This window comes from Pseudophryne corroboree (assembly GCF_028390025.1).
Source record: "Pseudophryne corroboree isolate aPseCor3 chromosome 3 unlocalized genomic scaffold, aPseCor3.hap2 SUPER_3_unloc_1, whole genome shotgun sequence".
NCBI classification, from domain to species: domain Eukaryota; kingdom Metazoa; phylum Chordata; class Amphibia; order Anura; family Myobatrachidae; genus Pseudophryne; species Pseudophryne corroboree.
Genome location: NW_026967493.1, coordinates 6,601,921 through 6,879,071, shown reverse-complemented (window position 1 = coordinate 6,879,071; position 277,151 = coordinate 6,601,921). Strand labels below are relative to the sequence as shown.

Sequence of the window (277,151 nt, the reverse complement as noted above, 5' to 3'; positions counted from 1 at the left end):
CCAGGATAAGGCACCTAAGTCTGAAACCCATCTAGCAGAGGGGATAGCCAGCAAAAACAGGACCCTAATGGGCCCTACACACTGGCCGACGTGACTGCACGATATAAACGATCTCGCTCATTAATGAACGAGAACCATTCATATCGTGCAGTGTGGAGGCTCCAGCGATGAACGATGCGCGGCCCCGCGCTCATTCATAGCTGGTCCCCCGTCGGCTGTACATGCAGGCCAATATGGACGATCTCGTCCATATTTGCCTGCACTTCAATGCAGCCAGGTGACGGGGGGAGTGAAGAAACTTCACTCCCCCCGTCACTGCCCCTCCGCCGCTGGGTCGCCTGTCGGCCATATCCGCCGTCGGGCTGCTCGGTGGCGAATCGGCCAGTGTGTAGGGCCTATAAGAGTAAGCCATTTAAGGTCCACAGACTCAAGAGGTTGAAACGGAGACTCTTGTAAGGCGTCCAGAACAACCGACAAATCCCAAGGAGCCACAGATGGAACATAGGGAGGTTGGATCCGTAATACACCCTGAGCGAATGTATGAACATCAGGCAGGGTCGCAATTTTTCTCTGAAACCATATCGACAAGGCAGAAATATGAACCTTGAGGGAGGCCAGACGAAAGCCTAAGTCCAGGCTCTGTTGTAGGAAAGCCAAAAGATTGGCAGTACTGAACTTGAATGCATCAAAAGCAGCAGACCATGTGAAGTAAGAATTCCAGACCCTATAATAAATCCGAGCAGAAGCCAGTTTACGGGCCTTCAACATAGTTTGAATGACTGTCTCAGAAAACCCTTTGGCCCTCAGTACTGAACCTTCTAGAGCCACACCGTCAAAACCATCCGGGCCAAATCCTGGAAGAAACAAGGGCACTAAACGAGGATGTCTGGATGCTGCAGAAGTAGAAGAGGACGCTTTATCGAGAGACCCTGCAGGTCTGAGAACCAATGTCGTCTGGGCCACACCGGAGCGATTAGAAGTAGTATTCCTCCTTCTTGCTTGAACTTCCGTATTACCCTGGTCAGAAGTGACACTGGAGGGAACGTACGGCAGCCGAAAGTTCAATGGAATTGCCAGTGCATCCACGGATGCTGCTTGAGTATCCCTTGTCCTTGCTCTGAAGACCGGAACCTTGTGATTGTGTCGAGACGCCATCAGGTCTACGTCTGGTAGGCCCCACTTGTCCACTAGGAGTTGAAAGACTTCTGGATGAAGGCTCCACTCCCGGTGTGTACGTCCTGACGACTGAGGAAGTACGCTTCCCAGTTGAGCACTCCCGGAATGAACACTGCCGATATGGCTGGCAGATGGCGTTCCACCCATTGAAGTATCCTTGACACTTCCCTTATTGCCATGCAGCTTTGAGTGCCGCCTTGATGATTTATGTACGCCAGTGTGGTGGCGTTGTCTGACTGTACTTTGAACAGGCCTGTTCTGTACCAGAGGCAGGGCTAGTGTCAATGCATGGAACACTGACCGCAATTCCAGAATGTTTATCGGGAGGAGAGATAAACTCCCTGGTCCATCGACCCTGAAGAGAGTGTTGCTCCAACACTGGGCCCCAACCCTGCAGACTGGCATCCGTCGTCAGAAGGATCCAGTTGGAGATCCAGAAGGAACGACCCCTGCTCAATTGCTGTCATGTAGCTACCAGGTCAGTGACAGGCAAACCTCTGGAGTTAAGGAGATCATGCGAGTCCTGATCTAGTGAAGCAGGCCATCCCATTTGGAAAGAATCAACCTCTGGAGAGGGTGGGAGTGAAATTGAGCGTACTCTACCATGTCGAAAGCCGACACCATAAGGCCCAGTACTTGCATCGATGAGTGTATCGACACACTTGGGCAGGATAGGAAGTGTCTTATTTCTTTATCATCCACTAGGGGTCACTGGAGTATTCTTGGGATATAGACGGCTTCCGCAGGAACAAGGCACTGAATAATTAAATTTAGAACTCTCCTCCCCTCCATATCCCAGAGTACCTCAGTGTTTTTTACTGAGCCGAACAGGAGCTATAGAGAGGTTGACAACGGAGAAGTACATATAACATAACGGACAACAATAAAGTTGACACTATAATCGCTAGAACTTGAAACTTTGAACCAGTCGGTGAGAATGTGTTACCATAAGATCCCCTGAACTTACCACAAACCAGGTAAAACTGCTCTGGGTGGGCGTCCACAACTTTTATATTAATCAACTTTTATATTAATCACGGATTCACATAAAAATAAAAACTAGATATTAAAGATTATAATATTTAGCTTTTTATGTGTAATAAATTTTATACTATGCAAAAAATAATTTAAGCACTTTTCCTTTTTTGCACAATGAATTTATAGACACTGCAGGTGTTTAGCGCTCTCTTTATAATATATTTGGAACTACTATTGGTTGATTGATGTGAAAAGATGACCTACCTTTGGTAAGAAAGCGGGATTCGTCCGAAGTTCCGCTCTGTCATCATGAAACACCAAATACGGTGGCTTGCATGACAAGGCACCCATATCTGAAACACGCCTTGCCGAAGCTAAGGCTAGTAGAAAAATTGTTTTCCAAGTGAGAAACTTAATATCCACTTGTAAGGGTTCAAAATATGAAGACTAAGAAATCTAAAACCAGATTCAAGTCCCATGGCGCTGTAGGTGGAATGAATGGAGGCTGTACTCTGAGGACACCTTGCAGAAAAGTTTCAGGACCTTCTCAGAAGACAAAAACAACCGCTGGTTGTGGGTGTCCAACAATGCCCCCAGGTGCACCATGCTCTGAGCAGGAACCAGGGAAGATTTCTTCCAGTTGATGAGCCACCCATGGGCTTGTAGGAATTGGACCGTCCGTTCCAGATGACGAAGGAGAACCTCTGGTGAGTTTGCCAGGATCAACAAGTCATCCAGATACGGCAGGATCCTGATGCCCTGATGGCGGAGGAGAGCCGTCATGACCTCCATGACCTTGGTGAAAATTCGTGGAGCCGTGGTCAGACCAAAAGGTAAGGCCTGGAATTGAAAATCTAGGTTGCCAATAGCAAACCTCAGGTATTGTTGATGTGACACGGCAATAGGAATATGCAGGTAAGCATCCTGTATGTCCAGGGATACCGATACCATATAGTCCTTTGGCTCCAAAGCCAGAACCATAGAGCGAAGAGTTTCCTTACGGAATTTGGAAACCTTCACAGATCTGTTCAAAGACTTGAGGTTGAGAATGGGCCGGGAAGACCCATTCGGTTTCGCGACTAGGAACAGCGTTTAATAGTACCCCCTGCCTCGCTGAGCTAGAGGCACCGGCACTATCACTCCTGTATCCAGGAGAGATTGTACCACCAAATGGAGAGTTTTTGCTTTTACCTGATCCAAAGGGATGTTTGTTGAGCAAAACTGGCGAGGGGGACGTTTCTTGAAAGATATGGCGTATCTGTGAGTGAAGACTTCCCTTACCCAGGCGTCCAAAGTGGTATGTAAACCACACCTGGGCAAACCGTAGAAGTCGGTTTCCCACCCTGGGATCCCCCAGGGGGAGGCCCGCCCCATCATGCAGCAGGCTTGTCTATTTTGGAAGCAGGCTGACGGGCAACCCAGGCACGTTTAGGTTTGGGCTTAGTGGATTTGGAAGTGTGAGCCTGTTTCAGGTACGCCTGACCCTTTGCTTTACCTGGAGGTCAAAAGGAATGAAAGGAAGCACTCTTAGCCTTCGGAGCCGAAGGAGTAGTACTAGGCAGACATGCAGCCTTAGCTGATGCCAAGTCAGCAACAATCATGTTTAGATCTTCCCAGAAAAGTATGTTTCCCTTAGAAGGAATCACCTCCAAGGTCTTTTTAGAGTCCAGATCTACAGACCAGGACTGCAACCAGAATGGAATTAGTAGACGCTTTGGCCACCTGAATATAATGAGAGGCTGTAATAATATATGAAAGACACTGTCTAGCATTATTAGGAAAATCAGATGGTAGTTCCGCTTCAACTTCCTGAACCCAGGCTTCAATAGCTTTTGCAGCCCAAGAAGCTGCAATAGTGGGCCTATGTACAGCTCCTGCAAGAGTGTAAATGGACTTCAAGCAACCCTCCACACGCTTATTCGTCTGTTCCTTCAGCGAGGTGACGTTAGTGACAGGCAGAGCAGAGAACACCACCAGACGCGCGACTTGTGAGTCCATCGGCAGCGGTGTTTCCCAATTTTTACTTAACTCTGCAGCGAGGGGATAACGAACTAGTGTCTTTTTAGACAGGGAGAATTTCTTTCCTGGATATTCCCAGGATTCTTGACGTATGTCAGCCAAGTGGTGGGAATGGGGTAAAACTAATTTAGTAACCTTCTGACGTTTGAACTTACGTGGTTTTTTTAGAAGTAGCTGGAGGCTCCTTGTCATCATCCATTTGAAGAACATGCCTAATAGCCTCCAAGAGGTAAGGGACATCCACTTGTGTCAGAGATTCCCCATCAGAAGCATCTGCATCAGTGTCTGAAGGGTCAGTGTAAGCGCCATCTTCATCGGATGAAGTATCCTGAAACGTGTGGATTGTGAGGAGGTAAAGGCCCGTTTAGATGACCCCTTGGTCCTAGGCGGGCAAGGGTTAGGATTTTGCTTAGCCAGACACTGATTTAATTGCTGTAACTGAGAGGACAGAGTATCTGTCCATGGCGGATTAACTGCAGGGACAATATGTGTCTGTAATGGCACAGGAGGTCCCATAGGGGGCGCAAGTATAGTCACTAGCGTACTCGGTAAATGAGAGAAAGCAGCCCAGGGTGGGTCTTGATTTGCCCCCGTTGCTGCAGACTGACTGTGGGGTATAGAACCCCCAGTACCTGAACCCTCAGCTGCTATGTTTTCCTCTGGGTAATCCGTGGCGTCAGCACTGCATGGTGCAGGGTCAGCCATGGATCTACCACCCTGTTTAGCAGTCATCAGGGAACAGAATATAGGGATAGCGATATGTGTGAGATACACGGAATAGAGACCACACAGCAGCTATTGGCACACACAGTTACATTTACAATGCAGAAATTATTACAAACAGTAAAACTGCACTGGACTAGCAATACTAAGTAACTGTACTACTAAGTAAAGCTATGTATGTATATAGATAGATATAACAATGCACAGTAAAGACTGGATGTATATCACAGGGTACGTGTACTAAATACCCCTGTAGTAATGCACTTGTTCTTAACTAACACTGTCTAAACGACATGTAGAATACTTAAGTGTCCTGTAAATGCACAGCGCTGATGATGCAGGCGGCTTTACAGAGGAGACATTGCCCAGCAGTCCCAGAATCAGCTCAGCTTGTGTGTAATGGCGCCCAAACGCTGACGGGGAGTGAGGGAGACAGATAGAAGCAGCTCCAGGGCGGGAACATTAGCAGTAATGGCACCTGGGGCTGGGGGAGGGGCTACAGGTCAGAGCCTTATCCCCTCTGCTGGACTTCACCACCGGGTACTGCGGGGCCTATGAACAGATTTTTATGGAATCCGACCTGTGCCCCTTGCCCTGGTGGTCTAGTGGGGTCCCTGTACGGCCACAGTGTCCACGCCAGCGCTCGCGGCCCGTTTCTTAGAGACCGCACCGGGGGACCCTCTTACCTCTTCCCTATGATGCGACCACGCGATCCTGGAGAGCAGCAGCCAGTGTGTGTGCCCTGAAGAAAACCGGAGCCCTCCGCTGTAAGTACCTGGCAACCAGGGCGCGGGAGTATACAGCGCCGCTGGGGGAGGTGAGGGAGCCGCAGCATGATATGTCAGTATGATATATAGCACTTTTAAGTGCCTGTGCTGCGCCCCTGGAAGTCTTCTATCTTCTTAAAAGCTCTTTTCAGGGCGGGGATATAGAGGAGGCGGTGCTATGCATCCTGGGAACAGTCAAAGCTTTTAGCCTGTTGGTGCCTTGGATCAAGATCCAACTCTACACCCTAATGTTATTCCCTGTGGAATACCAGTGTACCCTGCTGCAGAAATACTAATATACAACAATTTACTTATAATCCACCTAGCTGGAATGAATGTCGCCAACCTAAGGTTGCAACACATTCCTCATGTAAATGGCCTTTAGATTCTTTATTCTATTATATTTTGGCCTTTTTGTCCAATAACAAGACCACATGCCAGCATGGTGCTAAGTAACTGAGGGTGTGAGATGCGTCAAATAATGACATCTTTAACATCTATAGCCATCTCCTTTGTATTCACTGGTTGAGGTTTCCTGGTAAACAAATGTCTAATCACCTTAGAGCCATGGTTCTCAAACGCGGTCCTCAGGACCCCACACAGTGCATGTTTTTCAGGTAACCCAGCAGGTGCACAGGTGTATTAATTACTCACTGACACATTTTAAAAGGTCCGCAGGTGGAGCTAATTATTTCACTTGTTATTCTGTGAGGAGACCTGGAAAACATGCACCGTGTGGGGTCCTGAGGACCGAGTTTGAGAACCTGTGCCTTAGAGCAATCGGATGGCAACAGAATACGGAGGAAAGATGTGATTGGGGTCTGCAGTTTTGGAGGAATACTACAAGGTCACTAGAGAATAAGTAGAATCAGTTAGGATAGTCTTCAGTATGGCCTGCACGGCCTCATTTTGTTCAACAGTAAAAGGCCCTACACACTGGGCGATTTCAGTTATTTTGAGGACCAACGATATTTTCACTGGCCGATTTTTGCATACACACTGGACGATATCTATGGCCGATTTGGACGACATGCCAGTACATTTCATCTACTGCATAGGTTCTCAAACTCGGTCCTCAGGACCCCACACGGTGCATGTTTTGCAGGTCTCCTCACAGAATCACAAGTAACATAATTAACTCCACCTGTGAACCTTTTAAAATGTGTCAGTGATTAATTAATACACCTGTGCACCTGCTGGGTTACCTGCAAAACATGCACTGTGTGGGGTCCTGAGGACCGAGTTTGAGAAACACTGATCTACTGTATATCGTCCAAATTGGCTTGCATGTATAAACGATGATCGACCAACGATGAACAACTTCGGGGACGCGCATCGTTCATTGCTGATGCGTACCCCCCCGAACAATATGAACGATTTATCGTTAATTTTTGAACGATATCGTTCATATTTATCATTGATGTTGCAAGTGTGTAGGGGCCCTTAAGGACAATTCAAGCTTTATTAACTTCAAAAAGTTTTTGTATTTATTGTATGTAAAAATGTTGCCATACCCTTCCTTTTTCTCACTTCCACCACTTATCTCGCCCTTTCTATTTTTCATTATTGTCTGGTGTATACGTTTTTTTTTTAACCTACTGGGAAACAGATATTGGACCATTAAATAATAAATATAATTAAACTGACATTGAAGAGTCTATTCAATACTGCCCTACTGTATATATGTTTTATGTATGCAGGCGCGCCAGAATGATTTCACGCTGGGGGGGCAAGTTAGAATTTCATTTTGCCGGCCTTCTCTTCTTTTACCCTCCCCTTCCCCCTATCAGTCTGTAACCCCGTGAGCAGCTTCTACTTCAAAAGTAGTGGGGCCACAGCCACGCCTCCTCCCAGTAATGCATCACCAGTAAAGAGACAGCCGGCTAGTACAGAAGGGACACCGCACCCTGCCTGCGACAGCACACTACTTTTGAAGTAGAAGCTGCTCACGGAGATACAGAAATAAGCGCACCCCCGTGTACAGAAGGGACACCGCACCCTGCCTGCGACATTAGACTACTTTCAAAGTAGAAGCCACTCACGGGGATGCAGAAGTAATCGCTCCTCTTCGCCTCCATCATGTTTGGGGGGAGGGTCAAGCGCCCCCCTTGCTCCTCCTGTTCCGACACCTATGTATGTATGTATGTAATGTTTAGGTGAGTCTTATCTAATAAAGCTCCTGAATTTTATTCTTTGATACAGTGGTGCCCCATAGAGAAGTACTTTTTTATTTTCTTCCTGTTTGTAAAATTCAAAGTTTGACGATTTTAGTGTGAAGGTAGAAAAAACTGCACTAAACTGTTTGGCATCCATATGGCATGATGCAACAGAGTGAGGCGGTGGTTATTTTGTGAACAGACTGTTAGGCGCCCAACCATTGCTGAGCAACGGTCACGGCCGCCGCGCCTCCCTGTTCCCCTGCACTGCGCCTAGCAACACCAGGATGCCGTGCGTGCTGATCCGCCAGGTCCCTGGCAACACCAGGATGCCGTGTGCGCCGAGCCGCCGGGTCCTTGGCAACGTCAGGACGCCGTGCGCACTGAGCCGCCGGGTCCATGGCAACAGGGACGCCACAGGCGGACCGCGTTCCCCGTTGCCATGTAAATCATAATTAACACCTGTCTAACTCTGAGTCATGCAGCAAGGCAGCTGCACGACATCACTAATTAGGTTCTCTGCAGCTATTGGAGGGCTCCCTGTTATATTCTGTCTCAGTGCATTACACAGACGCCTGTGATAGCTTCCTGTGAGCTGTTACTGCTCTGGAGAAAATTCCCTGTCCGGTGTTCTGTAGTCCAGTCATCTTGTTCCGGTGGTCCTGACTCCTGGTGTCGGAAGTCAATCCTTGTACTTCTCCCTGCCTTCCTGTCTGTTGTCACCTGTGTTAGAGATCCGAAGATTCCGGTTCACTTACGGTTGTTCTAGGTGTTGTGAGTAGCGGCCTTCAGCCGTACCTTGCGGCCTTGGCCGTGGAATTCTTTTTATTCTTAGTTTCTCTGACGTCCTAGTGGATGCTGGGAACTCCGTAAGGACCATGGGGAATAGCGGCTCCGCAGGAGACTGGGCACAAAAGAAAAGCTTTAGGACTACCTGGTGTGCACTGGCTCCTCCCCCTATGACCCTCCTCCAAGCCTCAGTTAGATTTTTGTGCCCGACCGAGCTGGGTGAAATCTAGGGGGCTCTCCTGAGCTTCTTAGAAAAAGTTAGTTTTAGGTTTTTTATTTTCAGTGAGACCTGCTGGCAACAGGCTCACTGCATCGAGGGACTAAGGGGAGAAGAAGCGAACCTGCCTGCTTGCAGCCAGCTTGGGCTTCTTAGGCTACTGGACACCATTAGCTCCAGAGGGACCAAACACAGGCCCAGCCTCGGAGTCCGGTCCCAGAGCCGCGCCGCCGGCCCCCTTACAGAGCCAGAAGCAAGAAGAGGTCCGGAAAATCGGCCGCAGAAGACATCAGTCTTCACCAAGGTAGCGCACAGCACTGCAGCTGTGCGCCATTGCTCCTCATGCACACCACACACTCCGGTCACTGATGGGTGCAGGGCGCTGGGGGGGGGGGCGCCCTGAGCAGCAATATAAACACCTTGGTTGGCAAAAATACATCACATATAACCCCCAGGGCTATATGGATGTATATTAACCCCTGCCAGATTCCAGAAAAAAGCGGGAGAAAAGTCCGCCGAGAAGGGGACGGAGCCTATCTCCTCAGCACACTGGCGCCATTTTCCCTCACAGCTCCGCTGGAAGGACGTCTCCCTGACTCTCCCCTGCACTACAGAAAAGGGTAAAACAAGAGAGGGGGGGGCACTAATTAGGCGCAGTATAATATAAACAGCAGCTATAAGGGGAAAAACACTCTGTATAGTGTTATCCCGGTATATATATAGCGCTCTGGTGTGTGCTGGCATACTCTCCCTCTGTCTCCCCAAAGGGCTAGTGGGGTCCTGTCCTCTATCAGAGCATTCCCTGTGTGTGTGCTGTGTGTCGGTATGGCTGTGTCGACATGTATGAGGAGGAAAATGATGTGGAGGCAGAGCAATTGCCTGTAGTGGAGATGTCACCCCCTAGGGGGTCGACACCTGAGTGGATGGGCTTATGGAAGGAATTACGTGAAAGTGTCAGCTCTTTACAAAAGAAGTTTGATGACATGGGACAGCCGGCTACTCAGCTTGTGCCTGTCCAGGCGTCTCAAAGACCATCAGGGGCTCTTAAACGCCCGCTATCACAGATGGCAGATACAGACGCCAACACGGATACTGACTCCAGTGTCGACGATGAAGAGACGAATGTGACTTCCAGTAGGGCCACACGTTACATGATTGAGGCAATGAAAAATGTTTTACACATTTCTGATAGTACAAGTACCGTTAAAAAGGGTATTATGTTTGGTGAGAAAAAACTACCTGTAGTTTTTCCTGCATCTGAGGAATTAAATGAAGTGTGTGATGAAGCGTGGGTTTCTCCCGATAAAAAACTGATAATTCCTAAAAGGTTATTGGCATCATACCCTTTCCCGCCAGAGGTTAGGGCACGTTGGGAAACACCCCCTAGGGTGGATAAAAGCGCTCACACGCTTGTCTAAACAGGTGGCACTACCGTCTCCTGATACGGCCGCCCTTAAGGAACCTGCTGACAGAAAGCAGGAGAATATCCTAAAATGTATATACACTCACACGGGTGTTATACTGCGACCAGCAATCGCCTCAGCCTGGATATGCAGTGCTGGGGTGGCTTGGTCGGATTCCCTGACTGAAAATATTGATACCCTGGATAGGGACAGTATATTACTGACTATAGAGCATTTAAAAGATGCATTTTTATATATGCGTGATGCACAGAGGGATATTTGCCGACTGGCATCAAGAGTAAGTGCGCTGTCCATATCCGCCAGAAGAGGGTTATGGACGCGGCAGTGGTCAGGTGATGCTGATTCCAAAAGGCATATGGAAGTATTGCCTTATAAAGGGGAGGAGTTATTTGGGGTAGGTCTATCAGACCTGGTGTCCACGGCAACTGCTGGGAAATCCACATTTTTACCCCAGGTAGCCTCTCAACATAAGAAGACGCCGTATTATCAGGCGCAGTCCTTTCGGCCCCATAAGGGCAAGCGGGCAAAAGGCTCCTCATTTCTGCCCCGTGGCAGAGGGAGAGGAAAAAGGCTGCAGCAAACAGCCAGTTCCCAGGAACAGAAGTCCTCTCCCGCTCCTGCCAAGTCCTCAGCATGACGCTGGGGCTCTACAGGCGGACTCAGGCACGGTGGGGGCCCGTTTCAAGAATTTCAGTGCACAGTGGGCTCACTCACAAGTGGACCCCTGGATCCTTCAGGTAGTATCTCAGGGGTACAAATTGGAATTCGAGACGTCTCCCCCTCGCCGTTTCCTAAAGTCTGCCTTACCGACGTCTCCCTCCGACAGGGAGGCGGTATTGGAAGCCATTCACAAGCTGTATTCCCAGCAGGTGATAATCAAGGTACCCCTCCTGCAACAGGGAAAGGGGTATTATTCCACGCTGTTTGTGGTACCGAAGCCGGACGGCTCGGTGAGACCTATTTTAAATCTAAAATCTTTGAACACTTACATACAGAGGTTCAAATTCAAGATGGAGTCACTCAGAGCGGTGATCGCGAACCTGGAAGAAGGGGATTATATGGTGTCTCTGGACATCAAGGATGCTTACCTCCATGTCCCAATTTACCCTTCTCACCAAGGGTACCTCAGGTTTGTGGTACAGAACTGCCACTATCAGTTTCAGACGCTGCCGTTTGGATTGTCCACGGCACCCCGGGTCTTTACCAAAGTAATGGCCGAAATGATGATACTCCTTCGAAGGAAAGGAGTTTTAATTATCCCTTACTTGGACGATCTCCTGATAAGGGCAAGATCCAGGGAACAGTTGGTAGTCGGAGTAGCACTATCTCAAGTAGTGCTGCGGCACTATCTCAAGTAGTGCTGCGGGATGATCCTGGACACAGTCCAGAAAAAGGTGTTTCTCCCGGAAGAGAAAGCCAGGGAGTTATCCGAGCTAGTCAGAAACCTCCTAAAACCAGGCCAAGTATCAGTGCATCAATGCACAAGGGTCCTGGGAAAAATGGTGGCTTCCTACGAAGCAATCCCATTCGGCAGATTCCACGCAAGAACATTCCAGTGGGACCTGCTGGACAAATGGTCCGGAACGCATCTTCAGATGCATCAGCGGATAACCCTGTCCCCAAGGACAAGGGTGTCTCTCCTGTGGTGGTTGCAGAGTGCTCATCTTCTAGAGGGCCGCAGATTCGGCATTCAGGACTGGGTCCTGGTGACCACAGATGCCAGCCTGCGAGGCTGGGGAGCAGTCACACAGGGAAGAGATTTCCAGGGCTTGTGGTCAAGCCTGGAGACATCACTTCACATAAATATCCTGGAGCTAAGGGCCATTTACAATGCTCTAAGCCACGCAAGGCCTCTGCTTCAAGGTCAGCCGGTGCTGATCCAGTCGGACAACATCACGGCGGTCGCCCACGTAAACAGACAGGGCGGCACAAGAAGCAGGAGGGCAATGGCAGAAGCTGCAGGGATTCTTCGCTGGGCGGAAAATCATGTGATAGCACTGTCAGCAGTGTTCATTCCGGGAGTGGACAACTGGGAAGCAGACTTCCTCAGCAGGCACGACCTCCACCCGGGAGAGTGGGGACTTTACCCAGAAGTCTTCCACATGATTGTAAACCGTTGGGAAAAACCAAAGGTGGACATGATGGCGTCCCGCCTCAACAAAAAACTGGACAGGTATTGCGCCAGGTCAAGGGACCCTCAAGCAATAGCTGTGGACGCTCTGGTAACACCGTGGGTGTACCAGTCAGTGTATGTGTTCCCTCCTCTGCCTCTCATACCCAAGGTGCTGAGAATTATACGGCGGGGCGGAGTAAGAACTATTCTCGTGGCTCCGGATTGGCCAAGAAGGACTTGGTACCCGGAACTTCAAGAAATGCTCACAGAGGACCCGTGGCCTCTACCTCTGAGAAGGGACCTGCTCCAGCAGGGACCCTGTCTGTTCCAAGACTTACCGCGGCTGCGTTTGAGGGCATGGCGGTTGAACGCCGGATCCTAAAGGAAAAAGGCATTCCAGACGAAGTCATCCCTACTTTGATAAAAGCCAGAAAGGATGTAACCGCAAAGCATTATCACCGCATCTGGCGGAAATATGTTGCGTGGTGCGAGGCCAAAAAGGCCCCGACGGAGGAATTTCAACTGGGTCGATTCCTGCATTTCCTGCAAGCAGGAGTGTCTATGGGCCTAAAATTAGGATCCATTAAGGTCCAGATTTCGGCCCTGTCGATTTTCTTTCAAAGAGAACTGGCTTCAGTGCCTGAAGTCCAGACGTTTGTTAAGGGAGTGCTACATATACAGCCTCCTTTTGTGCCTCCAGTGGCACCCTGGGATCTGAATGTTGTTTTGGGTTTCCTAAAATCACATTGGTTTGAACCACTCAACACTGTGGACTTAAAATATCTCACATGGAAAGTGGTCATGCTGTTGGCCCTGGCTTCGGCCAGGCGTGTGTCAGAATTGGCGGCTTTATCCTGTAAAAGCCCTTACCTGATTTTTCATACGGACAGGGCAGAATTGAGGACTCGTCCTCAATTTCTCCCTAAGGTGGTTTCAGCGTTTCACCTGAACTAGCCTATTGTGGTACCTGCGGCTACTAGGGACTTGGAGGACTCCAAGTTGCTGGACGTTGTCAGGGCCCTGAAAATATATGTTTCCAGGACGGCTGGAGTCAGAAAATCTGACTCGCTATTTATCCTGTATGCACCCAACAAGCTGGGTGCTCCTGCTTCTAAGCAGACTATTGCTCGCTGGATTTGTAGTACAATTCAGCTTGCACATTCTGTGGCAGGCCTGCCACAGCCAAAATCTGTAAAAGCCCACTCCACAAGGAAGGTGGGCTCATCTTGGGCGGCTGCCCGAGGGGTCTCGGCTTTACAACTTTGCCGAGCTGCTACTTGGTCAGGGTCAAATACTTTTGTGAAATTTTACAAATTTTACACTCTGGCTGAGGAGGACCTGGAGTTTTCTCACTCGGTGCTGCAGAGTCATCCGCACTCTCCCGCCCGTTTGGGAGCTTTGGTATAATCCCCATGGTCCTTACGGAGTTCCCAGCATCCACTAGGACGTCAGAGAAAATAAGAATTTACTTACCGATAATTCTATTTCTCGTAGTCCGTAGTGGATGCTGGGCGCCCATCCCAAGTGCGGATTATCTGCAATACTTGTACATAGTTATTGTTAACAAATCGGGTTATTGTTGTTGTGAGCCATCTATCCAGAGGCTCCTCTGTTATCATGCTGTTAACTGGGTTCAGATCACAAGTTGTACTGTGTGATTGGTGTGGCTGGTATGAGTCTTACCCGGGATTCATAAATCCTTCCTTATTGTGTACGCTCGTCCGGGCACAGTATCCTAACTGAGGCTTGGAGGAGGGTCATAGGGGGAGGAGCCAGTGCACACCAGGTAGTCCTAAAGCTTTTCTTTTGTGCCCAGTTTCCTGCGGAGCCGCTATTCCCCATGGTCCTTACGGAGTTCCCAGCATCCACTACGGACTACGAGAAATAGAATTATCGGTAAGTAAATTCTTATTTTTTGGTGTTTTTGCGGAGGTGTTCTGCCATAGCTGTCCTACCTGGTATACGGCAGTGCCGTGTAGGGTTTGGATAGTGTACCTTGGTTTCCTTTTCCTATGGCACATACGATTAGTTTGTAGTTCAGAAGTAGCCCCTACCTCAGTTTTGTGTTTAGTTAGAGGTCCCCTTGTTATCATCCCGTCTCCGTTTACGCCTTGTCTCATACTAAGACCGGGGGGGCATCAGAGTTGGGCAGACCTAATCCGCCCTTCAAACGCGGCTGCCGTGGGCCCAAGAACACATAGTCTCGCAGGCGTAGACTGACCACGCGGGTGAAACAACGGAGTTAGGTTGCTAGGGGTTATTATTATACCTTGTCATTATTTCAGCGTCACGTTCTTGTGCTCGGAACTTACCACTCTATATCTTTCGTTCGGAGCACAAAGAACGTAACATTATCACCGGCCATAAAAAACAAACAAAATTTAACATAAGCAAAAACTAATCCGATATTCTAACTAGGGAGGTGTTGGAATTCTGTCCTCATGAATTCCAACCAGCTTTTGGCCAGTCAGATTCAGGAACTCACTCAGATGGTGCAGGATCTTACCCTTCGGGTAAGGTCGCAGGAAGATCTCCTGCGGGCTTCCCCGGGTGTGACTCCTGAACCAAAAATGCACCTTCCTGATCGCTTTTCGGGTAACCGAAAATATTTCTTTAATTTTAAGGAAGCCTGCAAACTGTGTTTTCGGTTAACACCTCGGTCTTCAGGTACAGAGTCTCAGCGGGTGGGCATTGTGATGTCTTTGTTTCAAGGCGATCCCCAAACCTGGGCTTTTTGGTTAAAATCTGATGATGCAGCCTTACACCCAGTAGATGCCTTCTTTAAATCGTTAGGCTTGTTGTATGATGATCCAGATAGGGAAGCATTGGCCGAAAGCCACTTACATGCACTTAAAACAGGGTAAAAATCCTGCCGAGGCATATTGTACGGAATTTCGCCGCTGGTCGAACGACTGTGGCTGGAATGATCCAGCCCTGCGCAGTCAGTTTCGCCCTCGGTTTGTCTGAAGTAATTAAGGATAGTCTTCTTCAGTATCCAGCTCCGGAGACTTTAGATAAGCTCATGGAGCTTGCTATTAAGATTAACCGTCGTCTCCGGGAACGGAGGGCTGAAAGAGGGGCTAATTTCAGGTCTAGTCCATGTGTATATGCTCTCCCTGAGGACGTCAAGGAGCCTATGCAAGTGGGCCTCTCTCCCGGCTTTCTCCAGAAGAAAGAGCCAGAAGGCTAAAGTCGGGGCTCTGCTTGTATTGTGGTGGTAAGGGACACGTGGCGCGTAACTGCCCAAATAAGCAGGGAAACGCTCTGACCAAGTGAATTGTAAGGGGGTTCACTTGGGTCTGCAGTTAATCTCCTCAAATGATTCCTTGTTAATTCCTGTAAAAATTTCTTCTGGAAGTCTCAGTTCGTTTGTGTCAGCCTTCATTGACAGCGGAGCTGCTGGGAATTTTATGGATCTTGCCTGGGCTCAGGCTTTGGGAAATCCGCAGTTTCCTTTAGTTAGACCTATCACCATGTATGGGGTTAGATGGTGGTCCACTGTCTAATGGGGTAATTACTCATCGCACCCCTCCAGTACAACTGACAGTGGGGGCCTTTCATTCCGAGAAAATTGAGCTTTATCTTACCCATTGTCCGGCTGTGCCTGTTGTTTTAGGTCACCTCTGGCTTGCCTTTCATAATCCCACCATAGATGGGCGGTCTGGGGAAATTTCCCGGTGGGGTTCCTTTTGTGTTAAAGAATGTAATTCTCGTCCAGTCCGGGTCGCGGCTGTCACTCCGGAACTTATACCTTCGGAATATCAGGATTTTGCTGACGTTTTCTCTAAGGGTAATGCGGATATTCTGCCTCCTCATCGGTCATATGACTGCGCCATTGATTTAGTCCTTGGTGCCACTCTGCCAAAAGGGAGACTATATGCTTTATCTGGCCCCGAGACTAATGCTATGAATGATTATGTACAGGAGAGCCTGAAGATGGGGTTTATTAGGCCCTCGAAATCTCCGTTAAGTGCGGGGGGGGGGGGGGGGGGGTTTGTTGAGAAAAAAGACGGATCTCTTAGACCGTGTATTGATTATCAGGCCTTGAATAAAATCTCTACTAAAAACACCTACCCCTTGCCATTGATTTCGGGACTGTTTGATCAGCTCCGTACTGCGGCTATTTTCTCCAAAATCGATCTCAGAGGGGCCTACAACCTCATCCGAATAAGATCTGGGGATGAGTGGAAGACGGCTTTCAGTACACAGTCTAGACATTACGAATATCTTGTAATGCCATTCGGTCTGTCTAATGCTCCTGCGGTGTTTCAGGATCTTATTAGCGATGTCCTCCGCTACTTTCTAGGGAAGTTCGTGGTCGTTTAATAAGACGACATTTTGATTTATTCTGAATCTTCCGAACAGCATGTGGTCCATGTGCGACTAGTACTTCAGAGGTTACGGGAGAATCATTTGTACGCCAAATTGGAGAAATGTGATTTCCACATCACGGGGTGTCCTTTTTAGGATATATTATTTCTCCAAAGGGTTTTTACATGGAACCAAAGAAGCTCCAGACATTCTTAAGCTGGACGCAACCCACTAACTTAAAGGCTATCCAGCGATTCTTAGGTTTTGCGAATTATTATAGGCCTTTTATTCATACCTTTTCAGATTTGATTGCTCCTATTGTGGCGTTGACAAAGAAAGGAGCTGATCCTTCCAATTGGTCGCCTCAAGCCAAGTCTGCCTTCCTGGCCCTAAAACAGGCCTTTGTCTCAGCTCCAGTACTCAGACACCATAACCCAGATCTTCCCTTTATTGTCGAGGTGGACGCCTCAGAGGTTGGGGTGGGAGCCATCCTTTCTCAGGAAGACCCCGAGTCTCTGGAGTTACACCCGTGTGCCTTCATGTCCAGGAAATTCTCCTCCACAGAATCCAACTATGATGTTGGCAATCGAGAGTTGCTGGCAGTTAAATGGGCTTTTGAGGAATGGAGGCACTGGCTTGAAGGAGCGAAGCATACCATTACTGTGTTCACTGACCACAAGAATCTACAGTATATTGAATCAGCAAAGCGGCTAAATGCTCGGCAGGCATGTTGGGCGCTGTTTTTTACTCGATTCAAGTTCATCATCACCTTCAGGCCCAGTTCTAAGAATACCAAAGCCGATGCCCTGTCACGTTGTTTTCTTCCTGCTCACAATAACCACTCTTCCGCAACCCCCATTGTCTCATCGTCCGTCATCCGGGCCGGCCTCATTTATTCACACAGGATTTATTCACACAGCTAGTTCAGCTTCAGCAGCAGGCTCTCAGTGTTACTCCTGTTGATCGTCTCTTCATTCCTGAGTTCTTGAGAGGCACTGTCCTTGCTGAGTTTCATGATAGTAAGGTTTCTGGTCATCCAGGTATTGCTAAAACCTTGGAGTTAATCTCTCGCTCGGTGTGGTGGCCTAATCTTTCCAATGATATAAGGGAATTTGTCCTTTCCTGTCAGGTTTGTGCTCAGCGCAAGATATCCCGATCTCTGCCGGTCGGGCAACTTATGCCTCTTGCTATTCCTCTCAGGTCATGGTCACACATTTCCATGGATTTCGTGGTGGATCTTCCTCTTTCATCCGGATTCCGGGTAATTTGGGTAGTGGTGGACCGTTTTAGCAAAATGGCCCACTGCATTGCTCTTCCCCGATTACCCTCCGCTCAAGTTTTGGCAGTTCTGTTTCTCCGCCATGTCTTCAGGCTTCATGGTTTACCCGTGGATATAGTCTCAGACCGGGGACCACAATTCATTGCCCGTTTTTGGAAACGTTTTTGTGCCTCATTAAACATGAAACTCTCTTTAACATCTGGATACCATCCACAGTCTAACGGACAGACCGAACGTGTTAATCAGTCACTAAAACAATATTTACGTCTTTATTCTGCCAAACTTCAGAACGAATGGTCAGATTTTCTTCCTCTGGCCGAGTTTGCCTATAATAACTCTTGCCATTCTTCCACCAAGGAGTCTCCATTCTTTTCGGTCCTGGGCTTTCATCCTAGAGCCAATTCCTTTACTCCTCATTGTCCAGCTTCTTCGTTGACCTTAACTTCCCGTCTCAGAGTTATTTGGAGAAAGGTACACCTTGCCCTTAAGAAGGCTGCTTTCCGAGAGAGTTTTTTCTGATAGGTCCCGACGCCCGTGCACATTTAAGGTGGGGGATAAGGTGTGGTTGTCAACCCGCAACATCAAGCTCCGACAACCCTCAGCTAGATTGGGACCCAGATTTATTGGACCATTTCTTATTGTCAAGAAAGTCAGTCCAGTGGCGTTTCAACTACGGTTGCCTAAATCACTTAAAATCTGCAACACTTTCCACTGTTCTCTTTTGAAGCAATATATTTTTTCCAAGAGATTCCCTCGGAAGACTTTCCAGGGTAGACCTCTGGTGGATGTTCAGGGTCAACAAGAGTTCCTTGTGGAGAAAGTCTTAGATTCTAAGTTTTCTCGTGGTCGGCTCTATTTTTTGGTTCATTGGAAAGGGAGTGGCCCGGAGGAAGGGTCTTGGGTCCTGGACAAGGATTTACATGCCCCTAAACTTAAGAGGTTGTTCTTACAGGAATTTCCTCAGAAACCCGGATCTAGGGGTTCTTTAATCCCTCAAGGGGGGGGGTACTGTTAGGCGCTGAGCAATGGTCACGGCTGCCGCGCCTCCCTGTTCCCCCGCACGGCACCTAGCAACGCCAGGACGCCATGTGCGCTGAGCGGCCGGGTCCCTGGCAACGCCAGGACGCCGTATGCGCCGAATCGCCGGGTCCCTGGAAACCGCGTCCCCCGTTGCCATGTAAATCATAATTAACTCCTGTCTAACTCTGAGTCGTGCAGCAAGGCAGCTGCACGACATCACTAATTAGGTTCTCTGCAGCTATTGGAGAGCTTTCTGTTATATTCTGTCTCAGTGCATTACACAGACGCCGGTGATAGCTTCCTGTGAGCTGTTCCTGCTCTGGAGAAAATTCCCTGTCCGGTGTTCTCTAGTCCAGTCAACTTGTTCCGGTGGTCCTGACTCCTGGTGTCAGAAGTCAATCCTTGTACTTCTCCCTGCCTTCCTGTCGGTTGTCACCTGCGTTAGAGATCCAAAGATTCCGGTTCGCCTACGGTTATTCTTGGTGTTGTGAGTAGCGGCCTTCAGCCGCGGAATTCCTTTTATTCTTGTTTTGGTGTTTTTGCGGAGGTGTTCCGCCATAGCTGTCCTACCTGGTATACGGCTGTGCCGTGTAGGGTTTGGATAGCGTACCTTGGTTTCCTTTTCCTTTGGCGGCCGTGCCGCACATACGATTAGTTTGTAGTTCAGAAGTAGCCCCTAGCTCAGTTTTGTGTTTAGTTAGAGGTCCCCTTGTTATCATCCCGTCTACGTTTACACCTTGTCTCATACTAAGACCGGGGGAATCGGAGTTGGACAGACCTAATCCGCCCTTCAAACGCGGCTGCCGTGGGCCCAAGAACACATAGTCTCGCAGGCGTAGACTGACCACGCGGGTGAAACAACGGAGTTAGGTTGCTAGGGGTTATTATTATACCTTGTCATAATTTCAGCGTCACGTTCTTGTGCTCGGGACTTACCACTCTATATCTTTTGTTCGGAGCACAAAGAACGCAACATAGACCTTTTTATACATTCTTATTAATGCTGGAATGTAAAAAATGAACTTGTCCTCTCAGTGGTGCACATTTTCTTTGATGATTGACATTGACGTAGAATCTAGTGACTTAAGGGCTCTATACACTTGGCGACATCGATGATATATATGAACGATATCGTTATATTGTTCAGTGTGTATGCATCAACGATGAGCGCCCCAGCAGCCGTTCATCGTTGGTCGATCATTGTTTATGCATGCAAGCCAATTTGGACCATATAGATTGAATGTACTGTCATATCATCCATCAATATTTTCCAGTGTGTACGCAAGTATCGTTGATGAAAAATCAGCCAAATTGCGAAGCGTGTAGGGCCCTTAACTGTAAGATTTGATTTAATGGAAACACTGATTATACCAGAGATTTTTCAAGTATAGAACTTTCTGGGAGACAAATGTGGGAGCCCTCCTGCTCAACCATATAGGTTTGTCCCAAATGTAATGCAAATGTGACTACCTTTTGGTTGGGAAAACGCAAGCATGTCATAGCCCTTTTTGGGGAGTGTATCCGACGTCATCTGCGAATGCTGCATTCAAAAACATGGCGCCTGGGTTGACTGTATTCTCATTGACTTGAGTATGAATACATTTCTAGTGAGGTAATGATTAGCACTGGTGTCCCACAAGGTTGTGTGTTGAGTCCGTTACTCTATTCTCTGTTCACCTACGATTGCGTCTCAAAGTCAGATTCTGTGCATATAGTCAAATTTGCAGACGATATTGCCATCGTGGGTCTTATTAGTGGAAATGATGACTCACATTTTATATCTGAAGTAGGTAGGCTGAAGGAGTGGAGTCAAGAAAATCATTTGATACTTAATGTCAAAAAGACTAAAGAGATGGTTATAGATTTTAGAACTAAAAATAGGTATATTTATGGTCCCCTAGTTTTAGATAAGCAGGAGGTGGAGATTGTAACATCTTTTAGATTTTTAGGCTTGACTATGGGGGTAATTCCAAGTTGATCGCAGCAGGATTTTTGATAGCAACTGGGCAAAACCATGTGCACTGCAGGGGAGGCAGATATAACATGTGCAGAAAGAGTTAGATTTTGGTGGGTTATATTGTTTCTGTGCAGGGTAAATACTGGCTGCTTTATTTTTACACTGCAAATTAGATTGCAGATTGAACACATCCCACCCAAATCTAACTCTCTCTGCACATGTTATATCTGCCTCCCCTGCAGTGCACATGGTTTTGCCCAGTTGCTATCAAAAATCCTGCTGCGATCAACTTGGAATTACCCCCTATATCTAATGATCTGTCATGGAATTCTCATGTTAATTCTGCTACAAAGAAAGCTCAACAGCGTTTATACTCTCTTAGGAAGATGCGATCAGCGGGTATAACAGTGGAAATTTTAATTAATTTTTATTCTTGTATTATCGAGAGTGTTCTTACTTATGGTATTCTAGCGTGGTTCGGAAATTGTAGTATTATTGAGCGCAAGTCGTTGGAAAGAATTGTGAAAACTGCTGGCAAGATAATTGGGTCACAATTGCCTAGTATCCAGTCTGTTTACGAGAAGAGGCTCCTTGTGAAGGCTGGGAGTATATTGGGTGATGTGACCCATCCTAATTATGGGATGTTTACCTTACTCCCTTCTAATTCTCGTTGTAGATCGATAATGTGTAAGACCAGCCGGTTGAAATAAACGTTATGGTAAGAACTTACCGTTGATAACGTGATTTCTCTTATGTCCACAGGTATCCACAGGATAACATTGGGATATTGTCGAGCGACAGCGAAAATGGCACCAACACGGTCACGAGCTTTCTGGCCTCCCAGGATGCATTGGGGCCTCCACTATATAGTCCCGCCCACTGACTCAGTCAGATCAGTTCTTTCCACAGCGATTATAGGCAGGAACATTAGGTAGAGACCTGTACAGGCGATAAGAACACACATGCACACCCTTCCATACAAGAAGGAAGAGGTTTTTAGTGTTTGTCTAGATCCTCAAATCAGATGCGTCCGGGTGGGATCCCTGTGGATACCTGTGGACATAAGAGAAATCACGTTATCAACGGTAAGTTCTTACCATAACGTTTATTTCTCTGGCTGGGTCCACAGGATTATCCACAGGATAACATTGGGATTCCCAAAGCCATTTTAGTGGTGGGGACGCTCCTGATTGCATAGGAGGACCTTTCGCCCGAAGTCTGCGTCATGAGAGGCAAAAGTATCCAAGGCATAATGTCTGATGAATGTGTTTATGGAAGACCATGTGGCTGCCTTACATATCTGTTCTGCTGAAGCACCCTGTTGTGCTGCCCAAGAAGGACCTACCTTACGTGTAGAGTGTGCAGAGACATTAGCCGGAATAGGGAGATCTGCATGAGAATAAGCTTCAGATATTACCATTCGGAGCCATCTTGCCAGCGTCTGTTTACTAGCAGCCCATCCTCTTCTATGGAATCCGTAGAGGATGAAGAGGGAATCTGTTTTCCTGATGGCACTAGTACGATCTATATAGATTTTTAAAGACCGGACCACGTCCAGTGACGCTTCTCCCGCAGATAGTCCCGATACCTGAAAAGCTGGGACTACAATCTCTTCATTCAGGTGAAACTTTGACACCACCTTTGGAAGATAGCTAGATCTCGTTCTGAGAACTGCTCTGTCTGGAAAAAAACTTAGGAAAGGAGACTTACATGATAATGCTCCTAAATCTGACACTCTTCTGGCTGACGCCATTGCCAGTAAAAAAAGAACTTTAATCGTTAACCACTTAAGATCCGCTCTCTCAAGTGGTTCAAACAAAGGACCCTGGAGAAATTTAAGAACTAAATTCAAATCCCAGGGAGCTGCAGGAGGAACAAATGGAGGTTGAATATGTACTACTCCTTGGAAAAACGTACGTACATCCTGTAGGTCAGCAATCTTCTGCTGAAACCATACAGTCAACGCTGAGACTTGCACCCTCAAGGAAGCAACCTTCAACCCCTTATCCAATCCTGCCTGCAGAAAATCCAAAATCCTAGCTACTTTAAAGGCTCTTGGATTGTAATTTTTTCCAGAACACCAATGAATATAGGCTTGCCATATTCTATGATATACACGGGCCGAAGAAGGCTTTCTTGCTCTAAGCATGGTTTGGATTACTTGCTTTGAAAATCCTTTAGCCTCTAAGATAGAGGTTTCAACAGCCACGCCGTCAAAGACAGGCGATCCAGATGACTGTGACAACAAGGACCCTGCATTAACAGATCTGGACGTTGAGGGAGCAGTATCGGTGCTTCCACGGACATTCTCCACAGATCTGTGTACCAATGCCTTCTTGGCCAAGCTGGAGCTATTAGAATGATTGCTCCTTTTGCCTGTTTTATCTTTCTCACTACTCTGGGTAACAGAGATATTGGAGGGAACAGATATGCCAGCTGAAACCTCCATTCTACTGACAGTGCGTCTACCAGGACTGCTCCTGGGTCCCTTGTTCTTGATCCGTACCTCGGAACTTTGTTGTTTAGACGAGACGCCATAAGGTCTATCTCCGGTAGACCCCATCTGTTCACCAGTGTCTGAAACACTTCTGGGTGTAGTGCCCATTCGGTTTCCTGAATGGTGTGCCGACTGAGAAAATCCGCTTCCCAATTTAGTACACCCGGGACAAATACTGCTGACAATGCTGGGAGATGGAGTTCTGCCCACTTTAGAATGGGAGTTACTTCCTCCATCAGACTCTTGCTGTGAGTCCCTCCTTGATGATTTAGGTATGCTACTGCCGTCGCATTGTCTGAGCGGATCTGGACTGCCTTGTAGATTGTCCTTTGCCTGAACTAGGGCCAAGTAAATGGCTCTTATTTCTAACAGATTTATCGGCAGGCGACTTTCCCTTGCGGTCCATTTTCCCTGGAACCATAGGCTTCCGAGTACCGCCCCCCAACCTTGCAGGCTGGCATCTGTCGTCAGGACTTGCCACTCTTTTATCCAAAAGGGTCTCCCCTTGTTTAAATGGTCTGTCTGTAGCCACCATGCTAGAGACCTTTTTACATTTACTGGAATCTTTATCATCTGCTTCTTTATTGTTTGATGATTTCCGTTCCATTTTGTCAAAATGAGATGCTGCAATGGTCTGGAGTGGAATTGCGCATATTCCACCATGTCGAACGTTGATACCATCAGACCCAACAGTCGCATTGCTGCATGGACTGACATTGTCTGGGCTTGCAACGCTTCCTGAGCCATGACCTGTACCTTGACTATTTTCTTCTCTGGTAAGAGAACTCTCTGTAGGTCTGAATCCAATATGGCTCCCAAATGAACCATCCGCTGTGATGGATTCAGGGACGACTTCTCCCAATTTATGAGCCACCCGTGTCTCTGTAAACAAACTATCGTCTGTTGGAGATGGCTCAACAGTAAATCTTGCGACTGTGCTAAGATTAATAGGTCGTCTAGGTATGGGAATATCCTTATCCCTTGTTTGCGCAGACAAGCTGCCATAACCACCATGATCTTGGTAAACACCCTGGGTGCTGTAGCTAGCCCGAAGGGCAGAGCTTGGAACTGGAAGTGTTCCTTGAGGATGGCAAACCTGAGGTAACACTGATGTGATAGTGCTATAGGCACATGTAGGTAAGCATCCCGCACATCCAGAGATACCATATAGTCTCCCGGTTCCATAGCCAACATTATGGAGCGTAACGTCTCCATGTGGAACTTCGGGATCCATATGTAATTGTTCAACATCTTCAGATTTAGAATTGGTCGATATGACCCATTTGGTTTCTGGATTAGAAACAGATTGGAGTAATACCCCTGTCCCTTTTGTGATGGAGGTACTGGGACAATCACACCTGACTGCAGTAATTTTTGGACTGCTTCTTGCAGGGCATTGGCCTTCGACTCTATACGAGACGGGCTGGTGCAAAAAAATCTTTGAGGAGGCTGCCTCCTGAATGGGAACCCATACCCCTGAGATACTACCTTCTGCACCCAGGCATCTGTTGTTGACTGTTGCCATGTGTGTGCAAATTGCAGGAGTCGTCCCCCAACCCTGGAATCCTCCAGGCGGAGGCCCGTCTCTTCAGGCTGAGGGCTTTTGTTCAGGTTTGGAAGCTGGCTTTTTGCTAGCCCACTGCTTCCTACCCCTGGATTTAAACTGGGGTTGTTTAGGCTCCTCTTTACCTTTCGCTTTGCTTTGCCAGCGAAATTAGCGAAATTTTAAACCCTTGGACTTAGGGTTGTAGGTAGCCGGAAATCTGACCTTCTTCGATTCAGCCTCTGACTCTAGGATATCCGATAAAGGTTTTCCAAATAATATATTACCCACGAAAGGCAATGCTTCCAATTCCTTCTTGGACTCCGCATCTGCCTTCCAGGTCCGTAGCCAGACTGCTCTGCGAGCGACTACTGCCAGGGCTGAAGCTTTAGAAGCAACAGTGCCTACATCAATGGCTGCTTCTTCTAAATACTGGGCAGATTGTCTTAAACGGCAAAGACGATCCTCTTGCTCCCTAGTAGGAGAGGGGATGTCCTTCTCTAGTTCCTCTATCCATTCGCCCATTGCCTTTGCTACCCAGGCCGAAGCCATAGCAGGTCTTACCACTGCACCCACAAGAGAAAAAATATTTTTCAATAGGCTCTCTACCCTCCTGTCTGTGACATCATTCAAAGAGGTAGATGACAGTGGCAAAGCAGATTTGTGCACTAGTCGCAGAACATGTGCATCTACTTTTGGAGGAACTTCTCTCTTCGAACAATCTCCAGCAGGAAATGGATAATAAGAATCCCATCTCCTAGGAATCCTATACTTTTTACCGGGCGCTGCCCAAGACTCATCCATCATTTCCGTCAACTCCTCTGACGCTGGAAATTCAGCTTTCACTGACTTTGTTCGTTTGAATACAGGTGCTTTTGCTTTTAACGCTGTCTTGGCTGGTTCTTCCAGAGAAAGCACAGCCTTTACTGCATTAATGAGTTCAGCTACATCATCTGAACTAAAGCTCTGCGACTGATCATCGGCCCTCATTCCGAGTCGTTCGCTCGGTATTTTTCATCGCATCGCAGTGAAATTCCGCTTAGTGCGCATGCGCAATATTCGCACTGCGACTGCGCCAAGTATCTTTGCTATGAAGAAAGTATTTTTACTCACGGCTTTCTCATCGCTCCGGCGAACGTAATGTGATTGACAGGAAATGGGTGTTACTGGGCGGAAACACGGCGTTTTATGGGCGTGTGGCTGAAAATGCTACCGTTTCCGGAAAAAATGCAGGAGTGGCCGGAGAAATGGGGGAGTGGTTGGGCGAACGCTGGGTGTGTTTGTGACGTTAAACCAGGAACGACAAGCACTGAACTGATCGCACAGGCAGAGTAAGTCTGGAGCTACTCTAAAACTGCTAAGTAGTTTGTGCTCGCAATATTGCGAATACATCGGTCGCAATTTTAAGATGCTAATATACACTCCCAGTAGGCGGCGGCTTAGCGTGTGTAACTCTGCTAAAATCGCCTTGCGACCGATCAACTCGGAATGAGGGCCATCATACGGAGTTGAATCTATTGTTTCCGCATCATCATCCGATGTATCCTCTTGTGTAGTCTGCCATACAGACGTATCTGTCTTAGTCTTACCTACCCCTTGGTTGCTTGTAGAGGCTACTGGAACCAAACCATAGGAAGGGAGCTGCATGTATGGGTTCATAGTGTAACCTAACCCTTGAGGTGGTGCTACTGGAGCTAACCTGTCCGCTATTGAAGACAGAGTCTTTGCGAACATATTCCATGGTGGCTCTACTGGAGGTTGAACTAACTCCTGTTTTTTACTTCGCTGAAAAGCGAAACAGTTTGCACACAAACCCTCATAAGTGACCAATTGAATCATATCAATTACCCCTGACTTACAAGATAAGCATGTTAGGGCTGTAGGAGTGCTTGACAAATTCTCCTCATCACTTTTGCCGCTCACAGACATTTTTTCTGATATTGACTACACAATTTTGTGACTGAACCACACCCTATAATCAGTATATAGAGGTGAAATCAATCTGACCACAGTGCACCTGATTTGAGGGTCAGAACAGGACTGACATTACACAGAAAAGTCAGCACACATACTAGCAGTCAGTCAGTCAGTCACATGTTAAAGCATTAGACATTGTCATATGAGAATACAACCTCCATAATAACTTATACATAAGTAGGAAAATTGTACTTCTGTTTAACTGGTTCTTTTTCAACATAACATGCAGAAAACACAGTAATATACAGGTCTCATATGCAATAGGTACTAAAAATTAACAGAGCACACTAAGAAGTAGAAGGAATTTTTAGTACTGTATACTCTGCCTCCAGGGAGCGGGATACAGGGAGACTCACCACACTTCCATATCCAAGCAAAGACGCTCGAAAGACGCTGAGTGGATTCAGACGCTACTGGTGTACACTGCCGCTCTTGGTAACTGATAACGGACACGGACGCTCACCAACGGACACGGACGCTGAGCGACTCCACATGCATGCAGACACTAAAGGCCTGCGACTCCGTCTGGGCGGGTTTATATCCAGTGTACACAACCGCAGCGTCTAAGCTGCGACCGAGTACCCTCGTGGTAGCGTCTGAGCCGGAAGTGAGGTCATTCAGTTCATGAAACGAGAGACCCGCGGGAACTGGCCATGAACTCGGAGGAGGGACGGCCAGGAGAGCGTCTGAAACCCCCTGTTGACTTAAACTCCCAGGATCGCGGCCTCACCTAGTCCTGGCGCCTATGATCCCCGGAGCGTAGCGCTGTCACACTCGAGATGTTCGGCGCATCAACGCGCTGTTTGTAGTCTCCACCAAATCAGTGTAGCTGTGTCCTGACCCCTCTAGTAAGAGGAAGTCCATATACTCACTGTCTCCCCATTCTCCGGCCACAGCCTGGTAACGTCTGCTGGACCTGCTAGAACATCCGACACAGACGCCCGTCGAGACAGCACTGTACCGCGAAGGTAAGCGTTGTTGCGACCCGGTGGGGAGTTGTTGGAGCGACTCTTTCTAATACACGTTTAAGACGCTGTTAAGAGAAGTCGCTCAAACCAAAACAGTAAGTCTATAAAAATAAAGTAATGAAAACTTGAGGCTGCTTTCACAGCAGCCCTGTGACCATGCGGCTTCCTGCCGCACCAAGCAAAAAACTGATCTGACTGAGTCAGTGGGCGGGACTATATAGTGGAGGCCCCAATGCATCCTGGGAGGCCAGAAAGCTCGTGACCGTGTTGGTGCCATTTTCGCTGTCGCTCGACAATATCCCAATGTTATCCTGTGGATAATCCTGTGGACCCAGCCAGAGAAAGACAGCTTTTTTCCTAGGGCTATAACAATGCTTAATGGTTCTAAATGTAGATAGGATTGTTGGAGCTGCCTATGCTTTTGTGTTATCGTGTTCTTACGGCTTTTTTTTTAAAGTATCTTATGGTAATGTTCTTTGTGTTATACATATTCCGTGGTGTCTGTTCTTTTGCTTACATGAAAATTTAATTGATTGTTCATGCGTTGAATATTTAATGACAATAAAACCAAATTCCAATTCCAATTCCAATGCTGGGGTCAGCTGCAAATGTCGATAGTGTTTTTTTTTTTTTTTTGCGTATGCATTGCGAATCTGCTAATGCTTATGTAGATTTGCGAACGCATTGGTGGGTGTCTTTTATCCTTTCCGGGCGGCTCTTTACATGCAAATTTTAGCAAGAGCAGAGTTGTGAACATCGCTATCTCAGCCTCAGTAGCGATCCATAATGAATCAGGCTCATAGGGGTAGATGTATTAACCTGGTGAAGGCATAAGGAAGTAATAACCCAGCGATAAAGCAGTGTTAAGTGCAAGGTGATAATGCACCAGCCAATCAGCTCTTGTTAATTTACACATGGGAGCTGATTGGCTGGTGTGTTTATCACCTTCCATTTATCACTGGTTTATCACTTCCTTATGCCTTCTCCAGGTTAATACATCGGGATCCGGTCTGAAGATCGACAGTGTCTAGGTCGACAATGTTTAGGTCGACAGGTCAAAAGGTTGCCATGAGTTTTTCCTTTTTTTTTATTTTTTAGAACTTTTTCATAATTAACGATCCACGTGGACTATGATTGGAACGGTAACCTGTGCCGAGCGCAGCAGTAGCGGAGCGAGGCACCTTGCCCAAAGCTCGCTCGCCATGCGAGGGGACACGGTGCACTATTTGGGCTTCCCGGTCACTGTACGGAGAAAACGACACAAAAAACCCATGAAAAACTCATGTCGACCTTTTGACCTGTCGACCTAGTGACTGTCCACCTATAGTGGTTGACCTAAACATTGTCGACCTAGACACTGTCGATCTAATGATCCACACCCTAATACATCTGCCCGATGGTGTCCTAATGTGTACACTTCATTTCTGGGCGTCATCTTCTCTTGCTAACTTTAACAGTTCTGTAGACTAGGAAATCACACTTGCATTGCATTACTACAGTGGTTCTCATGACCCCAAAACAGTTCATGTGTTCCAGGTCACCTACCAGGAGCACATTCATTACTCACATTTTAAAAGAACCACAGGTGGAGCTAATTATTTAATTTGTATTCCATGAGGAGACCTGGAAAACATGAACTGTTTGGGGTCCTGAGGACAGAGTTCAAGAATCTATGCATTGGTGTACAAACATGAATTAGGCCCTTAGGGGGTCATTCCGAGTTGATCGCTCCCTATGGATTTTCGCAGCGCAGCACAGGTTCTAGTGACGATTCCATTCGCACTGACGAACGCAAGGAGATTGACAGGAAGTGGGAATTTCTGCGTTTCCTAGGAGTGTTTGGAAAAACGCAAGGTGTTTGCTGGGCGGGTATCTGACGTCAAATCCGGGACCTCCTTTGCAGCAATCATCGCACAGAATAAGTAACTACAGGGCTGGTCTTGTTCTGCACAAAATGTGTTTGTAGCCACTCGGCTGCACAGGCGTTCGCACTCCTGCAAAGCGAAAATACACTCCCCCGTGGGCAGCGACTATGCGTTTGCACGGCTGCTAAAAGTAGCTAGAGAGCGAACAACTCGGAATGAGGGCCTTGGTCTCCAAAACAATCTGTGCAAAAACAAAAGCAAGATCCTATTAAGCGTTTTCCACCAAAGAAAAACAACAACATTGTTTTGTATCCATGAGAAAATGCGGCCGACAAACTACTTACCGTACATATGAAGGAATCCTGCCTCCTTCCTCAGAAGTCTTCACTTGCAGAGGCCCAATAGAGAAAGTGAAAATGAATATATACAAAAGGGACCATGTATTGTGCGATTGTCCAACAAAAGCAGATCCAAATTTAGGTAATTAGTCATAACCACAGAAGTGGGGTTATAGCGTAACCCTTGAATTGCTTGCATATGAGAATTTGGTCTTAAGGGACATTGTAAAGTAGTGTACAAGGAAGACTAAAATCATCTAAATTTGTATAATCTATAAAGTACACCATGCCGAAATTGAGAGTGGAGTGATTCCTAATCATCCGTGGTTAAAGGCAGATGTTGAATGGTTTTGCCATCGATGGTAGAGAACCAGATGTATTCCCCCCATCGATGGCTTAGTATAAACAAATATATATATTTTCTCTAACGTCCTAGTGGATGCTGGGGACTCCGTCAGGACCATGGGAATAGCGGGCTCCGCAGGAGACAGGGCACATCTAAAAAGCTTTTTAGGTCACATGGTGTGTACTGGCTCCTCCCCCCATGACCCTCCTCCAAGCCCCAGTTAGGTTTTTGTGCCCGTCCGAGAAGGGTGCAAACTGGATGGCTCTCTTAAGGAGCTGTTTAGTAAAGTTTTTTTTTAGGTTTCTAATCAGTGATTCCTGCTGGCGACAGGATCACTGCAACGAGGGACTTAGGGGAGAGACTTGCAACTCACCTGCGTGCAGGAGGATTGAAGTTTTAGGCTACTGGACACTGAGCTCCAGAGGGAGTCGGAACACAGGTCAGCCTGGGGTTCGTCCCGGAGCCGCGCCGCCGATCCCCCTTACAGACGCTGAAGAAAGACGGCGGAACGGAGGTCCGGAAACAGGCGGCAGAAGACTTCACAGTCTTCAGAGAGGTAGCGCACAGCACTGCAGCTGTGCGCCATTGTTGCTACACGGCTCACTGACACGGTCACGGAGGGTGCAGGGCGCTGCTGGGGGCGCCCTGGGCAGCAATATAAATACCTATTTGGCAAATAAATACATCACATATAGCCATTAAGGCTATATGTATGTATTTAACCCAGGCCAGTTTTCCTAATAACCGGGAGAAAAGCCCGCCGTGAAAGGGGCGGAGCTTATTCTCCTCAGCACTCAGCGCCATTTTCCTGACCAGCTCCGCTGGTGAGGAAGGCTCCCACTCTCCCCTGCACTACAGAAACAGGGTTAAAGAGAAGGGGGGCATAAATTGGCGATATAATTATATATTAAGAGCCCATATATAGAAACAACACCTTCTAGGGTTGTTATATACATTATGGCGCTTTTGGTGTGTGCTGGCAAACTCTCCCTCTGTCTCCCCAAAGGGCTAGTGGGTCCTGTCCTCTATCAGAGCATTCCCTGTATGTGTGTGCTGTAGGTCGGTACGTGTGTGTCGACATGTATGAGGAAAATGTTGGTGAGGAGACGGAGAAAATTGCCTGTAATGGTGATGTCACTCTCTAGGGAGTCGACACCAGAATGGATGGCTTACTTATGGAATTACGTGATAATGTCAACACGCTGCAAGCCGGTTGACGACATGAGACAGCCGGCGGACAAATTAGTATCGGTCCAGGCGTCTCAGACACCGTCAGGGGCTTGTAAAAACGCCCATTTACCTCAGTCGGTCGACAGACACTGACACGGACACTGACCCCAGTGTCGACGGTGAAGAAACAAACGTATTTTTCCTTTAGGGCCACAAGTTACATGTTAAGGGCAATGAAGGAGGTGTTACGTATTTCTGATACCACAAGTACCACAAATAAGGGTATTTTGTAGGGTGGGAATAAACTACTTGTAGTTTTGCCTGAATCAGATAAATTAAATGAAGTGTGTGATGATACGTGGGGTTCCTCCGACAGAAAGTTATGGGCGGTATACCCTTTTTCCCGCCAGTAGTAAGGGCGAGTTGGAAAACACACCTTAGGGTGGACAAGGCGCTCACACGCTTATAAAAAACATGGCGTTACCGTTTCCAGATACGGCCGCCCTCAAGGAGCCAGCTGATAGGAAGCTGGAAAATATCATAACAGTATATACACACATACTGGTGTTATACTACGACCAGCAATCGCCTCAGCCTGGATGTGCAGCGCTGAGGGGGCTTGGTCGGATTTCCTGACTGAAAATTTTGATACCCTTGACAGGGACAGGATTTTATTGTCTATAGAGCATTTTAAGGATGCATTTCTATATATGTGTGATGCGCAGAGGCATATTTGCATTCTGGCATCAAGAGTAAATGTGATGTACATATCTGCCAGACGAAGACACGACAGTGGTCAGGTGAGGCAGATTCCAGACGGCATATGGAAGTATTGCCGTATAAAGGGGCGGTCCATTGGACCTGGTGGCCATGGCAACAGCTGAAAAATCCACCTTTTGTTACCCCGAGTCACATATTGGCAGAAAAGGACACAGTCTTTTCAGTCTCAGTCCTTTCGTCCCCATACGGGCAGGCGGGCGAAGGCCAGTCATATCTGCCCAGGGGGAGAGGAAAGGGAAGAAGACTGCAGCAAGCAGCTCATTCCCAGGAACAGAAGCTCCTCACGGCTTCTGCCAAGTCCGCAGCATAACGCTGGGGCCGTACAAGCGGACTCAGGTGCGGTAGGGGGTCATCTCAAGAGTTTCAGCACGCAAGGGAACTCCGGGATCCTACATGTAATATCCCAGGTGTACATTGGAAATTCGAGACGTCTCCCCCTCACACAATTCACAGGCTGTATTCCCAGCAGGTGATAATCAAAGTACCCTTCTTACAACAAGGAAGGGGGTAGTATTCCACACTATATTGTGGTACTGAAGCCAACCGGCTCGGTGAGATCTGAAATATTTGAACACTTACATACAAGCGTTCAAATCAAGATGGAGTCACTCGGAGCAGTGATAGCGAACCAGGAAGAAGGGGACGATATGATGTCACTGGATATCAGGGACGTTTACCTACAGGTCCAAATTTGCCCTTCTCACCAAGGGTACTTCAGGTTCCTGGTACAGAACTGTCACTATCAGTTCAGACGCTGCCGTTTGGATTGTCCACGGCGCCCCGGGTCTTTACCAAGGTAATGGCCGGAATGATGATTTTTCTTAAAAGAAACATGGACGCTTTCCTGATAAGGGCAAGGTCCAGAGAACAGTTGGAGGTCGGAGTAGCACTATCTTAAGTAGTTCTACGACAGCACGAGTGGATTCTAAATATTCCAAAATCGCAGCTTTTTCCGACGACACGTCTACTGTTCCTAGGGAAGATTCTGGACACAGTCCAGAAAAACGTGTTTCTCCCAGTGGAGAAAACCAGGGAGTTATCCGAGCTAATCGGGATCCTCCTAAAACCAGGAAAAGTGTCAGTGCATCATTGCACAAGAGTCCTGGTAAAAATGGTGGCTTATTACGAAGCAATTCCATTCGGCAGATTTCCCGCAAGAACTCTTCAGTGGGATCTGCTGGACAAATGGTCCGGATCGCATCCTCAGATGCATCAGCGGATAACCCTATATCCAAGGAAAAGGGTGTCTCTCCTGTGGTGATTACAGAGTGCTCATCTTCTAGAGGGCCGCAGATTCGGCATTCAGGATTGGATGCCGGTGACCACGGAGGCCAGCCTGAGAGGCTGGGGAACAGTCACACAGGGAAAAAATTTCCAGGGAAGTGTGATTAAGTCTGGAGAATTCTCTCCGCATAAATAAGCTTAGAGCAAATTTATAATGCTCTAAACTTAGCTAGACCTCTGCTTCAAGGTCAGCCGGTATTGATCCAGTGGGATAACATCACGGCAGTCGCCCACGTAAACAGAAGGGCGGCACAAGAAGCAGGAGGGCAGTGAAAACTGCAAGGATTTTTCGCTAGGCGGAAAATCATGTGATAGCACTGTCAGCAGTGTTCTTTCCGGGAGTGGACGACTGGGAAGCAGACTTCCTCAGCAGGCATGACCTCCACCCGGGAGAGTGGAAACTTCATAGGGAAGTTTTTCAACATGATTGTGGACCGTTGGCAAAGACCAAAGGTGGACATGATGGCGTCCCGCCCGAACAAAAAACGGGACAGGTATTCCGCCAGGTCATGAGACCTTCAGGCGATAGCTGTGGATGTTCTGGTAACACCGTGGGTGTACCAGTCTGTGTATGTGTTCCCTCCTCTGTTTCTCATAACCAGGGTATTGAGAATTATAAGACATAGAGGAGTATGAACTATACTAGTGGCTCCGGATTGGCCAAGAGGGACTTGGTACCCGGAACTTCAAGAAATGCTCACAGAGGACTAAGGGCCTGGGGAGCTGAGAGGGACTTGATTCAGCAAGTACCATGTCTATTCCAAGACTTACCGCGGCTGCGTTTGACGGCATGGCGGTTGAATGCCGGTTCCTGAAGGGAAAAGGCATTCCATAAGAGGTCATACCTACCCTGGTCAAAGCCAGGAAGGAGGTGACCGCACAACGTCATCACCACATGTGGTGAAAATATGTTGCGTGGGTGAGGCCAGGAAGGCTCCACGACGGAAATTCAACTAGGTCGATTTCTACACTTCCTGAAAACAGGAGTGTTTTGGACCTCAAACTGGGGTTCATTAACATTTAAATTTCGGCCCTGTAGATTTTCTTCCAGAAAGAATTGACTTCAGTTCCTGAAGTCCAGATTGTAAAGGATGTATTGCATATACAGCTTTTTTGTGCCCCTAGGGGCACCGTGAGATCTCAACATAGTGTTGGGATTTCTTAAAATCATATTGGTTTGAACCGCTCAAATCTGTGGATTTGAAATATCTCACATGGAAAGTGACCATGCTGTTGACAAATATCTCACATGGGAAGTGACCATGTTGTTAGCCCTGGCCTCGGCCAGGCGATTGTCAGAATGGGCGGCTTTGTCTTACAAAAGCCCATATTAAAATTTTCCATTTGAACAGGACAGAACTGGGACTCGTCTCCAGTTTCTTCATAAAGGGGTGTCAGCGTTTTCACCTGAAACAACCTCTTGTGGTGCCTGCGGCTACTAGGGACTTGGAGGACTCCAAGTTACTAGACGTGGTCAGGGCCCTAAAAATATATATATATATATATATATAGTTAGGACGGCTGGAGTCAGAAAGTCTGACTTGCTGTTTATACTGTATACACCCAACAAGCTGGGTGCTCATGCTTCTAAGCAGTCTATTGCACGCTGGATTTGTAGTACAATTCAGCTTGCACATTCTGTGGCAGGCCTGCCACAGACGAAATATGTAGATGCCCATTCCACAAGGAAGGTAGGCTCATCCTGGGCGGCTGCCCGAGGAGTCTCGGCATTACAACTTTGCCGAGCAGCTATGTGGTCAGGGGAGAACACGTTTGTAAAATTTTACAAATTTTGATACTCTGGCTAAGGAGGACCTGGAGTTCTCTCATTCGGTGCTGCAGAGTCATCCGCACTCTCCCGCCCGTTTGGGAGCTTTGGTATAATCCCCATGGTCCTGACGGAGTCCCCAGCATCCACTAGGACGTTAGAGAAAATAAGAATTTACTTACCGATAATTCTATTTCTCGTAGTCCGTAGTGGATGCTGGGCGCCCATCCCAAGTGCGGATTGTCTGCAATGCTTGTACATAGTTATTGTTACAAAAATCGGGTTATTACTATTGTTGTGAGCCATCTTTTCGGAGGCTACTTCGTTTTGTTATCATACTGTTAACTGGGTTCAGATCACAAGTTGTACGGTGTGATTGGTGTGGCTGGTATGAGTCTTACCCGGGATTCAAGATCCTTCCTTATTGTGTACGCTCGTCCGGGCACAGTACCTAACTGAGGCTTGGAGGAGGGTCATGGGGGGAGGAGCCAGTACACACCATGTGACCTAAAAAGCTTTTTAGATGTGCCCTGTCTCCTGCGGAGCCCGCTATTCCCATGGTCCTGACGGAGTCCCCAGCATCCACTACGGACTACGAGAAATAGAATTATCGGTAAGTAAATTCTTATTTTTTGGTGCAAGGTGCCGGTACACGGAGAATAGCTCCGCCCCGGGCTGATTGGCCAGCGGCGGGGGTCATTCCCTGTAATAACAGGGATGTCCATCGATGAGTGAAACCATCAATGGTCACCCATACCATAGTTGGTGACCGTGGATAGTCACTCACAGTTTCACCATCGATGGCAACCATCAATGGGGAATACACTAATGGCCTTCCCTATTAGGAACAAAATCTTGCAGAACTAGTTTACTTTCTCCAGTCTCCCTTTTGATAAAAAAACAAAAACTGCCTGGTCTAACAACATGCTCTTAAACTACATGGAATTCTTTCCAACATCATGTCCAACAGAGATGTAGGATGTCACCTAGTTTTGGAGGTCCTCCTCTACATTACTTGGTATTAACCAGCCTTTATTCACCATATCACCAGGCGAATTGACAAATGGAGAGGGCGAACTAGAATCTGGAGCAATATTTAACCACTTAACTGACGATTATCCCCTCCCCCCCCCCCCCCAACAATTAAAAAAAAAAAGCTCCGAAATTTTAATATTTTTTTCTATGAGTGAATTAGGTGAAGAACATGAATCTTATGAACCTTATACAAAATGATTTTAGTTAGAAAAAAAAAAAAAAGGGAGATTTATGGTAGACTTACCATGGTTAAATCTCTTTCTGCGAGGTACACTTGGTTCCACAGGGAATACATCGGGGGTGTAGAGATGGATCTTGATCCGAGGGACCAACAGGCTAAAGCTTTGACTGTTCCCGGGATGCATTGCATGGCCTCCTCTATAACCCCGCCTCCGTGCACAGGAGCTCAGTTTTGTTAACTAGTCCAATGCAGTAGCAGGTAAAAGAGAAGGCAGATGTTAGTCACATAGAACCACATTCTCACGACAGGAGAAGGGACCAGAGGCTAATGCCTTACAAACCCAAAGAAGCTAAGTGCGTCAGGGTGGGCGCCCTGTGGAACCCAGTATACCTTGCAGAAAGAGATTTAACCATGGTAAGTCTACCATAAATCTCCTTTTCTGCAGCAGGGTACACTGGGATTCCACAGGGAATACATCGGGGATGTCCTAAAGCAGTTCCTCAAGGAAGGGGACGCACCTTAGTGGGTATGAGAACCCGGCATCCAAAGGAAGCATCCTGGGAGGCGGAAGTATCAAAGGCATAAAACCTAATGAATTAGCCGCCCTGCACAATTGTTCTGCGGACGTGCCACGGCAGGCCATCCAAGAAGGTCCAACAGACCGAACAGAATGGGCCTTAATAGCAGCAGGAGTCGGGAGCCCGGCCTGTGCATAAGCTTGTGCAATCACCATTCTAATCCATCTGGCCAAGGTTTGCTTATTTGCAGGCCAGCCACGTTTGTGAAAACCAAAAAGTACAAAAAGGGAATCTGACCTCCTGATAGAGGCAATCCTTTCCACGTATATACGGAGAGCCCATACCACATACAAATACTGTTCTTTGGAGGGCAAGTCAGAAGAGATAAAGGCCAGAACCACAATCTCTTGGTTAAGGTGAAAAGATGACACCATCTTAGGCAAATAACCTGGGTGAGTCATGATGAAATATCAGAAAGGGTGGACGGCAGGACAATGCGCCTAAGTCCGAAACCCTCCTAGCAGAGGCAATAGCCAGCAAAAAGAGGACCAGTTAAGGTCCACTGTCTCAAGGGGTTCAAATGCATTCAGGACAAATCCCATGGAGCCACAGGAGGGACATAGGGAGGTTGAATTCGCAATATGCCCTGAGTGAATGTATGAACGTCAGGAGTAGATGCAATATTCCGCTGAAACCACACTGACAAGGGAGATATGTGAACCTTGAGGGAGGCCTAAGTCCATGCATTGTTGCAAAAAAAGCCAGAAGTCTGGAAGTACTAAACTTGTAAGCATCGTAATTCTTAGCAGCACACCAGATGAAGTAAGAATTGCAGACCCTATAATAAATCCGTGCAGAAGCCGGTTTGCGGGTCTTTAACATAGTTTGGATAACTGCCTTGGAAAATCCTTTGGATCTCAGGTGTGAAGCTTCAAGAGCCACGCCATCAAAGCCAGCCTGGCCAGGTCCAGGTAGACACAAGGGCCCTGAATGAGGAGGTCTGGGCATTGAGGAAGTAGAAAAGTACGCTCTATCGATAGACCCTGCAGGTCTAAGAACCAATGCCGTCTGGGCCACGCTGGAGTGACAAGAAGTAGTATTCCTCCTTCTTACTTGAACTTCCGCAGAACCCCGGGCAGGAGTGACACTGGAGGAAATGCGTAGAGCAGCCGAAAGTTCCATGGAATTGCCAGTGCGTCCACGAACGCTGCTTGAGGATCCCTTGTCCTTGATCCCAAGACCGGAACATTGTGACTGTGTCGAGACGCCATCAGGTCTACATCTGGTAGGCCCCACTTGTCCACTAGGTGTTGAAAGACTTCCTATTGAAGACTTCACTATCCGGCGTGCACGTCTTGATGACTGAGGAAATCCGCTTCCCAGCTGAGGACTCCCGGAATGAACACTGCCGATATTGATGGCAGATGGCGTTTCACCCAACAAAGGATTTTTGACACTTCCATCATTGCTATGCGGCTTCGAGTGCCGCCTTGATGGTTTATGTAAGCCCCCGTAGTGGCGTTTTCTGATCGTACTTGAACAGGCCTGTTCCGTAGCACAGAGGCAAGGCAAGAGTTAAACCATTGAACACTGCCTGCAATTCCAAAATGTTTATTGGGAGGAGAGATTCCTCCTTGGTCCACCGACCCTGGAGAGAGTGTTGCTCCAGCAATGCGCCCCAACCCCTTGGACTGGCGTCTATAGTCAGTGGGACTCAGTTGGGTATCCAGAAGGGATGGCCCCTGCTCATCTGTTAGTCCTGTAACCACCAGCTCAGTGACAGACGAACCTCCGGAGTCAAGGAGATCATTTGAGACCTGATCTGGTGAGGCAGGCCATCCCAATTGGAAAGGATTAACCTCTGCAAAGGATGGAAATTAAATTGAACGTACTCTACCATGTCGAAAGCCGACACCATGAGGCCTAGAACTTGCATCGCCGAGTGTATCAACACGCTTGAGCGAGAAAGAAAGTATCTGATCCTGTCCTGAAGTTTCAAGACCTTCTCCGGAGACCGAAACAGTCCTTGGCTGTGTGTGTCCAGCAGTGCCCCCAGGTGCACCATGCTCCGAGCAGGGATCAGCGAGGACTTTTTCCAGTTGATGAGCCACCTGTGGGCTTGTAGGAACTGGACCATCAGTTCCAGATGACTGAGGAGAACATCTTGGGAGTTCGCCAGAATCAGCAAGTCGTCCAGATACGGCAGGATCCTGATTCCCTGACGACGGATATGAGCCGTCATCACGGCCATTACGTTGGTGAAGATCCAAGGGGCCGTGGTCAATTCAAATGGCAGGGCCTGGAATTGATAATGTAGGTTGCCAATAGCAAACCACAGATACTGCTGATGTGACATGGCAATAGGAATATACAGGTAAGCATCCTGTATGTCCAGGGATACCATATAGTCTGCATGTTCCACGGCCAGTACAATAGAGCGCAGAGTTTCTATATGGAATTTGGACACTCACAAATTTGTTCAATGATTTCAGGTTGAGTATAGGCCGGAAAGACCCATTTGGTTTCGGTACTAGAAACAGGGTCTAATAGTATCCTCTGCCTCTCTGGGACAGAGGTACCGGCACTACCACTCCTGTATCCAGGAGAGAATGCACAACCAAGTGTAGAGCTTGCGCTTTTAATGGATCCGAAGGGATAACCGGCGAGCAGAACCGGCGAGGGAGACGTCTCTTGAAATAGGTTGTGTACCCTTGATAGACAACTTCCCGCACCCAGGCGTCTGAAGTGGTCTTTAACCTGGACTGGGTGAACTGCAGAAGTTGGCCTCCCACCCTGGGATCCCCCCAGTGGCAGGCTGATGAGCGGCCCATGACTGCTTTGTTTTGGGCTTAGTGGTTTTGGAAGTACGAGCCTGTACGCCTGACCCTTTGTTTTTCCTGGAGTTCGAAAGGAATGAAAAGTAGTACTCTGTGCCTTCGGTGCAGAAGGATTAGTACTTGGGAGGAACGTAGTCTTAGCAGACACCAAGTCAGTTACAATCTTATTACATCCAAAAGAGGATGTCTCCCTTAAAAAGGAGCACCTCCAAGGTCTTTTTGGAGTCTAGATCCACCTTCCAGGACCTTAACCACAGAATTCGGCGAGCCAGTATAGACGTAGTAGACGCCTTGGCCGCCATTACACCTGCCTCAGAGGACGCCTCCTGAAAATAGTGGGAGGCTGTAGTAATGTGAGACATTGTCTGGCAGTGTCAGAAATATCCTGAGGCAGCTAATCCTCCAATGCCTGAACCCATGCTTCAATTCCTTTGCGGCCCAGGAGACCGCCATAGTGGGTCTATGTACAGCACCGGTAAGGTAGTAAATAGACTTCAGGCGTCCCTCCGCACGCTTATCCGTCGGTTCCTTCAGTGAGGTGACAGTGGTGACTGGCAGAGTAGATGGCACCACAAGACGGACGTCATGGGAATTCACCGGTGGTGGAGTTTCCCACTTGTTACTCAACTCCGCAGGGATAGGATAATGAGCTAGCATCTTTTTAGACAGAGAATTTCTTTCCTGGAGACGACCAGGATTCCTGACGAATGTCAATTAAATGGTCAGAATGTGGTAAAACTACTTTAGTAACCTTCTGATGTTTGAATTTTTCAGGTTTCTTAGACGCAGTAGTGGGATTTATCTCATCATCTATTTGTAGAATCAGCTTATTAGCCTCCACTAGGTCAGGAACATCAACCTGAGTTGTAGTTTCCTCGTCAGAAGCTACTGTATCAGTGTCTGACGGATCAGTATATTCCCCATCCTCATCAGAAGAATTAACAGAAATATTAGTGGATTGTGAGTAGGGAGCAGCCCGCTTAGATGACCCCTTGACCCCAGCAGGGCGTGGGGTAGACTTTTGACTAACCAAGGATTGATTTCATTCTTGTATCTGGGTAGACAAAGTGTCTGCCCAGGGCGGATTAACTACAAGTCTGCAATGGCACGGGAGGTCCCACAGGGGGCGTAAGACGTGTCACAAGCGTATTCAGCATACTTGAACATGTTGCCCAAGGTGGTTCCTGATTGACCACAGGTGCTGTGGGCTGACTGGGAGATGTATGGCACCCAATACGTGAAACATCAGTTAAAACTTCCCCCTCAGGTAAATCCTTGGTGCAAGCACTGCATGATGCAGAAGTGTACGTGTGGCAGACATTATAGGGAATGTAGCCTTAGAGGTATATTCAATAAGAGTCTGGTCCATTCCGACCTGCAGTTGTCGGAAAATAAGAATTTACTTACCGATAATTCTATTTCTCGTAGTCCGTAGTGGATGCTGGGGACTCCGTAAGGACCATGGGGAATAGCGGCTCCGCAGGAGACTGGGCACAAAAGTAAAGCTTTAGGACTACCTGGTGTGCACTGGCTCCTCCCCCTATGACCCTCCTCCAAGCCTCAGGATACTGTGCCCGGACGAGCGTACACAATAAGGAAGGATTTTGAATCCCGGGTAAGACTCATACCAGCCACACCAATCACACCGTATAACTTGTGATCTAAACCCAGTTAACAGCATGATAACAGAGGAGCCTCTAGAAAAGATGGCTCACTACAGCAATAACCCGATTTTTGGTAACAATAACTATGTACCAGTATTGCAGACAATCCGCACTTGGGATGGGCGCCCAGCATCCACTACGGACTACGAGAAATAGAATTATCGGTAAGTAAATTCTTATTTTCTCTGACGTCCTAGTGGATGCTGGGGACTCCGTAAGGACCATGGGGATTATACCAAAGCTCCCAAACGGGCGGGAGAGTGCGGATGACTCTGCAGCACCAAATGAGAGAACTCCAGGTCCTCCTCAGCCAGGGTATCAAATTTGTAGAATTTTACAAACGTATTTGCTCCTGACCAAGTAGCTGCTCGGCAAAGTTGTAAAGCCGAGACCCCTCGGGCAGCCGCCCAAGATGAGCCCACCTTCCTTGTGGAGTGGGCATTTACAGATTTTTGGCTGTGGCAGGCCTGCCACAGAATGTGCAAGCTGAATTGTACTACAAATCCAACGAGCAATAGTCTGCTTAGAAGCAGGAGCACCCAGCTTGTTGGGTGCATACAGGATAAACAGCGAGTCGGATTTTCTGACTCCAGCCGTCCTGGAAACATATATTTTCAGGGCCCTGACAACGTCTAGCAACTTGGAGTCCTCCAAGTCCCTAGTAGCCGCAGGCACCACAATAGGTTGGTTCAGGTGAAACGCTGAAACCACCTTAGGGAGAAACTGAGGACGAGTCCTCAATTCCGCCCTGTCCGAATGGAAATTCAGATAAGGGCTTTTACAGGATAAAGCCGCCAATTCTGACACGCGCCTGGCCCAGGCCAGGGCCAACAGCATGACCACTTTCCATGTGAGATATTTTAACTCCACAGATTTAAGTGGTTCAAACCAATGTGACTTTTGGAACCCAAAAACTACATTGAGATCCCAAGGTGCCACTGGAGGCACAAAAGGAGGCTGTATATACAGTACCCCTTTTACAAACGTCTGAACTTCAGGGACTGAAGCTAGTTCTCTTTGGAAGAAAATTGACAGGGCCGAAATTTGAACCTTAATGGACCCCAATTTCAGGCCCATAGACACTCCTGTTTGCAGGAAATGTAGGAATCGACCCAGTTGAAATTCCTCCGTCGGGCCTTACTGGCCTCGCACCACGCAACATATTTTCGCCAAATGCGGTGATAATGTTTTGCGGTTACATCCCTCCTGGCTTTGATCAGGATAGGGATGACTTCATCCGGAATGCCTTTTTCCTTCAGGATCCGGCGTTCAACCGCCATGCCGTCAAACGCAGCCGCGGTAAGTCTTGGAACAGACAGGGTCCTTGCTGGAGCAGGTCCCTTCTTAGAGGTAGAGGCCACGGATCCTCCGTGAGCATCTCTTGAAGTTCGGGTTACCAAGTCCTTCTTGGCCAATCCGGAGCCACGAATATAGTGCTTACTCCTCTCCATCTTATAATTCTCAGTACCTTGGGTATGAGAGGCAGAGGATGAAACACATACACTGACCGGTACACCCACGGTGTTACCAGAGCGTCTACAGCTATTGCCTGAGGGTCCCTTGACCTGGCGCAATACCTGTCGAGTTTTTCCCAACGGTTTATACTCATGTGGAAGACTTCTGGGTGAAGTCCCCACTCTCCCGGGTGGAGGTCGTGTCTGCTGAGGAAGTCTGCTTCCCAGTTGTCCACTCCCGGAATGAATACTGCTGACAGTGCTATCACATGATTTTCCGCCCAGCGAAGAATCCTTGCAGCTTCTGCCATTGCCCTCCTGCTTCTTGTGCCACCCTGTCTGTTTACGTGGGTGACTGCCGTGATGTTGTCCGACTGGATCAACACCGGCTGACCTTGAAGCAGAGGTCTTGCTAAGCTTAGAGCATTGTAAATGGCCCTTAGCTTCAGGATATTTATGTGAAGTGATGTCTCCAGGCTTGACCATAAGCCCTGGAAATTTCTTCCCTGTGTGACTGCTCCCCAGCCTCGCAGGCTGGCATCCGTGGTCACCAGGACCCAGTCCTGAATGCCGAATCTGCGGCCCTCTAGAAGATGAGCACTCTGCAACCACCACAGGAGGGACACCCTTGTCCTTGGTGACAGGGTTATCCGCTGATGCATCTGAAGATGCGACCCGGACCATTTGTCCAGCAGGTCCCACTGGAAAGTTCTTGCGTGGAATCTGCCGAATGGGATTGCTTCGTAGGAAGCCACCATTTTTCCCATAGACTTGGCTCGGTTTTAGGAGGTTCCTGACTAGCTCGGATAACTCCCTGGCTTTCTCCTCCGGGAGAAACACCTTTTTCTGGACTGTGTCCAGGATCATCCCTAGGAACAGAAGACGAGTCGTCGGAACCAGCTGCGATTTTGGAATATTGAGAATCCAACCGTGCTGCCGCAACACTACCTGAGATAGTGCTACACCGACCTCCAACTGTTCTCTGGATCTTACCCTTATCAGGAGATCGTCCAAGTAAGGGATAACTAAAACTCCCTTCCTTCGAAGGAGTATCATCATTTCGGCCATTACCTTGGTAAAGACCCGGGGTGCCGTGGACCATCCAAACGGCAGCGTCTGAAACTGATAGTGACAGTTCTGTACCACAAACCTGAGGTACCCTTGGTGAGAAGGGTAAATTGGGACATGAAGGTAAGCATCCTTGATGTCCAGAGACACCATGTAGTCCCCTTCTTCCAGGTTCGCAATCACTGCTCTGAGTGACTCCATCTTGAATTTGAACTTCTGTATGTAAGTGTTCAAAGATTTTAGATTTAAAATCGGTCTCACCGAGCCGTCCGGCTTCGGTACCACAACAGTGTGGAATAATACCCCTTTCCCTGTTGCAGGAGGGGTACCTTGATTATCACCTGCTGGGAATACAGCTTGTGAATGGCTTCCAAAACTGCCTCCCTGTCGGAGGGAGACGTCGGTAAAGCCGACTTTAGGAAACGGCGAGGGGGAGACGTCTCGAATTCCAATTTGTACCCCTGAGATACCACCTGAAGGATCCAGGGGTCTACTTGCGAGTGAGCCCACTGCGCGCTGAAATTCTTGAGACGGGCCCCCACCGTGCCTGAGTCCGCTTGTAAAGCCCCAGCGTCATGCTGAGGGCTTGGCAGAGGCGGGAGAGGGCTTCTGTTCCTGGGAACTGGCTGATTTCTGCAGCCTTTTTCCTCTTCCTCTGTCACGGGGCAGAAATGAGGAACCTTTTGCCCGCTTGCCCTTATGGGAACGAAAGGACTGCGCCTGATAATACGGCGTCTTCTTATGTTGAGAGGCGACCTGGGGTAAAAACGTGGATTTCCCAGCTGTTGCCATGGCCACCAGGTCTGAAAGACCGACCCCAAATAACTCCTCCCCTTTATAAGGCAATACTTCCATATGCCGTTTGGAATCCGCATCACCTGACCACTGTCGTGTCCATAACCCTCTTCTGGCAGAAATGGACAACGCACTTACTCTTGATGCCAGTCGGCAAATATTCCGCTGTGCATCACGCATATATAGAAATGCATCTTTTAAATGCTCTATAGGCAATAATATACTGTCCCTATCTAGGGTATCAATATTCTCAGTCAGGGAATCCGACCACGCCAACCCAGCACTGCACATCCAGGCTGAGGCGATTGCTGGTCGCAGTATAACACCAGTATGTGTGTAAATACATTTTAGGATACCCTCCTGCTTTCTATCAGCAGGATCCTTAAGGGCGGCCATCTCAGGAGAGGGTAGAGCCCTTGTTTTTACAAGCGTGTGAGCGCTTTATCCACCCTAGGGGGTGTTTCCCAACGCACCCTAACCTCTGGCGGGAAAATAAGAATTTACTTACCGATAATTCTATTTCTCGGAGTCCGTAGTGGATGCTGGGGTTCCTGAAAGGACCATGGGGAATAGCGGCTCCGCAGGAGACAGGGCACAAAAAGTAAAGCTTTCCGATCAGGTGGTGTGCACTGGCTCCTCCCCCTATGACCCTCCTCCAAGCCTCAGTTAGGTACTGTGCCCGGACGAGCGTACACAATAAGGGAGGAATTTTGAATCCCGGGTAAGACTCATACCAGCCACACCAATCACACCGTACAACTTGTGATCTAAACCCAGTTAACAGTATGATAACAGAGGAGCCTCTGAAAGATGGCTCCCTACAACAATGACCCGAATTAGTTAACAATAACTATGTACAATTATTGCAGATAATCCGCACTTGGGATAGGCGCCCAGCATCCACTACGGACTCCGAGAAATAGAATTATCGGTAAGTAAATTCTTATTTTCTCTATCGTCCTAGTGGATGCTGGGGTTCCTGAAAGGACCATGGGGATTATACCAAAGCTCCCAAACGGGCGGGAGAGTGCGGATGACTCTGCAGCACCGAATGAGAGAACTCCAGGTCCTCCTTAGCCAGAGTATCAAATTTGTAAAATTTTACAAACGTGTTCTCCCCTGACCACGTAGCTGCTCGGCAAAGTTGTAATGCCGAGACCCCTCGGGCAGCCGCCCAAGATGAGCCCACCTTCCTTGTGGAGTGGGCCTTTACAGATTTAGGCTGTGGCAGGCCTGCCACAGAATGTGCAAGTTGGATTGTGCTACAGATCCAACGAGCAATCGTCTGCTTAGACGCAGGAGCACCCATCTTGTTGGGTGCATACAATATAAACAACGAGTCAGATTTTCTGACTCCAGCTGTCCTTGCAATATATATTTTCAATGCTCTGACAACGTCCAGTAACTTGGAGTCCTCCAAGTCACTTGTAGCCGCAGGCACTACAATAGGATGGTTCAGATGAAATGCTGACACCACCTTAGGGAGAAAATGCGGACGAGTCCGCAGTTCCGCCCTGTCCGAATGGAAAATCAGATATGGGCTTTTGTAAGATAAAGCTGCCAGTTCTGACACTCTCCTGGCCGAAGCCAGGGCTAGTAGCATGGTCACTTTCCATGTGAGATATTTCAAATCCACATTTTTTAGTGGTTCAAACCAATGAGATTTTAGAAAGTCCAAAACCACATTGAGATCCCACGGTGCCACTGGAGGCACCACAGGAGGCTGTATATGCAGCACTCCCTTAACAAAAGTCTGGACTTCAGGGACTGAAGCCAATTCTTTCTGGAAGAAAATCGACAGGGCCGAAATTTGAACCTTAATAGATCCCAATTTGAGACCCATAGACAATCCTGATTGCAGGAAATGTAGGAATCGACCCAGATGAAATTCCTCCGTCGGAGCACTCCGATCCTCGCACCACGCAACATATTTTCGCCAAATGCGGTGATAATGTTGCACGGTTACTTCCTTCCTTGCTTTAATCAAAGTAGGAATGACTTCTTCCGGCATGCCTTTTTCCTTTAGGATCCGGCGTTCAACCGCCATGCCGTCAAACGCAGCCGCGGTAAGTCTTGAAACAGACAGGGACCCTGCTGAAGCAAGTCCCTCCTTAGAGGTAGAGGCCACGGATCTTCCGTGATCATCTCTTGAAGTTCCGGGTACCAAGTCCTTCTTGGCCAATCCGGAACCACTAGTATCGTTCTTACACCTCTTTGCCGTATAATTCTCAATACTTTTGGTATGAGAGGCAGAGGAGGAAACACATACACCGACTGGTACACCCAAGGCGTTACCAGCGCGTCCACAGCTATTGCCTGCGGATCTCTTGACCTGGCGCAATACCTGTCCAGTTTTTTGTTGAGGCGAGACGCCATCATGTCCACCATTGGTCTTTCCCAACGGATTACCAGCATGTGGAAGACTTCTGGATGAAGTCCCCACTCTCCCGGGTGAAGGTCGTGTCTGCTGAGGAAGTCTGCTTCCCAGTTGTCCACTCCCGGGATGAACACTGCTGACAGTGCTATCACATGATTCTCTGCCCAGCGAAGAATCCTTGCAGCTTCTGCCATTGCACTCCTGCTTCTTGTGCCGCCCTGTCTGTTCACATGGGCGACTGCCGTGATGTTGTCCGACTGGATCAACACCGGTTTTCCCTGAAGCAGAGGTTCTGCCTGGCTTAGAGCATTGTAGATTGCTCTTAGTTCCAGAATGTTTATGTGAAGAGACGTTTCCAGGCTCGTCCACACTCCCTGGAAGTTTCTTCCTTGTGTGACTGCTCCCCAGCCTCTCAGGCTGGCGTCCGTGGTCACCAGGATCCAATCCTGTATGCCGAATCTGCGGCCCTCCAATAGATGAGCACTCTGCAACCACCACAGAAGAGATACCCTTGTCCTTGGAGACAGGGTTATCCGCTGGTGCATCTGAAGATGCGACCCTGACCATTTGTCCAACAGATCCCTCTGGAAAATTCTTGCGTGGAATCTGCCGAATGGAATTGCTTCGTAAGAAGCCACCATTTTTCCCAGGACTCTTGTGCATTGATGTACAGACACCTTTCCTGGTTTTAGGAGGTTCCTGACAAGCTCGGATAACTCCTTGGCTTTTTCCTCCGGGAGAAAAACCTTTTTCTGAACCGTGTCCAGAATCATCCCTAGGAACAGCAGACGAGTTGTTGGCATTAACTGGGATTTTGGAATATTCAGAATCCACCCGTGCTGTTTTAGCACTTCTTGAGACAGTGCTAATCCCATCTCTAGCTGTTCTCTGGACCTTGCCCTTATCAGGAGATCGTCCAAGTATGGGATAATTAATACGCCTTTTCTTCGAAGAAGAATCATCATCTCGGCCATTACCTTTGTAAAGACCCGAGGTGCCGTGGACAATCCGAACGGCAGCGTCTGAAACTGATAGTGACAGTTTTGTACGACGAACCTGAGGTACCCCTGGTGTGAGGGGTAAATTGGAACGTGGAGGTACGCATCCTTGATGTCCAAGGATACCATAAAGTCCCCTTCTTCCAGGTTCGCTATCACTGCTCTGAGTGACTCCATCTTGAACTTGAACTTCTTTATGTACAGGTTCAATGACTTCAGATTTAGAATAGGTCTTACCGAGCCATCCGGCTTCGGTACCACAAATAGAGTGGAATAATACCCCTTTCCTTGTTGTAGAAGAGGTACCTTGACTATCACCTGCTGAGAGTACAGCTTGTGAATGGCTTCCAAGACCGTCTCCCTTTCGGAGGGGGACGTTGGTAAAGCAGACTTCAGGAAACGGCGAGGTGGATCTGTCTCTAGTTCCAACCTGTATCCCTGAGATATTATCTGCAGGATCCAGGGATCTACCTGCGAGTGAGCCCACTGCGCGCTGAAATTCTTGAGACGACCGCCCACCGCCCCCGAGTCCGCTTGAGAAGCCCCAGCGTCATGCTGAGGCTTTTGTAGAAGCGGGGGAGGGCTTCTGTTCCTGGGAAGGAGCTGCCTGTTGCTGTCTCTTCCCCCTTCCTCTGCCTCGTGGCAGATATGAATATCCCTTTGCTCTCTTGTTTTTAAAGGAACGAAAGGGCTGCGGTTGAAAAGTCGGTGTCTTTTTCTGTTGGGGAGTAACTTGAGGTAAAAAGGTGGATTTCCCGGCTGTAGCCGTGGCCACCAAATCTGATAGACCGACTCCAAATAACTCCTCCCCTTTATACGGCAAAACTTCCATATGCCGTTTTGAGTCCGCATCGCCTGACCACTGTCGCGTCCATAAACTTCTTCTGGCCGAAATGGACATAGCACTTACCCGTGATGCCAGTGTGCAGATATCCCTCTGTGCATCACGCATATAAAGAAATGCATCCTTTATTTGCTCTAAAGACAGTAAAACATTGTCCCTATCCAGGGTATCAATATTTTCAATCAGGGACTCTGACCAAGCTACTCCAGCACTGCACATCCAGGCTGTCGCTATAGCTGGTCGTAGTATAACACCTGTATGTGTGTATATACTTTTTTGGATATTTTCCATCCTGGATCTTTAAGTGCGGCCGTCTCAGGAGAGGGTAACGCCACTTGTTTAGATAAGCGTGTGAGCGCCTTGTCCACCCTAGGAGGTGTTTCCCAGCGCGCCCTAACCTCTGGCGGGAAAGGGTATAAAGCCAATAACTTCTTTGAAATTAGCATCTTTTTATCGGGGCAACCCACGCTTCATCACACACCTCATTTAGTTCTTCTGATTCAGGAAAAACTATAGGTAGTTTTTTCACACCCCACATAATACCCTGTTTAGTGGTACCTGTAGTATCAGCTAAATGTAACGTCTCCTTCATTGCCAAAATCATATAACGTGTGGCCCTACTGGAAAATACGGTTGATTCGTCACCGTCGCCACTGGAATCAGTGCCTGTGTCTGGGTCTGTGTCGACCGACTGAGGCAAAGGGCGTTTTACAGCCCCTGACGGTGTTTGAGGCGCCTGGACAGGCACTAATTGATTGTCCCGCCGTCTCATGTCGTCAAACGACTGCTTTAGCGTGTTGACACTATCCCGTAATTCCATAAATAAAGGCATCCATTCTGGTGTCGACCCCCTAGGAGGTGACATCCCCATATTTGGTAATTGCTCCGCCTCCACACCAATATCGTCCTCATACATGTCGACACACACGTACCGACACACAGCAGACACACAGGGAATGCTCTTAACGAAGACAGGACCCGACTAGCCCTTTGGGGAGACAGATGGAGAGTCTGCCAGCACACACCAAAGCGCTATATATGACAGGGATAGCCTTATAATAAGTGCTCCCTGTATAGCTGCTTTTATAATATAATTTTTGCCACTATTTTGCCCCCCCTCTCCTGTTTTACCCTGTTTCTGTAGTGCAGTGCAGGGGAGAGACCTGGGAGCCGTCCTGACCAGCGGAGCTGTGTAAGGAAAATGGCGCTGTGTGCTGAGGAGATAGGCCCCGCCCCTTTTACGGCGGGCTCGTCTCCCGCTCTTTAATGGATTCTGGCAGGGGTTAAATATCTCCATATAGCCCCCGGAGGCTATATGTGAGGTATTTTTTAGCCAAATAGGTTTTCATTTGCCTCCCAGGGCGCTCCCCTCCCAGCGCCCTGCACCCTCAGTGACTGCCGTGTGAAGTGTGCTGAGAGGAAAATGGCGCACAGCTGCAGTGCTGTGCGCTACCTTTAGAAGACTGAGGAGTCTTCTGCCGCCGATTCTGGACCTCTTCTTGTTTCAGCATCTGCAAGGGGGCCGGCGGCGAGGCTCCGGTGACCATCCAGGCTGTACCTGTGATCGTCCCTCTGGAGCTGATGTCCAGTAGCCAAGAAGCCAATCCATCCTGCACGCAGGTGAGTTCACTTCTTCTCCCCTAAGTCCCTCGTTGCAGTGATCCTGTTGCCAGCAGGACTCACTGTAAAATAAAAAACCTAAGCTAAACTTTTCTAAGCAGCTCTTTAGGAGAGCCACCTAGATTGCACCCTTCTCGGCCGGGCACAAAAATCTAACTGAGGCTTGGAGGAGGGTCATAGGGGGAGGAGCCAGTGCACACCACCTGATCGGAAAGCTTTACTTTTTGTGCCCTGTCTCCTGCGGAGCCGCTATTCCCCATGGTCCTTTCAGGAACCCCAGCATCCACTAGGACGATAGAGAAAGGATATAATGCCAATAACTTTTTAGAAATTATCAGTTTTTATCGGGGGAAACCCACGCTTCATCACACACCTCATTTCATTTCTCAGATTCAGGAAAACTACAGGTAGTTTTTCCTCACCGAACATAATACCCCTTTTGGTGGTACTCGTATTATCAGAAATGTGTAAAACATTTTTCATTGCCTCAATCATGTAACGTGTGGCCCTACTGGAAGTCACATTTGTCTCTTCACCGTCGACACTGGAGTCAGTATCCGTGTCGGCGTCTGTATCTGCCATCTGAGGTAACGGGCGCTTTAGAGCCCCTGACGGCCTATGAGACGTCTGGACAGGCACAAGCTGAGTAGCCGGCTGTCTCATGTCAACCACTATCTTTTGTAAAGAGCTGACACTGTTAATTCCTTCCAACAGTTCACCCACTCAGGTGTCGACCCCCTAGGGGGTGACATCCCTATTACAGGCAATTTGCTCCGCCTCCACATCATTTTCCTCCTCATACATGTCGACACAAACGTACCGACACACAGCACACACACAGGGAATGCTCTGATAGAGGACAGGACCCCACTAGCCCTTTGGGGAGACAGAGGGAGAGTTTGCCAGCACACACCAGAGCGCTATATATATACAGGGATAACCTTATATAAGTGTTTTTCCCCTTATAGCTGCTGTATTGTTAATACTGCGCCTAATTAGTGCCCCCCCTCTCTTTTTTAACCCTTTCTGTAGTGTAGTGACTGCAGGGGAGAGCCAGGGAGCTTCCCTCCAACGGAGCTGTGAGGGAAAATGGCGCCAGTGTGCTGAGGAGATAGGCTCCGCCCCTTTTTCGCTGACTTTCTCCTGCTTTTTTATGGATTCTGGCAGGGGTTAAAATTCATCCATATAGCCCTGGGGGCTATATGTGATGTATTTTCGCCAGCCAAGGTGTTTTTATTGCTGCTCAGGGCGCCCCCCCCTAGCGCCCTGCACCCTCAGTGACCGAAGTGTGAAGTGTGCTGAGGAGCAATGGCGCACAGCTGCAGTGCTGTGCGCTACCTTGGTGAAGACAGGATGTCTTCTGCCGCCGATTTTCCGGACCTCTTCTTGCTCTGGCTCTGTAAGGGGGCCGGCGGCGCGGCTCTGGGACCGGACTCCATGGCTGGGCCTGTGTTCGATCCCTCTGGAGCTAATGGTGTCCAGTAGCCTAAGAAGCCCAATCCACTCTGCACGCAGGTGAGTTCGCTTCTTCTCCCCTTAGTCCCTCGATGCAGTGAGCCTGTTGCCAGCAGGTCTCACTGAAAATAAAAAACCTAAAACTAAACTTTTCACTAAGCAGCTCAGGAGAGCCACCTAGTGTGCACCCTTCTCGTTCGGGCACAAAAATCTAACTGAGGCTTGGAGGAGGGTCATAGGGGGAGGAGCCAGTGCACACCAGGTAGTCCTAAAGCTTTACTTTTGTGCCCAGTCTCCTGCGGAGCCGCTATTCTCCATGGTCCTTACGGAGTCCCCAGCATCCACTAGGACGTCAGAGAAATGGACACGACAACCCCTATTCAATGGACGGCCAAATACGACTGTCGGATTTGGCCGTACACAGGTCCTGTGCTGCTGCTGCTGTCAGTGGCTGCTGATGCGCTGACAGCAGCGGTGCAGATGGCGGCGGGCGTGAGCGGGACGGCGGCAAGGGGGACATGTCTGCGGAGGGGGGAGCAGAGGTCGACGGCCGGCGGCATTAGCTGTCTGCGGGGGGACATGTCTGTGGCGGTGGGGGGAGGCGCTGCAGGGATAGGTTTCCTGGCCGGGGGACGGCTAGGCACCTCTCTCCCTGCAGCACCACCCCCCACCGCCACAGACATGTCCCCCCGCAGCCTGCTCCTACCGCCGGCCGCAGCACCACTAGTCTCCTCATCTCAAGCCGATCAGCATGCATTCCGACAGCATTCCCACAAGACAGGTTTCCCGACTTGTCGGACTAAACGGGGCACTAATGAATAGGTCAGAACCCCTTCCGACCTAAAACTGTCAGAAGCTGCCGTCTTTCCGACAAGACGGCAGCTTCCAACAGTTATTGAATATACCCCTTAGAGCGTAACAGTACAATATAGCCAGACAAACACAATACCTGCAAATAACCCTGATTTATGTGACAGTAAATGCAGGACACAGAGAATTAAAGCAGTATAGGATGACTGAAATACACAGTAAGAAACACAAAACAGTATATACTGTGTAGATATCTATCTATCTATATATATATATATATATATAAAAATGTATATATATATGTGTATATATAATATATATATATATATATATATATATATATAAAAGACCCTGACGCACCTAGCCTCCCAGGGAACAGGACATAGTGATAGCAATAAGTGTGATACACGAGAAGGAAATCCACACAGCAGCTACAGGCACACTCAGTCACATGTACAATGCAGAAGTTAATTCAGATAAACTATGAAACTGCACTGGACTAGTAAAGTTACATACATACATATATATAGATATATATATCTATCTATCTATATAGATAGATAGAACAATGCATACTGGATGTATATCTCAGAATACTCATACTAAATATTCAGGTAGAAGTACACTTGTTCTTAACTAACACTGTCTAAAATGACATATAGAATACTTAAGTGACTGTAAATGCACAGCGCTGATGAGACAGGCGGCTTTACAGAGGAGACATTGCCCTGCAGTCCCGGAGATCAGCTCAGCTACTTGTGTAAAGATGGCCCCAAAATCTCTGTCAGGGAGTAAGGGAGAGAGAAATGCAGCTCCAGGGCAGGAACACCAGCAGTAGATGGCGCCCGGAGCTGGGGGAGGGGCTACAGGTCAGCGCCTTATCCCCTATGCTGGACTTCACCACCGGGTACTGTGGAGCCTATGTGAAACGGATTTATTAAAATCCGACCTGTGCTCACTGCCCTGGTAGATATAGTGGGGTTCCTGTGCAGTACAGTGTCCACGCCAGCAGCACGGTCGGTCTCCTTGGACTGTGATTTTACCGGTGGTTCCCACCTGGGGAACCCTCTTACCTCCTCCCTGATGTGCAGCCACACGATCCTGGAGAGCATCAGCGGTGGTATGCCTGTGGACCGAAGCGCCTCCACTGCAAGTACCCGGGAACCCGGCCGCAGGAGTATGCAGCGCTGCTAGGGAGGTGATGGAGCCACAGCACAGAATGTCATAATGACATAGAAAGTGCTGTGGCCCTTGAAGTCTTCTAAAAAAGCTCTTTTCAGGGCTGCCTAGTGCAGCCCCCCGGTTAAGTGACCTGTTATGCAGGCACCAACTTACAAACTGAGCTCCAGTGCACCAAGGTGGGGTTATAGAGGAGGCCATGCAATGCATCCTGGGAACAGACAAAGCTTTAACCGGTTGGTGTCTCGGATCAAGATCCAACTCTCCCCTCCCCCCCCCCCCCCCCGATGTATTTTTCTCAAACAAAAATAAATAAAATAATAAATAAATAACATCGGTCTGGAAGATCGGTAACATTGCAACGTTACTTTTTACCCCCAAGACAGCTGCCAGGTACACTCTGGTTTTACACTTTCCCAGCGGCTGCCATTGTCTGCAGCCGCTGGGTTGGGGGTCCTGCCGTGCTGACCGATCAACAATGATCAGCAGCGCAGCAATACTGGGGGATGGATGGTGCAGGGTCCGGTCTCTCTGAGTGCATCGTTAATCGTTGGTGCCTACAGCCCTACACACTGCACGATATGAATGAGTTCTCGTTCATTAATGAACGAGTACATATCGTGCAGTGAGATCTGCCAGTGTGTAGGGCCCTTTTCCCTTCCATTCCGCCGCTAACACTCTTTCTCTAACGTCCTAGTGGATGCTGGGGACTCCGTAAGGACCATGGGGAATAGACGGCTCCACAGGAGACTGGGCACATCTAAAGAAAGCTTTAGGACCACCTGGTGTGCACTGGCTCCTCCCCCTATGACCCTCCTCCAAGCCTCAGTTAGATTTCTGTGCCCAGCTGAGCTGGATGCACACTAGGGGCTCTCCTGAGCTCCTAGAAAGAAAGTATAATTTAGGTTTTTATTTTCAGTGAGTCCTGCTGGCAACAGGCTCACTGCATCGAGGGACTAAGGGGAGAAGAAGCGAACCTACCTAAGTGGTGGTAGCTTGGGCTTCTTAGGCTACTGGACACCATTAGCTCCAGAGGGATCGAACACAGGACCCGACCTCGTCGTCCGTTCCCGGAGCTGCGCCGCCGTCCCCCTTACAGAGCCAGAAGCAAGAAGGTCCGGAAAATCGGCGGCTGAAGACTTCTGTCTTCTCCAAGGTAGCGCACAGCACTGCAGCTGTGCGCCTTTGCTCCTCATGCACACCACATACTGCGGTCACTGATGGGTGCAGGGCGCTGGGGGGGGGGGGGCCCTGAGCAGCAATATTAACACCTTGGCTGGCGAACTGACACCATATATAGCCCCAGGGGCTATATAGGTGTTTATTAACCCCTGCCAGAATTTTTACAATAGCGGGAGAAAGCCCGCCGAAAAAGGGGCGGGGCCATCTCCCTCAGCACACTGGCGCCATTTTCCCTCACAGCTCCGCTGGAGGGATCGCTCCCTGGCTCTCCCCTGCAGTCCTGCACTACAGAAAAGGGTTAAAAAGAGAGGGGGGGCACAAATTAGGCGCAGTATAAATATATTATGCAGCTATAAGGGGAAAACACGTTTTATAGGTGATATCCCTGTGATATATAGCGCTCTGGTGTGTGCTGGCATACTCTCCCTCTGTCTCCCCAAAGGGCTTTGTGGGGTCCTGTCCTCTGTAAGAGCATTCCCTGTGTGTCTGCTGTGTGTCGGTACTGCTGTGTCGACATGTATGAGGAGGAAAATGATGTGGAGGCGGAGCAAATGCCTGTGAATGTGATGTCACCCCCTGCGGGGTCAACACCTGTGTGGTTGGACTTATGGAAGGAATTGCGTGAAAGTGTCAACTCCTTACACAAAAGGTTTGACGACATAGGACAGCCGGCTACACAGCTTGTGCCTGTTCCAGCGTCTTAAATGTCATCAGGGGCTTTAAAACGCCCGCTACCTCAGGTAACAGATACAGACGTCGACACGGATACCGACTCCAGTGTCGACGATGATGAGACTAGTGTACGCTCCAATAGGTCCACCCGTTACATGATTGAGGCAATTAAAAATGTTTTACACATTTCTGATAATACCCCAGGTACCACAAAAAAGGGTATTATGGCCCTCATTCCGAGTTGATCGCTCGCAAGGCGAATTTAGCAGAGTTGCTCAGGCTAAGCCTACGCCTACTGGGAGTGTATCTTAGCTTCTTAAAATTGCGACCGATGTATTCGCAATATTGCGATTACAAACTACTTAGCAGTTTCAGAGTAGCTTCAGACTTACTCGGCATCTGCGATCAGTTCAGTGCTTGTCGTTCCTGGTTTGACGTCATAAACACACCCAGCGTTCGCCCAGACACTCCCCCGTTTCTCCGGCCACTCCTGCGTTTTTTCCGGAAACGGTAGCGTTTTTATCCACACGCCCCGAAAACGCCGTGTTTCCGCCCAGTAACACCCATTTCCTGTCAATCACACTACGATCGCCGGAGCGAAGAAAAAGCCGTGAGTAAAAATACTATCTTCATTGTAAAATTACTTGGCTCAGTCGCAGTGCGATTATTGCGCATGCGTACTAAGCGGAATTTCACTGCGATGCGATGAAAATTACCGAGCGAACGACTCGGAATGAGGGCCTATGTTTGGTGAGAAAAAACTACCTGTAGTTTTTCCTGCATCTGAGGAATTGATATGAGGTGTGTGAGGAAGCGTGGACTTCTCCCGATAAGAAATTGATAATTTCTAAGCAGCGTACCCTTTTCCGCCAGAGGATAGGTCACGTTGGGAAATACCCCCTAGGGTAGATAAAGCGGTTACACGCTTATTAAAAAAGGTGGCACTACCGTCTCCGGATACGGCCGCCCTGAAGGACCTGCTGATAGAAAGCAGAAAACTACCCTTAAAGCTATATACACACACACGGGCATTATATTGAGACCTGCTATTGCCTCGGCATGGATGTGCAGTGCGGCAGCTGCGTGGTCAGATTCCCTGTTGGATAATATTTATACTATAGATAGGGACAATATTTTGCTGAAAATAGAGCATATAAAAGACGCTGTCTTATACATGCGTGATGCACAGAGGGATATTTGCCGACTGGCATCACAAATAAGCGCTATGTAAAACCATTGCCGCCAGGCGGGGGTTATGGACTCGGCAATGGTCGGGCGATGCCGATGCAAAACGGCACATGGAAGTTTGCCCTATAAGGGGGTGGAACTGTTTGGGGATGGTCTTTCAGACCTCGTTTCCACAGCTACGGCTGGGAAATCAAAACTTTTGCCACAAGCTACCCCACAGCAAAAGAAAGCACTGTATTATCAGGTACAGTCCCTTCGGCCCCAGAAAAGTAGAGGGCTAGAGGTTCATCTTTTCTGCCAAGAGGAAAAGGTAGAGGGAAAAAGCTGCAGCACACAGCTAGTTCCCAAGAGCAGAAGTCCTCCCCTGCGTCCGGTAAGTCCACAGCATGACGCTGGGGCTGCTCAGGCGGACCCGGGTACGGTGGGGGCCCATCTCAGAAATTTCAGCGCACAGTGGGCTCTCTCACAGGTGGATCCCTGGGTTCTTCAAACAGTATCTCAGGGGTACAGGCTGGAATTCGAGACGTCTCCCCCCCCGCCGTTTCCTAAAATCTGCCTTACCAGCAACTCCCTCTGCCAGGGAGGCAGTGTTGGTGGCTATCCAAAAACTGTATTCACAGCAAGTGATTATCAAGGTACCCCTACTTCAACAGGAAAAGGGTTACTATTCCACAATGTTTGTGGTACCGAAACCGGACGGTTCGGTGAGACCCATCTTAAATTTAAAATCCTTGAACACATATAACAAAAGATTCAAGTTAAAGATGGAATCGCTCAGGGCGATTATTGCGAACCTGGACGAGGGGGATTACAGGGTCTCTCTGGACATCAAGGATGCTTACCTGCATGTCCCCATTTACCCTCCTCACCAGGAGTACCTTAGGGTTGTGGTACAGGACTGTCACTATCAGTTCCAGACGCTGCCATTTGGATTATCCACGGCACCGAGGGTCTTTACCAGGGTAATGACCGAAATGATGATACTCCTTCGCAAGAAGGGAGTTTTAATTATCCCGTACTTGGACGATCTCCTGATACAGGCGAGGTCCAAGGAACAGTTGGTAGGGGGGTAGCACTTTCTCGGGAAGTGCTGCAACAGCACGGCTGGATTCTCAATATTCCAAAGTCACAGCTGGACCCGACGACACGTCTTCTGTTCCTGGGAATGATTCTGGAAACAGACCAGAAAAAAGGGTTTCTTCCAGTGGAAAAAGCCGAGGAGTTGTCATCTCTAGTCAGAAACCTTCTAAGACCGGGACAGGTGTCGGTACATCAATGCACACGAGTCCTGGGAAAAATGGTAGCTTCGTACGAAGCAATTCCAGTCGGAAAGTTCCACGCAAGGATTTTCCAGTGGGACCTGTTGGACAAATGGTCCGGGTCCCATCTCCAGATACAGCAGCGGATAACCCGGTCGGCAAGAACCAGGGTGTCGCTGCGGTGGTGGCTGCAGAGGGCTCATCTACTAGAGGGCCGCTGATTCGGAATACAGGACTGGGTCCTGGTGACCACGGATGCCAGCCTTCGGGGCTGGGGTGCAGTCACACAGGGAGTAAAATTCCAAGGACTGTGGTCCAAACAGGAGATTTCACTTCACATAAATTTTCTGGAGCTAAGAGCCATTTACAATGCCCTAAGCCACACAAAGCCCCAGCTTCAAAACCAGCCGTACTGATCCAATCAGACAACATCACGGCGCTCGCCCATGTAAACAGGCAGGGCGGCACAAGAAGCAGGAGGGCAATGGCAGAAGCCACAAGGATTCCCCGTTGGGCGGAAAATCACGTGGTAGCACTGGCAGCAGTGTTCATTCCGGGAGTGGACAACTGGGAAGCAGACTTCCGCAGCAGACTCCACCCGGGAGAATAGGGACTTCATCCAGAAGTCTTCCAAATGCTGGTAAACCGTTGGGAAAGACCACAGATGGACATGATGGCGTCCCGCCTCAATAAAAAAGATATTGCGCCAGGTCAAGGGAACCTCAGGCGATCGCTGTGGACGCTCTAGTGACACCGCGGGTGTACCAGTCGGTTTATGTGTTCCCTCTTCTCCCTCTCATACCCAAGGTACTGAGGATAATAAGAAAAAGAGGTGTAAGAACTATACTCATTGTTCCGGATTGGCCAAGAAGGGCTTGGTACCCGGAACTTCAAGAAATGATCTCAGAGGACCCATGGCCTCTGCCACTCAGACAGGATCTGCTGCAGCAGGGGCCCTGTCTGTTCCAAGACTTACCGCGGCTGCGTTGACGGCATGGCGGTTGAACACCGGATCCTGAGTGAAAAAGGCATTCCGGAGGAAGTCATTCCTACCCTGATCAAAGCCAGGAAGGATGTCAGCCTGAAGTTCAGACGTTGTAAGGGAGTGCTGCATATTCAGCCCCTTTTTTGTGCCCCAGTGGCACCTTGGGATCTCAATGTGGTTTTGGAGTTCCTGGAATCACATTGGTTTGAGCCACTTAAAACCGTGGATTTGAAATATCTCACATGGAAAGTGGTCATGTGTTGGCTCTGGCTTCGGCCAGGCATGTGTCAGAATTGGCGGCTTTGTCATGAAAAAGCCCTTACCTGACTTTCCATATGGATAGGGCAGAGTTGAGGACTCGTCCTCATTTTCTCCCGAAGGTGGTATCAGGTTTTCACTTGAACCAACCTATTGTGGTGCCTGCGGCTACTAGGGACTTGGAGGATTCCAAGTTACTGGACGTAGTCAGGGCCCTGAAAATGTATATTTCCAGGACGGCTGGAGTCAGGAAAACTGACTCGCTGTTTATCCTGGATGCACCCAACAAGCTGGGTGCTCCTGCTTCTAAGCAGACTATAGCGCGCTGGATTTGTAGCACTATTCAGCTTGCGCATTCTGCGTTGGGACTACCGCAGCCTAAATCACTAAAAGCCCATTCCACAAGGAAGGTGGGCTCATCTTGGGCGGCTGCCGGAGGGGTCTCGGCTTTACAACTTGGCCGAGCTGCTACTTGGTCAGGGGCAAACACGTTTGCAAAATTCTACAAATTTGATACCCTGGCTGAGGAGGACCTTGAGTTCTCTCATTCGGTGCTGCAGAGTCATCCGCACTCTCCCGCCCGTTTGGGAGCTTTGGTATAATCCCCATGGTCCTTACGGAGTCCCCAGCATCCACTAGAACGTTAGAGAAAATAAGAATTTACTCACCGGTAATTCTATTTCTCGTAGTCCGTAGTGGATGCTGGGCGCCCATCCCAAGTGCGGATTGTCTGCAATACTTGTACATAGTTATTGTTACAAAAATCGGGTTGTTATTGCGAACCATCTATTCAGAGGTTCCATTGTTATCATACTGTTAACCGGGGTTCCTATCACGAGTTATATGGTATGATTGGTGTGGCTGGTATGAGTCTTACCCGGGATTCAAAATCCTTCCTTATTGTGTCAGCTCTTCCGGGCACAGTGTCCTAACTGAGGCTTGGAGGAGGGTCATAGGGGGAGGAGCCAGTGCACACCAGATAGTCCTAAAGCTTTCTTTAGATGTGCCCAGTCTCCTGCGGAGCCGTCTATTCCCCATGGTCCTTACGGAGTCCCCAGCATCCACTACGGACTACGAGAAATAGAATTACCGGTGAGTAAATTCTTATTTTATCTGACTGGTCGCATCCTGTGCAACCAGGTCAGATAAAACACTTGCTGGTGTGGTTGCATCTGCTTCGACCATGCCAGGCAAGTGGTTAAAGCAGTGGATCCCAAACGTTTTTTTGACTCGCAGTGCCCTAGAGCACCAGAATTATTTTTGATGGCATCCTCTAGGCCAAAAGTTTGAGCAATTTTTAAATATTAAATTGTGTTTATATGTCATCCATAGGTTCAATTCTGTGGTGAGAGTCAACATTTGCTTTTGTTTGTCCACATATTTTATGACTGGAAGCCACCAGTGCTAGTTTTGCCTATTACATTGACAATAAATCTTTGAATTGGTCCTGGAACACCAATCCAAGGCACCCCTGCAAGAGCCCTGAGGCACCCCAGGGTGCCACGGCACACAGTTTGAGAACCACTTATTTCAGTTGTTACGGGTCACAATTGCATAGCAACTGGGTCGATTCTCTTTTTTCCCAGTCAGCGCCATTATATCTCCGGCTGCTCCGACTCTGTCCCCTCATCAGCTGCTGCTTCACTCCTTGTCTTCCCCTCCCCTCATGGAAGCAGGGCTGACAGAGACCTGTCCTCCCTCTCATAAATGGTCCCAGTAGGAATCCCCTCTCTAAACAAGCTCCCTCACTTCCATTTCCCTCCTCACAAGATGGCGGGGAGCGCTGCTGTGGGCAGGGCTAACGGCTCCTCCTGTTTTATACTGAAGAGACTCCTCGCGACCACTGGCTGTTTTCCCGCTCCCAGTGAGTGCTATGCAGGCCTTTATTTGTTCTGTTCCCGCCCCCCAGCCAGGCCCGCCATCAGGGGGGTTCTGCGGGCACAGCCATCCTGGGCCCGGCCTCTCTGACAGAGAGGGGAGGACCCGTGCCGCTCATGCTGCTACCCGCTTGCCGCCTTCTTCCTGCTACCACCGTCCGTCAGCCGCCACTGCCTCTGTGTATGTGCCCAGTGCCCACTACAAGCAGGCTGTTGAAAATGTCCCTCTTTAGATGGCCACTGCCTCAGAGGCTCTAGTATCTTTAATAACTGTCTCCTCTGAGGAGGCGGCCATTTTGGGAGGGACAGTTTCAATAGTTTTACAAGAAGCAGGATGCTTAACAGCAGGGAATGGAGAACAGAACCCCTGAAAATGATTAGAACCCCATTACAGGTACTGGGGCATTACTGTGTGGGGCACTGAATAATATGAAAATGGGGGGCATAGGAATTATTATTATTATTATTATTTTTAGTTAAGTATTTTTTTTTAATTTAATTTATGTATATATATTTTATTGTATTTTTATTTCATTTTATTTATTTATTTTTGGAGGCCCTGCCTATTTGGCCAGTCCCGGGCCCCATCATTTATGATAGCAGCCCTGCCCCCAGCCATCGCCCCACGCCAGCTCCTCCCACACATAAGCCTGTAGTGGTCCCTCCTGAGTTGCCATAGCACTCCCGCACTCTGCACAGCCGCTTCTCCTGCACCAATAACCCCATCACTACCGCACTCTCACCACCGGCGGTAGCAGCGGCTGTTACTCTGTGTCTCCGGGATAGAGGCCGCACTGTCTCCAGCGCCTCTAACTGCACTCGCAGGCGGCGGCCATTTTGTTGAAGCTTTCTTTCGCAAACTTTGTATCTGCAGCATCATGTGTCATGCCTAGGCGTTAGTAGACAAGAAAATAGAGAGACCAGGAGGCATCGAGGACGCGTTTTTTTTTTCTAGCAGGAACAGCAGGTAACAATGCAATATATTATTATAGTTATACAGCAGATAGAGCAGACTATACTGCATGATGTAGCATGTGGAACAGACTGTGGTGTAATGTTGGTTTAATAGAGGGGTAGTAGGCTGTGGTTTCATGTTAATATAATACAGTTGGAGCAGACTTCAGTGTCAGGTTAGTATAATTCAGGTGGAACAGGGTCTGGCGTCCGGTTACTGTAAAACAGGTGGAGCAGGCTCTGGTGACATGTACAGTTGGAGCACGCTCTGGTGTCATGTTAGTATAATACTGGAGGAGCAGGGTCTGGCGTCAGGTTAGTATAATGCAAGTGGAGCAGGGCCTGGTGTCAGTTTAGTATAATACAGAAAGAGCAGGCTCTGGTGTTATGTTACTATAGTACACGTGGAACATGCTCTGGTGTCAGCTTAATATAATACAGTTGGAGCAGGCTCTGGTGTCAGGTTAGTATAATACAAGTGGGGCAGGTTCTGGTGTCAGGTTAGTATAATACAGGTGGAGCAGGATCTGGTGTCATGTTAGTATAATCAGGTGGAGCAAACCACCTGAAAAATAAAGTCTGGAGAGAATACTATTTCTCTGACGTCCTAGAGGATGCTGGGTACTCCGTAAGGACCATGGGGTATAGACGGGCTCCGCAGGAGACTGGGCACTCTTAAAAGAAAGATTAGGTACTATATCTGGTGTGCACTGGCTCCTCCCTCTATGCCCCTCCTCCAGACCTCAGTTAATATCTGTGCCCGGCCAGAGCTGGATGCACTCTAGGGGCTCTCCTGAGCTTCCTAGAAAAGAAAGTATTTGTTAGTTTTTTTATTTTCAGTGAGATCTGCTGGCAACAGACTCACTGCTTCGTGGGACTGAGGGGAGAGAAGCGAACCTACCTGCTTGCAGCTAGCTTGGGCTTCTAAGGCTACTTGACACCATTAGCTCCTGAGGGATCGAACACAGGCCCAGCCTCGGTCGTCCGCTCCCGGAGCCGCGCCGCCGTCCCCCTTGCAAAGCCAGAAGACGGAAGAACCAGGGGAAAATCGGCGGCTGAAGACTCCGGTCTTCAATAAGGTAGCGCACAGCACTGCAGCTGTGCGCCATTGCTCCCACAGCACACCACACGCTCCGGTCACTGGTGGGTGCAGGGCGCTGGGGGGGGGGGGCGCCCTGGGCAGCAATTAGATTACCTTTTGGCAATAAAAACACACATAATACAGTCTAGCACTGTATATGTGTAAAAACCCCCGCCATTAAAGTACATAAAAGGACAGAAGCCCGCCGCTGTCCTCAGCACACCGGCGCCATTTTTTCTTCACAGCTCTGCTGGAAGGAAGCTCCCCAGGCTCTCCCCTGCAGTATCCTGGTACACAAAGGGTGGAAAGAGAGGGGGGGCACATAAATTTAGGCGCAAAAATTGTATATACAGCAGCTACTGGGTAAACACTGAGTTAGAGTGTAATCCCTGGGTTATATAGCGCTGGGGTGTGTGCTGGCATACTCTCTCTCTGTCTCTCCAAAGGGCCTTGTGGGGGAACTGTCTTCAAATAGAGAATCCCCTGTGTGTGTGGTGTGTCGGTACGCGTGTGTCGACATGTCTGAGGTAAAAGGCTCCTCTAAGGAGGTGATAGAGCGGATATGTGTGTGGGAGGGTGTCTCCGTCGACAACGCCGACACCTGTTTGGATATGTGTAAGTGCTGAGGTAAACTTATTGCACAAAAGGTTAGGGAACAGAAAGGAAATCTACCCTGGTCTGTCCCTATGTCACAGAGACCTTCAGAGTCTCTCTATGCTCACTATCCAAATTAACAAACACTGGTATCGACACGGAGTTTAACTCCACTGTCGACTACGATAATGCAAAGTTACAGCCAAGAGGGCTAAAAAATATTCAATATATGATTATTGGAATAAAAGATGATTTGCATATCACTGATGACTCATCTGTCCCTGACACGAGAGTACACATGTTAAGGGGAAGAATGCTGAGGTAATTTTCCCTCCTCTCATGAGGAAAAAGAGCGGGAATCTCCAGACAAGAGACGGCAGCTTCCCACAAGAGAATTCTCAGGCTGTATCCTTTTCCCACTAGGGCCAGGATGTGTTGAGAATCTTCCCCTTGGGTGTCCTGTTTGCACTAGCTATTCTCAGGGATCCTGCAGATAGTGTGCACATTCTATTATATTACCCAGACCGGCAATTGTGTCGGCATGGGTTTATAGCGCTGTGGCAGCGTGGACAGGTACCTTATCAGCAGAGATTGAGACCCTAGTATGCATATAAATATATTAAGCTGCTGTCTTAAGTAATATATATATAATTATAAACACAGGCGTGCGCAGAGACTGACTGGCGGGTGCCGCTCCGGACTTCCCCCCCCTCCACGGCATTATAGTGTTCTCTCACCTCCCCTGTCCTGGATATAAACTGCTCACCTGGGCGGCCCAGGTGAGCGGACCAGGTGAGCAGTCTATATCCAGGACAGGGGAGGCGAGAGATCACTATAATGCCGTGGAGGGGGGGGGAGTCCGGAGCGGCACCCTCCAGTCAGTCTCTGCGCACGCCTGTGATTATAAAGCATGCCCAAAGGGACATGAGTATACTGGGTCCTAGAGTCAAAGCTATGTCGATTTCTGCTTGACGTGTCCTGTAGAATATACATTGGACAGATGATGCCGACTTAAGAGGCATATGGAAGGCTGAGGATTGTGTGGAGAAAGGTTATCGGGCCTGGTCTCCACAGCTATAGTGGGTAATTCTGCTAGTCTGCCCTATATTCCTGCACAGCCTAGGAAAGCACGACATTATTAAATGCAGCTTTCGAATAAAAAAAAATAAAAAAACAAGAAAGTCTGAGATGCGTCCTTTCTTGTCAGAGTCGGGGGCAGAGGAAAAGAAGCTGTACAACACAGCTAGTCCTCAGGAACAGAAGTCCTCCCCGGCCTCTACAAAAATCCACTGCATGTCGCTGGGGCTCCACAGGCGGAGCTAGGCCCGGTGGGGACACGCCTTCGTAAGTTCAGCCACAAGTGGGTTCACTCCCTGTTAGATCCCTGGGCAATAGAAATTGTGTCGCAGGAATACAGGTTGGACTGTGAGAAGATGCCTCCTCACCGATGGCCCGGCGGGCTTCCCCCTAAGAGAGGGAGCCAGTGTTAACTGCAATTCACAAATTGTATCTTCAACAGGTGGTGGTCAAGGGTCCCCTCCTTAAACAAGAGGGTGTTATTATTCAACCATGTTGTAATCCCGAAACCAGACGGTTCGGTTAGACCCATATTGAATTAAAATCCCTGAACATATACCTGAAAAGGTTCAAGTTCAAGATGGAATCGCTAAGAGCGGTCATTGCAAGCCTGAAAAGAGGGAGACTTTTTGGTGAATCGGGACATAGGGGATGCATACCTTCAGGTCCCCATTTATCCACCTCATCAGGCGTACCTCAGAATTGCGGTACGGGATTGTCATTACCAATTTCACCAAGGTATTGGCGGATATGATGGTGCTCCTGGGGAAGCAAGGTGTCACTATTATCACATACTTAGATGATCTTCTCATAAAAGCGAGATCAAGAGAGCAGTTGCTGGTCAGCGTATCACTTTCTCTGGAAGTGAAACGGCAACACGACTGGATTCTATATATTCCGAAGTCGCAGTTGGTACCTACAGCTCATCTGCCTCGCCTAGGCATGATCCTAGACACGGACCAGAAAAGGGTTTATCTCCCGATAGAGAGAGCTCAGGAGCTCATGACACTGGTCAGGAATCTATTGAAAACAAGACAGGTGTCAGTGCATCACTGCACTCGAGTCCTGGGGAGGATGGTGGCATCATAAGAGGCCATCCCCTTCGGCAGGTTCCATGCGAGGACCTTCCAATGGGACTTACTAGACAAGTGGTCCGGATCACATCTTCAGATGCATCGGTTAATCACCCTATCCCCCAAGGCCAGGGTGTCTCTCCTGTGGTGGCTGCGGAGTGCTCACCTTCTCAAAGGCCGCAGATTCGGCATTCAGGACTGGGTCCTGTTGATCACGGACGCAAGCCTCAGAGGGTGGGGGGCAGTTACACAGGGAAGAAATTTCCAAGGTTTGTGATCAAGTCAACAGACTTGCCTTCACATCAATATCCTGGAACTAAGGGCAATATACAACGCCCTAAGTCAAGCGGAGATCCTGCTTCGCGACCAACCGGTTCTGATCCAGTCAGACCGGAGGGGCTCATGTAAACCGCCAAGGCGGCAGAAGGAGCGGGGTGGCGAGGGTAGAAGCCACCAGAATTCTTCGCTGGGCGGAGAATCAAGTAAGCGCACTGTCAGCAGTGTTCATTCCGGGAGCGACCTCCACCCGGGAGAGTGGGGACTTCATCAGGAAGTCTTCACGCAGTTTACAAATTGATGGGAACTGCCTCAGGTGGACTTGATGGCATGTCACCTCAATAAAAAGCTAAAAAAGGTTTTACGCCACGTCAAGGGACCCTCAGGCGATAGCTGTGGTTGCATAGTAACACCGTGGGTGTTCCAGTCGGCCTAGGTATTCCCTCCTCTTCCTCTCATACCCAAGGGCTGAGAATTGTAATAAAAGGAGGAGGGAGAACATTATTCTTTGCTCCGGATTAGCCAAGAAGAACTTGGTACCCAGAACTACAAGAAATGATCTCAGAGGACCCATGGCCTCTGCCGTTCAGACAGGACCTGCTGCAGCAAGGGCCCTCTCTGTTCCAAGACTTACCGCGGCTGCGTTTGACGGCATGGCGGTTGAACGGCGGATCCTAAAGGAAAAGGGCATTCCGGATGAAGTCATTCCTATGCTGATAAAAGCTAGGAAGGATGTGACAGCAAAACATGTTGCTTGGTGTGAGGCCAGGAAGACCCCAACAGAGGAATTCCAGCGGGGTCGATTCCTGCACTTCCTACAGGCAGGAGTGACTATGGGCCTAAAATTGGGATCTATAAAAGTCCAGATTTCGACCCTGTCTATTTTCTTTCAGAAAGAACTGGCTTCCCTGCTTGAAGTTCAGACGTTTATTAAGGGAGTGCTGTATATTCAGCCTCCTTTTGTGCCTCCAGTGGCACCTTGGGATCTCAACGTGGTGTTGGATTTCCTAAAATCACATTGGTTTGAGCCACTTAAGACCGTGGATTTAAAATATCTCACGTGGAAGGTGGTCATGCTATTGGCCTTGGCTTCGGCCAGGCGGGTGTCAGAGTTGGCGGCTTTGTCGTGTAAAAGCCCATATCTGATTTTCCATATGGACAGGGCGGAACTGAGGACTCGTCCCCAGTTTCTCCCTAAGGTGGTATCAGCGTTTCATTTGAACCAACCTATTGTGGTGCCTACGGCTACTCGGGACTTGGAGGATTCCAAGTCACTGGACGTAGTCAGGGCCCTGAAAATCTATGTTTCCAGGACGGCTAGAGTCAGAAAGACTGACTAGCTATTTATCCTGCATGCACCCAACAAGCTGGGTGCTCCTGCTTCGAAGCAGACAATTGCTCGCTGGATCTGTAGCACGATTCAACTTGCACATTCTGCGGCTGGACTGCCGCATCCTAAATCTGTAAAAGCCCATTCCACAAGGAAGGTGGGCTCTTCTTGGGCGGCTGCCCGAGGGGTCTCGGCTTTACAACTTTGCCGAGCTGTTACTTGGTCGGGTTCAAACACTTTTGCAAAATTCTACAAGTTTGATACCCTGGCTGAGGAGGACCTTGAGTTTGCTCATTCGGTGCTGCAGAGTCATCCGCACTCTCCCGCCCGTTTGGGAGCTTTGGTATAATCCCCATGGTCCTTACGGAGTACCCAGCATCTACTAGGACGTCAGAGAAAATAAGAATTTACTCACCGGTAATTCTATTTCTCGTAGTCCGTAGTGGATGCTGGGAGCCCGTCCCAAGTGCGGACTCTGCAATACATGTATATAGTTATTGCTTAACTAAAGGGTTATTGTTATGAGCCATCTGTTAATGGGGCTCAGTTGTTGTTCATACTGTTAACTGGGTATGGTTATCACAAGTTGTACGGTGTGATTGGTGTGGCTGGTATGAGTCTTACCCTGGATTCCAAATCCTTTCCTAGTCATGTCAGCTCTTCCGGGCACAGTTTCCCTAACTGAGGTCTGGAGGAGGGGCATAGAGGGAGGAGCCAGTGCACACCAGATATAGTACCTAATCTTTCTTTTAAGAGTGCCCAGTCTCCTGCGGAGCCCGTCTATACCCCATGGTCCTTACGGAGTACCCAGCATCCACTACGGACTACGAGAAATAGAATTACCGGTGAGTAAATTCTTATTTTTATAATACAGGAGGCGTTGACTCTAGTGTCCTATTATAATTCAGATGGAGTAAGCTTTGGTGGAAGATACACTGATATCCTGTTATAATAACAGCTGTACGGACACTATATTTTAAAAAAAATTATTTACATTGTCCAGCCCATACGTTTTTTACCTTGCAAAATCATATACCCACATAATGCCCCCGATATAGCTTTACAGAGCTGTGTACTGTGCTTCTGTTTCAGTATTTATGTCCTTATCTGATTTATTGTTTATTTATAATTAATCTACAGGAGAGAGAGACTTGTATATATTATCTGTTATCGTCTGAAGAAAATGAGTGAAAATATATTAAACATCACCCTGGAGATCATCTACCTGCTGACTGGTGAGGTGAGGGAGTCCTGGGGGCATCACAGTGACATCACTCTTATCTCTATTACTAACACAGGGACCTGACTGGAGAGGTGAGGGAGCCTGGGAGTGTCACAGTGATGTCACTCTTATCTCTATTACTAACACAGGGACCTGACTGGGGAGATGAGGAGTCCTGGGCGCATCACAGTGACATCACTCTTATCTTTATTACCAACACAAGGACCTGACTGGGGAGGTGAGGGAGTCTGGGAGTTTCACAGTGATATTACTCTTATCTCTATTACTAACACAGGGACCTGACGGGTGAGGTGAGGGAGTCTGGAGTGTCACACTGCCGCCAGTCTGAACAAGGTCTCAAGCGGGTTGCACCTGGGAAGGTCTCGTGCACGAGTCCCGGGTGCAACCCGCCAATTGTCAGTGTGAACACAGTATAAACAAGATTTAAAAATTGCCAAGGCACACAATCAGTTCTTTTAATCAAATATAATATATATATATAAAATATAATGAAAAATATCAACATATAATTATAGACACATGGCCCCAATTGTAATTCCACACACCTGCACTCCCCCCATAGTAATTATACATACATGGCCCCTGCAGAGTAATTCCTCACTTTTATATAACACCATACCTCCCAACATGACCCTTTCCATGAGGTACAGAGTGCTCTGCTCCTGAACTTCCCACTTAATTTATGATTGCCATCACCTGTGGTGAAACGCCTTTATTACCTAATAACTAGTTCAACACAGGTGATGGCAATTATATATTAAAGAGGGAAGTCCAAACCCCCCCTTCCCTCCCCCTCCCCCTCAGTAATTCCAGACATTAATAAACTACTTTTTTTTTATGTATACATATTTATAAATTTTAACCTGAAATATGTCCCTGTCACTGGGGAGTGAGGAGCGCTGGAACAAGCATGGAGCAGAGGGAAGGCGGGAATGAGATGCACGGCGCGTGACCTATGACTCACCATAGGTCACGCCCAGCACTCCCGGAAGTTACAGCACTACCCGAACTGTCAGCGCGGGGTCTTTGTGTATATGGCTGTGCCGTCGGGTCTCTGTGTGTGTGACTGCGCCGGCGGGACTCTCTCAGGCGGGCGGCGGTGGAGGCAGGTCTCTCAGAAGGGCGGCGGCAGTGGCGGGTCTCTCATGCGGGCGGCAGCCACGGCACACCTGGCAACAGCCTGCGGCACACAAGTGTGCCACGGAACGCCAGTTGAAAAACGCTGTCCTAGAGGATGCTGGGGTTTAATTTAGTACCATGGGGTATAGACAGGTCCCTTGGGAGCCATGGGCACTTGAAGAGTTTAATAGTGTGGGCTGGCTCCTCCCTTTATGCCCCTCCTACCAGACTCAGTTTAGAAAATGTGCGCGGTGGAGCCGGTCACAGCTAGGGGAGCTCCTAGGAGTTTTTCTAGTTTTATTGTTTTTTTTAAAGAGTTAGGTACAGGGAGGCTGCTGACAACAGCCTCCCTGCTTCGTGGGACTTAGGGGGGGGGAGTAGGATCCAACCAGAGAGGTTAATGGCTCCTATCTCCGCTGACAGGACACTGAGCTCCTGAGGGTGATGATCGCAAGCCCACGAGGCGACCGCTCACTCCCGCAGCACGGCCGCCACCCCCTAACAGAGCTAGAAGATGGAGTGGTGAGTATGATGCCAGTGCGCCGGTAAGCGGGTCACCAGCGAGAATGGCGGCATAAGTGTTGAAGTGCAGCCCTGTGAAGCTGCGCTCCGGAGCGCTCAGCGGTAATGTGCGGCACTGTGAGGGGCGCCCTGAGCCAGCACACAGACCCTACACTGGTATACAGAGGCTAACAGGGGCTAATCCCACTGTTAGCAACCACATTTACCTCGGGTCAGTATAATCTCTGCAGCGGGAAGACGCGCCATTACAGGGGCGGGCTTCTTCCTCAGAGCGGATCCAGCACGCACCAGCGCCATTTTCTCCTTGCAGATCACACTACAGAGACGCTGACAGGGAGCGCTGTCCTCCTCTTCACTCCAGATATCCTCTGCGGTACCAGGGTGTATTAGACAAAGGGGGGGAGAGTGTTATATTTCACTGTGTAATATATTGAAGTTATTCATGCAGAGCCAGGCATTTATCATGATAACTGCCTACTGGGGCGCGGTGTGGCTGGCTGCTTATACTCTGTGACTCTCTGAAGGTATTCTAGGGGCAATCTGCTGACATTTTCCTGTGTGTATGTGTAAACCAATTTACCATATTTAAGGGACTTTGTCCTGAACTGCAAATGTATATATTCTCCTGGGGAGTCTGTACCATGCTCAAAACTGTACAAATCTCAGGCTTCGGTGGCAGTTTCCCTGGGGTGACCCCCATAAGGTGTACTTTGATTTATAGTTCTTAAATATATCCCATACTGGGAAGAAGCTGCAGTTTTGGAGTAGTCTGGGGATTAAAATCCAATAGCTGTGCCTCTGTCCCCATTTAAGTACCCTAACAAGCGTACACTTGCCCATATAATGCATAACATATGAGGGGGGCAACATATGTTTGAGGCTATTAGGGATGAGGAATTTTATATATATATATATATATATATATATATATATATATATATATATATATAATTTCTCTGACGTCCTAGTGGATGCTGGGACTCCGTCAGGACCATGGGGATTAGCGGCTCCGCAGGAGACAGGGCACAAAAATAAAAGCTTTAGGACTAGGTGGTGTGCACTGGCTCCTCCCCCTATGACCCTCCTCCAAGCCTCAGTTAGGTTTTTGTGCCCGTCCGAGCAGGGTGCAATCTAGGTGGCTCTCCTAAAGAGCTGCTTAGAAAAAGTTATTAGGTTTTTTATTTTCAGTGAGTCCTGCTGGCAACAGGCTCACTGCAACGAGGGACTTAGGGGAGAAGAAGTGAACTCACCTGCGTGCAGGATGGATTGGCTTCTTAGGCTACTGGACACCATTAGCTCCAGAGGGATCGAACACAGGCCCAGCCATGGAGTCCGGTCCCGGAGCCGCGCCGCCGACCCCCTTGCAGATGCCGAAAAGTGAAATGAAGTGTGTGATGAAGCGTGGGTTAACCCCGATAGAAAACTGCTAATTTCAAAGAAGTTATTGGCATTATATCCTTTCCCGCCAGAGGTTAGGGCGCGCTGGGAAACACCCCCTAGGGTGGATAAGGCACTCACACGCTTATCAAAACAAGTGGCGTTACCGTCTCCTGAAACGGCCGCCCTCAAGGATCCAGCTGATAGGAGGCTGGAAACTACCCTGAAAAGTATATACACTCATACGGTTGTTATACTGCGACCAGCCATCGCCTCTGCATGGATGTGCAGTGCTGGGGTGGTTTGGTCGGATTCCCTGACTGAAAATATTGATACCCTGGATAGGGACAGTATTTTATTGACTATAGAGCAATTAAAGGATGCTTTTCTTTATATGCGAGATGCTCAGAGGGATATTTGCACTCTGGCATCGAGAGTAAGTGCGATGTCCATATCTGCCAGAAGAAGTTTATGGACGCGACAGTGGTCAGGTGATGCGGATTCCAAACGGCATATGGAAGTATTGCCGTATAAAGGGGAGGAATTATTTGGGGTCGGTCTATCGGATTTGGTGGCCACGGCAACAGCCGGGAAATCCACCTTTTTACCTCAGGTCCCCTCCCAACAGAAAAAGACACCGTCTTTTCAGCCGCAGTCCTTTCGTTCCTATAAGAACAAGCGGGCAAAAGGACAGTCATATCTGCCCCAAGGCAAAGGAAAGGGTAAGAGAGTGCACCAAGCAGCTCCCTCCCAGGAGCAGAAGCCCTCCCCGGCTTCTGCAAAGCCCTCAGCATGACGTTGGGGCTTTACAAGCGGACTCAGGGGCGGTGGGGGGTCGACTCAAGAATTTCAGCGCACAGTGGGCTCACTCACAGGTGGACCCCTGGATCCTGCAGGTAGTATCTCAGGGTTACAGGTTGGAATTCGAGAAGTCTCCCCCTCGCCGGTTCCTAAAGTCTGCTCTGCCAACGTCTCCCTCAGACAGGGCGACGGTATTGGAAGCCATTCACAAGCTGTATTCTCAGCAGGTGATAGTCAAGGTACCCCTCCTACAACAGGGAAAGGGGTATTATTCCACACTATTTGTGGTACCGAAGCCGGAGGCTCGGTAAGACCTATTCTAAATCTGAAATCTTTGAACCTGTACATACAAATATTCAAGTTCAAGATGGAGTCACTCAGAGCAGTGATAGCGAATCTGGAAGAAGGGGACTTTATGGTGTCCCTGGACATCAAGGATGCTTACCTGCATGTCCCAATTTGCCCTTCACATCAAGGGTACCTCAGGTTCGTGGTGCAAAACTGTCATTATCAGTTTCAGACGCTGCCGTTTGGATTGTCCACGGCACCTCGGGTCTTTACCAAGGTAATGGCCGAAATGATGTTTCTTCTGCGAAGAAAAGGCGTATTAATTATCCCTTACTTGGACGATCTCCTGATAAGGGCAAGGTCCAGAGAACAGCTGGGGGACGTAGTAGCACTAACCAAAGTAGTGCTGCAACAGCACGGGTGGATTCTGAATTTTCCAAAATCTCAATTGACCCCGACGACACGTCTGCTGTTCCTGGGAATGATTCTGGACACGGTTCAGAAAAAGGTGTTTCTTCCGGAGGAGAAAGCCAGGGAGTTATCCGAACTTGTCAGGAACCTCCTAAAACCAGGAAAAGTGTCTGTGCATCAATGCACAAGAGTCCTGGGAAAAATGGTGGCTTCTTACGAAGCGATTCCATTAGGCAGATTCCACGCACAAACTTTTCAGTGGGATCTGCTGGACAAATGGTCCGGATCGCATCTGCAGATGCATCAGCGGATAACTTTGTCTCCACGGACAAGGGTGTCTCTTCTGTGGTGGTTGCAGAGTGCTCATCTGTTAGAGGGCCGCAGATTCGGCATACAGGACTGGGTCCTGGTGACCACGGATGCCAGTCTGAGAGGCTGGGGAGCGGTCACACAGGGAAGAAACTTCCAGGGAGTGTGGTCAAGCCTGGAGATGTCTCTTCACATAAATATACTGGAGCTAAGAGCGATTTACAATGCTCTAAGCCTGGCAAAACCCCTGCTTCAGGGTCAGCCGGTGTTGATCCAGTCGGACAACATCACGGCAGTCGCCCACGTAAACAGACAGGGCGGCACAAGAAGCAGGAGGGCAATGGCAGAAGCTGCAAGGATTCTTCGCTGGGCGGAAGATCATGTGATAGCACTGTCAGCAGTGTTCATTCCGGGAGTGGACAACTGGGAAGCGGACTTCCTCAGCAGACACGATCTACACCCGGGAGAGTGGGGACTTCATCCAGAAGTCTTCCACATGATTGTGAACCGTTGGGAAAAACCAAAGGTGGATATGATGGCGTCCCGCCTCAACAAAAAACTGGACAGGTATTGCGCCAGGTCAAGAGACCCTCAGGCAATAGCTGTGGACGCTCTGGTAACACCGTGGGTGTTCCAGTCAGTGTATGTGTTTCCTCCTCTGCCTCTCATACCAAAAGTACTGAGAATTATACGGCAAAGGGGAGTAAGAACGATACTCGTGGCTCCGGATTGGCCAAGAAGAACTTGGTACCCGGAACTTCAGGAGATGCTCACGGAAGATCCGTGGCCTCTACCTCTAAGACGGGACCTGCTTCAGCAGGGACCGTGTCTATTCCAAGACTAACCGCGGCTGCGTTTGACGGCATGGCGGTTGAACGCCGAATTCTAAGGGAAAAAGGCATTCCGGAAGAGGTCATCCCTACCCTGGTAAAAGCCAGGAAGGAGGTGACTGCACAACATTATCACCGCATTTGGAGAAAATATGTTGTGTGGTGTGAGGCCAGGAAGGCCCCGACGGAGGAATTTCAACTGGGTCGATTCCTACGTTTCCTGCAAACAGGATTGTCTATGGGCCTCAAATTAGGGTCCATTAAGGTTCAAATTTCGGCCCTGTCGATTTTCTTCCAGAAAGAATTGGCTTCAGTTCCTGAAGTCCAGACTTTTGTAAAAGGAGTACTACATATACAGCCCCCGGTTGTGCCCCCAGTGGCTCCGTGGGATCTTAATGTAGTTTTGGATTTTTTCAAATCCCATTGGTTTGAGCCACTCAAATCGGTGGATTTGAAATATCTTACATGGAAAGTAACCATGCTACTGGCCCTGGCTTCAGCCAGGAGAGTGTCAGAATTGGCGGCTTTATCGTATAAAAGCCCATATCTGATTTTCCATTCGGACAGGGCAGAACTGCGGACGCGTCCTCAGTTTCTGCCTAAGGTGGTTTCAGCGTTTCACCTGAACCAGCCTATTGTGGTGCCTGCGGCTACTAGCGATTTGGAGGATTCCAAGTTGCTGGACGTTGTCAGGGCATTGAAAATATATATTTCAAGGACGGCTGGAGTCAGAAAATCTGACTCGCTGTTTATACTGTATGCACCCAACAAGCTGGGTGCTCCTGCTTCTAAGCAGACGATTGCTCGTTGGATTTGTAGCACAATTCAACTTGCACATTCTGTGGCAGGCCTGCCACAGCCTAAATCTATCAAGGCCCATTCCACAAGGAAGGTGGGCTCATCTTGGGCGGCTGCCCGAGGGGTCTCGGCATTACAACTCTGCCGAGCAGCTACGTGGTCGGGGGAGAACACGTTTGTAAAATTCTACAAATTTGATACCCTGGCTAAAGAGGACCTGGAGTTCTCTCATTCGGTGCTGCAGAGTCATCCGCACTCTCCCGCCCGTTTGGGAGCTTTGGTATAATCCCCATGGTCCTGACGAGGACGTCAGAGAAAATAAGATTTTACTTGCCGATAAATCTATTTCTCGTAGTCCGTAGTGGATGCTGGGCGCCCATCCCAAGTGCGGATTGTCTGCAATACTTGTACATAGATATTGTTACAAAAAAATCGGGTTGTTATTGTTGTGAGCCGTCTGTTCAGAGGCTCCTACGTTTGTCATACTGTTAACTGGGTTCAGATCACAAGTTGTACGGTGTGATTGGTGTGGCTGGTATGAGTCTTACTCGGGATTCAAAATCCTTCCTTATTGTGTACGCTCGTCCGGGCACAGTATCCTAACTGAGGCTTGGAGGAGGGTCATAGGGGGAGGAGCCAGTGCACACCACCTAGTCCTAAAGCTTTTATTTTTGTGCCCTGTCTCCTGCGGAGCCGCTAATCCCCATGGTCCTGACGGAGTCCCAGCATCCACTACGGACTACGAGAAATAGATTTATCGGTAAGTAAAATCTTATTATACTGGTGTATATATATAATAAATGTCTTCCCACTGTTTAGGGCATTAAACTCCTTATTTGGGAAAACCTGAGTACACCCTGAGTTATTATCCACATCCCTAAAGAGTGTCTAAATTGTCATAGGTTGCGTTACCTGGCCCTGGTACAACCTCCATAAAGACTGATAGCAGATTGAGACTAATCTCTAATACTATACACTGCTGCAGGTGTGACTCGGAGATCCACTATTGCGTAGATCTCTGGAGATATTGGGGGTCATTCCGAGTTGTTCGCTCGCTAGCTGCTTTTAGCAACATTGCACACGCTAGGCCGCCGCCCTCTGGGAGTGTATCTTAGCTTAGCAGAATAGCGAACGAAAGATTAGCAGGTTTGCTATTAAATATTTCCCTGCAGTTTCTGAGTAGCTCCAGACCTACTCCTAGATTGCGATCACCTCAGTCAGTTTAGTTCCTGGTTTGACGTCACAAACACGCCCTGCGTTCGGCCAGCCACTCCCCCGTTTCTCTAGCCACTCCTGCGTTTTTCCCTGGCACGCCTGCGTTTTTTAGCACATTCCCGGAAAACGCCCCTTTCCTGTCAATCACTCACCGATCAGCACAGCGACTGAAAAGCGCCGCTCGAGCAACAGCAACTACTAAGTTTTGTGTTAAATAATTAAGCGCATGCGCACTGCGTACCATGCGCATGCGCCTTTTCCACCTAATCGCTGCGTTGCAAAAACGGCAACGAGCAAACAACTCGGAATGACCCCCATTGTAACATGGTCAGGCTCTTTACTTGATGATTTAGATTCTATGGGTAGTATTCAGTTCTTTTCACCCAGCTTCTACACCCGTTCTGTTTCTGCTGACGGGCGTGGTATAATAATTTCCGCTCACTATCGCCTCGTTAGCGAGGGCTCCCGACCCGTTACGCAGCTAAACCAGATTACTATGGGCGCGATATGTGTAATAACGGGGTTCACTTTAGAAACTAGATTGGGCGTGTAGGAGTGACATGTACTTGTTTCTATGTCACATACAGGATTCTACAGGCTTCACGGTTGGACGCCATGAAGAAGATTGGCCTGCGTAACGCAGGGCCACTGCTCTGGCAATTTTGACACCAATGGACTGCAGATACAGAATCCAAGAGCGGTATGGTGAGTCAGCCCTTCACGGGTGAGGCCCTGTTGGGATGCTCGGGATACGTGAATATCCGAGCCAACTGCGGGTAAGTTGCCATATCTTCCTTCCGCAACTACACAGACTAGGATCCTACACCTATACTGCAATCCCTTCCAAGGGTTCCTCCACTTCCTTTTTAGGACCTTGGGGAAATTCCAGAAAACCTGCACCGCCAGGTTCCTAGGAAAGGATTTTGGGTTTGGCATTCTCATAATCTTCGTTTTGACGGTGGACCTCACTAGGGATCTGGCAGGTGGGATAGAGACTAAAAAGATTTCAGTAAAACATCTAGGCGATCTCCTCCCTAGTCCCCTGGGAAATGTCAGACCGCCCACGGGTACAGACTGGAGTTTCTAGTACTCCCGCCTCACAGATTCTTCACATCAGGCTTACTAGCATCTCAGGCTGGAAGTACGATACTCCTGGAAGCTATTCTAACATTTGTCAAACACATGTCATTATTCCGGTTCCACCTCATTTACGTAACAGGGGTTACTATTCAAACTTAAGGTCATTGGACCCCTACTGGTAGGTGTTCAGTTCAGGAGGGAGTCGGAGAGCGGTGATCTCTGGTTGAGATATAGGGGAATTCCTGGTATCCCGGGATATCAGGGGTGCGTACCTTCACATTCCAATCTGGCCGCCTCTCTAGACCTATCTAAGGTTGCACTACAACTATGTCACTTCCAGTTCCAAACACTGCACTTGGCGTCTACACGACACTGGGGGTGTTCATCAAGGTCATGTCGGCGATTGTGTTCCTATTCCACAGTCCAGGAGTGGACTTAATTCCATATCTGGATGACCTTAACTTTCTCCAGGAGGATGTTGTTACAGAGTGTTGCGCTCTCAGATCAACTGTCCCGGGATCTTGGGTGGATCCTGAAGCTTCCAATTTTCACATTTGGAACCGACAAGGAGGTGTTCCTTCCTGGAGATGTTTCTCGACATGGAAGTGCAGAGGGTGTTTTTACCGGTGGAGAAAGCGTTGGTGATCCAATCTATGGTCCGGGATGTCCTGAAACCAGCCTGGGTATTGGTTCATCAGTGCATTCCCATTATGGGGAAGATGGTTGCCTCTTACGAGGCTCGACAGTACGGAAGGTTCCTAGCAGGGTCTTTCCAACTAAATCTCCTGGTCAAATGGTAGGGATCTTATCTTTACTTGCACTAACAAATACGCCTGTTGCCGAAAGCCAGAATTTCATTCCTCTGGTGGCTGCAAACTTCTAACCTTCTCGGCAGAGGTTGGGGGAACTGTCACCCAAGGGGAAAACTTCTAAGGAAAGTGGTCAAGTCTGGAATCCATCCTTCCGATAAACATTCTGGAGCTAAGAGCCGGGTTCAGCGGCCTTCTACGTCGGCACATCTTCTTCAAGATTAGGCCATTCAGATTTTGTCGGACAAATACGGCGGTCTCCTACATAAACCGACAGGGTGGAACGAAGAGCAGAGCAGTAATGTCAGAGGTGATAAGAATCCTCATCTGGGCAGAAAATCATGCAGTGGCGCTGTCAGCAATCTTCATTCTGGGAGTGAACAACTGGGAAGCAGACTTCCTTAGCAGACACGTTCTCCTTCCAGGAGAATGGTGCCTCCATCCGGAGGTATTTGTAGAGGTCACAAGCCGATGGAGTGTGCCTCAGATAGACATGATGGCCTCTCACCTCAACAAGAAGCTTCGGAGGTACTGTTCCAGGTTGAGAGACCCACATGCAGGGGCGGTGGACGTCCTGGTAACTCCGTGGGTATTCCAGTCAGTGTATGTGTTCCCTCCACTTCCGCTCATCCCAAGGATTCTCAAACTAAAAAATAACAAGAGTTTAGGCGATCCTCATTGCTCCGGACTGGCCAAGAAGGGCTTGATACGTGGATCTTCTGGAATTACTGCTGGAGGATCCGAGGCTTCTTCCTCTTCGCGAGGACCTTCTGCAACAGGGGCCGTTCGCTTATCAAGACTTACAGCGGCTACGTTTGACGGCATGGAGGTGGAACGCCTGATTTTAACTCAGAAGGGCATTCCGAGAAAGGTCATTCCTACCCTGATACAGGCTAGGAAGGGAGTAACGTCCACACATTACCATCGGATTTGGAAAAATGTATGTTTCTTGGTGTGAATCCAAGAAGTTTCCTACGGTGGAGTTTCAACTGGGCCAGTTTCTCCTCTTTCTGCAAGCAGGTGTGGATGTGGGCTCCATAAAAATCCATATTTCGGCCCTGTCCATTTTCTTCCAGAAACAATTGGCTGCTCTCCCTGTGGTTCAGACTTTCTTGAAAGGGGTTCTGCACATCCAGCCACCTTTTGTGCCTCCTACAGCACCGTGGGGTCTTAATGTGGTGCTGCAGTTCCTGCAATCGGAATGGTTCGAACATCTACAGGAGGTTGAGGTCAAGTTTCTTACGAGGAAGGCTGTCACACTGTTGGCATTGGCATCTGCTAGGTGTGTGTCAGACTTGGGGGCATTGTCCTACAAGAGCCCCTACTTGATTTTTCATGAAGATAGGGCTGAGCTCAGAACGCGTCAGCAATTTGTCGGCTTTTTATATCAACCACCCTATTGTGGTGCCAGTGGCTACTGACTCCTCAATCACATCAAAGTCCTTGGATGTTGTGAGGGCTTTAAAGATTTATGTGAAGAGGACTTCTAGTCACAGGAAGTTGGACGCTCTGTTGTCCTTTATGCTCCCAATAAAGTTGGGTGTCCTGCTACTAAGCAGACGATTTCTTGCTGGATTAGGTTCACTATCCAGCATGCTTATTCTAAGGCAAGCTTGCCATGTCCAAATTCTGTTAAGGCCCATTCTACCCGTAAAGTGGGTTCTTCATAGGCGGCTGCCCGGGGTGTCTCGGCTTTGCAGCTTTGCCGGGCAGATACTTGGTCAGGGTAGAACATGTTTGCTAAGTTCTACCAGGTCGATACCTTGGCCTCTGAGGACCTTCAGTTTGGTCAATCTGTTCTGCAGGAGCCTCAGCGCTCTCCCTCTCATACTGGGAGCTTTGGTACATCCCCATGGTACTAAATGGAACCCCAACACCCTCTAGGACGTAAGAGAAAATAGGATTTTAATTACCTACCTTTTCTCGTAGTCCGTAGAGGATGCTGGGCGCCCGCCCAACTCTTCGATTCCTGCGTTGTTACTGGGTTAAGTATTGCTTCAGCTGTTGCTGTTCCTCTTTCCTGCTGATAAGCATGGTTTCTTCATGTTGCATTCTGTTTAACATGGTTTTTCCATGTTCCTGTTGGTTAGCGTGGTTTCTTTCATGTTGCAAGCCGGTTGGCATGGTTTCATGCTGGTTCACTTGATTTCTTCAAGTTGCATGCTGGGTTGCATGGTTTCTCCATGTTGCATGCTGGTCAGCATAGTTTTTCGTTTCGGTGTGAGCTGGTATGAATTTCACCACTATCTTTGTATTTCCTTCTCTCGAAGTATGTCTGTCTCCTCAGGCACAGTTTCTAGACTGAGTCTGATAAGAAGGGCATAGAGGGAGGAGCCAGCCCACACTATTAAACTCTTAAAGTGCCCATGGCTCCCAAGGGACCCGTCTATACCTCATGGTACTAAATGGAAGCCCAGCGTCCTCTACGGACTACAAGAAAAGGATTTACCGGTAGGTAATTAAAATCCTATTATTAGCCTTCAGTGATGGATCTGTGAACCAATGAAAGGCATATTTTCTTTGTGCTGATTTTCTTGTCCTTCAATACACAGGATTACATAGTAGTGAAGAAGACAACTGGTGAACGTGTGACACACAGCATCCGGCTCTGTGGGTCAGGAGGACTGAGAAGGACACAGAGTCCCATCCTGGTGCCTCCACCTCACTCACTGATACATGAGAGGCACAATGACCAGAAGATCCTGGAACTCACCAACAAGATCATTCAGCTGCTGACTGGAGAGGTGACTGCTGGGAATGGGGCATTAGACAGTAAAGGGGGGTATACTCTAGGCGAAGTGCTCGGTGAGCGACATCGCCTAGAGCAGAGGTTCCCAAACAGGTTCCTCAAGGCACCCTAACGGTCCCAGTTTTAAATGTATTCATGCTTGGCCACAGGTGACTTATTAGCACCTTAGTCAATTGGATTTAACCATCTGTGCTGAGCCATGGATATTCCTAAAACCTGGACTGTTGGGGTGCCTTGAGGACCGCGTTTGGGAACCTCTGGCCTAGTGTTTCCCCTCCCGGGCCGGGCCGCCCAACATGGAACGGGGAGCATACACACTGTGCAATATCACTAATGATATCACACAACGGCCGGCTGGAGAATGCAGCTTTGGACGATGAGTCCAAATTGAGCTACATGCACGGCTGAGACCAAGGGTCGTCAATGACCCGCATGGCTGCGCATTGCTCGGTACCGGTGGATACACACTGGGCGATATAGTGAAATCTATCGCTCATGAGGGGGAAAATGAGCGATGTAGTTCATGATATAGCTAAGTGTGTACCCACCTTAACACCAGGAGATGTGTCTGGGTGATGACTGTATCATTGTGTGTGTGTCAGGTTCCTGTAAGGTGTGAGGATATCTCTGTCTATGTCTCCATGGATGAGTGGGAGTATATAGAAGGATATAGAGGTCTGTACGAAGACGTGATGATGGAGAATCACCAGACACTGAAGAGGGATATGACAGAGAGGCTATTAAATCTCTACTTGGACATCGTCTGTCTACTGACTGGAAAGGTGAGAGCGTCTGGGAGTGTCCGTAACATCACTCATATTTCTATTACTAACACAGGGACCTGACTGGGGAGGTGAGGGAGTCTGGGAGTGTCACAGTGACGTAATTCTTATCTCTATTACTAACACAGGAAAAGAGAGATAGGTGAGTAGTGAAATATATATAAAAGGAGATTTATGGTAAGACTTACCATTGTTAAATCTATTTCTGCGACGTACACTGGATTCCACAGGGAATAACGTCGGGGTGTAGAGTTGGATCTTGATCCGAGGCACCAAGAGGCTAAAGCTTTGACTGTTCCCAGTATGCACTGCACCGCCTCCTCTATAGCCCCGCCTCCAGGCACTGGAGCTCAGTTTTGTTAACCAGTCCAATGCAGTAGCAGGTAAAAGAGATGGAAGATGTTAGCCACAGAGAACCACATTCTCACGATAGGAGAAGGTACCAGTGGCTAATGCCATACAAACCAAAATAAGCTAAGTACGTCAGGGTGGGCGCCCTGTGGAATCCAGTGTACCTCGCAGAAAGAGATCTAACAATGGTAAGTCTTACCATAAATCTCCTTTTCTGCAGCGGGTTACATTGGTATTCCACAGGGAATAACATCGGGGATGTCCTAAAGCAGTTCCTCATGGAAGGGGATGCACTGTAGCGGGCACAAGAACCTGGCGTCCAAAGGAGGCATCCTCTGAGGCGAAAGTATCTAAGGCAGAGGTTCCCAAACTGTGTGCCGTGGCTCCCTGGGGTGCCTCGGGACACTTGCAGGGGTGCCCTGGGTTGGTGGTCCAGGACCAATTCAAATTATTCATGGTCAATATAATAGGCAAAACCAGTGCTGGTGGCTGCCAGTCATAAAATATGTGACCAAACAGAAGCAAATCTTGTCCCTCACCACACATCTGACCCTAAGGATGACATATAAATGCGATCTACTTAATGTAATTTCTCATACGTCCTAGAGGATGCTGGGACGACATCAAGACCATGGGGTATAGACGGGATCCGCAGGAGACATGGGCACTCTAAAGACTTTTCATTGGGTGTGAACTGGCTCCTCCCTCTATGCCCCTCCTCCAGACCCCAGTTTTAGAAATGTACCCAGGTAGACTGGATGCACTCTGAGGAGCTCTACTGGGTTTCTCTGCTCTGAAAAGACATGTTAGTTTTTTTATTTTCAGGGAGATCTGCTGGCATCAGACTCCCTGCTACGTGGGACTTTGGGGGCAGAAGCAGAACCAACTTCCTCAGAGTTTCATGGCTCTGCTTCTGGCTGACAGGACACCATTAGCTCCTGAAGGGAACTGAACACTAGCCGTGTCTCGATGCTCACTACCACAGCACGCCATCACCCCCCTCACAGAGCCAGAAGTCAGAAGACAGGTGAGTATGAGAAGAATGATCTTCAATCAAGTAAGTGACGGCTGAAGTGCGGCGAGGCTGGCGGGAGCGCAGCACGCCATTGCTGCCCACACACACAGGCCTACAGGGTGCAGGGCGTGGTGGTGAGGGGCAACCTGGGCAGCAAGAAAAATACCTCAAACTGGCTAAAAGGGGGCATAACATGCCGCTGGCACAGCCCTACCCCCGCCAGTATAAATATTGTCATGGATACTGAGGGGCGGAGCTTCTTCCTCAGGCAGCCAGCACACTACTCAGCACCATTTTCTCTCTCTACTCAGGCTTCAGAGAACACGCTGGTCCTCTCCTCCACTTCTGATAAGTACAGGGTGCTATAAACGGGGGGCACAAAGCGATTGTGGTGCATTTGATAGTGTATATTACTATTTAAAAGCGCTTTTGGGCTGTGGACATACTGTGTTCACAGGCAATACTGGCGCTGGGTTTGTGAACTGTCTGCTCCTATCCTGTGTCCCTCTGACAGATTTTATTGTGGGTCTGTCCCCAAAATAAGTCCCAATGTGTCTGAGTGTGGTGTACACGTGTGAGGCATGTCTGAGGCAGGGAGTTCCTCCCCGGAGGAAGCCATTTTAGGGACACAGAGTTGTAATGTGGTGGTGCTACCGGCACACCAAGAGCTTGCTACGTGACAGTATGCATCTGATTAACCATAGATTAGATAAGTCTGAATCTAAGGCTGCATGCTGGAGAAAATCTGTGGAAGATGTGATTTTTCAGGATGCTGTTATTCCTTATGCGTGCGGCCCCTCTGCTTCACATAAGAGACCATTTGCAAATGTTGTAAACACTGATGCGACACGGACTCTGATTCTTGTGTCGACAATAGTGAATCCAGAGAGATAGATCATAAATTGGCAAAAAATATACAATATATGATTGTGGCTATAAGGGACGTGTTGGAGGTTACAGAAAGCACTCCTGTACCTCAGGAGAAAGCTTGTAAGGAAAAGAAATCCAAAGTCACGTTCCCTCCTTCACACGAACTAAATGCTCTGTTTAAAGAGATGTGGGTGAATCCTGATAAAAAAAATTGTATTCCCAAAAGGATTCACATAGCATATCCTTTCCCGGTTGAAGACAGGATGTTAGACATTGCACTTTCCAGGTTGACAAAGAAGGTAATTCTCTCTGCTCCTGGCACGGCTTCTCTTAAAGAGCAGACCGCAAAATGGAAACGACATTGAAATCCATTTAGGTTACCAATGGTACACTGCTCAGGCCCGCTATTGCCTGCGCATGGGTGAGTCGCGCTATTGAAAAATGGTCAGAAAGCATGTCATCAGAAATTGACATGATTGATAAAGATGAGATACTCCTTAAGTTAGGGAATATGAAGGATGCTGCCGCCTACATGCTGGAAGCAATGAAGGATATTGGACTCTTGAGTTCACAAGCCGCTACCATGGCAGTATCGGCTAGGCGGGCGTTATGGATTCGCCAGTGGAACGCGGATGCAGATTCCAAAAGAAACATGGAGGCTCTCCCATATAAAGGTGAAACCTTATTTGGCGATGGTCTGGATGCGTTAGTCTCGGCGGCTACCGCAGGTAAGTCAACATTTTTGCCCTCTGCGCCTGCACCTGCAAAAAAGACCTATCACCTGCAAATACAGTCCTTTCGGCCCAATAAATACAAAAAGGCGAGAGGTTCCCCATTCTTTGCAGGTAGGGGAAGGGGAAAGAAGCCCACACCGGCTCCAGGTTGCCAAGAGCAGAAGTCTACCCCTAATTCTGCCAAATCCCCAGCATGACGCTGGAACTCCCTTGTGGGGGCACGTTTCAAGCTCTTCAGCCAGGATTGGATTCTGTCTGGCCTTTATCCCTGGGTGTTGCAAATAGTATCCCAGGGATACAAACTAGAGTTTCAAGACGTTCCCCCATGCCGATTTTTCAAATCGACCTTGCCAGCTTCTCCGCAAGAGAGAGAAGCAGTAACGGCGGCAATCCAAAAATTATGTCAAGACCAGGTTATAGTCGTGGTACCGTTGTCACAACAAGGGCGGGGTTTTCATTCAAGCCTATTTGTTGTTCCAAAGCCGGACGGTTCGGTCAGACCGATCCTAAATCTAAAAGATCTGAATTTCTTCCTGAAAAGGTTCAAGTTCAAGATGGAATCACTTCGGGCGGTGATTGCCAGTCTGGAGGAGGGGGACTACTTAGTGTCGGTGGACATAAAGGATACTTACCTGCATGTTCCCATTTATCCTCCTCACTAGGCTTATCTGAGATTCGCGATTCAAGATTGCCATTACCAATTCCAGACGTTACCTTTCAGTCTCTCCACGGCGCCGAGGGTATTCACCAAGGTGATGGCGGTGATGATGGTCCTCCTTCATCAGAAAAGAGTCGGTATAATCCCTTATCTGGACGACCTCCTGATAAAGGCGAGATCCAGGGAGCAGTTATTACAAAACATATCCCTCTCCCTGTCAATACTCCAACAACACGGGTGGATCATAAATTACCCAAAGTCACAGTTGAAACTGACGACAAGGTTGTCTTTCCTCGGGATGATTCTGGACACAGAAGTTCAGAGAGTATTTCTTCCGCGCGAAAAGGCTTTGGAAATCCAAAAAATGGTAAAACAGATATTGAAACCATCAAGTGTGTCGATCCATCAGTGCATTCGGTTGTTGGGGAAGATGGTGGCGGCCTATGAGGCCATACAGTTTGGCAGGTTCCATGCCAGAGTATTCCAGTGGGACCTGTTGGACAAGTGGTCGGGGTCACACCTACACATGCACAGAAAGATAATCATGTCATCAAAAACCAGGATTTCTCTCCTGTGGTGGTTGCACAGCTCTCACCTGCTAGAGGGACGCAGGTTCGGGATTCAGGACTGGGTCCTAATAACCACGGATGCAAGTCTCCGAGGCTGGGGAGCAGTCTCTCAGGGAGAAAACTTCCAGGGAAGTTGGTCACAACAGAAAGCCTGCCTTCACATAAACGTTCTGGAGCTAAGAGCCATTTACAACGGCCTTCAACAAGCGGTACATCTTCTTCAAGACCGTCCCGTGCAGATCCAGGCAGACAATGTAACAGCAGTCGCATACATAAACAAGCAGGGCAGAACGAAAAGCAGAACGGCGATGGCAGAGGCGACAAAAATCCTCCGCTGGACAGAAAAGCATCTACAAGCTCTGTCGGCAATATTAATTCCGGGAGTAGACAACAGGGAAGCAGACTTCCTCAGCAGACACGATCTCCATCCAGGAGAGTGTCTTCGCAGAGGTGACAAGTCTTTGGGGAGTTCCTCAAATATACGTTATGGCTTCTCGTCTCAACAAGAAGCTTCAGAGTTACTGTTCCAGGTCGAGAGACCCTCAAGCAGAAGCAGTGGATGCACCCAGTGGGTGTTTCCGTCAGTGTATGTTTTCCCTCCACTTCCGCTGATCCCAAAAGTACTCATGATCATAAGAAAGACAAGGGTTCGAGCAATCTTCATTGCCCCAGACTGGCCAAGAAGGGCTTGGTACCCAGATCTTCAGCAGTTACTCATAGGAGATCCTCGGCCTCTTCCTTCTCGGGAGGACCTGCTGCAGCAGGGGCCCTGTGTGTACCAAGACTTACCGCGGCTACGTTTGACGGCATGGCTGTTGAGCGCCGTATCCTAGCCAGGAAGGGTATTCCTAAGGAGGTCATCCCCACCCTTATTCAGGCCAGAAAGGGAGTAACGTCAAAACATTACCACCTTATTTGGAGAAAATATGTGTCTTGGTGTGAATCCAAGAAAGCTCCTACGGAAGAGTTTCACTTGGGACGTTTTCTCCATTTTTTTGAAGGATGGTGTGGAGACGGTCCTACGATTGGGATCAATCAGGATCCAGATTTCGGCCTTGTCAGTGTTCTTCCAAAAACAATTGGCCTCTCTTCCAGAGGTTCAGACCTTCGTGAAAGGGGTTCTGCACATCCAGCCTCCATTCGTGCCGGTATCCGGACTCCAGGTCGACACATTTTAGGTCGACACACCTTAGGTCGACATGGTCAAAAGGTCGACAGGAACAAGGTCAACATGGAAAAAGGTCGACATGAGTTTTTCACGATTTTTTTCTTTTTTTGAACCTTTTCATACTTAACGATCCACGTGGACTACGATTGGAACGGTAAAGTGTGCCGAGCGAAGCGGTAGCGGAGCGGAGGCACCATGCCCGAAGCATGGCGAGCGAAGCGAGCCATGCGAGGGGACGCGGTGCACTAATTCGGGTTCCCGGTCACTCTACGAAGAAAACGACACCAAAAAAACATAAAAAACTCATGTCAACCTTTTTCCATGTCGACCTTGTTCCTGTCGACCTTTTGACCATGTCGACATTTTGTCCATGTCGACCTAAGGTGTGTCGACCAATTGGCGTCGACCTAAAGTGTGTCGACCTTTGTGCTGTCGACCCTGAGTCCCAGACCCTTCGTGCCTCCATTGGCACCATGGGACTTTAACGTGGTATTGTAGTTCCTTCAATCGGATTGGTTTGAGTCTCTGCAAAATATAGAGTTGAAGTTTCTCACTTGGAAAGTGGCAATGCTTTTGGCATTGGCATCCGCAAGGCGGGTGTCGGAATTGGGGGCCTTGTCTTACAAGAGCACCTTACCTGATTTTCCATGAAGATAGGACAGAGTTGCGAACTCGCCGACATTTTCTTCTAAAAGTAGTTTCTGCTTTTTCACATAAACCAACCTATTGTTGTGCCAGTAGTTACCGACACATTCACTGATTCAAAGTCTCTAGATGTGGTTAGAGCTTTGAAAATCTATGTTGCTTGAACAGCTCGCATACGGAAAACAGAGGCTCTATTTGTCCTGTATGATCACAACAAGATTGGCTGTCCTGCTTCCAAGCATACTACGGCTGGATTGCCGTTACTGACGTCAGTAAAGGCCCACTCCACTAGGAAGGTGGGCTCATCCTGGGCGGCTGCCCGGGGGGGGGTCTCGGCATTACAACTTTGTCGAGCAGCTACTTGGTCAGGGTCAAACACATTTGCTAAGTTCTACAAGTTTGACACCCTGGCCGATGAGGACCTAAAGTTTGGTCAATCGGTGCTGCAGGGTCATCCGCACTCTCCCGACCGTACTGGAGCTTTGGTATAGACCCCATGGTCTTGATGTCGTCCCCAGCATCCTCTAGGACGTATGAGAAAATAGGATTTTGATAACCTACCGGTAAATCCTTTTCTCCTAGTCCGTAGAGGATGCTGGGCGCCCGTCCCAGTGCGTACTTTACTTGCAGTTTAGTTATTACAGTTACACAATTTGTGTTATCTTGGTTTCAGCATGTTGCTGCAATTAGTTCATGCCTGTTGGCATGTGTTATGTTGAATGCCATGTGTGCGGCATGGTTGAGGGTGTGAGTTGGTAGATATCTCACCACTAGTTAAGTAATTCCTTTCCTCGGAATGTCAGTCTCCCTGGGCACAGTTCCTACAACTGGGGTCTGGAGGAGGGGCATAGAGGGAGGAGCCAGTTCACACCCAATGAAAAATCTTTAGAGTGCCCATGTCTCCTGCGGATCCCGTCTATACCCCATGGTCTTGAGGTCGTTCCCAGCATCCTCTACGGACTAGGAGAAAAGGATTTACCGGTAGGTTATCAAAATCCTATTATTTATTTCTAAATTTCTCAATAAGAAATTTTTGTCCTAGGGGTGCCGTGAAAAAAATTCTGATATTCTAAGGCGCCGTGATTCAAAAAAGTTTGGAAACCACTGATCTAAGGCATTGAACCTGATGAACATGTTCATCGAGGTCCACGTTTCCGCCTTGCACAGTTGTTCTGCGGACGCGCCACGGTGGACCACCCAAGAAGGTCCGACAGACCGAGTAGAATGGGCCTTAATAGCAGCAGTAGCTGGAAGACCAGCCTGCGCATAAGCTTCACCATTCTAATCCATCTGGCCAAAGTTTGCATATTCGCAGGCCAGCCACGTTTGTGAAAACCAAAAAGAGAATCTGACCTCCTAATGGAGGCAGTCCTCTCCACATATATACGGAGAGCCCGTACAACATCCAAAGACCACTCTTTGGAGGACGAACGAGGAGAGATAAAGGCTGGAACCACAATCTCTTTGTTAAAGTGGAACGAGGACACCACCTTAGGTAGATTACCAGGGCAAGTTCGAAGAACTGCACGGTCACGGTGAAAAATCAGAAAGGGTAAACGACAGGACAAAGCGCCTAGGTCTGACACCCTCTTAGTGGAGGCAATAGCCAGCAGAAACACAACCTTAAGGGTAAGACATTTAAGGTCCACCGTCTCAAGAGGTTCAAATGGAGACTCTTGTAGGGCATCGAGAACAACAGACAGATCCCATGGAGCAAGAAAAAAAAGTAATTTTGTTTCCCCCAGCACCCTGAATGATAACAGTAACCAGATTTAAATCCCACACAATATTAGAATTCAGAGATCTCGGTTACATATATTTGCGCAAATGTGTGAATAAGCCACAAAGCCTCATCAAGGCGTCTAGTGTATGTTTGGGGTCCCTAGCGCTATATCTAGGTGCAGGGTGTGGTACCCCAAAGCACCAGCATAAGCCAGAAAGCCCAGGGCAGCATACCAGTGAATAAACTATAGTGCTAATAAATTAGTGTTAGGAAGCCAAAGCTATAAAGGTGATACAAAAGTGAGATGTGATTAAAATGGAGAAAATAGGATTTTAAGACATACTGGTAAATCCTGTTCCCTTAGTCCGTAGAGGGTGCTGGAGACACCATTAGAACCGTGGGGTATAGACGGGATCCGCAGGAGACATGGACCCTATAAGACTTTGAAAGGGTGTGAACTGGCTCCTCCCTCTATGCCCCTCCTCCAGACTCCAGTTATAGGAACTGTGCCCAGGGAGACGGACATTTTGAGGAAAGGATTTATTGTTAAACTAAGGTGAGATTCATACCAGCTCACACCTCAACCATGCCGCAGAACATGGCATTCAACAGAACACAAGCCAACGGCATGAATAATAGCAGCAACAGGCTGACAATAAACATAACACAACATATGTGTAACCATAACTAATAACTGCAGATACAGTACGCATCGGGACGGGGGCCCAGCATCCTCTACGGACTAAGAGAAAAGGATTTACCTGTAGGTATTAAAATCCTATTTCTCTAACGTCCTAAGTGGATGCTGGGGACTCCGTAAGGACCATGGGGAATAGCGGCTCCGCAGGAGACTGGGCACATCTAAAGAAAGCTTTAGGACTAACTGGTGTGCACTGGCTCCTCCCCCTATGACCCTCCTCCAAGCCTCAGTTAGATTTCTGTGCCCGACGAGAAGGGTGCACACTAGGGGCTCTCCTGAGCTTCTTAGTGAAAGTTTTAGTTTAGGTTTGTTATTTTCAGTGAGACCTGCTGGCAACAGGCTCACTGCATCGAGGGACTAAGGGGAGAAGAAGCGAACTCACCTGCGTGCAGAGTGGATTGGGCTTCTTGGCTACTGGACATTAGCTCCAGAGGGACGATCACAGGTTCAGCCTGGATGGGTCCCGGAGCCGCGCCGCCGGCCCCCTTACAGAGCCAGAAGAGCGAAGAGGTCCGGAAAAATCGGCGGCAGAAGACGTTCCTGTCTTCAATAAGGTAGCGCACAGCACTGCAGCTGTGCGCCATTGCTCTCAGCACACTTCATACTCCGGTCACTGAGGGTGCAGGGCGCTGGGGGGGGCGCCCTGAGACGCAATAAAACACGATAAAAATACCTTACATGGCAAAAAATACATCACATATAGCTCCTGGGCTATATGGATGCATTTAACCCCTGCCAGAATATACAGAAAAACGGGTGATAAGGCCGCCGAAAAGGGGGCGGAGCCTATCTCCTCAGCACACTGGCGCCATTTTCCCTCACAGCTCAGTTGGAGGGAAGCTCCCTGGCTCTTCCCTGCAGTCACTACACTACAGAAAGGGTTAAAAAAGAGAGGGGGGCACTAATTAGGCGCAGTATTAAAACATACAGCAGCTATAAGGGGAAAAACACTTATATAAGGTTATCCCTGTATATATATATAGCGCTCTGGTGTGTGCTGGCATACTCTCCCTCTGTCTCCCCAAAGGGCTAGTGGGGTCCTGTCCTCTATCAGAGCATTCCCTGTGTGTGTGCTGTGTGTCGGTACGTTTGTGTCGACATGTATGAGGAGAAAAATGATGTGGAGACGGAGCAGAGTGTCTGTAACAGTGATGTCACCACCTAGGGGGTCGACACCTGAGTGGATGTACTGTTGAAAATTACGTGACAGTGTCAGCTCTGTATAAAAAAACAGTGGTTGACATGAGACAGCCGGCTACTCAGCTTGTGCCTGTCCAGACGTCTCATAGGCCGTCAGGGGCTCTAAAGCGCCCGTTACCTCAGATGGCAGATACAGACGCCGACACGGATACTGACTCCTGTGTCGACGGTGAAGAGACAACCGTGATTTCCAGTAGGGCCACACGTTACATGATTGAGACAATGGAAAATGTTTTATACATTTCTGATAATACGAGTACCACCAAAAAGGGGTATTATGTTCGGTGAGGGAAAAACTACCTGTAGTTTTCCTGAATCTGAGAAATAAAATGAGGTGTGTGATGATACGTGGGTTTCCCCCCCGATAACAATTGATAATTTCTTAAAAAGTATTGGCTGTATACCCTTTCCCGCCAGAGGTTAGGGTGCGTTGGGAAACACCCCCTAGGGGGGATAAGGCGCTCACACGCTTGTAAGAACAAGGGCTCTACCCTCTCATGAGATGGCCGCCCTTAAGGATCCTGCTGATAGAAAGCAGGAGGGTATCCACAAATGTATTCACACACATACTGGTGTTATACTGCGACCAGCAATCGCCTCAGCCTGGAGGTGCAGTGCTGGGTTGGCATGGTCGGATTCCCTGACTGGAAATATTGATATCCTAGATAAGGATAGTATATTATTGCCTATAGAGCATTTAAAAGATGCATTTCTATATATGCATGATGCACAGCGGAATATTTGCCGACTGGCATCAAGTATAAGTGCGTTGTCCAATTCTACCGGTAAAATGGTCAGGTGATGCAGATTCCAAACGGCATTTGGAAGTATTGCCTTTGAAAGGGGACATTTGGGGTCGGTCTTTTAGACCTGGTGGCCACGGCAACAACTGGGAAATCCACGTTTGTACCCCAGGTCGCCTCTCAAAATAAGACGCCGTATTATCAGGCGCAGTCCTTTGTTGGCAAGCGGACAAAAGGTTCCTCTTTTCTGCTCGTGACAGAGGGAGAGGAAAAAGGCTGAAGAGATTACCCAGTTCCCAGGAACAGAAATCCTTTCCCGCCTCTGCAAAAGCCCTCAGTATGACGCTAGGGCCTTACAAGCTCAGGCACGGCGGGGGCCCGTTCTCAATGAATTTCAGTGCGCAGTGGGCTCACTCGCAAGTAGACCCCTGGATCCTTCAGGTAATATCTCAAGGGTACATATTGAAATTCGAGACGTCTCCCCCTCGCCGTTTCCAAAAGTCGGCTTTATTGACGTCTCCCTCTGACAGGGAGGCAGTTTTGGAAGCCATTCATCCAGCAGGTGATAATCAAGGTACCCCTCCTGCAACAGGGAACGGGGTATTGTTCCACACTATTGTGGTACCGAAGCCAGACGGCCCGGTGAGACCGATTCTAAATCTAAAATCTTTGAACACTTACATACAGAGGTTCAAATTCAAGATTGAGTCACTCAGAGCAGTGATTGCGAACCTGGAAGAAGGGGACTACATGATGTCTTGGGACATCAAGGATGCTTACCTTCATGTCAAAGTTTACCCTTCTCACCAAGGATACCTCAGGTTATGGTACAGAACTGTCACTATCAGTTCAGACGCTGCCGTAGGGATGGTCCACGGCACCCCGGGTCTTTACCAAGGTAATGGCCGAAATGATATCCCTTCGAAGGAAGGGAATTTTAGTTATCCCTTACTTGGACGATTCCCTGATAAGGGTAAGATCCAGGGAACAGTTGGAAGTCGGTGTAGCACTATCTCAGGTAGTGTTGCGGCAGCACGATTGGATTCTCAATATTCCAAAATCGCAGCTGGTTCCGACGACTTGTCTTCTGTTTCCTAGGGATGTTCCTGGACACAGTCCAGAAAAAAAGGTGTTTCTCCCGGAAGAGAAAGCTAGGGAGTTATCCGAGCTAGTCAGGAACCTCCTAAAACCGAACCAAGTCTCAGTGCATCAATGCACAAGGGTTCTGGGTAAAAAATGGTGGCTTCCTACGAAGCAATCCCATTCGTTAGATTCCACGCAAGAACTTTCCAGTGGAACCTACTGGACAAATGGTCCGGGTCGCATTTTCAGATGCATCAGCGGATAACCCTGTCACCAAGGACAAGGGTATCCATCATGTGGTGGTTGCAGAGTGCTCATCTTCTTGAGGGCCGCAGATTCGGCATTCAGGACTGGGTCCTGGTGACCACGGATGCCAGCCTGCGAGGCTGGGGAGCAGTCACACAGGGAAGGAATATCCAGGGCTTAGGGTCAAGCCTGGATACATCACTTCACATAAATATCCTGAAGCTAAGGGCCATTTACAATGCTCTAAGCTTAGCAAGACCTCTGCTTCAAGGTCAGCCGGTGTTGATCCAGTCGGACAACATCATGGCAGTCACCCACGTAAACAGACAGGGTGGCACAAGAAGCAGGAGGGCAATGGCAGAAGCTGCAGGGATTCTTCGCTGGGCGGAAAATCATGTGATAGCACTGTCAACAGTATTCATTCCGGGAGTGGACAACTGGGAAGCAGACTTCCTCAGCACGACCTCCACCCGGGAGAGTGGGGACTTCACCCAGAAGTCGTCCACATGATTAAAAAACTCGACAGGTATTGCGCCAGGTCAAGAGACCCTCAGGCAATAGTTGTAGACGCTCTGTTAACACCGTGGGTGTACCAGTCAGTGTATGTGTTCCCTCCTCTGCCTCTCATACCCAAGGTACTGAGATTGATAAGATGGAGAGGAGAAAGCACTATATTCGTGGCTCCGGATTGGCCAAGAAGGACTTGGTAACCGGAACTTCAAGAGATGCTCACGGAGGATCCGTGGCCTCTACCTCTAAGAAGGGACCTGCTCCAGCAAGGACCCTGTCTGTTCCAAGACTTACCGCGGCTGCGTTTGACGGCATGGCGGTTGAACGCCGGATCCTGAAGGAAAAAAGGCTTTCCGGATGAAGTCATCCCTATCCTGATCAAAGCCAGGAAGGATGTAACCGCAAAAACATTATCACCGCAATTGGCGAAAATATGTTGCGTGGTGCGAGGCCAGTAAGGCCCGACGGAGGAAATGCAACTGGGTCGATTCCTACATTTCCTGCAAACAGGAGTGTCTATGGGCCTGAAATTGGGGTCCATAAAGGTTCAAATTTGCGGCCCTGTCAATTTTCTTCCAAAAAGAACTAGCTTCAGTCCCTGAAGTTCAGACGTTTGTAAAAGGGGTACTGCATATACAGCCTCCTTTTGTGCCTCCAGTGGCACTTTGGGATCTCAATGTAGTTTTGGGTTCCAAAAAGTCACATTGGTTTGAACCACTTAAATCTGTGGAGTTAAAATATCTCACATGGAAAGTGGTCATGCTGTTGGCCCTGGCCTGGGCCAGGCGCGTGTCAGAATTGGCGGCTTTATCCTGAAAAAGCCCTTATCTGATTTTCCATTCGGACAGGGCGGAATTGAGGACTCGTCCTCAGTTTCTCCCCAAGGTGGTTTCAGCGTCTCACCTGAACCAACCTATTGGTGGTGCCTGCGGCTACTAGGGACTTGGAGGCCTCCAAGTTGCTAGACGTTGTCAGTGCCCTGAAAATATATGTTTCCAGGACGGCTGGAGTCAGGAAATCTGACTCGCTGTTTATCCTGTGTGCACCCAACAAGCTGGGTGCTCCTGCTTCTAAGCAGACTATTGCTCGTTGGATTTGTAGTACAATTCAGCTTGCACATTCTGTGGCAGGCCTGCCACAGCCAAAAATCTGTAAATGCCCACTCCACAAGGAAGGTGGGCTCATCTTGGGCGGCTGCCCGAGGGGTCTCGGCTTTACAACTTTGCCGAGCAGCTACTTGGTCAGGAGCAAATACGTTTGTAAAATTCTACAAAATTAATATCCTGGCTGAGGAGGACCTGGAGTTCTCTCATTTGGTGCTGCAGAGTCATCCGCACTCTCCCGCCCGTTTGGGAGCTTTGGTATAATCCCCATGGTCCTTACGGAGTCCCCAGCATCCACTTAGGACGTTAGAGAAAATAAGAATTTACTTACCGATAATTCTATTTCTCATAGTCCGTAGTGGATGCTGGGCGCCCATCCCAAGTGCGGATTGTCTGCAATACTTGTACATAGTTATTGTTACAAAAATCGGGTTATTATTGTTGTGAGCCATCTTTCAGAGGCTCCTCTGTTATCATGCTGTTAACTGGGTTCAGATCACAGGTTATACGGTGTGATTGGTGTGGCTGGTATGAGTCTTACCCGGGATTCAAAATCCTTCCTTATTGTGTACGCTCGTCCGGGCAGAGTATCCTAACTGAGGCTTGGAGGAGGGTCATAGGGGGAGGAGCCAGTGCACACCAGTTAGTCCTAAAGCTTTCTTTAGATGTGCCCAGTCTCCTGCGGAGCCGCTATTCCCCATGGTCCTTACGGAGTCCCCAGCATCCACTACGGACTATGAGAAATAGAATTATCGGTAAGTAAATTCTTATTTTTCTCATACGTCCTAGAGGATGCTGGGGACACCATTAGAACCATGGGGTTATACCAAAGCTCTAGAACGGACGGGAGAGTGCGGACGACTCTGCAGCACCGATTGACCGAACTTAAGGTCTTCATCGGCCAAGGTGTCAAACTTATAGAACTTTGCAAAATTGTTTGACCCCGACCAAGTAGCTGCTCGGCCAAATTGCAATGCCGAGACCCCCCGGGCAGCCGCCCAGGACGAGCCCACCTTTCTAGTAGAATGGGCCATCACCGATTCCGGTAACGGCAATCCAGCCGTGGAATGAGCATGCTGAATCGTGTTACAGATCCAGCGTGCAATGGTCTGCTTGGAAGCAGGACACCCAACCTTGTTGGGAGCATACAGGACAAACAGAGCCTCAGTTTTCCTAATCTGAGCCGTTCTGGCGACATAAATCTTCAAAGCTCTGACCACATCCAGAGATTTCGACTCAGCGAAGGCGTCAGTAGCCACAGGTACCACAATAGGTTGGTTTATATGGAAAGAGGAAACCACCTTCGGTAAAAATTGCTGACGTGTCCTCAATTCAGCCCTATCTTCATGGAAGATCAAATAAGGGCTCATGTGAGACAAGGCCGCTAACTCAGACACCCGCCTTGCAGATGCCAAGGCCAACAGGATGACCACTTTCCAAGTGAGGAATTTCAACTCCAGCTTCGTAAAGGTTCAAACCAATGTGATTGATGGAACTGCAACACCACATTAAGATCCCATGGTGCCACTGGAGGCACAAACGGAGGTTGGATGTGCAACACACCTTTCACGAAAGTCTGAACTTCTGGAAGGGAGGCCAATTGTTTCTGAAAGAAAACCGATAAGGCTGAAATCTGTACCTTAATTGAGCCCAATTTTAGGCCCGCATCCACACCTGCTTGTAGAAAATGGAGAAAACGTCCTAAGCGAAACTCTTCTGTAGGAGCCCCCTTGGATTCACACCAAGAAACATATTTTCTCCAAACATGGTGGTAATGTTTAGACGTTACCCTTTTTCTGGCCTGAATAAGTGTGGGAATACCCTTACGGGCTAGGATTTTGCGCTCAACCGTCATGCCGTCAAATGCAGCCGCGGTAAATCCTGATACACGCACGGCCCCTGTTGTAACAGGTCCTCACGCAGAGGAAGAGGCAAGGGATCTCCTATGAGTAATTCCTGAAGATCTGGATACCAGGCCCTCCTTGGCCAGTCTGGGACAATGAGGATCGCCCGGATCTTTGTTCTTCTTATGATCTTTAGAACTTTTGGAATGAGAGGAAGTGGAGGGAATACATACACCGACTGAAACACCCACGGTGTCACCAGTGCATCCACTGCTATGGCTTGAGGGTCCCTTGACCTGGAAAAATATCTCTGAAGCTTCTTGTTGAGACGAGATGCCACCATGTCTATTTGAGGAACTCCCCAACGACTTGTCACCTCTGCGAAGATTTCTTGGTGGAGGCCCCACTCTCCTTGATGGAGATCGTGTCTGCTGAGGAAGTCTGCTTCCCAGTTGTCCACTCCTGTAATGAATACCGCTGACAGAGCGCTTGTATGTTTCTCTGACGTCCTAGTGGATGCTGGGGACTCCATAAGGTCCATGGGGAATAGACGGCTCCGCAGGAGACTGGGCACATCTAAGAAAGATTTAGGACTATCTGGTGTGCACTGGCTCCTCCCCCTATGACCCTCCTCCAAGCCTCAGTTAGATTTCTGTGCCCGGCTGAGCTGGATGCACACTAGGGGCTCTCCTGAGCTCCTAGAAGAAAGTATAGTTTAGGTTTTTTATTTTCAGTGAGACCTGCTGGCAACAGGCTCACTGCAACGAGGGACTAAGGGGAGAAGAAGCGAACCTACCTAAGTGGTGGTAGCTTGGGCTTCTTAGGCTACTGGACACCATTAGCTCCAGAGGGATCGAACACAGGACCCGACCTCGTCGTCCGTTCCCGGAGCCGCGCCGCCGTCCCCCTTACAGAGCCAGAAACAAGAAGGTGGTCCGTAAAATCGGCGGCTGAAGACTTCTGTCTTCTCCAAGGTAGCGCACAGCACTGCAGCTGTGCGCCATTGCTCCTCATGCACACCACACACTGCGGTCACTGATGGGTGCAGGGCGCTGGGGGGGGGGCGCCCTGAGCAGCAATAATAACACCTTGGCTGGCAAAACTAACACCATATATAGCCCCAGAGGCTATATAGGTGTATATTAACCCCTGCCAGAAACGATAAAATAGCGGGAGAAAGCCCGCCGAAAAAGGGGCGGAGCCAACTCCCTCAGCACACTGGCGCCATTATTCCCTCACAGCTTCGCTGGAAGGAAGCTCCCTGGCTCTCCCCTGCAGTCCTGCACTACAGAAAGGCTAAAAAAGAGAGGGGGGGGGCACAATTTAGGCGCAGTATATATATATTATAGGCAGCTATAGGGGAAAACACTCTGTATAGTGATATCCCTGTGTTATATAGCGCCCTGGTGTGTGCTGGCATACTCTGCCTCTGTCTCCCCAAAGGGCTTTGTGGGGTCCTGTCCTCTGTAAGAGCATTCCCTGTGTGTCTGCTGTGTGTCGGTACTGCTGTGTCGACATGTATGATGAGGATAATGATGTGGAGGCGGAGCAAATGCCTGTGAATGTGATGTCACCCCCTGCGGGGTCGACACCAGTGTGGATGGACTTATGGAAGGAATTACGTGACAGTGTCAGCTCCTTACATAAAAGGTTTGACGACATAGGACAGCCGGCTACTCAGCTTGTGCCTGTCCAAGCGTCTCAAATGTCATCAGGGGCTATAAAACGCCCGCTACCTCAGATGACAGATACAGATGTCGACACGGATACCGACTCCAGTGTCGACGATGATGAGACGAGTGTACCCTCCAATAGATCCACCCGTTATATGATTGAGGCTATGAAAAATGTTTTACACATTTCTGATGATACCCCAGGTACCACAAAAAAGGGTATTATGTTTGGTGAGAAAAAACTACCAGTAGTTTTTCCTGCATCTGACGAATTAAATGAGGTGTGTGAGGAAGCGTGGACTTCCCAGATAAGAAATTGATCATTTCTAAACGGTTAATGGCTGCGTACCCTTTCCCGCCAGAGGATAGGTCACGCTGGGAAACACCCCCTAGGGTAGATAAAGCATTGACACGCTTATCAAAGAAGGTGGCACTACCGTCTCCGGATACGGCCGCCCTAAAAGAACCTGCTGATAGAAAGCAGGAAAGTACCCTAAAAGCTATATACACACACACTGGCATTATATTGAGACCCGCTATTGCATCAGCTTGGATGTGCAGTGCTGCTGCTGCGTGGTCAGACTCCCTGTCGGAAAACATTGATACCATGGATAGGGACAATATTTTGCTTACGATTGACCATATAAAAGACGCGGTCTTATACATGCGTGATGCACAGAGGGATATTTGCCGGCTGGCATAAAAAATAAGCGCTATGTCCATTGCCGCCAGACTGGGGTTATGGACTAGGCAATGGTCAGGTGATGCCGACTCCAAGCGGCACATGGAAGTTTTACCCTATAAAGGGGTGGAACTTTTTGGGGAAGGTCTTTCAGACCTCGTTTCCACAGCTACTGCTGGGAAATCGACTTTTTTGCCACAGGCTACCCCACAGCAAAAGAAAGCACCGTATTATCAGGTACAGTCCTTTGGGCCCCAGAAAAATAAGCGGGTTAGAGGCTCATCCTTTCTGCCGAGGGGCAGAGGAAGGGGGAAAAAGCTGCAGCACATAGCTAGTTCCCAGTAGCAGAAGTCCTCCCCTGCGTCCGGTAAGTCCACAGCATGACGCTGGGGCTGCTCAGGCGGAATCGGGAACGGTGGGGGCACGTCTCAGGTTTTTCAGCGCACAGTGGGCTCTCTCACAAGTGGATCCCTGGGTCCTTCAAGTAGTATCTCAGGGGTACAGGCTGGAATTCGAGACGTCTCCCCCCCGCCGTTTCCTAAAATCTGCCTTGCCGGCAACTCCCTCTGCCAGGGAGGCAGTGTTGGTGGCTATTCAAAAACTGTATTCACAGAAAGTGATCGTCAAGGTACCCCTCCTTCAGCAAGGAAAGGGTTACTACTCCACAATGTTTGTGGTACCGAAACCGGACGGTTCGGTGAGACCCATCTTAAATTTAAAAACCTTGAACACTTATATCAAAAGGTTCAAGTTCAAGATGGAATCGCTCAGGGCGGTTATTGCGAGCCTGGAGGAGGGGGATTACATGGTATCCCTGGACATCAAGGATGCGTACCTGCATGTCCCCATTTACCCTCCGCACCAGGAGTACCTCAGATTTGTGGTACAGGACTGTCACTATCAGTTCCAGACGCTGCCGTTCGGGTTATCCACGGCACCGAGGGTCTTTACCAAGGTAATGGCCGAAATTATGATACTCCTTCGCAAGAAGGGAGTTTTGATTATCCCGTACTTGGACGATCTCCTGATAAAGGCGAGGTCCAAAGAACAGTTGATAGTGGGGGTGGCACTTTCTCAGGAAGTGCTACAACAGCACGGCTGGATTCTAAACATTCCAAAGTCACAGCTGGTCCCGACGACACGTCTTCTGTTCCTGGGAATGATTCTGGACACAGACCAGAAAAGAGTGTTTCTTCCACTGGAAAAAGCCGAGGAATTGTCATCTCTGGTCAGAGACATCCTAAAAACCAGGAAAAGTGTCGGTACATCAATGCACACGAGTCCTGGGAAAAATGGTAGCTTCGTACGAAGCAATTCCATTCGGAAGGTTCCACGCAAGGACGTTCCAGTGGGACCTGTTGGACAAATGGTCCGGGTCCCATCTCCAGATGCAACAGCGGATAACCCTATCGGCCAGAACCAGGGTGTCGCTGCTGTGGTGGCTGCAGAGGGCTCATCTACTAGAGGGCCGCAGATTCGGAATACAGGACTGGGTCCTGGTGACCACGGATGCCAGCCTTCGGGGCTGGGGGGGCAGTCACAAAGGGAAGAAATTTCCAAGGACTCTGGTCAAATCAGGAGATTTCTCTTCACATAAATATCCTGGAGCTAAGGGCCATTTACAATGCCCTAAGCTAGGCAAGACCCCTGCTTCAAAACCAGCCGGTACTGATCCAGTCAGACAACATCACGGCGGTCGCCCATGTAAACAGACAGGGCGGCACGAGAAGCAGGATGGCGATGGCAGAAGCCACAAGGATTCTCAGATGGGCAGAGAATCATATGTTAGCACTGACGGCAGTGTTCATTCCGGGAGTGGACAACTGGGAAGCAGACTTCCTCAGCAGGCACGACCTCCACCCGGGAGAATGGGGACTTCATCCAGAAGTCTTCCAAATGCTGGTCAACCGGTGGGAAAAACCACAGGTAGACATGATGGTGTCCCGCCTCAACAAGAAGTTGAAAAGATATTGCGCCCGGTCAAGAGACCCTCAGGCGATAGCGGTGGACGCTCTAGTGACACCATGGGTGTACCAGTCGGTTTATGTGTTTCCTCCTCTACCTCTCATACCCAAGGTACTGAGAATAATAAGAAGGCGAGGAGTGAAAACCATACTCGTGGTTCCGGATTGGCCAAGAAGAGCTTGGTACCCGGAACTTCAAGAGATGCTTACAGAGGACCCTTGGCCTCTGCCGCTCAGACAAGACCTGCTGCAGCAGGGACCCTGTCTGTTCCAAGACTTACCGCGGCTGCGTTTGACGGCATGGTGGTTGAACACCGGATCCTGAAGGAAAAGGGTATTCCGGAGGAAGTCATCCCTACCCTGATCAAAGCCAGGAAGGATGTCACCGCAAGACATTATCACCGCATTTGGCGAAAATATGTTGCTTGATGTGAGGCCATGAAGGCCCCGACGGAGGAATTTCAACTGGGTCGATTCCTGCATTTCCTGCAAGCAGGGGTGACGTTGGGCCTCAAATTGGGTTCCATAAAGGTCCAGATTTCGGCTCTGTCGATTTTCTTCCAAAAAGAACTGGCTTCACTACCCGAAGTTCAGACTTTTGTCAAAGGAGTACTGCATATTCAGCCTCCTTTTGTGCCCCCAGTGGCACCTTGGGATCTCAATGTGGTTTTGGCATTCCTGAAATCACATTGGTTCGAACCACTTAAGACTGTGGATTTAAAATATCTCACGTGGAAAGTGGTTATGCTGTTGGCCTTGGCGTCGGCCAGGCGGGTTTCAGAATTGGCGGCTTTGTCTTGTAAAAGCCCTTATCTGATTTTCCATATGGATAGGGCAGAATTGAGGACTCGTCCTCAGTTTCTCCCAAAGGTGGTCTCAGCTTTTCACTTGAACCAACCTATTGTGGTGCCTGCGGCTACTAGGGACTTGGAGGATTCCAAGTTGCTGGACGTAGTCAGGGCCCTAAAAATGTATATTTCCAGGACGGCTGGAGTCAGAAAGACTGACTCGCTGTTTATCCTGTATGCACCCGCTAAGCTGGGTGCTCCTGCTTCTAAGCAGTCTATTGCGCGCTGGATTTGTAGCACTATTCAGCTGGCGCATTCTGCGGTAGGCTTACCGCAGCCTAAATCTGTAAAAGCCTATTCCACACGGAAGGTGGGCTCATCTTGGGCGGCTGCCCGAGGGATCTCGGCTTTACAACTTTGCCGAGCAGCTACTTGGTCGGGGGCAAACACGTTTGCAAAATTCTACAAATTTGATACCCTGGCTGAGGAGGACCTGGAATTCTCTCATTCGGTGCTGCAGAGTCATCCGCACTCTCCCGCCCGTTTGGGAGCTTTGGTATAATCCCCATGGTCCTTACGGAGTCCCCAGCATCCACTAGGACGTCAGAGAAAATAAGAATTTACTCACCGGTAATTCTATTTCTCGTAGTCCGTAGTGGATGCTGGGCGCCCATCCCAAGTGCGGATTGTCTGCAATACCTGTACATAGTTATTGTTACAAAAATCGGGTTTTGTTGTGAGCCATCTCTTCAGAGGCTCCATTTGTTATCATACTGTTAACCGGGGTTCCTATCACGTGTTATATGGTGTGATTGGTGTGGCTGGTATGAGTCCTACCCGGGATTCAAAAATCCTTCCTTATTGTGTCAGCTCTTCCGGGCACAGTTCCTAACTGAGGCTTGGAGATGGGTCATAGGGGGAGGAGCCAGTGCACGCCAGATAGTCCTAAATCTTTCTTAGATGTGCCCAGTCTCCTGCGGAGCCGTCTATTCCCCATGGTCCTTACGGAGTCCCCAGCATCCACTACGGACTACGAGAAATAGAATTACCGGTGAGTAAATTCTTATTTTTTCCGCCCAGTGGAAAATCCTTGTGGCTTCTGCCGTCGCCGCTCTACTTTTCGTTCCGCCCTGCCTGTTTATGTACGATACTGCTGTTACATTGTCCGACTGGATCAGTACAGGCAGATCTCAAAGAAGATGTTTCGCATGCAGAAGGTCGTTGTAAATGGACCTTAACTCCAGAACATTTATGTGTAGACAAGTTTCCTGACTTGACCATCTTCCTTGGAAGTTTTCTCACATTGTGACTGCCCCCCAGCCTCAGAGGCTTGCATCCGTGGTCACTAGAATCCAGTCCTGTATCCTGAACCTGCACCCCTCTAGGAGCTGAGAGCTGTGCAGCCACCACAGGAGTGATACCCTGGTCTTGGAAGACAGGATTATCCTCTTGTGCATGTGTAGATGGGACCCGGACCACTTGTCCAACAGGTCCCACTGGAACACTCTGGCATGGAACTTGCCAAACTGAATGGCCTTGTAGGCCGCAACCATCTTCCCCAGCAACCAAATGCATTGATGGATTGACACTCTTGCTGGTTTCAGAATTTGTTTGACCAGACTCTAAAGTTCCAGAGCCTTTTCCACGGGAAGAAAGACTGTCTGTCTGTAGTTCTGTGTCCAATATAATTTCCAAAAATGACAACCGCGTCGTCGGAATCAACTGTGATTTTGGCAAGTTTGGGAGCCAACCATGTTGTTGAAGAACTGTCATGGAGAGTGCAACGTTTTGCACCAACTCGTCCCTGGATCTCGCCTTTATTAGGAGATCGTCCAAGTATGGGATAATTGTGACTCCTTGCTTGCGAAGGAGAACCATCATCTCCTCCATCACTTTGGTGAAAATCCTCGGAGCCGTGGATAGACCAAATGGCAACGTTTGAAATTGGTAATGACAATTCTGAATTGCAAATCTCAGGTAAGCCTGATGCGGAGGATAAATGGGAACATGCAAGTAGGCATCTTTTATGTCCACCGACACCATAAAATCCCCTTCCTCCAGACTGGAGACCACTGCTCGGAGAGACTCCATCTTGAATTTGAATCTCCTTAGGTAGAAATTCAGGGATTTCAGGTTTCGGATTGGTCTGACCGAGGCGTCAGGCTTCGGGCCCACAAACAGGCTTGAATAAAAACCTTTGCCCCGTTGTGACTGGGGAACCTTGACGATAACTTGATTTTGACACCTATTGTGTCGCAAACTACCTCCCTGTCGTGAAGAGAAGCTGGTAAGGCCGATTTGAAAAAACGGCGAGGGGGGACGTCTTGGAAGTCCAGCTTGTACCCTTGGGATACTATTTGTAAAATCCAAGGGTCTAGGTTCGAACGAACCCAAAACTGACTGAAGAGTTTTAGACGGGCCCCCACCGGTGCGGACTCCCACATAGGAGCCCCAATGGCATGCGGTGTAATTGGCAGAAGCCTGGGAGGACTTCTGCTCCTGGGAGCCTGACGAGGCTGGAGATCGTTTACCTCTTCCCCTTCCTCTAGTAGCAAGGAAGGAAGAATCTCGGCCCTTTCTGAATTTATTGGGCCGAAAGGACTGCATCTGATAATGGTGCGTTTTCTTTTGTTGTGGAGGAATATAAGGTAAAAAGGATGACTTACCCGCAGTAGCCGTAGACACCAAATCATCAAGGCCGTCTCCAAATAAGGCCTTAACTTTATATGGCAGAGATTCCATACTTTTCTTGGAGTCAGCATCAGCATTCCATTGGTGAATCCACAATGCACGCCTAGCTGAGACAGTCATGGCATTGGCCATTGATCCCAAAAGACCAATATCTCTCGCAGCTTCCTTAAGGTATGCTGTAGCGTCCTTGATATAACCCAGTGTCAAGAGGATGTTATCCCTGTCTAGGGTATCTATATCGCATGACAAGTTATCTGCCCACTTTTCGATAGCACTACTTACCCACGCAGATGCAATGACAGGTCGGAGTAGTGTACCCGTGGTCACATAAATGGACTTCAACGTAGTTTCTTGTTTACGATCCGCAGGATCCTTAAGGGCCGCCGTGTCAGGTGACGGGAGAGCCACCTTTTTAGACAAACGAGACAAGGCCTTGTCCACAGTGAGGGGTGACTCCCACTTTTCTCTATCCGTGGAGGGAAACGGTTAAGCTGCCATAATTCATTTGGGACTCTGAAACTTTATGTCAGGACCTTCCCAAACTTTATCAAATAGCGTGTTCAGTTCATGAGAGGGAGGAAACGTTATCTTAGGTTTCCTTTCTTTATACATATAGGCCTTTTTCCAGGGATAGCTGGGTCCTCAGTGATATGTAATACATCTTTAACCGCCACAATCATGTACTGAATGCTTTTTGCCAATTTTGGGTCTAACCTGGAATCGCTATAGTCGACACTAGAATCGGTGTCCGTGTCGGTATCCGTGTCAGCCAACTGGGCCAACGTACGTTTTTGTGACTCAGAGGGGACCTGACTTTGGAATAACATATCTTCCACAGATTTCTTCCATGCCTGTGTCTGCGACTCAGACTTATCTAGCCTCTTACTAATAAGAGCCACATTAGCATTCAAGGCGTTCAACACATTTACCCAATCAGGTGTCGACGGTGCCAACAGGGTCACCCCCGCAGCCGTCTGTGTCCCTAATACAGCCTCCTCTTGGAAAGAGCCTTCAGCCTCAGACATGTCAACACTCGTGCACCAAACACCCACAGACACACCAGGCTTATAGGGGACAGACCCACAGTAAAGTCTGTCAGATAGACACAGAGGGAGTTTGCCAGCTCACAACCCAGCGCCTAATCACCGGTTCTGAAACACTAAAGAATGCCCCAGACCTGTAGCGCTTTATATTAAATATATATTGCACCAATATTTATGTGCCCCCCTTCCGTTTTGCACCCTGATACTTATGCAGAAGTGTGAGGAAGGACCAGCGTCTCTGCAGCCTGTTTAGAGTAAAAAGGCGCTGAGCTGTGAGGAACGAAGCCCCTCCCCCTTAATGGCGTGCTTCAGTCCCGCTTTTTTGAACTATATATTTACACTGGCGGGGGTTAGGACAGTGCCTAGCCACTTATGTCCCCTCTTGCCAGTTTATTTTGAGGCTTTTCTGCTGCTCTGTGTGTGGGAACATGGCGCGCAGCGTGCGATCGCTGTGCGGTACCTCAGAATGCCGTCACTGAAGTCTTCTTGATCTTCCTCTACTCACCTGTCTTCTGACTTCTGGCTCTGTAAGGGGGGTGATGGCCGGCTCTGGGAGCGAGCATCTAGGCGTACCTAGCGATCAAACCCTCAGGAACTAATGGTGTCCTGTAGCCAGAAGCAGAGCGTTTGAACTCACTGGAAGTAGGTCATACTTCTCTCCCCTTAGTCCCACGAAGCAGGGAGACTGTTGCCAGCAGTTCTCCCTAAAAATAAAAAACCTAACATAAATCTTTTTCAGAGAAACTCAGTAGAGCTCCTCAGAGTGCATCCAGTTAATTCTAAAACTGGAGTCTGGAGGAGGGGCATAGAGGGAGGAGCCAGTTCACACCATTTCAAAGTCTTAAAGTGCCCATGTCTCCCTCGGACCCCTTCCATACCCCATGGTTCTAATGGTGTCCCCAGCATCCTCTAGGATGTATGAGAAATAGTGTTAAAGAAATTAGTATGTGAAAAGTGTTAATAGTATGTGATGGTATGCCACACTAAAACCATCCAGCTCAGCCAGTCCAGAGGCACCACACCCCACACCTCTAATACCCCAATCTGGGTCTATGATTAACCAGCAAGGAGCCACAAGATAATGGCTCCTTACTTAAATATGTCTAAGCTAAGAGCTACCTACCTTGGAGCAACCCCATAGTGCTCCATATGGCATGTCAGGGCCTGCACCTCCTCCTAATGCAGGAACCTCTCTGCCTCTCACAACAGACACATATAGTGGCAGATGCTCAATTATCAAATTCTTATGCTATCTTATCCCAACAACATTCAATCAAGTTATCACCACTCCACACTGTACACTCACATTTACTCTTGTTCTCCAATACCCAACAACACTCTGACCCCAAAACTCATGTGTGACTGGATCGTATCACCCTGCTAAGCATCTTCCCACTTCTATCTGGCTGGTCCAGTGGGCAGTCCGTGGTAATCTCATGTATCAATCTCCTGTTTTCTTTTAGATGGTTTACAGGTGTAAGGCATTGTGCTATATGACGATGATGATGATTTGTACATGAATTGCAAAAATAATGCTGCACTCCCAGATAGCCCTAGGTGTGATTTCCATTCATCACTTTAAAAAGGTTGCAGAAGAGGGTTTAGGCAAGGGTTATGAGATGGACCATGGGGATCATAAAGTAGTAAAGTGGTCACATAGAGGAGCCACCTACTTGGGAGTGCTGCCTTTTATGTATTTTTTGAGACCATTCATTCATGAGTCTAAGTTTACTGCAGTATTTAGCCTTAGGTGATGGATCCATGAACCAATAATATACGTCTACTCTTGTGCCAGTTTGTTTTTCCTTTTATTACACAGGATTGCATAGTATCGAAGACCTCTGGTAAATGTGTGACACCCAGCAGCCATCCCCATGTGTCAGGAGGACTGAGCAGGACCCAGAGCCCCATCCCGGTGCCTCCACCTCACTCACTGATACATGAGAGATACAATGACCAGAAGATCCTGGAACTCACCAACAAGATCATTCAGCTGCTGACTGGAGAGGTGACTGCTGGGAATGGGGCATTATACAGTAACACCAGGGGACGTGTCTGGGTGATGACTGGAGAGGTGACTGCTGGGAATGGGACATTATACAGTAACACCAGGGGATGTGTCTGGGTGATGACTGGAGAGGTGACTGCTGGGAATGGGGCATTATACAGTAACACCAGGGGATGTGTCTGAGTGATGACTGGAGAGGTGACTGCTGGGAATGGGACATTATACAGTAACACCAGGGGATGTGTTTGGGTGATGACTGGAGAGGTGACTGCTGGGAATGGGACAGTATACAGTAACACCAGGGGATGTGTCTGGGTGATGACTGGAGAGGTGACTGCTGGGAATGGGACATTATACAGTAACACCAGGGGATGTGTCTGGGTGATGACTGGAGAGGTGACTGCTGGGAATGGGACATTATACAGTAACACCAGGGGATGTGTCTGGGTGATGACTGGAGGGGTGACTGCTGGGAATGGGGCATTGTACAGTAACACCAGGGGATGTGTTTGGAGAGGTGACTGCTGGGAATGGGACATTATACAGTAACACCACGGGATGTGTCTGGGTGATGACTGGAGAGGTGACTGCTGGGAATGGGGCATTATACAGAAACACCAGGGGATGTGACTGGAGAGGTGACTGCTGGGAATAGGGCATTATACAGTAACACACGGGGGATGTGTCTGGGTGATGACTGCAGAGGTGACTGCTGGGAATGGGACATTATACAGTAACACCGGGGGATGTGTCTGGGTGATGACTGGAGAGGTGACTGCTGGGAATGGGACATTATACAGTAACACCAGGGAATGTGTCCAGGTGATGACTGGAGAGGTGACTGCTGGGAATGGGACATTATACAGTAACACCAGATGATGTCTGGGTGATGACTATATCATTGTGTGTGTCAGGTTCCTATAAGGTGTGACGATGTCGCTGTCTATTTCTCCATGGAGGAGTGGGAGTATATAGAGGAACACAGGGGTCTGTACAAGGACGTGATGATGGAGAATCACCAACCCCTCACATCAATGGGTAAGAGGAGAATAGAATTTATTGTGAAGGACTGAGCCGTTTTCACTGCCACCTACATAAATGCGTATGCAGCACCTGATAATGACATATATGCAATGTACTCAATCACTGTGTTTTCTACAGATGTATCAGGTAACAGGAATACCCCAGAGAGAAGTCCCCGTCCTCTTTGTTCACAGGATCATACAGAGGAGAATCACAGTGTCCCACAGGAGGATCAGGTAGATTGAATTGAGATTCTCAGCGAAAAAAAAAGATACAGATGTACCTCTCTTCATCTACTGTACCATATCTCTGCTCCCCTTTTCTTCCAAACATCTTGTACAGCTTGTCTACTACAGCTTGACCCACTTACACTTCAGTGACTCCTTTGTCAACCTTTTCAAACCAGATTTCCATCCTCTTAACTCCACAAAGTCTGCACTCACTAAACTGACCAATGATCTATCTTATGGCTACGTCACTTCTCCCTGCTCATATGTTTTGGCCTTTCTGCAGCTTTCAGCGCAGTCCACCACTTTCTTCTCAGAGACTCCCTTTACCCATTAGTCCTTCACAGCACTGTCCTCTTCTTATTCACCTCCTAACTCTTTTTCACAGTCCTTCCATGTCTCTACTTTTGACTCCTGCTTCACTCTTCTCATTCTTATCTCTTGGGGTTCTTCACTGATCTGTTTTCTGCCATTCTTTCTGCAGCGGGGTACACTGTGTTCCACAAGGAATACATCGGGGTGTAGAGATGGGATCTGGATCCAGGCACCAACAGGCTAAAGCTTTAGCTGTCCCAGGATGCATTGGGGCCTCTATAACCCCGCCTCCAGGCGCTGTGATCTCAGTTTTCGAGTTGGTGCCTGCAGAGCAGGCTAGTCAACAGGGGGGCTGCGCTGGGCAGACCTAAAAAAAAAACCTTTCTAAGAAGACTCCAGGGCTCGCAGCACTGTTAGATGTCAGAGTGACATCCAGCGCTGCGATTCCATCACCTCCTAAGCGGCGTCGCATACTCCTTCGGCTCAGTTCCCGGGGGTACTTGCGGTGGAGACGCTCCGGCTCTAGGCACACGGTCGCAGATGCTCTCCTGGTTTGCGTAGCTGCTACGGGGAGGAGGTAAGAGGTTCCCCCAGCCACGACCCGCTACTAAATCACGATCCGTTTGCAGTCTAGGGAGACGAACTGCGACGCTGGCGTGGACATTGTTACGCACAGGGACCCCACTATATCTGCCTGGACATAGGAGTACAGGTCGGGTGTATTAACACCCAGTTTATTAAGACTCTGTAGTACCAGGCGGTGAGGACCAGCATAGGGGAGCCGGCGCTTGACCTGTAGCCACTCTCCCGGCCCGGGACGCTATCTCTGCGTGGATTTCCCGCCGTTTAGCTGCCTTTCACTCTCCCTCACTCCCTGACTGAGATGCTGGACGCCATCTTAGGTATAGGTGCGGCTGGTTTCAGGGACTGCAGGGCAAGGTCTTCCTTGTAAATCCGCCTGTAATCAGCGCTGTGACTTTACAAACACTTGAGTATTCTATATTAGTGATGAGCGGGTTCGGTTTTACTCGGTTTTACTCGGTTTTACTCGGTTCTCAAAACGGCATCTTATTGGCTCACGGATGTCACGTGTTTTGGATAGCCAATAAGATGCCGTTTTGAGAACCGAGTAAAACCGAGTAAAACCGAGTAAAACCGAACCTCGCTCATCACTATTCTATATGTCTCTATACAGACAACATTAGTTAAGAAAAAGTGTACCTGTTACAGTGTGTGTGTATATCTATCTATCTATCTATCTATCTATCTATCTATCTATCTATCTATCTATCTATCTATCGCGGTCCTAGACGGAGGTATATATCAGAATACTCGTACTGTGTGGGTGTGTGTATGTGTGTATATATATATATATATGTATATATATATATATATGTATATATATATATATATATATATATATATATATATATACATATACAGTTGTGCTCATAAGTTTACATACCCTAGCAGAATTTGTGATTTTCTGGCCATTTGTCAGAGAATATGAATGATAACTCACAAACTTTTCTTTCACTCATGGTTAGTGGTTGGGTGAAGCCATTTATTGTCAAACAACTGTGTTTACTCTTTTTATATCATAATGACAACAGAAACTTCCCAAATGACCCTGATCAAAAGTTTACATACCCCAGTTCTTAATACCGTGTATTGCCCCCTTTAACATCAATGACAGCTTGAAGTCTTTTGTGGTAGTTGTGGATGAGGTATTTTATTTTCTCAGATGGTAAACCTGCCCATTCTTCTTGGCAAAAAGCCTCCAGTTCCTGTAAGTTCTTGTGCTGTCTTGCATGAACTGCACGTTTGAGATCTCCCCAGAGTGGCTCATTGATATTGAGGTCAGGAGACTGAGATGGCCACTCCAGAACCTTCACTTTATTCTGCTGTAGCCAATGTCAGGTCGACTTGACCTTGTGTTTTGGATCATTGTCATGTTGGAACGTCCAAGTACGTCCTATGCGCAGCTTCCGGGCTGATGAGTGCAAATTTTCCTCCAGTATTTTCTGATAACATGCTGTATTCATCTTGCCATCAATTTTGACCAAGTTTCCAGTGCCTTTGTAGCTCACACATCCCCCAAACATCAGCGATTCACCTCCATGTTTAACAGTGGGAATGGTGTACCTTTCATCATAGGCCTTGTGGACTCCTCTCCAAATGTAACGTTTATGGTTGGGGCCAAAAAGTTCAATTTTGGTCTCATCACTCCAAATGACTTTGTTCCAGAAGTTTTGAGGCTTGTCTCTGTGCTGTTTGGAGTATTGTAAGCGGGATGCTTTGTGGCATTTGTGTAGTAATGACTTTCTTCTGGCGACACGACCATGCAGCCCATTTCTCTAACGTCCTAAGTGGATGCTGGGGACTCCGTAAGGACCATGGGGAATAGCGGCTCTGCAGGAGACTGGGCACAACTAAGAAAGATTTAGGACTACCTGGTGTGCACTGGCTCCTCCCTCTATGCCCCTCCTCCAGACCTCAGTTAGGATTTTGTGCCCGGCCGAGCTGGATGCACACTAGGGGCTCTCCTGAGCTTCTAGAAAAGAAAGTATAAATTAGGTTTTTTATTTTCAGTGAGATCTGCTGGCAACAGACTCACTGCAACGAGGGACCGAGGGGAGAGAAGCGAACCTACCTGCTTGCAGCTAGCTTGGGCTTCTAGGCTACTGGACACCATTAGCTCCAGAGGGATCGAACACAGGCCCAGCCTCGGTCGTCCGGTCCCGGAGCCGCGACGCCGTCCCCCTTGCAGAGCCAGAAGCAAGAAGACGTTCCTGGAAATCGGCGGCAGAAGACTTCGGTCTTCATTAGGGTAGCGCACAGCACTGCAGCTGTGCGCCATTGCTCCCCATGCACACCACACACTCCGGTCACTGATGGGTGCAGGGCGCTGGGGGGGGGGGGCGCCCTGGGCTGCAATAAGAGTACCCTACTTGGCAAATTACCACATAATATAGTCATTAAGACTATATATGTGTAAAATCCCCTGCCATAACTTTCCATAAAAAAGCGGGAGAAGTCCGCCGAAAAAGGGGCGGAGCTATCTCCCTCAGCACACTGGCGCCATTTTCCCTCACAGCTCCGCTGGAAGGACGCTCCCCAGGCTCTCCCCTGCAGTTTCCAGACTCCATAGGGTAAAAAAGAGAGGGGGAGCACTAAATTTAGGCGCAATCTGTGTAATATTAGCAGCTATAGGGGAAAAATCACTGCATGTAGTGTGAATCCCTGCATTATATAGCGCTCTGGTGTGTGCTGGCATACTCTCTCTCTGTCTCCCCAAAGGACTTTGTGGGGTCCTGTCCTCAGTCAGAGCATTCCCTGTGTGTGTGCGGTGTGTCGGTACGGCTGTGTCGACATGTTTGATGAGGAGGCTTATGTGGAGGCGGAGCAGGTGCCGATAAATGTGATGTCACCCCCTGCGGGGTCGACACCTGAATGGATAGACATGTGGAAGGAATTACGTGACAGTGTCAACTCCTTACATAAAAGATTTGACGACATAGCAGATGTGGGACAGCCGGCTTCTCAGCTCGTGCCTGCCCAGGCGTCTCAAAAGCCATCAGGGGCTCTAAAACGCCCGCTACCTCAGATAGCAGACACAGATGTCGACACGGATACTGACTCCAGTGTCGACGATGATGAGACTAGTGTACATTCCAATAGAGCCACCCGTTACATGATTACGGCAATGAAAAATGTGTTGCACATTTCTGATATTACCCCAGGTACCACAAAAAAGGGTATTATGTTTGGGGAGAAAAAAACTACCAGTGGTTTTTCCCCCTTCTGATGAATTAAATGAAGTGTGTGAAGAAGCGTGGGCTTCCCTCGATAAGAAACTGGTAATTTCTAAAAAGTTACTAATGGCGTACCCTTTCCCGCCAGAGGATAGGTCACGTTGGGAGACATCCCCTAGGGTGAATAAAGCGCTCACACGCCTGTCAAAGAAGGTGGCACTACCGTCTCCGGACACGGCCGCCCTAAAGGAACCTGCTGATAGGAAGCAGGAGGCTATCCTGAAGTCTGTTTATACACACTCAGGTATTATACTGAGACCAGCTATTGCTTCAGCATGGATGTGCAGTGCTGCAGCTGCGTGGTCAGATTCCCTGTCAGAAAATATTGATACCTTAGACAGGGACACTATATGGCTAACCATAGAGCATATTAAAGACGCAGTTTTATACATGAGAGATGCACAGAGGGATATTTGCCGGCTGGCATCTAAAATAAGTGCAATGTCCATTTCTGCCAGGAGGGGTTTATGGACTCGGCAGTGGACAGGGGATGCAGATTCTAAAAGGCACATGGAAGTTTTGCCTTACAAGGGTGAGGAGTTGTTTGGGGACGGTCTCTCGGACCTCGTTTCCACAGCGACAGCTGGGAAGTCAGCATTTTTACCCCATGTTCCCTCACAGCCAAAGAAAGCACCGTATTATCAAGTACAGTCCTTTTGGCCCCAGAAAGGCAAGCGGGTTAAAGGCGCGTCCTTTCTGCCCAGAGGCAGAGGTAGAGGGAAAAAGCTGCAGCATACAGCCAGTTCCCAGGAACAAAAGCCCTCCCCCGCTTCCTCTAAGTCCACCGCATGACGCTGGGGCTCCACAGGCGGAGCCAGGTACGGTGGGGGCCCGTCTCAAGAACTTCAGCGACCAGTGGGCTCGCTCACGGGTGGATCCCTGGATTCTACAAGTAGTATCTCAGGGGTACAAGCTGGAATTCGAGACGTCTCCCCCTCGCCGTTTCCTCAAATCTGCCTTGCCAACAGCTCCCCCGGACAGGGAGGCAGTGCTGGAGGCAATTCACAAGCTGTATTCGCAGCAGGTGATAGTCAAGGTACCCCTCCTTCAACAAGGAAGGAGTTACTATTCCACAATGTTTGTGGTACCGAAACCGGACGGTTCGGTGAGACCCATTTTAAATTTGAAATCCTTGAACACTTATATAAAAAGGTTCAAGTTCAAGATGGAATCGCTCAGGGCGGTTATTTCAAGCCTGGAGGAAGGGGATTACATGGTATCACTGGACATCAAGGATGCTTACCTGCATGTCCCCATTTACCCTCCTCACCAGGAGTACCTCAGATTTGTGGTACAGGACTGTCATTACCAATTCCAGACGTTGCCGTTTGGTCTGTCCACGGCACCGAGGGTATTTACCAAGGTAATGGCCGAAATGATGATACTCCTTCGGAAAAAGGGAGTTATAGTTATCCCGTACTTGGACGATCTCCTTATAAAGGCGAGGTCCAGGGAACAGTTGTTGATCGGAGTAGCACTAGCTCGGGGAGTGCTACAGCAGCACGGCTGGATCCTGAATATTCCAAAGTCGCAGCTGGTTCCTACAACGCGTCTACTGTTCCTGGGAATGGTTCTGGACACAGAACAGAAAAAGGTATTTCTCCCGGAGGAGAAGGCCAAGGAGTTGTCATCTCTAGTCAAAGACCTCCTAAAACCAAAACAGGTGTCGGTGCACCACTGCCCGCGAGTCATGGGAAAGATGGTAGCTTCTTACGAAGCAATTCCATTCGGAAGGTTCCATGCAAGGATCTTTCAGTGGGATCTGTTGGACAAGTGGTCCGGATCGCATCTTCAGATGCATCGGCTGATAACCCTGTCTGCAAGGACCAGGGTGTCTCTACTGTGGTGGCTGCAGAGTGCTCATCTTCTGGAGGGCCGCAGATTCGGCATACAGGACTGGGTCCTGGTGACCACGGATGCCAGCCTTCGAGGCTGGGGGGCAGTCACACAGCGAAGAAACTTCCAAGGACTCTGGTCAAGCCAGGAGATTTCCCTACACATAAATATTCTGGAACTAAGGGCCATTTACAATGCCCTAAGTCAGGCAAGACCCCTGCTTCAAAACCAGCCGGTACTGATCCAGTCAGACAACATCACGGCGGTCGCCCATGTAAACCGACACGGCGGCACAAGAAGCAGGATGGCGATGGCAGAAGCCACAAGGATTCTCCGATGGGCGGAAAATCACGTGTTAGCACTGTCAGCAGTGTTCATTCCGGGAGTGGACAACTGGGAAGCAGACTTCCTCAGCAGGCACGACCTCCACCCGGGAGAGTGGGGACTTCATCCAGAAGTCTTCCAGCTGATTGCAAACCGTTGGGAAAGGCCACAGGTGGACATGATGGCGTCCCGCCTCAACCAAAAGCTAGAAAAATATTGCGCCAGGTCAAGGGACCCTCAGGCGATAGCTGTGGACGCTCTAGTGACACCGTGGGTGTACCAGTCGGTTTATGTGTTCCCACCTCTTCCTCTCATACCCAAGGTACTGAGGATAATAAAAAGGAGAAGAGTAAGAACTATACTCATTGTTCCGGATTGGCCAAGAAGAGCTTGGTACCCAGAACTTCAAGAAATGATCTCAGAGGACCCATGGCCTCTGCCGCTCAGACAGGACCTGCTGCAGCAGGGGCCCTGTCTGTTCCAAGACTTACCGCGGCTGCGTTTGACGGCATGGCGGTTGAACACCGGATCCTAAAGGAAAAGGGCATTCCGGAGGAAGTCATTCCTACGCTGATCAAAGCCAGGAAGGATGTGACCGCAAAACATTATCACCGCATATGGCGAAAATATGTTGCTTGGTGTGAGGCCAGGAAGGCCCCAACGGAGGAATTTCAGCTGGGTCGATTCCTGCACTTCCTACAGTCAGGGGTGACTATGGGCCTCAAATTGGGTTCCATTAAGGTCCAGGTTTCGGCTCTGTCGATTTTCTTCCAAAAAGAACTTGCTTCACTGCCTGAAGTTCAGACTTTTGTTAAAGGAGTGCTACATATTCAGCCTCCTTTTGTGCCTCCTGTGGCACCTTGGGATCTCAACGTGGTGTTGGATTTCCTAAAGTCGCATTGGTTTGAGCCACTTAAAACCGTGGAGCTAAAGTATCTCACGTGGAAAGTGGTCATGCTGTTGGCCTTGGCTTCGGCCAGGCGTGTGTCAGAATTGGCGGCTTTGTCATGTAAAAGCCCTTATCTGATTTTCCATATGGATAGGGCGGAATTGAGGACTCGTTCCCAATTCCTGCCTAAGGTGGTGTCAGCTTTTCATTTGAACCAACCTATTGTGGTCCCTACGGCTACTAAGGACTTGGAGGATTCCAAGTTGCTGGACGTAGTCAGGGCCCTAAAAATTTATGTTTCCAGGACAGCTAGTGTCAGAAAAACTGACTCGCTATTTATCCTGTATGCACCCAATAAGCTGGGTGCTCCTGCTTCAAAGCAGACTATTGCTCGCTGGATCTGTAGCACGATTCAGCTTGCACACTCTGCGGCTGGACTGCCGCATCCTAGATCAGTAAAAGCCCATTCCACGAGGAAGGTGGGCTCTTCTTGGGCGGCTGCCCGAGGGGTTTTGGCTGTACAACTTTGCCGAGCAGCTACTTGGTCGGGGTCAAACACATTTGCAAAATTCTACAAGTTTGATACCCTGGCAGAGGAGGACCTAGAGTTCGCTCATTCGGTGCTGCAGAGTCATCCGCACTCTCCCGCCCGTTTGGGAGCTTTGGTATAATCCCCATGGTCCTTACGGAGTCCCCAGCATCCACTTAGGACGTTAGAGAAAATAAGATTTTACTCACCGGTAAATCTATTTCTCGTAGTCCGTAGTGGATGCTGGGCGCCCATCCCAAGTGTGGATTGTCTGCAATACTTGTATATAGTTATTGTTTAACTAAAGGGTTATTGTTGAGAGCCATCTGTTGAGAGGCTCAGTTATTTTTCATACTGTTAACTGGGTATAGTATCACGAGTTATACGGTGTGATTGGTGTGGCTGGTATGAGTCTTACCCGGGATTCCAAAATCCTTTCCTTATTGTGTCAGCTCTTCCGGGCACAGTATCCTAACTGAGGTCTGGAGGAGGGGCATAGAGGGAGGAGCCAGTGCACACCAGGTAGTCCTAAATCTTTCTTAGTTGTGCCCAGTTTCCTGCGGAGCCGCTATTCCCCATGGTCCTTACGGAGTCCCCAGCATCCACTACGGACTACGAGAAATAGATTTACCGGTGAGTAAAATCTTATTTTTTCTTCAAATGCCTCCTTATTGTGCATCTTGAAACAACCACACCACTTTTTTTCAGAGAGTCCTGTATTTCAGCTGAAGTTATTTGTGGATTTTTCTTTGCACCCCGAACAATTTTCATGGCAGTTGTGGCTGAAATTTTTGTTGGTCGACCTGACCTTGATTTGGTTTCCACAGAATCCCTCATTTTCCACTTCTTAATTAGAGTTTGAACACTGCTGATTGGCATTCTCAATTGCTTGGATATTTTTTTATATCCCTTTCCTGTTTTATACAGTTCAATTACCTTTTCCCGCAGATCCTTTGACAATTCTTTTGCTTTCCCCATGACTCAGAATCCAGACATGTCAGTGCAGCACTGGATGAAAGATGCAAGGGTCTTTCAGGAGTCCAGAAACTCACTGACCTTTTATACACACACACTGATTACAAGCAAACAGATCACAGGTGAGGATGGTTACCTTTAGTAGCCATTCAAACCCGTATGTGTCAACTTGTGTGTATGTTATCAGGCCAAAATCTCCAGGGTATGTAAACTTTTGATCAGGGTCATTTGGGTAGTTTCTGTTGTCATTATGATTTAAAAAGAGTGAACACAGTTGTTTGACAATAAATGGCTTCACCCAACCACTAACCATGAGTGAAAGAAAAGTTTGTGAGTTATCATTCATATTCTCTGACAAATGGCCAGAAAATCACAAATTCTGCTAGGGTATGTAAACTTATGAGCACAACTGTATACACACACACACACACACACACACACACACACACACACACACACACACACACACACACACAAGCTTACTGCAGTTTTATTATCATGTAATAATGATCTGCATTGCCAATGTGACTGTGTGTGCCTGTATCTGCTGTGAGGTTTCACTTTCAGTGTATCTCAGAGCTCTATCACTATATTCTGTACCCTAAGGACTAGGTACGTCGGGGTCTGTTATATAGTGCGTCACAGTATTTACCTATTACGTGTATTTTACTGTGTACTCAGTCACATAATGCCGGATTTATTCCCAGGTGTTGTGCGCTGGGGACTCAATCACATACTATCGGATTTATTCGCAGGTATCATACTCTGTCTGGCTTTATCATTCTAAATCGCTTTGTGTTGCATTTGTGTGCAGTGTCTAACAGAAACGGCGGGAAGTCTGGACGCTCCTGCATCATGCAGAGCTTGCGCCAAGACTTTGCTAGAGGGGGAAGCTGTGTGACAGTCTGTGTACTATGTACCATACACCTCTTAGTCGGTCCGCGGCTCCTGTAACCAATCAAGAGCCAACCCGGGGCGCGTTCTCAAACCCACTGGGTACTACGCCTATGGGACTACTGGTACCATTACAATAGTCCCTATTCTCAATCTGCTTTGGGCGGACAACCAGTCTAACCAGTTGATTCTTTCTTTGGTTAGACAAAAATCTACCCCAGGTCAATCCCGTGTCTCTGGGTTCTCTACGCGGGCTGTTTCTTCCTCACAATCCACAAATCTCTCAGATGTTTCATCTGAAGAGGAGGGAGAACATACTATCCTGTCAGAAACTGAGTCAAGCGTTTCTGACAAGGATTCTGCTTTGCAAGTTGACCTCCCTGCGCTAGTGGTTGCTACTAAGCAAATCCTAGACATCACTGATGATGATGATCCCGCTAATGTCACCATGACAACTGATGTGTTTAACTGGCAGAAGGTAAATATAAATCTTTTAACCCATTCTATTTGGTAAACATCGGGCAGGAACCCTGGTCTAATCCAGGAAAGAAATCCCCTCTCCCCAAACGGGCTTTAGCTCGCTATCCTCTCCCAGCAGAGTTATGTAACAGAAAAATTCACCGCCGGTGGATTCTCATGTCATACGCCTAGTGGCGTCATCCACTCTGCCTGTCACCACTGTCACTTCACTGAAGAACCAACAGATTAGTGTGGAGGGATGCCTGAAATCTATTTACTCCCTGACAGGTGCTGTACATAGACCCACTATTGCTGCCTCCTGGGCTACTAAAGGTACGGAAGTAGGGATTCAGGCATTAGAGAATGAGCTGCGCAAGGATATGTCTGACAATGCCAGACAATACCTGTCTCACATCACCACTGCCTCTTATAATCGAGAGGTGTCCTCTGAGGCGGGTGTGCTGGCAGCCAAGGCATCAACTACTTCTGTCCTGGCTCGCCGCATCATGTGGTTGAGGTCATGGAAGGTGGACCTAGACTCTAAAAAGACCTTGGAGGTACTCCCTTTTAGGGAGACATCTTGTTTGGCACAGACCTAAATAAAATTGTGTCTGAAATGGCGGCTGCTAAGACTGCCTTCCTCCCAAATACTAATCCTTCTGCACAGAAGGCAAAAAGGTACCACTTTTCATTCCTTTCAGCCTCACGGGAAAGCAAAAGGTCAGGCATACCCGAAACAGTCTCGTGCTACCAAAACAACAAAGCTCAGGGCAAAGCAGTCCTGGACTGCCCGTCAGCTGTCTTCTGAAGAAGACAAGCCCGCTGCATGACGGGGCGGGCCTTCCCCTGGGGGACCCCAGGGTGGGAGGCTGACTTCTGTAGTTCAACCAGGTCTGGTTAAAGACCACTTCCGACGCATGGGTGCGGGAAGTTGACTCTCAAGGGTACAGTCTCCTTCAAGAGACGTCCCCCTCGACAGTTTTGCATCAAGGTTATCCCAGTCGGAGTCACTAAAGGCGCAAGCTCTACAAATGGTTGTGAGTTACCTCCTGGATAAAGGAGTGGTGGTGCCTGTACCTTTTTAACAGGGAGGCAAAGGATACTACTCAACCCTGTTTCTAGTACCGAAACCCAATGGGTATTTCCAGCCTATACTCAACCTCAAATCATTTAACAAGTTTGTGACTGTGTCCACGTTTTGTATGAAAACGCTGCGCTCAATTATACTGGCCATGAAACCCGGAGACTAAATGGTATCCCTGGATATACAGGATGCATACCTGCATATACCTATTGCCGTGTCGCATCAGCAATATCGGCGGTTTGCTATTGGCAACATCCACTATCGGTTCCAGACTCTGCCATTTGGACTGGCTACAGCCCCTCGGATCTTTATCAAGGTTATAGCCGGCTTATCTCCAACGCCAGGGAATCAGGATTCTGCCGTATATGGATGACTTGCTGATCCTGGCAAACTCCCACGATGTCCTTCTCAGTCCTCTAGAACTGACAGTAAGCTTCCTACTAGCCCACGGGTGGCTCATCACTTGGAAGAAGTCCTCTCTGGTCCCAGCTCAGAGCATGGTGCACCTGGACACTCCTGGATACACACAGTCAACATCTGTTCCTGTCTCCAGAGAAGGTCCTGAAGCTTCAGGATAAGATGCTTCCTTTGTCGTCCCAGATTACCAATACGCTCGGCAATGCAAGTTCTTGGCCTGATGGTGTTGGTGTTCGACATGGTAGAGTACGCTCAATTTCATTCCCACCCTCTGCAGAGGTTAATCCTTTCCAAATGGGATGGCCTACCTCATTGGATCAGGTCTCATATGATCACTTTGACTCCAGAGGTTGTCGGTCGCTGGCTTGGTGGCTTCAGGACCAACAATTAAGCAGGGGCCATCCCTTCTAGATCACCGACTGGGTTATGCTGACAACGGACGTCAGTCTGTGGTGATGGAGAGCGGTGTTGGAGCAACACTCTTTTCAGGATCGGTGACCAAGGAGGAATCACTCCTCTCATAAACATTTTGAGTTGGGGGCAGTGTTCAATGCGTTGTCTCTTGCCCTGCCCCTAGTACATAACAGGCCTGTTCAAGTACGGTCAGATAACGCCACTAAGGTGGCATACATCAACCATCCAGGCAGCACTCTGAGCCGCATGGCAATGTTGAAAGTGTAAAAAATCCTTCAATGGGCAGAACGCCATCTGACAGCGATATCGGAAGTGTTCATTCTGGGTGTCCTTAACTGGGAAGTGGACTTCCTCAATCGACAGGAGGTGCACGCCGGAGAGTGGAGTCTTCATCCCGAAAATGGACAGAAAGATGAAAAAGCGCTGGTAATTTGGCAAAAGCTAAATATGTTTTAATTTAACATTTATAAACCTATAGATTATCCTTTATCCTGATCTAAGGAAGCCGCTGACAATAAGAGGGCGGGGAAACGCGTCATCAGATACGGAGCCGGCAGTTACACAGTGCAGCAGCGTCCGGCACACACGGAAGCCAGCACATTTCCAGTGCCAGTAGTACACGCTACACAGCGTTAGCGCCACTCCATTGCAGCCAGCAGGAACTTGTGCCCAGGGGAGTGCTCTTATCAGTGGTTTACAGACAGCAGCTAGGAGTCACGCATCACCTCTGGATATGGCCACTATCAACGGTTAATAAGCATCAGTGGCCAGGAGGACAGCGGTAACAATCAATTTACAAACTTTCTGTCTGCATGCTGTCTTTTTTACAATAAGGCTCTCAGCCCTACAATAGCAATTATGGAATGACTCTCTCTCTGCATGCAGTCTATTTATGATAAGGCTTTGAGCTTTTCCTTGCTGTTAATGAAATAATTACGGTCCAATGGACTCTCTCTCCACACAGTAACAATCAATCTCATTTGCTTTGAGCATTGTGGTGAACAAAATTAACATTTTTCTTTGACGTCCTAGTGGATGCTGGGTACTTCGTAAGGAACATGGGGTATAGACGGGCTCCGCAGGAGACTGGGCACTCTTAAAAGAAAGATTAGGTACTATATCTGGTGTGCACTGGCTCCTCCCTCTATGCCCCTCCTCCAGACCTCAGTTAGTATCTGTGCCCGGCCAGAGCTGGATGCACCCTAGGGGCTCTCCTGAGCTTCCTAGAAAAGAAAGTATTTGTTAGGTTTTTTTTTTTCAGTGAGATCTGCTGGCAACAGACTCACTGCTTCGTGGGACTGAGGGGAGAGAAGCGAACCTACCTGCTTGCAGCTAGCTTGGGCTTCTAAGGCTACTGGACACCATTAGCTCCAGAGGGATCGAACACAGGCCCAGCCTCGGTCGTCCGGTCCCGGAGCCGCGCCGCCGCCCCCCTCGCAGAGCCAGAAGAATGAAGAGAAGTGGAAAATCGGCGGCTGAAGACTCCGGTCTTCATTAAGGTAGCGCACAGCACTGCAGCTGTGCGCCACACTCCGGTCACTGATGGGTGCAGGGCGCTGGGAGGGGCGCCCTGGGCAGCAATTAGAGTACCTTACATGGCTAAATAGCACATAATACAGCTATTAAACTGTATATGTGCATAATCCCCTGCCATAAAGCATATAAAAAAGCGGGAGAAGTCCGCCGAGAAAGGGGTGGGGCTATCTTCCTCAGCACACCAGTGCCATTTTCTCTTCACAGCTCCGCTGGAAGGACGCTCCCCAGGCTCTCCCCTGCAGTTCCAGACTTCTAGGGTAAAAAAGAGAGGGGGGGGCACATAAATTTAGGCGCATAACTGTGTATATAAGCGGCTATAGGGGAAAAATCACTCTGTATAGTGTGCATCCCTGCATTATATAGCGCTGTGGTGTGTGCTGGCATACTCTCTCTCTGTCTCCCCAAAGGACTTGGTGGGGTCCTGTCCTCAGTCAGAGCATTCCCTGTGTGTGTGCGGTGTGTCGGTACGGCTGTGTCGATATGTTTGATGAGGAAACTTATGTGGAGGCGGAGCAGGTGCCGATAAGTGTGATGTCACCCCCTGCGGGGCCGACACCAGAGTGGGTGGATATGTGGAAGGTATTAACCGACAGTGTCAACTCCTTACATAAAAGGTTCGATGACATAACAGCTGTGGGACAGCCGGCTTCTCACCGTATTATCAGGTACAGTCCTTTCGGCCCCAGAAAGGCAAGCGGGTCAGAGGCGCTTCCTTTCTGCCCAGAGGCAAGGGAAGAGGGAAAAAGCTGCACCAGACAGCCAGTTCCCAGGAACAAAAATCCTCCCCCGCTTCCTCTAAGTCCACCGCATGACGCTGGGGCTCCACAGACGGAGCCAGGTGCGGTGGGGGCGCGTCTCCGGAACTTCAGCGACCAGTGGGTTCGCTCACAGGTGGATCTCTGGGTTCTGCAAGTGGTATCTCAGGGATACAAGCTGGAGTTCGAGGCCACTCCCCCTCGCCGTTACCTCAAATCAGCCTTGCCAGCTGCTCCCAAAGAAAGGGAGGTAGTACTGGCAGCCATTCACAAGCTGTACCTCCAGCAGGTGATAATCAAGGTACCCCCCCTTCAACAGGGGGTTACTATTCCACAATGTTTGTGGTACCGAAACCGGACGGTTCGGTGAGACCCATCCTAAATTTAAAATCCTTGAACACTTTTATATAAGGAAGTTCAAGTTCAAGATGAAATCGCTCAGGGCGGTTATTGCAAGCCTGGAAGAGGGGGATTTTATGGTGTAATTGGACATCAAGGATGCATACCTCCATGTCCCCATTTACCCACCTCACCAGGAGTACCTCAGGTTTGTGGTACAGGACTGTCATTACCAATTCCAGACGTTGCCGTTTGGTCTATCCACGGCACCGAGGGTATTTACCAAGGTAATGGCCGAAATGATGATACTCCTCAGAAAGAAGGGAGTTATAATTATCCCGTACTTGGACGATCTCCTGATAAAGGCGAGGTCCAAAGAGCAGTTGCTAGTCAGCTTAGCACTATCTCAGGAAGTGCTGCATCAGCACGGCTGGATTCTGAATATCCCAAAGTCACAGCTGATTCCTGCGACGCGTCTGCTGTTCCTGGGCATGATTCTAGACACAGAACAGAAGAAGGTGTTTCTCCCGGAGGAGAAGGCCCAGGAATTATCATCTCTGGTCAGGGACCTCCTGAAACCAAAACAGGTGTCGGTGCATCACTGCACGCGAATCCTGGGAAAGATGGTAGCTTCTTACGAAGCAATTCCCTTCGGCAGGTTCCATGCAAGGATCTTCCAGTAGGATCTGTTGGACAAGTGGTCCGGATCGCAGCTTCAGATGCATCGGTTGATCACCCTGTCCCCGATGGCCAGGGTGTCTCTGCTGTGGTGGCTGCAGAGTGCTCATCTGCTCGAAGGCCGCAGATTCGGCATACAGGACTGGGTCCTGGTGACCACGGTTGCAAGCCTCCGAGGTTGGGGGGCAGTCACCCAGGGAAGAAACTTCCAAGGACAATGGTCGAGTCAGGAAACTTCCCTACACATAAATATTCTGGAACTAAGGGCCATTTACAACGCCCTGAGTCAAGCAGAACCCCTGCTTCAAAACCAACCAGTTCTGATTCAGTCAGACAACATCACAGCGGTCGCCCATGTAAACCGCCAGGGCGGCACAAGAAGCAGGATGGCAATGGCAGAAGCCACAAGGATTCTTCGATGGGCGGAGAATCACGTACTAGCACTGTCAGCAGTGTTCATTCCGGGAGTGGACAACTGGGAAGCAGACTTCCTCAGCAGACACGACCTCCACCCGGGAGAGTAGGGACTTCATCCAGAAGTCTTCAAGCTGATTGTAAACCGTTGGGAACGGCCACAGGTGGACATGATGGCGTCCCGTCTCAACAAAAAGCTAAAAAGATATTGCGCCAGGTCAAGGGACCCTCAGGCGATAGCTGTGGACGCTCTAGTGACACCGTGGGTGTACCAGTCGGTGTATGTGTTCCCTCCTCTTCCTCTCATACCCAAGGTACTGAGGATAATAAGAAAAAGGGGAGTAAGAACTATACTCATTGTTCCGAATTGGCCAAGAAGAACTTGGTACCCAGAACTTCAGGAAATGATCTCAGAGGACCCATGGCCTCTGCCGCTCAGACAGGACCTGCTACAGCAGGGGCCCTGTCTGTTCCAAGACTTACCGCGGCTGCGTTTGACGGCATGGCGGTTGAACGCCGGATCCTAAAGGAAAAGGGCATTCCAGATGAAGTCATTCCTACGCTGATAAAAGCTAGGAAGGATGTGACAGCAAAACATTATCACCGCATATGGCGAAAATATGTTGCTTGGTGTGAGGCCAGGAAGGCCCCAACGGAGGAATTTCAGCTGGGTCGATTTCTGCACTTCCTACAGTCAGGAGTGACTATGGGCCTTAAATTGGGTTCCATAAAAGTCCAGATTTCGGCCCTGTCTATTTTCTTTCAAAAAGAACTTGCTTCACTGCCTGAAGTTCAGACGTTTGTTAAGGGAGTGCTCCATATTCAGCCCCCTTTTGTGCCTCCAGTGGCACCTTGGGATCTCAATGTTGTGTTGGATTTCCTAAAATCACATTGGTTTGAGCCACTTAAAACCGTGGAGCTAAAATATCTCACGTGGAAAGTGGTCATGCTATTGGCCTTGGCTTCGGCCAGGCGTGTGTCAGAATTGGCGGCTTTGTCGTGTAAAAGCCCATATCTGATTTTCCATATGGACAGGGCAGAATTGAGGACTCGTCCCCAATTTCTCCCAAAGGTGGTATCAGCTTTTCATTTGAACCAACCTATTGTGGTGCCTGCGGCTACTCGTGACTTGGAGGATTCCAAGTTGCTGGACGTGGTCCGGGCCCTAAAAATCTATGTTTCCAGGACAGCTGGAGTCAGAAAAACTGACTCGCTATTTATCCTGCATGCACCCAACAAGCTGGGTGCTCCTGCTTCAAAGCAGACTATTGCTCGCTGGATCTGTAGCACGATTCAACTTGCACATTCTGCGGCTGGACTGCCGCATCCTAGATCAGTAAAAGCCCATTCCACGAGGAAGGTGGGCTCTTCTTGGGCGGCTGCCCGAGGGGTCTCGGCTTTACAACTTTGCCGAGCTGCTACTTGGTCGGGTTCAAACACGTTTGCAAAATTCTACAAGTTTGATACCCTGGCTGAGGAGGACCTTGAGTTTGCTCATTCGCTGCTGCAGAGTCATCCGCACTCTCCCGCCTGTTTGGGAGCTTTGGTATAATCCCCATGGTCCTTACGGAGTACCCAGCATCCACTAGGACGTCAGAGAATATAAGAATTTACTCACCGGTAATTCTATTTCTCGAAGTCCGTAGTGGATGCTGGGAGCCCGTCCCAAGTGCGGACTCTCTGCAATACGTGTATATAGTTATTGCTTAACTAAAGGGTTTTGTTATGAGCCATCTGTTAATGAGGCTCATTTGTTGTTCATACTGTTAACTGGGTATAGTTATCACAAGTTGTACGGTGTGATTGGTGTGGCTGGTATGAGTCTTACCCTGGATTCCAAATCCTTTCCTAGTAATGTCAGCTCTTACGGGCACAGTTTCCCTAACTGAGGTCTGGAGGAGGGGCATAGAGGGAGGAGCCAGTGCACACCAGATATAGTACCTAATCTTTCTTTTAAGAGTGCCCAGTCTCCTGCGGAGCCCGTCTATACCCCATGGTCCTTACGGAGTACCCAGCATCCACTACGGACTACGAGAAATAGAATTACCGGTGAGTAAATTCTTATTATAATTACCATCGAACAGCCATCGCCTTTTCAATGTGGACGATAAATATTCTATCAAGTATTTCTATTTGCTGGTTGCTCTCTATTGGAAACGGTGTATAAAGTTATTATACAGGTTCAACGGATCATAATTGCTGTTATAAATTTGCATATACATTTTTTTATTACTGTTTTTTTAACTCAGTAGTGGGAAGGCTAATTATGTGTAATCTGTAAGTTATAATTTTTTGTATTGCCGGCTGATATATGTTCAGCTCTTGATATATAGGTGGTCATTCCGAGTTCTTCGCTCGCTGCTATTTTTTGCAGAATTGCGAATAGGCTAAAATCCGGCAGTTCTGCGCATGCGTATGCACCGCAGGGCACACGCGCTAAGCAATTTTACACAAAACTATGCTATTTTACTCACGGGCGAACTAAGCTTTTCAGTCGCTCTGTTGATCGGAGACTGATTGTCAGGAAGTGGGTGTTTCTGGGTGGTAACTGAGCGTTTTCCGGGAGTGTGCTAAAAAACGCAGGCGTGCCAGCAGAAAAAGCGGGAGTGGCTGGAGAAACGGGGGAGTGGCTGGCCGGACGCTGGGCGTGTTTGTGACGTCAAACCAGGAACTAAACGGACTGAGGTGATCGCAATCTAGGAGTAGGTCTGGAGCTACTCTGAAACTGCATGGAAATACTTAATAGCAGAATTGCTAATCTTTCGTTAGCAATTCTGCTATGCTAAGATACACTCCCAGAGGGCGGCGGCTTTGCGTTTGCATTGCTGCTAAAAGTAGCTAGCGAGCGAACAACTCGGTATGACCACCGTAATCTATATGTTTATAAAATTAAATTAAAGCTAAATATGTCTTAGCCAATTACCAGAGCTTTTTCATCTTTCTGTACATTTTCCTTGTTGTATATGGGTTGAGTATACCCATGGAATAAGCTGCAGGTATCTGGCTTGTTAATAGGCGCCAGATCATATTGCTTTCTGTTTTTTCTTCATCCCGAAATCTTTCAACTCCTAGTGGACATATGTGGCCTACCAGATGTAGACCTGATGGCATCTCAACACAATCACAAAGTTCCGGTCTTCGGATCAAGGACCAGTGATCCTCAAACAGAGTTCGTGGACGCACTAGACACTCCATGTAACTTTCGGCTACCTTACGTGTTCCCTCCAGTGTCACTCCTGCCCAGGGTACTGCGGAATTTCAAGCAAGAAGAAGGAATACTACTTCTATTCGCTCCAGCATGGCCCAGACAGCATTGGTTCTCAGACCTGCAGGGTCTATTGACAGTGTCTTCTTTTACTTCCTCAACGACCAGACCTCCTTGTACAGGGCCCTTGTCTCTATCCAGACCTGGCCAGGCTGGCTTTGACGTTGTGGCTTTTGAAGCTTCACTCCTAAGGGCAAAAGGATTTCTGAGGCGGTCATCCAAACTATGTTGAAAGCCCGTAAACCGTCATCTGCCCTGATCTATTACGGAGTCTGGAGTTCTTTCCTCACCTGGTGTGCTGATAAGAACTATGATGTTCACAGATTCAAAACATCCAGAATCCTGGCTTTCCTGTAACAAGGCCTGGACTTAGGCCTTCATCTGGCCTCCCTCAAGGTTCACATATCTGCCTTGTCAGTGTGGTTCAGAGGAAAATTGCGTCTGTACCAGACGTTCATACACTTACTCAGGACATATTGCGGATTCAGCCTCCCTATGTCCCTCATGTGGCTCCATGGGATTTGTCTGTTGTCCCGAATGCCCTACAAGAGTCTCAATGTGAACCTCTTGAGTCAGTGGACCTTAAATGGCTTTTGGCTAAGGTCCTGTTCTTACTTGCTATTGCCTATGCCAAAAGGGTTTTGGATTTAGGCGCTTCATCCTGTCGTCCACCCTTTCTGATCTTTCATAGGGACTGAGCAGTTCTTCGAACTCGCCCCGGTTATTTACCTAAGGTGGTACATCTTTTCACCTTAGCCAAGAGATTGTCATTCCGGCCTTCATGTCTTCTGAAATGTCCTCCAAAGAGCGGTCTTTGGATGTGGTAAGGGCTCTCCATACATTATTATATGTATATAAAATTATGGAGAGGACTGCCTCTTTTAGGAGGTCAGATACCCTTTTTGTACTGTTTGGTTTCCACAAATGTGGCTGGCCTGCGAGTAAGCAAACCTTGGCCAGATGGGTTAGAATGGTGATTGCATAAGCCTATGCGCAGGCTGAACTTCCAGCTCCTGCTGCTATTAAAGCCCATTCTACTCTGTCTGTTTGACCTTTTTAGGAGGATCGCCGTGGCGCATCTGCAGAACAATTGTGCAAGGTGGCTACATGGTCCTCAGTGAACACGTTCATTAGGTTCTATGCCTTTGATACTTCCGCCTCCCAGGATGCTTCCTTTGGACGCCTGGTTCTCATACCTGCTTAGGCTTAGGCGTGTCCCCTCCCTTGAGGAACTGCTTTCGGACATCCCCAGTGTATTCCCTGTGGAACACAGTGTATCTCGCAAACCCATAGAAGCTAGGTGCGTCACGGTGGGCGCCCTGTGGAACCCAGTGTACCTCGCAGAAAGAGATTTAACAATGGTAAGTCTACCATAAATCTCCTTTTTAGCCTCTTGTCAGACATCTCATACACTACATTTGCTTTCAGTACCACACACACACATTACCAAAACTGACCTGCCTGAGCATGGGGGCGGGTTTATAGAGAGAGGGACTGTATGGTGCCCAGTAGCAGATCCTACCACCTATAACCCCGTTGTTATCCCTGTGGACCCTATGGACCTTGAAGAAAAGAGGATTTTGGTACTTACCGATAAATCCATTTCTCTAAATCCTCTAGGGGACACTGGAGCGTTCCTCAGACATTAGGGGTGTGAAGCTTGCAACCGGTGGTGTGGCACAATCTAAAATTAGCATTGTCTGCACAGCCGCCTCCTCCCCTTTCACATCCCTCCTCCCTCAGTTTGGAAAATTTGACTGAGAGAATAGGACATACTAGAGCACCTGGCGAGGAACCGAACCGTACAACATAGCAAACAGCATGCACGAAACTCTTAACCGAAAAACCAACGCTGTTCGTACGAACTGTTTAAACAAGAACTTTTAACACAGCAGGCCGACAGCACCGAGGCGGGCGTCCAGTGTCCCCTAGAGGATTCAGAGAAATGGATTTATCAGTAAGTACCAAAATCCTCTTTTCTCTTTCATCCACTGGGGGACACTGGAGCGTTCCTTAGACATTAGGGGACGTCCCAAAGTTATCCCCCAGGGAGGGAGTGCTGTCGGTGGTCTGCAAAACTAAACGTCCGAACTTAGAGTCACCGGACGCAAAGGTATCAAACTTGTAAAATTTTGCGAACGTGTGGGCTGAAGATCACGTCGCCGCCCTGCAAAGTTGAGCAGTGGAAGCAGCTCTGGCAGCCGCCCATGAGGCACCCACTGATCGGGTGGTATGAGCACCCGTCTGAACCGGAACCTGTTTGCCACAGGAAATATAAGTTTGCTGAATGGCAAGTCGAATCCATCTGGACAAAGACTGCTTAGATGCTGGCCAACCCTTCTTAGGCCCATCATAAAGAAAAACAAATGGTCCGACTTTCTGAAGGACGACATAACTTGTACGTATACCCGTAAAGCTCGGACAACATCCAAGGACACGTCCCCATCTGTGAGACCCTGGAAAGATGGAACCACAAATGGCTGGTTTACGTGAAACCCCGAAACAACTCTAGGCAGGAAATCCGCTCTTGTACGGAGTTCAGCTCTATCTTCATGAAAAGATAAAAAGGGGCTCATACACGATAAGGCTCCCAACTCAGAAACCCGCCTGGCCGAAGCCAAGGCAAGCAATAACGTGACCTTCCAAGAGAGATATCACAGGTCTGTAGGTGATTTCAAAAATTCCAACACCAAATTTAAGTCCCATGGTGCAATAGGAGGACGAAAAGGGAGCTGCATTCTCAGAACCCCCTGTAAAAAGGACGCTTACCGCTGTTGAAATAGGATAGAGAGAGCCAAAATTTGAACCTTCAGAAAACTCCGTTCTAAAACTAGACTGGCCTGCAGTAAGAGTAGAAGTCTGGATAAATTGAAGTTTGCCGAATTTCACCCACGTTCTTGACACCAGTCCATGTACCTCTTCCAAATCCTGTAGTAGTGCATGGCTGTGACCGGCTTCCTAGCGGCAATCATCGTAGGAATGGCCGTTTGTGATATTCCTCTGTTCCTTAAGATCAATAGCCACGCCGTTAAACAGCCTTTCTCTAACGTCCTAGTGGATGCTGGGGACTCCGTCAGGACCATGGGGATTAGCGGCTCCGCAGGAGACAGGGCACAAAAATAAAGCTTTAGGATCAGGTGGTGTGCACTGGCTCCTCCCCCTATGACCCTCCTCCAAGCCTCAGTTAGGTTTTTGTGCCCGTCCGAGCAGGGTGCAATCTAGGTGGCTCTCCTAAAGAGCTGCTTAGAAAAAGTTTTTAGGTTTTTTATTTTCAGTGAGTCCTGCTGGCAACAGGCTCACTGCATCGAGGGACTTAGGGGAGAGAAGTGAACTCACCTGCGTGCAGGATGGATTGGCTTCTTAGGCTACTGGACACCATTAGCTCCAGAGGGAGTCGGAACACAGGTCTCACCCTGGGGTTCGTCCCGGAGCCGCGCCGCCGACCCCCCTTGCAGATGCCGAAGATGGAAGAGGTCCAGAAGCAGGCGGCAGAAGACTTTTCAGTCTTCCTGAGGTAGCGCACAGCACTGCAGCTGTGCGCCATTGTTGTCAGCACACTTCACACAGCGGTCACGGAGGGTGCAGGGCGCTGGGGGGGCGCCCTGGGCAGCAATGTATAATACCTTTTTTATGGCTAAAAATACATCACATATAGCCCCTGGGGGCTATATGGATGTATTTAACCCCTGCCAGGTCTCAGAAAAACGGGAGAAGAAGCCCGCCGAAAAGGGGGCGGGGCCTATTCTCCTCAGCACACAGCGCCATTTTCCCTCACAGAAATGCTGGTGGGAAGGCTCCCAGGCTCTCCCCTGCACTGCACTACAGAAACAGGGTTAAAACAGAGAGGGGGGGCACTGATTTGGCGATATGACTACATATATTAAAATGCTATAAGGGAAAAGCACTTATATAAAGGTTGTCCCTGTATAATTATAGCGTTTTTGGTGTGTGCTGGCAAACTCTCCCTCTGTCTCCCCAAAGGGCTAGTGGGTCCTGTCCTCTATCAGAGCATTCCCTGTGTGTGTGCTGTGTGTCGGTACGTGTGTGTCGACATGTATGAGGACGATGTTGGGAGGCGGAGCAAATTGCCTGTAATGGTGATGTCACTCTCTAGGGAGTCGACACCGGAATAGATGGCTTATTTAAGGAATTACGTGATAATGTCAACACGCTGCAAGTCGATTGACGACATGAGACGGCCGGCAAACATATTAGTATTTGTCCAGGCGTCTAAAACACCGTCAGGGACGTTATAATGCCCATTTTACCTCAGTCGGTCGACACAGACACGGACACTGACTCCAGTGTCGACGGTGAAGAAACAAACGTATTTTCCTTTAGGGCCACACGTTACTTGTTAAGGGCAATGAAGGAGGTGTTACATATTTCTGATACTACAAGTACCACAAAAAATGGTATTATGTGGGGTGTGGAAAAACTACCTATAGTTTTTCCTGAATCAGATAAATTAAATGAAGTGTGTGATGAGGCGCGGGGTTCCCCCGATAGAAAATTATTGGCGGTATACCCTTTCCCGCCAGAAGTTAGGGCGCGTTGGGAAACACCCCTTAGGGTGGATAAGGCGCTCACACGCTTATCAAAACAAGTGGCGGTACCGTCTCCAGATACGGCCGCCCTCAAGGAGCCAGCTGATAGGAGGCTGGAAAATATCCTAAAAAGTATATACACACATACTGGTGTTATACTGCGACCAGCGATCGCCTCAGCCTGGATGTGCAGCGCGGGGGTGGCTTGGTCGGATTCCCTGACTGAAAATATTGATACCCTTGACAGGGACAGTATTTTATTTACTATAGAGCATTTAAAGAATGCATTTCTATATATGCGAGATGCACAGAGGGATATTTGCACTCTGGCATCAAGAGTAAGTGCGATGTCCATATCTGCCAAAAGATGTTTATGGACACGACAGTGGTCAGGTGATGCAGATTCCAAACGGCACAAAGATGTATTGCCGTATAAAGGGGAGGAGTTATTTGGGGTCGGTCCATCGGACCTGGTGGCCACGGCAACTGCTGGGAAATCCACCGTTTTTACCCTAAGTCACATCTATGCAGAAAAAGACACCGTCTTTTCAGCCTCAGTCCTTTCGTCCCCATAAGCATATCTGCCCAGGGATAGAGGAAAGGGAAGAAGACTGCAGCAGGCAGCCCATTCCCAGGAACAGAAGCCTTCCACCGCTTCTGCCAAGTTCTCAGCATGACGCTGGAGCCGTACAGGACCCCTGGATCCTACAAGTAGTATCCCAGGGGTACAGATTGGAAAGTCGAGACGTTTCCCCTCGCAGGTTCCTGAAGTCTGCTTTACCAACGTCTCCCTCCGACAGGGAGCCAGTATTGGAAACAATTCACAAGCTGTATTCCCAGCAGGTGATAATCAAAGTACCCCTCCTACAACAAGGAAAGGGGTATTATTCCACACTATATTGTGGTACTGAAACCAGAAGGCTCGGTGAGACCTATTCTAAATCTGAAATATTTGAACACTTACAAAGGTTCAAATCAAGATGGAGTCACTCAGAGCAGTGATAGCGAACCAGGAAGAAGGGGACTATATGGTGTCCCGGGACATCAGGGATGCTTACCTCCATGTCCCAATTTGCCCTTCTCACCAAGGGTATCTCAGGTTCGTGGTACAGAACTGTCACTATCAGTTTCAGACGCTGCCGTTTGGATTGTCCACGGCACTCCGGGTCTTTACCAAGGTTATGCCCGAAATGATGATTCTTCTTCGAAGAAAATGGACGACCTCCTGATAAGAGCAAGGTCCAGAGAACAGTTGGAGGTCGGAGTAGCACTATCTCAAGTAGTTCTACGACAGCACGGGTGGATTCTAAATATTCCAAAACCGCAGTTGTTTCCGACGACACGTCTGCTGTTCCTAGGGATGATTCTGGACACAGTCCAGAAAAAGGTGTTTCTCCCGGAGGAGAAAGCCAGGGAGTTATCCGAGCTAGTCAGGAACCTCCTAAAACCAGGAAAAGTGTCAGTGCATCATTGCACAAGAGTCCTGGGAAAAATGGTGGCTTATTACGAAGCGATTCCATTCGGCAGATTCCACGCAAGAACTTTTCAGTGGTATCTGCTGGACAAATGGTCCGGATCGCATCTTCAGATGCATCGGCGGATAACCCTATCTCCAAGGACAAGGGTGTCTCTCCTGTGGTGGTTTCAGAGTGCTCATCTTCTAGAGGGCCGCAGATTCGGCATTCAGGATTGGATGCTGGTGACCACGGAGGCCTGCCTGAGAGGCTGGGGAGCAGTCACACAGGGAATAAATTTCCAGGGAGTGTGATCAAGTCTGGAGACTTTTCTCCACATAAATATACTGGAGCTAAGGGCAATTTATGATACTCTAAGCTTAGCAAGACCTCTGCTTCAAGGTCAGCCGGTATTGATCCAGTGGGACAACATCACGGCAGTCGCCCACGTAAACAGACAGGGCGGCACAAGAAGCAGGAGGGCAATGGCAAAAACTGCAAGGATTTTTCGCTGGGCGGAAAATCATGTGATAGCACTGTCAGCAGTGTTCATTCCGGGAGTGGACAACTGGGAAGCAGACTTCCTCAGCAGGCACGACCTCCACCCGGGAGAGTGGGGACTTCATCGGGAAGTTTTCCACATGATTGTGAACCGTTGGGAAAGACCAAAGGTGTACATGATGGCGTCCAGCCTGAACAAAAAACTGGACAGGTATTACGCCAGGTCAAGAGACTTTCAGGCAATAGCTGTGGACGTTCTGGTAACACCGTGGGCGTACCAGTCGGTGTATGTGTTTCCTCCTCTGCTTCTCATACCCAAGGTATTGAGAATTATAAGACGTAGAGGAGTAAGAACTATACTCGTGGCTCCGGATTGGCCAAGAAGGACTTGGTACCCGGAACTTCAAGAGATACTCACAGAGGACTCATGACCTCTGCCGCTAAGAAGGGACTTGCTTCAGCACGTACCATGTCTGTTCCAAGACTTACCGCGGCTGCGTTTGACGGCATGGCGGTTGAACGCCGGATCCTAAGGGAAAAAGGCATTCCGGAAGAGGTCTTTCCTACCATGGTCAAAGCCAGGAAGGACGTGACCGCACAACATTATCACCACATGTGGCGAAAATATGTTGCGTGGTGTGAGGCCAGGAAGGCTCCACGAAGAAATTTCAACTCGGTCGATTCCTGCATTTCCTGCAAACAGGAGTGTCTATGGGCCTCAGATTGGGGTCCATTAAGGTTCAAATTTCGGCCCTGTCGATTTTCTTCCAGAAAGAATTGGCTTCAGTTCCTGAAGTCCAGAAGTTTGTCAAGGGAGTACTGCATATACAACCCCCTTTTGTGCCTCCAGTGGCACTGTGGGATCTCAACGTAGTGCTGGGATTCCTCAAATCACATTGGTTTAAACCGCTCAAATCTGTGGATTTGAAATATCTCACATGGAAAGTGACCATGATGTTGGCCCTGGCCTCGGCCAGGCGAGTGTCAGAATTGGCAGCTTTGTCTCACAAAAGCCCATATCTGATTGTCCATTCGGACAGGGCAGAGCTGCGGACTCGTCCCCAGTTTCTCCCTAAGGTGGTGTCAGCGTTTCACCTGAACCAGCTTATTGTGGTACCTGCGGCTACTAGGGACTTGGAGGACTCCAAGTTGCTAGATGTTGTCAGGGCCCTGAAAATATCGGTTTCCAGGACGGCTGGAGTCAGGAAAACTGACTTGCTGTTATCCTGTATGCACCCAACAAACTGGGTGCTCTTGCTTCTAAGCAGACGATTGCTAGTTGGATGTGTAGTACAATTCAGCTTGCACATTATGTGGCAGGCCTGCCACAGCCAAAATATGTAAATGCCCATTCCACAAGGAAGGTGTGCTCATCCTGGGCGGCTGCCCGAGGGGTCTCGGCATTACAACTCTGCCGAGCAACTACGTGGTCGGGGGGAGAACACGTTTGTAAAATTCTACAAATTTGATACCCTGGCTAAAGAGGACCTGGAGTTCTCTCATTCGGTGCTGCAGAGTCATCCGCACTCTCCCGCCCGTTTGGGAGCTTTGGTATAATCCCCATGGTCCTGACGGAGTCCCCAGCATCCACTAGGACGTTAGAGAAAATAAGATTTTACTTACCGATAAATCTATTTCTCGTAGTCCGTAGTGGATGCTGGGCGCCCATCCCAAGTGCGGATTGTCTGCAATACTTGTACATAGTTATTGTTACAAAAAAATCGGGTTGTTATTGTTGTGAGCCGTCTGTTCAGAGGCTCCTACGTTGTCATACTGTTAACTGGGTTCAGATCACAAGTTGTACGGTGTGATTGGTGTGGCTGGTATGAGTCTTACCCGGGATTCAAAATCCTTCCTTATTGTGTACGCTCGTCCGGGCACAGTATCCTAACTGAGGCTTGGAGGAGGGTCATAGGGGGAGGAGCCAGTGCACACCACCTGATCCTAAAGCTTTATTTTTGTGCCCTGTCTCCTGCGGAGCCGCTAATCCCCATGGTCCTGACGGAGTCCCCAGCATCCACTACGGACTACGAGAAATAGATTTATCGGTAAGTAAAATCTTATTTTTCAGGTCTGGGTGGTGGAACGGTCCCTGAGACAGCAGGTCCCCTCTCTGAGATAACCGCCAAGGATCTTCCGCGAGTAACCTTCGCAGGTCTGAATACCAACTCCTGCGGGGACAATCTGGTGCGATTAGAATCGCCCACACTCGCTCTTGTTTCAACCTTATCAGAACCCTGGTTATGAGGGGGAAGGGTGGAAAAATGTAAACCCTCCTGTAACACCAAGGAAGTGTTAATGCGTCCACTCCTTCTGCTGCTGGATCTCTTGTCCTGGACACATATCTGGGCAGCTGATGGTTTTGCCGAGACGCCATGAGGTCCACTTGAGGTAGGCCCCATCTCCTCATCACTATGTCGAAAATCTGTGGATGTAGGCACCACTCTCCCAGATGCCTGTCCTGGCGACTGAGAATCTGCTTCCCAGTTCTCCACACCTGGAATGAACACAGCCGAGAGGATGACGTTTCACCTTTCTGCCCACAACAAGATCTTTGTGGCTTCCTTTAATGCCATCCTGCTCTTTGGTCCTCCCTGACGGTTTATGTAAGCCGCCGTCGTGACATTGTCCATCTGTATCTCTAAGTGTTGACCCATGAGTAGGTCTTCGGCTAAGAGAAGCGCATTGTAAACAGCTCTCAGTTCTAGAATGTTTATGGGTAGTCTGCCCTCCTGTAACGTCCATCTGCCCTGAAACTGATGTTCCTCTAGGACGGCACCCCAACCTCGGAGACTGGCGTCCGTTGTCAGGATCCTCCAATCCCAAATGCAGAATCTCTTGCCTGCTGCGAGATTCTTGTGCAACGACCACCAAATCAAGGAGGTTCGTATGCGCGGTAGAAGTGGGATTCTTCGATGTAGAAGCCAGTGTGAACCTGCTCCCTGACCAATGAGGGTCATCTGGAATGGTCGGGAATGAAGTCTGCCGTACTGGAGAGCTTCGAACGACGCCACCATCTTCCTGAGAAGTTGCCCACAGAGGTATAGAGAAACAGTCTCTGTCCGTAGTACCTGAGTCACTAACCTCTGTAGGTCCTGGTTCTTGTGCTCTGGTAGGAAAACTTTCAATTTTACAGTGTCCAAGATGAGACAGAGGAACTGAATCCGTTGAGTCGGTATGAGATTGGATTTCTGAAAGTTCACAATCCACCCATGTCGAATGAGAAATTGGCGAGATGTTCGAGCATCCTTTATCAGCTGTTCCTGAGAGGAGGCCTTGTTCAATAGATCGTCAAGATAAGGTATTATCGTGACTCCCAACAGTCTCAATCCTGCAACCATTATCGCCATGATCTTCGTAAAGATCCTCGGGGCTGACGATAGACCGAATGGTAGGGCTCTGAACTGGTAGTGATCCTTCACCAGTGCAAACCTTAAGTAAGCTTGGTGAGGAGACCAAATCGGGTAGTGATCCTTCACCAGTGCAAACCTTAAGTAAGCTTGGTGAGGAGACCAAATCGGGACATGGAGGCAGGGCTGGCAACAGAAATCTTGGGGCCCGGTACAGTGATATCTCTGGGGCCCCCTCAGATTGTATATGCTGCGCTATATAAGAAACTGCTCACACTCGCACCGCAGAGTCACTGTGTGTGAGAGGCTCCTGTCACTCTGAGGCTACGCCCACACCGCCTACAGCTCGCTGCCCTGTTTGGACAAGACGGCTCACGTGCCTGCCTGGCACTATGTGGCGTATCCTTGGGGCCCCCATGATCCTTGAGGCCCGGTACAGGTGTCCCCTTTGACCCCCCCTGTCGCCGGCCCTGCATGGAGGTATGCATCCTTTATGTCCATGGATACCATGAACTCGTCTCGTTCCAAACTTGCAATGACCGACTGAATTGATTCCATCTTGAATTTGTAGACCCATAGAAATCGGTTTAAAGCTGTTAAATTGAGTATCGGTCTGACCATCCCGTCCGGCTTTGGTACGACAAAAAGATTGGACTAGAACCCCGTTCCTCATTGAGAGGCGGGAACTGGAGTAATGACTTCTGACTGTAGCAATTTTTGGATCGCTATCAGTAGGGCTTTTGCTTTCTGAGGGCACCGAGGCAATCACGTTGGATTCCGTTGAATCCCGTTATTTGGCAAAGTCTCGGCCCAGGTGCCCCGAAACCTTTCAAAACCTGCGCCTTTCATAGGACGCCCAAGGTGAGCTTGTCTTAGAGACCTGTTTCTGGACTGTGTTCTGAGAACGGTCTCTGTTTTCACGCGCCTGAACGCGAAAACCTCTTCTCTAGCACGAAAGGACCCAAATACCGGACCAGAGTAATTTCTGCCTATTTGCGTAGGTTTATGAAACGTGGTACGCAGAAAAGAGGATTTTTTTCTCTGTTTGTGAAATCCACTTGTCTAATTATAGACCAATTAAAACGTCCCCTCCTTGGGAGACCTCCTCCTGCCTGTTCTGCCCGAACCATTTTTCCAAAGCACGGACCTCATAGGTCTGTGTGATGCCCTTGCAGCTATAAAGATTTTCCGGTCTCTGAGCCACAGAAACCTTATTTCTGATATGGCCGACGTAGAGAAGTATGATGCAAATCTGGTAGCATCCCTTTGCGGCCTGGCAATTGTAAGTAGTCGACTCACCAATATGCTCCGCTAGTCTAACTATTTACTCCTGCTGTATCTTTCTCTACAGCCTGAACAATACGACCAGACCATGCTATAATAGCCTTGGTGACACAGGCACTAACAATAGTAGGTCTGTGTGTCGTAGCAGCTACAAAAAATTGATTCTTGTCTACCTTGTGATCGGACGCCTCCTTTAAAATAGTTACGTTTGGTATCGGCAAGATTGTCTTTCTACTTGACAGTCTAGCCAGAGAGGCAACCACCATCTGCAGAACCTCCCACCGATACATGTAGTGGGTAATCGAATCGGCCTTGAACTTCTTTGGAATTTTTGGAAGCTTTTATCAGGCTGCTTCCAAGCTTCTCTCTTTGAACATGGAGAGACTGTAGAATTGGAAAATCTGCTCCTCGTCGTTCTTGACTGAAATAAATCAAAACCTTCCAGTTTCTTAACTTCTTCCTCATTGAGGTTAAGGACCTTTTACAGCTTAATAAGAGAATCTAATCCCTTAACCTCAGAGTCCTCCTCAAACGGACTGGTGTTCAGTATCGCCTCTACTGCCTCACCTTCATCATCAATTACAAGACCCCCTTCCTATTCATGTAGGGTTGGGAGTGGTCTCTTTGCTGCCCAACACAGTCTTTTCTGCATGTCCGGGCGGAGTCATTCTACTGAAAAATTAGTCCATAACTTTTGTAAACCCTGCTGCCCATTCTAAATGTGCTTGCGGTATTCCGCCAACTTGATGCCGACTGACCACTACTCCCTGGTTGAGCGTCCATTCCTAAACATAAATCGCTCACCTCCTTGCCATTATTGCTTCTTTGTGGTTTTGGTTGGTGCTTTTGACCTGTTTAACATATACTTCATCAACAGTCAGCAGTGCTTTCACCCTATTTAAAGTAGGAAGAGAAAGAGGGCAGGGATATAGCGAGCAAGTGAAACTGGTTTAGACACAGCTGGAACTAAGCCTACATTATAGGAGAAAGAAAAAAATCTATATATTTTATTTTTTTTAAAACCAGCCTGGCATCTGCAATCCTCACAGCACCAACTGTTAGAACAGCTTGGCTTGACTGGATTATACTTCTGTTGCTCCTCTTCCTCAGGATCTTTTTCAGTAGAATCCTTTGGAGGGAAAAGAAAACCACATAATTCTTTATACAAAGATTTAGCAGCAGCAGCAGCAGCAAAGCCTTTCTGTAGCCACACCAGCCATATGTAAATTAATCTCAGGATGTACTGAATTTAATACAATGTTTCAATCTGCTTGACAGTGATTGGTAGCTGAAGAATCTCCTCAGAGATTTTCTAACTACAGGTGGGCGCCTATTTCTAAAATCCAAAATGGCCACAACTGAAAAATTTAAGACACATCTCTAAAAGTACTGTCTGTGCTCAGCCTGCAATAGAGCCCTCCATGCAGCTGCCCCCTCATAGTGCTCACTCTCCTTACATGCAGTGTCTGTACGGACTGTCTCTGTCTAACGGTGTCTATTTAAAAATGCTGCCTGTAAATCAACTCACTGTGCTGCTTAGGAGAGATGCCGACCCTTTCAATCAGGGTCCTTGTCTCTCCACTTCATGGAAACCTTTGCCCCTATTTTTAACAGGTTGGCTCGGCTCCAGCTGCTCTTCTCTAATAAGGATATTCTTTTTCTCGGCTCAGCCGTCTACTCACTGTTAGAAGAGAATCTTCAGATAGAGATACCGAACCCTTTCACTGGGATCTTAGTCTCTATTCAGTCGGAATCCTTGTCTCCACTCCTGAACTTTGTCCCCCTTTTATTAGGGGGACGCAGCCTTTTCACCTGGTAAAGCCTGCACCCCCTTTCTTTAGGTGGGATCGGGCATTTACCATCTTTTCTTTTTAAACCTGCACCCTCCCTTTAGTTAGGAGGGATTGGGTCAGTATAAAGGGAAAAAAAAAAAAATCTTCAAGGAGTAGGAGCTCCCTTCTGTGCTTGTACCTCCTAGGCACAATTTTCCAAACTGAGGGAGGAGGGATGTGAAGGGGGAGAAGGCGGCTGTGCAGACAATGCTAATTTTAGATTGTGCCACACCTCCGGTTGCAGGCTTCACACCCCTAATGTCTAAGGAACGCTCCAGTGTCCCCTAGTGGATGAAAGAGAGTTAACAGAGGTAAATCTACCATAACTCTCCTTATTCCTTTCTTTTGTTTTCTCTAAAATCACTACAACAGTCACTATGACAGTGAATTGCACATTTATTCCCATTTCAGTCCGGATCTATCCTGTCAGTTCCCCAGTGTAGTACGGTCATTAAATGTATAATACTGGGTACTTACCTCATATCCCCTAGGTACCAGAGGCATCCTGCAATATATCATCTATAGGGAAGCTTTGTGGGTCTTATATTATTATACACTGATATTTATGTGTATGATCTATGTTCTGTAACTCATGAGTTATTACATTGTCATATTTACAATTTTAGGTAAAAGATCTAATTATTAAAGTAGAAGATATAAAAGATGAAGAGGAGACGTATGTGTGGGGTGTTCAGCAGTGTAAGGAGGAGGAAATCCCTACAGGTATCAGCACAGGTGAGTAATAATCACTTAGTACAGAGTCACATATTCTCCTTGTTCTGTCGCTACAGCAATATCTTATACTACACCCACCTCTGTCAGTACATGAGGGCAAAGTATTTGCCCAGTGGGGGAATCGAGCCCTCAGCCCCTATTATAATCCTGCTCTCCTCCTCACATTATGTCACTGTGTGTTACCAGCCCAGAGATCTGACCAGTCTCCTCCCCACACTCTCTGGTGTATCTCATACATCAGGAGCCATCAGCTCCTATTATTCTCCTGCTCTCCTCCTCACATCATGTCACTGTGTGTTACCAGCCCAGAAATCTGACCAGTCTCCTCCCCACACTCTCCTGTATATCTCATACATCAGGAGCCATCAGCCCCTATTATACTCTTGCTCTCCCCCTCACATCATGTCACTGTGTGTTACCAGCCCAGAGATCTGACCAGTCTCCTCCCCACACTCTCTGGTGTATCTCATACATCAGGAGCCATCAGCCCCTATTATACTCCTGCTCTCCTCCTCACATTGTGTCACTGTGTGTTACCAGCCCAGAGATCTGACCAGTCTCCTCCCCACACTCTCTGGTGTATCTCATACATCAGGAGCCATCAGCCCCTATTATACTCTTGCTCTCCTCCTCACATTGTGTCACTGTGTGTTACCAGCCCAGAGATCTGACCAGTCTCCTCCCCACACTCTCTGGTGTATCTCATACATCAGGAGCCATCAGCCCCTATTATACTCTTGCTCTCCCCCTCACATCATGTCACTGTGTGTTACCAGCCCAGAGATCTGACCAGTCTCCTCCCCACACTCTCTGGTGTATCTCATACATCAGGAGCCATCAGCCCCTATTATACTCCTGCTCTCCTCCTCACATTGTGTCACTGTGTGTTACCAGCCCAGAGATCTGACCAGTCTCCTCCCCACTCTCTCTGGTATATCTCATACATCAGCAGCCATCAGCCCCTATTATACTCCTGCTCTCCCCCTCACATCATGTTACTGTGTGTTACCAGCCTAGAGATCTAACCAGTCTCCTCCCCACACTCTCTGGTGTATCTCATACATCAGGAACCATCAGCCCCTATTATACTCCTGCTCTCCTCCTCACATTATGCCACTGTCTGTTACCAGCCCAGAGATCTGACCAGTCTCCTCCCCACACTCTCTGGTGTATCTCATACATCAGGAGCCATCAGCCCCTATTATACTCCTGCTCTCCTCCTCACATTGTGTCACTGTGTGTTACCAGCCCAGAGATCTGACCAGTCTCCTCCCCACACTCTCTGGTGTATCTCATACATCAGGAGCCATCAGCCCCTATTATACTCTTGCTCTCCCCCTCACATCATGTCACTGTGTGTTACCAGCCCAGAGATCTGACCAGTCTCCTCCCCACACTCTCTGGTGTATCTCATACATCAGGAGCCATCAGCCCCTACTATACTCTTGCTCTCCCCCTCACATCATGTCACTGTGTGTTACCAGCCCAGAGATCTGACCAGTCTCCTCCCCACACTCTCTGGTGTATCTCATACATCAGGAGCCATCAGCCCCTATTATACTCTTGCTCTCCCCCTCACATCATGTCACTGTGTGTTACCAGCCCAGAGATCTGACCAGTCTCCTCCCCACACTCTGTGGTGTACCTCATACATCAGGAGCCATCAGCCCCTATTATACTCTTGCTCTCCCCCTCACATCATGTCACTGTGTGTTACCAGCCCAGAGATCTGACCAGTCTCCTCCCCACACTCTCTGGTGTATCTCATACATCAGACATCAGACCCTATTATACTCCTGCTCTCCCCCTCACATCATGTCACTGTGTGTTACCATCCCAGAGATCTGACCAGTCTCCTCCCCACACTCTCTGGTGCATCTCATACATCAGGAGCCATCAGCCCCTATTATACTCCTGCTCTCCTCCTCACATTATGCCACTGTCTGTTACCAGCCCAGAGATCTGACCAGTCTCCTCCGCACACTCTCTGGTGTATCTCATACATCAGGAGCCATCAGCCCCTATTATACTTCTGCTCTCCCCCTCACATCCTGTCACTGTGTGTTACCTGCCCAGAGATCTGACCAGTCTCCTCCCCACACTCTCTGGTGTATCTCATACATCAGGAGCCATCAGCCCCTATTATACTCCTGCTCTCCCCCTCACATCATGTCACTGTGTGTTACCAGGCCAGAGATCTGACCAGTCTCCTCCCCACTCTCTCTGGTATATCTCATACATCAGCAGCCATCAGCCCCTATTATACTCCTGCTCTCCCCCTCACATCATGTTACTGTGTGTTACCAGCCTAGAGATCTAACCAGTCTCCTCCCCACACTCTCTGGTGTATCTCATACATCAGGAACCATCAGCCCCTATTATACTCCTGCTCTCCTCCTCACATTATGCCACTGTCTGTTACCAGCCCAGAGATCTGACCAGTCTCCTCCCCACACTCTCTGGTGTATCTCATACATCAGGAGCCATCAGCCCCTATTATACTTCTGCTCTCCCCCTCACATCCTGTCACTGTGTGTTACCTGCCCAGAGATCTGACCAGTCTCCTCCCCACACTCTCTGGTGTATCTCATACATCAGGAGCCATCAGCCCCTATTATACTCCTGCTCTCCCCCTCACATCATGTCACTGTGTGTTACCAGGCCAGAGATCTGACCAGTCTCCTCCCCACACTCTCTGGTGTATCTCATACATCAGGAACCATCAGCCCCTATTATACTTCTGCTCTCCCCCTCACATCATGTCACTGTGTGTTACCAGCCCAGAGATCTGACCAGTCTCCTCTCCACACTCTCTGGTGTATCTCATACATCAGCAGCCATCAGCCCCTATTATACTCCTGCTCTCCCCCTCACATCATGTTACTGTGTGTTACCAGCCTAGAGATCTAACCAGTCTCCTCCCCACACTCTCTGGTGTATCTCATACATCAGGAACCATCAGCCCCTATTATACTTCTGCTCTCAGCCGAACATCATGTCACTGTGTGTTACCTGCCCAGAGATCTGACCAGTCTCCTCCCCACACTCTCTGCTGTATCTCATACATCAGCAGCCATCAGCCCCTATTATACTTCTGCTCTCCCCCTCACATCCTGTCACTGTGTGTACCTGCCCAGAGATCTGACCAGTCTCCTCCCCACACTCTCTGGTGTATCTCATACATCAGGAGCCATCAGCCCCTATTATACTCCTGCTCTTCCCCTCACATCATGTCACTGTGTGTACCTGCCCAGAGATCTGACCAGTCTCCTCCCCACACTCTCTGGTGTATCTCATACATCAGGAGCCATCAGCCCCTATTATACTCCTGCTCTCCACCTGACATCATGTCACTGTGTGTTACTATCCCAGAGATCTGACCAGTCTCCTCCACACACTCTGGTGTATCTCATACATCAGGAGCCATCAGCCCCTATTATACTCCTGCTCTCCCCTCACATCATGTCACTGTGTGTTACCAGCCCAGAGATCTGACCAGTCTCCTCCCCACACTCTCTGGTGTATCTCATACATCAGGAACCATCAGCCCCTATTATACTCCTGCTCTCCCCCTCACATCATGTCACTGTGTTACCAGCCCAGAGATCTGACCAGTCTCCTCCCCACACTCTCTGGTGTATCTCATACATCAGGAGCCATCAGCCCCTATTAGACTCCTGCTCTCCCCCTCACATCATGTCACTGTGTGTTACCAGCCCAGAGATCACACCAGTCTCCTCCCCACACTCTCTGGTGTATCTCATACATCAGGAGCCATCAGCCCATATTAGACTCCTGCTCTCCTCACATAATATTGTTGTGTGCTGCCAGCTACCCATGTTCCTCTCTATTACTAACAAATATGACATTTGCCCATTATCCTCCCTGTGTACTGCCATGTAACATTTACTGTGATCCTTCCAGAGTGCAGACACCGTAAAACACAGCGCAAAGTATAACTGAGATTTTGGGTTGCGACTTTAACCACACAGGAATTAGTTTTAAACATATACAAGGTCGCAGGTGAAGCACAACCAAATATGAAGTAAGAAAAAGTTGCTGCTGTATAGTAGCACCTCTTATACAGATTCAACATGAGACGCACACTGCAGGCCAGCAATGTAGTTTTGGCTCCTCGAGTTGTTATATTGATGAGAATAGGACGCACATCTTGAGCAAGGAAGATGCTCAACATGTCCAAGTTGCACAGGACCTGGCATGCCGAAAAGGGCTATTTGCCGAGACTAGAGCCACCGTGTATGAGGACACATCTGTGTTATATTTGCTGTTTGGAAGCTCACAGTGATGGAACCCAAAAGTTTAAAAGTTGATTTTTGTGTTCCAATGTGTTTTTGCTGGTTTTTATACAGGTTTTTAGTTTTCCATCGTCCACTGGGGGACCCTGGAGTTATGCTGGGGTATGGTCAGTGGAGAGTGGACCCTGGCACTTTGACTCTGAAGACTTTTAATAGGTTCCTGCCTGCTCTATAACCTGCCTGAGAGACTTTTTTTTTTTTAAACTGGCACCTGGGGATAGGCTCTGTGCTGCGGGAGCCTGCCTATACAAAGGAAGCCTCCAGGGGGGACACGCCACAGGGTATCGTCCAGACTTCCCTGAGCACAGTGTCCACAGACACTCCTTTGTGCATCCGGATGGCTGCTGGTATGTACGATTCATCTTAGGTTGGATCTGCAGCAGAAGTCCCAGTTGCCCCCATGCCCGATCAGATTCCTGGGTCCTGGATAGGATGGAACCAGTGCCGGTGGTTCTTAACCCACCCTCACTTCCATTTGGCTGCACCTGCAGTTATCTGGCTCCTGGTAGGTGGATCTACCCAACAGTGCACTGCTGTGAGACTTGGCAGTAGAGATTGGCACATCACAAGCTCTCTAGCACTCTCAGCAGCAGAGCTCCACAGCCGGAGAGCCTGCAGCTGTTCTGGAAGACTTCTGCTGCAGGCTTGTCTCCCCCCTCTCTTTCCTTATCTATAATAATGGCAAGGGTATAGGTTTGCTGTGAAGCCGGTCCAGTGTGATGGTGTGGCTTCTGGCAGTGTGCCGTTCCGTTGCTTGTTTAACTACAGTTTCTGCTGATAGGCTGTTTCAGCACCCTGTTCTTTTCTCTCATCTAGTTTGCCGTATAGATTGTTAAGGCTTCTATAGCTGTTACATAGGCTGATCATACTACTGTATTTCACTGTTGCAGGTTATATCTCAATGTTACATATTCTCTGGTGTCCTGCTGCTACAGCACTAGCGTGAGCACTGAGATGGTCTATTGTACACAGTGTATTGTGCACCTTTTCTTGTTTATTCAACTACTGTTTTGATTTCTGCTACTCTATATCTCTCTCCTATCATTACTATCTCAAGAAAGAGCAACGCTGCCGGAGCAATCCCAGACAAGAGTGGTGCAGTTCAAAAAGTGTTTGCCTGTGGCAAATGCTGATCTAAATTTTATCGTGCATGGCTTGACTGGAGAGCAGTCTGCAGGCCTCCCCTCCAGTGGATGCGCCTACCTGGGTATCCAGTATGGCAGGGGCTGTGGCAAAATAATCTCAGGAATCAGCTCCTTCCAGAACTGCTCCTTCCTTGTCTGATGATGTAGCTATTTCCGGTCATCAGGAACCAGCTGGAGTCTAGACCTATGACTGTCTATCCGCAGTTCAATCTCCCCCATCAGTTCCTTGGGCACAAGGTCTTCCTCACTCAGTTCAAGGTCTAAATGAAGTCACTTTCTCTCTGTAGACATTGCTTCACTCTTCTAGCAGAGATTCTGGAGAACTGTCCAATCGCAGTGTTTCCCAAAAATGCAAAGTTCTGCATTCTGTGGACAACTCCTTCTCAGGGTGAGGTCGACCTGTCTGATGATTCAGAATTAGACATTACCTCAGTCCTTGAGGATGACCAGGTGGTAGATAACTTAATCAGGTCTGTCAGACATGTGTTAAACATTTCTGACATAGACCCTCCTGAATTGCAGGTGGTCTTTCTCTTTAAAAGAAAATATAAACATTTTTTACTTTTCTTTCGTTCCTCAGTTGAAAGACATGTTGCCAACAGCATGGTTATACCCAGCAGAGGCGGAACTACCGCCAGTGCAACCAGTGAGTTGCCCTGGGGCCCGCCTCTGCCCAGGGGCCCAAAGCATGTAATGAGTCAAACTGACTAATTACATGCCGCTGTGTACTGCGGGCAACCGCTGTCCGCAGCACACAGCCGCCCGGAGAGGAGCGCAGCGGCACGGGGGTAAGGAGGAGGAGGGAGGTGGAGGAGGGAGCCGCAGCAGCGCTTTGTTACTGGTGGAGGCGCTGCTGCCCCTCTGCTTCACTATAGGCTGTCTTCCGAGAACAGCCTATAGTGAAGCAGAGGGGCAGCAGCAGCAGCGCCTCCACCAATAACACAGCGCTGCTGCGGCTCCCTCCTCCTCCTTCTCTACTGCCCGGGAATCGTCAGAAGCTGCACCGAGGAGCCTGAGCCAGCGGAGAGGGTAAGTATAATTCTTTATTTTTCTTTCTTTCTTTCTTTCTTTCTTTCTTTCTTTCTTTCTTTCTTTCTTTCTTTCTTTCTTTCTTTCTTTCTTTCTTTCTTTCTTTCTTTCTTTCTTTCTTTCTTTCTCTCTTTCTTTCTTTCTTTCTCTTTCTTTCTTTCTTTCTTTCTTTCTTTCTTTCTTTCTTTCTTTCTTTCTTTCTCTCTTTCTTTCTTTCTTTCTTTCTTTCTGTCTTTCTGTCTTTCTTTCTGTCTTTCTTTCTTTCTGTCTTTCTTTCTTTCTTTCTTTCTTTCTTTCTTTCTGTCTTTCTTTCTGTCTTTCTTGGGACTGCCTGCCGCAATGTGTAAAAATGGGAAATCTGCCTGCCGCTATGTGTAAAAAGGGGGAATCTGCCTGCCGCAATATGTAAAAATGGGGAATCTGCCTGCCGCAATGTGTAAAAAGGGGGAATCTGCCTGCCACAATGTGTAAAAAGGGGGAATCTGCCTTCCGGAATGTGTAAAAAGGGGGAATCTGCCTTCCGTAATATGTAAAAAGGGGGACGCTGTCTGCCGTAATGTGTAAAAAGGGGACGCTGTCTGCCGTAATATGTAAAAAGTGTACGCTGTCTGCCGCTATGTTCAAAAAGGGCATGCTGTCTGCCGTTATGTGTAAAAAGTGTACGCTGTCTGCCGCTATGTGTAAAAAGGGGGACGCTGTCTGCCGTAATGTGTACAAAGGGGACGCTGTCTGCCGTAATGTGTAAAAATAGGAATCTGTCCGCCGTAAGGTGTAAAAGGGTCTCTACCTGGTGTAGTGGTGGTACTGTGCGGCGTAATTTGAATAATGGAGACTACTGTGCACCGTTTTATGAATTGGTATTATTTTGTGGCTACATTCCTTCCCCACGAAGCCACGCCCCTATGTATTTTTGCGTACGCCTACGGCGTGCACTGCCCCTGTTTTGCATGCAGGGGTGGGGCTCCAATGCCATTTCCTGCACACAGTGCTAAAATGTCTTGTTACGCCACTGTTGCTAGGTATCCATTTCTCTGGCCCTGAGCAGGTCCCCCTCACCAGATCCTCTCCAGGGGTGAGGGGGTGGACTTGGATGGGATGGGGGGGGCCCAAAGCATTTTGTCGCACCTGGGCCCACCGCTCGCTAGTTCCGCCACTGATACCCAGTGTGTAAATTCCAACCTTCAAATCTTTTGCTCTCCCTTTTAGCTGCCCGTGACAGACAGACCCAACTGGGAGTCCCCGCCTTTGGTGGATCCTTTGGTCTGTAGCTTATCTAAGAGGACTACTATTCCTGTGCCGGGCGCCTCTTTGCTGAAGGAATCCTTAGTCAGCAAACTGTATTCTATGCTGAAATCCATTTATGTGGATGCAGGTGTAGCTCGCCCTATTCTGGAATTGGCCCGGGTGAATAAAGCAGTGGAAAAATGGATGAATCTCATTTCTGACAGCCTATGTTCCAAGAGGTGATCTCTTACCTGTGGTTGAATCTCTTACCTTTGGTTGACCACATCAGGGAATCTGCAGCTTACCTGGATAAAGCTACCATTGATGCAGTGATCATGTGTTTTAGAGATTCTAACACTGCAGCCAAGAGAGCTCTCTGGTTGCAGTCTTGTAGAGCAGAGATATTGGGGGTGATTCCGAGTTGTTCGCTCGCTAGCAGATTTTAGCAGCATTGCACACGCTAGGCCGCCGCCCTCTGGGAGTGTATCTTACCATAGCAGAATTGCGAACGAAAGATTAGCAGAATTGCGAATAGAAATTTCATAGCAGTTTCTGAGTAGCTCTACACTTACTCTGCCACTGCGATCAGTTCAGTCAGTTTCGTTCCTGGTTTGACGTCACACACACGCCCAGCGTTCGCCCAGCCACTCCCCCGTTTCTTCAGACACTCCCGCGTTTTTCCGCACACTCCCTTAAAACGGCCAGTTTCCGCCCAGAAACACCCACTTCCAGTCAATCACACTACGATCACCAGAACGATGAAAAAACTTTGTTACGCCGTCAGTAAAATACCAAACTTTTGTGCTAATTTACTTGGCGCAGGTGCACTGCGAACATTGCGCATGCGCAGTTTGCGACTAATCGCTCCGTAGCGAAAAAAAATAACGAGCGAACAACTCGGAATGACCCCCATCGGGCCTAATTCTGAGTTGATCGCAGCAGCAAATTTGTTAGCAGTTGGGCAAAACCATGTGCACTGCAGGGGGGGCAGATATAACATGTGCAGAGAGAGTAAGATTTGGGTAGGGTGTATTCAAACTGAAATCTAAATTGCAGTGTAAAAATAAAGCAGCCAGTATTTACCCTGCACAGAAACAAAATAACCCACCCAAATCTAACTCTCTCTGCAAATGTTATATCTGCTTCCCCTGCAGTGCACATGGGAGGTCATTCCAAGTCGTTCGCTCGGAAAATTTCTTCGCATCGCAGCGTTTTTCCGCTTAGTGCGCATGCGCAATGTCCGCACTGCGACTGCGCCAAGTAAATTTGCTATGAAGTTTGGATTTTTACTCACGGCTTTTTCTTCGCACAGGCGATCGTAGTGTGATTGACAGGAAATGGTTGTTACTGGGCGGAAACAGGCCGTTTTATGGGCGTGTGGGAAAAAACGCTACAGTTTCCGGAAAAAACGCAGGAGTGGCCGGAGAAACGGAGGAGTGTCTGGGCGAACGCTGGGTGTGTTTGTGACGTCAAACCAGGAACGACAAGCACTGAACTGATCGCAGATGCCGTGTAAGTCTGAAGCTACTCAGAAACTGCTACGAGGTGTGTAATCGCAATATTGCGATTACTTCGTTCGCAATTTTAAGATGCTAAGATTCACTCCCAGTAGGCGGCGGCTTAGCGTGAGCAACTCTGCTAAAATCGCCTTGCGAGCGAACAACTCGGAATGACCTCCATGGTTTTCTCAATTGCTAACAAACTTGCTGCTGCGATCAACTCAGAATTACCCCCATTGTGCCTAATTCAAACCTGATCGCAACAGCAACCTTTTTCTCTAATGAGCAAAACCATGTGCACTGCAGGGGGACAGATATAACATGTGCAGAGAGAGTTAGATTTGGGTGTGGTGTGTTCAAATTGAAATCTAAATTGCAGTGTAAAAATAAAGCAGCCAATATTTATCCTGCACAGAAACAAAATAACCCACCCAAATCTAACTGGGTGTAGTATGGCTGACCGGCAGTCAGGAGACCGCCGGTCAGCTTACCGACGCCGGGATACCGGCAGCATACTGACGCCGGGATCCCGGTGGGGAGTGCAGCAAGCCCCTTGCGGTCTCGCTGCGCCCGCTACGCTGCGGGCTCGGTGGCGACCTACGGTCGCCACGGGTTCTATTCCCACTCTATGGGTGTCGTGGACACCCACGAGTGGAAATAGTCTCTGTTGGTCGGCATGCCGACCATCGGGATAGTGAGGGGTCGGGATGGTGGAGGAGGCCATGTGACTATTGGTCTCCTGACCGCCGGTCATATGAATACCACCCATCTAACTCTCTCTGCGCATGTTACATCTGCCCCCTCCCCCCCTGCAGTGCACATGGTTTTTTGCCCATTAGAGAAAAATGTTGCTTTTGCGATCAGGTCTGAATTAGGCCCATAGTTTGGCCTCCAAACTGGACAAAATTATTGCCTTAGCCACAGGGGGGAAAAGTTCTTTTTTTGCCCTTTCTTCTTTTCCCAGCTCTTGGTATTGTGGGATCATCTTGCTCAGTTTCAGACAGATGCCCGGGTAAAGAATACCATCTCAACAGTTTTTGGAACCTTTTCTAGAGAGTTTCTTTTACACAGGACTTTCAGTCTCATCCCAAAAGAGACAGGCCTTGAAGAATGCAGAACAGAGACTTATTTTGTGCGGTGTCATTGCTACAGTCCCAGTTGGACGTAGGCACACCAGTTTCTATTGTTTTGTTGTTACAAAGCTGTGACAGGACGATACCGTACGGAAGCACTCGCAGCTTCCGCGTCCCGTTGACTGCGCACAGAATGGAAGGTCAAGCCGCACGAGGCCTGACCACATAGGGGATTCCCGCTTACCGTCAGTAACCGCCTGTTACTGACTCCACCCACTGCGCTGTGGGCGGGTTCTTGCTGCCACCACCAAACTCCTAACCTGCCGTGGCGTTTGGAACCACGGTTCTGCTCTGTATGTGCCGACGCACTGCTTTACCACACCTGTGTGGTGTCGACGAATCCCCACTAGCCACTTGCTAGGCCTCTACCGGTAGCTGGCGGAAGGCGGAGCTTGGAGACGCTAGGTACTTCCCTGGACAGCCGGAGGACGGGGCTAGGTTTGGCCCAACCCTGTTGGTCACAAGATGAAGCAGTCTTCTTGAGGCAAAGGTGTTTATTGCTCAAATAACCTTTAAAAAGGCTCCTCCCTATTGCTAGGGGCAACAGCATACAATTAAGATGTTTCAGCAGAAGAAGATGTTACAATACACAATCCTATGGGCCAACTGCCCTCCTTTTATCCCTCTCCAAGACCCTCTACCACAGGGGGTAAGCCCGCCCTGTGGTGTACAACCAATCAATGTTTACCCATGAGCTGTGCATGCTCTGGACTCATGCACACCTAACATTGTCCCCAATGGACAGTGGGGAGTGGCCGGTCTCCTTTGTCTCTCCCATCTGGGAGAGCAGGCTACTCCCACGGTGCCGTTCAGTCTGGCTGGGGGGAAGTTTTCCCTCCTAAACTGACTTCCAGAAACCTGCCCGGGACCCCTCTCACTGCCTGCAGCCTGGATTTGGGCTCCAGAGCTGGGCAGCCTGACTCCCCGGTCCAGGTCTCTGGTTCACTACGGCTGATCTCCATGGAGCTCCAAGAAACCCCTCAGCTTGTTCTATAGCTAAGCTGCTTCTCTTTCTCCCTGTCCCCATTGGAACTGTGAGGCTGGATGGGAAAGCATTCCGTTTTTAGGGAAAAGGTCTGGGAGAATCCATCAGCCTGCACAGCTATGGATTCCCCCCTCCTGGGACACACAATCAAGTAAGTGCATTTTATCTTTAAATACATTACATTTTTAAATCACACTGTACATTTCTCTTTAAATATACACTGAGCCTGTGCCCTGCACAGACTCTACATATTCAGGCACTGCAGTGCCTTCCCTAGCCCTGCAGCCTGGCTGCTAGGGCTCTCCCTCTCAGTGCTGGAGGCATGGGGCTGGCTTCCCCCATCCTTCAGCCTGCCTTCCTGCCTCTGGGGTTCCAGGGAGCTGGCTCTCCCTGTCCCCCCAGGGTGGCACTACTTTGGTGGCCTCGCCGCACGCAGCGGCGCACCCCCCTGTACCTAAGCCCGGCGGCCCGGGACTCTTGTCCCGGCCGCCGTGACTCTGGCTTTGTTGTGGTGCTGGGGCGCCGGGAGCGTAGCTCCCGGACCCCAGCGCTCATCATCTTGCTTGGCCGCCTAATGTGCCCACGCCGCTAGGGAGCCGGCTAGCCCGGTCCCCCATGAGCGGCGCCTGTCTGTTAGCCTCGCTGCAGCGTCCGGCGGGGAGCCGGGCTGCAGCGCACCCCCCTCGCCGACTAGCAGCCCGGGACGTCCGTCCCGGCTGCTGCGGCTGGCCACCCGTGCTGGGCTGAGGCGCCGGGAGCAGAGCACCCGGCCCCCAGCGGCGGCTCTCACCTAGAGCACTGCAGCGGGAGCCGAGCTCCCAGCCGCAGCGCTCACCCTTCTCCCCGGCGCGCACACTCCAGTGCGCCCGGGGCTACACTGACCGCTGCCGGGAGCGGAGCTCCCGGACTCCGGCGGTCAGCGGCTGCCTCCTCTCCCCCGGCGCGCACACACTGCTGAGCGCGCCGGGGGGCTGTTCTCCCTGCCGTGGTCTCCGGAGGGGTCCGGGACCACGGCACATATTAAAAAATACATTTTTATACATTTTTTTCATGAATAAAACACGGCGCCTAGCGCCCACAACACATTTCAAATTTGGCGCCAAGCGCCCCTTTGTCTTGGCAAATGGCGCCGGGCACTAGGGATTAACCCCTTCAGTGCCAGGGCGGCCAGTTGCCTCGTGGCTGGGGCTCTCCGGCCACACTCCTCCCCCCCCATTCAAGCGGGTCAACCAGGGACCCATGTCCCAACGATTTGGGTCCTGGTCCCGCAGTCCGTTGGGGTGAAGGGGACGCTACCTGGGGGGTGTAGGCTCTGGCCTAGACAGTTCATCCATAGTGTAGTGGGCCTCTCTTCGTGGGTGCACAATGTTCAAATAGTCCACCTGAAGTCCAAGTTCAAGGCTCCACCACAAAAGTCTGTCCAATTCCCCCAAGGTAGGTTGCAGCCACCTAACAGGTAGGTGGTAAGTCACCACGGTGGGGGGCCGGTTACAAACAAGTGCCACCCACGGTGTCCCAACTGTGGCATACCCCACCTCCCACAATAGCAGTTTTCTGCTCAAACAGGCCACAGGGTGCTCCTGCCCATATGGCTCTTTCTGGCTCGGTACTGCTCCCAGTCCGTGCAGTGGCGCAATAGTTCGTAACACACAGTCCTGGTCAAGAATGTGCGCCATCAGCACTGGAGCGGGTACCCGAGCCTCCTTCAATGACTGGAATGCCAACTCGCAAGCGGGTGCAAAGTCCACTGACTTGGGAATGCCCTTCCTAGCCATCTCTGTCAAGGGGTTCACTACATGACTAAAGTCAATGACAACATGTCCGTAGGGCCTTACAGGTTCTAAGGTCAGTACCGGTCTGGGTGATGTGGGTCGGGGACAGCCTCTGGTTGCCTCCACCCCCTCTGGGTTGGGCCTACCCCTGTCTCCTCCCACATGGTGCCCCAGGCACTGCACCTCCGTCATACCTATCTGGCAACTGTCTGCCCTAACTGTCAGACCTGCCCTCCAATCCTCCTCTGTCGACCTATGACTCGGGAAACCTACCCTGTCACCTAGGCCTACTCCTTCCTCCTCGTCCGCTATCTGTGCCACAGTGATGGCGGCCAGACCACCAGCCTCTGGATCCTGTGTGGCATCCACTACAGGGAGGCTGCGTGTCTTCCCCGATCTACTGTGCACAGGCAGGGGACCTGCTATGTCCACAGCAACTTGCTGCAAGGGTTCTCCTATGGGCAGAGGCCCAGAGACAACACAAACGCTGGAGTGCCCCGGCTGCCAACGCATGGCACCAGCCTTACAGTTGGTCTGGGCGTCATCCGACATTCCAGACCAGGGTAAGCTCTGTGTCAGGCACTTCAGGGTACGGTCTGTCTCCGGGTTACTGTCCAAAGGGGTTTCGCTGGCAACCGACACCGGTTGCACAGGAACGTTCCCTGAGGGGACCAGTTGGACACATTCCCTATCTGGTCTATCCCCTCCCACTTTCCTGGCTACCCTGTACCTTAACCCTTCCCGCCAGGTCAACCTCCCCGCCCCAACCCTGTCAAGGCCGCTGCCAGAGTGGCGCCTCATGCCTTTTGGGGATGGGTCAGAGAGTTGAACCTCCCTAAACTCCTGCCTGTGGCCCTCAATCTCTCCTAAATTGGGACACTCTACAGGGGGATCTAGGTGGGGACTACTAGGGTCAGTCTGGTAGGGGTCAGTCATGGAAAAATCAGTGTGGTTTCTCATACTCACCGCCGGAGTTGGCAAACCACTTGGGTCAGGAGCATCATTGGGCACCCCCACAGGATCAAACGAGCTGGAACCGACATCCTCTGCGTTGCTAGTGGACGTGGGCATACCAGAGGCAAAAGGCATGCGGGGTCGATGTGCTGATCTAGCCGCTGTAATCTTTTCCTCTGGGCTGGTTGATGCTGTGGTTGGCTGTGCTGGCAGTTGTCTAGCAGCTGTAGTCTTTTCCTCTGGGCTGGGCTGTGCTGGAGTAGCTGATGTCAACGGTGGGTTTGGAACTTGACTCCGGGGAATGGCGCCAACAAACATAGTGACGATCCCACCACCCAGATCATTTCCTAGGACCACATCAGTTGGGAGACCATCCATGACGGCAACTTCTCGCAACTCTGGTCCAGCTCCCCAGTCCAGGTAGACTCTTGCCATGGGAACCGCTTTTTCTGTTCCTTCTGCCAGGGTTATCGTGGCAGTGCGACCCTGCAATACTGCAGCAGGATCTATAAGGTGGGGGCTCACCACAGTGATTGAGGCCCCAGAGTCTCTTAGGCCTTCTCCCTGCAGGGGTCCCACGTGGACTGGCTGCAGGTGCCTCCACATGTTGTGTAGGGGCTGTTTGGCCATGCAGGTGACTCTCTCCGCAGAGTGCACCTGTCTCTCGCCACACTCCATCGGACTGACTGGAGGGGGAACAGTCTCTGTAGGCTCATCTCCTCTCGTCAAACAAGCGATCCGGGCTCCAGCACTCGGATTTGGGGCACGAGTCTGGGGTGCTTGGGATGCAGGACAGTTCATCCTCAGATGTCCGATTTTCCCACAGCCGTAGCACTTCTTCTCCAGGCGTGGCACCGATGATCTCTGATCAGTTGCAGGGACGCTGCGGTGCGGTTGCTGGCCAAGAGCACCCGGGTTGGAAGATGCTTGTCTTTGGGGTTGATGAGCTGAAGAGGGGGGTCCCCTTGGTGGTACAGTCTGTTGGAGCTGGCTGCTGGCGGGGCGCTTCTGCCCCCGTGGCCGAATTGCCACATATTTGTCGGCTAATTGGGCAGCCATTTTTAAGCTGGGTGGCTCCCGATCTAGCACCCACTCCTTCACTTCTTGGGCGCACCTGCGGTAGAACTGCTCCCTGCAGATCAGGTCGATCAGTGCGTCCCATGTAGTGGCTTCCGAATCCTTCACCCACTTCACCACGTACTGCCGCAGCTGGGTGGCGAACTGCTCATGGGTGCTGCTAGGATTCTTAGGCAAGTCTCTGAATTTCTTCCTGTAAGACTCTGGAGTGATGAAGAATCGCTGGAGGAGGGCCTTTGCGACTTCGTCGTAGTTCCCACAGTCCTCCGTCGCCACTCCTCGATAGGCCTCCAAGGCCTCTCCATGCAGAGTGGGCACAAGGTGTCTCACCCACTCTGACTTGGGTAGATCATGTAGTTTACAAGTCCTTTCAAAAACTTGCAAATGTCCATCAATGTCCCCATCACTGTCTGCAAACTTGGCAAACTGAACTCGTCCTGATCTGTGTACACCAGCTGACAACGGCTCCCGGGGTACCACGGCCTGTGATGCCCGCTCCGCATGCCACATCCGAATGACAAGCATGCGTTCTTGCTCCGTTGCCCTTTCCCCCAATTCCGCTAGCCGATCTGCTAGGGTATCCGGGTCGCCCCCCCTGGGACGTTGGGATCCTGGCCCTGCTAGGGATTGCTGGGAAACATGGCTGTTGCGAGAGAGGGCGGGGCTTGTGGATCTCACCGGTCCTGTGCGAAGGTCCACTGTTGGGTCGTCCTCTGCGATGCTGACGCCGTCAGTGTTTTCCACCTCCACCTGAGACTCCTCCCAGCTCCTGAGCGCCGCCTGCATGACGCTCCTGGACGCGTTGAAAGGGATTTCCACACCCTTCCCCTGGCATACGATCTCCAGATCCTCCTTGGACATTCCGCTGAATTCCGCCATCTTGTGCGTTCTCCTGCGCTGCAGTTACTCCTCTCCTGAGTAACTCGGCTTCTCCAATCGGGTGATGAAAAGCCGCCTGGGATTATCCCACCGCTGCCACCAATTTCTGTGACAGGACGATACCGTACGGAAGCACTCGCAGCTTCCGCGTCCCGTTGACTGCGCACAGAATGGAAGGTCAAGCCGCACGAGGCCTGACCACATAGGGGATTCCCGCTTACCGTCAGTAACCGCCTGTTACTGACTCCACCCACTGCGCTGTGGGCGGGTTCTTGCTGCCACCACCAAACTCCTAACCTGCCGTGGCGTTTGGAACCACGGTTCTGCTCTGTATGTGCCGACGCACTGCTTTACCACACCTGTGTGGTGTCGACGAATCCCCACTAGCCACTTGCTAGGCCTCTACCGGTAGCTGGCGGAAGGCGGAGCTTGGAGACGCTAGGTACTTCCCTGGACAGCCGGAGGACGGGGCTAGGTTTGGCCCAACCCTGTTGGTCACAAGATGAAGCAGTCTTCTTGAGGCAAAGGTGTTTATTGCTCAAATAACCTTTAAAAAGGCTCCTCCCTATTGCTAGGGGCAACAGCATACAATTAAGATGTTTCAGCAGAAGAAGATGTTACAATACACAATCCTATGGGCCAACTGCCCTCCTTTTATCCCTCTCCAAGACCCTCTACCACAGGGGGTAAGCCCGCCCTGTGGTGTACAACCAATCAATGTTTACCCATGAGCTGTGCATGCTCTGGACTCATGCACACCTAACATTGTCCCCAATGGACAGTGGGGAGTGGCCGGTCTCCTTTGTCTCTCCCATCTGGGAGAGCAGGCTACTCCCACGGTGCCGTTCAGTCTGGCTGGGGGGAAGTTTTCCCTCCTAAACTGACTTCCAGAAACCTGCCCGGGACCCCTCTCACTGCCTGCAGCCTGGATTTGGGCTCCAGAGCTGGGCAGCCTGACTCCCCGGTCCAGGTCTCTGGTTCACTACGGCTGATCTCCATGGAGCTCCAAGAAACCCCTCAGCTTGTTCTATAGCTAAGCTGCTTCTCTTTCTCCCTGTCCCCATTGGAACTGTGAGGCTGGATGGGAAAGCATTCCGTTTTTAGGGAAAAGGTCTGGGAGAATCCATCAGCCTGCACAGCTATGGATTCCCCCCTCCTGGGTCACACAATCAAGTAAGTGCATTTTATCTTTAAATACATTACATTTTTAAATCACACTGTACATTTCTCTTTAAATATACACTGAGCCTGTGCCCTGCACAGACTCTACATATTCAGGCACTGCAGTGCCTTCCTTAGCCCTGCAGCCTGGCTGCTAGGGCTCTCCCTCTCAGTGCTGGAGGCATGGGGCTGGCTTCCCCCATCCTTCAGCCTGCCTTCCTGCCTCTGGGGTTCCAGGGAGCTGGCTCTCCCTGTCCCCCCAGGGTGGCACTACTTTGGTGGCCTCGCCGCACGCAGCGGCGCACCCCCCTGTACCTAAGCCCGGCGGCCCGGGACTCTTGTCCCGGCCGCCGTGACTCTGGCTTTGTTGTGGTGCTGGGGCGCCGGGAGCGTAGCTCCCGGACCCCAGCGCTCATCATCTTGCTTGGCCGCCTAATGTGCCCACGCCGCTAGGGAGCCGGCTAGCCCGGTCCCCCATGAGCGGCGCCTGTCTGTTAGCCTCGCTGCAGCGTCCGGCGGGGAGCCGGGCTGCAGCGCACCCCCCTCGCCGACTAGCAGCCCGGGACGTCCGTCCCGGCTGCTGCGGCTGGCCACCCGTGCTGGGCTGAGGCGCCGGGAGCAGAGCTCCCGGCCCCCAGCGGCGGCTCTCACCTAGAGCACTGCAGCGGGAGCCGAGCTCCCAGCCGCAGCGCTCACCCTTCTCCCCGGCGCGCACACTCCAGTGCGCCCGGGGCTACACTGACCGCTGCCGGGAGCGGAGCTCCCGGACTCCGGCGGTCAGCGGCTGCCTCCTCTCCCCCGGCGCGCACACACTGCTGAGCGCGCCGGGGGGCTGTTCTCCCTGCCGTGGTCTCCGGAGGGGTCCGGGACCACGGCACATATTAAAAAATACATTTTTATACATTTTTTTTCATGAATAAAACACGGCGCCTAGCGCCCACAACACATTTCAAATTTGGCGCCAAGCGCCCCTTTGTCTTGGCAAATGGCGCCGGGCACTAGGGATTAACCCCTTCAGTGCCAGGGCGGCCAGTTGCCTCGTGGCTGGGGCTCTCCGGCCACAAAAGCCAAAACGGATTGGTATGACCCATCCTCAATCTCAACACCTTGAATGCTCATTTGCTTTTTAAAGTGGAGTCCGTTTGGTCAGTAATTGCAAGCATGGAAGCAGGGGAATTCTTGGTGTCCTTGGACATCTCTAATCAAAACTGACTACATTTTTAGCAGTATATACTGCTGCACCGTTGTATAATGTCCACATGAACCTTTTGGCTCATATCTTGTGTGTAAATCTGAGTCTGGTATTAGCCAGTTCCTCCTCAGCCATTTACCTCACCGCACGTCCCTGAAGAAATCCCATCTGGTTCCGGCCCAGCGGTTGATATTTCTCAGGCTCAGGATGCTGTTTGACACATCCTTGAAGGGGATCTTTCTTCCATAACATATCTGCACTCCAGTCATAAACACGTCTGGTGCTCAGGAAGAAGAGGATCGCAATACACCTGGGCACGCATCTCCTGGAGAAGCATATTCCATGGATCTTCAACTGGATTTGCATCTCACCTTCAACTGTCCTGAGTTTTTTCTCTCCCATAATTCTAGTCTGTTCCTCCTTTGGTGGTTGGACTCAACACACCTCAGAGTAGGGCAGCCATTCACCATATGTAATTGAATGTTAGTCACCACAGACGCCAGCCTCAGAGGGTTGTGCTACTCCAGTCTCTATTCCAGGGCCTTTGGTTCCGAAAGGGAAACGATGCTCCCTATAAATGTCCTAGAGCTCAGAGCATTTCTCAGGGGTCTTTTAGCTGCTGTGGGGCCTGCTGATGCTACTTTTATTGGCTATATTGTGGCAATCTGCTGCTGGTTTAGTATGTTTTGTGTACTTATTTATACATTTATGTGGTTATTTATTGAATGATTTTATACTATAATACCTGACTCCTGGATATTTTTGTCTAATTTAGCACAGTCTTTATACCGTTCTTTTTAGTATCTGCAAATACATTTCTCATACGTCCTAGAGGATGCTGGGGACTCCGTAAGGACCATGGGGTATAGACAGGATCCGCAGGAGACATGGGCACACTGTAAGACTTTGAATGGGTGTGAACTGGCTCCTCCCTCTATGCCCCTCCTCCAGACCTCAGGTAGATTCTGTGCCTGGAGCTCCCCTAGCACATTTTCAAGACTAGGACCCGTCTATACCCCATGGTACTAAATGGAACCCCAGCATCCTCTAGGACAGCGTTTTTCAACTGGTGTTCCGCGGCACACTAGTGTGCCGCAGGCTGTTGCCAGGTGTGCCGCGGCCGCCTGCATGAGAGACCCACCACTGCCGCTGCCCTTCTGAGAGACCTGCCTCCACTGCCGCCCGTCTGAGAGACCTGCCTCCACTGCCGCCCGTCTGAGAGACCTGCCTCCACCGCCCGCCCGCCTGAGAGACCTGCCTCCATCGCTTGCCCACCTGAGAGACCTGCCTCCACCGCCCGCCTGAGAGGGTCCATTCACACACACAGAGACCCGCCTTCGCAGCCACACACACAGAGACCCTGCGCTGACAGTCCGGGTAGTGCTGCAACTTCCAGGAGAGCTGGGCGTGACCTATGGTGAGTCATAGGCCACGCACCGTGCATCTCATTCCCGCCTTCCCGCTGCTCCATGTTTGTTCCAGTGCTCCTCACTCCCCAGTGACAGGGACATATTTCAGGTTAAAATAAGATTTTAAACCTACCGGTAAATCTTTTTCTCGTAGTCCGTAGAGGATGCTGGGGACTCCGTAAGGACCATGGGGATAGACGGGCTCCGCAGGAGACATGGGCACTTTAAGAAAGAACTTTAGGTATGGGTGTGCACTGGCTCCTCCCTCTATGCCCCTCCTCCAGACCTCAGTTAGAGAAACTGTGCCCAGAGGAGACGGACAGTACGAGGAAAGGATTTTTGTTAATCCAAGGGCAAGATTCATACCAGCCCACACCATTCACATCGTATAACTTGTGATATACTAACCAGTTAACAGAATGAAAACAACATAGCATCAGTCCGAGACCGATGAAACTATAACATAACCCTTTAGTAAGCAAAACTATATACAAGCCTTGCAGAAGTAGTCCGCACTTGGGACGGGCGCCCAGCATCCTCTACGGACTACGAGAAAAAGATTTACCGGTAGGTTTAGAATCTTATTTTCTCTTACCTCCTAGAGGATGCTGGGGACTCCGTAAGGACCATGGGGTATAGACGGGATCCGCAGGAGACATGGGCACACTATAAGACTTTGAATGGGTGTGAACTGGCTCCTCCCTCTATGCCCCTCCTCCAGACCTCAGGTAGATTCTGTGCCCAGGAGTGACTGGACACACACTAGGGGAGCTCTACTGAATTTCTCTAAAAGACTTTATGGTAGGTTTTTTATTTTCAGGCAGATGTGCTGGCTACAGGCTGCCTGCAGCGTGGGAGTGAGGGGAGAGAAGCAGATCTACTTCTTCTTAGTTCAAGGGCTCTGCTTCTTAGGCTACTGGACACCATTAGCTCCAGAGGGTTCGATCACTTGGTTCGCCTAGCTGCTTGTTCCCGGAGCCGCACCATCACCCCCCTCACAGATGCCAGAAGATAGAAGCCGGGTGAGTATAAGAAGAACAGAAGACTTCAGTGACGGCAGAAGACTTCAGTAACGGAGGTAACATGCAGCGGTCACGCTGCGCTCCAGGCTCCCACACGCCAACGGCACTCACAGGGTGCAGGGCGCTGGGGGGGTGCGCCCTGGGCAGCAAGTTACTGTAAGTTGTTACCGCTGGCATATGTTCTTTTTAGGTGCCTGGCCACTGTTTACGATACCCCCGCCAGAAACCGGAACGGCTGCGCTGCGCGCCATTGCTACCACACACCAACGGTCGTTGCAAGGGTGCAGGGCGCTAGGGGGGAGCGCCCGGGGCAGCTATATAGGGATATATATATGCCTTTGAGGCACCTATACAGTATGTGACACTGTATAGGCGGGTGGTCTTCAGTATGCCGGCTGTCGGGATCCCGGCGCACAGTATACCGGCGCCGGAATCCCGACAGCCGGCATACCGACACTTATTCTCCCTCGTGGGGGTCCACGACCCCCCTGGAGGGAGAATAAAATAGCGTGGGGCTCATTTGCGCTCGCCACACTGTCGGCAAACCGGCGGTCGGGCTCCCGGCGCCGGTATGCTGGTCGCCGGGAGCCCGACCGCAGGCCTACCATACTACACCCGTATAGGCACCCCCGATTGTATAATTAAAGCTATATTTGTTAGAGCGCTGAAGCGCGCCGAGAAGGGGAGGGGCTTAGCCCTCACTTCGGGATACAGCGCCATTTTCTATATGTCCCCGCCAAAAACAGTGCAGTTGTGGGGGGGCATGGTGTTTAGTGCTATATAGTGTACGTTATAGCACTATTTTAAACATATGGACATGTATATTGGGGGTCATTCTGAGTTGTTCGCTCGCTAGCAGATTTTAGCAGCATTGCACACGCTAGGCCGCCGCCCTCTGGGAGTGTATTTTAGCTTAGCAGAATAGCGAACGAAAGATTAGCAGAATTGCGAATAGGAAATTCTTAGTAGTATCTAAGTAGCTCCAGATCTACTCACAGATTGCGATCAGCTCAGGCCGTTTCGTTCCTGGTTTGACATCACAAACACGCCCTGCGTTCGGCCAGCCACTCCCCCGTTTCTCCAGACACTCCCGCGTTTTTCCCTGACACGCCTGCGTTTTTCCGCACGCACACTCCCAGAAAACGGACAGTTTCCGCCCAGAAACACCCACTTCCTGTCAATCACACTCCGATCTACTAAGTTTTGTGCTAAAATACTTACCGCATGCGCACTGCGTACCATGCGCATGCGCATTTTAGCCTTAATCGCTCCGTTGCGAAAATCGGCAACGAGCGATCAACTCGGAATGACCCCCATTATGCGTATGTTTGGCCACCTGAACACGCCCCCACTGAGATATAAGCACCGCTGCATTTGTGTATTAACTAAGATATTTATTTCCCTTATAATGTATAGAGCTATTACTGCTCGCATAGCTCCGTGTGACTGACACATTTGTTGTTAGTGATGCGGCGCATGCGCACCGCATCACTTCGGCGTCACCTAGTTACCAAGGACGCGGGTCACTTCCGGTCTAGACCGGAAGCAACCCACCGCGGGCCGGGAGACTTTACACAGCTGCTACTGCTTGGCAATGGAATACATTGTCCACTGAGGAGAAGGTCCTAACAGAACTCTCAAAGCTGAAAGTGGACAAATCTATGGGGCCAGATGGGATACATCCAAGGATATTAAAAGAACTTAAAGAGGTGCTGGTAGCACCATTGACAGAATTATTCAACCAGTCATTAGCTACAGGAGAAATTCCAGGGGACTGGAAAAGAGCAAACGTAGTCCCACTGCACAAAAGTGGAAGCAAGGAAGAGGCAAACAACTACAGACCAGTGAGTCTTACATCAGTAGTAGGGAAATTGATGGAAACACTCTTAAAAGAAAGAGTTGTAGATTATCTCAAATCCGGCAATTTACTGGATCCCAAACAGCATGGATTCACTGGGGGGAGATCATGTCAAACAAATCTTATTGACTTTTTTGATTGTGTGACTAAAGTGATGGATAAAGGTGGAGCCATGGATATAGCTTATCTAGACTTTAGTAAGGCTTTTGACACAGTTCCACATCGCAGATTGCTAAATAAACTTGAAAGTTTGGGATTGGATATTAGGATTATTGAATGGATAAGATCTTGGTTGAAGGATAGAAAACAGAGAGTTGTGGTAAATGGAGTGCATTCACAGGAGGGAAATGTTACCAGTGGAGTACCCCAGGGATCTGTACTTGGACCAGTGCTTTTTAATATCTTTATTGGTGACATTGCAAATGGCATTAAAGGGAAAGTATGCCTTTTTGCAGATGACACAAAGGTATGCAACAGGGTAGACACACCAGGTGGGGTAAAACAAATGATTGAGGATCTAGGTAGACTAGAGGAATGGTCAAGAGTCTGGCAATTACAGTTTAATGCCAAAAAATGCAAAATCATGCACTTGGGTCTCAAAAATCCTAAAGCTAAATACAGTATTAATGGCACTATACTGGAAACTACTGAGGAGGAAAGGGATCTAGGAGTCACTATTTCAGATGACTTAAAAGCAGGTAAGCAATGTAACAAGGCAATGAGGAAGGCTAGTCAGATGCTTGGCTGCATTGGGAGGGGAATCAGCAGCAGAAAGAAAGAAGTAATAATGCCACTGTATAGGTCATTGGTACGGCCTCATCTAGAATACTGTATTCAGTTCTGGAGGCCATATCTTCAAAAGGATATTAATACATTAGAAACTGTACAAAGGAGGGCAACTAAAATGGTGCATGGCCTACATCACAAAACATACCCAGAAAGACTAAGAAATCTCAATATGTATAGTTTGGAGCAGAGAAGGGAAAGGGGGGACATGATAGAAACTTTCAAGTATATGAAGGGTTTTAACAAAGTCCAGGAGGGAAACATTCTCCAAATGAAGAGAAGCAATAGGACACGAGGACATGCACTGAGACTGGAGGGGGGGAGGTTCAGGGGAAATTTGCGGAAAAATTATTTCACAGAAAGGGTAGTGGACAAGTGGAATAGCCTCCCATCAGAGGTGGTAGAGGCTAAGACAGTAGAGCAATTTAAACATGCATGGGATAGACATAAGGATATCCTTACAAAGAAATAAGGATCAAATAAGGTTAGTGTTAAAAAATAATATAAAAAAAATAAGGGGCAGACTAGATGGGCCAAGTGGTTCTTATCTGCCGACAAATTCTATGTTTCTATGTTTCACTGTCCACATAACCCACTACAGGTATATTACCTGTTTAAATCTGTTCTTATATTTACTATATTTGTCGAGTGCCACGCACTTCCGGTAATACCGGAAGTGACGTACAGCGCTCCACGGGTGCGTTCTACCGCACTTCCCTAGTGGTGGGGGCGTAACCAAAGGCCAATTAGTGCTGGTATTTAACAGGGGCCGGTGAGGCAATATCTCTGGTTCCAGTTATTTGCACTGCTGATCTGTGATGTTATGCTGCACATTTGACTAGGCTGTGAACTCCTTGACAAAGGTCCTGGTGTGGACCGAAACGTTGGAGGAGGAAATCACTACTTGGAACTGTGAGACTGACTATTACATTAAAATATCATTCACTTGGTTGATTCAAATCTAGAGTGCTATTCTTTCCACAGTAATGGAAAATACTGTATTGTGTGTGTCTGTGTGTGTGTGTGTGTGTGTGTATGTATGTATGTATGTATGTATGTATGTATGTATATGTATATATATATATATATATATATATATATATATATATATATATAGATTGGTGTGCTCCCTGTCGGTTATCCAATATAGCTTTAGTCAACATGTGTCGTCAGGAGTGAGTGCTCTGTCATAGATGGGGATCACGGTCGGCATCGCCGACGCCTGTTTCAGCGGGTCGGTAGTTGTGTACTTGTTTACAGTAATTACTGTAGGGGAGACACAGTTAGTATGTGGCCGACTCTGTCGGCACCAGCTGTTTTTACTGGGTGTAAATCAACATGCAGTAACTAGCTTAGACCTGTATATAGGTTTATATGTATATATTTATGGTGTGGTTGCCATAGGCCTGTAGCCCGAGCACAGACCTGGTAGTATAAAGGGGGGGGAGTGTAATTAAATGTATTTCTGTATACTTCCTTCGGTCCCCTCGGAGTCGCATGTCTGTTATTTTACCTGATTACTACTCCCCGCTGTCGACGAATACTTGTTTCTGTCGACCATACTGTTTCCTAGTAGATCCATAACTGGGGCATTCAGTACATGGTCATACACATTCAGAACACATTAATGTCACTTGGGAACCAATGGTTCCGGATTATCCGCTTATATGTATGTTATATATATATATATATATATATATATATATATTTTTTTTTTTTTTTTTTTTAGGATATATGTGTATTTGTGTATTGCTTTATGTTTATTTATATTATGACTCATAATGAATGCTGAAGTAACCGTATTCCTTCTCATGTGCTGGTCGCTCTGTTGATAAAGCTCTAGGTCGGCCGTGACTAGTTGGTCTCGGATCATCTCAAGAAGTCCGAATGGTTATTCTTTTCCCACCGAGGATAGAATGCTGCGAAGGTCAGCGCCTGGTCGACACGGGGCCCTGTCTCAAAGGATTGTATACAGGAAGCTAAGTGATATTTCTATGCTTTGATGTTATTTGCATTACATGCGCATGGGGGAGTGTTTATATTCGGATAGGCATCCGATAGTTTTACCCTAAAAGGAGAGGGGATGTTTCCTTATGTGGGTTCTTCTCTATAACATTGCGGCAGGCTGCCGTGCGTATACAGGAGGTGGCCGGGGAAATGCTGAGGCTGACTCCGAGAGATACTGGAGTTTTTCCCTGGGACGGGATGCCTCAGTTCAGTCAATCTCGGCGGATACTGCTGGTAAATCTAACTTCGTGAGATAGATTCCCTCACAACGGTTGGTGACGCATTCTTTTGTGGGATGCAGCCACTTTAACTGGTTCAATACCGTTCTTTTTTCGTTTTCTGTGCAGACAATGGATGGTGATAAGGTAGGTGTTCTGCAGCATTGTTAGGTTCGCAGAAGACGGATGGCGTTTTCTGTTTCTAACACATCCACCACATGGTGCTGAGTCTTATCTGACTGGACCCCACTCTGGTGGGGACTCGTCTACTACTTTTCAGTTAGTCCGGGAATAGACCAGGACCTGTGAGTTACTTGTAGAATCCAAAGGGGGACATTCTGGAGTTACAGATGTTCCCCTCACTGATTTTCTAATAGATCTTGCCGTTTCCCCTCTGGAAGGGGAGGTAGTACGAGACGCCATACCAGAGGTGCGTCAGGTTCAAGGCATTGTTCTTCTGTTCCCTGTTAAATGAGTTGTTTTCCGCATTCAGATTACCTGGCTGGAGATACAGGATTGTATTTGCCATTTCACCGGAGTGATGGCAGTATGATGGTTTTCTTACAATAATAGGAGCCATTGTTATTCTGTACTGAGACACTCTCCTGATTAAGGCGAGGTCAAGAAACAAGTAGTGCAAGGCGTTGTTTCTCTCTGACTATTCTTCAACACAGGGAATGGCTGTTGTTCCCAATGACGCAGATGTCATGGGTGGGTATCAGAGTAGATACTGCACGGTTGTGGTTCTGTGTTTTTCCTGTGTAAAGAGGTCTGAGGATCCGGAGTCGGATCAGTTTTGCAGGGACAATCCATCATTATGTTCCGTTATGAAGCGGATGGGTGCAGCCTAAGAGGCCTTTTTGGTGAGCAGGTAAAATGCCAGAGTGTTTTCAAGGGACCAGTTGGAAATGTGGTCCGGGTCTCACCTGCACATGCACCGGAATGTGATCCTAATGGCCAGGACATCGCTCCTGTGGTGTCTGCTCGGTTCTCACCTTCGAGAGGGACGAAGGTTCGGGATCCAAGATTAGATCCTGGTGTTCATCTCCGAGGCTGGGGATTAGTCCTTGCAAGGGACGTATTTCCAGAGGAAAAGGTCAAGCTGGGAAGCTTGTCGGTACTATGCTTTCTTGAATAAAGAGCTATTTTCTCTGACGTCCTAGTGGATGCTGGGGACTCCGTAAGGACCATGGGGAATAGCGGCTCCGCAGGAGACTGGGCACAAAAGTAAAGCTTTAGGACTAGCTGGTGTGCACTGGCTCCTCCCACTATGACCCTCCTCCAAGCCTCAGTTAGATTTTTGTGCCCGAACGAGAAGGGTGCACACTAGGTGGCTCTCCTGAGCTGCTTAGTGAAAAGTTTTAGTTTTAGGTTTTTTATTTTCAGTGAGACCTGCTGGCAACAGGCTCACTGCATCGAGGGACTAAGGGGAGAAGTAGCGAACTCACCTGCGTGCAGAGTGGATTGGGCTTCTTAGGCTACTGGACACCATTAGCTCCACAGGGATCGAACACAGGCCCAGCCATGGAGTCCGGTCCCAGAGCCGCGCCGCCGGCCCCCTTACAGAGCCAGAAGCAAGAAGAGGTCCGGAAAATCGGCGGCAGAAGACATCCTGTCTTCACCAAGGTAGCACACAGCACTGCAGCTGTGCGCCATTGCTCCTCAGCACACTTCACACTTCGGTCACTGAGGGTGCAGGGCGCTAGGGGGGGCGCCCTGGGCAGCAATAAAAACACCTTGGCTGGCGAAAATACATCACATATAGCCCCCAGGGCTATATGGATGAATTTTAACCCCTGCCAGATTACACTGAAAAGCGGGAGAAAAGGCCGCCGAGAAGGGGCGGAGCCTATCTCCTCAGCACACTAGCGCCATTTTCCCTCACAGCTCCGTTGGAGGGAAGCTCCCTGGCTCTCCCCTGCAGTCACTACACTACAGAAAGGGTTAAAAAAGAGAGGGGGGCACTAATTAGGCGCAGTATTAACTATACAGCAGCTATAAGGGGAAAAACACTTATATAAGGTTATCCCTATATATATATATATAGCGCTCTGGTGTGTGCTGGCAAACTCTCCCTCTGTCTCCCCAAAGGGCTAGTGGAGTCCTGTCCTCTATCAGAGCATTCCCTGTGTGTGTGCTGTGTGTCGGTACTTTGGTGTCGACATGTATGAGGAGGAAAATGATGTGGAGGCGGAGCAAATTGCCTGTAATAGTGATGTCTCCCCCTGGGGGGTCGACACCTGAGCGGATGAACTGTTGGAAGGAATTACGTGACAGTGTCAGCTCTGTATAAAAGACAGTGGTTGACATGAGACAGCCGGCTACTCAGCTTGTGCCTGTCCAGACGTCTCATAGGCCGTCAGGGGCTATAAAGCGCCCGTTACCTCAGATGGCAGATACAGACGCCGACACGGATACTGACTCCAGTGTCGACGGTGAAGAGACAAATGTGACTTCCAGTAGGGCCACACGTTACATGATTGAGGCAATGAAAAATGTTTTACACATTTCTGATAATACGAGTACCACCAAAAAGGGGTATTATGTTCGGTGAGGAAAAACTACCTGTAGTTTTTCTGAATCTGAGAAATTAAATGAGGTGTGTGATGAAGCGTGGGTTTCCGCCGATAAAAACTGATAATTTCTAAAAAGTTATTGGCATTATATCCTTTCCCGCCAGAGGTTAGGGTGCGTTGGGAAACACCCCCTAGGGTGGATAAAGCGCTCACACGCTTATAAAAACAAGGGCTCTACCCTCTCCTGAGATGGCCGCCCTTAAGGATCCTGCTGATAGAAAGCAGGAGGGTATCCTAAAATGTATTTACACACATACTGGTGTTATACTGCGACCAGCAATCGCCTCAGCCTGGATGTGCAGTGCTGGGTTGGCGTGGTCGGATTCCCTGACTGAAAATATTGATACCCTAGATAGGGACAGTATATTATTGCCTATAGAGCATTTAAAAGATGCATTTCTATATAGGCGTGATGCACAGCGGGATATTTGCCGACTGGCATCAAGAGTAAGTGCGATGTCCATTTCTGCCAGAAGAGGGTTATGGACACGACAGTGGTCAGGTGATGCGGATTCCAAACGGCATATGGAAATATTGCCTTATAAAGGGGAGGAGTTATTTGGGGTCGGTCTTTCAGACCTGGTGGCCACGGTAACAGCTGGGAAATCCACATTTTTACCCCAGGTCGCCTCTCAACATAAGAAGACGCCGTATCATCAGGCGCAGTCCTTTCGTTCCCATAAGGGCAAGCGGGCAAAAGGTTCCTCATTTCTGCCCCGTGACAGAGAAAGAGGAAAAAGGGCTGCAGAAATCAGCCAGTTCCCAGGAACAGAAGCCTCTCCCGCCTCTGCCAAGCCCTCAGCATGATGCTGGGGCTTTACAAGTGGACTCAGGCACGGTGGGGGCCCGTCTCAAGAATTTCAGCGCGCAGTGGGCTCACTCGCAAGTAGACCCCTGGATCCTTCAGGTGGTATCTCAGGGGTACAAATTGGAATTCGAGACGTCTCCCCCTCGCCGTTTCCTAAAGTCGGCTTTACCGACGTCTCCCTCCGACAGGGAGGCAGTTTTGGAAGCCATTCACAAGCTGTATTCCCAGCAGGTGATAATCAAGGTACCCCTCCTGCAACAGGGAACGGGGTATTATTCCACACTGTTGTGGTACCGAAGCCGGACGGCTCGGTGAGACCGATTTTAAATCTAAAATCTTGGAACACTTACATACAGAGGTTCAAATTCAAGATGGAGTCACTCAGAGCAGTGATTGCGAACCTGGAAGAAGGGGACTACATGATGTCTCTGGACATCAAGGATGCTTACCTTTATGTCCCAATTTACCCTTCTCACCAAGGGTACCTCAGGTTTGTGGTACAGAACTGTCACTATCAGTTTCAGACGCTGCCGTTTGGATGGTCCACGGCACCCCGGGTCTTTACCAAGGTAATGGCCGAAATGATGATACTCCTTCGAAGGAAGGGAGTTTTAGTTATCCCTTACTTGGACGATCTCCTGATAAGGGTAAGATCCAGGGAACAGTTGGAGGTTGGTGTAGCACTATCTCAGGTAGTGTTGCGGCAGCACGATTGGATTCTCAATATTCCAAAATCGCAGCTGATTCCGACAACTCGTCTTCTGTTCCTAGGGATGATCCTGGACACAGTCCAGAAAAAGGTGCTTCTCCCGGAGGAGAAAGCCAGGGAGTTATCCGAGCTAGTCAGGAACCTCCTAAAACCGAGCCAAGTCTCAGTGCATCAATGCACAAGGGTTCTGGGAAAAATGGTGGCTTCCTACGAAGCAATCCCATTCGGCAGATTCCACGCAAGAACTTTCCAGTGGGACCTGCTGGACAAATGGTCCGGGTCGCATCTTCAGATGCATCAGCGGATAACCCTGTCACCAAGGACAAGGGTGTCTCTCCTGTGGTGGTTGCAGAGTACTCATCTTCTAGAGGGCCGCAGATTCGGCATTCAGTGGGGAGCAGTCACACAGGAAAGGAATTTCCAGGGCTTATGGTCAAGCCTGGAGACATCACTTCACATAAATATCCTGGAGCTAAGGGCCATTTACAATGCTCTAAGCTTAGCAAGACCTCTGCTTCAAGGTCAACCGGTGTTGATCCAGTCGGACAACATCACGGCAGTCGCCCACGTAAACAGAAGCTGCAAGGATTTTTCGCTGGGCGGAAAATCATGTGATAACATTGTCAGCAGTGTTCATTCCGGGAGTGAACAACTGGGAAACAGACTTCCTCAGCAGAAGTCTTCCACATGATGGTAAACCGTTGGGAAAAACCAAAGGTGGACATGATGGCGTCCCGCCTAAACAAAAAATTGGACAGGTATTGCGCCAGGTCAAGGGACCCTCAGGCAATAGCTGTGGACGCTCTGGTAACACCGTGGGTGTACCAGTCAGTGTATGTGTTCCCTCCTCTTCCTCTCTTACCAAAAGTATAAGACGGAGGGGAGTAAGAACTGTAATCGTGGCTCCGGATTGGCCAAGAAGGACTTGGTACCCGGAACTTCAAGAGATGGTCACGGAGGACCCGTGGCCTCTACCTCTAAGAAGGGACCTGCTCCAGCAAGGACCCTGTCTATTCCAAGACTTACCGCGGCTGCGTTTGACGGCAGAGCGGTTGAACGCCGGATCCTGAAGGAAAAAGGCATTCCGGATGAAGTCATCCCTACCCTGATCAAAGCCAGGAAGGATGAAATCGCAAAACATTATCACCGCATTTGGCGAAAATATGTTGCGTGATACGAGGCCAGTAAGGCCCGATGGAGGAATTTCAACTGGGTCGATTCCTGCATTTCCTGCAAACAGGAGTGTCTATGGGCCTAAAATTGGGGTCCATTAAGGTTCAAATTTCGGCCCTGTCAATTTTCTTCCAGAAAGAACTAGCTTCAGTTCCTGAAGTTTAGACGTTTGTAAAAGGGGTACTGCATATACAGCCTCCTTTTTTGTGCCTTCAGTGGCACCATTGGGATCTCAATGTAGTTTTGGGGTTCCTAAAGTCACAATGGTTTGAACCACTTGAATCTGTGGAGTTAAAATATCTCACATGGAAAGTGGTCATGCTGTTGGCCCTGGCTTCGGCCAGGCGCGTGTCAGAATTGGCGGCTTTATCCTATAAAATCCCTTACCTAATTTTTCATACGGATAGGGAAGAATTGAGGACTCGTCCTCAATTTCTCCCTAAGGTGGTTTCAGCGTTTCACCTGAACCAGCCTATTGTGGTACCTGCGGCTACTAGGGACTTGGAGGACTCCAAGTTGCTGGACGTAGTCAGGGCCCTGAAAATATATGTTTCCAGGACGGCTGGAGTCAGAAAATCTGACTCGCTGTTTATCCTGTATGCACCCAACAAGCTGGGTGCTCCTGCTTCTAAGCAGACTATTGCTCGTTGGATTTGTAGTACAATTCAGCTTGCACATTCTGTGGCGGGCCTGCCACAGCCAAAATCTGTAAAAGCCCATTCCACACGGAAAGTGGGCTCATCTTGGGCGGCCGCCCGAGGGGTCTCGGCTTTACAACTTTGCCGAGCAGCTACTTGGTCAGGGGCAAACACGTTTGCTAAATTCTACAAATTTGATACCCTGGCTGAGGAGGACCTGGAGTTCTCTCATTCGGTGCTGCAGAGTCATCCGCACTCTCCCGCCCGTTTGGGAGCTTTGGTATAATCCCCATGGTCCTTACGGAGTCCCCAGCATCCACTAGGACGTCAGAGAAAATAAAAATTTACTTACCGATAATTCTATTTCTCGTAGTCCGTAGTGGATGCTGGGCGCCCATCCCAAGTGCGGATTGTCTGCAATACTTGTACATAGTTATTGTTAACTAAATCGGGTTATTGTTGTAGTGAGCCATCTTTTCTAGAGGCTCCTCTGTTATCATACTGTTAACTGGGTTCAGATCACAAGTTATACGGTGTGATTGGTGTGGCTGGTATGAGTCTTACCCGGGATTCAAAATCCTTCCTTATTGTGTACGCTCGTCCGGGCACAGTATCCTAACTGAGGCTTGGAGGAGGGTCATAGGGGGAGGAGCCAGTGCACACCAGCTAGTCCTAAAGCTTTACTTTTGTGCCCAGTCTCCTGCGGAGCCGCTATTCCCCATGGTCCTTACGGAGTCCCCAGCATCCACTACGGACTACGAGAAATAGAATTATCGGTAAGTAAATTCTTATTTTCCACGAACATATTATTCGTGGTCTGCCCGTGTTACATCTGTCGGACGACTTGACAGCAGTGGCGTAAGTAAGCCGCTAAGGCGGAACAAGGAGCAAAGCGGAAATGGCAGAAGATGCAAAAGTTTGCCGCTGGGTGGAAAGACTAGTAAATGCTATATTAGTGGTCTTCGCTCCGGAGGTAAACGACGGAGAATTAGATTTCCTCTGCAGACGCAATCTCCTTCCGGGAGAAATACAGTCGTCATCGAGAAGTTTTCACAGATGTGACAAGTCTTTGAGGAGTACCTCAATTGGACATGCTGGCATTTCGCCTCAACGAGAGGCCTCAAGGATATTGTTCCAGGTCAAGGGACACTCAAGCTATGGCAGTGGACGCCCTCGTGAAACCTTGGGTGTTTTCAGTCGGTCTATGTGTTCCGTCCGTTTTCACCTTTTCTGAAGGGATAACCGTAAGACGAACAAAGGTTCAGGAGATCCTCGTTGTTCCGGTCTAGCTAAGGAGTGCTTGGTTTACAGGTTTTCATGATTACTCATGGAAGATTTCTGGCCGCTTCTTCTACATGAGGAACTGTTACAAAGATCCGGGAGTGTTTCAAGACTTACCGTGGCTGCGTTTGACGGCTTGGAGGTTGAATGCCATATCCTAGCCAGAAAGGGTATTCCCAGTGAAGTTGTTTCCACACTTCTTCAGGCTAGAAAAGAAGTAACGGCAAAGCCTTACCACCGTAGTCGGTGTAAAGATGTGTCTTGGTGTGAATCCAAGAAGGCTCCTACGGAAGATTTTCAGCTGGGTCGTTCTTCTCTATTCCTTGCAAGCAGTTGTGGATGCAGGCCTAAAGTTAGGCTCCATTTTAGTGCAGTTTTGGCCTTATAAATTTTCTTTTAAAAAAAATGTAAAAAAAAGAATTGGCCACCTTTCTGGAAGTTCGGACTTTCGTGAAAGCAGTACTGCACATCCAACCTCCGGTTGTGCCCCCATTGGCACCATGGGACCTTGACGTGGTGTTGCGTTTTCTTGTGTCACACTGTTTGGAACCTTTATGTAAGGTTGTGTTAAAAATTTCTCTCTGGAAGAGTGGTCTTGCTACTGGATTTGGCGTCCGCAAGGTGTGTGTTGGAAGTAGCGGCTTTGTCTCACAAGAGCTCCTGTTGGATCTTCCACGTGGATAGAGCGAAATTGAGAACTCGGATAATAGTTCTACAAAGAAGGTGGTTCTGTGTTTCGCAGAAACCAGCCTATTGTGATGCCTGTGGTTACTTAAGCTTTGGCTGATGCCTGTGGTTACTTAAGCTTTGGCTGATTCAAAGGCTCTCGATGTCGTCGGGGCTTTGAGTATTTTTGTCGCCTCGTTGGCTCAGGTTGGGGAAACAGAGGCTCTATTTGTCCGGTATGCTCCCAGCATGATGGGGGCACATGCGTCTATGCAGTCTGTTTTACACTGGATCTGTGATACGATTCGGTGTGCTCGCTCTACGGCTGGATTGCCGTGACCGTTGTTGGTGAAGACCCATTCTGCTAGGAAGATGGGCTCTTCTTGGGCGGATGCCCGAGGAGTCTCGGCGGTTCAACTTTGCCGAGCGGCTACTTGGTCGGGTTCAAACTCTTTTGCTAAACTATACGAATTTGATACCCTGGCTGCTGAGGACCTCATGGTTGCTCAATCGGTGCTGCAGAGTCGTCTGCACTCTCCCGCCCGGTCTGCAGCTTTGGTATAAACCCCATGGTCCTTACGGAGTCCCCAGCATCCTCTAGGACGTATGAGAAAATAGGATTTTAATACCTACCGGTAAATCCTTTTCTCTTAGTCCGTAGAGGATGCTGGGCGCCCGTCCCAGTGCGTACTTTGTCTGCAGTTCTTGATTATGGTTACACTCTGGTGGTGTTTCTTTCTGTCAGGCTGTTGCTGACGTGGTGCTTACCATGGCAGGCGGTGTTTTTATTATTGGTTGTGTTGACACACTGGTTGTGTTGCATATTCTCTGAGCATGTGGCTGTGTATTTTTCATGCCGTTGGCAGGTATTCTATTGAATGCCACATTCTGCGGTATGTTCGTGGTGTGAGCTGGTATGGCACTCACTGTGTTTAAATAATAAATTCTTTCCTCGAAATGTCCGTCTCCCTGGGCACAGTTTCTAACTGAGGTCTGGAGGAGGGGCATAGAGGGAGGAGCCAGTTCACACCCATTTAAAGTCTTATAGTGTGCCCATGTCTCCTGCGGATCCCGTCTATACCCCATGGTCCTTACGGAGTCCCCAGCATCCTCTACGGACTAAGAGAAAAGGATTTACCGGTAGATATTAAAATCCTATTTTTTCTGTCTAGTTTGATTTTAACTTATCATAAAATGTAACTTAAGTCACACAGCAATGTTACATCCTAGGGGTATATTTACAAAGATTCGTGTTTTTGCCGTTTTTAAGGGTGTTTGAACTCGAATGGTGTCGGGTGCATTTTACTGCAACTTTTTGAATCCTGATACGATCATTCACTAAGCTGCCGATTTTTCCAAATTCGTATTTTCCGATGTCGATGTGATTCGTAATGTCAGGCAGTGTTTTACGGGAGTGATGAGTAAAACACTGCCTGACAAAACACAAGGAATCCCGGCCGGATCTGTGAGATCCGTGCAGGGCTTCATTGTGCACCTTTAAAAAAAAAAAGGAAAGTGTTAAAAATCAAGAAAAAAATTGCGTGGGGTCCCCCCTCCTAAGCACAACCAGCCTCGGGCTTTTTGAGCCGGTCCTGGTTGCAAAAATAGGGGGAGGGGGAATTGACAGGGGTTCTCCCATATTTTAACAACCAGCACCGGGCTCTGCGCCTGGTCCTGGTGCCAAAAATACGGGGGACAAAAAGCATAGGGGTCCCCCGTATTTTCGGAACCAGCACCGGGCTCCACTAGTCAGAGAGATAATGCCACAGCCGGGGGACACTTTTATATAGGTCCCTGCGGCCCTGGCATTAAATCACTAACTAGTCACCCCTGGCCGGGGTACCCTGGAGGAGTGGGGACCCCTTAAATCAAGGGTTCCCCCCCTCCAGCCACCCAAGGGCCAGAGGTGAAGCCCGAGGCTGTCCCCCCCCCATCCAAGGGCTGCGGATGGGGGGCTGATAGCCATGTGTAAAAATAAGAATATTGTTTTTTGTAGCAGTACTACAAGTCCCAGCAAGCCTCCCCGCAAGCTGGTACTTGGGAGAACCACTAGTACCAGCATGCGGTCGAAAAAACGGGCCCGCTGGTACCTGTAGTACTACTACAAAAAAAATACCCAAATAAAAACAGAACTCACACACCTTGAAAGTAAAACTTTATTACATACATGCACACCTACATTCACACATACTTACCTATGTTCACACGAGGGTCGGTCCACTGCTCCAAGTAGAATCCATGGGGTACCTGAAAATAAAATTATACTCACAAAAATCCAGTGTAGATCGGTCCTCTTCTGAGCTTGTAATCCACGTACTTGGCAAAAAAACAAACCGAAAATCCCGAACCACGAACTGAAAGGGGTCCCATGTTTACACATGGGACCCCTTCCCCCGACTGCCGGGACCCCCGTGACTCCTGTCACAGAGAGTCCCTTCAGCCAATCAGGGAGCGCCACGTTGTGGCACTCTCCTGATTGCCTGTGCGCTCCTGAGCTGTCAGTCAGGCTGCGCATGGCAGAGATACAATGTAGCGCATAGGCGTTACATTGTATCCAATGGTGGGAACTTTGCGGTCAGCGGTTGACCGCGATGGGGGGGACAGCCTCGGGCTTCACCCCTGGCCCTTGGGTGGCTGGAGGGGGGGACCCTTGATTTAAGGGGTCCCCACTCCTCCAGGGTACCCCGGCCAGGGGTGACTAGTTAGTGATTTAATGCCAGGGCCGCAGGGACCTATATAAAAGTGTCCCCCGGCTGTGGCATTATCTCTCTGACTAGTGGAGCCCGGTGCTGGTTCCAAAAATACGGGGGACCCCTACGCTTTTTGTCCCCCGTATTTTTGGCACCAGGACCAGGCGCAGAGCCCGGTGCTGGTTGATCAAATATGGGGGAACCCCTGTAATTCCCCCCCCCCCCCCCATATTTTTTCAACCAGGACCGGCTCAAAGAGCCCGAGGCTGGTTATGCTTAGGAGGGGGGACCCCACGCAATTTTTTCCCCAAGTTTTTACATTAAACAGACTTTTTCCCATAGATAACCATGCACAGATCTCACTGATCCGTGCATGGTTATTCAAACTCGACTGGAAAAAGCAGGTCTATTTTTTTGCTGCTTTTTTTAACGATTCGCAAAAAAATACACCCGCACTTGAGCACTCAGAGACTAACACCCAAATACGAATGAATAGTGAATACCCGCATTTGACCGATGGTCTATTCATTCGTATTTCTGAACTTAGCCTTGAAAACCATTACGAATAGCCCAAACACTGCCGAGATTTGAGTTTAGTGAATTCCCGTGTTGGGACTTAGAAAAAAAAACACAAATCGGACAAACTCGATTTTTTAGTAAATATTGGCCCTAGTGTTTAATCTATGAATTCTTCATTCACAAAGTGAAACATGAAAATGTTGAAGTCACTTGACTATGGAATTGGGGCACAGCAATGCACGTCTTATCATAGTAACACAGTATGATCTAGTTCTGCAGGGATGCTAATTTCCATATATTTATTTTGTTCCCAGCAGATGGACACAACAGCAGGAGTAACTTGGGGAGACATCTCATAGTATCTCCAGAAATAGACAATAACAACTTCTCACAGGATGCTACAGGAGCAAACCCCATTACCCCAAGTTTACATCCAGCATTTCATGGTGCACATATATCATCTGATCCTTCAAATCATGAAGATTGTGCCCCTGATAATTCCAGTATTGTTACACACAGTTTAGATCATACAGATGATAATCCATTTTCATGTTCTGAATGTGGGAAATGTTTTACAAAGCAGTTAAGTCTTTCTATACATCAGAAGAGAGTTCACAAATCTGAGAGGCCATTTCCGTGTTCTGAGTGTGGGAAATGTTTTAAACTGAAAGGGGATCTTAATAGACATAAAAAAATCCACACAGGTGTGAAGCCATTTTCATGTTCTGAGTGTGGGAAATGTTTTATACATCAGTCAGCACTTGATTCACATCAGCGAACTCACACAGGTGAGAAGCCATTTTCATGTTCTGAATGCGAAAAATGTTTTGCTTGTCAAGGAACACTTGATGGACATCGGAGATCTCACACAGGTGAAAGACCATTTTGGTGTTCTGAGTGTGGAAGAGGCTTTATGAAGAAAGGAGATCTTAATAGACATCAGAGATCTCACACAGGTGAGAGACCATTTCAGTGTTCTGAATGTGGGAAATGTTTTGCACTGAAAGGAGTTCTTGATAAACATAAGAGAGTTCACACAGGGGAGAGGCCATTTTCATGTGCTGAATGTGGAAAATGTTTTATGAGTTCAGCAAACCTAATTAAGCATCAGAGAGTTCACACAGGAGAAAATCCATTTCCATGTTGTGAGTGTGGGAGATGCTTTAGTGTGAAATCAGAGCTTGTTAATCACCAGAGAGTACACACAGGTGAGAAGCCATTTACATGTTCTGAATGTGGGAAATGTTTTACACGTCAGGGAATACTTGCTGCACATAAGAGAACCCACACAGGTGAGAAGCCATATTCATGTTTTGAATGTGGGAAATGTTTTGCACAGCAGGGAACGTTGGATGACCATCGGAACACTCACACGGGTGAAAAGCCATTTCCTTGTTCTGAATGTGGGAAATGTTTTACACGGAAAAAAAACCTTTATAGACACATGGCAGTTCATACAGATGATAGTCCATGTTCATGCTCTGAATGTGGAAAGTGTTTCAAATCTAAATCAGATCTTTTGTTTCATCAGAGACTTCACACAGAAGAAAAACAATGTGTTTGAGCTCCTAGAAAAATAGAAATTGCAGCAGTATTTGCAGTACTATAATTTTATAATAAAAAAATTCAAAACAAGCACAAATATGTTAGAAGTGTGATCATGTATGCTTTGAAGGTATCACACCATCTGAGTATTTTTCTCTAAACATCAACAAATTATTTGGCATAGCTCCAACCTTTATGAACTGTGAACTTATCATTCAGTGCCCAGTGCACCACTTTTTTTATTACATACCTGCATAGACTGTCCAGTCATTAATTCTTCATGATTTATTTCAGCATTTTGTTGGTACATATGTCTTAGATAAGGAGATTTATGGTAGACTCTTTCTGCAAGGTACACTGGATTCCACAGGGAATACATTGGCTTGTAGAGTTGGATCTTGATCCGAGGCACCAACAGGTTAAAACTTTGACTTTTCCCAGGATGCACTGCACCGCCTCCTCTATAACCCCGCCTCCAGGCACTGGAGCTCTGTTTCGTTAACCAGTCCAATGCAGTAGCAGGTAAATGAGACGGTAGATGTTACAAACATTGAACCACATTTTCACGACAGGAGAAGGGACCAGTTGCTAATGCCCTACAAATCCAAAGAAGCTAAGGGCGTCAGGATGGGCACCCTGTGGAATCCAGTGTACCTCGCAGAACGAGATTTAACTGTGGTAAGTCTACCATAAATCTCCTTTCTCTGACGTCCTAGTGGATGCTGGGAACTCCGTAAGGACCATGGGGAATAGACGGGCTCCGCAGGAGACTGGGCACTCTAAAAGAAAGATTAGGTACTATCTGGTGTGCACTGGCTCCTCCCTCTAAGCCCCTCCTCCAGACCTCAGTTAGAATCTGTGCCCGGCCAGAGCTGGATGCACCTAGTGGGCTCTCCTGAGCTTACTAGAAAAGAAAGTATTTATTAGGTTTTTTATTTTCAGTGAGCTTCTGCTGGCAACAGACTTACAGCTACGTGGGACTAAGGGGAGAGAAGCAAACCTACCTGCTTGCAGCTAGCTTGTGCTTCTTAGGCTACTGGACACCATTCGCTCCAGATTCGAACACAGGTACCTGTCCTCGATCGTCCGGGGCCGCGCCGATGTCCCCCTTGCAGAGCCAGAAGAACTGCAGAGCCAGAAGAGCAGGAGCTGGAAGACGACGAAATCGGCGGCTGAAGACTCCTGTCTTCATTAAGGTAGCGCACAGCACCGCAGCTGTGCGCCATTGCTCCCAGCACACTTACACACTCCGGTCACTGTAGGGTGCAGGGCGCTGGGGGGGGCGCCCTGGGCTGCAATTGAGGTACCTTTGGCACATAAACATACATATATGCAGTCTAGCACTGTATATATGTAAAAAACCCCGCCATTATTTTACACTAAAAGCGGGACAGAAGCCCTCCACTGAGGGGGCGGGGCCTTCTTCCTCAGCACACCAGCGCCATTTTCCCTTCACAGCTCCGCTGGAAGCACGCTCCCCAGGCTCTCCCCTGCAGTATCCAGGTACAAGACGGGTTAAAAAGAGAGGGGGGGGGGCACATAAATTTAGGCGCAAATCAATACAAACAAGCAGCTATTGGGAAAATCACTTATTAGCAGTGTAAATTCCTGTGTTATATAGCGCTGTGGTGTGTGCTGGCATACTCTCTCTCTATCTCCCCAAAGGACTTTGTGGGGTCCTGTCCTCAGTCTGAGCATTCCCTGTGTGTGTGCGGTGTTTCGGTACGGCTGTGTCGACATGTTTGATGAGGAAGGTTACGTGGAGGCGGAGCAAGGGCAGATAAGTGTGGTATCGCCCCCGTCGGGGCCGACACCTGATTGGATGGATATGTGGAAGGTCTTAAATGACAATGTAAACTCCTTGCATAAAAGGTTTGATGACGCTGCAGCATTGGGACAGCCGGGGTCTCAGCCCGCGCCTGCCCAGGCGACTCAGAAACCGTCAGGGGCTCATAAACGCCCTCTACCTCAGATGGTTGACACAGATGCCGACACGGAGTCCGACTCCAGTGTCGACGATGATGAGGCACATTTACAGTCTAAAATGACCAAGGCCATCCGATACATGATTATTGCAATGAAAGATGTATTACACATTTCTGAGAGTAACCCTGTTAATACCAAGAGGGTTTATATGTTTGGGGAGAAAAAGCAGCCAGTGACTTTTCCCCCATCTGATGAATTAAATGAATTGTGTGAAGAAGCGTGGAGTTCCCCTGATAAGAAATTTGTGATTTCTAAGAGGTTACTGATGGCGTACCCTTTCCCGCCAACGGACAGGTTACGTTGGGAAACATCCCCTAGGGTGGACAAGGCGCTGACACGCTTATCTAAAAAGGTGGCCCTGCCGTCTCAGGATACGGCCGCCCTAAAGGAGCCTGCGGATAGAAAGCAGGAAGCTATCCTGAAGTCAGTGTATACACACTCTGGTACTCTACTGAGACCTGCTATTGCTTCAGCCTGGATGTGTAGTGCTGTAGCTGCGTGGACAGATACTCTGTTAGACGACATAGATTCCCTCGACAGAGATACTGTTTTGCTAACCCTGGGCCATATCAAAGACGTCGTCTTATATATGCGAGATGCTCAGAGGGACATTTGCCTGCTGGGCTCTAGAATTAATGCTATGTCCATTTCTGCCAGGAGGGTCTTATGGACTCGGCAATGGACAGGAGATGCTGATTCTAAAAAACACATGGAGGTTTTGCCTTATAAGGGTGAGGAATTGTTTGGGGACGGTCTGTCGGACCTCGTGTCTACAGCGACAGCTGGAAAGTCCACTTTCTTGCCTCAGGTTTCCTCACAGCCTAAGAAAGCATCGTATTATCAAATGCAGTCCTTTCGTTCCCAAAAAGGCAAGAGGGTCAGGGGTGCATCCTTTCTTGCCAGAGGCAGGGGTAGAGGTAAGAAGCTGCACCATGCAGCAAGTTCCCAGGAACAAAAGTCCTCCCCTGCTTCCACTAAGTCCACCGCATGACGTTGGGGCTCCACAGGCGGAGCCAGGTGCGGTGGGGGCACGTCTCCGAAACTTCAGCAGCCAGTGGGTTCGCTCACAGGTGGATCTCTGGGCTATACAAATTGTATCTCAGGGATACAAGCTGGAATTCGAAGCGACTCCCCCCCCCCCCCCCCCCCCCGCCGTTACCTCAAATCAGCCTTGCCAGCTTCCCCCATGGAAAGGGAGGTAGTGCTGGCGGCAATTCACAAGCTGTACCTCCAGCAAGTGATTATCAGGGTCCCCCTCCTTCAACAGGGAAGGGGTTACTATTCCACAATGTTTGTGGTACCGAAACCGGACGGTTCGGTGAGACCCATTCTGAATTTAATATCCTTGAACACTTATATAAAGAAATTCAAGTTCAAAATGGAATCGCTCAGAGCGGTTATTGCAAGCCTGGAAGAGGGGGATTTTATGGTGTCGCTGGACATCAAAGATGCTTACTTGCATGTCCCCATTTACACACCTCACCAGGAGTACCTCAGATCTGTGGTACAGGACTGTCATTACCAATTCCGGACGTTGCCATTTGGCCTGTCCACGGCACCGAGAATATTTACCAAGGTAATGGCTGAAATGATGATACTCCTTCGGCAGAAGCGAGTTATAATTATCCCGTACTTGGACGATCTCCTCATAAAGGCGAGGTCCAGGGAGCAGTTGTTGATCAGCGTAACACTCTCTCAGGAAGTGTTACTACGGCACGGCTGGATTCTGAATGTTCCAAAGTCGCAGCTGATTCCTACGACGCGTCTGCTTTTCCTGGGCATGATTCTGGACACAGAACAGAAGAAGGTGTTTCTCCCGGTGGAGAAGGCCCAGGAATTAGCATCACTGGTCAGGGACCTCCTGAAACCAAAACAGGTATCTGTGCATCACTGCACGCGAGTCCTGGGAAAGATGGTGGCTTCATACGAAGCCATTCCCTTCGGCAGATTCCATGCGATGATCTTTCAGTGGGATCTGTTGGACAAGTGGTCCAGATCGCATCTTCAGATGCATCGACTGATCACCCTGTCCCCCAGGGCCAGGGTGTCTCTTCTGTGGTGGCTGCAGAGTGCTCACCTTCTCGAGGGCTGCAGGTTCGGCATACAGGACTGGGTCCTGGTAACCACGGATGCAAGCCGCCGAGGGTGGGGGGCAGTCACTCAGGGAAGAAACTTCCAAGGGCTGTGGTCAAGTCTGGAGACTTCTCTACACATAAATATACTGGAATTAAGGGCCATTTACAACGCCCTGAGTCAAGCAGAGCCCCTGCTTCGAAACCGGCCAGTGCTGATTCAGTCAGACAACATCACGGCGGTCGCCCATGTAAACCAACAGGGCGGCACAAGAAGCAGGATGGCAATGGCGGAAGCCACAAAGATTCTTCGATGGGCGGAGAATCACGTGAAAGCACTGTCAGCAGTGTTCATTCCGGGAGTGGACAACTGGGAAGCAGACTTCCTCAGCAGACACGACCTCCACCCGGGAGAGTGGGGACTTCATCAGGAAGTCTTCCAACTGATTGCAAACCGATGGGAACTGCCACAGGTGGACATGATGGCGTCCCGCCTCAACAAAAAGCTAAAAAGATATTGCGCCAGGTCAAGGGACCCTCAGGCGATAGCTGTGGACGCCCTAGTGACACCGTGGGTGTTCCAGTCGGTATATGTGTTTCCTCCTCTTCCTCTCATACCAAAAGTACTGAGAATAGTAAGAAAGAGAGGAATAAGAACAATACTCATTGTTCCGGACTGGCCAAGAAGGACTTGGTACCCGGAACTGCAAGAAATGCGCACAGAGGACCCATGGCCTCTGCCTCTCAGACAGGACTTGCTGCAACAAGGGCCCTGTCTGTTCCAAGACTTACCGCGGCTGCATTTGACGGCATGGCGGTTGAACGCCGGATCCTAGCGGAAAAAGGCATTCCAGATGAAGTTATTCCTACGCTGATAAAAGCTAGGAAAGACCTGGGATCTTAACGTTGTGTTGGATTTCCTGAAATCCCACTGGTTTGAGCCACTTAAGACCGTGGAACTAAAGTATCTCACGTGGAAAGTGGTCATGCTGTTGGCCTTAGCATCGGCTAGGCGTGGGTCGGAGTTGGCGGCTTTGTCATGTAAAAGCCCATATCTGATCTTCCATATGGACAGGGCAGAATTGAGGACTCGTCCCCAATTTCTCCCAAAGGTGGTGTCATCGTTTCATTTGAACCAACCTATTGTGGTGCCTGCGGCTACTCGGGACTTGGAGGACTCCAAGTTGCTGGACGTAGTCAGGGCTTTGAAAATATATGTTTCCAGAACGGCTGGAGTCAGGAAGACTATCTCGCTGTTTATCTTGCATGCACCCAACAAGCTGGGTGCTCCTGCTTCAAAGCAGACTATTGCTCGCTGGATCTGTAGCACAATTCAGCAGGCTCATTCTGCGGCTGGATTGCCGCATCCAAAATCTGTAAAAACCCATTCCACAAGGAAGGTGGGTTCTTCTTGGGCGGCTGCCCGAGGGGTATCGGCATTACAGCTTTGCCGAGCTGCTACTTGGTCGGGTTCAAACACATTTGCAAAGTTCTACAAGTTTGATACCCTGGCTGAGGAGGACCTTGTGTTTGCTCATTCGGTGCTGCAGAGTCATCCGCACTCTCCCGCCCATTTGGGAGCTTTGGTATAATCCCCATGGTCCTTACGGAGTTCCCAGCATCCACTAGGACGTCAGAGAAAATAAGAATTTACTCACCAGTAATTCTATTTCTCGTAGTCCGTAGTGGATGCTGGGCGCCCGTCCCAAGTGCGGACTCTCTGCAATACGTGTATATAGTTATTGCTTAACTAAGGGTTATTGTTATGAGCCATCCGTTGAGTGAGGCTCAGTTGTTGTTCATACTGTTAACTGGGTAAGGTTATCACAAGTTGTACGGTGTGATTGGTGTGGCTGGTATGAGTCTTACCCTGGATTCAAAATTTCCTTTCCTTGTAATGTCAGCTTTTCCGGGCACAGTTTCCCTAACTGAGGTCTGGAGGAGGGGCATAGAGGGAGGAGCCAGTGCACACCAGATAGTACCTAATCTTTCTTTTAGAGTGCCCAGTCTCCTGCGGAGCCCGTCTATTCACCATGGTCCTTACGGAGTTCCCAGCATCCACTACGGACTACGAGAAATAGAATTACCGGTGAGTAAATTCTTATTTTTCTCTTTCATCCACTAGGGGACACTGGAACAGCTTATACAGTAGGGGTGTGAAGCTTGCAACCGGAGGTGTGGCACAATCTAAAAATTAAACATTGTCTGCACAGCCGGCTCCTCCCACTTCACGCCCCCCTTCCCTCAATTTGAAAAATTGTGCTGGAGGTACAGCACGTGGGAGCTACTGCTCCTAGGAAAAGTTATGAGAGACAACAGAATTGTTAGTGCGGCGTCCACCTAAAAAAAGGGGGACAAAGCCTAAGGTGTCTGAGAGACAATGATCCCTTCTGAAGGGAACTGCATCTCTCTACAGGAGTTCCTAACCAGCCAGCAAAACAGTGAGTACTGGTTGTAGGGATATGTGACCAGGAAGGCTGTACCACATGAAGGGCACAGCGGTAACAACATAGCAAGACTAATAGGTCTTAGTAAGTACTCCCCTGCTCTGAGCACGGTGAGGTCAGACGCGGCACGATAAGGGTGGTGGGCAGGATACTCCTCCCTCTACTGATCAAAGTACTTATGCCGATCGCAGAGAGCTACAGGTGGGACTCCATAGAGAGGTGCGCGGCGGTCAGCGTCCCCAGCGTGTAACACAGTTGGGGCTGTTAGGAGACCAGGAGTCCCAGCGTGCGCCAGCCGGAGGAAGCGATCAGCCTAGAAGGTCCGTGCCATTACAGCCGCAGCCGTGCCTCGCTCTCCCCCCTCCCTCCGGCTCTCACAGCGGGAGACGCGTATCGCCGCAGATCAGACCTGACAGAGATCGGTGAGGAGCTACTCGGGTCAGGAGGGGACGCGCTGCGGGCACAATGATCAGCGCTGCTGCGGCTATCAAGTGAGAGGTACACTCTTTAAGCGGGTGACTGGGCTTAGGCCGACAGCTGAGCTATAAAAACACAGCAGCCGGGGGGTTTAGGTATAGGGCAATGAGGTTGCCCCAATCGCTGGCCAGCATGTCAGAGCTCACAGCAGGTGTCAGAGCTCACAGCAGGGCTCCATGTAGAGACGGTTTCTAGTGTCTGGGAACGGATTACTCCCTTGTTAACAAGGGGGGAGTATTGAAGTGAATAAGAATTTTCATTTGCGACCATTTTTAATATATACATAGGCGCCAAAAGTGAGGTAGAAGGGGGATACTCCCCTCTCAGTGAGGAAACCAGTTAGCTCAGGGGGAGAGATCCGTACACTAGACAGATTGCTCCATCTACTGGTGAGACATTATTAGGGTCTATGCTGCAAAGGAACTCCTGTACATTAATCATGCATTCTTATACTTAGATTTTCAAGGGACTTCTATTACAAAGATCCTGATGAAAATAAACGGAAGCGATTGAATATCAACCCCATCATCAAAACTGAATTACAGTTGGATGTGCGTGGGTTGCAGGTCGGCTGATGTTTTAAATTTTAATTAATTTATTTAAATATTTTTATTTATTTATTTTTTTACAAAGAATGTAGAACCAGCCAGGTGACTCCAGTTTACTTTGCTTCCATCATCCGTCATGGCCTTTCTCCTACGTTAAAGGGTGAAAGTACTACGGAGTAGTCTGGGACGGAGTTAGTCTAAAGCAGTGGTTCTCAAACTCGGTCCTCAGGACCCCACATGGTTCACGTTTTCCATGTCTCCCAGCAGCTGCACTGTGTATCACCAACTGTCGCATTTAAAAAATGTACAGGTGACCTGCAAAACATGAACCGTGTGGGGTCCTGAGGATCGAGTTTGAGAACCTGTGTCCTAAAGCACCAACCCAGACCTCTAAACATATGCAGTTTGCAGAAATGTAAGAAGGGAGCACAAAAGTTGGCAGTTCCGGGGTGTGCGATTCGTGTTTAGAAAGTGACGCACAACCCGGGAGTAGTGCTCCATCTAGGTCATGGGAACATGCCCTAGCACAGGCATGGCCAACCTGTGGCTCTCCAGATGTTGTGAAACTACACATCCCAGCATGCCCTGCCACAGTTTTAGCATTCCTTAATAGCAAAACTGTGGCAAAGCATGATGGGACTTGTAGTTTTACAACAGCTGGAGAGCCACAGGTTGGCCAGGCCTGCCCTAGCAGATTTCCAAGGCGGAGAAATCCCGAAAGCAGCATGCAGACTGCGGGCGTTTCATATGAACTAACAGTAACATAGCAGTTAATATATGCCACCTCACCCTACCTAAAGGGTCGATTAAAAAAGGTGAGTTGATAGAGACTCCCTTGAATACTGGTTCTCAGGAAGAGAACACAGCAGTCGGGGGTTTTAGATTCCCTTCTTGAAGCGGTAAGGCTGCCGAATTGGTTGCCTGCGGCCTGTCGGCTTCGAATCACCTCCCCATCATTTAAAAGACGTTAAGGAGCCTGAGGATTTCAAATCCCTAAAGCGGCTGTCAGTTGTGTTTCCAATGCTTCAGGATCTCCAGACTCGGAAAATAGCCTGATAAACCTTTTCAAAAATCCAAAGAGGTTTTACAAAATTATCCTTTCCGAAGAGGGTCGTGGCGAAGTGTGCGGTTCCACCAGTAGTGGACGCCTCTTTCGGTAGATTGTCAAAAAAAGAAAAGAAAAGACAATTATACAGATACCTAATGTAACGACTTAACACAGCCCTAAAGTCGATCTCTGTAGCAACAGGCTCATCACACACCTACAATAGTCAGTGCTTGGGAACAGAGCCAAAGTAGCAAGGGGCTAGGCGCATTGTTCAAGTTATTTAAGACGAAGAACCTGGAGGAAATTGCTCAACTGACAGAGCATATCCGAAAGTCAGCCACATTTAAAGTGCTAGGCCTACGAAAATGCCAGCAAGAGACTGTCGCGCATCTCCAAATCGGTCATATCGGCTAGAAGGAGTTAGACAGGTGGATTTCGCAGGCAAGGGAAATAAACTTCTCTACCTACACCATTATGCGAGAACCACTCCACAGGTTAAGAGAAAAACTTGTGGAGGCAGAGATAGAGGGCGTTCCTAGACAACAGCCAGTAAGCAGGACAAGACTGTGACATGACGGTCTCCCAGCTCACCTGGGGTCCCCAGTAGGGGTGCACAGCTGGAAGGTTTTCGGGACATCTGGGTCAGATTCTCACCAGGTGTTTGGATAAACAGGATTGTCTCGAACGGTTACTTGATCCCGGACTCTTAAGGAGGATCAGGATTTTATTTAAATCGTTTTGTAGTGCCAAAACCGGATGGGACGGTCAGACCGATACCCACTTTAAAGGTTTTGCACCAGTTTCTAACGGTTTATGGATTCAAGATGGAGTCAATCCAGTCGGTTATTGCAGGTTTGGAACTAGTAGTGTTCGTGGTGTCCATGAACATAAAGGATGCTTACCTTTCTGGTACCAAATTGGACCCCTCACTGAGCCTACTTACGATTCACTCTGGAGAAGGATCACTACCAGTTCAAAGCCTTGTCATTGGGACTATCATCAGCCCTGAGAGTTTTTACAAAGTTCATGGCAATACTGGTCGCAAGATGGAGAACGTTCGGTATCAAAATGTTACATTGGCTAGACGAGCCGCTAATCACGGGCCACTCTCAGAAACAGCTGATCAGAGATGCGCAGACGACTCATCAATTTCTAAATCAACATGGTTAGATTGTGAACTTCCAGAAATCCAACCTGATATCAATGCAAAAGTTTTGAATCCAAGTTCTAAGGTTGGACACGATACAATTCAGGAAGTTTCTGTCAGAAAACTTAGGGAAGCTAGTGGATCAGGTATTAGAGATCCATACGGTTTCCTTACATCTATGTTCACAGCTTCTCAGGAAGATGGTGGCATCTTTCGAGGCTCTACAGTACGGCAGACTTAAATCCAAGCCATTCCAGGGTCTTATTGCACAGGAAGCAGTTTCACAGAGCATATGTCGGTTGGCACAGGTCCGAACCTCACTAATTGGTGGTCATTACAAAGAAATCTCACAGCAAGAGATTCGGATTTTAGATTTGGAGGATCCTCACGACGAAGGCCAGTCTCAGAGTTTGGGGTGCCATTCTAGAGGCACATCAGTTTCAGTGCAGATGAGTGCCACAAGAGAGTGTTCTACCCATAGATATTCTGCGAACACAGAGCAGTTGACAAAAGCTCTTCTCTTAGTCGCAAACCTGAGGAAGAGTCAACACTTACGGATACGGTCGGTCAATGTTTCAGCAACAACATACATGTCCCGTCAAGGAGAAACAAGAAGAAAGATGGCGTTAAAGGTGGCCACAAAGATCTTCTTGTGAACAGTGAGGTGCACAATCGTCCTGTCTCTGTTGTTCATTCCAAGAGTGGAGAATAGGAGGCAGACTATATCAGTTGCCAGGACATGCATCCAAGAGTGTGGTGTTTACGGCCGCAAGTCTTCATGATGGGAGTGAGGAGATGGGGCCTGTCTCAGCTAGGGCCGTTTCGATACAATCATCAGTTGCCCAGGTATGGGACCTGACTGAGATCCAGCAGAGGACGGAATGGGTGCGTTAAGGCTTTCAAGGTTTTACAGAGGTATGTCCATTTTTCATGCATTCTCCCTCATACCCAGGGTACGTAGGATGATAGCTGCTCAGAAACCAGTAAATCACAGTGCTGATGATGTGGTGGTTGGCATTACTGCCTTACAGCACTAAGGCACTGAGGTCAGGTGTTCGATCCTCACCACGGACATACGTGTGCGGAATTTGTACATACTCCCTGTACTTGCAGGGGTTTTTCCGGCCATGCACTACTACAGAATATGGAAAAGATACTTGGAGTATTGTCAGGAAAGGGGGTGAAATTAAAATTAATTTCACCTATCTGCATTCTACGTTCCCTCTTAGCCGGTTTAGAGGAAGGCCTACCTTTGGGTTCCTTGAAGGTTCAGATTTCGGCTCTCTCCATCCTATGTTCAACAGCATTTAATATCCCTACAGGGAGTGTATACTTATTGCAGGGACTTCTAAGGATACATCCTCGTTTTTCCGTCCTCCCACAGCACTGTGGGACCTGAACTTAGGTTAGAACATTGATATCAGCAACCTTTTAGCTTTCGGAGGGAGCAGAATGGAATTTCACTCCTTGAAGATCACTTAGCCTTAGTTTCAGCCAGACGAGTTTCTGAGCTGGGAGCCCTATCGTGTAAAGGTCCTTTACTACTTTTCCAGGAAGAGAGGAGAGGGCAGTACTCCGTACGAGGGCAGAATCCTCCCTTCGGTAGGACAGGATACGATAACTCCATGAGTAAGAAGTTCTCACTGAAATATGCAAGATCATGGGTTTTGAATCCTGGTTATGACAGAATTTTACATATTTAGCTTTTTGTGGATTTGCAGAAGGGGACGTGTCTTTAGACGTGGTAAGAGCACAGAAAATACGGATTTACGTACACGTTACATCAGCCATCAAAAGGTCTGTTTGTTCTTTATGATGGTCCGAAGAAAGATTGACCAGCATCTCAGCAGCCTCTGACCAGATGGATTAGGCTTACCATTCACAGGCATATATATATATATATATATATATATATATATATATATATATATCCTGTGGTAAATGGGTCCCCTTTTTTCAGGTAGAGACTCATACTACTGGGTCGGTGGGTGCCTCGTGGGCGGCTGCCAGAGGTACCTCTCCTACTCTACTTTGCAGAGCGGTAACGTGGTCATCAGCACACACGTTCACGAGATTCTACAAGTTCGTTACATTTGCGTCCAGAGCTTCAAAGTTTGGACGTTTAGTTTGGCAGGCCACTGACGGCAATTCTACCCTTGGGAGTAACTTTGGGATGTCCCCTACCGTATAAGCTGTTCCAGTGTCCCCTAGTGGATGAAAGAGAGAGGAGGATTTGGGTACTTACCGATAAATCCATTTCTCTGAATCCACTCGGGGACACTGGACCCCCGCCTCTGTGCTGTCAAACTTGCTGTGTTTAGTTTCTTGTTAAAAAGTTCGTGCAAACAGCGTTGGTTTCTGTTAACAGAGTTCTTGGATGCTGTTTGATTTATTGTTATGGTGGGCTCCTCGCCATTGGTTTGTAGTCTCATGTCCTATTCTCTCCATCAAATTTTCCAAACTGAGGGAAGGGAGGCGTGAAGTGGGAGGAGCCAGCTGTGCAGACAATGTTTAACTTTTAGATTGTGCCACACCTCCGGTTGCAAGCTTCACACCCCTACTGTATAAGCTGTTCCAGTGTCCCCGAGTGGATTTACAGAAATGGATTTATCGGTAAGTACCAAAATCCTCTTTTCTGCAGCGGGGTACACTGGGATTCCACAGGGAATACATCGGGGATGTTCTAAAGCAGTTCCTCAAGGGAGGGGACGAACCTTAGCGGGCATGAGAACATGGTGTCCAAAGGAAGCATCCTGGAAGGCGGAAGTATCAAAGACATAGAACCTGATGAACATGTTAAAATAGGACCACGTGGCTGTCTTGCACAATTGTTCAGCGGACGCGCCACAACGGGCTGCCCAACAAGGTCCAACAGACCGAGTAGAATGGGCCTTGATAGCAGCAGGAGCTGGGAGTCCAGTCTGCATATAGGGTTGTGCAATCTCCATTTTAATCCATCTGGCCAAAGTTTGCTTATTCGCAGGCCAGCCATGTTTGTGAAAACCAAAAAGTACAAACAAGGTATCTGACCTCCTGATAGAGGCAGTCCTATCTACGTAGATACGGATAGCCCGTACCACATCCAAAGACCTTTCTTTGGAGGACAATTCAGAAGACTTGAAGGCCGGAAACCACAATCTCTTGGTTAAGGTGAAAATATGACACCACCTTAGGCAAATAACCTGGGCGAGTTCTAAGAACTGCCCGGTCACGATGAAATATCAGAAAGGGTGGACGACAGGACAATGCTCCTAAGTCCGATACCCGTCTAGCAGAGGAAATCGCCAGTAAGAACAGGACCTTGACTGTGAGCCATTTAAGGTCAACGGTTTCAAGAGATTCAAATGGAGACTCTTGCAGGGCATTCAGGACAACAGACAGATCCCCTGGAGCCACAGGAGGAACATAGGGAGGCTGAATCCGTAATACACCCTGAGTTGAATGTATGAACGTCGGGTATAGACGCAGTTTTTCTCTGATACCACACTGACAAGGTAGAACATTGAGGGAGGTCAGACGAAGTCCTAAATCCAGGCCTTGTTGCAAAAACGCCAGAAGTCTGGAAGTACTAAACTTGTATGCATCGTAATTCTTAGCAGCACACCAGGTGAAGTAAGAATTCTATAAGAATTCTATAATAAATCCGTGCAGAAGCCAGTTTGCGGGCCTTTAGCATAGTTTGGATAACCGCCTCAGAGAATCCTTTAGCCCTCCGGAGTGAAGCTTCAAGAGCCACGCCGTCAAAGCCAGTCTGGCCAGGTCTGGGTAGACACAAGGGCCCTGAACGAGGAGGTCTGGGCGTTGAAGAAGTAGAAGAGGACGCTCTATATCAATAGACCCTGCAGGTCTGAGAACCAATGCCGTCTGGACCACGCTGGAGCGACTAGAAGTAGTATTCCTCTTTCTTGCTTTAACTTCCATAGTACCCTGGGCAGGAGTGACACTGGAGGGAACACATAGGGCAGCCGAAAGTTCCATGGAATTGCCAATGCGTCCACGAGCGCTGCTTTAGGATCCCTTGTCCTTGATCCGAAAACCGGAACCTTGTGATTGTGTCGAGCTGCCATCAGGTCTACATCTGGTAGGCCCCACTTGTCCACTAGGAGATGAAAGACTTCCTATTGAAGACTTCACTCTCCGGCGTGCACGTCTTGATGACTGAGGAAATCCGCTTCCCAGCTGAGGACTCCCGGAATGAACACTGCCGATATTGGTGGCAGATGGCGTTTCGCCCAATGAAGGATTTTTGACACTTCCATCATTGCTATGCGGCTTCGAGTGCCGCCTTGATGGTTTATGTAAGCCACCGTGGTGGCGTTTTCTGATCGTACTTGAACAGGCCTTTTCCGTAGCACAGAGGCAAGGCAAGAGTCAAACCATTGAACACTGCCTTCAATTCCAAAATGTTTATTGGGAGGAGAGATTCCTCCTTGGTCCACCGACCCTGGAGAGAGTGTTGCTCCAGCAATGCGCCCCAACCCCTCAGACTGGCGTCTATAGTCAGTGGGACTCAGTTGGGGATCCAGGAGGGATGGCCCCTGCTCATCTGTTAGTCCTGTAGACACCAGCTCAGTGACAGACAAACCTCCGGAGCCAAGGAGATCATTTGAGACCTGATCTGGTGAGGTAGGCCATCCCAATTGGAAAGGATTAACCTCTGCAAAGGATGGAAATGAAATTGAACGTACTCTACCATGTCGAAAGCCGACACCATGAGGCCTAGAACTTGCATCGCCGAGTGTATCAAAACGCTTGGGCGAGAAAGAAAGTATCTGATCCTGTCCTGAAGTTTCAGGACCTTCTCCGGAGACAGAAACAGTTCTTGGCTGTGTGTGTCCAGCAGTGCCCCCAGGAGCACCATGCTCCGAGCAGGGATCAGCGAGGACTTTTTCCAGTTGATGAGCCACGTGTGGGCTTGTAGGAACTGGACCATCAGTTCCAGATGACTGAGGAGAACATCTTGGGAGTTCGCCAGAATCAGCAAGTCGTCCAGATACGGCAGGATCCTGATTCCCTGACGACGGATATGAGCCGTCATCACGGCCATTACCTTGGTGAAGATCCAAGGGGCCGTGGTCAATCCAAATGGCAGGGCCTGGAATTGATAATGTAGGTTGCCAATAGCAAACCACAGATACCTGTATATTCCTATTGCCATGTCACAGCAGTAAGTATCCTGTATGTCCAGGGATACCATATAGTCTGCAGGTTCAATGGCCAGTACAATAGAGCGCAGAGTTTCCATACGGAATTTGGACACTCACAAATTTGTTCAATGATTTGAGGTTGAGATATAGGCCGGAAAGACCCATTTGGTTTCGGTACTAGAAACAGGGTCTATTAGTATCCTCTGCCTCTCTGGGACAGAGGTACCGGCACTACCACTCCTGTATCCAGGAGAGAATGCACAACCAAGTGTAGAGCTTGCGCTTTTAATGGATCCGACGGGATAACCGGCGAGCAGAACCGGCGAGGGGGACGTCTCTTGAAATAGATTGTTGATAGACAACTTCCCGCCCCCAGGCGTCTGAAGTGGTCTTTAACCTAGCCTGGGTGAACTGCAGAAGTCGGCCTCACACCCTGGGATCCCCCAGTGGGAGGCCTGCCCCGTCATGCAGCAGGCTTATCTTGTTTGGAAGCAGGCTGACGAGCGGCCCATGACTGCTTTGTTTTGGGCTTAGTGGTTTTGGAAGTACGAGCCTGTACGCCTGACCCTTTGTTTTTCTTGGAGTTCGAATGGAATGAAAAGTAGTACTCTGTGCCTTCGGTGCAGAAGGATTAGTACTTCGGAGGAACGTAGTCTTAGCAGACACCAAGTCAGTTACAATCTTATTAAGATCCTCTCCAAATGAGGATGTCTCCCTTAAAAAGGAGCACCTCCAAGGTCTTTTTGGAGTCTAGGTCCACCTTCCATGACCTTAACCACAGAATTCGGCGAGCCAGTATAGACGTAGTAGACGCCTTGGCCGCCATTACACCTGCCTCAGAGGACACCTCCTGAAAATAGTGGGAGGCTGTAGTAATGTGAGACATTGTCTGGCAGTGTCAGAAATATCCTGAGGTAGCTAATCCTCCAATGCCTGAACCCATGCTTCAATTCCTTTTGCGGCCCAGGAGACCGCCATAGTGGGTCTATGTACAGCACCGGTAAGGTAGTAAATAGACTTCAGGCATCCCTCCACACGCTTATCCGTCGGTTCCTTCAGTGAGGTGACAGTGGTGACTGGCAGAGTAGATGACACCACAAGACGGACGTCATGGGAATTCACCGGTGGTGGAGTTTCCCACTTGTTACTCAACTCCGCAGGGATAGGATAACGAGCTAGCATCTTTTTAGATGGAGAATTTCTTTCCTGGAGACGACCAGGATTCCTGACGAATGTCAATTAAATGGTCAGAATGTGGTAAAACTACTTTAGTAACCTTCTGACGTTTGAACTTGTCAGGTTTCTTAGATGCAGTAGTGGGCTCGATCTCATCATCTATTTGGAGAATCAGCTTAATAGCCTCCACTAGGTCAGAAACCTCAACCTGCGTTGTAGAATCCTTGTCAGAAGCGACTGTTTCAGTGTCTGATGGATCCGTGTATTCCCCATCTTCATCAGAAGAATTATCTGAAATATTTGTGGATTGTGAGGAAGAAAATGGCCCGCTTATATGGCCCCTTGACCCCAGCTGGGCGTGGGGTAGACTTCTGCCTAACCAAAGATTGATTTAATTGCTGTAACTGGGTAGACAGGTTATCCGCCCAAGGCGGATTAACTACAGGGACAATATGTGGCTGCAATGACACATGGGGTCCCACATGGGGCATAAGACGTGTCACAAGCATCTTCAGCATACTTGAGAACGCTGGCCAAGGTGGTTCCTGATTGGCCACAGGTGCTAAGGTTGACTGGAAGGTGTATGGCACCGAGTATCTGAACCATCAGCTAAACCTTCCCCCTCGGTTGAATCCTTGGCACTAGCACTGCATGATGCAAGAGCATCCGCGGATTTCCCACCCTGTGCAGCAGACATTACAATGAATGTAGCCTTAGAGCGTAACAGTACAATATAGCCAGACAAACACAATACCTGCAAATAACCCCCTGAGTTATGTGTCAGCAAATACAGGGCACAAACAGGATTTAAGCGGTATGAGGTGACTGAAATACACAAAGAATTGGATTTTAATTACCTACCGATAAATCCTTTTCTCGTAGTCCGTAAAGGATACTGGGGTCCACATTAGTACCATGGGGTATAGACCGGTCCACTGGGAGCCTTAGGCACTTTAAGAAATCAATAGTGTGGGCTGGCTCCTCCCTCTATGCCCCTCCTACCAGACCCAGTCTAGAACCTGTGCCCGAGGAGACGGACTTGCCTTGAGAGAAGGATTTAAAAGAATAGTGGTGAGATTCGAACCAGCACACACCAAACAAGAGGAAAGCCATGCTAACTAAACTTGGATAGGAACAGCAGCAGCTGAACCAACAACAATACTTAAAGAAGTAACAGTGCAGCAGCCATGTATAGGGATTTGAGAGTGGTCTCAATCTTGCGGTCCGCTGTGTCCTTTAAGGATGCTGCCCCAGGAACAGGTAAGACTATCTTACATGACAACCTAGATACCGATGCATCCACAATCGGCGGGTTTTCCCATTTCTTTCTATCTTCCAGAGGAAAGGGAAAAGATGTAATCAACCTTTTAGGGATCTGAAATTTGTCAGGGTTAGACCAAATTTCTTCAAACAGGGCATTCAATTCCTTTGATGCTGGAAAAGTAGCTGAGGATTTCTTATTTACATTAAAATAAGATTCCTCATCTACCTTCGCCACCTTGTCAGGAATGTGCAGGAAATCTCTAATATCCTCTATCAGGGCCTGTATTCCTTGTGACAGGACCGCATCCCCCCACTCGCGTCCACTTCACCCTCCTCTGTGTCTGATACATCGTCATCAGTATCAGCCTGCATGATCTGGGCCAGAGTACGCTTTTGTGGACAGATGGCAGAGGTCTGAGACACTGGTATGGGAACTGAATCTGTATTCATCAGGTTATTCATCGACTGTCTTAAGTATTGCATCTCTTTCTCAGTATGGGACAATTTATTAGAAATATTGGAGATCATCCCCTTAATAGAATCTAACCATGCGGGTTCTGCCCCACTAGCCTGAGAATGTTTACTATCTTGGGTACATGGTATCGAGTCCCCCGGGGAGGACAGACACTCTACTGTGCAGTGAGCACCGTCCCGTGACATGGTAATGTGAAGGAACACACACACCCACAGAAGGTGAAAACAGTTTAACCCACACAAAGCCCGCAGGGAAACACAAGATGGAGCCAGCCACACTGCGCCCTTTTAGCCAAGCAACAACTCAGCTGGGTCGCCAAACTAAGTCCCTTAAGAGGGCATAGTATTCTACAATGCTCCCCCCCCCCCTCCTTACTAAGACCCCTGGTACTGCTGAGGAGACGTGGAGTTTTTGTGGAGGATCTGCGCTTCCCTGTGATACCTGTCGGTGTAAGCTGCAGAGGAAAAATGGCGCGGGTGAGCTGCTGGATCCGCTCCATTTTTTATATACTGGCCTGAGGAATGTGTGTTGCTTAACAGTGGGTTAGAACCCCTGTAAGCTAGTTTGCCAGTGTGGGTATTCATTAGTGGCTCAGCGCACCCCTCACAGCGGGACACACCCATCGCATGTCATCCTGAGCCCTGGAGAGCAGCCTGCATGTCAGCACTGCGCTCCATACCCTGATGCCGCCATTACAGCCGGTGACCCGCTAACCGGGACGCCGGCCATCTACTCACCACTCTTTTTACTTCTGTCTCTGCTAGGGGTGGTGGCGTGCTGCGGCTGGTGCCAACCTGACCTGCCTGAAAGTAACAAGAATAAATGCAGAAAACTCTTCAGGAGCTCCCCTAAGTGTGACCGGCTCCTCCGGGCACAGTTTCTAAACGGAGTCTGGTAGGAGGGGCATAGAGGGAGGAGCTAGTGCACACTATTGATTTCTTAAAGTGCCCAAGGCTCCTAGCGGACCCGTCTCTACCCCATGGTACTAATGTGGACCCCAGTATCCTCTAGGACGTAAAAGAAAATACAAAAATCGTATATACTGTACCATTATATACCTAATGGACCCTGACTCACCAAGCCCCCCAGGGTACAGAATATAGTGAAAGCAAGCAGTGGGATACACGAAAATGTAACCCACACGGCAGCTACAGGCACACTCAGTAACAGGTACAATGCAGAAGTTATTACAGATAAACAAACTGCACTGGACTGGTAAAAACACATAGATATATATATATATATGAATATAGATATAACAATGCTCAGTAACTACTGGATGTATATCACAGAATACTTGTACTAAATATTCAGATAGCAGTACATTCATTCTTAACTAACACTGTCGAACATGACCTGTAGAATACTTAAGTCTGTAAATGCACAGCGCTGGTGAGACAGTGCCCTGCAGTTTACAGAGGAGACAGTGCCCTGCAGTCCCGGAGATTAGCGCAGCTCTGTGAAAATAGCTTCCAAACGCTGGCAGGGAGTGAGGGAAAGAGAAATGCAGCTCCAGGGCGGGAACACCAGCAGTAGATGGCGCCCGGAGCTGGGGTAGGGGCTACAGGTCAGCACCTTATCCCTTATGCTGGTCCTCACCACCGGGTACTATGGAGCCTATACCAAACGGATTTTTGTAAATCTGACCTGTGCTCCCTGCCCTGGTGGATATAGTGGGGGCCACAGTGTCCACGCCAGCTCCGCGGTCCGTCTCCTAATAACACGACCGGATCACGATTTACCGGCGGCTCCCACCTCCCTGATGTGCAGCCACGCAATCCAGGAGAGCGTCAGCGGTGGTATGCCTGAGGACCGGAGCGCCTCCACTGCAAGTACCCAGGAACCAGGCCGCGGTAGTATGCAGCGCTGCTGGGAAGGTGATGGAGCCGCAGCACAGAATGTCAGAATGACATAAACAGTGTTGCGGCCCTTGAAGTCTTCTTAAAAAGCTCTTTTCAGGGTTCAGGGCTGCCTAGCGATGCCCCACCTGTTAGTGACCTGCACTACAGGCACCAACTTACAAACTGAGCTCCGATGCCTGGATGTGGGGTTATAGAGGAGGCAGCGAAGTGCATCCTGGGAACAGTCAAAGCTTTAGCCTGTTGGTGCTTCGGATCCAGATCCAACTCTACACCCCGATGTATTCCCTGTGGAATCCCAGTGTACCCCGCTGCAGAAAATGTATTTTTTCTATTATATGTATGTGTCATGGTCTGAATTATAGCGCTGTGCGAGTAATCATATCCTGCAGATTATAAAGCAAAACATAAAAGTAAATGTTTTACAGTAATTTGTACAGATAGTAATAAAAAGGGATGACTTCGATTAACTGGATATTAGAAGACTGTCATGCTCTCGTGTGCATAATTTACTACTGTATAATAAACTACAGTCTGAAAATATCTTTCATGAAAGGCCCAGATTAATGCAAAGAAGTAAAGCCGGGACAGATATTCCTTATGCATGGCTCGGAATGTAGTTATGTGACCAGTGGTCTGGAGACTAAACGTTGTATGTATGATGCCTTATCCATACACAGACGTGCATCACAGCACAGCGTTACTGCATCAGTTTTGCAGGAGCCTTATTACACCATTACTCTGTTCTGCCTAACTGCATCCATATCCACCAAAAAAAGTTGGATGAGCTGCAATACTCTGTGCTGCTGTTGCCATTCTATGTGAGGCTGCATCAGTACTACCGGATACAGTAGCTGCTCACTGTATAACAGTCTGCAGTACTTACACAGCAGAGCATACTGCTGTCTACACCAAATAGCCATTGCCAATATCTCATCAGAGGACACTATGTCTTGCCGAGCTGGTTACTGGTGGTCCTTCCGAGTTGATCGCTAGCTGCATTCGTTGAGGCAAAAAAAGGCACTTCAGCAATGCGCACGCGCGACATACTATTACAACGAATTATGTAGTTTCACACAAGGTCTAGCGACACACAAGGTCTTTTCAGTCGCACTGCTTGCCGCAGAGTGAGTGACATGAAGTGGGTGTTTCTGGGTGTCAACTGACCGTTTTCAGGGAGTGTTCGGAAAAACGCAGGCGTGCCAGGAAAAACTCTGGCGTGGCTGGGCGAGCGCAGGGCGTGTTTGTGACGTCAAATCAGGAACTGAACAGTCTAAAGTCATCCCAAGCGCTGAGTAGGTATTGAGCTACTCTAAAACTGCATAAAAAACTTTGCCGCCGCTCTGCGATCCTTTCTTCTGCTAAGCTAAAATACACTCCCAGTGGGAGGCGGCATAGCGTTTGCACGGCTGCTAAAAACTGCTAGCGAGCCAACAACTCGGAATGACCACCACTGTGCCTGACATCATAAGAGCAGTCGCTTATTTCTCATCCCAAACCTATTGAAGTGGACTCTTTATTTATTCTATCCGTAAAACATTCACAGAATGATACATAATAAAGGTAACAAAAGTATTAAATATTCAATAAATAACATCTGTTTGCAACAGAATAAAACTATGATCTTGTAAATGTGCAATAAAATTACTATGATTTAGAAAAATCTGTGTTTAGTGAAAACCTGCTTGTAAGGGAAAGAGTGTGGGGAGGGTGATACATTGCAAGCAGTAACTCATACACCTACACATTATTATATTCATACCAGGGTTCCCATCCCATATAGTGTGATATATCTTGATGGTGGTGTTCATTCATGAAGAAATGTATTCCTTGGAAGAAACTACGATGTAACATGGTATTCGAGGTTGAAAAGAGGCAAAATGCCCATCGCGTTCAACCTGTATTCTGTATTAAGTTGAGTTGATTATAATGTACCTGCTGAAGAATGTTTTATGACCAGTTAACAACTACAAATCACGTTACACCCGGATTAACAACTTCAATATTTTAAGTGTTATAACCTTGGATATCCTTTTCAATCAGAAATTCATCCAATCCCCTTTTAAACGCATTTACAGAGTCCAACGTTACCACCTTCCCTGGCAAGGATTTCCAAATCCTTATTACAGTGAAGAGCCCTTTCCTCCGTTGCGTGCTGAATTTTCTCTCCTCCAGCCTCACAGCCTCAGTGAGTGCCCATGTGTCCTAAACAGGATTCTTTTAATAAATAATTCCTCTGATAACTCTTTGTAGTGCCCCTTTACATATTTGAAGACATAAATAATGTCTCCTCTTAGACGCCTCTTTTCCAGTGTATACATGTTCAACCTAGTAAGTTCTCCTCGTAATCCAGTCCCTCTAGCCCTTTAATCAATTTAGTAGCTCACCTTTGAACCCTCTCGAGTTCACCGATATCTTTTTTATACAGTGGTGCCCAAAACTGAACACAATATTCCAGGTATGTACGTACCAATGATTTGTACAGCGGCAGAATTACATCCTCCTCCCTTGTCTCAATTCCCCATTTTATGCACGCTAGCACCTAACTTGCCTTCTTTACTGCGCTTTGACATTGTGTACGATTATTACGTTTATTATCAATGAGTACCCTCAAATCCTTTTCCAAAACTGTTACCCCTAGACTTTCCCCGTTTAATGTGTAGGATGCAAGTTTGTTTTTAGTCCCGAAATGCATAACCTTGCATTTTTCTATATTGAACCTCATTCTCCATTTAGACGCCCAGATTTCAAGTTTAGATAAGTCATTCTGCAGAGACTCCACATCTATTTCTGAATTAATTACCCTACACAGTTTAGTATCCTCTGCAAATATTGACACTGCTTTCCAGGCCTATTTCTAGGTCATTGATAAATATGTTGAACAGTAGTGGCCCGTGTACGGACCCCTGTGGTATTCTGCTGACTACTGGTGTCCAGCTTGAGGACTTCCCGTTGACCACTACTCGCTGTACCCTGTTATACAGCCAGTTACTTATCCATGTGCAAACAGTTTTTCCTAGGCCAAGCTCTTTTACTTTGATGATTAATCTCCTGTGAGGCACGGTATCGAAGGCTTTTGCAAAATCTAAGTAGACCACATCAACTGCTTTTCCTTGGTCAAGATTGTCTCTCACTTCCTCGTAGAAGTTAACTTAGTTTGACATGATCTGTCCCTCACAAACCCATGCTGGTTCTTGCTAATAATCTTAGTGGTCTGCAGATACTCCTGTATGCTATCCCTTAGAATTCCTTCCAGTATTTTCCCCACTATAGATGTCAAACTTATCGGCCTGTAGTTACCGGATGATTTTTGGATCCCTTTTTAAATAATGGCACCACCTCTGCTATACGCCAATCCTTCGGTACCATGCCAGATCTAATTGAACTATTAAAAATCAAGTACAGGGGTTTTGCTAGTTGTGACCTAAGCTCCATAAGAACCCTCGGATGAAGTCCGTCCGGGCCAGGTGATTTATTAATCTATATTTTGTGTAATCTCTCCCTGACTACTTCTTCACTTAAACAAGTATCTAACCACGAATCCTTATTGACGTGATTAATTAAATCCCATATTCCAAATGGTTTCATGGCCTATGTATAAGCCAATGGGTCACAGGATCCTTGTAGGACAGTAATTTGCTCTATCTGGTCTATGGCATCACCCAGAACTGATAGGACAGTTCCACCTTATACATGGATAAATGCACCGACCTCTCTGCACATTCCCCAGCTTTGGTGTGAGGACTGGAGGGAGATGCTGTGTCTATTTGCTGGACCCATGCACCATCTATGGTAAATCTACGCATTTTCACAAATTACAGCTTTAATAGACACTTTGATGGATGTCTCATTATAGTAGGAATTGGTCATACAGAAAACACTGATCGTGCCGATGTATTTAGCACCAGTCACAAAACATTGTTTCTTCTTAAATATTGGTTCTGAAACATCAATTGCTCCCAATGTTTCTATACAAGACTCCTCGTTCCAACAGGACTGGCTGAGCTCACTCCTCCTGTTCAAACACCTATAGGTCCAGGTACTAATAAATGACCATATAGGTCAAAAATATTAATGAATAATAAAAATTAAATATAATAACATAATAAAGCCAGCTGCAGGCCCCCTGATAATGAGTTTGTGGACACTTAAAAAAATACCTTTCTATCAATACAAGTGGCTCCTACAGGGCCATAACTACGGTGGTGTAGGTGGCACCATCGACGCTATATGGTCCAAGCATCTGGCTAGCAGGCTGCCTAGAATAGAATCCTGCTGCCGGTCGCACCGGAGCATCCTGAGAATGCTTCAAGCGGTGCTGTTCTCCCTATGACTGGTGATCCCGCCCCCTCAGCATGACATCATGTGCTTAGGGGTGTGGCCGACACAGGGAGCAGTAAAGTCCTGTTAGAGTGTTGCAACCCTGTGAGTGCACTTGAGCACCCTGGCATTTGTAGGAATCACTGATCTACACTGTTTCATCCCTTCATCGTTGGGATCTAGCTATGGCTATATTTTTATACTTTTTGGATTTCTACATACATTGCATTCACCAGTTAGGTACAGTGCAACTTTTATTCTTATCTAGTTGAGTATTTAGAAAGGGATGGTAGATTGTGTCTGTTATACAGTTTGTGTCCCAACTGTTCATTTTTAGGGACATTCCCCATTTTTGGACTCTCCCTCCTTCTGGTTTGGGGTCTATTTACTAAGCCTTGGAATGAGGTATGGTGACTGGAGATAAAAAGTACCAACCAACCAGCTCCTGTCATTTCTCTTATGTCATAGAGGATACTGGGGTTCCATTTAGTATCATGGGGTATAGACAGGTCCACTAGGAGCCATGGGCACTTTAAGAATTTGATAGTGTGGGCTGGCTCCTCCCTCTATGCCCCTCCTACCAGACTCAGTTTAGAAAATGTGCCTGGAGGAGCCGGTCACGCTGAAGCAAGCTCCTGAAGAGTTTTCTGCATTTATTTTATATGTTTGTTATTTTCAGGCAGGATTGGTTGGCACCAGCCTGCCTGCTTCGTGGGACTTAGAGGGGGAACGGCCCAACCTCTTCAAGGGTTAATGGTCCCGTTCCCCACGGACAGGACACTGAGCTCCTCAGGGAACTATTCACAAGCCCCACCACGGCGAACGTACATTTCCGCAGCACGCCGCCACCCCTAACAGCCAGAAGAAAGAAGAGTGGTGAGTACTAAGCCGGCGTCCCGACTAGCGGGTCGCCGGCCATTATGGCGGCATGAGGGTACGGAGAAGCACAGCTTCTAACCGGGGCGGAATGTGTCTCCAGACACAGTACACAGATGTGTCTCCAGACACACTGTACACAGTACCCGCACTGGCAAAAACAGCCTTAAAATGGTTCTCTCCCCATTTTAAGCACCAGATTACTTCAGCCAGTATAAAAAAAAAAAGCAGGAAGACCGCGTGCCATTGAAGGGGCGGGGCCTTCACTATGAGTGGATCCAGCAGCTCACCAGTGCCATTTTCCCTCTGTAGTGTAATTAATAAATAAAGCGCTGCATAGCCGGAATCATTTCATGCTTTTTAATAACACATTATTCGAACAATTAACAATTAACATACATATAACACACACACATAGACCCGGCCGGTATTAAAATTACCTTAAATTTAATTGATAAAACTTATCAACCTATAAGATGCAGATCTCACAACATGCCCTCTAATTCAATCATGACCTGTCAATGATGCATCACTGGTATGTTAATCAATTGATAACATGTATATAATTTAACTGAGGGGCCCCTGATGACTAGAATTTAACCCTCAACTACTTAGCAGCATATGGTATCCAGTATTCAGTCACAATTGTGTCCATATAAGCAGATGGAATGCTAAGCATATGTATATCCAGATATTAGGTTAGTTGGTTAGTATAGCCAGCAATGTCCATAACCTAGATTATGTCAGATGATGGTTAGTAAATCACTGCAATCCACCAGAATTAACATGGGCATGGTTGCACATCTATCTGGGACACATTTACACAAACGGATCTGAGGTGTGGCGTGATACAAGGGAGGAGTCGGCTGCGGAGACTTCGGCACAGCAGACAATCAGCTGGTCGGTGAGAACCCCTTACAAACAAGCCCGCTCAGTAACCAGTGCCCAGGACAGATTATGAGAGCCCCATTTAGAGGGCAGTATATTAATATGTTTGCATGCCCATGTTAATTCTGGTGGATTGCAGTGATTTACTAACTATCATCTGACATAATCTAGGTTATGGACATTGCTGGCTATACTAACCAACTAACCTAATATCTGGATATACATATGCTGCTCGGCAAAGTTGTAAAGCCGAGACCCCTCGGGCAGCCGCCCAAGATGAGCCCACCTTCCTTGTGGAGTGGGCATTTACAGATTTTTGGCTGTGGCAGGCCTGCCACAGAATGTGCAAGCTGAATTGTACTACAAATCCAACGAGCAATAGTCTGCTTAGAAGCAGGAGCACCCAGCTTGTTGGGTGCATACAGGATAAACAGCGAGTCAGATTTTCTGACTCCAGCCGTCCTGGAAACATATATTTTCAGGGCCCTGACAACGTCTAGCAACTTGGAGTCCTCCAAGTCCCTAGTAGCCGCAGGCACCACAATAGGTTGGTTCAGGTGAAACGCTGAAACCACCTTAGGGAGAAACTGAGGACGAGTCCTCAATTCCGCCCTGTCCGAATGGAAAAACAGATAAGGGCTTTTACAGGATAAAGCCGCCAATTCTGACACGCGCCTGGCCCAGGCCAGGGCCAACAGCATGACCACTTTCCATGTGAGATATTTTAACTCCATAGATTTAAGTGGTTCAAACCAATGTGACTTTTGGAACCCAAAAAACTACATTGAGATCCCAAAGTGCCACTGGAGGCACAAAAGGAGGCTGTATATGCAGTACCCCTTTTACAAACGTCTGAACTTCAGGGACTGAAGCTAGTTCTTTTTGGAAGAAAATTGACAGGGCCGAAATTTGAACCTTAATGGACCCCAATTTCAGGCCCATAGACACTCCTGTTTGCAGGAAATGTAGGAATCGACCCAGTTGAATTTCCTCCGTCGGGCCTTACTGGCCTCGCACCACGCAACATATTTTCGCCAAATGCGGTGATAATGTTTTGCGGTTACATCCTTCCTGGCTTTGATCAGGATAGGGATGACTTCATCCGGAATGCCTTTTTTCCTTCAGGATCCGGCGTTCAACCGCCATGCCGTCAAACGCAGCCGCGGTAAGTCTTGGAACAGACAGGGTTCTTGTTGGAGCAGGTCCCTTCTTAGAGGTAGAGGCCACGGATCCTCCGTGAGCATCTCTTGAAGTTCCGGTTACCAAGTCCTTCTTGGCCAATCCGGAGCCACGAATATAGTGCTTACTCCTCTCCATCTTATCAATCTCAGTACCTTGGGTATGAGAGGCAGAGGAGGGAACACATACACTGACTGGTACACCCACGGTGTTACCAGAGCGTCTACAGCTATTGCCTGAGGGTCCCTTGACCTGGCGCAATACCTGTCGAGTTTTTCCCAACGGTTTATAATCATGTGGAAGACTTCTGGGTGAAGTCCCCACTCTCCCGGGTGGAGGTCGTGCTGAGGAAGTCTGCTTCCCAGTTGTCCACTCCCGGAATGAATACTGCTGACAGTGCTATCACATGATTTTCCGCCCAGTGAAGAATCCTTGCAGCTTCTGCCATTGCCCTCCTGCTTCTTGTGCCACCCTGTCTGTTTACGTGGGTGACTGCCGTGATGTTGTCCGACTGGATCAACACCGGCTGACCTTGAAGCAGAGGTCTTGCTAAGCTTAGAGCATTGTAAATGGCCCTTAGCTTCAGGATATTTATGTGAAGTGATGTCTCCAGGCTTGACCATAAGCCCTGGATATTCCTTCCCTGTGTGACTGCTCCCCAGCCTCGCAGGCTGGCATCCGTGGTCACCAGGACCCAGTCCTGAATGCCGAATCTGCGGCCCTCTAGAAGATGAGCACTCTGCAACCACCACAGGAGGGACACCCTTGTCCTTGGTGACAGGGTTATCCGCTGATGCATCTGAAGATGCGACCCGGACCATTTGTCCAGCAGGTCCCACTGGAAAGTTCTTGCGTGGAATCTGCCGAATGGGATTGCTTCGTAGGAAGCCACCATTTTACCCAGAACCCTTGTGCATTGATGCACTGAGACTTGGCTCGGTTTTAGGAGGTTCCTGACTAGCTCGGATAACTCCCTGTCTTTCCCCTCCGGGAGAAACACCTTTTTCTGGACTGTGTCCAGGATCATCCCTAGGAACCGAAGACAAGTCGTCGGAACCAGCTGCGATTTTGGAATATTGAGAATCCAATCGTGCTGCCGCAACACTACCTGAGATAGTGCTACACCGACCTCCAACTGTTCCCTGGATCTTACCCTTATCAGGGAATCGTCCAAGTAAGGGATAACTAAAATTCCCTTCCTTCGAAGGAATATCATCATTTCGGCCATTACCTTGGTAAAGACCCGGGGTGCCGTGGACCATCCATACGGCAGCGTCTGAACTGATAGCGACAGTTCTGTACCATAAACCTGAGGTACCCTTGGTGAGAAGGGTAAATTTTGACATGAAGGTAAGCATCCTTGATGTCCCAAGACATCATGTAGTCCCCTTCTTCCAGGTTCGCAATCACTGCTCTGAGTGACTCAATCTTGAATTTGAACCTCTGTATGTAAGTGTTCAAAGATTTTAGAACAGTGTGGAATAATACCCCGTTCCCTGTTGCAGGAGGGGTACCTTGATTATCACCTGCTGGGAATACAGCTTGTGAATGGCTTCCAAAACTGTCTCCCTGTCAGAAGGAGACATCGGTAAAGCCGACTTTAGGAAAACGGCGAGGGGGAGACGTCTCGAATTCTAATTTGTACCCCTGAGATATCACCTGAAGGATCCAGGGGTCTACTTGCGAGTGAGCCCACTGCGCGCTGAAATTCATTGAGACGGGCCCCCCACCGTGCCTGATTCTGCTTGTAAAGCCCCAGCGTCATACTGAGGGCTTGGCAGAGGCGGGAGAGGGTTTCTGTTCCTGGGAACTGGCTGATTTCTGCAGCCTTTTTCCTCTCCCTCTGTCACGGGGCAGAAATGAGGAACATTTTGCCCGCTTGTCCACGAAAAGACTGCGCCTGATAATACGGCGTCTTCTCATGTTGAGAGGCGACCTTGGGTACAAACGTGGATTTCCCAGCTGTTGCCGTGGCCACCAGGTCTGAAAGACCGACCCCAAATAACTCCTCCCCTTATTAAGGCAATACTTCCAAATGCCGTTTGGAATACGCATCACCTGACCACTGACGTGTCCATAACCCTCTACTGGTAGAAATGGACAACGCACTTAGACTTGATGCCAGTCGGCAAATATTCCGCTGTGCATCACGCATATATAGAAATGCATCTTTTAAATGCTCTATAGGCAAAAATATACTGTCCCTATCTAGGGTATCAATATTTTCAGTCAGGGAATCCGACCACGCCAACCCAGCACTGCACATCCAGGCTGAGGCGATTGCTGGTCGCAGTATAACACCAGTATGTGTGTAAATACATTTTAGGATACCCTCCTGCTTTCTATCAGCAGGATCCTTAAGGGCGGCCATCTCAGGAGAGGGTAGAGCCCTTACAAGCGTGTGAGCACTTTATCCACCCTAGGGGGTGTTTCCCAACGCACCCTAACCTCTGGCGGGAAAGGATATAATGCCAATAACATTTTAGAAATTATCAGTTGTTATCGGGGGAAAACCACGCATCATCACACACCTCATTTAATTTCTCAGATTCAGGAAAACTACAGGTAGTTTTTCCTCACCGAACATAATACCCCTTTTTGGTGGTACTCGTATTATCAGAAATGTGTAAAACATTTTTCATTGCCTCAATCATGTAACGTGTGGCCCTACTGGAAGTCACATTTGTCTCTTCACCGTCGACACTGGAGTCAGTATCCGTGTCGGCGTCTATATCTGCCATCTGAGGTAACGGGCGCTTTAGAGCCCCTGATGGCCTATGAGACGTCTGGACAGGCACCGGAGTAGCCGGCTGTCTCATGTCAACCACTGTCTTTTATACAGAGCTGACACTGTCACGTAATTCCTTCCAACAGTTCATCCACTCAGGTGTCGACCCCCTAGGGGGTGACATCACTATTACAGGCAATCTGCTCCGTCTCCACATCATTTTTCTCCTCATACATGTCGACACAAAAGTACCGACATACAGCACACACACAGGGAATGCTCTGATAGAGGACAGGACCCCACTAGCCCTTTGGGGAGACAGAGGGAGAGTTTGCCAGCACACACCAAAGCGCTATATATATACAGGGATAACCTTATATAAGTGTTTTTCCCCTTATAGCTGCTGTATTGTTAATACTGCGCCTAATTAGTGCCCCCCTCTCTTTTTTAACCCTTTCTGTAGTGTAGTGACTGCAGGGGAGAGCCAGGGGAGCTTCCCTCCAACTGAGCTGTGAGGGAAAATGGCGCCAGTGTGCTGAGGAGATAGGCTCCGCCCCTTTTTCGCGGACTTTTCTCCTGCTTTTTTATGGATTCTGGCAGGGGTTAAAATTCATCCATATAGCCCTGGGGGCTATATGTGATGTATTTTCGCCAGCCAAGGTGTTTTTATTGCTGCTCAGGGCGCCCCCCCCTAGCGCCCTGCACCCTCAGTGACCGAAGTGTGAAGTGTGCTGAGGAGCAATGGCGCACAGCTGCAGTGCTGTGCGCTACCTTGGTGAAGACAGGATGTCTTCTGCCGCCGATTTTCCGGACCTCTTCTGTCTTCTGGCTCTGTAAGGGGGCCGGCGGCGCGGCTCTGGGACCCATCCAAGCTGGGCCTGTGATCGTCCCTCTGGAGCTAATGTCCAGTAGCCTAAGAAGCCCAATCCACTCTGCACGCAGGTGAGTTCGCTTCTTCTCCCCTTAGTCCCTCGATGCAGTGAGCCTGTTGCCAGCAGGTCTCACTGAAAATAAAAAACCTAAACTAAAACTTTCACTAAGAAGCTCAGGAGAGCCCCTAGTGTGCACCCTTCTCGTTCGGGCACAGAGATCTAACTGAGGCTTGGAGGAGGGTCATAGGGGGAGGAGCCAGTGCACACCAGATAGTCCTAAAGCTTTCTTTAGATGTGCCCAGTCTCCTGCGGAGCCGCTATCCCCATGGTCCTTACGGAGTCCCCAGCATCCACTTAGGACGTTAGAGAAATTAGTGGTTTTATTACAGGAGATTCCTTGCTAAGTCAGCGCCGAGTGTTTTTTTCTTTTTATTCCCTCTGTAGTGGACACAGACGCTGACTGACAGGGATGTGCAGCTCCTCCAAGGAGAGACTCCAGATGACCTCAGCAGTACCAGGGGGTCATAGCAGGGGGGAGCAGTTATTAGTGTACTAAGTCCCCTATCAGGGTACTTAGTCTGTGACCCGGCTAAGCTTGTCATTAGCGATAAGGGCGCAGTGGGGGCTGGCTCCAAAATACTCTGTGTCTCCCTGAAGGGCTCTCTGTGGGTTAATTGTACTTAACCTTTTCTTGTGTGTGTGTGTGTGTGTGTGTGCTGTCAGGCAAAGAGTGTGTTTCTTGTACAGCGAAGTGTTCCTCTTCACCAGGGGGCTCACTCCTGGGTACTCAGGGCAGTGCACCTTCCCAGAATAGCGGGGCTGAACTGGAGTGGGTACATTCCATTAAGGGAATTATCTCTAATATTTCTACAAAGCTATCCCACAATGAGAAAAAGACACAATACTTACGACAGACTGTGGATGAGTTTATGAATGGAGACTCAGTCCCCAAACCAGCATCTCAATCCCCTCCCATTTGTCCGCAAAAGCGATCTCTGGCCCATATCCTGCTGACGGGTCAGACATGGAGGACGATGAGGTGGATTTGGAGGGGGGGATGCTACTCTGTCACAGGGAATAAAGGCTCTTATAGAGGCTATCAGAGATGTTCTGCAAATACCTGATAAGGTGTCAGAGGAGTGTGAGGAATCTTATTTAATGCAAAAAATAAGTTCTCAGTCACTTTTCCTGGGTTAAAGGAATTGAATACCCTGTTTGAAAAACCGTGGGTTAATCCTGATAAGAAATTTCAAATCGCTAAAAGGTTGCTCTCATCTTTTCAGTGATAGAGATAACGAGCGCTAAAAAAAGAAAAAAAAAACCCATTTAAACTACAAAAACATTTGAAAAAGATGTTTAAGCTCTTTTAAGTGATTTTATTATAAAATAAGGGCGGGTGTCCTCTCAAGCAAGTGTCCCAAAGTGCATCTGTCCCTAACTCTTACCCTGATCAGTGGTGTCCTCGGTATCCCGATTCCACTGGATGGGAGAGTCTCCGTTCTGAGGCGCCTGATCGCTGTATGCCTGCCGCTGCTGAGATGATGTAGATGGTCTCCAGCAGATGGATAATGCCGTGTGGCAACTAGATATGCTTTTCTGCCCAGAGCAGGATTCTTGCTACCTCTGACATTGCTACTCTGCTCTTTGTTCCGCCCTGTCGATTTATGTAGGACACCGCTGTTACATTGTCCGACTGAACCTGAATGGCCTGGATGTGCCGCTTGTAGAAGGCCGTTGTATATGGCCCTTAGTTCCAGAATGTTCATCGGAAGGATGGATTCCAGACTTGACCACTTTCCTTGGAAGTTTTCCCTTGGGTGACCGCTCCCCAACCTCTGAGACTTGCATCCGTGGTTAGAAGGATCCAATTCTGAATCCCGAACCTGCGGCCCTCGAGAAGGTGAGAAGTTTGCAGCCACCAGAGGAGAGAAATTCTAGCTTTCGGCGTCAGGCGTATCCGCTGGTGCATGTGAAGATGAGATCCCGACCATTTGTCCAGGAGATCCAATTGGAAGGACCATGCATGAAATCTTGTGTACTGTAGAGCCTCGTAGGAGGCAACCATCTTCCAGAAGGCGAATGCACTGATGAACCGATACCCGGGCAGGATTCAGGATATCCCAGACCATTGATTGGATCACCAACGCTTTCTCCACCGGTAGAAACACCCTCTGCGCATCCGTGTCGAGAATCATCCCCAGGAAGGACAGTCTCCTTGTCGGTTCCAAATGTGACTTTAGAAGGTTCTGGAACCACCCATGATCCTGGAGTAGTCGAGTTGAGAGAGCAATGCTTTGCAACAGCTTCTCCCTGGAAGATGCTTTTATCAGCAGATCATCCAGATATGGAATTATGTTCACTCCCTGTTTGCGGAGGAGTAGAATCATCTCTGCCATGACCTTGGTGAACACCCTCAGTGCTGTGGAGAGGCCAAATGTCAGCGCCTGGAACTGATAGTGCCAGTCCAGCAGTGCAAATCTTAGATAAGCCTGGTGAGGCAGCCAGATCGGAACGTGAAGGTACGCATCCTTGATATCCAGGGATACCAGGAATTCCCCTTCCTCCAGACCTGAGATCACCGCTATCAGAGATTCCATCTAGAATTTGAATTCCCTCAAGTAGGGGTTCAATGACTTTAGGTTTAATATCGGCCTAACCGAACCGTCCGGTTTCAGTACCACAAACAGATTTGAGTAATAACCCTTGTTTGTTAGGTGAGGTGGAACTGGAACAATGACATTTGTTTGTACCAATTTTTGAATGGCATCCTGTAGGATAGCACTTTCTGTCAGCGAAGCTGGTAAGCCTGATTTGAAAAATCTGTGAGGTGGGAGTTCCTGAAACTCCAGTCTGTACCCCTGGACAACAATATCCGTTATCCAGGGAACTAGACATGATGATGCCCAGATGTGACTGAAAATTTTTAGTCTCACTCCCACCTGCCCGATTTCCAGGCTGGGAGGTCCAGCATCATGCTGAAGATTTTGAGGAAGCAGAACCTAGTGTCTGTTCTTGGGAACCTGTTGTAGCAGGTTTTCTGGATTTCCCCCGACCTCCTCTAAAGAAGGTGGGAGGAGGCTTGGATTTTTGAACCTTTGCGGTCTGGAAGGACTGCATTGTAGATGTAGGATAAGATTTCCTAGTCGGCGGTGCTGCTGAAGGGAGAAAGGTAGACTTACCCCAGGTGCCGTCGAGATCCACGCATCCAATGCGTCCCCAAATAGAGCCTGACATGTAAAGGGAAGGTTTTCCACACTTTTCTTGGATTCTGCATCTGCAGAACATTGGCGCAGCCAGAGTCCTCTGCGTGCCAAGACAGCCATGGAAGAAGCCCTTGCATTGACCAGGCCAAGGTCCTTCATGGCCTCCACCATGAACCCAGCAGAATCCTGTATGTGACGCAAAAACAATTCAATGTCACTCCTATCCATAGTATCTAATTACTCTAGTAATGTACCTGACCACTTTACCATGGCCATAGAAATCCACGCACAGGCAACAGTGGGCCTTAAAGCTACGCCTGTAGCTGTGTATAGTGATTTGAGCGTAGTCTCAATTTTGTGGTCAGTCGGCTCTTTTAAAGCGGTTGAACCAGGGACAGGTAAAACCACCTTTTTAGACAACCTAGCTACAGAAGCGTCTACTATAGGCGGGTTTTCCCACTTCTTCTTGTCCTCTTCAGGGAAAGGAAAAGCAATGAGAACCCTTTTTGGGATCTGGAATTTTTTATCTGGGTTTTCCCAGGATTTTTCAAACAAGGAGTTTAACTCCTTAGAGGCAGGGAAGGTAAGGGAGGATTTCTTAATTTCTGTAAAGTAAGATTCCTCTACTTGCTCAGGTACCTTCTCAGTAATGTGTAAAATGTCCCTAATTGCTTCAGTCATTAGCTGCACCCCCTTGGCAAGGGATGCATCTCCCCCCTGCACATCCATCCCCATCCCCTGTATCAGAGTCGGTATCCGTGTCAGCTTGTATTATCTGGGCAAGAGCACGCTTTTTCGGGTATGTAGTTGGGGTCTTTGATGAGGTAGTTGGATCCTCTCTGAGCTGAAGTCCCACCCCTTGTAATGGCGAGCGTCTTCCCGCACTAAATTGTTTATACTGGCTTGAGGATTCCGTTGCTAACAGCGGGACTAGCCCGTTAGCTGCTTTGACCAGTGTAGGGTGATCCGCGCTGGCCCAGGACACCCCTCAAAGTGCCGTACACATAGTGACGCTGAGCCTTCCGGAGCGCAGCCTGTTAGAGCTGCGCTCCCACCCTTGTGCAACTATTCCCGCCCGTGACCCGCTAACCGGGCCGCCGGCGATGTACTCACCACTCTTCTTTATTCTGGCTCTGTTAGGGGATGGCGGTCGTGCTGCGGGAGTGAGTGGTTGCCTCGTGGGTTTGCGATCAGCACCCTCAGGAGCTCAGTGTCCTGTCAGCAGAAATAGAGAACCATTCACTTTAAGAGTTGGTTCCTACTCCCCCCCCCCCCCCCTAAGTCCCACGAAGCAGGAAAACGAAGCACTGGGCGGGCGCCCAGCATCCTCTATGGACTACGAGAAAAGGATTTACCGGTAGGTAATTAAAATCCTATTTTCTCTTACGTCCTAGAGGATGCTGGGGTTCATTTTAGTACCACGGGGATGTACCAAAGCTCCCAGTACGGGGGTCCTCAGGGGCCAAAGTATCAAACTTATAGAACTTAGCAAACGTGTTCGAACCTGACCAAGTAGCTGCTTGGTAAAGCTGCAAAGCCGAGACACCCTGGGCAGCCGCCCAGGAAGAACCCACTTTACGGGTAGAGTGGGCCTTAACAGATTTCAGACACGGCAAGCCTGCCGTAGAATAAGCATGCTGGATAGTAAACCTGATCCAGTGAGAAATCGTCTGCTTAGAAGCAGGACACCCAACCTTGGGGGTAATTCTGAGTTTATCGCAGCAGGAACTTTGTTAGCAGTTGGGCAAAACCATGTGCATTGCAGGGGAGGCAGATATAACATGTGCAGAGAGAGTTAGATTTGGGTGGGTTATTTTGTTTCTGTGCAGGGTAAATACTGGCTGCTTTAATTTTACACTGCAATTTAGATTGCAGATTGAACACACCACACCCAAATCTAACTCTCTCTGCACATGTTAAATCTGCCTCCACTGCAGTGCACATGGTTTTGCCCAACTGCTAAAAAAATTCCTGCTGCGATCAACTTGGAATTACCCCCCTTGTTGGGATCATAAAGGACTAAAGGAGCGTCCGACTTTCTGTGACGAGAAGTTCTCTTCACATAAATCTTCAAAGCCCTCACAACATCCAAGGACTTTGAGGTAATTGAGGAGTCAGTAGCCCCTGGCACCACAATAGGGTGGTTGATATGAAAAGCTGACACAACCTTTGGAAGAAATTGCTGATGTGTTCTGAGCTCAGCCCTATCTCCATGGAAAATCAAGTAGGGGCTCTTGCATGACAATGCCCCCAATTCTGACACACGCCTAGCAGATGCCAATGCCAACAGTGTGACCGCCTTCCAAGTAAGAAACTTGACATCAACCTCCTGTAAAGGCTCAAACCAATCCGATTGCAGGAACTGCAGCACCACATTAAGATCCCAAGGAGCCGTAGGAGGCAGAAAGGGTGGTTGGATGTGCAGAACCCCTTTCAAGAAAGTCTGAACCTCAGGGAGAGCAGCCAATTGTTTCTGGAAGAAAATGGACAAGGCCGAAATCTGGACTTTTATGGAGACCAAGCATAGGTCCACATCCACACCTGCTTGCAGAAAGAGGAGAAACAGTCCTAGTTGAAACTCCACCGTAGGAAACTTCTTGGATTCACACCAAGACACATACTTTTTCCAAATCCGATGATAATGTTTAGACGTTACACCCTTCCTGGCCTGCATCAGGGTAGGAATAAGCCTTGTCGGAATGCCCTTCCGAGCTAAAATCTGGCGTTCAACCTCCATGCCGTCAAACGTAACTGTGGTAAGTCTTAATAAGCGAACGGCCCCTGTTGAAGAAGGTCCTCGCGAAGAGGAAGAGGCCTCGGATCCTCCTGGAGCAATTCCAGCAGATCCGTGTACCAAGCCCTTCTTGGCCAGTCCGGAGCAATGAGGATTGCCTGAACTTTTGTTCTTTTTATTAGTTTGAGAATCCTTGGGATGAGTGGAAGTGGAGGGAATACATTATACTGAGTGGAACACCCACGGAGTCACCAGTGCGTCCACCGCCACTGCTTGTGGGTCTCTCGTCCTGGAACAGTACCTCCAAAGCTTCTTGTTGAGGCGAGAGGCCATCATGTCTATCTGAGGTACGTCCCATCGACTTGTTACCTCTGCGAACACCTCCGGGTGGAGGCCCCATTCTCCTGGATGGAGATCGTGTCTGCTAAGAAAGTCCGCTTCCCTGTTGTCCACTCCCGGAAAGAAGATTGCTGACAGCGCCGCCGCGTGCTTTTCTGCCCAGAGCAGGATTCTTGCTACCTCTTACATTGCCGCTCTGCACTTCGTTCCGCCCTGTTGGTTTATGTAGGAAAATGTTAATAATTTGTACAAAACCCAGCGCTTACTTAAACCACCAAAAACTGTTGAATTAATTCTAAATACCAATTTCTTGCAGCTCCCACCAATGGTACTGCTCCACTAATCAAATATCAAAACACAAAGATAATAAAACTATCAAGGGAGCGCAAGGATCTTGGTAAATTTATTCAAAACACATTTAATTTATTTAATACTCCACATAAAAAACAAACAATTAATATAAAAGCTTAATATGCATATAGACGTGCAATTTCTCCTCAATCGGATGCCCTTATCTCCACATTAAGGGGTATATTCAATTAAAGTCGGATCCATTCCGACATGTATTTGTCGGAATGGATCCGACAACCCCTATTCAATCCCCATCTTAATTCGACTTTTTCAAGTCGAATTAAGATGGGACGCAGAGGAGGAGAAGGGGGGCGAGCCGCAGGGGGACAGCCTGCGGGCATACAGGAGACATCAGCACTACAGTAGCGCTGAAGCAGGATGTCACTCAGCCGCCCGACCTCACGGCAGCTTCCACCTGGCTACAGCAGCGTGCTGGAGCCGGGTGGAAGCTGCCGTGAGGTTTGGCGGATGAGTGACATCCAGCTGCAGCACTGATCTCCTGTATGCCCGCCGGCTGTCCCCCCCATCTCCCTGCGGCTCCCCCTACTCCGGGTCCATCTCATTCCGACATCATTTTGATGTTGGATTGAGATAGTCGAAAAGGGGGCCAAAACCTGTGAGATTTGGCCCCGTTTTCAACATCAACACGTGGATCGGCAGCTATTCCGCCGATCCACGTGCTTTTCGACAAGTCGAATGCCTCGACTTGTCGAAAAGCTCTGAATAGGTCGAATCAGGATTGGACCTTAAAAAGTAAAAAACTGCCATCTTTTCGACAGACGGCAGTTTTCGACTGCAATTGAATATACTCCCAAATATTTAATTGTCCCTCTGGACTCCGCTTATAAAATCCACTTTGTTACTTTTGTGCAAGTTGTAACAAGAATCTGTTAGTGGACAACAATAGTCTCTTTGAGCCAGAATGTTAAGTAATTGCAGTCTCTGTAGTGCCGCTTATAAAGAGTTTTGCTAGCAGGGGGAGAACGCTGTGTTGAGCGAATATTCACAGCGGTATGCTACGACCCCTGTCAGTAGCAGCCGCAATTAGTGATGCCAAATACTCACGGCCGCATTGGCTTCTAGTGTACGGGGTGCGGACCTCTTTAGCCAGGTCTCGCATCAGCCTTGTCCCCTGATCTGTAGCTCACCGGCGCCTTGTATGATAGCGGGATTAGTAATGGAGATACTCCGGGCAGCAGGGTCCAGATGATAATGCCTTCCTTACGCGTTTCTCTGCTAGTGAGGCAGGCGGTTTCGTCAGAGGATATTCACAGCAACATCATAGGTTCCTTTTTAAACCAGAACGAACCAATCGTAATACTAATTATATTGATTGCACACAACTGTTGCTTGTTCATATGTTCATATATAGCTCATTCGTATATATACATAACAAGAGGAGTATAGTATCACAATTTAAAACAATAAAACATAAATCCATTCTAACAGTTTTGGTGGTATAACAAAAAACACTCAATAGTGTCATATAACTAGTATAAAACCATCTATATTCTTATCAATAGAAGAAAAATATATATATCTGATCAGGAGACTAATGGAGCCAATCCAATGAACACCTTACCATAGCAAAAAATCCTATATATTTAAAGGAACCTCTTATAGCTCAGAGAAACTTCAGCATGCAATCCACGCTAGGGGTCCCAGGTTCAAATCCAACATAACTCCAGTTATTATTTCAACCCCAGCGCCATTGCATAAATATTTTGTATAATCAATTTACATTCTCAATCTTAAATGTATATTTCGAATAGTGCATAATAGTTACCACACAATTTGTTGTCATCTGCATAGCCACGCCCCTCTCTCCAGCTGACACTCCCCTGGTTATCAGGAGGCGTCTGTGTCGTTGACTACACTGTCTGCACACACGGCGGCGGCGGCCATGTTGTTGTAGCCTTTCTTTGGAACGCACAGACCGGAAGTGCCTGATAGCTTCCGGTTGCTAGTTATTATTATTTGTTGTCTATGGTAGATGCTAGAATCAAGTGGGCTAAGGGACCTTTTCCGTAAGGGGGAGGAGTTACGACGCAAGGGGGAGGAGCTAGTTGTTTTGGGGAGTAGTGAGTGCGGGGATTTGATTGGCGGCAGCAGCAGGTAATGATGGTATTTATTATACAGATAGAGTCGAGTGTGGTGTAATGTTACTGTTACACGTGTTCAGCCAACTCCTGTGCCCTGTTATTATAGCACAGGGGGAGCAGACTCAGGTGTCTTGGTGTTATGATACAGGTGGAGCAGACTCAGGTGTCCTGGTGTTATGATACAGGTGGAGGAGTCTGGTGTCCAGGGGACGGGTCACTGTGCTGTGTGCTGTATGTAAGCCTTGTGTAGGAATATCAGTGATGTATAGGGGAAGGGTTAGAGGTCTGCAGACATCTCCCGTATTATCTATATGCATATGGGGGATATTATGTATTATATTTATTGTATATTTCTCAGACGTCCTAGAGGATGCTGGGGACTCAGTAAGGACCATGGGGTATACACGGGATCCGCAGGAGACATGGGCACACTAAAAGACTTTGACTGGGTGTGAACTGGCTCCTCCCTCTATGCCCCTCCTCCAGACCTCAGTTAGACTTTGTGCCCAGGAGTAACTGGACACACACTAGGGGAGCTCTACAGAGTTTCTCTAAAGACTTTATTGTTAGGTTTTTTATTTTCAGAGAGACCTGCTGGCTACAGGCTCCCTGCATCGTGGGACTGAGGGGAGAGAAGTCAGACCTACTTCTACTTAGTTCAAAGGCTCTGCTTCTTAGGCTACTGGACACCTTTAGCTCCAGAGGGTTCGATCACTTGGTTCGCCTAGCTGCTTGTTCCCGGAGCCGCGCCGTCACCCCCCTCACAGAAGCCAGAAGATAGAAGCCGGGTGAGTATGAGAAGAACAGAAGACGTCAGATGGCAGAAGACTTCAGTAACGGAGGTAAGCGCTGCGCTCCATGCTCCCACACACTAACGCCACTCACAGGGTGCAGGGCGCTGGGGGGGGAGCGCCCTGGGCAGCAGTTACTGAGTCTCTAATTTCCACTGGCACAAGTCATATTCGGGCCCCGGCACCGGGTACGTTACCCCCGCCAGTATACTACAGCGAACCCGCTGCACGCCGTTGCTCCCACACTTACCCGACGGTTACATGGGTGCAGGGTGCAGGGGGGGGCACCCTGGACAGCATTATATATGTTAGTTGAGCAGGTATATAGTGTATCGAGACTATATACGGTCCCCTGTCCTGCTTATATAATTATATTACATCGGGGCTGAAGCGCGCCGAAGAGGGGGCGGGGTTTAGCCCTCACAGCAATGTTCAGCGCCATTTTTTCTCTGTCCCTGCCAAAAAGGTGTGCAAACAGGGGGGGGACACAGATTTTTAGTGTAATAATGAATTTAGCACTATTTTTCTTTAGAAATGTGGCATATAATCATTGCTGTGCATATTCTCTCTGTGTGTTCCTTGTCAGCATACCCACTAGAGTCCACATGTGTCTACTCTATCAGCTATGGGTATCACTGTTGGCATTACCGACGCCTGTTGGTACTTGATGCTGTAGATGCAGAGTCAGCAGGTCGGTAGTTGTATGCTTATCAAAAGTAAACACTGTTTGGGAAACACAGTACTGTGTGGGTGACCCTGTCGGCACCAACTCCTATTACTGGGTGTAAATTAACATGCTGTAACTGCCTTATGGCCGTACATATGTTTATTTGTATATATATATATATATATATATATATATATATATATATATATATATATATATATATATATATATATATATATATATTGTACGATTTCATGGGCCTGTAGCTCGTGCACAGGCTCGGTGATATATGTGGGGGAGTGTTATTAAAATTATTTACGTATACTCCCCTCGGACCCCTCAGGGTCGCATGATTGTTATTTTACCTGGTTGATACTCCCTGCTGTCGACGACTACTGTGTTTTTCTGTCGACTATAAGGTTTCCTGTTAGATCCACAATTGGGGCATTCAGTACGTCATACACATTCCGAACACATTAATGTCAATAGGGACCCGAGGGTTCCGGACCATCCGCTTATATGCATGTTATATATATATATATTTGGGATATGTGTGTAATTGTGTATTACATTATGTATATTCATTTTATGATTTATAATGAATGCTGAAGTAATAATATTCCTTCTCATGTGCTGGTCGCTCTGTTGATAAAGCTCTAGGTCGGCCGTGACGAGTTGGTCTCAGATCCTCACGAGGAGTCCGAGTGTTTATTCTTTTCCCGCCGCGGATAGAATACAGTGAAAGTCAACTCCTGGTCGACACGCGGCCCTGTCACAAAGGATCGTACACAGTAAGCTAAGTGATATTTTATTTCTATGCTTTTGGCTTATTTGCATTACATGCACATGAGGGAGTGGTTATATTCGGATAGGCATCCGATAGAATTAACCTACAGTGAGTGGGGGATGTTCCTTCTGTTGGTTCTTCCCTATAACATTGCGGCAGGCTGCCGTACTTATATAGGAGGTGTGGCCGGGAGAATGCTGAGGCTCGCTCCGAGAGATACTGGAGTTTTTCCCTGGGACAGTGTACCGCTGTTTGGGGATGCCTCAGTTCAGTCAATCCCGGCTGATACTGCTGGTAATTCTAACTTCGTGAGTTAGTCTCCTTCACAACGGTTGGTGACGCATTCTTTTGTGGGATGCAGTCGTTTTAACCGGTTCGATACCGTTCTTTTTTCCTTTTCTGTGCAGTCAGCGGAAGGTGAAAAGGTAAGAGTTCTGCAGCCTTGTTAGGTTGCAGAAGCGGATGTCGTTTTCGGTTTCTACCACATCCATCACATGTCGCTGAGTCTATCTGGCTGGAGCCCACTCCGGTGGGAACTCGTCTACTACTTTTCAGTCAGTCCGGGCATAGACTACGACCGGTGAGTTAATTATAGAATCCAAAGGGGGGACATTCTGGCGTTACAGATGTTTCCCCTCACTGATTTTTCTAATAGACCTGCCATCCCTGTAAAAAAAACAAAAAAAACCCCAACAAAAACTAGAAGTTAAAAATGCGTTGTTCTCCGCATTCAGTTTACCTGGGTGGATATCCAGGATTGTTTTTGCCATTTCACCGGAGTGATGGCAGTAGGATGGTATTATTTCAATAGTAAGAACCATTGTTACTCTGTACTGGGACACTCTCCTGACTAAGGCGAGGTCAAGACACAAGTGGTGCAAATTGTTGGTTTCTCTCTGACTGTTCTTCAACACAGGGGAAGGCTGTTATTCCCAACAACGCAGGCGTCGGAGGTGGGTATCAGTGTAGATACGGAACGGTTGAAGTTCTGTGGGTTCCTGTGAATAGAGGTCTGTGGATCTGGAGTCAGATCAGATTTGCAGTGACAATCCATCAATATGTTCCGTTGATGAAGAAGATCGGTGCGGCCTAAGAGGCTTTTTCGGGGTGCAGGTCAAATGCCAGAGTGGTTTTCAGGGGGCCAGTTGGAAATGTGGTCAGGGTCCCACCTGCGCATGCGCCGGAATATAATCCTAATGGCCAGATTTCGCTTCGGTGGTGTAGGCTCAGTTCTCACCTCCTGGAGAGACGAAGGTTCGGAACCCAGGATGAGATCCTGGTGTCCATGCATGCAGATCTCCGAGACTGGGAAGCAGTCCGTGCAAGGGAAGTATTTCCAGAGGAAAAGGTCAAGCTGGGAAGCTTGTCTGCAATAAGCTTTCTTGAATTAAGAGCTATTTTCAATGAACATATGCTTCGTTATCTGCCCGTATTAATTCTGTCGGACGACTTGACAGCAGTGGTGTAGGTAAGCCGCTAGGGCGGAACAAGGAGCAAAGCGGTAATGGCAGAAGCTGAAAACATTTTACGCTGGGTGGAAAGACTGGTAACCGCTATATTAGCAGTCTTCGTTCCGGATGTGAACGACAGAGAAATAGATTACTCTGCAGTCGTGATCTCCATCCGGGAGAAATACGGTCGTCATCGAGAAGTTTTCACTGAAGCGACAAGTCTTTGAGGAGTCCTCAATTGGACACACTGGTTGTGTTACATATTCTCTCAGCGTGTGGCTGTGTATTGTTCATGCCTTTGGCTGGTTTTCTATTGAATGCCACGTTCTGCTGTATGTTCGTGGTGTGAGCTGGTATGACACTCGCCGTGTCTAAACAATAAATTCTTTCCTCGAAATGTCCGTCTCCCTGGGCACAGTTTTCTAACTGAGGTCTGGAGGAGGGGCATAGAGGGAGGAGCCAGTTCACACCCATTCAAAGTCTTTTAGTGTGCCCATGTCTCCTGCGGATCCCGTGTATACCCCATGGTCCTTACGGAGTCCCCAGCATCCTTTACGGACTAAGAGAAAAGGATTTACCGGTAGGTATTAAAATCCTATTATTATTTCCCTACTGCTGGATCAGCTAAATGCTACATAATATATATTCCTTCTCTGTTACACGTTATATTACTCCCAGGAGGACTCTGATGATGATTTACAGTATAGGTTCGAAGGGAGTGATTCAAATATTTTACCCCCACAATTGAATTACTCCGACAGGCACCCATGAAAATATTAGAATCTTTTTCTGTCTGTGTTACATATTTTGCCTAATTTATTTTCTCTTGCGTCCTAGAGGATGCTGGGGACTCCAAAAGGACCATGGGGTATAGACGGATCCGCAGAAGCATGGGCACACTATAAAGACTTAAACTGGGTGTGAACTGGCTCCTCCCTCTATGCCCCTCCTCCAGACCTCAGTTAGACTTTGTGCCCAGGAGTGACTGGACACACACTAGGGGAGCTCTACTGAGTTTCTCTGGAAAAGACTTTTGTTAGGTTTTTTATTTTCAGGGAGACCTGCTGGGTACAGGCTGCCTGCATCGTGGGACTGAGGGGAGAGAAGTCAGATCTACTTCTACTTAGTTTAAGGGCTCTACTTCTTAGGCTACTGGACGCCATTAGCTCCAGAGGGTTCGATCACTTGGTGCGCCTAGCTGCTTGTTCCCGGAGCCGCGCCGTCACCCCCCTCACAGAAGCCAGAAGAAAGAAGTCGGGTGAGTATGAGAAGTACAGAAGACGTCAGACGGCAGAAGACTTCTGTAACAAAGGTATGCGCAGCGGTAGCGCTGCGCTCCATGCTCCCACACACCAACGGCACTCACAGGGTGCAGGGCGCTGGGGGGGAGCGCCCTGGGCAGCAGTTACTGAGGTCAAAATTTTTAACTGGTAAAAGAACAATACGGGCCCCAGGTGCCGCGTATGTTACCCCCTCCAGTTTCATAGCAGCGGTCGTGCTGCGCTTCGTCCTCCCACACGCCAGCGGTACTCCTAGGGTGCAGGACGCTGGTGGGGGAGCGCCCTGGGCAGAAGTTACTGAGTTAAGGGCCCCGGCCGCCGCATGCGATATCCCGCCAGTTCATAGCGGCGGTTGCGCGGCGCTCCATCCTCCCACTCGCCAGCGGTACTCATAGGGTGCAGGGCGCTGGGGGGGGGAGCGCCCTGGGCAGCAATTACTGAAGCTCCGGGCCCCTGGCGCCGCATGCGATACCCCGCCAGTCATAGCGGCAGTCGCGCGGCGCGCCGGTGCTCCCACACACCAACGACTTACTTGGGCGCAGGGCGGGCGCCCTGAACCACAGTTTCATGTATATATAGTGTGTTTACCCTATATACTATCCCCGGCCTGCATATTTAAGATAACGGGGCTAGAGCACGCCGAGTGAGGCGGGGCTTAGCCCTCACACACACTGGAGTCAGCGCCATTTTCTCTCTGTCCCCGCCAAAAGGGGGGACACAGTCTTTTAGTGTTATTTGGACTGTTATAACACTAGTTGATTCAGAGATGAGTATAAAATCATGCTTGTGTGTATTTTATGTGTGCTCCCTGTCAGTTATACCCACTTTAGTTCACTTGTGTCGACAGGCGTGAGTGTTCTGTCATAAACACCTATGGGGTCACTGTCGGCATCAAGTATGTGGGTACTTGATCAGGTCGGTAGTGGTATGCTTGTGGAAAGTAAATACTATATGGGAGGCGCAGTAGTATGTGGGTGGCCCTGTCGGCACCAACTGTTTTCACCAGGTGTAAATGGGTATACTTCCCTCGTACCCCTTGGGGTCGCAAGAATAAAATTTTGCCTGGTTACTAATCCCTGCTGTCGACGAATACTAGGGTTTTCTGTCGACTATAATGTTTCCTGGTAGATCCACAACTGGGGCTTTTCAGTACATGGTCATACACGTTCAGAACACATTAATGTCACGGGGGACCTGAAGGCTTCGGACAATCCGCTTATATATATAAAATTAGGATATGTGTATTACAATATGTATATTCATTTTATGATTTATAATGAATACTGAAGTAATAGTATTCCTTCTCATGTGCTGGTCGCTCTGTTGATAAAGCTCTAGGTCGGCCGTGACTCACACCCTCTCCAGACGTCCGAAAGTTTATTCTTTTCCCGCCACGGATAGAATACTGTGATGGTCAACGCCTAGTGGACACAGGGCCCTATCTCAAAGGATCGTATACAGGAAAGCTAAGTGATATTATATTTCTATGCTGTGGGCTTATTTGCATTACATGCACATGAGGGAGTGTTTCTTTCGGTAAGACATCAGATAGATTTGCCCTAGAGCAGGCATGTCCAAACTGCAGCCCTCCAGCTGTTGTGAAACTACATATCCCAGCATGCCCTGGCACAGTTTTGCTGTCAGAGAATACTAAAGCTGTGTCAGGGCATGCTGGGATGTGTAGTTTCTCAACAGCTGGAGGGCCGCAGTTTGAACATGCCTGCCCTAGAGAGATGGGAGGTTCCTCAGGTTGGTTCTTCTCTATAACATTGCGGCAGGCTGCCGTACGTATACAGGAAGTGTGGCCGGGGGATTGCTGAGGCTGACTCCGAGAGTTACTGGACTTTTTCCCTGGGACGGTGTCCCGCTGTTTGGGGGGATGTCTCAGTTCAGTCAATCTCGGGGGATATTCCTGGTAAGTCTAACTTCGGGAGTTAGTTTCCCTCACAACGGTTGGTGACGCCTTCTTTTGTGGGATGCAGTCATTTTAATCGGTTAGATACAGTTCTTTTTTCCTTTTCTGTACAGCCTGTGGAAGGTGAAAAGATAAGAGTTCTGCAGCCTTAATTAGATGCGCAGAAGAGGATGTCGGTTCTGTTTTTGCCACATACACCGCATGTCGCAGAGTCTATATGGCGGAACCCCGCTCCGGTGAGGACTCAGTTACTACTTTCACTTAGTCTGGGAATAGACTAGAACCGGTGAGTTATTTATGGATTCCAAAGGGGGACATTCTGGAGTTACAGATGTTTCACCTCTCTGATTTTCTAATGGATGTTGCCGTTTCCCCTCTGGAAGGGGGGAGGTAGTACGCGACGCCATACAGAGCTGCGCCAGGTTCAGGGCATTGTCCTCCTGTCCCGGATATAAAAAAAAATAAAATTATTCACTGGAGTGATCGTAGTATGATGGTTTCTTTCAATAATAAGAACCATTGTTATTCTGTACTGAGATGTTCGCCTGATTGAGGCGAGGTCAAGAAACAAGTGGTGCAAATCGTTGTTTCTCTCTGACTGTTCTTCAACACAGGGAAGGGCTGTTGTTCCCAACGACGCAGATGTCGGAGGTGGTATCAGGGTTGATACGGAACGGTTGAGGTTCTGTGTTTTCCTGTGGGAAGAAGTCTGAGGATCCTGAGTCGGATCAGATTTACAGTGCCACTTCATTAATGTGTTCCGTTGATGAAGGAGTTGGGTGAGGCCTAGAAGGCCTTTTCGGTGAGCAGGTCGAATGCCAGAGTGATTTCAGGGGACCTGTTGGTAATGTGGTCCGGGTTTCACCGGCACAGGCACCGGAATATATTTCTAATGGCCAGGATATCACTTCAGTGGTGTCTGCTCAGTTCTCACCTCCTAGAGGGACGAAGGTTCGGGATCCAGGATTAGATCCTGGTATCCATATATGCAGATCTCCGAGGCTGGGGAGCAGTCCTTACATGGGAAGTATTTCCAGAGGAAAAGGTCAAACTGCGAAGCTTGTCTACAATAAGCTTTCTTGAATTAAGAGCTATTTTCAACGAACATATTCTTCGTGATCTGCCCGTGTTAATTCTGTTGGACGACTTGACAGCAGTGGCGTAAGTAAGCCGCTAGGGCGGAACAAGGAGCAAAGCGGCAATGGCAGAAGCTGAAATAGTTTTCCGCTGGGTGGAAAGACTGGTAAACGTTATATTAGCAGTCTTCGTTCCGGATGTAAACGACGGAGAAATAGATTTCCTCTGCAGACGCGCTCTCCATCCAGGAAAGATTCTGTCGTCATCGAGAAGTTTCACAGAAGTGACAAGTCTTTGAGGAGTGCCTCAATTGGGCATGTTGGCATCTCGCCTCAACGAGAGACCTCAGGAATATGGTTCCAGGTCAAGGGACACTCAAGCTATAGCAGTGGACGCCCTAGTGACACCTTGGGTGTTTTCAGTCGGTCTATATGTCCCCTCCGCTTTCACTCTGCTGAAGGTGATTAAATGTAAGAAGAACAGAGGTTCCGCCGATCCTCATTGTTCCGGTCTAGCCAAGGAGGGTTGGTATCCAGTTCTTCAAGATTTATTCATGGAGGATCCCTGGCCTCTTTCTCTACGGGAGGAACTGTTACAGCAAGATCCGGGCGTGTATCAGGATTTACAGCGGCTGCATTTGACGGCGTGGCGGTTGAACGCCATACCCTAGTCCGAATGGGTATTCCCAGGGAGGTCATTTACACACTTCGTCAGGCTAGAAAAGAAATAATGGTGAAGCCTTACCACCGTATTTGGCGTAAATCTGTGTCTTGGTGTGAATCTAAGAAGGTTCCTACGGAAGACTTTCAGCTGAGTCGTTCTTCTCCATTCTTTGCAAGCAGGTGTGGATGCAGGCCTAAAGTTAGGCTTCGTTTCAGAGCAGTTTTGGCCTTATAAATTTTCTTTAAAAAAAAATTGGCCACCTTTCCGGAAGTTCAGACTTTCGTGAAAGGAGTACTGCACATCCACCCTCCATTTGTGCCCCCATTGGGACAGTGGGATCTTGACGTGGTGTTGCGTTTCTTGTGCCTCACTGATTGGAACCTTTTATTAAAGGTTGTGTTAAAATTTCTCTCTTGGAGAGTGGTCATGCTGTTGCCTGTTGGGCGACCGCAAGGCGGTTGTAGGAAGTAGCGGCTTTGTCTCACAAGAGCCCCTGTTTGCTCTTCCAAGTGGATAGAATTGAGAACTCGGATGGTAGTTCTGCCGAAGAGGGTTTTCGGGGTTTATCGAAAGTCTGCCTATTTTGATGCCTGTGGTAACTTCAGCATTGGCTGATTCAAAGTCTCTCGATGTAGTCAGGGCTTTGAAGGTTTCTGTCGCCAATTGGGCTCAGTTTGGGGAAACAGAGGCTCTGTTTGTCCGGTATGCTCCCAGCGTGCTTGGGGCGCCTGCGTCTCTGCAGTCTGTTACACGCTGGATCTGTGGTACGATTCGGCGTGCTAGTTCTACGGCTGGATTGCCGTTGCCGAAATCAGGGGAGACCCATTCTACTAGGAAGATGGGCTCTTCTTGGGCGGATGCCCGAGGTGTCTCGGCGGGTTAACTTTGCCGGGCGGCTGCTTGGTCAGGTTTCAAACACCTTTGCTAAGCTCTACAAGTTTGATACCCTGGCTAATGGGGTCCTCATGTTTACTCCATCAGTGCTGCAGAATCGTCCGCACTCTCCCGCCCGTTCTGGAGCTTTGGTATAGACCCCATGGTCCTTTTGGACTCCCCAGCATCCTCTAGGACGTAAGAGAAAATAGGATTTTAGTACCTACCGGTAAATCCTTTTCTCCTAGTCCGTAGAGGATGCTGGGCGCCCGTCCCAGTGCGTACTGTGTGCAGTTGTTGATTTTGCTGGCACTTTGTGGTATTTCTTATCTGTCAGGCTATTGCTGACGTTGTTCATGCCATGGCATGTGGTTTCTTATTATTGGTTGGGTTGACACACAGGTTGTGTTACATATTCTCTCAGCATATGGCTGTATGTTTTTCATACCGTGGGCTGGTATTCTGTTGAAGACCATGTCTTGCGGTATGTTCGTGGTGTGAGCTGGTATGACACTCACCGTGTTTAAATGATAAATTCTTTCCTTGAAATGTTCATCTCTCCTGGGCACAGTTTTCTAACTGAGGTTTGGAGGAGGGGCATAGAGGGAGGAGCCAGTTCACACCCAGTTTAAGTCTTTATAGTGTGCCCAAGCTCCTGCGGATCCGTCTACACCCCATGGTCCTTTTGGAGTCCCCAGCATCCTCTACGGACTAGGAGAAAAGGATTTACCGGTAGGTACTAAAATCCTATTTCTCTGACGTCCTAGTGGATGCTGGGAACTCCGTAAGGACCATGGGGAATAGACGGGCTCCGCAGGAGACTGGGCACTCTAAAAGAAAGATTAGGTACTATCTGGTGTGCACTGGCTCCTCCCTCTATGCCCCTCCTCCAGACCTCAGTTAGATTTCTGTGCCCGGCCGAGCTGGATGCACACTAGGGGCTCTCCTGAGCTCCTAGAAAGAAAGTATATGTTAGGTTTTTTATTTTACAGTGAGACCTGCTGGCAACAGGCTCACTGCAACGAGGGACTAAGGGGAGAAGAAGCGAACCTACCTGCTTGCAGCCAGCTTGGGCTTCTTAGGCTACTGGACACCATTAGCTCCAGAGGGATCGACCGCAGGACCCGTCCTTGGTGTTCGTTCCCGGAGCCGCGCCGCCGTCCCCCTTACAGAGCCAGAAGCATGAAGATGGTCCGGAAAATCGGCGGCAGAAGACTTCAGTCTTCACCAAGGTAGCTCCTCATACACACTTCACACTCCGGTCACTGAGGGTGCAGGGCGCTGGGGGGGGCGCCCTGAGCAGCAATAAAAACACCTTGGCTGGCAAAATAATCACAATATATAGCCCCAGAGGCTATATATGTAATAATTACCCCTGCCAGAATCCATAAAAAAGCGGGAGAAAAGTCAGCGAAAAAGGGGCGGAGCTATCTCCCTCGGCACACTGGCGCCATTTTCTCTTCACAGTGTAGCTGGAAGACAGCTCCCCAGGCTCTCCCCTGTAGTTTTCAGGCTCAAATGGTTAAAAAGAGAGGGGGGGCACTAAATTTAGGCGCAATATTGTTTATACAAGCAGCTATTGGGGAAAATTCACTCAGTGATAGTGTTTATCCCTACATTATATAGCGCTCTGGTGTGTGCTGGCATACTCTCTCTCTGTCTCCCCAAAGGGCTGTGTGGGGTCCTGTCCTCAGTCAGAGCATTCCCTGTGTGTGTGCGGTGTGTCGGTACGGCTGTGTCGACATGTTTGATGAGGAGGCTTATGTGGAGGCGGAGCAGATGCCGATAAATGGTATGTCGCCCCCTGGGGGCCGACACCAGAGTGGATGGATAGGTGGAAGGTATTAACCGACAGTGTCAACTCCTTACATAAAAGGCTGGATGACGTAACAGCTATGGGACAGCCGGCTTCTCAGCCCGCGCCTGCCCAGGTGTCTCAAAGGCCATCAGGGGCTCAAAAACGCCCGCTCCCTCAGATGGCAGACACAGATGTCGACACGGAGTATGACTCTAGTGTCGACGAGGTTGAGACATATACACAATCCACTAGGAACATCCGTTACATGATCCCGGCAATAAAAAATGTGTTACACATTTCTGACATTAACCCAAGTACCACTAAAAAAGGGTTTTATGTTTGGGGAGAAAAAGCAGGCAGTGTTTTGTTCCCCCATCAAATGAGTGAATGAAGTGTGAAAAAGCGTGGGTTCCCCCGATAAGAAACTGGTAATTTCTAAAAAGTTACTGATGGCGTACCTTTTCCTGCCAGAGGATAAGTTACGCTGGGAGATATCCCCTAGGGTGTATAAGGCGCTCACACGTTTGTCAAAAAAGGTGGCACTGCCGTCTTAGGATACGGCCACTTTGAAGGTACCTGCTGATAAAAAGCAGGAGGCTATCCTGAAGTCTGTATTTACACACTCAGGTACTAGACTGAGACCTGCAGATAGTGCTGCTGCAGCGTGTGTTACGATTCCTGTACTCCAGACTGGAGAAGATCTTATGGCAGAGATCTGAGTACAGGAATGAAATACAGGTTGTGGGAGCTGGAAAGCCTAGTAACCCCTGGCACCCTAACTCCGTTGTCTCGCCCGTGTTATCAGAAATCCCCTGCGAGACTATGGTTGCTTGAGCCCATGGCAGCCGCGTTCGAAGGGCGGATTATGTCTGCCCAACCCCGATGCCCCCGCAGGTCTTAATGGGAGACAAGGGGAAGTCCGAGACAGGGTGATAACAAGGGGCCCTCTGACTAAGCAACCAAGCCAGGGGTTACAAGCTAACTTAACTAAATCAAAAGGTATGTGCGGACTAGCCGCCAGGGAAAAGGACAACCAAAGATCCACTGATCCGACACTCCTATCCGGCACCGCTGGACACCAGAGTGGATCTTGTGGAAGCGGAATCCTCCGCAAAGCTCCAGAACACAATATAAACAAAATAATAAATAATAGCGGACAAGCCGCAACACACGGCTGCGCCGCGACTCACGAACACCACCAGATGTTAAAGGTGCTCGATCAGACTCCAGGAACAGATGGTAACTTCCGAGTACAGGATCACTGAGAACAGGAACAAACGAACAGACCGGGACTGGGAACTCTCTCAGCAGCAGAATCAGACAAACAGGAAGCTATCACCGGCGTCTGTGAGGAGTCCTGGGAGTGCTTTTAACAGAGAGTCCTAATTAAACAATCCAGAGCAGCTGGCCCACTGCATGATTCCAACTGACAAAATGCAATCAGCAGCCAGGTGAGGCTGAACACATGGAACAAGCTGCAATTACACAGACTAACCAGCGGCAGCAGACAAGAGCATACTAAAACAGAGCAACAGGAAATCCTGGCATGCAAGACAACTAATAAACATGAAATACCTAACAAAAATGCAAAACAGGAATGAGCCACAGCCGTGGCTCATAACATTACCCCCCCCTTGAGGAGGGGTCAAAAGACCCCAAAATTCAGACTATCCAGAACAAGGGATACAAAAAAAAAAACCTGACACATTGGTCTAACAGACCAGAAAACAAAAAACAAGCTGTAGCAACAACTTGTAACAGTGCCCTCCCCTTGATGGTGGCCACTGGACACAAGACAAGGAGAAAAAAAAAATCTCTCTTTTTTTTTTTTATCAAGGCAAGAGTCAAAAATTATTTCTTTTTCTTCTTCTTCTTTTTACAAAGCTCTTTAGGTCTGACCAAGGTAATTCCCCAAACATTGTCTGAACTGATGGTACCACCCAGCAAGGCTGCGTTCAAATCAGAGACAGGTCTCTTACCCTTGGGAGCTGAACTTTCTGGTAAAGTACTATTATTAGAAGAAGAAGTCAGAAAAGCACATCCTGCAGTCAAAGCAACGGGCTGGGACTCTTGTGCCGAGTTTACAGTATTTGGTGGACTCTCAGCAGACAAGACGGGTGACTTAGAGGAACCTGAACCAATTTCTTTGAAACCGTATCTTTTAACAATTGCATCACAGAATGCTTGGGGATCCTGAAGAATGGGATCTTCAGCTTTCATTAGGCTGGTTGCCCACTCAGAAGGCTCTCCTCTAAAAGAATAAATCAGATAGAGCCCAAGGTTTTCTGAAGTGATGCCCAGAAATGGTCTAGACAACATAATAGTGTAATAGTGTTTGAAAAGCGCCATAAATTGGGCGAAGTCCCCATCAAAGGTTATGGATGTTGAAATATCAGAGTCAGGATCTGTTTCCTTTTCATCTGACTGACTGGAGTGCTTTGCTAGGACCTGGTCACTATTGACCTTACTCGAGGCTGAGACTCTCTGAACCCCACCCGGGGCTGAGACTTTCTGAACCCCACCCGGGGCAGTGACTTTCTGAACCCCACACGGGGCAGTGACTTTCTGAACCCCACCCGGGGCAGTGACTTTCTGAACCCCACCCGGGGCAGTGACTTTCTGAACCCCACCCGGGGCAGTGACTTTCTGAACCCCACCCGGGGCAGTGACTTTCTGAACCCCACCCGGGGCAGTGACTTTCTGAACCCCACCCGGGGCAGTGACTTTCTGAACCCCACCCGGGGCAGTGACTTTCTGAACCCCACCCGGGGCAGTGACTTTCTGAACCCCACCCGGGGCAGTGACTTTCTGAACCCCACCCGGGGCAGTGACTTTCTGAACCCCACCCGGGGCAGTGACTTCCTGAACCCCACCCGGGGCAGTGACTTTCTGAACCCCACCCGGGGCAGTGACTTTCTGAACCCCACCCGGGGCAGTGACTTCCTGAACCCCACCCGGGGCAGTGGCCTCCTGAACCCCACCCGGGGCAGTGGCCTCCGGGAACCCCGCTGGGGCAGTGGCCTCCGGGAACCCCGCTAGGGCAGTGGCCTCCGGGAACCCCGCTGGGGCAGTGGCCTCCGGGAACCCCGCTGGGGCAGTGGCCTCCGGGAACCCCGCTGGGGCAGTGGCCTCCGGGAACCCCGCTGGGGCAGTGGCCTCCGGGAACCCCGCTGGGGTCAGCACCTCGGATTCTTTTACTGGGACCGGGCCGTTGGCCTCCCTGACTGGGATCGGGCCACCGGCCTCCCTCTCTGAGTCGATAATTATCGAAAGTTCTTCCGTGACTATGACTTCCGGGACTTTTGCTGAAGCAATAACGTTCAGATCCTCCACTAATGCTATGCTTCTTAAGTTCTTTCCTGGGGAAGCGACTTCTAGACCCTTCTTTGGGGCTGCGTCTCTCGAGACCCCACTTGGGGATATTACTTCAAAGATCCCTTCTGGGGTTTTGCTTCTCGAGTTCCCTTCAAGAACTATGGTTTTAGATACCCTTTCTGGGGTTGCGCTCCTCAAGTCCCTACCTGGGGTAACAGCTTCTGAGACCCCTTCTGGTATGGAAACCTGAGCTACAATATTTGATTTCCCTCTATAAGCTTGGGTATCTGGTACCGCTCCAGCACTCTGGGCATCGGGTACCGCTCCAGCACTCTGGGCATCGGGTACCGCTCCAGCACTCTGGGCATCGGGTACCGCTCCAGCACTCTGGGCATCGGGTACCGCTCCAGCACTCTGGGCATCGGGTACCGCTCCAGCACTCTGGGCATCGGGTACCGCTCCAGCACTCTGGGCATCGGGTACCGCTCCAGCACTCTGGGCATCGGGTACCGCTCCAGCACTCTGGGCATCGGGTACCGCTCCAGCACTCTGGGCATCGGGTACCGCTCCAGCACTCTGGGCATCGGGTACCGCTCCAGCACTCTGGGCATCGGGTACCGCTCCAGCACTCTGGGCATCGGGTACCGCTCCAGCACTCTGGGCATCGGGTACCGCTCCAGCACTCTGGGCATCGGGTACCGCTCCAGCACTCTGGGCATCGGGTACCGCTCCAGCACTCTGGGCATCGGGTACCGCTCCAGCACTCTGGGCATCGGGTACCGCTCCAGCACCCTGGGCATCGGGCACCGCTCCAGCACCCTGGGCTACGGGCACCGCTCCAGCACCCTGGGCTACGGGCACCGCTCCAGCACCCTGGGCTACGGGCACCGCTCCAGGACCCTGGGCTACGGGCACCACTCCAGGACCCTGGGCTACGGGCACCACTCCAGGACCCTGGGCTACGGGCACCACTCCAGGACCCTGGGCTACGGGCACCACTCCAGGACCCTGGGCTACGGGCACCACTCCAGGACCCTGGGCTACGGGCACCACTCCAGGACCCTGGGCTACGGGCACCACTCCAGGAACTTGCAACTCCGCTTCCACAGGAACCTCAAGAGAGGAGAGAAACATTCTCTTTTGATTCCTGAATCTATAATGGGGCTCCCTTGCCCAAGGACCCCAATTATAGGACAGAGAGCTTTTTTGTGTGGGTTGTGTGACAAGTACCTCTGCCACAGTAGAGACAGGAGTAGGTCTTGTATCATGACTCAACTTGGACAGAGGGCAAGACTCGTCACCACACTTTGGCTTGCGCAACTCACAGGTCTGCAGATAATGGCCTAAACCCCCACAATATAGGCATAAGTTTAAGTTTCTGCGACGCAGACGCTCCTCTTCTGAGAGCCTGGGCCGCAGAAAACTTTTAAACTTTTTCTCTTCAATTAAACCAGAGGATTCTCTTGTCACCATACTGTGAACAAGAGTCTCTTTAGAGATAGATGTACTCTCAACGACTTCTGGCAAAATAAGCAAGATTTTAGTCAGAAGGTTTTGCAGTTGCTTTAGGGATTGCTGAAAAGCTTCTAGTCGCTCTGGTCTCAAAGCACTGAATACAGAGTTCAGGGCTGCGAGAGATGCCTGCAGGGCTTGCATAGTAGACATAGGAGGATTTAAAACTAGACAAGACAAGACAAGGCAAGGCTAGGCAAGGCTAGGCAAGGCAAGGCAAGGCAAGGCAAGGCAAGGCAAGGCAAGGCAAGACTAAATTTTGCTAAACAAATCAAGACTTTTTTTTTTGTATTTTTTTTTTTTTTTTTTAAAACACCGGACTGGATTCTAAACTCCGGACTGGATTCTAAACTCCGGACTGGATTCTAAACACCGGACTGGAGTCTGCACACTGAATTCTATACAGGACTGGATTCTAAACACCGGATTGGATTCTGCACACTGAATTCTAGACAGGACTGGATTCTAGACTAGACACTGGACTGGGCCAAAAAAGAAAAAAAAGTTTTATTTCTTTTTTGTGGTAGGGCCGGTGATAATGTTACGATTCCTGTACTCCAGACTGGAGAAGATCTTATGGCAGAGATCTGAGTACAGGAATGAAATACAGGTTGTGGGAGCTGGAAAGCCTAGTAACCCCTGGCACCCTAACTCCGTTGTCTCGCCCGTGTTATCAGAAATCCCCTGCGAGACTATGGTTGCTTGAGCCCATGGCAGCCGCGTTCGAAGGGCGGATTATGTCTGCCCAACCCCGATGCCCCCGCAGGTCTTAATGGGAGACAAGGGGAAGTCCGAGACAGGGTGATAACAAGGGGCCCTCTGACTAAGCAACCAAGCCAGGGGTTACAAGCTAACTTAACTAAATCAAAAGGTATGTGCGGACTAGCCGCCAGGGAAAAGGACAACCAAAGATCCACTGATCCGACACTCCTATCCGGCACCGCTGGACACCAGAGTGGATCTTGTGGAAGCGGAATCCTCCGCAAAGCTCCAGAACACAATATAAACAAAATAATAAATAATAGCGGACAAGCCGCAACACACGGCTGCGCCGCGACTCACGAACACCACCAGATGTTAAAGGTGCTCGATCAGACTCCAGGAACAGATGGTAACTTCCGAGTACAGGATCACTGAGAACAGGAACAAACGAACAGACCGGGACTGGGAACTCTCTCAGCAGCAGAATCAGACAAACAGGAAGCTATCACCGGCGTCTGTGAGGAGTCCTGGGAGTGCTTTTAACAGAGAGTCCTAATTAAACAATCCAGAGCAGCTGGCCCACTGCATGATTCCAACTGACAAAATGCAATCAGCAGCCAGGTGAGGCTGAACACATGGAACAAGCTGCAATTACACAGACTAACCAGCGGCAGCAGACAAGAGCATACTAAAACAGAGCAACAGGAAATCCTGGCATGCAAGACAACTAATAAACATGAAATACCTAACAAAAATGCAAAACAGGAATGAGCCACAGCCGTGGCTCATAACAGCGTGGTCTGTAACCCTGTCAAACAGGGATACTATTTTGCGAACATAAGTCGTCGTCTTATATATGAGGGATGCACAGAGGGATATTTTGCCGGCTGGCATCCAGAATTAATGCAATGGCCATTCTGTCTGGAGGGTATTAGAGACCCGACACTGGACAGGTGATGCTGACTTTAAAAGGCACATAGAGCCTTATAAGGGTGAGGAATTGTTTGGGGATGGTCTCTGGGACCTCGTATCCACAGCAACAGCTGGGAAGAAATTTTTTTACCTCAGGTTTCCTCACAGCCTAAGAAAGTACTGTATTATCAGGTACAGTCCTTTCGGCTTCAGAAAAGCAAGCGGGTCAAAGGCGCTTTCTTTCTGCACAGAGACGAGGGAAGAGGGAAAAAGCTGCACCAGTCAGCCAGTTCCCAGAATCAAAATTCTTCCCCCGCTTCCTCTGAGTCCACCGCATGACGCGGGGGCTCCACAGGCGTAGCCAGGTACGGTGGGGGGCCGCCGCAAAAATTTCAGCGATCAGTGGGCTCGCTCACAGGTGGATCCCTGGATCCTTCAAGTAGTATCTCAGGGGTACAGGCTGGAATTCGAGGCGTCTCCCCCCTGCCGTTTCCTCAAATCTGCCTTGCCGACAACTCCCTCAGGCAGGGAGGCTGTGCTAGAGGCAAGTCACAAGCTGTATTCCCAGCAGGTGATAGTCAAGGTGCCCCTACTTCAACAAGGACGGGGTTACTATTCCACACTGTTTGTGGTACCGAAACCGGACGGTTCGGTGAGACCCATTTTAAATTTGAAGTCCTTGAACACATACATAAAAAAAAAATTCAAGTTCAAGATGGAATCGCTCAGGGCGGTTATTGCAAGCCTGGAGGAGGGGGATTACATGGTATCCCTGGACATCAAGGATGCTTACCTACATGTCCCTATTTACCATCCTCACCAGGAGTACCTCAGATTTGTGGTACAGGATTGCCATTACCAATTCCAAACACTGCCGTTTGGACTGTCCACGGCACCGAGGGTCTTTACCAAGGTAATGGCAGAAATGATGATACTCCTTCGAAAAAAAGGAGTTTTTAATTATCCCGTACTTGGACGATCTCCTTATAAAGGCGAGGTCCATGGAGCAGTTGTTGGTCGGAGTAGCACTATCTCGGGAAGTGCTACAACAGCACGGATGGATTCTATACATTCCAAAGTCACAGCTGGTTCCTACCACACGCCTGCTGTTCCTGGGGATGGTTCTGGACACAGAACAGAAAAAAAGTGTTTCTCCCGCAGGAGAAAGCCAAGGAGCTGTCATCTCTAGTCAGAGACCTCCTGAAACCAAAACAGGTATCGGTGCATCACTGCACACGAGTCCTGGGAAAAATGGTAGCTTCTTACGAAGCAAAATTCCATTCGGCAGGTTCCATGCAAGAACCTTTCAGTGGGACCTCTTGGACAAGTGGTCGGAATCGCATCTTCAGATGCATCGGCTGATAACCCTGTCTCCAAGGACCAGGGTATCTGTACTGTGGTGGCTGCAGAGTGCTCATCTTCAAGAGGGCCGCAGATTCGGCATACAGGACTGGGTCCTGGTAACCACGGATGCCAGCCTTCGAGGCTGGGGGGCAGTCACACAGGGAAGAAATTTCCAAGGACTTTGGTCAAGTCAGGAGTCGTCACTACACATAAATATTCTGGAACTGAGGGCCATTTACAATGCCCTAAGTCTGGCAAGGCCTCTGCTTCAAAACCAGCCGGTACTGATCCAATCAGACAACATCACGGCAGTCGCCCATGTAAACCGACAGGGCGGCACAAGAAGCAGGATGGCGATGGCAGAAGCCACAAGGATTCTCCGATGGGCGGAAAATCACGTCTTAGCACTGTCAGCAGTGTTCATTCCGGGAGTGGACAACTGGGAAGCAGACTTCCTCAGCAGACACGACCGACACCCGGGAGAGTGGGGACTTCATCCAGAAGTCTTCCAACTGTTGGTAAACCGTTGGGAAAGGCCACAGGTGGACATGATGGCGTCACGCCTAAACAAAAAACTAGATATTGCGCCAGGTCAAGGGACTATCAGGCAATAGCTGTGGACGCTCTAGTGACACCGTGGGTGTACCAGTCGGTTTATGTATTCCCTCCTCTGCCTCTCATACCAAAGGTACTGAGAATAATAAGAATACGAGGAGTAAGAACGATACTCGTGGTTCCGGATGGGCCAAGAAGAGCTTGGTACCCAGAACATCAAGAAATAATATCAGAGGACCCATGGCCTCTGCCGCTCAGACAGGATCTGCTACAGCAGGGGCCCTGTCTGTTCCAAGACTTACCGCGGCTGCGTTGGACGGCATGGCGGTTGAATTCCGGATCCTAAAGCCAAAGGGCATTCCGGAGGAAGTCATTCCTACGCTGATAAAAGCCAGGAAAGAAGTAACCGCAAACCATTATCACCGTATTTGGCGAAAATATGTTGCGTGGTGTGAGGCCAGGAAGGCCCCAACAGAGGAATTTCAGCTGGGTCGTTTTCTGCACTTCCTACAGTCAGGAGTGACTATGGGCCTAAAATTGGGTTCCATTAAGGTCCAGATTTCGGCTCTGTCGATTTTCTTCCAGAAAGAACTGGCTTCACTGCCTGGAGTTCAGACATTTGTAAAGGGAGTGCTACATATTCAGCCCCTTTTTTGTGCCTTCTGTGGCACCTTGGGATCTCAACGTGGTGTTGAGTTTCTTAAAATCACATTGGTTTGAGCCACTTAAAACTGTGGATTTGAAATATCTCACGTGGAAAGTGGTCATGTTATTGGCCTTGGCTTCGGCCAGGCGTGTGTCAGAATTGGCGGCTTTGTCATGTAAAAGCCCTTATCTGATTTTCCATATGGATAGGGCAGAATTGAGGACTCGTCCCCAGTTTCTCCCTAAGGTGGTATCAGCTTTTCACTTGAACCAACCTATTGTAGTGCCTGCGGCTACTAGGGACTTGAAAGATTCCAAGTTACTGGACGTAGTCAGGGCCTTAAAAATGTATATTTCCAGGACGGCTGGAGTCAGGAAAACTGACTCGTTTTTTATCCTGTAGGCACCCAACAAAATAGGTGCTCCTGCTTCTAAGCAGACTATTGCTCGCTGAATTTGTAGCACAATTCAGCTGGAGCATTCTGCGGCTGGATTGCCGCATCCTAAATCAGTAACAGCCCATTCCACGAGGAAAGGGGGCTCATCTTGGGCGGCTGCCCGAGGGGTCTCGGCTTTACAACTTTGCCGAGCTGCAACTTGGTCAGGGGCAAACACGTTTGCTAAATTCTACAAATTTGATACCCTGGCCGAGGAGGACCTTGAGTTCTCTCATTCGGTGCTGCAGAGTCATCCGCACTCTCCCGCCCGTTTGGGAGCTTTGGTATAATCCCCATGGTCCTTACGGAGTTCCCAGCATCCACTAGGACGTCAGAGAAAATAAGATTTTACTCACCGGTAAATCTATTTCTCGTAGTCCGTAGTGGATGCTGGGCGCCCATCCCAAGTGCGGATTGTCTGCAATACTTGTATATAGTTATTGCCTAACTAAAGGGTTACTGTTGAGCCATCTGTTGAGAGGCTCAGTTATATTTCATACTGTTAACTGGGTATAGTATCACGAGTTATACTGTGTGATTGGTGTGGCTGGTATGCAGAGCCGGCCCTAGCCAATTTGATGCCCTAGGCAAAATTTTGGCTGGTGCCCCCTAGCATCGCCGCTAGTTCTGCATCTGACCCAGCAACACTCAGGCAGTGGGGCCCACCAGGGGTTTGCCCTGTGCCCCTGTGGGCTAGTTCAACCCTGCATAATGCCCATAATACACATAATTCCAGACAGTAATGCACCTTACACATATGAACCACATTAGTAATGCCCATAATATACATATTTCCACAACAGCAATTCACCTTACACATATGCCCCACATTAGTAAATAACGCAACGCAACTTTCTGACTATGTTACAGTGCTGGATGGCAGGGGAATTTTACGGCATGGACTGACTGAGAAATAAAGTGTGGGGAGAACACTGCCCATGTTATATCCCTGCAGACACCTGGGGTTTGCACAAGGATAAGGGACACAGGATACCAGGGTCCCCCTCCCCCATGTGCACAAGCAGTATAGGTGATGTCAGATTTATGTGGATCAGTCTTCCACAATACACATGTGGTATCATAAGGAGCCATCCAGTAATAACCTGATATAGTCAGTGAAAGTGTCACAGGTCCAGGAATTGCAGTTACTTGGCTTCTGCTGTCTAAGGTCTCACAAGTCAGGGGCATTCAAGCATGTCGGAGGGAGTTCAAGGGAGTGTGCATTCTATTTGATAAATGTAAACAGCAGTGTATACAAGAACTGATTGAATACATTTGGAAAGTAACAGTTAGTTTGCAGACTATCCCTTCCAGCATGAGATGCTGCAGGGACATGATTGGATGCCCCTAGACATGCTTGAATGCCCTAGGCAAATGCCTAGTCTGCCTATAGCTAAGGCCGGCTCTGCTGGTATGAGTCTTACCCGGGATTCAAAATCCTTCCTTATTGTGTCAGCTCTTCCGGGCACAGTATCCTAACTGAGGTCTGGAGGAGGGGCATAGAGGGAGGAGCCAGTGCACACCAGATAGTACCTAATCTTTCTTTTAGAGTGCCCAGTCTCCTGCGGAGCCCGTCTATTCCCCATGGTCCTTACGGAGTTCCCAGCATCCACTACGGACTACGAGAAATAGATTTACCGGTGAGTAAAATCTTATTTTTTCTGGCAAAATACTTGAATTAACAGTGATGTCTCCTTGTAAGAGGACAGGAGGGCAGCTAGAGGTCAGACCTCTGTGTTTGGGGGCACTCTAGAAATATGTTTTTTGTTAATACTTAACTTTTAATAATTCTGATGAAATACTGGCAAAAAAAGTTTTATATGAAACAAATATACGGGGTGGGGGGGGGGGAGAGGGAGAGAAAAGATGCCTCGTCCGTAGCGAAAATCCTCCAGATTATAGCTGTGATGTTATGGTGACACCAAATTGCTATTAATATAGCTTTTGTATTAGATAAAAAAGGATTTTCTTTAGTTTTATCCTTTAATTAGATTTGTAAATCGCTGGTTGGTACCATGTGGGTGAATAAATGAGAGAACAATAACAAACCCTCTTTAGAACAGTAATACCATACAATGAACACACATAAGTCCAAAAGATGGGTTCAGTATGAAAAGCCGGCGGTCAGTATACAGACGTCGGCATCCTGATCGCGGCAATGCCGACGAGTGTGCGCAGGTACCCTAACCCCTTACCCTAACTCTCCCTTTCCGCAGCCTAACCGTAACCTCCCCTTCCGGCAGCCTAAGCCTAACCCTCCCCCCTTAGTGCCTAAACCTAACACTCCCCCCGGTGGTGCCTAACCCTCCCTCTATGCAGCCTAACCCTAACCTATTCTCCCCCACCCCGCAGCTTAACCCTAACCCCCCCTCCCGCACACTAAACCTAATCTGGCGGTTCATACTTACCTTCAGGATCCTGACTGTCTGGATATCGTCATCTGGGATCCTAATCTCTTCGGGATTATGGTGTAGGTTTTCTGGTGGCTGTGGGGATTCCGGTGTCGGTATTACGGCTGCTGAGATCCCAACAGTCGGGATCCTGAACGCATACCCAAAAGGGGACAGGCGCTTCAATGATATAAGGCAGTGATGGCTAACCTTGACACGCCAGCCGTTGTTGAACTACACATCCCAGCATGCCCTGCTACAGTTTTGCTATTTGGCCTTGCTAAAACTGATGCTGGGCATGCTGGGAGGTGTAGTTCAACAACAGCTGGAGTGTCAAGGTTAGCCATCACTGATGTAAGGTAATATCAGATTACATCAGACTGTAATAGGTTATTTATATTATATTATACTGATACCTCCAAGTGGAGCTTTCTGTCTTGTGGCATAAGATTCAGATGGAATGTATTATTAAACTGTGTTCCTCTCCAAAATATCCCTACACTGAATACTTCCTTGTTTGAAGTTAACACCTACAGAAATTGTCCTCCAAATGCGAAAAATTATTAAGTGTTGTGTTAAATACAACTAGATAGGGATTGCTTAATGACCGTTCCTAATTTCTGTGTGAAACCAGGCCAATAACGTAAGAACTTCACTTATTGGGTTCAGTATGATTTGCGGATGGATGGGATGATGGCGATTAGAATCCCGACAGTCCCCCATTAACCCTCACCTTTTCCCTACCCTAACCCTCCCTTGTGAGTGCCTAACCCTCTTACCCTCCACGGTGGTGCCCAACTTCCCTGCTTGGTGCCTAACCCTCCCTCCCCGGTTCCTAACCCTTAAAACTTCCATCCCTAACCCCCTTTCTAATGCTGAAAGAAGGCTCGGGATTCCGGGTGTCGATATTAAGACGCCGGGATCCCAAGTCCTGTTGAGATTTAGACACCGGTGTTACTGCTGCGTGCAGGATTCCGGCGTTGATATTTTGAGTGTCAGGATCCCGTCTGTCGGTAAGCTGACTGCGTCTCCACTTCTGTGAGCAGAATTCATCTGTTGTGCCTAGATACACAGTGGTTCACAATGTATCTTAATTCCTCTGTATGGATACAAATCGGTGGCCAAGCCTGGCGACGTGTGAAATGTTAATACTTGGGAAGAAATACGACTTGCAAGGGTTTAAAACTCTGTGGAGTACGTTCACCTTGATAGCATCGATTCGGCCAATCCAAGACTTATACCGACAAGACCAACTAGGTCAGTTTTAATTTTGCAATAAGTGGTGAGTATAGTTGGTCTCATACAGTTGATGGAAGTTTTTGGTGATATGAATACCCAGATATTTAATCTTGGTTCAGTGCCAGTGAAAAGGGAATTATGGCTGTAGGGTGGACCGGTCTCAAACTGAAAGATAAAAATTCAGGAGATATGTTTTCTAAAAATAACCAAAATGCAGACTGTACCCATCACTAGTTTTAAGAAGAGAAGAGTGGGGGAGGGGGGCGATGTGGATTTGGTGGATCTGTAGTGGTCAGGAGAACATTGTCCATGTAACGGGAAATGTTGTGGGTGTGAGCACAGGCAGACCACAAGAATGTTCAGGTTGGAGCGGGTCTTGCCCACCATAGGTTTGATTAGTAGGGCAAAAATAAGAGAGAAGAAGGGATATCTTTGGCAAATGCGATTGGTTATGTTGATGTTAGCACTTCATTGCTCTAGGGCAGAGGTTCTCAAACTCGGTTCTCGGGGGCACACACAGTGCATGTTTTGCAGGTCTCCTCACAGAATCGCAAGTGAAATAATTAGCTCCACCTGTGGACCTTTTAAAATGGGTCAGTGAGTAATTAATACACCTGTGCACCTGCTGGGTTACCTGCAAAACATGCACTGTGTGGGGTCCTGAGGACCGAGTTTGAGAACCACTGCTCTAGGGTTACGATATGCTTTCACCACCTCAAGGAACTTGCCTTCGAGGCGTGTAGTTTCAAGAACTCTAAATAGATAGGTCAAAGAGACCAAACCAAATTCTTTATCAGCATCCAGTACAAGGATCAGGGCAGAAGTTTTTGAGAATGTATAGCATGAAGTAAATTAGTTGTGCATCTAGTGTTGTTGAATGCCTGTCGATCCAGTATAAAACGGTCTTGATTGGGGTGAGTTAATAAGGGAAAGAGTGGGCTGAATCTGTCCGCCAGGAGCGTAAAATACATTTTGAGGACCACATTGTCTAAGGAGATTTGACTGTAATTTGCACAGTAGATTGGATCACGGTCCGGTTTGGGGATAGCAAGAAACTTGTGTTACAAGTTTGGTGTAGGCCTGGAGTCAGTCTGCAGCATGGAACATAGAGTGAACAGATGGCTCAGGGAGTTCATCAAGTTTTGCATAAAAATGATTGAATTCATTGGTCATAAACAGGAGACCCATTATTAGGGGGAGTTATTTTATTGGTAAATCTGGTAGAGAGCACTTTTTTCTAAGTTTGGCCACTAAGACAGAGTCAGCCTTCTCAGCCTTATTTAGAAGGCTGCTATATTCCTTAGCATCCAGTGACACAATCACCAGGAGTCGCTCAACGCCAAATGTTTGAGACAAGCATCCAACATAGCTGAATCTCAGAAAGAGGGCAGTCTCATTGTAGTAGGGGAGATGGTAGACTTCTCTAGATTGGGGTCTATGAAAATTGCACCCTAGGTTGAGGGCCCTGCAGCACCCACCCGAAGTGTCCGAAGAACTTAGAAAAGAAAGAGCCCTGGGGCAGATGTATTAAGCCTGGAGAAGTGATAAAACAGTGATAAGTGCAAGGTGATAACACACCAGCCAATCAGCTCCAATATGTAAATTGACAGTTAGGAACTGACTGGCTGGTGTGTTATCACCTTGCACTTATCACTGCTTTATCACTTATCCAGGCTTAATACATCTGCCCCCCTGTCATTAATTGGGGACATATAAAGTAGGCAGAGTGATCGTTTCAGACATTTGGGTGCCGGTCACAATGGGAATAAAGGCCTTCTGGATTTTTAGTGACCTTAGGCGGAGTAAATTGGACTTTATTGTGGATGATCAAAGCTACACCCCTTTTTTTTTTTTTTACTGCCTGCGGAGGTGAAGTATGTTTGAGACCACAGCTTACAAAGACGTTGGGAAGGAGTTTCAGTGTATTGAGTTTTCTGGAGATAAACTATGTCCGTCAATGTCAGTTGGTTCTAAAGTGCCAGGCGGCCTCATGTCTGCAATATTATTTTGTTTTATACAATAAAATCAGCTTCCAAGATTGGAGCGTGGCCAGGAGCGTGCTGTGGGGTTGCCGTTTGGTGACCCTTCCTACTGCCACCTTTTTTCCAGTCCTCCTAACAGAGGTTGAGGGAATCTTATTGTAAATGACTGCAGTGCATTTCTGTGTTGGACCCTCTTTGGTGGGCTTCCTGGTTCAGGAGAGAAGTGAATCATGCGGGAAGGAGATGGGGACAATCACCTCAAGGTTATGCTTGGTAATGGTAGCCTTGGGAGGGAGAGTTGAAGAAGGAGTGAGGGATAAAGTAAAGTAAAAAAAAATTATGGTCAGAGAGAGGGAGTGAAGATCAGGTGGAGGGAGTGCCCACTCACGAGGAGGTCCATTGAAACAGACTGCAAGATAATGCGAGGGATAGAGGCAGATGGGTCAGACATCACTAGAGATATTGAAGTCGCCTAACTCTAGGGATGGAAGGTAAGAAGAGAGGAAGGGGGGTAACCAGTTGATAGAGTTGTCAAGGAATTTGGAGATCGGGCCAAGGTGGTCATAGCTGACAGCTACACAAAGGTTAATGTGGCAGAAGAGGAGAATAGCATGAACCTCAGAAAGAGAGAGAGCGTTATGAGGGTGTTAATTGGATGCAGCAGCTGGGGGAGAGGAGGACCCGAATACTGCCACCTTGTTGACCCCTAGAGTTAGGGTTATGAGAAATGAGAGGGCAGTGTAAGAAGTTGTGTCTGATCCAGCATTCAGTGATTGCTAGGTCTTCAGGGAGTTGGATATGAAAGGTCACGGGTAGGAGACAGCTTGTTGCAGAAAGACATGGCATTCCAGAGGGCGCAGGAGAGAGGGGCAGAGTGAGGGGAATTATGTGAATGAGATTGTCAGGGTTGATGGAGCATGGTGGTGAGACTGCTTTGGAGCAGAGGGAGATGGGGAGAGCGGGGCTTAGTGGAAAACTCCTTGTAAGGTTGGTACTTAGTAGGAAAAGCGGGAGTAATGCAAGTCGTCCTATTACACCAATCAAATCTTTATGTCTTTATCACATCCTCCTCTTACAAAGCTGCGGGATATTTTGGAGATGGTATTCTTATGGGAAAGTGTTGTCCCTACTGCATAAAGCATGTCTGTGGTGGGGTTTCTGGTTATGTTCTTCTGTCTGCGCATCTTGTTGTCCTAATGTTTGTTGCGCTTATGCACTGTTTGAGTTTGAGACTATGAATTCCTGACTATAGATAATTGTAACTGTATATTGGCCATAAGTAAATTAACTGAGCAAGTGAGGGTGTCTACTCTTTTTGTGCTTATTTTTTTTTTCTGTCTTTGATACATAGGATTACACAGTAGAATTTTTAAGACAAAAGCTGTCCCTGTGTGTCAGGAGGACTGAGCAGGACCCAACGTCCCATCCCGGTGCCTCCACCTCACTCACTGATACATGAGAGGCACAATGACCAGAAGATCCTGGAACTCACCAACTATTTCTCCATGCAGGAGTGGGAGTATATAGAGGAACACAGGGGTCTGTACAAGGACGTGATGATGGAGAATCACCGGCCCCTCACATCACCGGGTAAGAGTAGACTGTCATGTGGTGTAATGGAGAGAGCAGCTATGGGGCCACCTAGATACACATCATCTGATAATCACATATATACAATGTACTCAGTCACTGTGTGTCTCCTGCAGATGGGGCCAGTAACAGGAATACCCCAGAGAGATGTCCACGTCCTCTTTATCCACAGGATTCTATAGAGGAGAATCACAGGATCCCACAGGAGAGTCAGGTAGGTGGAAACACCAAAATATCAGTGACTGCTCATTGTATGATGTGTAGTGACGCTGTAGCAGTGTTACAACATGTTAGGTGGGAGGAGCTTCTCTGTGACAGCTTGGCAGGCTTGCTGTACAGAAGCACTATGTGGATTGGTCCATTCATACACAGGGACAGTGATGTCACAGCAGCTCACTGTGAGCTTTCTGACCTTTATCAGATGCCATCAGGTCACTGCAGATGTGGGCGGAGCTGCAGGTGTAATGGAGGGGACAGGTAATACTTGAATAATAGAGCTACAGTGGTCCCTTTCCATCATATATAACTTGCTAATCCCTCCATCTGTATATGCTTATAATAAAGATTTATTTCACTATGTTACTACTGTATAAGGGGCACATGGCAATTCTGTAATATGGTCTGATCAGGAAGGTATAAAGAAGTCCTAAAGGGGTTTTCTCTAACATCCTAGAGGATGCTGGGGACTCCGTAAGGACCATGGGGAATAGACGGGCTCCGCAGGAGATAGGGCACTTTAAGAAAGACTTTTGGATTCTGGGTGTGCACTGGCTCCTCCCTCTATGCCCCTCCTCCAGACCTCAGTTTTAGACTGTGCCCAGAGGAGAATGGGTGCACTGCAGGGAGCTCTCCTGAGTTTCCTGTTTAGAAAGCATTTTTATTAGGATTTTTTCTCTTTTTCAGGGAGCACTGCTGGCAACAGGCTCCCTGCATCGAGGGACTGAGGAGAGACGAGCAGACCTACTTAAATGTTAGGCTCTGCTTCCTCGGCTACTGGACACCATTAGCTCCAGAGGGAATGAACACAGGTTCGTCCTGGGCGTTCACCCCAGAGCCGCGCCGCCGTTCTCCTCACAGAGCCAGAAGAAACGAAGCCAGAAGACGTCTCAGGCGGCAGAAGCCTTCGGTGCTTCACAGAGGTAACGCACAGCACTGCAGCTGTGCATCATTGCTCCACTACACCTCACACACTGCGGTCACTGTAAGGGTGCAGGGCGCAGGGGGGGGCGCCCTGGGCAGCAATAGAATACCTCTCCTATGGCAAAAGAGTATATACATGTACAGGTGGGCACTGTACATGTATATAAAAGAGCCCCCACCATTTTTTAATAAGTTTGAGCGGGATAGAAGCCCGCCACCGAGGGGCCGGGGCTTCTCCCGCAGCACTCACCAGCGCCATTTTCTCTACACAGCACCGCTGAGAGGAAGCTCCCCGGACTCTCCCCGGCTTGACACACGGTGAAAGGGGGTTTTAAAGTAGAGGGGGGGCACATTATTGGCATTTATACACTACAGCAGCGCTACTGGGTAAACATTCTGTGTTTTTCTCCAGGGTCATATAGCGCTGGGGTGTGTGCTGGCATACTCTCTCTCTGTCTCTCCAAAGGGCCTCAAGGGGAACCTGTCTTCAGAAAAGAGATTCCCTGTGTGTGTGTGCAGTGTGTCGGTATGTGTGTGTCGACATGTTTGACGAGGAAGGCTCACCTAAGGAGGAGGGGGAGTGCATGATGGTCAGGTCACCGTCGGCAACGCGACGCCGGACTGGGTGGATATGTGGAATGTCTTGAATGCAAATGTAAATTTACTGCATAAACGGTTAGACAAGGCTGAAGCTAGGGATCAGTCAGGTGGTCAGACCATGCCTGTCCCTGTGGCACCAGGACCTTCTGGGTCTCAAAAACGCACCATATCCCAGATCAATGACACAGAGACTGACTCTAGTGTTGACTATGAGGATGCAAAATTACAGCCAAAGGTGGCGAAAGGTATTCGTTACATGATTGTGGCCATTAAAGAGGTTTTGCATATTGCTGAGGAACCCCCTGTCCCTGACACGAGGGTACACATGTATAAAGGGAAAAAGCCTGAGGTCACTTTCCCGTCCTCATTTGAACTAAGCGACTTGTGCGAGAAGGCTTGGGAATCTCCAGATAGGAGACTACAAGTTCCCAAAAGGATTCTTATGGCCTACCCTTTCCACAAAAGGACAGGATACGATGGGAATCTTCGCCGAAGGTAGACAAGGCGCTGACACGCTTATCCAAGAAGGTGGCACTGCCTTCTCAGGATACAGCTTCCCTCAAGGATCCTGCTGATCGTAAGCAGGAGGTTACCATGAAGCACATTTACACACATTCCGGTACTATCGTTAGACCGGCTATGGCATCGGCCTGGGTGTGTAGTGCTGTAGCAGCATGGACAGATTCCTTATCTACGGAACTTGAAACCCTAGATAAGGATTCCATTCAAATGACCCTGGAGCATATCAAAGATGCTGCTTTATATATGAGGGATGCTCAAAGAGACATTTGTTTACTAAGCTCCAGAATAAATGCTATGTCTATTTCTGCTAGGCGACTCCTGTGGACCCGACAGTGGACAGGGGATGCCGACTCAAAGCGGCATATGGAGTCGTTGCCTTACAAGGGGGAGGAGTTGTTTGGAGAAGGCCTCTCGGACCTTGTCTCTACTGCTACGGCCGGTAAATCGAATTTCTTACCTTATTTCCCCCTGCAGCGTACTAAAAAGGCACCTCATTATCAAATGCAGTCCTTTTGTTCGAATAAAAACAAGAAGGTACAGGGATCGTCCTTCCTTGCCAGAGGAAGAGGCAGGGGAAAAAAGCTGCATACAGCTAGTTCCCAGGAGCAGAAGTCCTCCCCTACATCTGCAAAGTCCACGCATGACACTGGGGCTTCCCGGGGGGAGTCAGCTCAAGTGGGGGCGCGTCTTCGATTTTTCAGCCAGGTCTAGGTTCACTCACAGGTGGATCCCTGGGCTATAGAGATTGTTTCTCAGGGATACAGGCTGGAATTCGAAGACGTGCCTACTCGCCGGTTTTCCAAATCTGCTCTGCCAGCTTCCCCATCAGAAAGGAAGTTAGTGTTGACTGCAATTCAAAAATTGTATCTTCAACAGGTGATAGTCAAAGTTCCTCTTCTCCAGCAAGGAAAGGGGTATTACTCAACCCTGTTTGTGGTCCCGAAACCGGACGGTTCAGTCAGGCCCATTTTGAATCTAAAATCCCTGAACTTGTACTTGAAGAAGTTCAAGATGGAATCGCTCAGAGCGGTCATCGCCAGCTTGGAGGGGGGGGATTGGATGGTGTCCCTGGACATAAAGGATGCGTACCTTCATGTTCCGATTTTCCCTCCTCATCAGGCGTTCCTGAGACTTGCAGTACAGTACTGTCATTACCAATTTCAGACGTTGCCGTTTGTGCTTTCCACAGCCCCGATAATTTTCACCAAGGTAATGGCGGAAATGATGGTTCTCCTGCGCAAGCAGGGGGTCACAATTATCCCATACTTGGACGATCTCCTCATAAAGGCGAGATCTCGGGAGAAGTTGCTGGACAGCGTGTCGCTGTCTGTGAAGATGTTGCAGGGGCACGGCTGGATTCTCAATTTACCGAAGTCCTAGCTAGTCCATACAACGCGCCTGACACAGACCAGAAAAAGGTTTTTCTTCCGATGGAAAAGGCTCAGGAGCTCATAGCCCTGGTCAGGAACCTATTAAAGCTAAAAACGGTTTCAGTGCATCATTGCACACGTGTCCTGGGGAAGATGGTGGCATCGTACGAGGCCATCCCCTTCGGCAGGTTCCACGCGAGGACTTTTCAATGGGATCTACTGGACAAATGGTCCAGGTCCCATGTACAAATGCATCAAAGATTCACCCTGTCTTCCAGAGCCAGAGTAACTCTCCTGTGGTGGCTGCACAGTGCTCACCTCCTAGAAGGCCGCAGGTTCGGAATTCGGGACTGGATCCTGGTGACCACGGACGCAAGCCTCCGAGGTTGGGGAGCAGTCACACTGGGAAGAAATTTCCAAGGTCTCTGGTCAAATCTAGAGACTTGTCTCCACATCAACGTCCTGGAGTTGAGGGCCATATACAACGCCCTACGCCAAGCGGAGGCATTGCTTCGGGACAAACCGGTTCTGATTCAGTCAGACAATGTCACAGCAGTGGCTCATGTAAATCGCCAAGGCGGCACAAGGAGCAGGGTGGCCTTGGCAAAAGCGACCAGGATTCTTCGCTGGGCGGAAAGCCATGTAAGCGCCCTATCAGCAGTATTCATCCCGGGGGTGGACAACTGGGAAGCGGACTTCCTCAGCAGACACGACCTGCATCCGGGAGAGTGGTGACTTCATCCAGAAGTCTTCGCACAGATCGTGGGTCGGTGGGGACTGCCTCAGATAGACATGATGGCGTCCCGTCTCAACAAAAAGCTAAAGCGGTATTGCGCCAGGTCCAGGGACCCTCAGGCGGTAGCGGTAGACGCTCTAGTGACACCTTGGGTGTTCGGATCGGTCTATGTGTTCCCGCCTCTACCTCTCATACCCAAGGTGTTGAGAATAATAAGGCTAAGAGGAGTCAGAACGATCCTCATTGTTCCGGATTGGCCACGAAGGAATTGGTATCCGGATCTGCAAGAGTTGCTCACAGAAGATCCGTGACCTCTTCCCCTAAGGCAGGATCTGCTGCAGCAGGGGCCCCGTCTGTTCCAAGACTTACCGCGGCTGCGTTTGACAGCATGGCGGTTGAACGCCGGATCCTACCGGAAAAAGGTATTCCGGAGGAGGTCATTCCTACCCCGATCAAGGCTAGGAAGGACGTGACATCGAAACATTATCACCGTATATGGCGAAAATATGTGTCTTGGTGTGAGGCCAGAACTGCTCCTACGGAGGAGTTCCATTTGGGCCGTCTGCTTCATTTCCTACAAACGGGAGTGAATTTGGCCTTAAAATTAAGGTCCATAAAGGTCCAAATTTCGGCCTTATCCATTTTCTTCCAAAAAGAATTTGCTTCTCTGCCTGAAGTACAGACATTTGTGAAGGGGGTACTGCATATTCAACCTCCCTTTGTACCTCTGGTGGCGCCTTGGGATCTTAACGTGGTATTAAGTTTCCTCAAGTCACCTTGGTTTGAACCACTCAAGACGGTGGAATTGAAATATCTCACTTGGAAAGTGGTTATGTTATTGGCCTTGGCTTCTGCAAGGCGTGTTTCGGAATTGGCGGCTTTGTCATATAAAAGCCCCTACCTGGTTTTTCATGTGGATAGGGCAGAATTGAGGACTCGTCCTCAATTTCTGCCAAAGGTGGTCTCATCTTTTCATATAAACCAACCTATTGTCGTGCCTGTGGCTACACGGGACTTGGGGGATTCCGAGTCCCTGGATGTGGTCAGGGCTTTGAAGATTTATGTGTCCAGAACAGCTAGGATCAGGAAGACTGAAGCTCTGTTTGTTCTGTATGCGGCCAACAAGGTTGGCGCTCCTGCTTCAAAGCAGACTATTGCTCGCTGGATCTGTAATACGATTCAGCAGGCGCATTCTACGGCAGGATTGCCATTGCCTAAATCGGTTGAGGCCCATTCCACTAGGAAGGTGGGCTCTTCTTGGGCGGCTGCCCGAGGGGTCTCGCCATTGCAGTTGTGCCGAGCGGCTACTTGGTCGGGGTCAAGCACCTTTGCAAAGTTCTATAAGTTTGATACCCTGGCTGAGGAGGACCTACTGTTTGCTCAATCGGTGCTGCAGAGTCATCCGCACTCTCCCGCCCGTTTGGGAGCTTTGGTATAATCCCGATGGTCCTTACGGAGTCCCCAGCATCCTCTAGGACGTTAGAGAAAATAAGATTTTACTCTTACCGGTAAATCTATTTCTCGTAGTCCGTAGAGGATGCTGGGCGCCCGTCCCAAGTGCGGACTTCTTCTGCAAGACTTGTATATAGTTATTGCTTACATAAGGGTTATGTTATAGCTTCATCGGTTTGAACCGAGTCTATGTTGTTGTTCATGCTGTTAACTGGATAGTTATCACAGGTTATACCTTGTGATTGGTGTGGCTGGTATAAATCTTGCCCTTAGGTTAACTAAAATCCTTTCCTCGTACTGTCCGTCTTCTCTGGGCACAGTTTCCCTAACTGAGGTCTGGAGGAGGTGCATAGAGGGAGGAGCCAGTGCACACCCAGAATCCAAAAGTTTTTCTTAAAGTGCCCTATCTCCTGCGGAGCCCGTCTATTCCCCATGGTCCTTACGGAGTCCCCAGCATCCTCTACGGACTACGAGAAATAGATTTACCGGTAAGTAAAATCTTATTATCTCATTTCAATAAATCTGACATTATTAAACTCTCTTATTTATTAATTTGTTACTCAGGGTGAATATCTGAGTCATATCAAAGTAGAAGATATAAAAGAGGAAGAGGAGGAGACGTATGTGATGGGTGATAAGCTGTGTAAGGAGGAAGAAATCCCTACAGGTATCAGCACAGGTGAGTAATAATCACCAAGTACAGAACAGAGGCCTGATTCTGACTTGTACGCACATGCCTACGCAGCTGTGATTTTCCATCCTACGGATTGCTAAGCATTGTAAGTTAGGCAGCCACCCAGGAATGAATAGAGACGCCCACAGCAAAGTCCTCAGCTACTGCATACACATACGCAGCATTAACGCAGAAACGAGGAACATCGACTGCCCTGAGTGAGTCTATGTTCACAAAGACCGGCTGCAGGAACTGAGAGGCTGGCGCCATGCATTCTGTGTACGTGATCGCAGATTTAGGCAGATACACGCCACAAAAGCGGTTGTGACACGCCTGCATTTTTTGCTGACACTCCTCATTACCTCACCCAAACTGTCCCTTCCTGTTCACTTTGCAATTAAATCCTCACTGCGAGCGGCATCGTAAAGGTACCTTGACACGTGCTCCGTGTGATAGCGGCTCATGCTCCGTTGGACGATAATTGGTCAGTTGTGTGAACATCAGCATTGCGTACAAATCGGACTCAGAGTCACATATACTCCTTGTTCAGTCACTACAATTAAATAACATACAAAAGTTTCCCAAATAGGTGCTATTACAGGTGGGTTAAGGTCGAGGAGACCCAGATGGGTGGATTCCCAGAAAAGTACTTCAACAAATAACTTGAATATATAAATATGAATTTATTGTATACTTAGCTAAGGTTACTGATCAATTCAACAGAGATTCAATACAGCAATCACATCCGCATACTCAGGAGCCTCGCCCTCTGCGTCTAGAGCAGGCATTCCCAACCACGGTCCTCAAGGCACACCAACAGTGCAGGTTTTAGTGATATCCAGGCTGCAGCACAGATGGTTAAATCAAAATAACTGAGCTACTAATTAAGTCACCTGTGCTGAAGCCTGGATATCACAAAAACCTGCACTGTTAGTGTGCCTTGAGGACCGTGGTTGGGAATGCCTGGTCTAGAGGCTGAGTTATATTCAGATCATCCTGGCACTTCTGCAGTCAATGTTCATCCAGGCTGTCTAGGCTACTTTAACATTGACAATTTCTATCTTATATAGGCTGGAGAACTCCTGAGTAAGCTTATTTCATATGTACAAGGGTCAAATTAGGAAACATACATAAATGCTAAGAAACAGTAGGGGGCACTGTTGCCTTAATTTTGAGTGTTAGAAATAACATAAAAATACAATGTGTAACATGGATTATATAGATTTAAGGCACAAGGTGAACAATTGTACCAGGATTAGACAGCAAGGATTCTTATATTGACATATGTCCAACTCCAAACACTTGTCTTGTTTTGGTCTTACATAACCAGACAATGGACATTGCCCTTGCTTGTGAAATGTACCTGTGTCAGGAATACTGACATACACTGGATCACATTAGTTTGTAATAAATATATATATTTATCTTACGTCCTAGGGGATACTGGAGTCCACATTAGTACCATGGGGTATAGACGGGTCCACTAGGAGCCTTGGGCACTTTAAGAAATCAAGTGTGCACTGGCTCCTCCCTCTATGCCCCTCCTACCAGACTCAGTTTAGAAAATGTGCCCGGAGGAGCCGGTCACGCTTTGGAGAGCTCCTGAAGAGTTTTCCACATTTCTTTTTTCTGTTTGTTATTTTCAGACAGTGCTGTTTGGCAACAGCCTGTCTGCTTTGTGGGACTTAGGGAGGAGAACGGCCCAACTTCCTGGAGAGTTAATGGTCCTGTTTCTCTGCTGACAGGACACTGAGCTCCTGAGGGAGCCAGTCGCAAGCCACACCATGGCACAGCGTACCCTCCCGCAGCAGTCCGCCACCCCCTAACAGAGCCAGAAGACCGAAGAGTGGTGAGTACAGCGCTGGCGTCCCGGTTAGCGGGTCGCCGGTGGGAATGGCAGCACAAGGGTAGGAGTGCAGCTCTGTGTACAGGCTGCGCTCCAGGGAGCTCACAGGACATGCGGTGTTGTGTGTCACACTGAAGAGGGGCACGCTGAGCCACCGTTGATACCCACACTGGCTAACGCATCATATCAGGGGTTTTAACCCTTTGTTATACAAATTATACCTCAGGCCAGTATAATAAAAGTGCGGGAATCTGCGCGCCATTAAGGGGGCCAGGCTTCATGCTGAGCGGATCCAGCAGCTCACTAGCGCCATTTTCCCTCTGCAGCTGAGACTGACAGGATCTACAGGGAAACGCAGCTCCTCCACGAGGACTCCCAAGTCTCCTCAGTGGTACCAAGGGGTCTTAGTGAGGGAGTGGAGCAGTGTTAGGATACTAAGCCCTATTAAGGTGGAGAGGTGGAGGAGGAATCCTTTTTTAATGTAAAAAAGAAATCCTCGGTTATTTTTCCTGCATCAAAGGAATTGAATGCCCTGTTTGAAGAAACTTGGGCTACCTCTGATGAAAAAATTTCAGATCCCTAAAAGATTGATTACATCCTTTCCCTTTCCCCTGGAAGATGGAATGAAAAGGGAAAACCCGCCGATTGTCGATGCATTGGTATCTAGGTTGTCACGTAAGATTGTCTTACCTGTGCCTGTGGCTGCATCCTTAAAGGACACAGCTGACCGCAAAATTGAGAACAATCTCAAATCGTTATACATGTCAAAGGGGGTGGCCCAGAGGCCCACTATTGCTTGTGCATGGATCACTAGAGCCATCGCAAAATGGTCAGATAATCTAATTGACAATTTGGAAACCTTACCCAGAGGGGAGATAGTTTTATTTCTGCAGCCTATTCAAGATTCTGCTAATTTTATGGTGGAGGCCTTAAAGGAAATTGGTTTGTTTAATGCGCACACCACTGCCATGGCAGTGTCAGCGCGCAGGGTATTGTGGCTATGCCAGTGGACTGCGGATCCGGACTCGAGGAAAGGATTAGAAAATCTACCTTTCACAGGGGAAGTCCTGTTTGGGGATGATCTGGATAAGTTGATATCCAAGGCTACGGCGGGTAAGTCTACATACCTTCCTTCCGCAGCACCCCCAGTTAGGAAAACCTACTATACTCCAACTCTGCAGTCCTTTGCAGATTCTCAGGAACAGACCTCCGGGTCTGCTTCCTCAAAGCCTTCAGCATGACGGTGGTCCGCACTGCCTGAAAGATAGGCAGGTGGAAGCTCGGTTATATTATTTCAGTCACGTTTGGGCAACATCTTGTCCGGATCCCTGGGTCACAGACCTTATCACCCAGGGATACAGACTGGAGTTTCAGAGACTCCCACCTCACAGATTCTTCAAATCAGGCTTACCCGCTTCTCCGGAAGCAAGTATGATGTTACAGGCAGCAATTCAAAAACTGGTACAGACTCGGGTCATTGTCCCAGTTCCACTTCAACTACACAACAAGGGTTACTACTCAAACCTGTTTGTGGTACCGAAACCGGGCGGTTCGGTAATACCCATTTTAAACCTCAAGTCACTGAACCCGTATTTAAGGGTGTTCAAGATGGAGTCTCTGAGAGCGGTGATCTCAGGTCTGGAGGAGGGAGAATTACTGGTGTCTCTGGACATCATGGATGCGTACCTTCATATTCTGATTTGGCCACCTCATCAGGCTTATCTAAGGTTTGCACTACAGGACTGTCACTACCAGTTTCAGGCTCTGCCATTTGGCCTCTCCATGGCACAGAGGGTATTCACCAAGGTAATGGCAGAGATGATGTTTCTTCTCCAGAAGCAGGGAGTGCACATAATACCGTATCTGGACTGCCTGCTGATAAAAGCGCCTTCCAGGGAGAGGTTGTTGGACAGCATTGCCCTTTCAACCCGATTACTTCAGGATCACGGATGGATTCTGAACCTACCAAAATCCCCCCTGGAACCAACACGGAGGCTTCCGTTCCTGGGGATGATACTGGATATGGAGGAACAGAAGGTATTCCTTTCCGTTGGAAAAGGCATTGGTGCGGTATGTTCTAAAACCAGCCTGGATATCTGTGCATCTATGTATTCGCCTTCTGGGAAAGATGCTCGCCTCTTACGAGGCTTTGCAGTACGAAAGGTTTCATGCGAGGCCCTTCCAGCTGGATCTGCTGGACAAATGGTCTGGATCGCATCTTCACATGCACCTGAGGATACGTCTGTCGCCAAAAGCCAGGATTTTTCACCTGACCGAGGGTCGAAGGTTCGGGATTCAAAATTGGATTCTGCACAGACGCAAGCCTCAGAGGTTGGGGAGCGGTCACCCAAGGGGAACAGTTCCAAGGAAAATCGTCAAGTCAGGAAGCCATTCTTCCAATCAACATTCTGGAACTAAGGACCAAGTACAACGCCCTTCTACAGGCATCGCATCTTCTTCAAGATCAAGCCATTCAGGTTCAGTTGGACAATGTGACGGCAGTAACGTACATAAACCGACAGGGTGGAACGAAGAGCAGAGCTGCAATGTCAGAGGTAACAAAAATTCTCCTCTGGGTGGAAAGACACGCGGTGGCGCTGTCGGCAATCTTCATTTCGGGAGTAGACAACTGGGAAGCGGACTTCCTCAGCAGACACGACCTCCACCCGAGAGAGTGGGGCCTTCACCCACAGGTGTTCGAATCCTTAACACGTCGGTGGGGAATTCCGCAAATAGACATGATGGCCTCTTCTCAACAAGAAGCTAAAGCGGTATTGTTCCAGGTCGAGGGACTTGCAAGCAGTGGCAGTGGACGCTCTGGTGACTCCATGGGTCTACTAGATGGTTTACGTGTTTCCACCTCTTCCACTGATCCCAAGAATTCTCAAAAGAATAGAAAGGGAAAAGGTTCAAGCAATTCTCATTGCTCCGGATTGGCCAAGAAGGGCCTGGTACGCGAATTTATTGGAGATGCTCCTAGAGGTCCCGTGGCCTCTACCTCTACGAGAGGATCTTCTACAACAGGGGCCGTTCGTCTATCAAGACTTACCACGGCTACATTTAGCGTCAAATTTTAGCCCGGAAAGGCATTCCGGACAAGGTTATTCCAACCCTGATCCAAGCCAGGAAAGGGGTAACGTCTAAACATTACCACCGTATTTGGGAAAAAATATGTCTCGTGGTGTAAAAACAGGAAATTTCCTGCAGTAGAATTTCAGCTGGGACGTTTTCTCCTTTTTCTACTGTCAGGTGTGGATGTGGGCCTACGTTTGGGCTGCTTGAAGATTCAGATTTCGGCCTTATCCATTTTCCAGAAACAATTGGCTTCCCTCCCTGAGGTTCAGACGTTCTTGAAGGGGGTTCTACACATCCAGTCGCCCTTTGTGCCTCCCACGGCAACTTGGGATCTTAACGTGGTGTTGCAGTTCCTACAATCGGAATGGTTTGAGCCTTTACAGGAGGTTGACGTAAAGTTTCTTACGTGGAAGACCGTTACACTGCCTTGGCTTCTGCAAGGCGTGTGTCAGAACTGGGTGCGTTGTCTCACAAAAGCCCCTATTTGATTTTTTTATGAATATAGAGCTGAACTCAGAACTCGTCAGCAATTTCTTCCTAAGGTGGTGTCTGCGTTTCATATCAACCAACCTCTTGTGGTTCCTGTGCTTACTGACACCTCTGCTACCTCAAAGTCCTTGGATGTTGTAAGGGCTTTGAAGATCTATGTGAAGCGGACAGCTCGTCACAGAAAATCTGACTCGCTGTTTCTTCTTTATGATCCCAATAAAATTGGGTGTCATGCTTCAAAGCAGTCACAGGAAATCTGACTCGCTGTTTGTTCTCTATGATCCCAAGAAAATTGGGTGTCCTGCTTCAAAGCAGTCTACTGCTCGCTGGATCAGGCTTACTATCCAGCATGCTTATTCATCGGCAGTATTGCAGATTCCTAAAGTACAGGCCCACTCTACTGGGTCTGGGTTCTTCCTGGGCGGCTGCCCGGGGTGTCTCTGCTTTACATCTCTGCCTAGCAGCTACTTGGTTGGGTTCGAACACGTTTGCTAAGTTCTACAAGTTCGATACTTTGGCCTCTGAAGACCTTCAGTTTGGTCAATCAGTTCTGCAGGAACATATGTCAGCAAAGGGAGAGAAAAGGAAGGCTCTTGTGTGGGCGCACTCTTAAATAATTGAAATAAAGTTTTAGTTGTACATGATAGTTAATAAAATGTAACTTTTAATGGATATACATTATAAAGAATATCTCATGATTACCCATTAAGCAACATAGGATCCAAAAAATAAATGTGATTTAAAATTAATATTAAATTGAAAAATTTGAAAGAAATTGTTTTATAAAATAAAGGAATGTTCTGGTCCTGTCTCACAGGATGTGATAAGAAAGGCTGTAGACACTTCGCTGTTCTACAACCGTTTCAGCCCGACCAGTGCAGAAAATCTGTATTGTTGAGACCAAAATATGGTCAATTGTCAAATATGAGAGAGCTGGACAAGTCCGGTAATGGATAGTGAGACATTACCCACTTCCCACCAGTCACCAACCAAATGTACTGTATAATTTGTTGCTCAGAGGGTCTTGAGCACTTGTATAAACAGAGTATGCATTCAAAGGGTAGGGATTTATTAGAGAAGAATGAAAACAAGTGGTGATACTGCTGTTGGTGTCAGATAACGCACATCACAGGGATAAAAGGTCTACTACACTGGGTATTCCTTGTGAGTCTCCTCCTCAGGTACTGACCCAGCCCAACACTGTATAGCCTCCAAGATCGGACGAGATCTGGCACTGGCAGTGTGGTATGGTAGTAGACTGATGGGTGGGTTAGACACCAATGAGAGTGCACCTATATAAAGGGAAGATGTGACAATTGGTCACAAAAAGGTGTGGATCTGCTTTCTACGTTAGGCTGGATGCAGTAGGTCCCACTAAGTGGTATTGCGCACCCAGGATCATAGATGAGAGTCCACGGAAAGAAGAAAAAGAGTCAAGAATGGAAGCAGAAGGCATCGGTAATTATATGCAAGGTACCCTGCTAGCAAACATTTACTGACATCAAAAAAAGATGCAAAGAATAATGCATATTGAATAGAAGCATTGATAATACGGCTTAGATGTCTAAGCCAATTGACGGCTGCTCTAACGGAGGTTATAGCATCTCAGCAAGTTTGCTTTCAGACTATCACTGAGGCATCAACCAAAAATCTTTATATCCACCTCGTGCAATTGCATACAGGACCCTGTGATAAACTCCAGGAACCAGCACGGGGGTAACTATTATTGTTTGTTTTGCCTCTAATAATTTTATATTAGCTATTGCGGAGCCTTCTGTGGACATTTCATATGATTTCACACTGGGACGCCAGTGATAGAATCAATTGACATTCTCTGTAGAGAGCTTCTCTCTCAAGATATCCATTTCTGCACTTTAGATACATTGTATACTGTCTTAACAGCATGTTTACAATTATAGATAGTGTTTCTGCTCACACATGCTAGAGGTAGTAACCTCTGAATTTTTAAACTGCCAATTATTTATGTATTGTTTGTTTTATGTGTCTTTGTGGTATTAACTGTTTGATAAAATATTTTCTTTTCAAAAGGTCAAGCCTCATTGAGTCAATTATTCTCCTTGCTAGACTGCATTTAACTGATTAATCAATTAACTAAGTGATTTTTGGAGCGCAGAGCATTTCTTTTATTTGTGTTTCATATTGTTTTTCATCCTAGCCAGCTGTTTTGCTCAGCATCCGTAATATCACTATTTTTATATCGATCATCAGTTGGTAAATTTATTATTATATATAATTTATAGCGCCAGATATATACAGTTTGAGATTTATCTCCAGCTGTATTTATATACACACTGATATAATGCCCTCTATCTTGGGCTCTAATAATCTGTCCTGGACATTGGTTACTGAGCAGGCTTGGTTGCTAAGGGTTCTCACCGACCAGCTGATTGTTTACTGTGTCAGTGTCTCCACAACCGACTCCTCCCTTGAGTCCCACCACACCTCAGATCCCTGTGCGTAATAATGTCCACAGATAGACACAATGCCAGGTCCGTGTGCCTTAGACCTCAACGCGTTTCTCCGCCTGTATAGTCAGCGACTTCCTCAGGAAGCACTTGGGTTTATGCAGGGGTGAGAGTAATTTGTCCGTTACTGCACACACGGAAAGCACTGTGTGTAGTCCTGTATGTAGTGGAGTACGCATCTCTGTGGCCAAACCACCCTTATCTGTACGCTGGGTTTTACAGTCCTTGATAATCCTTGTCCGTGCGCACTTACACTAGCCATATCCTTGGTGCAACATTTCCTCCTGATAACCCGTGTCAGGACCACCTAGATACATATCACCTGATAATCACAGATATACAATGTACTCAGTCACTGTGTGTCTCCTACAGATGGGGCCAGTAACAGAAATACCCCAGAGAGATGTCCCCATCCTCTTTATTCTGAGGATCATACAGAGGATAGTCACAGTGTCCCACAGGAGGATCAGGTAGGTGGAAACACCAAAATATGTGACTCCTCATTGTATGGTCTGTAGTGACGCTGTAGCAGTGTTATTCTTTTATTTCATCTCAGTTTATTTAATCTGCATTATCCCATTCCTGCCCACTGTATATAAATGGGAGTGGTGGCCTTATTTTCTCTGTGACCCCTCCAGCATAATCACATGTTTATCAGGAAGATTTATTTCAATGTGTTACTAATGTGTAAGAGAGACCCAGCACAGCTGTGATGTGGTCTGATCGGGAATGTCCAAAATAAGTCATGAAGGGGTTAATCTCATTTCATTAGATCAGGAGACGCGGGTTTACTCAGCACCCATGCGGGCTATTCCGCTGTAAGAGGCCTCAGCCCACTGAGGGGTTCTGTAGGTCACTCAAGAGTTAGTGCTGGGAACAATACAATTATTCAGCTATAAGTCTCACGTCACCAAGTGCCAGGTGAGTTACCGGGAATAACAGTGTAACAGCAGTACTAACCGGGAAACAGTCCCAGGCCCCTTCCCTCAGGTGTCCTGCTCCAGAGTATCCCCTGCTGAGTCCTGCTCACAAACCTCTACTAGGCCCCAGAGTACAAGAAAGGAGGGTAACCACTGAGGCAGTGGGGTGTAGTGCGCTCTGTGCCTGTCTCCTCTCACTGTGAGGTCTCCCATGAGCGGCTTTATCAGTCCAGTGTGTGTGTTTTCTCATGGGGTCTTCCGGTGACCTGTCAGACTATCCTTCCACTCAGCACCCACCTGGCAATGTATAAATACAACATTAGCATTCTGGATCGTAAGCACTTTAGAGGGACATCGTACAGTAGTTACACTTACCAGATGGCCTGGCCAGAATGGGCTAACCATTTAAGAAATGCCCAATACCTGGCCCACGCACATAATCACAGTGTTGTTTTATCGTTTTGTGGTTGTTTAGCATGAGGACCTGACTGATTTTAAAGTAGAAGATATAAAAAAGGAAGAGGAGATGTATGTGATGGGTGATCAGTTATGTAAAGAGGAGGAAATCCCTACAGATATCAGCACAGGTGAGTGATAATCACTGAGTCGCATGCTCTCCTTGTTCTGTCACTGCATTAATCTCTTATCCCGCACCCTCCTCTGTCACTGTGCTAATCTCTTATCCCGCACCCTCCTCTGTCACTGCGCTAATCTCTTATCCCGCACCCTCCTCTGTCACTGTGCTAATCTCTTATCCCGCACCCTCCTCTGTCACTGCACTAATCTCTTATCCCGCACCCTCCTCTGTCACTGCGCTAATCTCTTATCCCGCACCCTCCTCTGTCACTGCACTAATCTCTTATCCCGCACCCTTCTCTGTCACTGCACTAATCTCTTATCCCGCACCCTCCTCTGTCACTGCACTAATCTCTTTTCCCGCACCCTCCTCTGTCACTGCACTAATCTCTTATTCCGCACCCTTCTCTGTCACTGCGCTAATCTCTTATCCCGCACCCTCCTCTGTCACTGCGCTAATCTCTTATCCCGCACCCTCCTCTGTCACTGCGCTAATCTCTTATCCCGCACCCTCCTCTGTCACTGCGCTAATCTCTTATCCCGCACCCTCCTCTGTCACTGCGCTAATCTCTTATCCCGCACCCTCCTCTGTCACTGCGCTAATCTCTTATCCCGCACCCTCCTCTGTCACTGCGCTAATCTCTTATCCCGCACCCTCCTCTGTCACTGCGCTAATCTCTTATCCCACACCCTTCTCTGTCACTGCGCTAATCTCTTATCCTGCCCCCTCCTCTGTCACTGCGCTAATCTCTTATCCCGCACCCTACTCTGTCACTGCACTAATCTCTTATCCCCGCACCCTCCTCTGTCACTGCGCTAATCTCTTATCCCGCACCCTCCTCTGTCACTGTGCTAATCTCTTATCCCGCACCCTCCTCTGTCACTGTGCTAATCTCTTATCCCGCCCCCTCCTCTGTCACTGCACTAATCTCTTATCCCGCACCCTCCTCTGTCACTGCGCTAATCTCTTATCCCGCACCCTCCTCTGTCACTGCGTTAATCTCTTATCCCGCACCCTCCTCTGTCACTGCGCTAATCTCTTATCCCGCACCCTCCTCTGTCACTGCGCTAATCTCTTATCCCGCACCCTCCTCTGTCACTGCACTAATCTCTTATCCCGCACCCTCCTCTGTCACTGCACCAATCTCTTATTCCTGCACTCTCCTCTGTCACTGCATTAATCTCTTATCCCGCACCCTCCTCTGTCACTGCGCTAATCTCTTATACCGCACCCTCCTCTGTCACTGCATATATCTCTTTTCATGGTTTGATACATCTCCCCCTTTGTCCATTGTAGTGACTATTCTCCGGCTAGTGTTATTCCTACACCCTAATCTTCCTTATGACAAACTTCAGTAATTACATGTCTGTGTCTAGTTTTTTCATGTTTTATCATACATGTAACTTACGTCACACAGCAATGTTACATCCTAGTATGTAATAGACACACAGCAATGTTACATCCTCTGTGCATTCTCTGATTTCTTCATTCACAAAGTGAAACATGAAAATGTTGAAGTCAATGACTATAGGGAAATGTTGGGCACAGCAATTCACATCTTATTATAGTAACACAGTATGTTATAGTTCTGCAGGGATGCTAATTCCCATAGCTAATTCACAGAGCGGTGTTGCATCCTAGCATGTAATAGTCACACAGCAATGTTACATCCTAGCATGTAATAGTCACACAGTAATGTTACATCCTAGCATGTAATAGTCACACAGCAATGTTACATCCTAGTGTGTAATAGTCACACAGCAATGTTACATCCTAGCATGTAATAGTCACACAGCAATGTTACATCCTAGTGTGTAATAGTCACACAGCAATGTTACATCCTAGCATGTAAGTCACACAGCAATGTTACATCCTAGCATGTAATAGTCACACAGCAATATTACATCGTAGCATGTAATAGTCACACAGCAATGTTACATCCTAGCGTGTAATAGTCACACAGCAATGTTACATCCTAGCATGTAATAGTCACACAGCAATGTTACATCCTAGTATGTAATAGTCACACAGCAATGTTACATCCTAGCGTGTAATAGTCACACAGCAATGTTACATCCTAGCGTGTAATAGTCACACAGCAATGTTACATCCTAGCGTGTAATAGTCACACAGCAATGTTACATCCTAGCATGTAATAGTCACACAGCAATGTTACATCCTAGCATGTAATAGTCACACAGCAATATTATATCCTAGCATGTAATAGTCACACAGTAATGTTACATCCTAGCGTGTAATAGTCACACAGCAATGTTACATCCTAGCGTGTAATAGTCACACAGCAATGTTACATCCTAGCATGTAATAGTCACACAGCAATGTTACATCCTAGCATGTAATAGTCACACAGCAATATTATATCCTAGCATGTAATAGTCACACAGTAATGTTACATCCTAGCGTGTAATAGTCACACAGCAATGTTACATCCTAGCGTGTAATAGTCACACAGCAATGTTACATCCTAGCATGTAATAGTCACACAGCAATGTTACATCCTAGCGTGTAATAGTCACACAGCAATGTTACATCCTAGCATGTAATAGTCACACAGCAATGTTACATCCTAGCATGTAATAGTCACACAGCAATATTATATCCTAGCATGTAATAGTCACACAGCAATGTTACATCCTAGCATGTAATAGTCACACAGTAATGGTACATCCTAGCGTGTAATAGTCACACAGCAATGTTACATCCTAGCGTGTAATAGTCACACAGCAATGTTACATCCTAGCGTGTAATAGAACCTATTTAATCTCCTTCACAAATTGAAACATGAAAATGATAAAGTCCCTGACTGTAGGGAAATGTTGGACACAGCAATGCACATCTTATCATAGTAACACAGTATGATCTAGTTCTGTAGGGATGCTAATTCCCATATATTTATTTTGTTCCCAGCAGATGGACACAACAACAGGAATAACTCGGGGAGACATCTCATAGTATCTCCAGAGTGTGAGAGAGACGATAACTTCTCCCAGGATTGTCCAGGAGAAAGCCCCATTACCCCAAGGATACATCCAGCTTTATCATCTGATCCTTCTAAACATGAAGACTGTGTCCCTGATAATTCCAGTATTGTTACACAGTGTTCAGATCGTACACCATTTTCATGTTCTGAATGTGGGAAATGTTTTACAAAGCAGTTAAGTCTTTCTATACATCAGCAGAGAGCTCACAAAGCAGAAAAGCCTTTCCCGTGTCCTGAGTGTGGGAAATATTTTAAAAGGCATTTTAGTGTTACTAAACATCAGAGGAGTGTTCACACATCTGAGAAACTTTTTCCATGTTCTGAATGTGGGAAATGTTTTGGAGTAAATAAAAATCTCATTAATCATCAAAAAGTCTACACAGGTGAGAAGCACTGTTCTTGTTCTGAGTGTGGGAAATGCTTTAGAGAGAAATCAAAGCTTATTAATCATCGTAGAGTCCACACAGGTGAAAGGCCATTTTCATGTTCCGAGTGTGGGAAATGTTTTACACATCAGGGACTAGTTAATAGACATCAGAAAACTCACACAGTTGAGAAACCATTTTCCTGTTCTGAATGTGGGAAATGTTTTAGAGTGAAAGCAAAGCTTATTAATCATCATAGAGTCCACACAGGTGAAAAGCCATTTTCATGTTCCGAGTGTGGGAAATGTTTTAAACATCAGGGACTAGTTAATAGACATCAGAAAACTCACACAGGTGAGGAACCATTTTCCTGTTCTGAGTGTGGGAAATGTTTTAGAGTGAAAACAATGCTTATTAATCATCATAGAGACCACACAGGCGAGAAGCCATTTTTATGTGCTGAGTGTGGGAAATGTTTTACACATCAGGAACAACTTAATAGACATCAGAAAACTCACACAGGTGGGAAACCATTTTCCTGTTCTGAGTGTGGGAAATGTTTTAGAGTGAAATCAAGTCTCATTATTCATCAAAGAGTTCACACAGGTGAGAAGCCATTTCAATGTTCCGAGTGTGGGAAATGTTTTACACAGAAAATAAATCTTGTTGCACATCACAGAATTCACACAGGTGAGAAGCCATTTTCTTGCTCTAAATGTGGGAAATGTTTTACACATCAGAGATCACTTGATGAACATCAGAGAACTCACACGGGTGAGAATCTATTTTCATGTTCTGCATGTGGAAAATGTTTTATGCATAAAAGTTCTCTTCATAAACATAAGAGAGTTTTCACAGGAGAAAAACACTGTGTATAAGCTACTATAAATATAGAAATTGCAGCAATACTTACAATACTGTGTTACTTCTTTGGGTTCCATAGGCTCCACAGGGTCATCAAACAATTAAGCTTTTAGGTATCCCAAAATGCTCCGGTCCTTCCCCTCCTATAATCCGCCTCCATGCTCAGGCATAGCAGTTTTGTTTTGGTGCCGGCAGGAATCAGATCACCATTTAAACCAGGGATGGGGAACCTTCGGCCCTCCAGCTGTTGTTGAGCTACACATCCCAGAATGCCCTGCAACAGTTTTAGCATGGCCAAATAGCAAAACTGTAGCAAGGCATGCTGATATGTGTAGTTCAACAACAGCTGGAGGGCCAAAGGTTCCCCATCCCTGATTTAAACAGTGGGGCTGCTTCTATGCAGCCCCAAGCATTATTTTTGTGGTTTACTTTATTTTTACTTTTAAGTAATATGAGTAACAGCACAAGGCTGCTGCTCCATCACCCTATGTTGGCGTTGGCACAAAGGGAGCGGAGGCTAGTGCTGCTGACTATGGGGACCCCAGGACTGTGAACTGGCACTGGGGGGGCAGGTAAGGGAACCCGCATTGTCTGAGCCGTCCATCCTCTGGTCACAGGAGACAGACCAGAGGAAGCTGGTGTGGGCACGGATGTGCCAGGACTCCACTAGACCACCACGGCCTGCTACTGGCAAAGGCAATCCTTAATGGGGACAGAGTACCAGATTGGTAACGCCAGCATAGGGGAGGCCAGCACTCTGCCCGTGGGCCCACCACCAGCTCAGGGCGCCATTTCATGTGGTCATCCCTCCGCTGAGCTGCTCCTCCTCCCCCACAGAGACCTTAGGCAGCCATTTTGAACATATGCAGATACAGGTCTCCGGGAACGTTCGGTCCAGTATCCCTGTATACCTCTCCAAGGAGCCAGGTTATACAGCGCTAATATCCTACTAGCTACTGCTGTTGTGGAGTTGTATTAGTGCCCATTGCCGTGTTTTTTTTTTTTTTTTTTACCATGTATTTTTTTCATTGCCTTTCAAATAACAGATGATCAAAATAGAGAAAATTAAAATAAGTACAAAGAAAATACGCGTTTCATGTGTCATCTCTGAGACATCCGTCAAATACGTCAAGTACACTTACGTGCATTATTAACACACAACCATTGCAAGGAGAATGATTCGGCGTTGATAAAGGAATACAAATTTCAAGCTATAATACCAGACATACAGATCATGCAACATTCCATGAATAAGTAGAAATAGTCATAATCCTGTATATAAAAAAAAAAAAGAATGCAATCCGGACTACATGCATGTATACGTGGAGGCAGGTTGGTGCATGCCAAGAGGGAAGCAACCAGTTTGCCGGCGGTCAGGATACCAACGTCGGAATCCCGACATCCGGAAGGGTATGCTGGCGGCCGGGCTCCCGGCGACCAGCATACTGGCGCCGGAAGCCCGACCGCTGGCATACCAACAGCGTGGTGAGCGCAAATGAGCCCCTTGCGGGCTTGCTGCGCTTGCCACGCTGCGGTGGCACGCTATTTATTCTCCAGGGGGGTCATGGACCCCCAAGAGGGAGAAAAAGTGCTGGTATGTCGGCTGTCGTGATTCCGGTGCCAGTATCCCGACAGCCGGCCACCTGAAGACCACCCCATCCAGAATACCGGCTCACAAGGGCTAATTCCTACTTGTGGGTGTCCATAACACCCATAGATTGGGAATAGATTCTGTGGCGAACTCTTTGCGTTCGCCCCGCTGTTGATTGCCGGACTGAATTTTGCTGTCGGGATATAGACAGCCGGCATCCTGCCCGCCGTTAATATGTATTCCTGCCAATTGGTAAAATACAAATGGCTCCAAAAGTTCCAGTGCTGGTCAGGCAAGATAATCCTGCCAGACACTGGGGGGTGACCCGCACCAAGATAAATTAATAACAGTTTTCGTTACAAAGTTGGGATGCCTATTACTATATCCAATAAAACCTTGATTTTGAGAGTTTGCAAATGTAGAGGCTCCAAAAGGTGCTACCACCGGGTTTAAGTAGGGCTATGAAATACAGATCCACAAGAGAGGGGAAAGACAAAAGAAACCAGGTATACTTGTGGTGCACACTACCCAACTGACAATTTTTTTTAAATAAGATTTTCCAGAAATGTATATCCTCAGTAATATTAGTAAGTATTGGTTTAATATTGGTTTATATATGGTTATGGATATTTAAACCAATACTTACTAATATTACTGAGGATATACATTTCTGGAAAATCTTATTTAAAAAAAATTGTCAGTTGGGTAGTGTGCACCACAAGTATACCTGGTTTCTTTTGTCTTTCCCCTCTCTTGGGGATCTGTGTTTCAAAATACAAATGGCGTCAGTTGAGGGGTGGTATCACCAAAGTACAGAGAATTCTTCCAGGGGCCCCACACCTTATCCTATTTCATTGGTCATTACGTTTAGTGTACTTAGGGGGTCATTGAGCTCTGATCGCTGGGCTGCGTTTTTTGCAGCCCTGCTTTCAGATAGTCGCTGCCTCCAGGGGGAGTGTATATTTGCCATGCAAGTGTGCTATGATATGTGTACGTCGAGCTGCTAAAACTCAGTGTGTGCAGTCTCTGCACAGCCCAGGGCTTACTCCTCCAGTGCGATCACATCAGGCTGATCGGGGCCAGAGCATGACGTCACACACCCTCCCTGAAAACGCTTGGGCACGCCTGTGGTTTTCTGAAAACTCCTAGTAAATGGTCAGTTACCACCCACAAATGGCTTCCTCCTGTCAATCACTTTGCGAACGCCCATGCGATTGGATTTTTTGCACCATACCGCCGCTGACCAGCGATGTCCTCTGTTGTTGTCCGATACGCATCGCGGTGCATAGGCAGTTAGTACCTGATCGCCCGCTGTGCGAAAACAGCAGCCATAAGATCTGAATGACCCCCTCAAAATGTTAAGTAGCGCAACTCAAGCAGCAGATGAGGGAGGGTCATGAGCCATCCAGGTACGAACTATACACACACGAGCCAGTGTATGAAGGTTATTGAGATAAAGGTGAGAGTGAACCGGGAGGGAGTCCTGTAAATCTAAGCCAAATATACATACATGTGGGTTCATTAAAGGACTCTGTATACCTGTGTGACATATAGAGCTTGTTATTTCTTCCCAAAAGGCGTAGACCCGCGGGCACAGCCAGAACAAGATACCAGAGACCAACAGTTGGAGCAGAACACTTAGGGCAAGGAGCAGATGTCGATGCGCCAAATTGAACAGTTTAGACCCAATGTAGAATGTACAGCTGGATCTCATTGCAGTGCATTTTAAATTGTATTCTGCATTGTCTGTGACTTGTGCTAGCGCTGCTGTCTGTTCTTATTACTTCTTCACTGCCAGCATATACCCGTCCCTTCTGTTTCTTCCTATTTACCCTGGGACCAGGTGTTTAAGGGTTGCTACAATCTTCACTGCTCTCTGAGTTGCTGAAGTTAGTCACAGCACTGTTTGTTGCGCACTATCTGTTGCTGATAATGTCGATATTATCTTAAACCATAAAGCTATACCTTTAAACACACTTTTACCATGGAGCCGCTGCGGCCGCTAGACTTAATATGCACTCTATGTACTTTGGCCCTCATTCCGAGTTGATCGCTCGCAAGGCGAATTTAGCAGAGTTGCTAACGCTAAGCCGCCGCCTACTGGGAGTGTATCTTAGCATCTTAAAATTGCGAACGATGTATTCGCAATATTGCGATTACAAACTACTTAGCAGTTTCAGAGTAGCTCCACACTTACTTGGCATCTGCGATCAGTTCAGTGCTTGTCGTTCCTGGTTTGACGTCACAAACACACCCAGCGTTCGCCCAGACACTCCCCCGTTTCTCCAGCCACTCCTGCGTTTTTCCGGAAACGGTAGCGTTTTTATTCACACGCCCCTAAAACGCTGTGTTTCCGCCCAGTAACACCCATTTCCTGTCAATCACACTACGATCGCCGGAGCGATGAAAAAGCCGTGAGTAAAAATCCTATCATCATAGCAAAATTACTTGGCGCAGTCGCAGTGCGAACATTGCGCATGCGTACTAAGCTGAAAAACGCTGCGATGCGAAGAAATTTACCGAGCGATCAACTCGGAATGAGGGCCTTTGTACGCTATTTGCGTACAGAGTCCCGTACCTTGTACGGACTTAGGGGTATATGCAATTCACGGCGAATCGCAGCAATTTTTCGCCGTTTTTTAATTCGACTCAATTCGACAGGTGAATTCCGGCAGGTGGCTGCCGGAATTCACCATATTCAATGAAAAACGGATTCGACAGACCCGCAGGCGAAAATCGGCCGATTTGGCGGATTTTGCCGCGATTTTAAAAAACGGGAAAAACCCGGAAAAAAAAATGGCGTGGGGTCCCCCCTCCAAAGCATAAGCAGCCTCGGGCTCTTCGAGCTGGTCCTGGTTCTAAAAATGCGGGGAAAATTGGGCAGGGATCCCCCGTATTTTTAAAACCAGCACCGGGCTCTGCGCCTGGTGCTGGTGCCAAAAATACGGGGGACAAAAAGAGTAGGGGTCCCCCGTATTTTTAACACCAGCATCGGGCTCCACTAGCTGGACAGATAATGCCACAGCCGGGGGTCACTTTTATGCCGTGCCCTGCGGCCGTGGCATTAACTACCCAACTAGTCACCCCTGGCCGGGGTACCCTGGGGGAGTGGGGACCCCTACAATCAAGGGGTCGTCCCCCCCCAGCCACCCAAGGGCCAGGGGTGAAGCCCGAGGCTGTCCCCCCCCCATCCAATGGGCTGCGGATGGGGGGGCTGATAGCCTTTTGTGATAATAAAAATATATTGTTTTTTCCAGTAGTACTACAAGTCCCAGCAAGCCTCCCCCGCAAGCTGGTACTTGGAGAACCACAAGTACCAGCATGCGGGAGAAAAACGGGCCCGCTGGTACCTGTAGTACTACTGGGGGAAAAATACCCAAATAAAAACAGTACACAGACACCTCGATAGTAAAACTTTATTACACACTACCGACACACACATACTTACCTATGTTGACACGCCGACTGCCACGGTCTCCGACGATCCGAGGGTACCAGTGAAAAAATTATACTCACCTTCCAGCGTCCAGAGGTACATCCACGTCCAGATATAAATCCACGTACTTGTTAAAAAAACAAACCGAACACCCGCTCCATGCCGGACTGAAAGGGGTCCCATGCTTTCACATCAGACCCCTTTCTCCCGAATGCCGGGACATCACGTGACTCCTGTCACTGAAGTCCCTTCAGCCAATCAGGAAGCGCTACTTCCGTGGCGCTCACCTGATTGGCTGTGCGCTGTCTGTGCTGTGACAGCGCATCGCAAAGCCGCTCCATTAGTTTCAATGGTGGGAACTTTGCCGTCAGCGGTGGGGTTACCCGCGGTCAGCCGCTGACCGGCGGGTGACCTCACCGCTAGCCGCTAAGTTCCCACCATTGAATATAATGGACGGGGCTGTGCGATGCGCTGTCTGAGTTCAGACAGCGCACAGCCAATCAGGTGAGCGCAACGAAGTTGCGCTTCCTGATTGGCTTTAGAGACCTTTGTGTGACAGCTGTCACTGACAGGTCTCATTCGTGGAAAGGGGTCTCATGTGTCAGCATGGGACCCCTTTCAGTCCGGTGGCCCGTGTGTTCGTTTTCTTTTTTTGCCAAGTACGTGGATGTATCTCTGGACCATGGCTGAGGTGAGTATATTGATCTTTTATTTTCAGGTATCCGTGGATTCTACATGGAGAAGAGGACCGATGTCGGCGTGTGAACATAGGTAAGTATGTGTGTGTCGACGTATGAAATAAAGTTTTACTGTCACGGTGTGTGTGTCCTGTTTTTATTTGGGTATTTTTTCCCCAGTAATACTACAGGTACCAGCGGGCCCGTTTTTCTCCAGCATGCTGGTAGTTGTGGTTCTCCAAGTACCAGCTTGCGGGGGAGGCTTGCTGGGACTTGTAGTACTGCTGGAAAAAACAATATTCTTTTCATTATCACAAAAGGCTATCAGCCCCCCCATCCGCAGCCCATTGGATGGGGGGGGACAGCCTCGGGCTTCACCCCTGGCCCTTGGGTGGCTGGGGGGACCCCTTGATTGAAGGGGTCCCCACTCCCCCAGGGTACCCCGGCCAGGGGTGACTAGTTGGATATTTAATGCCACGGCCGCAGGGCACGGCATAAAAGTGACCCCCGGCTGTGGCATTATCTGTCCAGCTAGTGGAGCCCGATGCTGGTGTGAAAAATACGGGGGACCCCTGCTCGTTTTGTCCCCCGTATTTTTGGCACCAGCACCAGGCGCAGAGCCCGGTGCTGGTTTTAAAAATACGGGGGATCCCCTGTCAATTTTCCCCCCGCATTTTTAGAACCAGGACCAGCTCGAAGAGCCCGAGGCTGGTTATGCTTTGGAGGGGGGACCCCACGCCATTTTTTTTAAGGATTTTACCGTTCCAGCAATAAAAAAATAAAAATAAAAAATAATATTTTAAAAAATATATAAATAATATTTGTGCCTCCTTAAAAAAAAAAAAAAGTACCTAATCCCTTCTAATATAAATAGATATGCTATTCCTAAAAAAAAAAACACCAAAAAAAACATGTTTAAATTTTTTTTTATTGTTTTCACCCTCCAAAGTGTGGCAGATTGAAAATGACGAATTTGCTGTCTAAAAGCACTGCTGTCGAATTTCCAAACTTGAATTGAATATGCTTTTGTCGAATTGCAGCACTTGTATCATTGCAGAAAAGTCGAATTTGCAAAAATTCGAATTTCAAAAAGTCGAATTTTGAAAGTCCGTTTTTTGGTCGGAAAGCACTGAATTGCAAAGGCGAATTTTTTTTTTGGGCGAAAATGACCCGAAATTCGACAATTTCGGGAATTCGACCGCAATTGCATATACCCCTTAGCGTACAAACGCTGCGCTGGGGGTACAAAGTACACACAGCGCGCACACACCCAGAGTTATACTTTAAACCTTATTAGTAATGTAATGCAATGATGTTACACCTTAAACCTTATGCAGCGCTGACGGTACAAAGTACCCGCAGCGCGTACACACCTTATCAATACACTTTTAAACCTTATACAGTTAGGTAATGTAATACGCTTTAATCCCTAGCAGGGAAAAGAGGACACAACACCGATTTGTAGTTAAACACTGGGTTCCGACACAACAGAGTATATATTTGAAAGGGGGTTAACAATACAATTTATACACTACAATACAACAGAGTAAATGGCTACAGTCAATGAACATATACGTGAGAATATTCGCATGCGCTTCCTGGTCCAGTCCTCCGCTAATCAGGTAGATAGCGTTAAGAGTCTTCTGACCGGCCAGGCAGCAACAGGCTTTTTATACACTACTTCCAAAAGCAATACAATGGATACTGTAATCCCTTTGTCCATTGGACACAGGGATGCATCTTTACATTACAGGAGAGGTCATAGGTTGATTTGAAAAGGTGGGCGATGTCTTTCTCAACTGCTCTTGTGGATGGTCTCCTGTGGATTCCCGCCGCATACATAATATACAGTAAATACAGTTTATGTCCATATTCTACTTCTGCACATAACTATACGCAGGAACATGCGAGCTTCCTCTAACCAACACCGGAATGTTACCCTTAAAATACCCTACAGCTGGATACCAGACACTTATAATCTTAGTCTGTCCCCTCCTATCATGCATAGGTGAATCCATTTGTTCTGAAATCATTTAAACTGCTGTTACTTTCTGATGTGGTGCAGGGGGACTATGTGTACAATGTGCACTATTTGGATTAAATATGTAATGTTTTGATAGCCCTCCATGCGTTCACAAACTCCGCCGTAAATGCTCACACCACGTGCAGGGCCGCGGGAGCAACCATACGCAAATTGCGGATATCTGCACGCACGGTGGAACAAGTGCACGCGCAGCGGGCATGTGTGTGTTGTTAGTACGTAATGTGTGTACTGGAATATTTTTCGACTTTGACATTGCCATATTGGGACTAATTCAGACCTGATCGTAGCTGTGCAAAATTTTGCACGGCTATTATCAGTGTCACAGACATATGCCGGGGGACGCCCAGCACAGGGCTAGTCCACCCGCATGTCAAGCCCCCCTTCCCCCTGCACAAATACAAAAGCATTGCACGGTGGCAATCAGCAGCAATCGGGTCTGAATTAGGCACATAGCCCGCTTGGTTAAATCATCCACCATCCCTGTTCCATCAGCTTCTTCCTTAAAGGAGATTGCTGCGGATAGAAGGATTGAAGCCTGTCTGAAATCTGTCTATTCCCTTACAGGTGCTGTGACTAGACCTATTGTGGTAGCTGCCTTGGTGGCCAAGGCCATTGAACACTGGGCAGATGCTTTGGAGGAAGGCCTCTCTTCAGAGACTGTCTCACATCGCTCATATCAGGGTGGCAGCCTCGTACCTGGAGCAAACGTTTTTAGATGCTGGTTTCCTAGCTTCCAAGGCATTGGCTACCTCTGAAGTCGGCCGCCACATGCTCTGGCTCCACTAGTGGAAAGCAGACATGCAGGGCCGGATTGGCCATTGCCCGTATCGGGGAGGTCCCCGGTGGGCCGAGCAGTGTGAGGGACCGCCAGTCTTATGTGCCCCCCTCTCCGTGCACGTAACCCACTGTGTGAGCCGCGGCCGTCAGCTGCTGGGAGAACAGGCTCCACCCCACCACGTGTCTGCAAGGAGCCGCGTGTCATGGACTCCCAGCTGCAGCATGGGGGACTCTCCTTCTGTATCCCAGCGAGCCAGGGGGGAGGCGCCGGCGACACATACCGCGCTCTCTGCATGACAGCAGGCATTGGTGCTTCTTTATCTGCTGCTTGTCGCTCGCAGAAGACGGCGCCGTGTGTGGGTATGCAGCTGCAGACTGGTGCTGATGCATGGGGCAGCGGCGGGGGTGACTGTGCGTTGGTGCGGGCTCAGCGCTGTAAAGGGGAGTGAACAGAGGCTGTCTGGGGACAGGGCGGGGGGGCATCAGAGTTACTGGGGCACTGATGGTGAGAGAAAATTTAGGGTGAAGTTGGTCTGTTGAGAAGGGGGCATGTGGGTGGTAGGGTGAGTTGGCTCGTTGAGCAGATTATATGGGGGGATGTTATGTTGAGGAAAGGGCCTTTTAGGAGAGATGGCACATTTATATGTATATATGGGGGAGAAGGGGTATGGTGGTGGGAAGCCATTTGGGGATGAAGAGATGAAGAAGGCTGGCATTTGGAAGGAAGGCACATCAT

General features: G+C 48.6%; 1 protein-coding gene and 1 pseudogene across 1 annotated transcript; one reads left to right on the top strand and one right to left on the bottom strand.

The window, feature by feature from the left end:
• Positions 1 to 62,334: 62,334 nt before the first annotated feature.
• On the top strand, positions 62,335 to 268,171 carry LOC134983099 (oocyte zinc finger protein XlCOF7.1-like). Its single transcript, XM_063948802.1, has 16 exons — positions 62,335 to 62,688; positions 69,247 to 69,346; positions 81,461 to 81,652; positions 82,260 to 82,439; positions 108,262 to 108,450; positions 109,365 to 109,488; positions 109,612 to 109,709; positions 142,233 to 142,341; positions 179,382 to 180,625; positions 180,907 to 180,964; positions 247,559 to 247,774; positions 247,891 to 247,988; positions 254,159 to 254,273; positions 262,536 to 262,633; positions 263,559 to 263,670; positions 266,589 to 268,171. Exons 2-16 carry the CDS (start codon positions 69,290 to 69,292, stop codon positions 267,902 to 267,904), a joined length of 4,206 nt encoding a protein of 1,401 aa, XP_063804872.1. The 5' UTR covers positions 62,335 to 62,688; positions 69,247 to 69,289; the 3' UTR covers positions 267,905 to 268,171.
• On the bottom strand, positions 260,818 to 260,936 carry LOC134983188 (5S ribosomal RNA; annotated as a pseudogene).
• Positions 268,172 to 277,151: the final 8,980 nt, after the last annotated feature.

Coding starts and splice junctions, on each gene's coding strand:
- LOC134983099 (XM_063948802.1), top strand. CDS start 69,290: ATGAGTGAAAATATATTAAACATCACCCTGGAGATCATCTACCTGCTG. Junction 108,451..109,364: donor TTCAGCTGCTGACTGGAGAG/GTGACTGCTGGG, acceptor TGTGTGTGTCAG/GTTCCTATAAGGTGTGACGA. Junction 180,626..180,906: donor ACACAGAAGAAAAACAATGT/GTTTGAGCTCCT, acceptor GATTTATTTCAG/CATTTTGTTGGTACATATGT.